Source organism: Nelumbo nucifera, chromosome 3 (genome assembly GCF_055504915.1).
Source record: "Nelumbo nucifera cultivar China Antique chromosome 3, China Antique-T2T, whole genome shotgun sequence".
Taxonomy (NCBI): domain Eukaryota; kingdom Viridiplantae; phylum Streptophyta; class Magnoliopsida; order Proteales; family Nelumbonaceae; genus Nelumbo; species Nelumbo nucifera.
Window position 1 is genome coordinate 1,677,411 of NC_142651.1, and position 288,358 is coordinate 1,965,768.

At 37.8% G+C, this 288,358-nt stretch overlaps 7 protein-coding genes, 1 long non-coding RNA gene and 1 pseudogene across 27 annotated transcripts; 6 read left to right on the top strand and 3 right to left on the bottom strand.

Annotated features, from left to right (window-relative positions):
• The first annotated feature begins 15,328 nt into the window (after positions 1-15,328).
• LOC104592757 (ADP-ribosylation factor GTPase-activating protein AGD3-like) lies at positions 15,329-141,153 on the top strand. Of its 6 annotated transcripts, XM_088901462.1 has the most exons (20): positions 15,332-16,059; positions 47,578-47,654; positions 60,815-60,915; positions 62,095-62,165; positions 72,714-72,799; positions 73,748-73,810; positions 98,987-99,031; positions 116,822-116,887; positions 117,019-117,066; positions 117,176-117,271; positions 117,360-117,401; positions 120,731-120,946; positions 121,858-121,983; positions 122,062-122,286; positions 122,462-122,548; positions 122,652-122,954; positions 124,316-124,461; positions 124,591-124,684; positions 138,455-138,951; positions 140,519-141,153. In XM_088901462.1, exons 6-20 carry the CDS (start codon positions 73,757-73,759, stop codon positions 140,619-140,621), a joined length of 2,148 nt encoding a protein of 715 aa, XP_088757588.1. In that variant the 5' UTR covers positions 15,332-16,059; positions 47,578-47,654; positions 60,815-60,915; positions 62,095-62,165; positions 72,714-72,799; positions 73,748-73,756; the 3' UTR covers positions 140,622-141,153. The 6 variants fall into 6 exon arrangements, with proteins under 6 accessions (XP_010250531.1, XP_010250533.1, XP_010250532.1 ...); XM_010252229.3 differs by lacking the exon at positions 72,714-72,799 and having other exon boundaries at positions 15,329-16,059; positions 62,095-62,171; XM_010252230.3 differs by lacking the exon at positions 72,714-72,799 and having other exon boundaries at positions 15,330-16,059.
• LOC148800896 (uncharacterized) lies at positions 141,048-144,789 on the bottom strand. Its single transcript, XR_016084166.1, has 2 exons — positions 142,479-144,789; positions 141,048-142,342 (listed from the first exon to the last, which is right to left on the bottom strand). It is a non-coding gene; the product is annotated as an uncharacterized LOC148800896 (long non-coding RNA).
• Positions 144,790-153,391: 8,602 nt separating this feature from the next.
• Positions 153,392-193,541, top strand: LOC104592759 (uncharacterized). Of its 7 annotated transcripts, none has more exons than XM_088901464.1 (14): positions 153,408-153,563; positions 155,201-155,834; positions 175,285-175,362; positions 179,259-179,416; positions 186,550-186,625; positions 186,699-186,766; positions 186,968-187,217; positions 187,445-187,570; positions 187,668-187,774; positions 187,856-187,906; positions 188,014-188,097; positions 190,879-191,042; positions 192,150-192,294; positions 193,133-193,541. In XM_088901464.1, exons 2-13 carry the CDS (start codon positions 155,477-155,479, stop codon positions 192,286-192,288), a joined length of 1,659 nt encoding a protein of 552 aa, XP_088757590.1. In that variant the 5' UTR covers positions 153,408-153,563; positions 155,201-155,476; the 3' UTR covers positions 192,289-192,294; positions 193,133-193,541. The 7 variants fall into 7 exon arrangements, 4 of the variants coding, with proteins under 4 accessions (XP_088757591.1, XP_088757592.1, XP_088757590.1 ...); XM_088901463.1 differs by having other exon boundaries at positions 155,371-155,834; XR_016084163.1 differs by lacking the exons at positions 192,150-192,294; positions 193,133-193,541 and adding an exon at positions 188,771-188,935 and having other exon boundaries at positions 153,392-153,563; positions 155,371-155,834; positions 190,879-191,017.
• A 5,300-nt stretch (positions 193,542-198,841) lies between these two features.
• On the top strand, positions 198,842-202,627 carry LOC104592760 (inactive leucine-rich repeat receptor-like protein kinase CORYNE). The gene is made up of 2 exons (XM_010252234.3): positions 198,842-200,492; positions 201,280-202,627. Exons 1-2 carry the CDS (start codon positions 199,615-199,617, stop codon positions 201,587-201,589), a joined length of 1,188 nt encoding a protein of 395 aa, XP_010250536.1. The 5' UTR covers positions 198,842-199,614; the 3' UTR covers positions 201,590-202,627.
• Positions 202,628-202,760: 133 nt separating this feature from the next.
• Positions 202,761-203,679, top strand: CCL (CCR-like protein). Its single transcript, XM_010252235.3, has 3 exons — positions 202,761-203,024; positions 203,141-203,308; positions 203,454-203,679. The coding sequence occupies exons 1-3, from the start codon at positions 202,843-202,845 to the stop codon at positions 203,527-203,529; spliced, it is 426 nt and encodes a 141-aa protein (XP_010250537.1). The 5' UTR covers positions 202,761-202,842; the 3' UTR covers positions 203,530-203,679.
• Positions 203,680-214,558: 10,879 nt separating this feature from the next.
• MRPL11 (mitochondrial ribosomal protein L11) lies at positions 214,559-224,178 on the top strand. 6 transcript variants are annotated; one of them, XM_010252240.3, is made up of 6 exons: positions 214,559-214,712; positions 215,041-215,159; positions 219,479-219,510; positions 219,630-219,667; positions 220,058-220,214; positions 223,506-224,178. In XM_010252240.3, the coding sequence occupies exon 6, from the start codon at positions 223,524-223,526 to the stop codon at positions 223,989-223,991; it is 468 nt and encodes a 155-aa protein (XP_010250542.1). In that variant the 5' UTR covers positions 214,559-214,712; positions 215,041-215,159; positions 219,479-219,510; positions 219,630-219,667; positions 220,058-220,214; positions 223,506-223,523; the 3' UTR covers positions 223,992-224,178. The 6 variants fall into 6 exon arrangements, with proteins under 6 accessions (XP_010250542.1, XP_088757813.1, XP_010250538.1 ...); XM_088901687.1 differs by lacking the exon at positions 219,479-219,510; XM_010252236.3 differs by lacking the exon at positions 215,041-215,159 and having other exon boundaries at positions 214,586-214,712.
• A 260-nt stretch (positions 224,179-224,438) lies between these two features.
• On the bottom strand, positions 224,439-228,460 carry LOC148800897 (uncharacterized protein At2g37660, chloroplastic pseudogene; annotated as a pseudogene).
• A 23,304-nt stretch (positions 228,461-251,764) lies between these two features.
• Positions 251,765-258,548, top strand: LOC104592764 (auxin response factor 2A). Of its 3 annotated transcripts, none has more exons than XM_010252242.3 (15): positions 251,765-252,745; positions 252,827-252,939; positions 253,164-253,259; positions 253,395-253,451; positions 253,552-253,707; positions 253,802-253,886; positions 254,215-254,305; positions 254,392-254,556; positions 255,462-255,581; positions 255,701-255,776; positions 255,856-256,027; positions 256,172-257,112; positions 257,222-257,412; positions 257,542-257,747; positions 257,910-258,548. In XM_010252242.3, the coding sequence occupies exons 1-14, from the start codon at positions 252,610-252,612 to the stop codon at positions 257,720-257,722; spliced, it is 2,580 nt and encodes an 859-aa protein (XP_010250544.1). In that variant the 5' UTR covers positions 251,765-252,609; the 3' UTR covers positions 257,723-257,747; positions 257,910-258,548. The 3 variants fall into 3 exon arrangements, with proteins under 3 accessions (XP_010250544.1, XP_010250545.1, XP_088756217.1); XM_010252243.2 differs by having other exon boundaries at positions 252,220-252,745; positions 253,153-253,259; XM_088900091.1 differs by lacking the exon at positions 254,392-254,556 and having other exon boundaries at positions 252,229-252,745.
• Positions 258,549-262,170: 3,622 nt separating this feature from the next.
• Positions 262,171-275,858, bottom strand: LOC104592765 (aspartokinase 2, chloroplastic-like). Of its 2 annotated transcripts, none has more exons than XM_010252246.3 (14): positions 275,493-275,858; positions 274,606-275,288; positions 274,404-274,486; positions 274,257-274,297; positions 272,237-272,391; positions 267,837-267,986; positions 267,614-267,709; positions 266,817-266,933; positions 265,881-266,000; positions 265,702-265,794; positions 265,490-265,606; positions 263,144-263,260; positions 262,595-262,657; positions 262,171-262,496 (listed from the first exon to the last, which is right to left on the bottom strand). In XM_010252246.3, the coding sequence occupies exons 2-14, from the start codon at positions 275,023-275,025 to the stop codon at positions 262,338-262,340; spliced, it is 1,731 nt and encodes a 576-aa protein (XP_010250548.1). In that variant the 5' UTR covers positions 275,026-275,288; positions 275,493-275,858; the 3' UTR covers positions 262,171-262,337. The 2 variants fall into 2 exon arrangements, with proteins under 2 accessions (XP_010250548.1, XP_010250546.1); XM_010252244.3 differs by having other exon boundaries at positions 265,484-265,606.
• Between the last annotated feature and the right edge of the window lie 12,500 nt (positions 275,859-288,358).

Consider the following 288,358-nt stretch of genomic DNA (forward strand, 5'->3'; position numbering starts at 1 on the left):
AATAAGGGTGTCCGCCTACCAACAACGAGTGGCCCACTACTACAACACCAAGGTGAAAGAAAGGCATTACCAAAAGGGAGACATCATCCCCAGGAAGGTCATGGTCCTTGAACCTGGAGTAGGAAAGTTGGGCCCCAACTAGGAAGGTCCCTATAGGATCAAGCAAGTCATTGGCCCCAACACCTTTCGTTTAGAAAATTTAGATGGAAGACCTGTCCCTCGGACATGGAACTCGGAGAACCTCTGGATGTACTACAGATGAATGTAATTTTTTGATGAAGTAATGAATGAATGAAGCAAAGTTCCTCTCCAGCTCAATGCTTAGCGTGTGTTCCCACTAAGTCTCCAAGACCCCTCGACTTCGTGACTGGTCGAAGCGCATAGTCTCTCTCGAGGACCTTACGCTCGTGCTGAACCGTCGCCAGGGCATATTGCTAATAGTGAACACCCTAACTAAATGCCTCGCCAGAGTATACTAGGAAGGTCGAGGCCTCGCACGCCTCACCACCCACCTCGACGGCAGTTGGCTTCTTGGTCTTCCACACTTAGCGCTATTGACTAAAAACGACAACCCTGACCAACTCGGCGGTTCGCCTCGGCCTGAGACCTATACCTCTTCAGAGATTCACCTTGCCCTCGTCGAAGTAACCACTTGGAGACGAGAGCCAAGCGAGCCTCAACTTTGCCTCGGCCCCTCCCCTGCAGTTTGGTAGGCCATCTCGACTTTTCCTAAGCAACCACAGGAGTAAGAGAGCTAGGTAAACTTCAGCTTCGCCTCGACCTCTTCCCCACACTTCAGTATGCCACCTCGGCCTTGCATAAGTGGACACTTAGTAGGAACTAGGCCAGGTAAGCCGCAGTTCGGTCGCGCAGCTCTACCTCGGCCTCTCCCTCCTAACAATCTAAGGTGTGCATGTAACGAGCTAGTATGAGCTACTTTTTGTGTGTGCATTGTGGTCTCGTCATTGGGAGGGGAAGGGACCCCTCGGCAAAAAAAAAAAGAAGAGAAAAGAAAAAAGAAAGGGAGAACACATTGCATAGAACAAAATGATCACAATGTACAAAAAGAATGCTTGATTTTGTCATTACACTTCATCAAATTTTGAGTCTTTACAAAAAAGTTTTGGGGCCTTTTAGGCCGAGCACATTTACATCAAGCAACAAAAAAAAAGAAAAAAGAAAAAGGAAGAAGGCCCCACTAGGCCTCACCGTCAGCTAGAGTCCGCGCCACCATCGACAACCATGGTGACCTCAGCAACCTCCTCGGGAGAGTCCGAAATCACCTTCAAGCTCTCGACGTCGAAGTCTGGCAGCATCTCCTTGAGGACTTTCTTAGTATCCTCGATCCCGTCTAGGTACATCCCAGACGCGCAGTCGGCAAGGTCCTCTACCTGCTTCTCCGCCTCCTCAGTTCGCTTCGCCGCTTTGGTTGCCTGCTTCAACGCCTCAACAGTTTTCCCTTTAGCCTCTGCCACCTTCTTATTGGCCTCGGCTGCCCGCTTCAATGCCTCAACAGTCTTCCCTTCAGCTTCAGCCGCCTGCTTCGCCGCTTCGGCTGCCTTTCTCTCGGCCTCAGCTACCTGCCGCAGCGCCTCAATAGTCTTCCCTTTAGCTTCAGCCGCCTGCTTCGCCACTTCGGTTGCCTTTCTCTCTGCCTCAGCTGCCCGCCGCAGGGCCTCGGAGATGATGCTCTTGAAGCACCTACTTGTCCTTGTGGCCCACCTTGAACCTGGCGAGCTTCTCCTCGGCAACGGCGGCGGCAGCTTTTTGGAGCTTCTCTTTCTCCTTTTCGAGGCTGTCCAAGTGGGCACGGTTGAGGCTCATCTGGTACCCTAGACCAACGAAGTGGAGACAGGTCTGCAGTGAAAACCATCAGCAAAAGCTACAACAAAGAAAAACAAAAGAACATCGCGATGGATATAAAAACTTACCTCGGCCAAGTGGTGCAGCCCCTTGTCATAGATGACTCACGGCGAGCTCTGCATCATCCAAAAGCGATCTCTTGAGAGAATCGCCCCGCTCACCAGGGCCTCACTGACCCCTTCCTCGGTGAGAGAGTCCCCCTCGCAAACTGACCATTGGGGGCGGAAGACTTTGGAAGATTGCTTGGCCCCTTCGGCGAGCTCTTGTGCAGATGTGGGGGCAAATGAGGGCCCCACGTGATGCTCCTTGGCACGAGGACCCTTCATCGTGGCATCCCCGACAGGATGCTCGCTGTGGGTTGCCTTCTTTGGTGGTTGTTCCTTCAAGGCCTCCTCGATAGGCCGCTTCTTACCCGCCTCGGCCCCCTTGGCGGGCTCCTTCACAACCTCGGTTGGCTTCTTCGTGACCTCGGCTGGCCCCTTCCCTTTGGCTGGGACCTGTGGAGTTGTCCCTTTGGCAGGGACCTTTGGAGCTGCCCCCTTGGCGGGGACCTGTTGTGAAGCTGCCCCCTTGGTGGAGGTAGGCACCCGCTCGTTCCTCGCGGGCGTGCCCTCGGCGGACCTCTGCGGCGTCTGTGATCCCGCCTTCTGGTTCACTCGCTCTTTCTGCTTGGTACGAGTACACTCTATAAACATTTTCTTGGCGTCCATTGACACCTCTGCAACAAAAGAAAACAAATCAATATCGCATAACGAGGATGAGGGGCAACATGTTAAGGAACTGTAGGACCTCTTCTACCGAGTGGGGTAGGGCTGAGCTTTGCGAACACTAATGGAGCCTCCTCCTCCACCAATGGCTTGGCTTGGATTGTCCCCATCACGAGTAGGTGGGCTATGTCAGCGGCCTCCTCGTCTCGGAGTGGAGGGGGACACCTGTCGACTACTACGCTAGCCTCTCCCCACCTCGACCTGAACCTCCAACCTTCGAGCCAAGCCCACACTAGCATGGCTATAATGGTCCTAAGGGCGTTGGGGATGAGCTAGCTGATAGTGATGCCATACCACTCCATCAATTCATAGATTAAAGGAGGAAGGGGGAAACTTAAGGCTAGACTCCAAAAAATGCTAGTATATGCAGATTTCCCCCTCATCGGGGGTCCACGGCCGCTCACTAACGCCAGGAACCCTAAGTGTGTATGACCGAGGTATGTGGAACCTCTTGGTAAAGACCTGACCTGGTCCACCTCTAAGGAGCTATCAAACTCCGAGCGTGGGAGGTCAGCTACGGCCACCCTTCGGGTAGCGCTCCCAGCCATGGGCCCCAAGACGGTCTTTGGGACCAGCTCACCCTCGGGCTCCCTCGGTGATATTGATGCGGCACTCTCCAGTTCGACACACCTCTGTCCTTGTAGGACCTATTTTGGACCCCTCGCACATCGCACTCGGTACCAACCTTCGACTCCTACAGTACCCGAAGAGACCTTCCACCTCGGACATAGTCCTCAGCCTCAGCTTCCCCTTTTTCGGACCTTCGAGGCCCTCGGCCATCTCCACCAAAGCTCGGAGGTGAAATTACCTTGTTGTCCTCGGCCAATCCAAGCATCAACATCATTGTATTGCGTTTGAACAGTGTTGATGAAGGCTTGTGGATGTTAATGGTTGAGGGAGTAGGGTTCCAGTCTTTTCATTATTTAATTTATTTCTAAAATTTTATATTTGATTAATCTTTTTAATTTTTTTTTTCGGTCATAACTAGCATTAACGCTTCAGCCTGTTGTAGGTGTTGGTCAGGTGAACAGAAAATAAGGTGTCAAAGTTTTACTCTAGAGGGCTCAAAGAGGCTCAAATTGCATCACAGGAGTCAGATTACAAAAAGGGAATATGTAAGGATTAAAATATCGATACATGCCCGGGGTGTTTGTATCGGTATCGGATATGCTAAGAAAATATACACAAATCCCATTCAAGTGTTAGCAATGTTCCCCCTAGGTGGGAAAGTTATTTACCCACTTAGGAGGGGGTAAGTGATAGCCAGAAAAATAAACTTTCCTTTGTCCTCACATAAATTTGAAAAATGAACATGAAATTCTTGGTTAATGGAAACCAAAATCCCATTGACCAACTTTTCCTCTTTCCAAAATCCAAAAAAAGAACACCCCCTTGATGTTTGTGGAGGTGAAAGTAGGTAACCATTGGTGTTGCTTGGTCAAGGTCGAGCAACTTGATACTAAATGGAAGCAACAAGGTGGAGAGGAAGAGGAGGAAAAAGACTTATATACTTTCGGCGAGAAGAGTTCCCGTTAATGATGGCGGAGACATGAATGGAGTTCAATTCAGTTCAGTCCGGATCAGGTGGTCACAGCAACGAACACTTGCAAAAATTTTAATCTTTTTTACACTTTTCCGTTGAAATACCCAGCCTACCGTTGAAAAAGATTTAAAAAAAAAACTTTTAAAGTTTTAATATTATCAGAATATTTATAATGTGCTCATGGATGTGATGGCAACGTGCTTACAATGTTCTAATGTTCTGCGTATTAGATCCGGACTTGTGAAAAATAAGGGCTCGTTTAGATTAGAAGTTTTGAAATTCTTAAGAAACAACGGTAAAATAGATTTTTTCTCTTTTTATCTCAGTTTGAGAAGAGTACAAGTACAATTATGTATAAATATGTGCAGTATAAATACATACAAAATAATACAAACTATAAGGTCTTGCATTTTATATATTTGTATTTGTATTCCTTCCAAATTGAGTCATTTTGTTCATTTTAATTAGGGGTGAGTATGGGGTTGGTTTGGTTCCAGACCTGGAACCTATTCTATACGTTTTTTAAACTGAAGCCTATCCTATGAAGGTTGATTTTAGGGTCACTACTCATGGAACCTATTATTTCTTTACACCTCTATAAAAAAAATGGAACATGTTCTTTAAAAATCTTTATTTTCAACAACAACAACAACAATAAATAATAATAATAATAATAATAATAATAATAATAATAATAATAATAATAATAATAATAATAATAATATAATAATAATAATAATATAATAATGGTTCAAGACTTGTATTGTCTATATTGATTAAGTTGAATAATTTAATATGTAGATTACCATAACATATTAATATATGGTTCAAAAACTTATCATTATAATTTAAATCTTGTAAATATTTCCTTTTACATTACTTATTATACACAAGTAGTATACAACCAAATGTTAAAATTAAAAAGAAAGTCAAATCACTAAAGTGACTCAACGGTCAAGCCGGACCATAACCTTTGCAACCATAAGTGTTTGGATTCAAATCTTCACATCCTTAAAGTATTTTGGGATTTATTTCAAAGTAAACTTGGTTTCAAAGCTGGTTCCACCAAAGCCAACTAAGGCCACTTATTCGAGTTGATTTGGATAGGATAAACCCTTTAGACCTTGGAACCGGTCCTGGTGGAGATCAATTCCAAGAATTTTGAACCTGACCCTTTACCTAGAAACAAATTGAATAGGGTCAGTTCAACCTTGATTCCATTCAATTCCATCTAAAACCTAATCCATTGCACGCTCACCCCTAATTTTAATAGCCACGTATTTGCAAAAAGTGAATTTATGTAACTTCAAGGGTACCACCCTTAAGTACATTTCCAAAAAAAAGGCACTTCAAGTAATTTTGAATATAGAGGGACATTTTTAAGTATTTATTAAAAGCCCTAAGATCATCGATTGGAATGATTTGAAAGAAACATTGCTGAATAAATCATACGCACTAGTCCAAATGGTGAAATGTTAACTTAGATGGTGCTATGAAAGTAGGAATAACGACCTGCATGGGGGCGTTGGTGCAATAATGAGAACTCTTCCGACTCCTGTAGTAAACATTTCCATTTGCTCTTCAAAAGAAGTGAAGCACATGCAGCTTTAGTTAGCCTTCAATTAGCTCTTGACATGGGTACTATAGCAGTATAGCTATTGAATTGGAGGATTGGAGGGTGGTCCCAATACTGTGATAAAAATCTGTTTAAAACAACAAAATCTGGAGGATTTATAAAATGGAGTTGTGACTTAAAACAACTTTGTGTTCTGTAGACGAGTGATTAGATTTAGCTTCTTGAATCTATTTATTTATTATTGGGTGAAAGACTTCAACCACCTTCAGGTTTCTCCTAAATGATGAAACATCCTTCTCTTTTGAGATTGGAATGTTGCCTGTTAGACGATGTTGACAAACAAAAACCTCCTATCCGTTGACATTACAATTAGGAATTTGGATTTTCTAACCACAACACATTATTGGCTACATTCATCCATCCTTACCTTGAAAACATTTTTTTGTAGGGACCTGTCACTGAGTAGTGAGAGGCTTAGGTTTGGATTGATTATTTCTGCTGCTCGTGAAAACAAATCTTCTCAAAGGCCCAAAGGGCAACAAATATGTAAAGGTAGATATTAGGGTTCCAAGCATGGATGATCTAGTAAAGAAGCCTAATCTTTTGTCATTCTTTATTGCTAGTGAAATTCCCATTTCAAATTCTACAAGGTAGGCGATGCTAGAGAATAATGATATTTCTCATAGATTACGGCATGAAAATTGAGGTAGCGTTTGAATGCGGTATAAAAGTACAATTACACCGTTAGAGTTGCACACTGATCGGTTTAAAGTTGTGGACCGTAGTATTGAAAAGTGGGATTAGCGATGTAATCGTTTACATCATTTTTATTTAAGTTGTAATACATCTATCGATATAAAACTCAATGTGAGTGGAGTTTTACATTATCGGACCAGAGTGCATGTTTAATTACACCGGTCTTGTATATACACCACAAACAAACACAATTTGTTCTTTTGTATAAATTATACATGAACCCGCCTGCTTTCGTGTATATATGAGATCACGACACCATAGAAGGCAAACGATTTGGCACTTATTGGGCCTCTAGTTGAATAATATAATTTATTTCTTGGATATATATGCATGGACATGCAACTTCAATCACATAGGTGAAATGACTTTTTTCAAAGAACCATTCAACCTAAAAGCTTAATTTATCATAAGGTTTCTAAATAGGTTTTTATTATCTAACACACCACTTGATGCAAATGCACATTAGGCTTGCAATGTGGATAAATATAGGCCTATTCATATCTTGTACTGAATTTTAATTAATTATAATGGGGCAATAGAGAAAGAACACTAACACTCAGTTTGGAAAGAGTACAAATGCAAATATATATATAGTGCAAATACATATAAAATAATACAGCATATAAGATTTTGCACTGTACACATCCAAACTGAGCCTAAATTCTTTGGTCGAACAGACTCTCAAAGAACTAAACGCTTAAGCTTTTACATAAGGTCTTAAATAGGGTTTAATCATCTAACAACTTTTTATTGCCACCAACAAGAAGTTGAAATCAATATCTTTTGGGAAATTCGAAGTTAATTACCAAGTTGTGGATGACATGCGTAGTTCCCAATTTGCTAATGATAGACGCTGAAACTTGAAAGGATTCAGTTCTCAAGTAGCAATCTTAGGATATGTTGTGCATAGTTACGGGCCCACAAGTCTCCAACTAAGCAAGTACATGCTCTAAATGCAAAGAAGTTGAATTTGCCTTCTACAATGATTTGTAAGAAGAGTACTGCAATTCATGACCATAAAAAATGGTATCTCCTGGTACAATAGTAAGTTGTATCCCAGAAGAATTCACATTTACGCCCCACATCACATCCTCAATTCTGCATTGGTAACATTTCGCATAACAAGTACGGGGGAGGTGTTCTCAATGCACATTGAGATGTGGGGTGTTGGTGGGACGTCAATCTAAACTCATCGCATGATCTATATCAATGTCTAATCAATATATGCCATCAACAGCTCATATACTTAATTTGACTCATGTATACAGGCTGGTGCCTTTTTTTTTTGAGAAATACGGATAGGTCTAATGCAGAGTTCTGAATTCTGCTGCAATTTTATAAACATTCAAAAGGTCAAAAGCCCATAACTTATGCATCCATATTCACCCGTGAATTAACATCAATTTCGAGCTAGCACCTATCTAAATTGTACTTTAGGTCTATGAATTCTGACCCTGGGCTGAACGGTCATTGTCCCTTTTTTCTGGGTAGTCAATGTCATACACAATTAATAACTTCCCTCTTGATCCCTTTTTCTCCAAAGTGCCGGTTACGGGATTTGATTCCACGTCAACGTTGGAACAAACCAACTAACACACCAACGGGTTAGCCCTCAGTTGGTTAGTTCTTCGATGAGATATGGGTGGAGATTTGTTGGTGGCAACTGGTTGTAGGGATGACGTTCTTCAATGATTAGGTGTTCTTTTTTTTATGCAATGTGATTAATTCAATGAAAGAATGAGAATTATACCCTAAATATAACACTTAATGAGAGGGAAATGAATGATGAAAAATGCTGTAATTCAAATTACACTTTGTGCCCTTCCAATAAGAAAATGACTAAATTAAAAAAAAAATAAGAGTATTCTAGTCAATAATAAGATTCAATGAATTATGAGGGTTAATACCTTAAATAAAAAGACTTAATGAGAGGGATTTGAATAAGGAGAAAAGTGATCATTCAAAATACATTTTTGTCGTAACAATTAGAGAAGGACTAAATTAAAAATTTAAGCTCAGTTTGGAAGGAGTAAAAATACAAATATATAGAGTGCAAAGCTTTGTATTTTGTATTATTATGTATACTATACATATATGTATGTATTTGTACTCTTTTCAAAAGGAAGCTTAAGGTATTTTAGTCAAACAAAAGTTCCACACTCATTCACACTTTTAATGATAGTATAGATATAGATATAGAAATAGATATGGATATAAATATTACTATTGTTTTATATATTTAATCATTTTAAATTATTTATTAATCACTTGTATAGTATTTTATTAATGCAATTTTCCAAAATAGCGGTAAGTGCTTTTTTTCTAGACATTAGATTTCAATGTTATAGTCTTATCGGAATACTTATGGATCATTTACTACCACACCTCCTATAGTTTCATAGATTTACTTAAACATACCCTATAATATGCATTTTCCTAAAAACACTCTTAGAGTTTGCAACCTATACACTTAATCAACCTTTCATTAAGAAACTATTTGTTTTGCAATTTGAAAATAGTAACATATGATCACCAAACTAGGTGGAAAATGTTGAAGGGCATGGTTGTTTATTCCAAAATTACTCGTAAACTGAGTAGAAAATGTTAAAGGGTATGAATCCATGGTTGTTTATTTCAAAAGTACCCCTAACACATTTTTGTATGAAAAACAAAATTGATCAAATAGAGTGGTTATCCCATTTTTTCTAGGGGCAAAAATGAAAATTTTGTTTTTAATTTCTTTTGATTAAATTTATTTAAATGGATGTTAGGGTTAAAACTATCATTTTCCACTTTCATCTAATGGAAGGTCAATTAAATAAATTGATTGCAAATTATAGGGGATGTTTTAGTAAAACACAAACAATAGGATATGTTTTAGTAAATTCATGAAATCATAAGGGATGTTTTAGTAAATGACCATATTCTTATCTGCTTGGATTCATACAATGTGATTCAGGTGTTGCAATTCAAATACACTCTCCCTTGGTATTGGCTTTGGTTTTTGTACAAAGACCACAAATTTATTAGGCCAATTCAGCTCGTTCTCCTTTTATTATGTAAATCGTAAATGTAATGTCCTGGCCCATATAATTGCTCAACTAGTAAAAAACTTAAACCAGTATGGGTGGATAAATTAATGGGCAAACGGAGAGGAGATCTCATTCATAAAAGGGGAAAAAACTGAGAGGAGATCTCAATATTGACAGGAACAGAAGGGGAGGTATAAATAATTTATCTGTATTTTTATTACTATGTTTGCTCATTTACTTGTTTCATTTGAAGTATGTTATAGGTAATTTCAAGATTTTGAGGCAATGAAAGTCAACAACACACATAAATCTTAGGGTAAAATACAAAAACCTCCCCTGAAGTCTCTTGCAATCATAAAACCTCCCATATAATTTAATTTTAATAAATACCTCCCCTAAACTTTTGAGAAACTCAACAAAAACCTCCCTTTTGTCACTGTCCTAGATAGAAAACGTTAGATTGATGCACCGATTTTTTCTAAATACCCATTCTACCCTTTTATAAATTATTTTACATACAAAATTACTGAAATAACTCCACTTTAACTTAACAAAAACATCCTTTAATGATTATCTCAGTAATTTTATATACAAAATTACTGAAATATGTATTTTTGTTGAGTTAAAATGGGATTATTTCAGTAATTTTGTATGTAAAATAATTTATAAAAGGGTAGAATGAATAGTTGGAAAAAATTGATGCATCAGTCTAACGTTTTTCTATCTAGGACGATGGCGGAAGGGAGGCTTTTGTCGTGTTTTTGAAAAGTTCAAGGGATGTATTTGTTAAAATAAAACTATAGGGGAGGTTTTTATGATTGTTAGAAACTTTAGGGGAGGTTTTTGTATTTTACCCTAAATCTTATAATCATGAAAAGTTGAAATTTCATGAAATCATCTTCCGAGATCATGTTTCCCATCCCAAAAGTCACTCTCATCACTGATCCTTGTCCATAATTTATGGCCTCATACCATTGGTGTTTCAAGTATTAATGATGTTTCATTGGTATGAGTTCAATGGTCAATTTTTTATTTGGTAGACATTTGGAATTAAGTCAACATAAACAATTCGCATGATCCATGCTTATAGAGTTGGTAAATTTTTCCTACTAGTAAGTGTGCAGGTGACAATTCTAGATGATGATAATGACAATAATGATGTATCCAAATTTTTTATAAACTTTATGTATTTTTTATTTTTTATTATTAATCGGATGCATATTGCAAAACCCAAATTTGATTACATAAACGCATCATCAAAATATGTGATAATTGGATCAAGTTGTGAAATTTCAAGTATCATTGACAGGCTTACCTACTTGGCAAAACTCTTATTTTTGTAATGTTTTATCTTTTTTGTGTATATTTTTTTTGTTCATTTATCAAACAAAAATTATAAGATTTTAATAGAGGTAATTGAATGAGGTGAAAATGTAGTAGTTAAATTTACAATTTAAACCTCACAATTAAATGGGGGTTAAATTAAAAAATGATTATTTTATTCAAAAAAAAGTTCCACAATCTTATAAAATTATAAATGTGTTCAATTTTTTCTATAGTTTTTTTTATTTTTGTGTTTAAAAGTAATTTTCATATATCACACTTTTTGTTTATTATGATAAATATATGATATTATGCATGTACGTGAATGTTGTTTTGCAAAATTTATACATAACACTATATGTTAACACATTTGCCCCAAAAGTTGAACTATCAATCTTTATTAAGCAGTAAAATAATTTCATTTTTTGTCAATTCTAAATTATGTATTTCATTTTCATTATCAATAAAAATAATTATTGTTTATTAAACTTATTTTTTAATTTGATTGTTATAAATATTATAAATGTATATAATATTTTCTACATTTTTGCATTTTTTATATTTATTTCTATTTAAAAAATATGATTACCTAACTATGACTTCATAAGTTGATCAATTTGATTTGGATGGTTGAATTGCTTAACCATCACACGGATAAAGAATGATTTTATTTTTGAGTTACTTTTAAAATACATGTGTTTATATTGTTAAAAATATTGATATAGATCTAATTAGTAATATTTATTAGTGAAAAATAACATACGTATATGATTTAATAAAAGAAAATGGAGTAAATACCTTAAGTATAATATTTAATAAGAGGGGATTAAATGAGGTGCAAAGTAATAATTGAAGTTGCATTTTAAACCTTTGAAATTAGGGATGGAGTAAATACACAAATATGAGCTTTTTAATAGCCATTAAATCTGTCGTTAAAACTCTAATAAAATAACTTTTAAACCTTTTATCAGATAAAGAAATAAAGGATAATTTTAATTTAAAAAAACTTTCACTCTACGTCCACACTTTTGTGTATAGTATAGATTTACTCAATCCTCCCAAGTCTACCTCAAATGGGGTAAAGAAAGGGATGACCAATATTTTCATTTCCATTGACGGGATGGGGTGGTGACAGAAAAATCACTCTCCTTGTGGTAAGAATTTCCGAATTTTAATAGGATTTTGAATTGCAATTATTTTTTAAATAAATAAAAAATAAAAAATAAAATAAATCCAACATCATAAAAAAATAGAGGACGGAAATGTCAATATGTCATAGGGATGAAAAAACCCTGTCCCATTGGCTAAGACGGGGAGGGAGATTTTTGTGGGAACAATCCCCATCTCCACCCTGGTCTCTTTGCCATACCTATCTTTGATCCCAGAAACATCTTTTCCATTTTGGGAAGCAAAGTCTTAATTCCCTTATTGACATGGACCACGTGGTACCGATGCAGTGAATATGATGCTGATATGGACAAAAACATACATTTATCATCAAACAAAATTCAAGTACCTGTTTCTGTTTTAACGCAAAACATTTCAGGTTAAACACCACAAATGCTACCAAACACAGCCTTAATCTCCAAAGTTCCAACCTTTCCTGCCATTATAGCATTATTGTACCCTCCAGGCCTCCATCCTCTTTTTTCACGACAACGTTTCTGTAAAAAAACAAACTAACCCTCGTATAAAACGACGTATCGAACAAAGCAAAACTGCAAAAGAAAAAACACATCTCAACGGCAACCAAGTTAACACGCTTACTTAAACACAGTAAATTAACTGTGGTTAAACGGAACTGTGTTCGTGGGTGGGCCATGTGTGATGTATGTGGGTCCACTGCAAAAGCTGTGGGGAAAAAGCGCACAAAATGAATCATTTCAGCGACCTAAAGCAGAAGTCTATTGTTGTGTGGGACCCGCACGGATGGTCTGTAAAGGTGCGAACAATCAGCAGCAAGCATCTCTCCTGGTAATACAACAAAATTTCAGCTCGTTCGACAACGCTTTGAGTTTAAATCTGCGCCCCACAGGCTCTCGCCCCACAAATGCCCCACACGCCGAACGTCCGCCATCTGTCCCTTCGCACGCAGTTTGTTTGTCCCGCATGGGAGGGCTAACGGAACGGCCGTTAGCTTGTTCCCTGACCCCTCGTTCTTCTCCTTTCACTCGAGTTATCTTCTCTTTTTTCGGCACCGACAACCGGCGATTATCCGGAGGTTGAAACTCCTCTGACGAGAGCTTCGGAGGAGTATGACGAGGATGATTTTGTTATCTCTAGATCGACTTGGACTCCGCAGCGGAGGGATTCGACGGAGGTTCCAACAGAATATTCCTTCCCAACCGGGTTTTGAAAGGTTTTGTCGAAAAATCGTCAAATCTAGCCCTTTACTACACTCTCACTCCTCTCTCTGAACACATTGTCACTATATTATAAAGATAAGATAATTAGCGAGAAGGTAACATGTACCGGCCTTCATGGTGCACGTTATCAGAAGCCAATTTTCTTTGTTTATAATTTGCATCAATTTCCTCGGGGGTGGAAGGAGATTTTCCCGTCGTATTGCCATGAATCCGGCTGGCCGCCCGGCGGGAATGCTTCTGGTTTCTTTTCTTTTTCAGTTTTTGCTACTTTGTTTTTTTTTTTTTTTTTTAATTTCTTTTCGTTTTTCATAATTTATGGACATTATATGTGATGAGAAAAAACACTGCGTTTATTTGCCGCTAAAATCTATGGAGAAATATAAAGATTCCAATTTCCAATTACATAGTTCTGGTACTGTTCGATCAAGACAAATGCGTGAACAGAGACCGCAATTTATAGAGAAAAAGTTCATAGAAATGTATTTGGGAAAATATTAACATTCCGATGGCATTGTTTACTGTGACTACTAATTAGGTGGAAGGGCGTTACGGTTGGCGAAGCCGAAACGAAACGATACGCTGGAGAACACGTGGAAGATGATAAGGGCCGGCCGGCCGGCCGATGCCACTGACTGGGCATCTGAAGAAGTCGGAGACGTGGGAAACACACGGTCGCCACAGCAACCCGAGCCTGGGAACGCAAGAGCCAACCCCCGCGAAAGTGAAGAAAGCAGAGATGTTCAGGGACCGTACTAATCTGGAGACGTCGCTGAGTCCGTCCCCGGGTGGTTCGGGGAAGCTTCAGAAAGAACCGTCGCTGAGTCAAGACGAACTGAATCGGCGGGTGGAAGCGTTTATAAGGAAATTCAATGAAGAGATGAGGTTGCAGAGGCAGGAGTCGTTGAATCAATACAGGGAGATGATTAACCGTAGAACCCATTAAAAGAAAGAAAAGGAAAATGTTTCTGTTTTTCCATTTCTTTCAGAAAATTTACGAGGATGAGGGAAGAAAATAGTCTTAAGTCTGCTTGACTTTGTTTTGGGTTTCTTTATTTATAGTATAGAAATGGAATTTGTTATAATGGATGTCTGTATAAAGGATTGATTTGTTTGCAGTGGCTCTTTAAATCGGATAATAAATACTAATAGTTTGATTGCATTAAAAAAAACTGTTTCTTCTTCTTCTTCTTCTTCTTCTTCTTCTCTTTACATTTGATCTGACAGAGGGAGACCGCATTTCCTTGAGTTTTTTGAGGGTTTTCATGGGTCGCCGTTCCATTGAATCATCCATCGTTTAAGCCAGTTCAAATTTTTTACAGTTCACAGTCTCGTAATACTTCTCCGAAAAAATTACGATAAACTACTGTGTTTGTAGGTGAAAAAGACTGACGTGACGTACAAGATCCCTTGGTTCCGGCGGGGGATTCAGAATAAAGAATTCAGAGTGATAAAATCCAACGCTAAGTGTTGCGCATAATACAAGGGAGCGAGAGCAGAAGATGTGTTGGACACTGGACAGAGAGCTCTCTTATCGGGCTGCACGGCCCAAAAACAAATAAACAAAGAAGGGGAGTGATCGCCGGTTGTCGTTGTAGGTCGCCGGTGCCGAAAAAGGAGAAGAGAACTCGGGTGAAGGGAAAAGAACGAGGGGTCAGGGGACCGGCTGTTCAAGCACGCGGGAATGTGAAATGTGGAAATGAGGGTTTTGAGATTTGAATTCGATTTTGGGATAGTTTTGGGGCTAACGGGACGAGTTAACGTCCCGTTAGCTCTGCATGCGGGACAAGCTAACTGCGTGCGAAGGGACAGATGGACGTTCGGCGTGTGGGGCATTTGTGGGGCGAGAGCTTGTGGGGCGCAGATTTGAATTCCAATGCTTTAATGTGGAAAGAGAAAAAAAGGATGGGACTTGGAGGGAGAGAATGAACAGCGACGCGCGGTTGATAGGAGTTGGTGAATAACGTAGGTCCTCCTAACTACGAAAACGCTTCATTCCATAAAAAAATGTATATTTACGGAAAGACCCTTGTATCGGATGGCGGGTACTTTGTTTTTTACTAACAAGCGTCGATTGATTTGACGCTCAGTAGATGAAGCCGTGAGCGTTGAGAAAGCATTACCCTTCTTAGAGTGAGAGAGGGAGAGGGTTTCAACTTTCAAGTTTTTTTAGCGGATAGTGATGAAAGCTCGCAGGGGTTTCCGGTATTAAGAAAAAAGCCTTGCTACAAATCCGGTCAAGATATAAAGAGAAAAAAAGCAAAAAACATAAAAACAAAAAGAGGGAGAGATAAAAAGCTTTCTCTCCCGGGTTTCAAATTTCAATGATCCCAATGTGAAATCGCTTAATCGATCTGATCAATTCCCGAGAATCCATTAATGCGAGCTTTGATTCGATTATCAAGGTCATGTTTTTCTGTTCCTCCAGGGTTTTGTTTCGATCATTCTGGCTGTTGTTCTAGTTTTAATAAACTAGCGGAGTAGAAACTTTCATTGATTTTTAAGATCGAAGTGTTGTTCTGGGGTTTCGTTGCATTGTCTCAAATCGAGCTGCAGATGCTGCCCCTTCTGGTTGGATACGATTTTATTCAAATAAGGGAGCTTCATTGATAAGTAGTTTATTTGAAATTGAAGAGCTTAATTGGTTATGGTCTAACTTGGTTTCGAGAGTTCGTTTGGTGATTTATGGCTGGTCACTAGATTTGATTGGGTTGAATCCAGGGGATCGAGCTTCTGAGTGTGATGTTGAGAACAATTTATTGCAGAGAGGAGGAAAATTCGCGGTTTCAGCATGCATTTCACGAAGCTCGACGATTCTCCGATGTTTCGGAAACAGGTAGGATGTTTTTTCCTTCTTGAACTTCTTTCTATTTTGCAGGAATCGTTGCTTCTGTTTCTAAGGTTTTCATGTTCTGGTTCACTTGATTCATTTATTTCTTTCGTTTTTTTTTCTCTTTCTAATTCTTCTTGTTTGTTCATCCAATAAAATATTTCTTTCTTTCTACGTAGAAATGCGCTCACATTTTATAGTTTTTAACTTTTTATGCATGAATTTGTAAGCTCCCTTGCGTCTTTGGTGGTTACTCATGTATAGAACGCAAATAAATCTTTAGGAATGCAAGGAATTCGATGATGGTCAATACCTATAGAGTGCAATGTCAGGCAGGATACGTATAGATAATTCAGTTACCCTCATCGAATACGATGATGGGCAATACCTTTAGGAATGGTAGGAAAATAAAAAGCTTCGGATCAAGGCTCTATTTAGTTGAGTTGGACTGAGTAAAGTCTTGGCTACTAAATGATCTTAACGTTTTTATGCCAGTTAATTTCATATTCATATGGCAGCAAGAATGCTTTTAGCATTATCTTGCTACTGGAATTTGAAATAGATGATAGAAAGAGACAGTACATTGGTTTGACCGGATCTGCTGTCCTTGAACTGTGCATGGCTATTGTTGTTCTGCTTTCATTTACAGTGCCTCGGTGCATATGGGCATATCAATATTATCAAATATTTCCTTCTTGGTTATTTTAATGATCGTCTCCCTCTTCTCTTACATCCTCTTCTTGTTCCTTTTTTTTTTTTCCTTCTATGCTTCCATGTTTCAGTATTTATTTATTTATTTTGATCAGTAATAAAATAGATTTGTTAATTATTATAGAGAATGCTGTACAATAGAGATAAGCCAGAACTTTCCTAAAAATTTGGGCCAGTCCTTTCTGCCCACCCAGTATTTCTTTTCTTCTATTACAGGTTCTCCTCTTGGGGAACCGCTTCCCCGAATAATTGCTCCTTACCCACTCCTTGCCTTACAAGTGCATCAGCCATGCTATTGGCCGATCTAGGAGTCCACCTGTATCAGATTCCAAGCTCTCTCTCTCTCTCTCCATGTTTTTTATATCTTGGAATTCATTTCTGTACTCCCATGAGGCCCCAATGTTCTTTACAAGTTCCTCTACATGTTTTTTACTCTCACTTCCATGAATGTAAACCTTCACAAGTAGGCTAGCTGATGCTGTCTACCTCAGACTGTCATCTCATTTGCTTACACGTTACTATTAGTTTCCTTCGAGAATCATCCCTCAATATAAATGGGTTCCTTTTACTCCTTGTCTTGCCAACAGATCAGCCAAGCAATTAGCTGAGGTTTGAGTCCATCTAAAAGTGAATCTTAATTCCCTGGCCAATAGCTTAGCTTCTCTTGTAATGCATATAATTTAAATCTGCAGTGAGTGCAAAATTTCCATTTTTTTTATGGTTTTCTCTGTCAGCAACTACATCAAAGAGAGCATTAATAAAAATGGTGTTAGGATAAATCTGAGGCAATTCTCAGGAATCAAAAGAGAAATAAAGGCCTTGCTGCACAAGATAAAAGCAGAGTAATGCAGTGGACATCCTTTGTCCAACAATCAGTTCCCTGTTACGATTCACCCATAAAAAAACCCAGGTCTGGTTCATATATCTACCAATGAGTTAGCTGTCCTTGCAATCCATCTAAACAAGATGTCGCTCTGGAAGCCAGGGCTCTTGCTCCTTGATGAGGTGGCATGGTGTGCAGATCCCAATCTCACCATCCCATGTTCATCCCGTGAGTACCCTTTGAAGGAGGCTAGTTTGGTTGCAGGATCAAGCAACACTAACAGAAAGTCTGATGAGGATTTCAAAGCTGTTCACAGGTATGCTTGACAACTCTGAAGGATCTCACTGGTGGCAGTACACAGGAGAAACTTGTTTTTGTTCAAAAAAAAAAAGAAAAAAAGAAAAAAAGAAAAAAATATAATGTATTTCAGGGGAGAGCAAAAAAGAATGGGTAAGCAGTATTTAGGGGTGGAAGGATGCAAGAATTTGAAGTGTCAGAAGGTAGGGTGAAGGATATTACAGCGGGGGTTGGGGTTCAAGAAGAAAAAGGAGGGGAAGTGACAGTAAAGGTGGCGAGAAGGAAAGGTGTGTTGAAGGGATGGGGCTTTAAGTTCATGGTTGTGGGATGTGTAAAGGAAGGATGTAGTGCGGAAGAAAAAAGGTTGGGGTGTGCTGAGGTCAGGGATGTTGAGAGAACAAATGAGAAGGTGCATGGGCAAGGCTCATTTCAAGGTTTGTGCCTCACCTAGGCCCAGGCATAGCCCCTTTGAAAAGGTGCATCTGTTGGGCCTTGCGCCTCAGAAAAGGCATGTGCCTTTGTTAATATAAGACATTCTTTTAAAAGATAATTAAAATTCTAAACCAATTTTTGTAGGGATTAAGAATTTAAAACCCTAACATGGACTTCTTTAGGCTTGCCTCAAGGGGCTTGGTACAAAGGCGGCTTGTAGAATTATGAGTAAAAGATGTTTAGCTACTTGTTGTAGGAAGAGGGGAATTTGTTCAGAAGAAGTTTAAATAACTGGAAGAGAATTATCCATTACCTTTGGGGGAGATCGATATTAGCCATGAACAAAGTCGGTTTTGCAAACGGAAAGGATTAACGAGAAGACTAAGTTTTTGTTGGAGCTTAGGAAGGATAATCTCACAGCTTGAAGATTCAGAAGTCAAAAAAAGCATCAACCTGTTGTGTCAAATGTTTTTCCTAGATTAAAAGGAAGGCTATTTGGAATTGGACCAAATAAAAAGATGATAAAATACAGGAAAGTCCAACAAAAGAAGTAGAGAAATTTTCTGCTTGTCTTGTTCACTTTCAGGATGTTGTATGGGAAGCATCTGCATGGTTTTTTGTAGGTTGGTTTTGCTTGAGTTTGTTTGGTTCGGCTGTAATTTGATGATGCTTGGGTGGGTTTTAAACTCTTTTGTTTTTGTCTCTCTTTCGGGTGACTTTTTCTCACCTTCCTTGCACTCCTTTTTCTTTTAATAAATTTTTATTTATTACCAAAAATGTGAAATAATGCAATTGTGGAAGGAAATATGTTTTATATGTTATGTTTATATATTTTAGTTTGAGCTAATAGGCTTTCTAAAATATTTAATTTAAAACTAAACTTTGCATTTATTTAATTAATACTATTTTTAATATTTTCTTGGTTTATTTTGAATTCTTTTACATTTTATGCATTTTATTTGACTTTTTTAAATCTGCATCTTGCTTCAAAAAAGCGCGTGGCTCGCCTTGCACCTTGTGCTTTTAAAACATTGATAAGAGTTAGAAAGGACCAACGCAAATCCTTTTGACTAACAGGTTTTTTTTTGAAGGTTCCTAATGTAGTGAGATGGTTTAGATTTTAAAAAAACATCATACTGTTCAGGTTTCAATAACTTTTGCCAGCTTGAAGGGGGGCTTATTTGGTGTTGGGCCTTGTAAAAAGCTGAGAAAAGTAAAGAAGGTTTGTAAGAGGAGCAAAGGATGTTCAAGCCTTTGAAGATGCTGAGCAATGAAACAAAGATGGGAGATCTTAAGCTGGAGTTATTGTGTCTTTGTGTTTTTGGTCTTTTAGGCTGTATTTGGCATTCCTTATTTTAAGGACTTATCTCCTTTTTCCTGTTAAAAACTCAGGGTTCATAAGGGCATTTTAACTGCAAAAAGGAGATAAGTCCTTAAAATAAGGAATGCCAAATGCAGCCTTAGTGGTGTGGTGAAAGTTGTAAAATCTTGTGTGGTTGGGTAGGGTTACGAGGGCAGAATTTTTTGTTATCTGGTTTGCTGGGTCAGTGTATATTGGGTGTTTTTCTCAGTTGTGGTGTTGTCCAGGTTGTGGAGTGTCAGGCTGTGGTGGCCATAGGTTTTTATTTCTCCTCTTCAGTGACATCTGGTCACCTTCCCCTGTACTTTCTCTTTTATTTTTAATAAATTTTATTTTACTACAAAAAAAGATTACTCTACCTTAATTTTCTGCACACTTCCCAGTAATTATCATATTCAGTTAAACAAAGTATAATAATGCGAGACAACTATGTGGATCACAGATTCACAGTACTGGACAAGATTTTTTTGATCAGTAAAGCTTTGATTATATTAGTAATATGTGAAAAAAATAATATTTTTTTGATGTGAGCAGTTAAGGCAACCCAGGCCCCTTTCCCCCTTTGGTATGGGAGGAGTTGTAAGGAATGATCTGGGAGAGATTATACTCTACTACTCGGGTCCTTTGGGAGTTGGAGACTCTACCAGGGCAGAATTACTAGTGGCCATTCAAGGAGTGCAGTTTGCATCTGGTTTAGGTGTGGAGAGGTTGGTGATTGAAGGGGATTCCGAGGTGGTTGTGGGCTGGTTGAGGGGTCCAAGTACTGCAGTGTGATCCTACAAGAATGAAGCAAAAAAGTTCAAGTGGATAACATGTAATATATATGTAAGAATACAATGGGTGGGGAAATCAGCAAATGCACTAGATGATTGTCTAGCCAAACAAGGGGCAAATAGGGAATACTTATTCTGGGGGCTCAGCTGTAATTAGGGGTGCAAATGGATCGGATCATGATCCGATCCAATCCGAGATCCAATCATATTTGGTTGAATTCGGATCACCCCTATTTGGATCTTCGGATCGGATAATAGGATCCGATCAGAAATAGGATTGGATTTGGATCACCCCTATTCGATTCGAGAAGATCCGATCCGATATATATTATATATTTATAAATATATATAATACATATATATGTCGTTTATTTATTTATAAATATATTTTATTTTATATTTTCATAAATTTTTATGTTATTTATTTTTTTTATAAAAACATGTATATGTATGATGAAAATAATTAAAAAATACTTGTATTTTTTGCTTTTACTTTATTTAAATTAGTATGTTTTATTTTTCTTTTAATAATTTATTAATTTTTAAAGAAAACAAGTCGGATCGGATCAGATACGAAGATCCGACTTACCGATAGGATTCGAATTCAAATTGAGCCCTATCAGATCTGATCGGATCGGATAGGATCCGACATGAACAGTGTTAGATTGGATTCGAATATACCCTGATTCAAATCCTATCCGATCCGTTTGCATCCCTAGCTGTAATTGGTTGTTATTATTATTTCTGCTTTGTACTTTGTTAGGAGAGGTTGCAGTTCTGTTCTCTCCAAGGGTTGCTTGTATTAGACTGATTCTCTGAATTAATAAATTGATCTCTACTCATGAAAAAAGTATACTTTTGATTCGATGACTATGATAACAGTCCCAAAATCAACACTACGTTACAAAGATGCCCAGAACAAGTGCTCCCTTTCTGCCCCTTGTTTAGCAAGAAAGTCAGCTAACCCATTTGCATTCCTAACCCAAATATTCAACACCCAGATCTCTTGCAGTTCTTTCTACTTCCCTATAAGCATTTTTGAGGGTCCAAGGAATATTTGTTACATCTTGCCCAAGAAGTGATTACTTTTGAGTCCCCTTCCACCTCCAATTGACCAAAGCCCAATTGCTTAGCTAACTTGAGACCTTGTAGTAAAGCCAATAGTTCAGTTTTATAGAGTTAGCCACACCAATTGGCCCAGAGTAAAGAGCCAATAATCTGCCCTCTGAATTTCTTATTGCCTCACAAATACCTCCCATGCCAGGGTTACCCAAAGAGTTTCCATCAAAATTCAGCTTTACTTTACTGCCTCGTGGAGGCTTCCATTCCATTTTTATTCTGTTTTTGTCTCTAGAGGAAAGTGCTATCTCCTTCAAAGCCCTTAGAATATCAGTCATTGTGAAGCTCTAAAAGCAATCCATAGTTTTAATCCAGAATGCTACCTTCACTTTTATTGGCTCTATTACCTCCACAGTTCTACTTTTTCCATTAAAAATTTTGTTGTTCCTCTCCTCCCGAACCACCCAAATAGTTGTAGCCTTAGTAACTTTGAACATCAATCTTCATCTTTTCGTTGGTTGCCTTAGGAAGTTAGGCCTAAATATGCCTGCCACCTCATGGGGAGGGATCCATCTACAACCGAAAAGGTTACAGAAAAACTCCGAGATATGATGAACAAAGGAGCAGGAGATTAATAAGTGGGGTAGGGTTTCTCCATTTTTCCTACACAAAAAGCATATATGAGGAGAGAGGAAACAAAAAGGCTTTCTTTTCTGTAGCATATCATAGGTGTTAACCTTTTAGGAAAGATGCCCAATAGAATGCTTGAACTTTCGGTGGTATAGGCTTAGACTACACTTCTTTCACTGGGAAGTCAACCCCTTGTGAAGCATGCAAGGTTAAGAACTTGAAAAAAGTGGAACAAGTGAAGAGTCCATTAGGTGAGGGAACCCAGATTCTAGAATCTTCCAAGAGAGGGTCCAAAAAAGAAGTCTCCAAGATATTAAGAAGGTTAATCAGAGAAGAACAAACAAATACTCTCCCTTAGGCCTCTTCTAAAACCCAAGTCCTAGTTGATGCCTAAGGGGGAGGGGGTGCCCAAAAAGGACAGGTGCACCTTTACAGTTAGAGAGGGCAAAAAGGTTAGGGAACTGGTCTTTTAATGGATATTCCCCTATCCACCCAAATGTTATTCAGTCCAATAAGAAATAATAAGAACTGAAATTAGAGAGAAGGAAGAGAAGAAATAACAGAAATTAGAAAAGGAAGAAGGAGAAGATGAGAGAAGAAGGGAGAAGGAGAAAGAGTTCATCAATTCAATCTTATCTCTCCTCTTACTCCTAATTACTTTATTAACTTAATCTTCATGACATAATTACAATGATGCCCTTGATGGGGCGGCCAGCTCATAAACATTACATAAAAAGGAATAAAAAATAGTTAACAGGCCCATTAACATAAACACATCTAATAGAAGAAGATAAGAAATAAAAGAACAATAGGGTCCTCTCTCTCTACACTCCCCTCAAGATGAGCATAGATGTCAATTATGCCTAGCTTTCTTATATAACGTAGCAGCTTTCCTTTTGGTACTCCCTTTGTCAAGACATCAGCTAACTATTCTTTAAAAGCAATAAATGGCAAGCAAACTTCCCTTGAAGTGATTATGTGTTATGTTGATGGCTATGTTGGTTGTCACAATGTATATGAGGAGATCTTCATGCTGGATGGGATTATGTGCTATGTTGATGGCTGCTTGGTTGTCACAATATAACATCATTGAGTTTTCATAATCAACGCCTAGTTCCTCCAAAAGTGATCTAAGCCACAATAACTCTGGAACTCTATGGGCCATTGCCTTGTACTCTGCCTCAGTAAAAGATCTATCCATCATATACTGCTTCTTACTCCTCCATGAAACAATGTTCCCTACCACCATAGCACAGTAACCCGAGGTAGACTCTCTTAGCGGCTGCCATATGGGTGTCTCTAGGAGAATAAATGAACTGACTAATGACATTCACTGTATAGAAAATATCGGGCTGAGTCATATAGACATACAATAACTTCCCAAGCAGTTTCTAGAACACTCCCTTATCAACCAACAATTCACCATCAGTGGCCAAGAGCTTGTGATTCAAGTCTATAGGTATAGAAGCCAGTTTAGTACCAAGTTTGCCAGTCTCGACAAGAGGATCAAGGAATACTTGTGTTGAGAAATGAAGATACCTTCTTTGGACCGAGCAACTACTATTGCCAAAATTTATCTAAGTTCTCCTAAATCTTTGATATCAAACTCAATGTTAAGAAACTTCTTGAGGCTAAGAACTTTAAGAACTTCATGTGTATCATCACAAGTAATTACAATATTATCCACATAATGAGAAAGGTCACCAAGGGGCTCTCCTCTTGACAAAGAGGGTATGGTTAAACTGAGTCAATGTGTATCCAAAGGTAACAAAAGCAACACAAGATCTCTCAAACCAAGCTGTAGGAGATTGTTTAAGGCCATAAAGGGACTTCTTCTATTTACACACATTTTGTTGCATTTCTCTCCCATAAATTCCTGGAGGCAAAGACATATAGACCTCTTTATGTAGATATCCATTTAAGAAGGCATTTTTAACATCAAATAGATAGAGTCCTAGACAAAACTAGTTGCCAAGGATAACAAAACCCGGACTAATGTCATTTTAGCTATTGGAGCAAAGGGCTCCAAGTAATCAACACTATACATTTGAGTGTAACTTTTAGCAACCAAATGTGCCTTAAACCTCTTAATAGCACCATCAACATGGTACTTAAGAGTGAATACCCATTTACAACCAACTTCCTTCCCCTCAGGCAAATCCACAATTTCCCAAGTATTGTCCTTATGCAAAGCATCTATCTCAGTCATCATAGCATCCCTTCATTTTGGTTTAGATAAGGCTTCTAGGATAGATTTAGGCATTGTTTGTGTAGAAACAAAGGCTAAGAAGGAATAGTAGGTTGGAGAAAGAAGGCTGTAGGATAGGTGTTTGGAGATGCTATGGGTTGTACACTTCCGTTTGCCTTTTCTGAGGGCAATAGGAAGGTTTAGGTCTGGGAAGGTGTCGAGGGGAGTAGAAGAGGGCTGACCTATCATCTCATTAGCAATGGGAGGTAGAAGAATCTCAGTTGAAGGTGTGGAAACAACTTTCTCATGCCTGAGTTGTTGCCTTTGATACCACCTTTGAACAATAGGGTGGGAGATGAGCGGGAGGAGTGGGAATATGTTAAGAAGACCCAATAGGAGGAGACACAATAGGAGCAGGTGGCTCAACCAAGGACTTAATAGGAATGAGAAGCAGAACAACTGGGACTTTGCAAATAACACCATCGAATTCTCCCCCTTGGTAGAGGTGTAAACTGTGTCGTGCTGGGCCCTGTGTGTGGCTTGTGCAAAGTGTGGGTTGTGCCTAGGGCTGCAAGTTGGGCTTGGTTAGGTTGGGTTGCGGCCAATCCTAGCCCAATCCTAAGTTCTAAACCCCCAACTCTAACCCTAACCCAATTCAACCTTCAACCCGATCTACCCAACCCTAACCCTAACTAAATTCCTTCAACCCTAACCCAACCCAACCCAACCCAACCCAACCTGAAGTTGACTTCGGGTTGGGCCCAACCCAACCTTCTTCCCATCCCTTAAAATCTTATAAAACTATTTATCTCAAATCTTAACTCACTTTTCACTATATATATATTAATCCTATGTTTTATTAGTATTTGTTTGTTGGTGTTTTTATTGGTTCTTTTAGTACAAAATCGGAAAAATAAGTGTTTGAAATGACTATAGTTTACTATGAGTTATGACATATGATAGATCTTTTATAGGCGCCAAACATTAGAGAGGAGATGAAGAATGAATAAAATATTCAAAAAACATAAAATATGTTATTAAGGTTTTAGTCTTTTCATTTAGGATTAAGTGAAGTGATTATCTTAAAAGAAAGACATGATAGTATGTAGTGAGGGCTATACAACTATCGTACATCTAAAAAAATCAATGTATGATATATAATATATTATATACAACATATATTTATAGGGGTGAGCAAAAAAACCGAACCGAAAAATCGATTAACCGAATTGGTCGGTTTGGTGTTTTCAAAAAATCGAAGGTATTGGTTCGGTTTTGGCTAACCAATACAGAAAACCTGTAGTTAATCGAACCGACCGGTATACATATATTTCTATATATTATATATATATTTATGTATATTATATATATTTTTTATATACTATAAATTAATAAATAAGCATTATATATAAAAATATATTTATAATATATGATATATTATTTATTATTTAAAATATAATATTTTATATATATTTATAATTTCTATTATATATTTATATATATTTTTATAATAAATATTGTAACAATTAAAAAATCAAAAAACCGACGGTTAACCGAACCAGTCAACTGATAGGTGGTTACCGGTTTTCCAAAAACCGGTACTACTGGTTCAGTTACAAAATGAGCCCCACGGTTTGGTTAACCGAACCGTGAGCACCCCTATATATTTGTATATGACATATACTATAGAGTCGAGTTTGGGTTGCCCAAGGGGTCAACCCTAACCCAACCCGAAATAAAGTTGGGTTCATGAATCTCAACCCTAACCCTAACCCAAGCATCAATCCAACCCAACCCAACTTGACTTTTTTGGGTTGGGTTCGGGCCAGCCCGACCCAAGTTGCAGCCTTAGTTGTGCTGTGCCGGCCCGTGAGCTAAGTTGGGCGATGCTTCCCTCCCTTAGGATACTTTGGGGGTTGGCTTGGCACAACCCACGGCCTGAGCCCGTGCAAGCTCGTGCCATGTTGTGGGTTGGGATGGACTGCAAGTTGAGCCTTGGGCCAGGTCGGGGCAAGCCATGTTTTTTAAAAATTTTGAAAAATAATGAAAAATTTAACATAAATTAAAAAAGATCTTAAAATTTTATTTTATATGAATTTTGATATTATATATGGGTTGTGGGCGGCATGACCTTCTCGGTTGTGTTGTGTCGTGTTGGCCCATGGACTTGAAACCACAGGCCTGACACAACCCATACGATCGTGCCATAGCTAGCACGACCCGTATCGGGCTATGCTAGGCTATGGGCGGCACAACCCAATTCACACCTCTACCCCTTGGGAGAAGTTCCAAAGAAAGGAATGGACTTTACAAATGTGACATCCCTAGAAACAAAGTGGGTGCCAAGAATTGGATTATAATAGCAATATCTCTTCTATGTAGAGGCATATCCTAGAAAAACACACTTATGAGCCTTAGGTTCAAACTTATGCCTCTGGTGGCTATGGACACAAAAATAGCAAGTACACCCAAAAGCCTAAAGTGGAAGAGAGGAAAGGTCCTCATCAGGGAAAAGGAGGCTAAAGGGGGTCTTAAAACCCAAAACCTGGGAAGGCATATAGTTTATCAAATATGTACTAGTAAGAACAACATCGCCCAAAATTTCATAGAAACATGGGATGCGGAAAGAAGGCTTTTGGCAACCTTAACCACATGATGGTTCTTTCTTTCTGCCACTTCGTTTTGTTTGGAGTGTAGGAACAAGAAGTCTGATGAATAACTCCATAGGTATCAAGGTAGGACGAAAGATTCTTCTCAAAATATTCCTTAGCATTGTTAGAATGGAATATTTTGATTTGAATATTACACTAGGTAAGGACAAGTTCATGAAAACGTTGCACAATGGTTGGTACTTCATCCTAGGACTGTATGAGGTAAATCCAAGTAAAGCGTGTAAAATCATCAACAAAAAGGATAAAGTATTTGTAGCCCTCCATAGGGGTAAATGATATGGCCCCCAAACATCATAGTACATAATATGAATGGAGAAATTGATCTTTTATTGCTAAATGAATAAGAATGTTTGCAATGCTTGGCAAGTTCATATGACTCATAATGAAGACTAGACAAAGGTATTCATTTAAATAGTTCTAGAAATGAATGACTCAAAGCAGAAAAAGAAAGATGACCAAAACGTAAATAACATAACATGGCTCGATCAATGGACTCTGATGAAATAGACTCCAAAGCCACTACATGAGGTGGTACAAGACTCTTGTCAGGTGTATGTAGCAAGTATATTCCATTTGCCTTGTGGCCACTCCCAATCGTCCTTTGAGACTTCAGGTCCTGTATAGTGGCTTGGAAGGAAGGTTATCTTGCAATTCATAGATTTAGTTAAACTACTAATAGACAAAAGATTGACGTTAAGTTTAGGAACATGAAGAACAAAGCATAAAGTAAGGGAGTCTGAGGCTTTGATGTCCCCATTTCCTGAGATAGGGGCAAGGGACTCATCAATAAGGGATATCTTTTCACAACCAAAAGGAACTTGATATGAACAAAATAGGTTAGAGATGTTAGTCATATGGTTAGAATCTATAATCCAAGGGATTTTATGATTACCTGAAATAGTAGCATGATTTGCTGAAGCACAAATACCTAAGTGAGGTATTTGTCTCATCCGGCATAGTGGAACTTCCATTGTGAATATGCTTTGGCATTTGTCTCATCCGGCATAGTGACCTTTCCATTCAAATATCCCTCCAAGCCTTTTCCCTCAATGAAGAAATCAAAGTGGAACTTCCACATGCTGTAGTTAGTTCCGTCAAACTTTACGGGAATAATATCAGCCTTCTCAGCAATTTCAGGTTACAACCACAGTCCAAAAAAAAAATCATAGTACTGAAATCAAGGCTAAAGGGAAGAAAACTGATGAAATTCACCCAACTAGAAGCAGATAAGGTCAAAATTGACTACTGAAGTAGCCCTTTCACCAAAAAAAAAGTCTTACACTACAGAAATCTCAGAGCAATTAAGAAACAATACGTAACAGTCTAAAAAAGGCAACTTTCAGGACTGTCAACAGGAAGAGAGGGATCAAAACCCTACAAAACTCGACTGAAATCAAAATCAGATCTGATGGTCTAAAAGAGAAGGCTAGGGCGACATAAAATCCAGATTTCTAGCCAAATCCAATGGTCCAAATGAGAGAATGAGAGAAAAAATAATTCAGAGCTGCAATTTTCAGAGAAAAAAGGTGAAGCTTCGTACTGATCAATACAACTCCAAAAAGCCTTGCAAAGAAGTACACAGTAGTCGATCTGAAGTCCTTAAATCTCCCTTTGAATGCCAAGGACAGGTCAGATGGACCTGCTCTGATACCATGTCACAAACCAGTTCGAAGAGAAGAGGAAGAGTTTTAGGGGTGTCTGAACACTGTAAAATAAGAGTAAACAAAGGAAGAAGAAGAATTTGTTGTATTATTCATCAATCTCGTATGTATATATACAAGTTACAAATTCTATGTTAGGAAAGAAGACTAATCAAATTCCTACAAATCTGTCCTACAATCAAGGTAAATCATATCTCCCTAGTATTTACTTCCTATTTTAGTTATACAGTCTGTAACATCATATCTCCCTAGTATTTACTTCCTATTTTAATTATACAGTCTGTAACACTCCCCCTCAAGCTGGAGCATAGATATTAATCATGCCCAGCTTGTTACAAAGATAATCAACCCTAACCCCATTAAGAGCCTTCGTGAAGATATCTCCCAGTTCTCCTGTTTTCACATAACCTGTGGAAATCAAACCTTGCTGAATCTTTTCACGAACGAAATGGCAATCAATCTCGATATGCTTAGTTCGTTCATGAAAAACAGGATTAGATGCAATGTGAAGAGCAGCTTGGTTATCACACCACAACTTGGCTGATATATCCACATTATTTCACACACAGACTTGGCCATAGCTCTATATTCCGATTCTGCACTCGAACGTGTGACAACATTCTGCTTCTTGCTTTTCCATGAAACTAGATTCCCTCCAACAAATACACAATTGCCTGAAGTAGACCTTCGATCTTCCTTGGATCCTGCCCAGTCAACATCTGAAAAACATTCAATTCTAGTATGACCATGATTGCCATACAAAATTCCTCGCCCAGGTGCTCCTTTTAAGTAGCACAAAATTTGTTCTACAGCTGTCCAGTGATTAACTGTTGGAGAGGACATGTACTGACTCACCACACTAACTGAATACGCAATATTTGGACGGGTTACAGTAAGATAATTCAACTTTCCAACCAATCTTCTATATCTCTCAGGATCTTCAAATAATTCACCATCTTTTATGAGCTGCAAGTTAGGAATCATTGGAGTGCTACATGGCTTAGCTCCCAACTTTCCCGTCTCAGACAACAAGTCAAGTACATATTTCCTTTGAGATAAGAATATTCCCTTCTTGCTTCTTGTTACCTCAACACCTAAGAAGTATTTCAACATTCCCAAATCTTTGGTATGAAACTGAGTGTGGAGAAAGGGTTTAAGGGATGAAATCCCTGTAGTATCACTCCCTGTAATGACAATATCATCCACATACACAACTAACAAAATGATGCCAGCAGCAGAGTGTTTGAAGAAAACAGAATGATCAGACTTACTTTTCTTCATACCAAAATTCTCGACTGCCTGACTAAACTTTCCAAACTAGGCGCGAGGACTCTGCTTCAACACGTACAGAGACTTATGAAGATAGCAAACTTTCCCATACTCCCCCTGAGCAACAAAGCCAGGCGGTTGCTCCATATAAACTTCTTCTTGAAGATCCCCATGAAGAAAAGCATTCTTGATGTCTAACTGATGAAGGGGCCAATTATATGTAGCTGCCATAGAAATAAACAACCTACAGGAGAAAAGGTATCAGAATAATCCACTCCATAAGTCTGAGCATATCCTTTAGCAACAAGACGGGCTTTCAATCGGGCAATGGACCCATCATGATTGACTTTAACTGTAAACACCCATTTACACCCAATAGCCTTCTTATTTGCAGGTAAATTTACCAAGGTCCAAGTACCATTGTCCTCTAAAGCATTCATCTCCTCAATCATAGCATTACGCCATTCAGGGTGAGAAATGGCTTCTTTAACAGTCTTAGGAACAGAGATAGAATTAAGAGATGCAATAAAAGAACAAGAAGATGACGACAAATGATTATAAGACACAGATGAAGATACTAGATAAGTACACTTATGCTTACCTTTACGAAGAGCAATTGGAAGATCATCATTGGAGACTGGTTCTGATGACGAAGGAACAAGATCAGTTGAGACTGGATTTGCCGACGAAGGAGCTGGTGTAGGACATGGATCCGGAGGGGTTGGTCGTCGAGAATAAACCTGTACTGTAGGTGGCTTAGGCCTGGCAGGAGCAGATTCAATAGGATGTGAACCAGATGATGTGACAGTATAGATTAACAAATCATCATCCTCCCCCTGACTTGAATGAGGAGTAGATGGAAAGAAAGGTGTATCTTCTAGGAAATTAACATCACTTGACACAAGATATCTGTGAAGAGTAGGACAATAACATCTATACCCTTTTTGAACACGAGAATACCCAAGAAAAACACACTTCAAAGATTTTGGATATAGTTTGGTAACCTGAGGACGAACATCCCGAACAAAGCATGTACACCCAAATACCCTAGGCTTAATAGGAAACAATGTTTTATTTGGAAACAAAACATGATAAGGAGTCTTACCCTGAAGGACAGATGAAGACATATGGTTAATCAAAAATCATGCTGTGGAAACTGCATCAGCCCAGAAAGGTTTAGGAACATTCATTTGAAATAACAAAGCTCTTGCAGTTTCAAGAAGGTGTCTATTTTTCCGTTCAGCAACCCCATTTTGAGATGGTGTATCTACACAAGAAGTTTGACGAAGAATGCCATGCTGAAGCATTTAAGTTTGAAAGGATTCTGACAAGTACTCCTTAGCATTATCACTTATCAATATTTGTACAGAAACATTAAATTGAGTTTTAATTTCAGCACAGAAAGCAGAAAAATGAAAAAACACCTCAGAACGATTTTTCATTAAATATAACCATGTCATACGAGAGTAATCATCAACAAAAGTAACAAAATACTTAAACCCAGTTTTGGACTCAACTGGACACGGACCCCAAACATCTGAATGGACTAATTCAAAAGGAGCATTAGCTCGTTTACTGACTCTAGGACTCGAACTAAGACGATGGTGTTTAGCAAATTGACAAGATTCACAATTTAATGACGACAAATTCTGAAATTGAGGACAAATTTGCTTTAACACATGGAGAGAGGGGTGGCCCAATCGACAATGTGCTTCAAAAGGGGTTACAACTCCAGAACAGGCTATGGATCTTGGAACTTGTGTAACAAGGATGTAGAGACCTCCAGACTCATGTCCCTTACCAATAATCTTCTTCGTCGTAAGATCTTGAAATAAACAATAATCAGGAAAAAATGAGACACAACAATTAAGGGTACGAGTGAGTTTGCTAACAGAAATTAAATTAAATGATAACTGAGGTAAACTAAGAACATATGACAAAGGAAGTGATGGTGTTGGACTAATTGTGCCAGACCCAATAACACAAGATGTTGACCCATCTGCTAAAGTAACAGGAGAGGTAGATTTATGTGACTGAAAGGTAGAAAACAGACTTGAATTACCTGTCATATGATTTGTAGCTCCAGAATCAATGACCCATTTTGAAGAGGAGGAAACAAGACATGTATTGGGTTTACCTGACTCGACGATGGCAGTAACAGGAGTAGATTGAGGTTTCAATGATTCTTGGTACCGAGCAAATTTGGCATATTCATCTGCAGATATCATAACAGACTTCTCAGAAGTATCTGTGGTGGATGCAATATGGGCTCACTGAGTCTTCTTATTCTGCAACTTCCTGCAATCCCGCTTCATATGTCCTGGCTTATGACAGTAATGACACACTATCTCTCCTAACTCCTGTCCACGAGTATTAGTACTTTTGTCATAGTTACTTAACCTTCCACTACCACTCCTGTATTGTTGTCTCCCTGATTCAGATGTATTATTACGGCTAACAAGGGCACTACTAGGCTGAACAGGTGGAGAACATTCTGTACGAAGGACCCTACTGAAAGCATCTTGTAGAGAAGAGATCTCTGAACTGGAAAGAATCTGAGATTTAACAGTCTCAAATTCAGAAGGTAGGCCAGCTAAAAAACTCATAACAGCCATCTTTTCTCGCTGAGCTTGTTGAACAGTCACATCAGTTTAAACGGAAGCAACATATTAAGTTCTTCATATGTTTTTTTGAAATCCATGAAATAGCTTGTAAGAGATCTATCGCCTTTGTCTGCCCTGTAAAAGGCTTTGCACACATCATAAATGCGGGAAATATTCCCCTTTCCGGAGTACAAGAACTCTCGATAGTTCATTGATTCCTTAACAAATCCATAGTGAGTGACTAAACCAACCACCTCACTTTCAATGGAGTTACGTATCTGCAAGAACAAACGGGCATCCTCCCTCAACCAAGACTTTCTCGAGTCATCATTAGGAGGGTCATCAGTCAAATGGTTATCCATAGCAATACTCAGCAAATATAGTTGAACAATTTTACTCCAATCCAGATAATTAGAGCCATTAAGCTTATGCTCAGTTATTTTTGACATCACTGGAATAACATCCGACATAACTACTGATTTCTTGTCTGCCATAATCTCAAAATTCAAATAAACAGAATATTTTGAACACCGAAAATCAACAGAGCACACCTGTTGAAAACACCAGAATGGATATGCACGTAACAAAGCACAAATATGTGCTCTACAGGATGAGGCGAGCCAAAAGACAACGACCGAAAAAAATTTTTCCGGCGACAGATCTGCCTCCACGTGCCAGCGCGCGTGACTGTGGCAGAATCTTCAGGCGGTGCGTGAGACACACGCACAGGGCTGCTGACTGCCGGACTTTGCAGAGACTAGATGCTCTGACTGCTCCAAGGAGGTGACCCGAAACACCCAGAATTTTTCCTCTACCTACTGTTTACTTAAAACAAAAGGGCAGGCAGAGACTAGATGCTCTGATACCATGTAAAATAAGAGTAAACAGAGGAAGAAGAAGAATTTGTTGTATTATTCATCAATCTCGTATGTATATATACAAGTTACAAATTCTATGTTAGGAAAGAATATATTAGGAAAGAATATATTAGGAAAGAAGACTAATCAAATTCCTACAAATCTGTCCTACAATCAAGGTAAATCATATCTCCCTAGTATTTACTTCCTATTTTAGTTATACAGTCTGTAACATCATATCTCCCTAGTATTTACTTCCTATTTTAATTATACAGTCTGTAACATCTTCCTATTTTTTCATCTCAAAGTGATTTCCTAACCCTTTTTGGGAGTTATGGAGGGCTATGCAGTTGAAAACAAACCGGAAAGTGAGATAAGACAAGGAAGAGGAGGTGTTGGAGACCCGTTTTCGGGGTTGGGACCATCACTACAGTTAAGTTAGATGGTACAAACTACTTAGAGTGGTCACAATCTGCAAAGATGGCCATTGGTGCTTGTGGGAAATTGGGGTATGTCACTGGTGAGGAAGAGAAACCCGAAACTAACTGCTCCCGATGGGTACAAGAGAACTATATGGTAATGACTTGGCTGTACAATTCCATGTTGCCCCATATAAGTAAAAACATTTTATGGGCTAACACAACTAAGGAGATTTGGGATGGAGTTGCAGAAACCTATTCACAGAATGAGAATGTTGCTAGAGCCTACCAGTTGAGGAACCAGGTAATTGCTACCAGACAGGGAGATAAGTCTGTTGCTATTTATTTTTCGGCCCTCAAAACCTTACGGCAGGAGATAGATCATTTGGAAACTGTGATTTGGGAAAGAAGCAAGGATGCAGTAACTTACCAGAAACTGTTAGAGAAGGATAGGGTTTTTGAGTTTCTAGTTGGGCTTAACCCCGAGTATGACATTGCACGGTAGCATATCCTCTCCAGAGACAGTGTAACTCTCTCTCAGGTATATGTCTTTGTGTCAGGAGAGGAGAGTAGGAGGAATGTGATGATGAGGAACCCATGCCTTGAGCAGTCTGTTATGGTTAGCATAGTGAAACCTAAGCAAAGTGGAGATAGGGACGGAAATGAACTCAGGAAGGAAAATAGGAAGGATTTGATCTGTGACTACTTTAAGAAGTCTAAACATACTAGAGATACCTGTTGGAAGATTCACCCTCACCTTGTGCCGAGCCCACTTAGAAACAAGAAGGGAAATGTGAATATAGTAGTAATCGGTGACTTATCAGGACCACCTACTACAACTTCCCTAGAGTCTGTTGTAGCAACTGCAGTGAGGGCTGAACTGGAGAGATATGGGCAGCTACTAAATCAGAGAGATACAGTCAGCCCTAATCCATTATCTGGAGGACAAGGTACAGGTGGATCAAGAGGTGACCATTCTACTAATTTTGAACATACAGGTAGTTCACATGCCACTGCAAACTATGTTTCTACTACAGGTAAGGAGGGGCCCCCTTGGATTATAGATTCAATAGTCTCAGAGCATATGACCGACATTTCCACCATTTTCTCCTCATACCACCTCTGCTCTAGCAGAGATAGAGTTTCCATAGCTAATGGACCACATGTTCCCATTGCTGGGAAAGGGTCTGTCAAGATAACCGATTCTATTTCCCTACCTTCTGTCCTCCATGTTCCTAGACTGAGTATTAACCTTTTATCTATTAGTAGTTTGACAAAGAATTTGAATTGTTCAGTGATTTTCTTTCCTGGTCATTGTGTTTTGTAGGATCTTGAATCAAAGAGGACGATTGGGAGTGGTCGTGGGGTGAATGGAATCTACCTTATTGATGCACTTCCTAGTTATCAGAGTCATCATGTCAGTAGGGGTATTAAGTTAGAGTCAGTGGGTCAGATTATGCTTTGGCATAATCGGTTTGGGCATTTGTCTTTTACTTTGCGTTTCTTGTTTTTGAAGTTGTTTGAGTCTGTAAATTTATCCAGTTTAGAGTGTGAAGGTTGTTAACTTGGAAAACATGTAGACATTCCTTTAAAGCTAGTAATAAAAGATGTTCTTTTGCTTTTGATATTGTTCATACTGATGTGTGGGGGCCATATCACATTCCCTCTATGGATGGCTATTGATATTTCCTTCTGTCGGTGGATGATTATTCTCGATATTCTTGGCTATATTTGATGAGATCCTGTGATGAGGTGCCATCTTTGGTTCAACAGTTTCATCAGGTGGTGCTAACGCAATTTGGGGTATGAGTGAAAGTGTTTACGTCAGACAATGCCATGGAATATTTTGAAAAAAACCTAGCATCATACCTATCAGAGCATAGAGTAATCCATCAAAGCAGCTGCTCATACTCTCTACCACAGAATGGTGTAGCAGAAAGGAAGAACAAACACATTGTGGAAGTTGCAAGAAGCATGATGATGACCTCTATTGTTCCAGTTTGGTTTTAGGGTGATGCAATTCTTACAATGATTTTCTTGATTAGTTGGGTGCCTTCTCGTATTCTTGGATATAGCAACCCGTTTAGCCTTATTTTTCCCGAGGGGGAGATGTTCCATATTCCTCTAAGGGTGTTTGGTTTTGTATGCTTTGTCCATGTTCTTGGTCCTCACCGCTCGAAACTAGACCCTAAGGCAAAGAAGTGTGTCTTCCTTGGGTATGCAGGAAACCAGAAGGGGTATTATTGCTATGACCCAGTCTCTGGGAGTCGGTATGTTACTATGGATGTCACCTTTTTCGAGTCCACACCTTTCTTCCCGGGGGGATCTTCTCAGGGAGAGTGTTTTGGGGAAGGAAGTGAGCAATCTATACCACTTCTGGTTCCAACCCCTTTGTCCACTCCAGTGTTCGACCCTCCTATTTCACCTACTTTACCATCTCGCTTGTGTCCTGTTTCTTAGTGTTTTACACGACAACGTCTATGACAACACATGGAGGTTGATTCCACAAGTGAAGAACCCACATCACTTCTTATCAACTCCTCGGAGACTCCAGGTGCGACTGACACTGATCCAGGTATGCTCCTTGCTTCCTCTGATGATTTAGTTCCTATTGATACTACTAACCCCATTGCCGATGACCTTGACCTTTCTATTGCACTTAGAAAAGGGAAGAGAAATTGTGCTGCTCATTGTATCTCACACCATCTCTCCTACAGCGGACTATCTCCTTCCTACCGGACCTTTCTTTCCTCTCTCGACTCCGTGTTTATACCCAAGGGTGTTACTGAGGCTCTCTCCAAACCTGAGTGGAAGACACTATGCAGGAGGAAATGAAAGTTTTGATTAAGAATCAAACGTGGGAGATCTACCAGAAGACTATCTCCTTCCTACCGGGCCTTCTTTTCCTCTCTCGACTCTGTGTCTATACCCAAGGGTGTTACTGAGGCTCTCTCCAAACCTAAGTGGAAGACAGCTATGTAGGAGGAAATGAAAGCTTTGATTAAGAATCAAACGTGGGAGATCTACCAGAAGGCAAGGAGACAATTGGATGCAGATGGATTTATACAGTGAAATACAAGGCGGATGGGAGTATAGAAAGTTATAAGGCAAGGCTGGTTGCAAAAGGGTATACTCAAACTTATGTCATAGATCACTTTGAAACCTTTGCATCAGTGGCAAAGATGAGCTTAGTCTGGATTCTTCTCTCACTTTTAGCTACATACTCTTGGCCACTCTTCCAACTTGATGTGAAAAATGCTTTTCTCAATGGGGATTTGCAAGAAGAGGTGTATATGGATCTTCCAGTTGGTTTCTACAATGATGTGGAAAAGGAAAAGGCATGCAAGTTGAAGAAGTCTCTATATGGTTTGAAACATTCACCTAGAGCTTAGTTTGACAGGTTTAGATGAGCCTTGGTTGTTTTTGGCTATACTCAGACTCAATCCAATCATACTCTGTTTGTGAAGAGGAGGGGGTCTCTGGTGTCAGTTTTGATGGTGTATGTGGATGACATTGTAGTTACGGGAAATGATCTGAGTGAGATTGATACCTTGAAGATGAATTTGCACAAAGAGTTTAAAATTAAGGATTTTGGGGAGCTGAGGTACTTTTATGGCATTGAGGTGGCAAGATCAAAGCATAGAATCTTCATCTCATAGAGGAAGTATGTTCTGGATTTACTACAGGAGAGGGAAACTTGGGGAAAAGGCAGCTAGTACACCTATTGATAAGAACCACAGGATAAATGCTTTAGAAGGTGAACTAGTGAAGGATGTTGGGAGATATCAGAGATTAGTGGGGTGGTTGTTATACTTATGTATGACACGACCAAACATCTCTTATGCAGTGAGTGTGGTGAGTCAATACATGCATGCCCCATGTGTTCAGCATTGGGGGGCTATTGACATGATACTTTCTTATTTGAAGGGACACCCAGGTAGAGGCATATTGTTTGCTGACCATGAACAATTGAAGCCAGAGGCTTACACCGATGCTGGTTGGGCAGGGTGTCTAGATGACAGGAGATCTACATCAGGAGTTTGCACTCTTGTTGGAGGTAATCTAATTTCGTGGAAGAGTAAGAAACAAACAGTTGTGGTAAGGTCATGTGCAGAAGCTGAATACAAAGCCATGGCACATGGTGTTTTAGAGCTCTAATGGATCCATTCCTTGTTAGGAGAGATTGGGATTGAGGCAAAAGAACCTATGATGCTATATTGTGACAATCAAACAACAATTAACATTGCCCACAACCCAGTTCAGCATGATAGGACAAAGCACATTGAAGTGGAAAGACATTTTATAAGAGAAAGGGTGACTTCAGGGGAAGTTTGCTTGCCATATGTTACGTCTGATTTGCAGTTTGTCGATGTTCTTACAAAAGGTGTTGCAAGAAACAAGCTGGAGCATGACCTATGCGGGTTAGGAATGTGTGACATTTATTCCCAACTTGAGGGGGAGTGTTGAGTTATTGGGCCGACTTTATTTATTTTTTATTTACATAATTCAGTTAGGAAGTTGTTGTTAAGTTATTGGGCCTTAGGTCCATTAGTTTATGTCATGTTAAGTGGTTCTTTTTAGCTTCTTACAAGTAGCTGACCTACTAAGGGCATACTTGTACTTGTACATTCTTTTAATGAGTATATAATTAAAAGGAAGGGGGTGGCCAGAATTGATTCTTTTTGGCTTCCTCTCATTCTTTTCTATTTCTTCTTCTTTAATTTTTTAGCAAAAACTTTTCCCTTCTTTCTTCTTTCTTCTTTTCATAAAGTTTATATCAAAACAGCTATCAAAGCTTTTCTACTAATAGGAAAAGCATAAAATTTTAAAAAGGCACACATCTGGGCTGAGGCGCATCAGGTGCACTCGTATTTGCTAATGTTCATTCATTCATTCTAATAAAATATCTTCTTAAAAGGCAATTAAGCTATAAAGTCATTATTTTTTATGTGAGAGTTTAAGAATTTAAGACCCTAACATGGAACTTGTTTGGGCTTGCCTCGAGGGGTGTGGTACAAAGGTGGCTTGTAGAATAAGGAATGCAATATGTTTTACATCACATTAGCTACTTGAAGTAATGCAATGGAGGAAAAAAAGATATTGTGGGTTTTACATGCTTGAAAATGCTTTATATGTTTGATTTTATTTTTAAATTTTCATTTGAATACGCTTTACATGTTATATTTATGCATTTTAATTTTAGATAATTGGTATTTTAAAACATTTATTTTAAAATTTAAGTTTATATTTTTATTAATATTATGTTTAATATTTTTTGAATTTTCTGACATTTTTTATTTTTAGCAAATTTTTACTTTTTGGCTTCAAAAAGCTGCGTGCCTTGAGCGCAAATTGCCCCTTGTGCTTTTAAAGCACTGTGCTAGGGTGGATCTAATTAGGGTTATTCTTCCTCCCAAGGAGATATAGTTTCTTTTCCACAAAGCTAGTTTTTTAGCAAATCTCTCTAACACTGACTTCCAAAAACCATCAGCTCTCGGCTTGCCCCCAAAGGTAGTCCTAGGTAGATTATAGGCCAGCTTCTCACCTCACAACCCAACACCTCTACAAAACTTGAATGTTCCCCCTCTTCTAGGTTAATCCCAACAATTCCACTTTTATTGTAATTTATCCTCAGCCTTGACAAGCCCACAAAGTTGTCAATCAATAACTTCAAATTTCTCACCATCTCTAAATCAATGTCCTCACGAAACAAGATTGTATCCACAACAAATTAGAGGTGTGAAACAACAACTTGATTCCTACCATTTCTCCACCCCTTAATGAGACCCTATGCATCTACAGCCACAATCTTACCACTCTAACACTTATGCCACAAGGGTGAATAGAAAAGGGGATAAAGGGTCTCCCTGTCTAATTCCTCTCTTAGCCGAGAAGAAATCTTTTGCTACCCCATTAACTGAGCGTTTAACAAAAAATTCCAGTCAACTAAACCATAGGCCTTTTCTAGATCCAATTTGCATACCAATCATTTCACTCTACTTTTTGTTTTTTCAACAACACATTCATTTGCTATTAGGATTTTGTCCACAACTTGCCTTCCTTCTACAAAGCCCCTTGAAACGGTGAAGTGACAGATGGCAGCGTGTACTTAATCTTTTAAGCTAAAACCTTTGATATGGTCTTGTAAGGACTTTCCTATCAAGCTTATAGGCCTTAAATCCTTTGGAGATAATGCCTCTTTCCTTTTGTGGATTAAAGGTATAAAGGTGGCATTTCTCCAAAAGGAATTTCCCCTTTAAAGTAAAACATTAATGACATCCAAAATCTCAAATTTGAGGAAATCCCAACACTCTTAATAGATAGCCATAGAAAAACCATTTGGGTTAGGGGCTTTAGACCTATCCATTGCAAAGATTGCTTCCATAGTTTCTTCCATTGAAAATCTTTCTATCAACTCCTGTGCTTGCTCATATGAAATTCTTTTCCAATTCAACTCTAGAAGTCTTGGAATGCTCCCTTCTGCATCTGAGAAGATTGATTTAAAATGATTCACAAAGGTCCTCACTATTTCATGGCTCTTTCTTATCTCTTGACCATCAACCACCACACTATGAATGGTATTTTTCTTTATTTTGCCATTTGCTAATTGGTGAAAGAAATTAGTATTACCATCTCCTTCCACCAGCCATTTGTTCCTTGATTTCTATCTCCAACAAATTTCCTCTTTTCGTAGAACCTTCTCCAATTCTACCTTCTTTTTCCATCTTTCCTCCCTTTCCTCCTCAGGCAATATATTCTTAGAGCCTCTTTTTCTGCCTAGTTTTTCAATCCTAGATGAAATTACCATTTTGATTTCTTCAACTCTTCCAAAATTCTCTTTATTCCAATTCTTTTTTTTTCTCAGATTTTTTAACTTTTTACAAAATCTCCCTATTTTCTTTCTCCCTTGGACTTTGATTTCTTCCCACTAAGTATTTAACCTTTCCTTAAAGAATAGATCCTCAAACCACATAATTTCAAAACGGAAAGGTGTAGGTCCCCCCCAGTGGGGCTTCTTTTTCAATGCATAGGGGACAATGATCTGATGTAACTCTAGGCAATGCTTTTGAAACTAAATTCCTCCACATTTCCTCCTAGAAAAGATCTCTATCTCTATATGAGTTGGGGCCACAGACATTAGTTGGTGCCCATTCTCTTCCACAGTACTGGACAAGATTATAATTGTTGATGACTTGATTTCAAGTGGCTGGGATTTAGAGATGGATATTTGTTATGTGGATATGCCGAAGTATCAATTTCACATATTCTATTTGCATTCTGAGTTATACTAAAGGTGCAAGTTCATTCTACCACCCTTTGTTATGAATGATGTTTTTTGGAGACCTTTCAGCTATTGCTGGAGGTTGGTTGGTGAGAGGTTTCAGCAGCAGAAGCCACATTTTATGAATCTAGCGCCTTCTATATTTTAAGAAATCAATGTTGCCTTCTGGTGTCAGTTATCTTGACTCCTCTTTGAAGTATACTGTTTGTAATGTACATGTTTTGTAAAAGGGTCTTACATTATGATGCCGATGGGATGGTAGAATGGAGTGATTGCTTGTTACAATAGTAATTGGTAAACTCTTGGCTGACAGGTGCCAGAATGCAGGTTTTAGTATGAAGGTAACCACTTCGTAGTTCGTACAAAAAATACCAGAGTTTAGGTCCTGTTTAATCCACCCCTCCCAAGACTCCAGATAGCTGGTACCAGCCCAAGATTTTGCCATCAGACCAAGCATGGAAATGCAAAGTTGCTAATAATTTTGTGATCATATTTGGTTATTGTAGCTTTATGTGTTAGGGAACCATGAGGAAACCCTGTTGTGTCTAAAGATTCAAAGCTAATTGCTGAAAGCACATGAAAGAAAGTTTGTGGACCACTAGCTGGCATTGCAGAGCATGTATGAGGCAAGGATTAAAGTTTTTTCAGAATCTTTGGAATTCCAATATTCTGTTCCAGTTTCAAGAATGACTAAAATGAATTGATTTTCACTGAATTCTTGTATGGCACCCTTTGTCAAAACAGCCTTTCTCCTAGACCCCCAGTGGAGTTTATACTTCAGTTTGATGGCAGCTGTTTAGCTTCATTGGATCATAGGGGACAAGCTGGTATCGGGGGTCGAATTATTAACTCTAATGGGAATCTGATCTGGGCTTTTAGTGGGCCAATTGATGTGGCAGATGCGGTGGAATCTGAACTCTGTGCCTTGTTGGTGGGTTTGAGATCAGTGTGGCTCTTAACCTCGCTGAGGTAGGGAGAAGGTGATTCCAAAATTGTAATCAGCTGGATGAAAAACTTTAAGGAGGGTCTTTGGAGACTCAATTGCTTTTTTAACGAAATTGTGGAAATTAAGTCTATTTTTGTCTGTCACTTTAGATGAACTCCTAGAGAGCTGGATTGTTTGGCCAAATCAGGGGCGGGGAGGGTTTTTTTTTTGCATAGTGACTCCTCAATGCCATTGTAAATCAGAGGAGGGTCTCTTTTTGACTTTTTCTCTTGCTCGGTTTTGTTGTACATCCCCTTGTCTTGCGGGAGATTTCAACGTCATAAGGTACAGTCATGAGCACTCAAGGGGCAGAGTGTCAAACAGAAGTATGAGAAACTTTTCAAATTTCATTTCCAGACACTTGTGTGATCTTCCCCTTAAGAATGGTCTGTTCACCTGGTCAAACATGCAAGGAAACAACATCAGCTGCAGACTAGATAGATTCCTTCTTTCTCAAGATTGGGTGGAGAGATTTTCCAATCTATTCCAGGAACTACGCCCTCGGTGCACATCTGATCATTGGCCCTTAGTGCTGAACACTTTATTGACCTTATAAAGAAAGCCCCCTTTTAGACTGGAAAAATTATGGGCCTTACACAAGGACTTCACCAAAAATGTAGCTGGTTGGTGGGAGGAATGTAATGTGGAGGGCTGGGCTGGTTTCAGGCTGTTACAGAAGCTAAAGTTCATAAAAAGGAAGTTAAAGGTGTGGGGAAAAGAGGAGTTCAAAGCCCTTGAGGAGGAAAAAAGGCTTATTATTTCTGAGCTGGGAGTTTTAGATACGAAGGAACAAAATGGCTCTCTAGAAGAATCAGGGAGAGAAAGAAGAACTGATTTGAGGAAGGAGATGGCTGAAGGAAGGAAGATAATAGCTCCAGATTCTTCTATGTCTATTCTTCGGGAAGACGCAGGAAAAATCTCAACTCTATGTTGAAAGTGGGCTAAAGGGAAGTGGAGAATTCTGAGGAGATTACAGATGCTTTTCTTTCTTTCTTTAGAAACTGTAAAGAGACTGGGCCGAATGGGTCCTAGTATCTTCTCTTGTAATATTTTTTCTATTTTCCTGTTAGCTAATGGGCCTCTCTTAATGGGCCTGTTATTTATTTTTGTTTGATCTCTTTATGTTACTGGCTAGCTGGCCGCCCACTTAAGGGCATACTTGTAATTATTTTAACATTAATTTTAGTAAATAGGATCATTCAAACCTTTCTTCTTCTTCCTCCTCTTTTCTCCATCTTCTTATCTTGTACTGCTGCTCTTACTTTTCTTCCTCCTTTTTCTCTCTAATTTTTCAAGTTTACACCTATTTTTGAGGATAGAGCAAGTTTCTTTCTTCCTTCTTTTCTTCTTCCTCTTTTCCCATACACCCTTAGATTAAGAGAGTGTATGGAGAGATAGGTTCTCTATAGCTCAGATGATCTTTGGCCTAGTTGGTAGAGGGTTTGGAGAGTTTAAATCTGGCTGGATATTGCCAAGAAGTGGTGCTGTTCTGTTGCTGCCCAAAACCCTAGCCGATTAGAGATTTTTGAAGGTACAGGTAAAGGTGAAGCTTTGGGTGTGGTGCTCTATGCTTGGGAGGTGTCTTTTGACTCCTAAAGGAGGGCGGTTCAGGTTTGGAAGAGATTGGGAAGCTTTGGTAGGAGCAGCTGCATCTTCTCTCTTCCTCCCTAACAGTTGGACGGAGTAAAACCCTAGTTTTCAAGCATCTGGGTTTTGGTTTGCCTTCAAGTAAGTTTATATAGACCAAATTTCTGGTTCTTTGATTTTCGTTTGATTAATGGAGCCATATGGAAGTGAGTTCAAGCAAGTACCAGTTTCCGGCCTTGGCTCGGTAGATTCCGTTTTTACTGGTGTGACCACAATCAATCTAGATGGGACAAATTATCTTGCTTGGGCACAGTCTATAAGAATTTATGTCTGTAGTAGAGGAAAACACAGGTATCTCACAGGTAGTAAAGTGAAACCTGAAGAGACAGACCCTGAATTTGAGAAATGGATGTAGGAGAACTATACAGTCATTGGATGGTTGGTCAACTCTATGCAACCTCATATAAGTCAGCATTATCTCTGGATGTCTTCGGCTAAGGAGATATGGGACAATGTTACTGAGACCTATTCACAGAAGTTGAAAAGTGACGTGAAGAACCTAAGACAAGGGGAGAAGAGTGTAGCAATCTACTATTCTATATTGAAATCCCTATGGCAAGAAATTGATGTTATGGAGACAATTGTATGGGAGAGTAAGAATGATGCTTAAATGTATAGGAAGTTGGTGGAGAGAAATTGGGTGTTTGAAGTTCTTACTGGACTTGACCCTGAGTTTGACATCATTAGGCAAAATATCCTGGCCAAAGATGAGGTCACTCTTTCTCAGGCATACGCTATGATAAGCAGTGAGGAGAGTAGGCGGCGGGTTCAGTTACAAAGTCCACCTACAGAATACTTTGCACATGCTGGAATAAAGCCAAAGGGTCCTACTGAGAAAAAGGAACAAATATGTGAATATTGCAAGAAACCGAGGCATACAAAGGACACTTGCTGGAAGCTTCATCCTGAGCTTCTTCCTGATAGGTTTAAGAATAACAACAGTTCTAAGAAGAGCAGTTGGGTAGGAAAGCCTAAGACAACTAATGTTGCTATAGTACCTGAAGGAGGAAATAAGGAGAGTGAAGAAAAATCAACCATTGAGCAGTTGGCAGCAATGAAGGCGGATTTTGAAAAGTATGGGAGGCTGCTAAATCACTTGGAAGCTACTGTTTCTTCATCTCACTCTTCTAGCAACACATCATCATCATTTGCATTTGCTCACTCAGGTATTCGTGCTTCTGCAAATCATGCTTTAGTTTCAGGTAATCATAAAATCCCTTGGATTATTGATTCCGGTGCATCAGACCATATGACTAGCCTGTCTAATCTCTTTTGCTCATACCACCTTCTCTCTGGTAAAGAGAAAATATCCCTTGTTGATGGGTCTCTTGCTCCCATTTTTGGTAAAGGGGATATAAAGACCTCTGACACCCTTTATTTATCCTCTGTCCTTCATGTCCCTAAACTTAATACAAACCTTTTATCTGTTAGCAGCTTAACTAAATCCATGAATTGTAGCATAACCTTTTTTCCCATTCATTGTGTTTTTCAGGACCTGCAATCTCAGGGGATGATTGGGAGTGGCCATGAGGCGAACGGAATATACTTGCTGGAAACACCAGATAGAGCTTTTGGACCACCTCATGGAGTTGCCTTAGAGTTAGTCTTGTCAGAGTCTATTGGCAAAATCTTGTTATGTCACTTTCGGTTTGGTCATTTGTCTTTTTCTGCTTTGAGTCATTTGTTTCCAGATATGTTTAAGGGAGTGTCTTTATCGAGTCTTCATTGTGAGTCGTGTGAACTGGCAAAGCATTGTAGATATTCTTATTCAGTAAGCAATAAAATATCTCTTTCTCCTTTTCATATTGTTCACTCTGATTTGTGGGGCCATATCATTTGCCAACTATGGGGGGTTACAGGTACTTTATCATTTTTATTGATGACTACTCTCATTACACTTGGATTTATCTCATGAAATCCAGGGATGAAGTACCAGCTATTGTGCAAAATTTTCATGAACTCATCCTCACCCAGTTTAACACTCGGATCAAAATATTCCGTTCTGATAATGCTAAGGAGTATTTTGAGAAAACCCTCTCCACCTATCTTGAAACTTTTTGGGTTATTCATCAAAGTTCTTGTTCCTACACTCCACAACAGAACGGAGTCCCTCTTGTTTGCATCCCATGTTCCTATTAAATTTTGGGGAGATGGTGTTCTTACTGCTACCTTTTTGATCAACCGTATGCCCTCCCGGTTTCTTAACTTCAAAACCCCCTTTAGCCTTCTCTTCCCGGATGAGGATATTTTCTCTTCCTCTCTGTGTTTTTGGGTGCACTTGCTATGTGCATGTTCACAGCCATCAAAGGCACAAATTTGAACCTAAGGCTCGTAAATGTGTTTTTCTGGGATATGCCTCCACACCGAAGGGATATTGCTGTTTTGATCCAGTTATTGGCACCCGCTTTGTATCTCAGGATGTCACATTTGTTGAGTTGACTCCTTTCTTAAGTATTTCTCCTGAGGGGGAGAAATCTGAAGAACCCTTTGCTATGTCTCCAGCTGTTTCTCTTCCTATTCCTCTTGAGTCCTCTCATGAGGTGTCCCTTCTCCCACTAGACCTACCTCCAATATTCCTGTTCCTCCTCCTCCTTCACCTCATTCTCCTATAATTCCTCTTCATCCTGTTCTCCAAAGGTGGTACTAAAGGCACAGATTCAGACATGGGCAAGTTGCTTCCACTCCTACAGAAGAGCCTCTTTCTCCTTCCATCATTATTGAGGTAACAGGTCAGCCTTCCTTAAGACATCCAGCTTTACTCAGTGAAGGAGGGATGATGTTACATTTTGATGGAGGTGCTGCAGGCAATCCGGGGTTAGCTGGAATTGGAGGTATCTTAAGGGATGAAAGAGGTAACATTTGCTGGGTTTACAGTGGACCATCGGTTTCACTGACTCAACTAAGGCTGAAGTGTTGTTTGCTCTCACTGGAATCAGAATAGCTAAAAGTCTGGGTATTCAGAACCTTTCCATCGCAGGGGACTCAGCAAATACCATCAAATGGTTAAGGGACAAGGAAGGGGGTCCTTGGAGGTTAAGCCATTATTTGGCAGAAGCAAGGGATTCCCTAGACAGTTGAAATGCAAACCAGTTTTGGATCCTGAGGGAACTTAATCCTATTGCAAATGGCTTAGCTAAATTGGTGCTTGCTTAGAAAATCTATATAGTGATAGGATTCCTCCTTTGTAATCTTTGGGGTCCTCCCCTGCTTTGTACATCCTCTCATGTACTCTTTTTTATTTTAATGAATTTTGGTTAAACTTTTCTAAAAAAAATCCCCTTATGTACATCCTTTTTTTCTGCAATGAAAGTTAACCATTTCTCAAAAGAAAAAAAAAGAGTTTCACCGGAATTTTGGATTCATTACAAAGTCCTTCCAAAACCTTGGATTTCCCCCCATTTTGACCCTTGTCAAAATGTGATGTGAAACTGAGATTTAAATCCTCTGCATGAGCAGACTTCGGGCCACTGCAGTCTGCATAAGTGCAGAGTGCAGACGCAGCAAGACTTGTTACCTTGCCATCTTTTGTCTTATATTGTGTTTTGTCATTTGCCCTGCTGTATCATCACATAACAATTGCATTGAGAAATATCTTCTTTTTTGGGCCATATGAAGGCTTATTTTGCTTTAAAAAAGACAAGGTGGTCAAATAAAAAATCAATGTTGGATTTGATAAGCACTTCTTTACTTTTTGGTGAGGTGTATTTGTATTGTAGGAATTGTCAAAATTGCATTTATTGTGATATATCTGCCCACTGCTGTGACTATGATAATTCCCCATCCCCCTTTTGGATTTATGAGTTTTAAGTAGTTTCAGTAGCATTAGTTTACCGATTTATCTTCCTTGATGAAACAGATTCAATGCCTGGAGGAAAATGCCGAATCATTAAGAGAGAGAAGCTTGAAGTTTTGTAAAGGATGTCGAAAGTACACGTATGTCTTCCTTATACTTCATTTATATTCTTATTATTCTGGAGTGAATGTGTTTCATCAAGAAGTTTAATAAAAAAGTGCCTGTTTCTTCTTTTTCTTCCTGAAAATCAGTGCCTAGTGTTCTCTTGTTGCTTTTGGTGGGGACTGTTGATTTCTCTTTTCCAGGGATATTTTTTATGTTCAATTGATGAGTGTGTCATGTGTTGGTTATACCTCTATTTGATGTGGATATGGTGTGGTATTCTTGGTAAGTTATCTCTTGATGGAGGCCTCTACTCCTTTCTGTGTATGTACTTGCCTATATTCAATTGGTGCTAGGTTGGCATTTTAGGTTGTATTTTGGTTTCTTTCTTTATTTCTCTGCTCTGGGCACCCCCTGCCTCCGATGTGTTGGATGCTTCTGGTTTTCTTGTTGCCCCTGATTTTGAGTTTTTTCTTTCTGTACTTCTGTTACACTTCCTTGTAATCTTCTTTTGTTCTTTGAAAATTTATATCTAGATCATGGTTATCCAGTATAACAGGGATAGCAAAAGGGTAGAGTTACAGAATCTAATGACAGGACAGATGAAGTTCCAATTAGAAAGTTGTGCGTGGATTTAGGTCATTGTATGGGGGTTATCAGGGTTATGATGCAGGTTCTGTTCTGATGTTTTGAAAGTGAGATATGGAGAATTTATAGTGGAGAGTATTGATGGATAACATATTAAATTTTATTGAGCATTTGAGTGTAAGAAAAGAAAGGCTATATACAAAACAATGCCGAGTACTCCAGCACAGGCCATGTATGCTGCCTGAACCACATAAAAACTTTCTTAATGGTTTATAGTTACATTAACACGTCCATTTGTATCTAAAAGAGCTGCTGTCTGTTCACCCCCTGCATTGCTAAAGTGTCTGCCGTGTTGTTGGCTGCTCTAGGCACCCTCTGAAATCCCTTGATAATGTTCTTCCACAAGCTTTTTACTTCCCTTGTAATTATTCTAAACTTCCATGTACACAGGCTATTGTTCCTGCCAGCCCAGTATTACTTTAGAATCACCTTGAACAATCAAATTGCCAAACCCAAGGGATCTTGCCAGTCTAACTATCCTTTGCTTCTGCCCTTGTTGAATTATCATGGCCTGTAGGGTCTTAGGATAATGCTAGGGTGGACCCTCTTTCATCTTTGGAAATGCCTGCTATGCTAGATGGACCCGGGTTGCCTACACTACACCCATCAAAATTAATCTTTATGAAATTTGGCTATGGTGGTGTCTATGGAGGGCAGACAAACAAGGATGGTGAATTTGTAGCATTGTTGGTCGGTGGAAGTGCAAGGAAAGGGAATGGAATCTTCGGACGGACACCCAAGCTAGATTTCCCGATTTACATAGGTGAGGACCCTATTCCCTGGATCTATTGAGCTGAGAAGTTTTTTGAATACCATGAAACATTGGCCAACCAAAGGGTCTCAATAGCTTCCATCCATTTGGATGGGGAGGCGATCATGTGGTATCAATGGTACTGTAAAACTCATGCCCAAATCACTTGGCTTGGCTTCATATAGGCCTTGTGTGTGAGGTTTGGCCCCTCTGGTTATGAGGACTTGAATGAGTCCCTATCACGAGTGGAGCAAATAGGGACTATTTGGGAATACCAAGTTGAGTTTGAAAAATTGTCTACCTAGGTGAATGGATGGCTAGAGAAGGTTCTCATTGGGTGCTTCATAGGAGGCTTGAGAGAAGATATCAGGATGGAGGTGAAGGCCCTGCTTCCCCACTCATTGACTATCACCATTGGCCTCACTAAGCTCTAAGAGGAGCGTCTCATTTAAGTAAATAAGATAAGCTAACCCAATGGACCACTGGGCCCAATACTCAACACACCACCCCCTAGACCGGACCCTGTGGTAACCAAATCTGTTGGGCCTAATGAGCCTCCCACTCTGCCTTATAAGAGGTTAACCTGGATGGAAATGCAAGCAAGGCATGAAAAAGGCCTTTGTTATAATTGTGACAAGTAATTCGTCCCGGGCCACCAATGCATGGCCCAACACATTTATTTACTCCAAGTAGATGACATGGACGAGGAACCAACAGAGCTGGTTGACATTTGGGCAAATGGCCCACCTACTCAAGCCCAAGGGGCAGAATACTTTTCCATATCACTCTAAGACTTAGCTGGAATTGGCTCCCCACAAACCATGCAGCATAGTTCTCAAGGCGCCATGGTGAGGCTAGGAGACAAGGGGGCGCCTTGTCACCTAGTCGGCTGGGCGATGGATTTTTCTATGTAGAAAACATAGATCTTAGGGTAGTTCCCGAGGTACCATAACCATATTTCCATAATAATTATTCATAATTTTCATAAGAAAAGTATAGAGTTCATGTTAAAGTATAGAAAATCAGCATATTAATGAGAAGGAAAAGAAAAATAAAAAAAATATAGGGGCTGAACCCTTATTTTTGTTATAGTAGTAGTAGTAAATAAGTTCTTCCTTATTGGTTCAGGTTTTAAAGTCTTTGAGGATTCAATACAGCATTTGGCAATGTTTGTATTGATTAAACCCTAGCAAACAAGAAAATAATAAAAATAAATTAGTATATAAACACAAAATGAATATTTTAGTTTAATAGTGCCTATTTTATAATTATAATGTCAAAAAATAAGGAATAAAAAAGTATGTTATAATACATAGTACAAAACTGCTTGGTGATTTGGCAAGGCGAGCCGCAAAGGGCGCCTTGTCGCCTAGGCATCGCCTTGACAACTATGCCATGCAGGTCATGGACCTATTGAAGGGTGTTGGATATCAGTCCTAATTGACAGTGTAAGTTCCCTTAATTTCGTCATAACCCTACTTTCCAAACAATTGGGCCTGGATATTCAGCTAATCAGTCCTTTCAATGTTAATGTAGCCAATGGGGGGCTGTCTGCAGTGTGAAAAGTATTTGTAAATTGGTGGGACTAAAGCTCCAGGGGCATCCCTTTGTGGTAGACTTGTTTCCACTGGAGTTTGCTAGGGCCAATGTAGTGTTGGGGGAACAATGGCTCCAACAACTCGGTCCAGTACTTTGCGATCGGAAGAAACTCACCATGGACTTCAATATAGGAGGACACGGGCAGAATTGTTGGGTTCAATATCCAAGACCTCGTAGAGCACTCTCTTAAGTCCATGGCCAAGGCTAGTAGCTATATGGGAAGCCCGACCTTCATGTACCTGTGCCTCATGACTAGTGGGCTCAACTTGACTTCACTACTGGGGACTGCCATGAATAACCATGATCAGGCCCAACTAGATGGCGTTTTACAAACCTACTCAAATATATTTAAGAGCCCACCTCCTTACCTCCATCCTGAGTCCATGACCATCAAATTGAAATGTTACCTGGGGCCCCTCCAACCAACATTATGTCCTACAGGAACCCATATTTCCAAAGGGGGGAAATTGAAAAATGGTCTAGGAATTGCTAAAGAGGGGATTCATTCAACCCAACAGCAGTGCCTACTCTTCCCCAGTTTTATTAGTAAAAAAAGGACAGTTCATGGAGGTTTTGCATTGACTATTGGGCCCTGAACTGAATCACTGTTAAGGATCGGTTCCCAATCCCACTAATTGAAGAGCTATTCGATGAATTAGGTCAGGCCTGCTTTTTCTCGAAGCTGGACCTGCAATCTGGGTACCACCAGATGTTCATTCGACAGACATTCACAAGATTGCTTTCAGGGTTGCAGACGGGTAGTATGAGTTTATACTTGTGTTTTTCGATGACATCTTAGTTTACAGCCTGGATTGGACTTCTCACATGGAGCATCAGTGCAAAACATTAGATATCCTATGTCAGCACCAATTATTTGCCAAGATGCGGGAGTGTTCTTTTGGGCAAACCCAGGTCCAATATTTGGGCCACATCATTTCAGGTAGGACGGTTCAGACTGACCCAGAGAAGGTGGAGTGTATGATGAAGTGGGCTCGGCCCAAAAGCCAGGACTTGCATCATTTCCTGGGCTTAACTGGTTATTACCGGTGTTTTATTAAAGGTTATGGGGAACTGGCAGCACCCTTGACCAGGCTACTTAAGAAGAATTCTTTTGAATGGGATGTTCAGGCCAAACAAGCTTTCCAGGCTGTTTCGTCTCCACCCACATTAGCCTTACTGGATTTCTCTAAGGAATTCATTGTCGAAACTGATGCTTCAGGCCACGACTTTGGGGCTGTTCTAATGAAACAGGGTCAACTTCTTACCTTCTTTAGCAAGGCCCTTTCTTCTCAAGCACAGTTGAAGTCCACCTATGAGAAAGAACTGATGGCCGTTGTGTTAGCAAGTACACAAATGGTGTGCATACTTGCTGGGCAGCACTTTCCCAGTCTGGACAGACCATCGAAGGATCAAACACTTACTTGAACAGCGGGTTTGGGGCCCCAAGCAGCAACAGTGGGCCTCTAAAATACTTGGGTATGATTTCAAAATTGAGCACAAGCTGAGCCTGTCTAATGCAGCAGTGGACACACTATCGCGAGAAGAAAAAATCTTCTCCTTGGGGGTCTCCAGCATGCTGTGTCCACTGCTAGAGAACCTCAATTTCGAAGCCGAAGAAGACCCAGAATTGATCCACATTAGAGATCTGTGGGCGGTGGACCCAGGACAATATTCTGGATACTGTAGTGGGTACCTCTCTGTTTTATAAGGGGCGGTTGGTCATATCCAGAAGATCGGGCTATCACTTGGAATTGCTCAAGCTTTTCCATGACTCAACTCTGGGGGACCACTCTGGGATATTACATACTTACAAGCATCTCACCCAACATTACTACTGGAAGGGTATGAAGAGGAATGATATATGAGCACATAGCACGTTGCCAAGTTTGTCAGCAAAACAAGTACAACACCTAAAACCCTGTCGGGCTCTTACAACCCCTACCAATCCTAGAGAAAGTGTGGGATGATGTTTCTATGGACTTCATATCAAGACTACCCAAATCAGCTGGGAAATCAGTGGTGTTGGTTGTAGTTGATTGATTAAATAAATATGGACACTTCATTGCTTTACCACACCCCTACAATGCATCTGTGGTTGCCAAAGATTTTGTTCAAGAAGTTGCCAAGCTCCATGGTTCCCCAAGTGACCATACTAACAGACCGGGACCCCTTGTTTATGAGCCGATTCTGGGAAGTTTATTTCCAAACTCTTGGAGTTGAGTTGTTGCACACCACTAGTTCATAGAGGCCTTTCAGCCACGTCACGAGCAACCAGTGGGCCCATTGTTTCCCCTGGGCCGAGTATTGGTACTGTAGATCGACAGAAATAAAAGAGAAAAGAAGAAGGAGAAGAGAAGGAAGAGGGAGGGAAGAGAGAAGAAGAAAATGTTCTGTATTATATGTAAGGTTGGCGGTGCCCTAAGTTAATATTTATACTTAGGGTGACAACTTATAACAAATATCATGGAAAAAACCAAAAATGCCCTTACAGGGCCGCCACATGTTACAACCCTCCCCCTCAAGTTGGAGCATATATGTCAATCATGCCCAACTTGTCACACAATTCATTATGTCGCAAATAGTGAAGACCCTTTGTCAGGACATCAGCTAATTGTTCCTTGAAGCTGATGTAAGGAGTACAAACTTCCCCCTTTTCAAGTTTTTCCCTTATGAAATGCTTATCAACTTCAATATGCTTGGTCCTGTCATGAAGAACTGGATTGGCTGCAATATTAATGGCAGCCTTGTTGTCACAATAGAGAGGCATTGGTCCATAAACAAAGAAACCCAACTCTCCAATCAAATTCTTTACCCATAGTACTTCAGCAACTCCATGTGCCATGGCCCTATACTCAGCCTCAGCACTAGATCTTGCCACTACACTTTGTTTTTTGCTTCTCCAAGTGACCAAGTTTCCACCAACAAAAGTACAATTATCTGCTAGTTGATTTTCTATCATCAACTACTCCAGCCCAATCTGCATTTGTGTAGACTTCCACTTTCATATGACCATGTTTATTGAAAAGTAATCCAGTTCCTGGATATTTCTTTAGATGTCTGAGTACTCTCTCTAAGTTGCCTCTAAAGGGGAGGATGTTGGTGCATGCATAAATTGACTAAGAACACCAACAACATAGGCTATATCTGGCCGAGTCATTGATAAGTAGAGGAGTCTTCCTACCAACCTTTGAAACTTCTTGACATCTGTCATTGGTTCTCTAGTACAATCACCAAGCCAATGGTTTTCCTCAATAGGGGAATCTACAGGCTTTGCTCCCAACTTTCCAGTGTCCTGCAAGAGATCTAGGACATACTTCCTTTGGGAAATGAAGATGCCCTTCTTTGAGCGGGCAACCTCAATACCAAGGAAATAACGTAGTTGTCGCAGATCCTTCACCTCAAACTGCATAGCAAGGGATTCTTTAACCTTTTGAATCTTAGAGTACCAATTTCCAGTAATCACAATGCCATCAACGTTGACAATCAATACCGCAACATTCTTCTAGTTTCTTTTAACAAACAGGGTATGGTCAGATTGGCATTGCTTGAACCCAATTTGTTGAAGAGCCAAGTGAAATCTGCTGAACCAGGCTCTTGGGGATTGTTTCAAACCATATAAAGATTTTTTTAGTTTGCAAACTTTCCCTTTACACCCTTGTGCTATAAACCCAGGAGATTGAATCTTGTAAACTTCTTCTTCCAGATCTCCATTTAAGAATGCATTTTTGATGTCCAGTTGGTGGAGTTCCTAGTCAAAGTTAACAGGCAAGGATAGTATAATCTGAACAATGTTCATTTTAGCAACTGGGGCAAATGTTTCTTCATAATCGACCCCATATACCTGTGTATACCTTTTTGCAACTAACCTGGCCTTATATCTCTCAACCGACCCATTTGCTCTGTGCTTTACTGTGAATACCCATTTGCACCCCATTGGCTCCTTGCCTTCAGGAAGATTCACCAACTCCCAGGTGTTGTTTTTGTGTAGAGCACCAATTTCTTCCTTCATTGCCTCTGTCTATTCAGGTATAGATAAGGCCTTTGCAACACTTTTGGGAATGGAAACACAATCAATGGCAGTCAAAAAGGCACGAAATGGGGGGGCAGTGTTTTCATAGGACAAGAACTGGGCAATAGGATGCTTAGTAGTACATGATCTAACTCCTTTCCTATGAGCAATCGGGACATCAAGATCGTTAGTAGATGGTGTTGGATGTATATTCTCAAGTTGCTCCACAGCCTTTGAATTCAGCTGTCCCTTACAGCAACTCAAGCAGGCACTGAATGGAGAGGAGTCAGGAATAAAGGGAAGAGGAATTTGAGGAGCTTGCTTCTCCTCCTTCACACTATTCTCCCCTTGAGGAGAGGCTTGGAAGAAGGATTCAGATTTAAAAAAGGACACATCCATCGATACAAGGTATTTATGAGTGATAGGATTGAAGCATTTGTATCCCTTTTGGGAAGAAGGATAACCCAAGAAAACACACAGAACAGATTTAGGATCCAATTTACGTCGGTTTGGAGATAAATCATGAACAAAATACTTGCAACCAAACACACGTAGGGGAATAGAGAATAAAGGGGATTGAGGGAAAAGAAGTTGATGTGGAGCCTTGTATTGCAAGAAGCGTGATGGCATACGATTGATAAGATAAGCCGCAACCGTCACAACATCAACCCAAAAACGTTTTGGAACATGTATGTGAAGCATCATACTGCGGGCAACTTCAAGAAGATGTCTGTTCTTCCTTTTGGCAATGCCATTCTGTTGTGGTGTTCTGGCACACAAGCTTATGTGAAGGGATCCATGAGAGGAGAAAAATTCAGCTAGGTCAGGATGGAAATATTCCTTCGCATTATCCGATTGGAAAATTTGGACTTCAACATGAAATTGAGTGAAAAGCATGCAGTGGAAGTCTTGCACAATCTTGGATACTTCTTCTCTAGAATGCTTAGGATATATCCATGTGTATCTCGAATAATCGTCAATGAAGCTGATAAAATACTTGTATCCACCCTCAGTAGGTATATTTACAGGGCCCTAAATATCAGAAAAAACATGGAAAGGCAAAGTAGATCTTTTATTATTTGATGGAAATTTGTTCTACAATGCTTACTCAACTAACATGTTTGATAATGTTAACTAGTGATAGACACAGACTTGAACAAGTCAGGGAACATAACTTTGAAAGACTCAAAGGACAAATGACCAAGGCGATTATGCCACAACCACAACTGACTTTTTGTAGACTGACTCATAAGACTCACTAGAGTTGATGCCGCAGGACCAGCTTTATTCTCCAAGATGTAGAGGCCGTCAACCATATCTCCTTTACCAATTGTCCTCCCCAAGGTTAAATCCTGGGACACACAAGAATGAGGAAAAAAGGTTACAAAATAGTTTAAGGATTGAGTAATACTGCTTATTAATAACAAATTTATAGGAAGTTTGAGAACATGAAAGGTATTGGGTAAAACAAGGCCATCAGGAAGGGATACAGATCCCTGACCAACAATAGTGGATAGAGATTGTCGGCAAGATATGATTTGCGGCAAATTAAGAAAGATATGATTTGCTGCAAATTTAGAAAGATTTGATTTGATTGATTACAGATTTGATTTGATTACAGATTTGAATAAATTTAGGAAAGATTAGATTTGAATAAAATTAGGAAAGTCATATCCGAGGATTAAGGGAAAGATTTAATCAATCCCTAATTGAGAGAGATTCTAGGAGTAATTGAGAGAGATCCTAGGAGTTTGTCTCTCCTTTCTTTTCTTATTTAAGTTGTATGCTCAACATGTTTTATCAACACATTATCAATACAGAAGTATTTCTTCTTCTCTCCCTCTTCATTTCTTCTTCTCTTCCTCTTTATTTTTCCACAGAGACCCATCAGCAAGTCTCACTTTATCCCTTCCAGAGAGAAGAGTGTAGGTTTGAAATAAATTTGACTTACTAGTCATATGGTTCAATGCCCCTGAGTCAATGGTCCAAGGTGACTCGGGAGCAGAGGTACACACATGAAATGTAGAAGCAGATGAAGTAGAGGGGGTAGGAACCGACCTATCCATCTGCCCGAGAGTCCTACCATACAGTTCCAAATGATCTCTGAAGGAGTTAATGATGTCTTCCTTGGGATCATAACCATTAGGATGCTCTTGGGAAAGTCCAATCGGCAAATTATTTGGTTGGTAATCTTGTGCAGCCAGATTTGCAGAAGTAAATTTCTTCTGAGGAGGTTTCTTTTAAGTTTCTTGATTCTTGGTTGCCCACTTGAGCTTCCCCACTAACTCCCAACATGTTTCTCGAGTGTGTCTAGGCTTTTGACAGTGCGTGCACCACAGTTTGTCCTTGTCCTCACTTTTCCTTGATTCTCCCTTTTTCATTCTGATGTTACCTCCTCTTGCAGCTAGGGCAACAGGTTGCTCCCCCTCAGAAACATTCATTAGATTTTTCCTGCTCTCTTCATATATATATATTTTTTGATGAATTCCTGCTCTGTTCATATTGGACTAGGGCATATACTTAACTGAAGGAAGTTCCTTGTTTCCTAAAATCTGCACTCGGAGAGGCTCGTAAGCAGGATTCAGCCCATGCAAGAATGCAAATACTCTTTGGTGGGAGACAAGTTTTTTGTATGCTTGTGCATCCTCATCATTTTTCCACTCAATAGTCTGATAATAGTCTAGCTCCTTCCAGACAGATGTAAGGGCTGAATAATATGTAGATAGGCTACGGTCCCCTTGCTTACAAGTTAGATGATTCTGCTTGAAGCTGATAAATTTTGGCAAAGTGCCTCTGTTCAGAATAGGTTGCCTTGGCTTGTTCCCAAATTTCACAAGCTGTGTCAGCCCATATGAAATTTTTCTTTACATGAGGTAGCATGGAACCTAACAACCATGACATAACCATGCTGTTTTCTTGATCCCATCGATCATGTTCAGCAGTCCCGGACTTTGGTTCTTTTATTTTTCCACTTATGTAACCAGCCTTCCCCCTAGCTGTGATGTACAGCTTGATGCCTTTGGACCATTCCAGATAATTTAGGCCATCAAAGGGGGTAATAGACGTAGAGAAATTCATGCTGTCCATTCCCCCGTTTAGGTTTCCTTGATGGGAAGTAATGCTAGAGGTTGCTGAATCCTCAGTAGCCATTTTTTCTCACACTTAACTGCTGATTTTTTTTTTTTTTTTTTCAAAAAGAAATCTGAGATATAAGGTTTGTACTTCTGTAGTTTGACAAAAGGCTCCAAATATAGCTTTAGCCAGACTGTAGGTCAATAAACCTCAGCCGAATCACTTCAGCTTATAAGAGAAGGAGACAACCAGCCCCTACAACCTCAAAACTGTGACATTCACAGTGGTCATACATTTAGATATGAATGTAACAGTACATACCTGGCTTCCACGACCTACAGTTCATAGAAAACCCTTAGGAGAAAACTCCTTACTGCATTCGGTTGCCACCGCAGATCTAAAAAAGCACTTTACTGCATTCGTCTGCCACCACAGACTTCTTGGTACAGCGACCAAGAGAGAAGAGAAAGAAACAAGGGCTGAAGGTTGCACCCAGAAGAAGAACACAATGAGGTCTTCATGTCCTCTTCCAATCAAAAAAAATCTCAAATGAAGAACACGATCTGAGAAGGTTGCGCCCAGATCAGATCAGCGCTCTAATACCATGTAGATCGACAGAAATAAAAGAGAAAAGAAGGAGAAGAAAAGGAAGAGAGAGGGAAGAGAGAAGAAGAAAATGTTCTGTATTATTTGTAAGGCTGGTGGCACCCTAAGTTAATATTTGTACTTAGGGTGACAGCTTATAACAAATATCATGGAAAAAACCAAGAATGCCCTTACAGGGACACCACATGTTAAAACAGGTACAATACTTCATTTCACACCTCAGTCGGCACTACTCCATTCAAGATCCTATACAGCAGGGACCCACGACAAATATTACCTTATGAAAAGGGATCAGTGACAGTGGCCGAAATTGATGCCCATTTGACAGCTCAAGATGAAATTTTGAAGTCACTTAAGTGCCACTTGCAGTGATCACAACAGAGAATGAAATCCTCATATGACAGGAAGCATAGGGATCTTGAATTCTTGGTGGGAGACCAGGTTTACCTCAAGTTGCAGCCTTATAGACAGGTATCCATAGCAAGGAGGGCTCACCAGAAGCTAGCACCAAGATTTTTTTTTGGCCCATTCAAGGTGATTGAAAAGGTGGGCTCTGTGGCTTACAGGCTGGATCTTCCTTCTTCCTCCAAGCTACACCCCGTATTTCATGTATCTCTCCTCAAGACATACATTGGACTCCCCATTAACGGTCACACCAACACTCCCTGAGCTATTGGAAGAAGCTGAACTTCTTACTGAACCTCATCTCATTACTGAGTTCCACTGGATTAGACAGGGACGGAAGGTGATACGACAGGCATTAGTACTTTGGAAGGGATTATCCCCAGAAGATGCTTCATGGGAAGACTACAAGAAGTTACAGGACCTCTTTCCACGTCTTAACCTTGACATCAAGGTTGATCTTAAGGGGGATGGAGCTGTTATGAATGCAGATTTGAGCAAGACAGGCCCAGATTGCAAGCCCAGCACAGCCAGATCAAGTTGAAGCCTACAAACCCCCAATCAAGTATGTCTATACTAGGAAAGCCATGTCACCCAGCAGTTAGTTACAGAGTATATGCGCTTGCAGGCACGAGAAACCGAATGTAAGGAAGAGTATAAATAAACTGTTGATGGAGATATGAGCATGGAAAGTTTACCCTAATTTTCTCCTCCCTTCCCTTTATCTTTTCTTCCCTTCTCTCTACTCTTCTCTTGCTTTTATTTCTGTTACTGTATAGCTTCCTGTAGTAAATTCTGAACCAGAGGATTAAGAGATCTTACCACACACCAATTGACCCACTAAAGGCCCAGATCAGATCACCATTAGCTCTCAAATTCTGATTCCCAATACCAGCTTCATCCCTACAATTTCTTTGGCTTCAACTGCTGCCATCAAACTGGAGAATAAACTGTGTGGGAGGCCTGAGAAGTAATCTTTTTGTGTGGACAGGAGTGAAACTGGGGGATTGCAGCACCTCTAAAGAGTTTGTGCCAGCATCCAGGAGGAAACTAGAGTGTAATTCTCCCTTTAAAGCCTTCTAGATTTGTACTTTTGTCTTCAAAAACTTTCTTAGTACGTTCCTCCCAAATGCACCACATTGTAGCAAGACAAACATCCTTCCCAAGCACAACACCCCTTTCATCGAGTCTCCTGGCCATTGATTTAGAAAGTCAGTAACTGAATTGGGGGGGAGGGGGGCAAAGGAAGCTTGTGAAGTTTGTTCTGAATCTCCTTCTTTTCCAAAAGTCAACATGGTTAGATTGATTTGTAAGGTAGTCTATAGATGTCAGAGGTTGTTTTTCCACCATCCTAATGACCCCATTAGGTTAGTTGCAAATTTGCAATTGTTCGAACATATATACATGAATGTCAAATTGGTAGAAACCTAAGAATTCTGTTGTTTGTTGAATTGTGTTAGATTTTCCATGCAATTGGATTGAATTGATCAAATCCAGTTAAAGCATAGATTTTTTATCCTACTATAGTTACGCATTTTCTTATTTATCTCAACAAATTGAGCAAAATTCTTGAATAAAGTGATTCTTATAAACTTATTATTTATTTCTTTATAAAGCTTATAAACCAAAGAAATAATTCTTCCCATGGTGAGCACAGGGTCATTTGCTAGTATACCATTTATTTTACTATAATCTAATTATGTATTTTTTATTTAATTAAAAAAATCGAGTAAACAGACATAATTTACACATATGGCAAAGTATTTGGGCCATTTTTTCCATGAGTAAAGGGTGGAATATAATTAATTCGTGGATTCCTTTTGGGTTCCAAATTAATCTGCCACATGGGAGGTTTCTGGGTTATGCAGGGAAGCTCACTAAATGACTTAACTTGCAAACCTGCTCCGTATTTATAAAACTTGTAAACTAAAGAAACAACTCTCCCTGCTTTGGCATGTTGTAATGGTTATCTATTGAAATTTCACTAGATTAATATAAATAATACAAAACAATACACATTCCTTGTGACTTCATTCATTGAAGTTAGTCTATTTTCTTATAGGCATTTTTATTGTGAGGATTTTCACTGGCATTTTGTTTTTAACATGCAGAGAAGGGCTTGGAGAAGCATATGATGGAGACATCGCTTTTGCTAGTGCCCTTGAAACATTTGGAGGAGGGCATAATGATCCTATTAGTGTGGCTTTTGGAGGTTAGCATCATTCTTGTAACTTGTGTCTATGGAATTGCCTTCATTAGAGGGAGTTTGTCAACTCCTTGTGTGCTTGAATGTTTGCCTACCCTTGTAACTGTTGCTTAAGTGCTTAAGTGCTTACTGTTCTTCATAGAAGAATATCTCAATAAATCAATCCCATAAATGTACACCACAACCTGCCCTTATAAAATGATGCTCCCAATATAATGCTGTTCCGTCCATTCTAGATCTGGTTAAACACTTAAACCATCAGCCGAATTGTTTTCTGATCTCATGATCCAGATGAATAAGATTAAGGCTGATAAGGGACCAGGCATTAATCTGATCTGATTCCATTAAGAACCCAATCCATTATATTGGAGATCGGCCTCAACTGAAACTAATCAAAGAAGTATGCTTCATTGATTCATTCTACTTTCCTTCATCACATCACCAATTTTGGTTACTCATATGTCATCCCTTCAACTTTCCCACTTTTTCTGAATGTGCTGTTTCTTGATTGCAGCACTCTGTTCCATATATAATTGCTGTTTTTATAGCTGTTGTAGAATATTTTCCTTTTAGTATCATTGGTATGCACTGGTTACTAGGGCTGCAACTTGAGCAGTCCCAACCTGAGCCTGGCCAGATCCAACCTGGGCCCACCTGAACAAATACATACATACGTACATACATGCATTTCATTTATATAAAAATATCGTTTTTCCAAATTATGTATACATGCATATGTATAAATATGTATACCTTTGTAAATGAAATTTGCACATATTTCCAAGCAATTCTACTACCCACAAAACCACAAAGATGGCCATATAAAAATATATTCATAAATTCTTTCAAACCTGACCAACCTGCGCAAAGGCTGACTAAGGCCAGCCTCACCCAGCCTAAGCCTGAGGTTTGAACCTTTAGAGTTGGGCCTGGGTTAAGCTTCAACACAACTGAACCCACTCGAGTTGCATCCCTATCAATTACATGGCATTCTCTCCATGCTCTTCCCCTTTTTGTTAAATCATAACATAATATATACTTGCCATTTTATCAAAGAATTTGTTGAAACTATTTTACTTCTGAAATTGGATATGTTTTTGATTTGAAAAAGATATTTTTGGCCACTTGCTTTCATGGAATTATGCTTACTTTACCTTGAGGGTTGATAAATCTTATTTCTTTTAGGTCCTGTTATGACCAAATTTACAATTGCTTTGAGAGAAATTGGAACGTACAAAGAAGTCCTTCGGTCTCAGGTAAAGGTCTTTATCAAGAACTTGAATAATCTCCATAGAAAGTTAGATGTTGTGTAAAGTAAGTGATTGCTTTTCATAGCAAGTTGTCTCTGTTAACATCACTTTGCTAAAATTCAATTTAAATAATATAAGTGTCATCTAAAATTCAATTGAAAAGCTATAGCGGGATTTCCTATGGGAAGGGGGTGGTGAAAAGAAGTGTCATCTAGTAGGCTGGAATCAGGTTTGCAGGGCAAAGGAAGTTGGTGGATTGGGACTAGGTCATATCAATGAAAGGAACTTGGCCCTTCTTGGAAAATGGCTATGGAGGTATCCCTTAGAGATGGAAGCGTTGTGGACAAAAATTATCAAGAGAAAGTATGGGAGGCATGCCAATGGTTGGGATAGCAAGGTTCACTTGAACCAGGTCAAAGCCTCTAACCCTTGGAAAGGTATTGCTTCTATCTATGACCTCTTTTTTGGTTCTGTTAGATATCAGGTGAGGAATGGAAATGGAATCAAATTTTGGACTGTTATGTGGTGGGGAGAGGACACCCTTGCTAATTCCTACCCTAGAATCTTTATCCTGTCCCAATCCAAAGAAGCCACAGTAGTCTCTAGCCTTAACCCCTCACCCTCGGGAAACAACTTGGAATCTAAACCTCAGAAGGTCTTTAGGAGAAATAGAAATTGCTGATATAGCTAGTTTGCTAAACTCTCTTAATGAGGCTTACATCTCTCTTGATACCCCTGACCAGAGAATCTGGAAACTTAATCCCACCGGCAAGTTCTCCACTAACTCCTTTTTCAAGGCTCTAGTGTCAGAAGATCAGGGGCCTCCCTTTCTGGCTAAGAAAGTTTGGAGATTACACATCCCCCCGTAGAGTCTCCTTCGTGTGGGAAGCCTGTTTAAAGAGAATAAACACCTGCGAGTTGATTCAGAAAAAGTTTGAAGGCAGATTATGCATCTGCCCTCATGTCTGTCCTCTTTGCCTTGGCGGTGGGGAGACAACCGATCACATCCTTCTCCATTTCCTAGTCACTAGGAAGATTTGGTGCTTCTTCCTAAACCTAGTTGGTTACAGCTGGGTGTTCCCGGAGAGGGTGGTGGACATCTTGTGGCAATGGCAAGGCAGAGGGCTAGGAAAAAGAGGAAGATTTTACTGGAATACAGCGACCCATGCAGTCTTGTGGGGCATTTGGGAAGAAAGGAACAATAGAACTTTTGAAAATAAAACTGGAAATGTTGAAGATTTAACTTCCTACATCACATATCTCTGCAACCTTTGGGTAATCAATTCTGAAGGGTTCAAAGGTCTCTCCCTAAATGATCTCCAGAGCAACCTTCTAGAAATCCTACACTCCTCTCCAAGATCTGAGTGGACTATGAGACGGTCTATTAGAGAAGGAGGAGAAATGACTCTAAACTTTGATGGTAGCGCCCAAGGATCGACAGGTCAAGCAGAAATTGGATGTGTAGTCCGAGGGAAAAGGGGAGGAATATTTGTTGGGGTTACAGTAGTCCGATTGGGTGGGCAGATGCCACAAAGGCAGAGGTCCTGGCTACACACAAGAATTCGCCTTGCAAATACTATAGCTTGGTTACAGGAGAAGGGAGGGCCCTGGAGACTAAGCCCACTTCTTAGCTGAAGCCAGGGATATCTTAGGCTCTATGAATGTGAAGCTGATTTGGATTCCTAGGGAGCAAAATTCTGTTGCTGATAACCTAGAAAAATCAGGGGTCTCTAGAGATTTCTTGTTTAGTGACATTTGTTTGCCTTTGTAATCCTACCAAGCCACTCTTGGCTTTAGTACATCTTCTCATGTACTTATGTTTTTTCTTCTTCAATAAAAAGTTACTTTTGCTTCAAAAAAAAATGACATAAGTGATCTAGATGCAATCAATAAAATAAAGAGTGGCCTATATGCTTTTTTCCATTAATATTTCTTCACCAAGTCTTGTTTTTTTATAAAGGATTATATTGATAAAAGGTAGTAAAAAAGAGAAACAAAAAGCTAGAGCCAAGGATACAATTACAACCCTAACTAAGGATTACATGTAATGTTCACCCAATGGTTGCAAAAGTTAGAAAAAGAAAGACCGTTTAATTCCTTCAAAATGGTGCCCATGAAAAAAAAATGTTTTTTCAATCTTTACAATCAGCCTTTGGGCCTTTTTCTGCTCCCTTGGAAGATGCTTTTGTTTTTCTCCTTGCAGATGTGCCAACAAATAGCAAAGGGAGCGAAGTTCCATAGAGTTCCTTTTTTACTTGTTTTTTTTTAATTGAAACCTCTAGTCAGCCAAGAGTGAATTAAACTCGCAAGGTTACCGGGAATGATCAATTTCCACCCAAATAACCAAGGTCCTCCGCAAGATTGTCCACCTCTTCTTCTCCCCAAAACCTTTCTTTGAGAAATTCCATCTTGAAGAAGAGATCTCTCCAGGGAGTCAGGGACTAATACCACTTTTATTTCCTTGGTGCCAAAGAAGGAACCAAAGACCCAAAGAATTATAGGCCAATAAGTTTGATTGGGAGCCTTTTTAAAATTATCTCAAAGGTTCTATCTAAAAGACTAAAATTGGTCCTCTTACCCTCAACAATCTCTCCATTTCAAGGAGCTTTTGTGGAAGGAAGACAAACTATTAATCAAATCTTGGTGGCCAATGAGAATGTTACAAAGAAAAGAAGGGGTGGTGAGAAGGGTCTAGTATGTAAGTTGGACCTAGAAAAGGCTTTGATTTAGTTGATTGGAATTTCTTACTAGAGATTCTATCTAGAATTGGATTTGGTGCAAGTTGGACCTACTAGGACTCTTACATACTTTGTTTCTGGATGAAAATCTTGAAGACTCTAGAATTTGGTCACCTCTCTTGATGGTCTATTCAGTTGCTCTTCTATTTTCAGCATCCTAACTTGCCTACTTTTTAGGGGTAAACATCCTGGTGAAAGAGATTTGGTGTAACCTATTCTACTTAAAGTTAAAACCTTTTGTTGGGAAATTTTCCTTGGATAAATTAATACTTGTGATATGAGTAGTCGTACAAGACTATAGATATTCTTTAGATTTTGAACGGAAAATAAAAGAAAGGAAGAGAAGAGGAGAAGAGAAGAAGAGAGATAGAGAGGGAGAACTCGTGGAAGGACTTTTGAGAGAAGAGAGTGGTTGTTGTGTTAAAACAGCCGCCCCACCCTTTGAATTTATATACATAGTTTCCTAATTGTAAAAGAACTTAATGCTTACATGGCAAGATAAGATAATTAAAAACTAATCCTAGATAAGATAGAATAAGATTAAAACTAATCCTACTAGGAAAGCTGATCCTAATCAATGACTTAATTAAATCTAAGTACAACTCAGGTTGTCACACGAGTACACTAATGTGGGGTCCACATTTTCCTACACTCCCCTCAAGTTGGAAATAGATGTTTGTCATTCCCAACTTGCATAGGTCTTCTTCTAACTTCTTACTTGAAGCAGCCTTGGTGAGAAGGTCTGCAAGCTGCATGTCGGAGGTGATGTAGGGGAGGCATACTTCTTGAGATGTAACCCTTTCTCTAATAAAATGTCGGTCCACTTCAATATGCTTAGTTCTATCATGCTGTACTGGATTATGGGCTATATTAATGGTAGCCTGATTATCACAGTACAACATTAGGGGTTTCTCATTAACAATACCCAATTCCTCAAGTAATGATCCTAACCATAGAATCTCAGCCACACCATTTGCCATGGACCTATATTCAGATTCAACACTGGAACGAGAGACAACATTTTGTTTCTTATTCTTCCAGGAGCGGATTACCTCCTACAAAGGCATAATATCCAGAGGTAGATCTTCCATCATTAACACACCCAGCCCAATCAGCATCTGTGTAGACTTCTATCTTCATGTGGTCATTTTTCTTGAACAAAATGCCTCTGCCTGGGGACCTCTTCAAATATGCTAATATCCTCTCAACCGCAAGGAGGTGAGTAGTTCTAGGAGAGTGCATATACCGACTTATTGCACTGACTTCATAACTGATGTCAGGTCGTGTGAGGCAAAGATAGAGAAGTTTTCCAACTAACCGTTGGAACATAGCTTTATCTTCAAGAGGCTCTCCACCCTTTGCACTAATCTTGTGGTTCTGTTCAATAGGTGTGTCCACAAGCTTAACTCCCAACTTTCCTGTTTCTTCTAGCAAATCAAGGACATACTTTCGTTGAGAGACAAAAATCCCATGCTTGGATCTAGCTACCTTAATGCCCAAGAAGTATCATAGGTCCCCTAGATCTTTCACCTCAAACTCTTGATGAAGAAGTTGCTTAAGAGACTCAATTTCACTAGTATCACTCCCTGTTACTACAATATCGTCCACATACACAGCTAGTGAAGTTATAGAAGAATCCACTTTCTTAATAAACAAGGTGTGGTCTGACTGGGCCTGTACATATCCGAACCTATCAAGGGCTCGTCTGAATCTGTCAAACCAAGATCTGGGGGACTGTTTTAGTCTATATAAAGCTTTGTTCAACCAACAAACCTTTTTTCCTATCTCTGTACCATAAAATCCAGGAGGCTACTACATGTAAACTTTTTCCTGCAAGTCTCCATTGAGAAAGGTGTTTTTAACATCCATCTGATACAACGACCAAGAGTAACTAGCTGCAAGAGATAATAGGACTCTAATAGTGGTCATCTTTGGTACTGGTGCAAAAGTTTCTAAATAGTCAATACCATTTGTCTGAGTAAATCCTTTTGCAACTAACCGGGCCTTGTACCTTTCAACAGAACCATCAACATTATGTTTCACAGTGAATACCTATCTACATCCAACCAGTTTCTTTCCTTTAGGCTGATCAACTATCTCCCAAGTATTGTTTTTGATGAGCACATCCATTTCTACTTTTATTGCATCTTTCCATTCTGGTACTTCCAATGCTTCCTGTATTGTTTTGGGAGTGGGAATATCAGCAATGGATGCGAGAAAAGACTTATAGGAGGGAGACAAATGATCATAGGACAAGAACTGAGAAATTTTGTGAGCTGTGGATGTGGTGCAACGGCGCTTGCCCTTACAAACTGCATTGGGAAGGTCATGGTCATCTAATGAAGGTGAAGGCTCCATGGTGGGATGTCTCTCATCTGTAGTATCTGTGGTACCTGGATCTGGATCTGTAGAAGTAACTGGGGCTACTGTGGTACCGGGATTTGGATCTGCAGAGGGGATTGGGATTGGCCTGCACTGCTGATGTTCGAAATCAACCTGTCTCCATCGTCTGTGATAGATCTCACATCCCTGCACCTTTGACAACCTTCCCTATTACACCCTTCTTCACTTAATGAGATTGGTAAAGGAACTTCTGATGAGCTGCTCCCAGCCTCACTATTCCCCCCTTGAGGAGAAACCCTTGGATAATAGGGTTTATCCTCAAAGAAGGTGACATCCATTGAGACTAATCTTTTTTCAAAAGTGGGTTCATAACGACAATATCCCTTTTGAGTTTGGGATAACCAAGGAAAATACATTTGGAGGCTTTAGGATCAAATTTGGAACGATGAGGACCAAGGATTTGAACGAAGCAAGTGCACCCAAAGGTTTTGAGTGGAATGGTAAACAATTCTATATTAGGGTATAAAAGGGTAAATGGAGGTTTCATGTCAAGAACCCGTGAGGGAATCCGATTGATGAGATAAACTGCTGTAAGAACAGCATCCCCCCAGAAATGTATAGGCACATTTGAGGTAAACATAATGCCTCTGGCTACCTTCAATATGTGTCTATTCTTTCTTTCAGCAACCCCATTCTGATGTGGTGTATGTGGGTTAGGTACTTTGATTGATAATCCCATGATCAAGCATGTAGGAGGCTAATGGGTTTGCAAAATATTCTTTTGCATTATCGGATCTAAAAATTTTAATTTTAACCCCAAATTGGGTTAAAATCATTTGATGAAAGATTCGGGTTTGTGCAAGAACCTCATCTCGAGAACGCATAAGGTAAACCCAAGAAAACCGAGTATAATCATCAAGATATAACAAGAAATATCTGTACCCCCATGGTTGTGGTATGATAGGGTCCCCAAACATCGGTATGCACAATTTCAAAAGGAATATTGCTTTTGTTGTTACTTAATGAATATGTTGTCCTGCAATGTTTTGCAAGCTCCCAACTTTCCCACTTCAAACTAGACATCTAAATAGATTCAAACAAACTAGGAAACAAACTCTTTAAAGCCTGAAATGATAAATGGCCCATCCTATTATGTGAAAGCATCACCTGATTAACAGACTGAGAAACAAAGGATTTCTTAGTTTCACTATCTTCCTGATGAGCACTTCCTCCAAGTAGGTAGATTCCATTTGTCTTACGGCCAGTCCCAATCACCTTCCTTGTCTCCAGATCCTGAAAAACACATCGATCCGGAAAAAAGGTTACTGAACAATTATGTATTTTTGTAATGCTACTAACTGAGAGCAAGTTAGTATTAAGCTTAGGAACATGCAGGACAAAGGATAGGGAAATGGCATCAGACAACTTGATGTCTCCTTTGCCCGAAATAGGAACAAGGGATCCATCAACTATGGACACTGTATTTACTAGAAGATAAATGATAGGTAGAGAAAAGTGATGGCAAGCCATTCATATGGTCAGATGCTCCTGAATCTATTATCCAAGAGAGTTTTGTATTACTTGGAGCTGAAGCATGATAAGGTGAGGCCCGACTACCTGATTGAGCAAAGGATGAGGTTGAAGGAGCTGATGGTGGCTGAGGAGATAAGACTGAGTTACTAACTTCACTTTCCAATTGTTAGAGCAGCTCGGGCAGCAGCTAGGGTGTCTAGAGGAGTGCCTCTTGAGGCCGTTGAGGCTGCACTATCAGTGTTGATAGCCATATTGGCATTCCCCTTTTTGTTTTTGAGTTTTGCTGGAACTAGATGTGGATGCAACTTCCTACAAGTGTCTTTAATGTGTTTAGGTTTCTTGCAATGTTCACAAACTAGGTCATTTTTAGCCTTTTTCTTCATATCCCTTTCTTTATCACCAGACTTGGGTTTAACTGCTGCCAGGGCAGATTCGAAAGGCTGCTGCTGTAGCATAACCTTTCTCCTTGTCTCTTCACTATGCACTAGGGAATAAGCTTGAGATAGAGTCACACTTTCTCTTGTCAATAGCTGCTGTCTTACAATATCATACTCAGAATTTAGACCAGCTAGGAACTCAAAATACTCTGTTAGTTTCAACTTGCCTTCTGTAAGTCTGTGCATCTTTCTGAATCTCCCATTCAATTGTTTCAAGGTGGTCAATCTCATGCCATAAAGATTTTAGGGTTGAAAAATAAACAGAGACATGTTTCTCTCCTTGTCTGAGATTTTTAACCTCACATTTCAGCTCATAAGCCCTAGCAACATTAAGGGGCTGAGAGTATGTTTCTTTCACAACTTCCCATATTTCTTTAGCTGTTTTTGCACATAAATAATTTCGGCTGATGTGTGGCTGCATAGAGTTGCACAGTCATGTCATCACCAAATAATTTTCCTGAATCCACTTAGCATAAGTGGGATCCTCCTTGGTTGGTTCCTTCACATCTCCCAATAAATAGTTCAGCTTTCCTCTTCCCCCAATGGCCATCATGGCTGATTGGGCCCACTCTTAAGTAGTTTGAACCATCAAACTTTATGGTTGTAATCTGAAAGGTGTTTTCAGCCATGCTACCTGAACCAGCCCCAAAAACACCCTGCCCTTGGTTTCTAAACTCCATTATTAATCAGAATACTTCCTAATTGCTGTACTAATCGGCCTACTGGGTCTGTAACAGGTAATAGTGGGTCTAGATGGAGGCTTCTGATTCAGAAATCCTAGTCGGTCTATGGAGACTGATAGCAGTAAACAACTGTAACAGTCCTAGCTCTACTGGATCTTCCAAAGAGCAAAGAAATTGAGGGAGACAAATCTGATTACCTCCCTGAAGCAATACCAGCCCTGAAACTTGAGGGTTTTCTCTTAAACTCTAAAAGGAATACATAAAAGGATGGATTTTTTCCTAACCATACCTCTTATATCAAGGTATCCTTGCTGCCGATTTCAAGAAAAGCTTGAAAACCTACCAGAAAATTCTGAGAAACTCTGATCTTGATAATCAACTTCAGTCTTGAAGAGAAAAACTGATCTTGAACCAGAAATCTTCTGAAATTTTGATTGCCGCCTCTTGTCTTGATCAAGGACTGATCTTGATCCTCTAGTCTTGAAAGAAAAAACTGATCTTGAACAGAAATCCTCTGAAATTCTGATCGCCACCTCTAGTACTGATCAAGGATTGATCTTGATCCTTTTCTCTTCCTCTGATTCTTCCTGGTTATCAAAGATACGATCCAATCTTTGGACTGCTGCTGTAGATAACCTCCAAGAATCAGCCGAAGAGAGCTTTTTCTCTATTCTTCCAGCCTTAGGCATTTCTCATGTGGTCGGCTAGATCACACTCACATGTGAAGCCCTAATCTTGGCACTGATACCAAGTAATCGTACAAGACTACAGTTATTCTGTAGATTTTGAACAGAAAATAAAAGAAAGGAAGAGAAGAGGAGAAGAGAAGACGAGAGATAGAGAGGGAGAACTTGTGGAAGGACTTTTGAGAGAAGAGAGTGGTTGGTGTGTTAAAATAGCCACCCCACCCTTTGAATTTATATACATAGTTTCCTAATTGTAAAAGAACTTAATGCTTGCATGGCAAGATAAGATAATTAAAAACTAATCCTAGATAAGATAGAATAAGATTAAAACTAATCCTACTAGGAAATCTAAGTACAACTCAGGCTGTCACACGAGTACACTAATGTGGGGTCCACAGTTTCCTACAATTATGCTGCAGAGAAGAAGGCCTGAGAGTTGCCTTTCTTCTCACATGTGCTTTTTATTCCGGGCTAGTGATGAAACTCTTTCCCATTTACTAATTTCCTATCATTTTGTGAATTGCATTTAGGAGTGTTTTTTTTCTCTCTGGTTGCAGCCCCCCCTCCTCCCCCAAAGATGTGACTGGTATTTTCAATCCTAGGCAACCAAAGAAAGAGGGAGGATCTTGTGGAAAGTTACAAAGGCAGCAGTAATTTGGGTGATATGGGAAGAAAGAAATGGAAGAGTCTTCAATGGAAAGAATATATCCTTGGAGGAGTTATTGGACAGCATCAAAATAAAGGTGGCACATTGGGTAAAAACCTTGGAAAGCTTTCAAGTGTTCTCAGTTATTGATATCTTTAGAGCTTGGTCAGAAGTGGCACAATCCTCTAGAGGAAAAGAAAAGATAAGGCTGGAGTGGAAACCTCCAGAAGGCATCAAAGTAAAGCTGAATTTTGATGGGAGCTCTTTTGGAAATCCGGGCATGCCTGGAATAGGTGGTGTGATCAGGAATTCTGAAAGCAGAATGTTGGCTCTTTATTCAAGTCCCATTGGAGTGGTGAACTCATTGAAAGCTGTATTGTTAGCTTCGCTACAAGGTCAGTAAAACAACTGGGGTACAGACAGGTGGAGGTGGAAGGAGGTTCAAAATTAATTATTTCATGGGCTAATGGTAGCAGTCAGACTCTGTTGGCTCTTAGATATGCTTTTAGGGAGGTGGAAAGTATTGCTAAGGACATCATTACTGAATTTAATTGGGTGAAACTGCATACAGGTTAGGTGATTCCCTTGCTAAGCAGGGAGTTATGAGACATGGTTTGTTTTGGGCTGCAATGTAATTTTGAGTGTAGCTTTTTGGGGTGGCAGTCTTTCATCTTTGTATTAACTTTTACCTTCAATCTTATAATAAAATTTCTCTTTTCTGATCCAAGAAAAAAAAGAAAGAAGGTTAAAATCATCAAATCCAGAAACTACTTGAAAGCTGACCAGTGGACATTTCACAGAGAAAGATGGTAACATTTGCAAATTGCAAATAGGAAATCACTCCCCCTCCCTGGTGACTGGAGTTAAAACCTTCTGCTAATCCTAACACTTCCGTCTTTCATATCAATCTTCTAAGGGCTTCAACGACCAAAACAAAGAGAAAAAAGTGATAATAGATTATCTTGTCTATGGTCCTTATCTTCAATGAAGTGTCCTTCAGCTGTGACATTGATCATGATGGAAAGCCACAGGGAAAAGATACAATCATTCGTCCACTTTCTCCATTTCAACACAAATCCCAACCTTCTCAGTAAGTAATCAATAAATGAGTGGCTTATGTTTTATGTGCCTTTTGCATATCTATCACTTTTTTTTCCTGATTTCAGCCTCAATTCAATACATTCATTCACAATTATCATCTTATCTAATATCTACCTACCTTCAATAAAAGCCCCTTGTTCCTCTACATGATTTGCAATTTTGTCAAGAGTGGATGCATTGGCACAATCAATTATGTAAATAATTTATTCTTTATCCACAATTAATAAATTTTTCTAGTTACCCATCAAAAAAATTTGGTGAAATGCTGAAATCCCATCATTTTTCTAGGGATGACTAAAAACATTATTTGAATTGTTTTTCCTCTCATATTGCTTAGATATTTTGAATATCAGCAATAAATGAAACATTTATGGTTTATATTTTCAGAATATTGCTGATATTTTGTTAAAATCATCTGCAAGTACGTGGAACTCATCATCATCATCATCTAAGCCTTATCCTAACTACATGGGGTCAGCTACATGAATCCTGTTTTGCTATTCCATTCTGTTTAATGCCATGTCCATTGTTAAATTATGAGTGCTTAAATCATTTCTCATTATTTCAACCCATGTCCTTTTTGGTCTGCCCCTAGCCCTTCTAGCCCCTTCAACTTGTAAATGAACATTTTTTGGAATCTTTTTTTTAGTTAATGATGATTTACTATTCTAATGTGATTGACTAGTCACTATAATTCAAGAAAAAGGACATGCAGTTAGAAAAGGAGATTCTCAATCTAATGTTTTTGATAACAAATACACTGAAGCTTTGAGAATCCCCTATTTGCTAATCTTGCTCATTCACATCCTAATAAAAGATATTTTTGAAAGGCAATTAAAATTATAAAATCATTTTTTTTCATAGGGATTAATAATTTAAGACCCTAATATAGAATTGTTTGGACTTGCCTCAAGGGGCTTGGTACAAAAGTGGCTTCTAGAATCAGCAATGCAAAATATTTAACATTAGCTATTTGAAGTAATACATTTGGGAAAAAAATAAAGAGATTGACAGTTTACATGTTTGAATATATTTTATATGTTATGCTTGATTTTCTTTTTAAATATTCATTTTGAATATGCTTTACATGTTATATTTATGTATTTTAATTTGAGATAATAGTTTTTTATTATGTTTATTTTTTTTTGTTTTTTAAATTTTTGGCATTTTTTGGCATATTTTGCATTTTTGTGCCTTGCTTCAAAAAGGCGCCTGCCTCACCTTGCACTTTTAAAACACTGCTCTTCAGCTGATTTTGAGAGTTCTTATTTGTCTGCATGGAATTTATTAAGCATGATTCATTGTGATATCTTTAGATTTTTCTCCACTATATGTTTGTTTTTCTCCCTGTAAGTTATTATGTTCATGAGATTTATGTAACTGTTTCTCTCTGCTGACAGTTCCTAAATGTTTGATCTCAGGTTGAGCACATGTTAAATGACAGGTTGATGCATTTTGTCAATGTTGAATTACATGACATCAAGGTATTATTTATTGCCGAAAAAATTATCGTTTTACATCTCATGGTAAAGGATGTTCATTCTTCATGTAATTGGGTGTAATGTGAGGAGGAAGGACCCAGACATGAGACATCCAGTGTCAAGAAATAATTGCTTGGGTTCAGGTAGACAGGTGCTTGAGCAGGATTGAAGTCATTGAGTTGAGGAACATCACAACCTGGGGAGACTTCTTCTATCAGTATTTTGTTGGACATCTTGTTTATGCAGACCCAAATACTAAGATGGTAGAATTGTGGGTATCAGTGGGTTGGAGATCTAGTTACAGCCTAACAGTGGAGGCATCCAGTGTCGAGAAATAATTGCTTGGGTTCAGGTAGACAGGTGCTTGAGCAGGATTGAAGTTGTTGAGTTGAGGAACATCACAACCTGGGGAGACTTCTATCAGTATTTTGTTGGGCATCTTGTTTATGCAGACCCAAATACTAAGATGGTAGAATTGTGGGTATCAGTGGGTTGGAGATCTAGTTACACTTACATTGGCTGGTGTAATTACCCAATAGTGTTAATGTTTGATGTGAGTCCTTTTGTGTTTCATATTTCTGCCCAAAGATGTGGCCATACAAGTCAACAACAGCAGGGTCGTGTTTGACAGTCTCAGGCTTGATTTGTCTCCCTGGGACTGGCTGTAGGTGCCATTAAAACCCCTGCTTTATAGACCAAATGGTGGCTTAATATTTTTGTAGTTCCACTGCACATATTATGTAAGTTGACCTTTGTGGAGGTTGGAAATTACCTTGGAGCTTTTGTGAAGATAGGCAACTGAAATGTGGAAGTGGAGTGTTGTTGATTAATGATATTGGTTTGGATTGATATTAGTTCTTATGGTGGCAGTGTTTCTGGGAGAGGTCATTGAACCCTTGAATATATGGATTTGGTTGGTTATTAGGTGGTAAATTTGGTGAATAATGTCTTTGGTAGCACTTTCCATATGTTTTGCTAGTTGTGAGGAGTGACAGTAAAATTATGCAGCAATTCCACAGCTATGGGAGTGGAAATGATGATGTGGTATACAGTGAAGGGGTTAAAATCCTCTTATCTGTTGATCAGGTGGGTCCTAAATTGGGGACCTGGAGGTTGGAGGTTGAGGCAAGGGGGTTTCAATTTTTAATCCCCATTCATTGCAGGATTATAATGGTGTGGAGTCTGGAAACTTCCAGATCCCCTTGGCAAGGTAGCAGGTTGGGCTCTGACAATGGGTTTGGTGGGCCAAGGTGATCAATTCAGATGTTTCCGTGTGCATTATTGGTCCTCTGACATGGCCTTGTTAAATACAGCGAGGGCTTGCTTTAAGGCCCTTGGGAGGCCATGGATACAGCCATATAGGGGGATCACCAAAACCTAAATGATTATTTCAAGAATCTGGGAGGAAAATTTTACTCTAAGGATTGAAATATGCCGTAAAAGAGAAAAAAAGTTAAAAGTGTTTCTTTTGTTGTGTGTGAGTGGAATATAAGGGATAGTGATTCAGTGGTGGAGAAAAAGAAAAATTAAAGGTTTTTCTAGGAACCCCTTGCAGTTTGGTCACACTTTTTGCATTCAAAAGCTGCTAGAGTAGGTGGTGGAGAACAAGGTTTGTGTGGTGAAACCTTCAGCACAAGGCAAGTATTTTGCTAAATTTACCAGTGGGAGGAATAGGTTAAAATAGAAGAGATGTAGGGATGATCATGGACCGCACTAGGCTGGGATTTTACCGGGTAATAAACAGTTTGTGGGGGTAATTGGGCCCGGCCTGGCCTGCATCCTGGGCCACATAGCATGGCCCTAGGCTGGGCATTTGAGCTTGCCCATATAAATTAATAAAAAAATATATTTTTTTAAAAATAAAATGTTAGTTTAATTTTATAATAAAAAATACAAAACATATATATAAAAAATTATTGTACATATTATCTTAGAAATATCAATAGGAAGCTAAAAGAGAAGAGAGGAGAGAAGAGAAGAATGAGAGGCAAAAAAGTCTTGCTGGTTGCACCAACAATAGTATTTATACTAGGGCGATCAGAAAATAAAAGGAAAATTACAAAAGTACCCTTATGGTACTAAAGGTGAAGTGATTCCTGCCTTTTAACACTCCCCCTCAAGAGAAGAGAGAAAGAGAAGAGAGGTGAGAGGACTGAGAGCCCAAAGAATTCTGCAGGCGAGTGCAGTATGTTATTATTTATACTAGGCTGCTCGTACAACATAAAATATGAGGAAATTACAAAAGTACCCTTGCTGTACTAAACATGTATACAACAACATCTGTCAACAAAACAACATCTATCAACACTGCCCCTCAAGTTGGAGCATAGATATCAATCATGCCCAACTTGTCACAGAGATCATGATGTCTGGAATGGTGAAGCCCTTTTGTAAAGATGTCTGCAAGTTGGTTCTCAGAGCTGACATAGGGAGTTCATACTTCGCCTGTGATGACCTTCTCTCTGATAAAATGCTTGTCAACTTCGATGTGTTTTGTTCTATCATGTAGCACTGGGTTAGCAATAATGTTTATAGTTGCTTTGTTATCACAGAATAGAGTCATAGGCTTGTCCACTAGGAAACCCAACTCACTCAACAGATTCTTTATCCACATACCTTCAGCTACTTCGTGAGCCATTGCACGATATTCAGCTTCAGCATTGGATCTAGCCACTACATTTTGCTTTTTACTCCTCCATGTAACAAGGTTCCCTCCTATAAAGGTGCAGTAGCCACTAGTAGACTTTTTGTCACTTTGAGATCCAACCCAATCTGCATCTGTATAAACTTCAACTTTCAAATGCCCGTGCCTTTGAAATAACAAGCCAGCACCAGGAAACTTTTTTAGATATCGGAGGATTCTTTCTGCTGCTTCAAGATGATGGACCTAGGTGCATGAATGAACTGACTGAGGACACCAACAACATAAGCAATGTCTGGACGATCATAGAAAGATATAACAATCTCCCTACAAGCCTCTGAAACTGTTTCACATCTTTGAGAGGTTCACCTTGGCTGTCACCTAATTTATGGTTGGGGTCAATGGGAGAGTCAATTGGCTTCACTCCCATCTTTCCAGTGTCCTGAAGTAAACCTAGGACATTTCCTTTGGGAAATGAAGATACCCCTTTTTGATCGGGCAACTTCAATTCCAAGGAAGTATCTGGGAGGTCCTAGATCCTTCACTTCAAACTGAGTGGCAAGGAAACCCTTCAACCTCTGGATTTCATCCTTCCAGTCACCAGTAACAATTATGTCATCCACGTATACTATTAAAGCAGCCATTTTACCTTCTCCTCTTTTCACAAACAGTGTGTGATCTGATTGACATTGCTTGTATCCTTTCTGCTGAACCGCAACATGGAATCTGCTGAATCAAGCTCTTGGTGATTGTTTCAACCCGTATAAAGACTTCTTCAACTTGCACACTTTCTGTTCATTGCCTTGAGCCAGAAAACCAGGGGGTTGAATCATGTAAACTTCCTCTTCAAGGTCACCATTCAAGAATGCATTCTTGATGTCAAGTTGATGTAGATCCCAATTTAGATTAGCAGCAAGAGAGAAAAGAACTCTAATGGAGTTCATCTTGGCAACAGGGGCAAAAGTTTCTACATAATCAACTCCGTACACTTGAATAAACCCCTTTGCCACTAAGCGAGCTTTATACCTCTCCACCGTTCCATCAGCCCTATGCTTGACAGTGAACACCCATTCACATCCAACTGGATCCTTTCCCTTAGGAAATCTACAAGTTCCCATGTGCCATTTTTATGAAGGGCATTGATTTCTTCCTTCATGGCATTTGTCCATTCAGGTACTGAAAGAGCTTTTGCCACATTCTTGGGGATAGGGACACTGTCAGTAGAGGTAAGGAAAGCACAAAATGAGGGTGAAATGTTCTCATAGGAAACAAAGTTGGAAATGGGATGTTTAGTGGTGCACAATCTAATACCTTTCCTTTGAGCAATAGGAAGGTCAAGGTCATTAGCAGCAGAGGTATCAAGTTCAATAGAATCAAGAACATCATTGGGAGCCAAGTTACCTGAGTGGGTATGATCCACCCCCGAGGAGTTTGATGGCACTGGAGGTACAGCTTCTAGATTCTCCATAGCTCTTGAATTTGGTTGGCCTTTGCGACGACGAAAGAAGACACGAAAAGGCGGGGGATCAGGAAGAGAAGGGAGCTGAACCAGTTTCTCCTCAAGCCTACACTCCCCCCGAGGAGAAACAAGAAAGAAAGGCTCATCCTCAAAGAAAGAAACATCCATGGAGACATAGAATTTCCGAGAAACAGGATTAAAACAACGGTATCTCTTTTGAGTGAAGGAGTAACCAAGGAATATACAAGGAATAGCACGAGAATCCAATTTCCCACGGGTGGGAGACAGATTTTGGACAAAGCACCGACAACCAAATACAAGAGGAGGAATGGGAAGAAGGGGGGCCTTAGGAAAGAGAAGATGATGTGGGGTTTTGTACTCTAACCAACGAGAGGGCATATGGTTAATCAGGTAGGTAGAACAAAGAACAACCTCAAGCCAAAAACGTTTGGGGACATTCATATGGAGTAGTAAACCCCAAGCCACTTCAAGGAGATGCCGGTTCTTCCGTTCAGCCACACCATTTTGTTGTGGTGTTCGGGCACAAGAGCTACGGTGAAGTGAACCACACGAAGCAAAGAACTCCGTAAGATCACTATGAAAAAACTCTTTCGCATTGTCTGACTGAACAATGTGAAAAGGAAATTCAGATTTACTATGTTTTTGAAGAAAATGAGTTCTACAATGTTTACTTAATTGACGCGTTTGACAAGAGAAATCTGAAATGGACATTGACTTAAACAGTTCTGGAAAGACAACTTTTAAAGACTCAAAAGACAAATGACCAAGGCGACAAAGCCATAAATAAATTTGACTCTTACAGGACTGACTCATAGACTCTGTAACATGAAGACCAGCCTTATTCTCCAGCATATAAAGTCCATCAACCATACGTCCCCTAGCAATCGTCCTCCCCGAGGTCAGATCTTGTATCACACAATGAGAAGGGAAAAAGGTCACTGAGTAGTTCAAGGAATTAGTAACACTACTAACAAAGAACAAATTAATGGGAAATTTTGGAACATGTAGGACATCAGAGAGAGTAAGGCCAAGGGGAAGAGAGATGGTTCATTGACCAGCTATAGAAGTGTATGATCCATCAGTTAGTTTCACATTGTCTCTTCCAGAAAGAAGGTGATAGGTTTGAAAGTAAGAGGACGTACCAGTCATGTGTTTTGACGCTCCAGAGTCAATGATCCATGGAGAGTCAAGGGTGTGAGAAGCAACATGGAAAGCTGTGGTAGAGTTACCTGACGTAGATGCAAATGAGGTTGAGGGAGGAGCATCCATCTGACGAATTTCTCTACCATAGAGCTCTAAATGGTCACGAAAGGAATTCATAATATCCTCCCTCGGGTCAGATCCAGAGAGATGTGTCTGAGTCACAGTAGGGATGGAGGGCTGATTCTCCCGAGTAGCCATGTTGGCCATGTTGTATTTCTTTGTACCTTGCTGTCCGGACCTTTTATTCACATCTGAACCTTGCTTCTTATTCAGATCTCGAGCCCATTTTGGTTTCCCATGAAGATCCCAACAGGTATCTTTGGTGTGTCTGGGTTTCTGGCAATGAGTGCACCACAATTTGTCCTTATCTTCTATTTTTTTTTGGAGATCTCCTTTCCTGGAAGAAGATCCCACACCCCTTTTGTTGCCAACACAATTGCATCCCCACCAGGGTTGTTCATCAAATTCCTTCTGCTCTCTTCAGATTGTACAAGAGCATAAACTTCCTGAACTGATGGAAGATCCTTAGAACCGAGAATCTGTACTCTGATAGATTCATACATAGGATTCAAACCATGTAAGAAGGCAAACACTCTTTGCTGGGAGACAAGTTTCTTGTACAGTTTTGCATCATTGTCACACTTCCAATCCACATTCTGGTAATGGTCCAACTCCTTCCAAACAGAAGTCAAGTCAGAGCAATATACTGATAAACACCTCTCCCCTTGTCTACAAGTAGACGATTCTGCCTACAGTTGATAGATCTTGGCATAGTGTCGCGGTTCTGAATATGTAGATTTTGCTTGTTCCCAGATTTCATTTGCAGTTTCATTTGCTTGTTCCCAGGTATCATATTCGACACTCCCAGAGTGTGGTTCTTTAATTTTCCCATTAATATAGCCTATCTTCCCCCTTGCAGTGATGTATAACTTGATCCCTCTTAACCACTCTAGGTAATTTAAACCATCAAGAGGGACAACAGCCATAGGAAATGATAGGTCACCACCACCCCCACTCATTCCATTCAGCATTGAAGAAACTCCAGATGTGGCAGAATCTTCACCACTCATGATTTCAGGTTAAAAAAAAAAAAACAGCACCCAAAGAAAGGAGCATTGCCTCATAGAGCTGTTACAGAAGGCACCAGGCACTTCCTGACCTTCAGTCCACTAAAAAGACTGCTATTGCAGCACACAAACAGGTCCTTATGACCTATGGTTTCACAGGGATTCAAGAACAAATACTGCTGTTGCAGCACGTAAACAAGTCTGTATGACCTACGGTTTTAAAGGAATCCAAAAGACAAACACTACTGTTGCAGTACATAAACAGGTCTGTATGACCTACGGTTTTACAGAGATCATACGACCCCACAATAGAATGGAAGGTGCAAGGTAAAGTTCACCACACACCTAATCGGCAGACCTGGTACAGTGCCAACTTCAGGGCAGCCGAACAGTCAATGAGATCAAAGTAAAAGGAAAGAGCTACTTCAGTCCATCAACAGGGTAGCTGAACAGCAGTAACACAAAAAGGAACACCACAGTCGAATATTAGGGCATCAACAGTCCATCAATAGGTGCAAAGAAACACAAAAAAAAAAAAACTTCAGTTGAATACCAGGGCACCCAAACAGTAGATGAACAATAGATAATACCTTCTTGAACATCAGATGATAGCCTCTGTATAAACCAGAACTTTCTCTACGAACATCAGATGATAGCCTCTCTACAGCCGAACAGTCAATGTTGGCAGACTTCTTGGAACATCAGATAGAAAACTCTATAACCAGAACTTTTTTCTGCGCTGGAAGATGAAAAGTCAGGCAGGCATCTTCTTGCTTAAGGTCGAACAGCAGATGGATACGGCTGGGAGATGAAGAGACTAACTGCTCGACATTGGAGGATGAACAAACCAGATTTGCTTGACAGCACCCTTCAGGCCTGGACAACTAGCTCTGATACCATGTTGAGCAAGAGAAGAGAAGAGAGGTGAGAGGACTGAGAGCCCAAAGAATTCTGCAGGCGAGTGCCGTATGTTATTATTTATACTAGGCTGGTCGTACAACATAAAATGAGGAAATTACAAAAGTACCCTTGCTGTACTAAACATGTATACAACATCTGTCAACACAACATCTGTCAACAGATGTCAATCATGCCCAACTTGTCACATAAATCATTATGCTGCAAGTGATGTAAACCCTTAAGTGAAGATGTTTGCAAGCTGCTCTTCGGAACTGAACATTGGGAGTACACACTTCTCCACCAATAAGTTTCTCCTAGATAAAATGATTATCCACCTCAATATGCTTAGTTCTATCAAGTTGGTTAGCAGCCTTGTTATCACAATATAAGGACATGGGATTATCAACTTTAAATTGCACCCATAGTTTTCAAGGCGCCAAGGCGAGGCCAGGCGACAGGGGGGCGCCTTGTCGCCTAGTTGCCTAGGCAATGGATTTTTTTAAGTAAAAACATGTATCCGAGGGTAGCTCCCTAGGTTCCATAATCATATTTCCTTAATAAATATCCATAATTTTCATAAGAAAAAGTATAATCTTCATGTTCAAGTATAGAAAAAAAAAAAAAGAAAAGGTGGAAGAAGAAGAAGAAGAAGAAGAAGAAGAAGAAATTAGTATATACACGCACACAATTAGTAAAGAAAAAGAAGAAAATGTGTTGATTGGACAACATTTTATGTTCTTCCTTACTTGTTGGTTCAGGTTTTGAAGTCTTTTGAGGGTTCAATACAGCATTTAGCAATGTTTGTGTTGATTGAACCCTAAAAAATAAGAAAATAATAAAAAGAAATTAGTATATAAACACACAAAATGAATATTTTAGTTTAAAAATGTCTATTTGATAATTATAACCTCAAAAAATTAAGAATATAAAAGTTTTTTATAACATGCTATAGAAAACTGCTTTGCAATTAGGCGAGGCGAGCCTCCAAGGGCGCCTTGTTGCCTAGGCATCACCTTGACAACTATGATCGCACCTCACTCCATAAATTCTTTATCCACATAATCTTAGCCACTCCATGAGACATCGCCTGGTACTTAGCTTCAGCATTGGACCTAGCCACAACATTTTTTGTGTTTTTTGTTTTTTTGCTTATCCATGTAACTAGGTTCCCTCCCACAAAGGTACAATAACCATTGGTAAATTTTCTATCATCAACAGATCTAACCCAATCAACATCTATATACACTTCTGCCTTCAAATGCCCATGTTTCTGGAACAAAAAACCAACCTTTTGGAACTTCTTTTAGGTAACTGAGGATTCTCTCGACTACTTATAAGTGAGTAGTTTAAGGGCAAGCATGAATTGACTAAGAACACCCACAACATAAGCAATATTTGGTCGGGTCATGGACACAATTTATAAGACTTCCCGCAAGTATCTGAAATTGCTTCACATCTTTGCTAGTTTCACCATGACAATCACCCAATTTATGGTTTGGATCAATGGGGGAATCAACTAGCTTCATTGCTAGTTTTCTAGAATCTTGTAGCAGACCTAGGATGTATTTCCTTTGCGAAATGAAGATCCCCTTTTATGAACGGTCAACTTCAATTCCAAGAAAATATCGTAAGGGACCTAGATCTTTCATCTCAAATTGAGTGACAAGAAACTCCTTCAACTTCTGAATTTTAGTTTTCCAATTGCTATTGATTACTATGCCATTAACATATACTATTAGGGCTGAAATTTTACCTTCCCCTCTTTTCACAAATGGTGCTTGATTAGATTGACATTGCTTGTAGCCAATATGCTGCATAGTCAAATGAAACTTGTTGAACCAAGCCCTTGGTGATTGTTTTAGGCGATATAAGAACTTCTTCAACTTGCACACTTTTTGCTTACCGCCTTGAGCATGGAAACTTGGGGGATGCACCATGTACACATCTTTCTTCAAGATCACCGTTGAGGAAGGCATTTTTCATACCCAACTGATGAAGCTCTTAGGAGCTAGTCATTCTACTTTTGCACATATGAATAGTTCATATGCCACTGCAAATTATGCCTTCATTACAGGTAAGGAGGGACCTCCTTGGGTTATAAGACTTAGGAGCCTCAGAACATATGACCAATATTTCCACCATTTTCTCCTCGTACAACCTTTGCTCTAGTAGAGATAAAGTGTCCATAGCTGATGGCTCCCATGTTCTCATTGTTGGAAAGGGGTTTGTCAAAATAACCGATACCATTACCTTGCCTTTTGTACTACATGCTCCTAGATTGAGTACAAACCTTTTATCTATGAGTAGTTTGACAAAAAAATTGAATTATTCAGTAATTTTTTCTTAGTCATTATGTTTTGTAGGATCTTGAGTTAGAGCCAGTGGGTCAGATTACGCTTTAGCATAATTGATTAGGACTTTTGTCATTTGGTTCTTCGCGTTTTTTGTTTCCAAAGATGTTTGAGTTTGTTAAGTTGTCTGGTTTGGGGTGTAAAGGTTGTCAAGTTGGAAAACATTGTAGACATTCTTAAGTTTTTGATATTGTTCATACTAATGTTTGGAGACCATATCATGTTCCTTTTATGGGTGGCTATCGTTACTTTCTACTGTTTTTGGATGACTGTTCATGGTACTCTTGAGTATACTTGATGAGATCTTGTGATGAGGTACCTTCCTTGGTACAACAGTTCCACCATATGGTGTTGATGCAATTTGGAGTACAAGTGAAGGTATTCATATTAGATAATGCTAGGGAATATTTTGAGAAAAACCTGGCATTATATTTATCAGAGCATGGAGTAGTCCATCAGAGCAATTGTAAATATACTCCACTACAAAATGGTGTAGCAGAAAGGACTAACAGTCATATTGTGGAAGTGGCAAAAAGTATGATGGTGAGTTTTACAGTTCTAATTCAGTTTTGGGGTGATGCAGTTCTCACAACAGTCTTCTTGATTAATAGGGTACCCTCTTGTGTTTTTGGATACATTGCTCCGTTCAATCTTCCTTTTCCTGAGGGGGAGATGTTTCATGTTCCATTAGGGTGTTTGGATGTGTATGTTTAGTCCATATCCTTGGTTCTCACGGCTCGAAGCTAGACCCTAAGGCAAATGTTTGAATACTTCAGCCCTTGTGTTTAGTGGTAGGTTGAAAGAAATAGAGAGAAAGAGAGAAGAGGAAGAGAAAAGGGAGAAGGAGAAGAGAATAGGAGGACCACGATCTGGTCTAGAGAAAAAAATGAATCATCTCTCTAGTCGACCCAATCTTATATAGATATGATGATATTACAATGACTAATACTGATAAAAAAAAATATTACAATGACTAATATACCCCTACTTAAGTGTGGGGACAATAACTTAAAGTAAAAGAAAAATGACATAACACAACTTAATGAGAAGGTAAAAGACCATATTGCCCTTGTTTAGTTAACTCTAACACTCCCCTTCAAGCTAGAGAGTATGCCATATAGTCTCTTGTTACATATGTAATCCACTCTTCTATGACTCAATCGTTCTGTAAATAAATCTGTCCATTGGTTTCTTGAACTCACATGCTCTGTGCTTACCACTCCACTAAGGATCTTTTCTCTTACAAAATGGTAGTCATCCTCTATGTGTTAAGTCCTCTCATGAAAAACTGGGTTAGTTGAAATGTGGGCAGTAGTTTGATTATCACAATACAATTTCATAGACTATTTGTTGAGAGTCCAATCTCTTATAGGAGGTTTTTCAACCATGTTGAGAGATATATTGTATTTGGTTGTATTTGTAATATTGATAAGTTATGGGGACCTATATGTATTTATGTTAGAAAAAGGGGCTTATGTGTAGTTCTGATGTATTTCGGTCTTTTGCTTATTTAAGACATATGTGTAATTTAGTCTCCTCCAATAGATCAAGAACATACTTTGGCACAAATTTCTACCATGCTTTTGACCTTGCAACTTCTATACCCAAGAAATACTTCAGCTTGCCGAGGTCCTTTGTTTGAAAGTGATCCTGTAGAAAGGTCTTTAACCTATCAATTCCCAACTTATTACCATCGGTATAACAATATCATCTACATATACAACCAACAAAAACTTTCCAACACCAAAATTATAGCTAAATATTAATTGATCAACCTGACATGATTTCATACCAAATTCTTTTACAACTTCATTGAATATGTCGAATCAAGTTCGAGGAGATTGTTTCAGCCCATAAATTGCCTTCTTGAGCCTACATACCTTTCCATCCTTCCCCTGAGCAACAAACCCAGGAGGTTGCTCCATATAAACCTTTTCAATCAAATCACCATACAAGAAGGAATTTTAACTGTCAAGCTAAATCAATGACTAATCATACATAACTACTAAAGATATGAGAACAACGTACTGAACCAATTTTAGCAACTAGAGAAAAGGTCTCCATGTAGTCCACCCCATACAACTGTGAGTAGGCCTTTAGCAACTAATTGGGCTTTCAATCTTTCAACCTTACCATCTGGTAGGTATTTGACTGTATACACCCACTTAGATCCTACAACATGTTTACTAGGAGAAAGAGTGGTGAGTTCCCATGTATGATTGTGTGAAAGAACAGAGCGTTTTTCCATTGCCTAATGCCACCCTGGTGAGGTAAGAGCTTCCAAGACATTCTTAGGAATAAATATGGAAGACAAAAGAGAAAGAAACTTGCGATGGAAATTAGAAATGTTAGAAACAAAAACATAATTGAATATTGGATGAAGAGTACAGCTATATTTACCTTTACGCAAAGCAATGGGAAGGTCAAGGTCAAAAGTAGGAGGCAAGGGTAAGAACAACTGAGTAGGATCTATCGACGGAGAAGGAACTAGAAGAGGAGCTGGTGTTTGTCTATGAGTAGAGACTTGCATGATTGGTGGCCGCTCAGTATGAGTATGCACCAATGTTTTAAAATGCGGAGGCGTGATGCGACGCGTTCCACTACATGGAGGCGTGAGGCGTAGTTCGGAACGCAAGAGACGTAAGCCTCCTTAAGAGGAGGAAGGGGAGGAGGATGAAGAGGAAGGGGGATCTCATTTTTTCTTTATTTTTAATAAAAATCTTTTATATTAAGAAGAACAAGGATGCATAGCATTAGTTGAAAGGGGAGATCTTGTCGAAGCGGAGGCAAGCAAGCGAAGCGAGCTCGCCGGAGTGGAGCAAGACCCCCCTAACTCAAAAAAACAAATTGGGCTGCAGCGAAAAGGGGGCCGGGGGCATACCACTTTCTTTCTCCTTATCTTTTCTTCCCTTCCCTTTCCTTTTCTAATTTTTTCTTCTCTTTCTTTTTGTTTCCCTTCCCTTTCTTTTCCTTTCCTTTTTTCTTTTTTTTTTCTATCTTTTTATATAAGATGTGCGTGAGGTGCATGAAGCGTACGCCTCAGAGGTGTCAGCGCCTCTGGCATACGCCTCAGGGTGTTTTGGGAGCACCTTGCCTGGAGGCGTGCCTCTAGGTGTACGCCTCCCACGCCTTTTAAAACACTGGTCTACACTAGAGGAGGTGAAGGCTCATCCGCAACTGGAACAGTAAGGATGGTATCATCAACTGGGACTAGAAGGACCACTAGAGAAGAGGGAGAAACAACACCACTACTAAAAAAGAAATTGACTCAAAGAAGGTGGCAACGGGACAAACAAATGATCACTAAGTAAGAGGATTATAGCACTTATAAGCCTTTTGTGTCCTAGAATAGCTAAGAAAGATACAGTTTGTAGTTCAAGCATCCAACTTGTCCAATTCAGGACCTAGGTTCTGAATGAAAAATACACAATCAAAGATTTGAGGAGTTAAAGGGAATGGAGACAAAGTAGGGAACAAAATAGAGAATGGAGAACAACCATCAATAATGAATGAAGGCATTCGATTAATGAGAAAACAAGCAGTAAGCACAACATCACTCTAAAAACGTTTGGGTACATTCATATGATTTAGAAGGGACCGAGCAGTCTCAAGTAATTGTCAGGTCATTCTTTCAGTCACCCCATTTTGTTGTGGAGTGTATGTACAAGAACTTTGGTGAATAATACCATGATGCCCCAAATATTGCTGAAATGAAGTAAGAAAGTACTTGTTGCCATTATCGGAATGAAGAATTTTTATTAGAATACCAAATTGAATGTGAATTTCAACATGGAACTTTTGAAAACTAAAGAATGATTCACTTGTAACCATTATAGGACACAATTCTATTCGGGCCCCAAACATCTAAATGGATTAAAGCAAAAGGACTCATTACATGATTATCAACTCAACTAAAGGAAACCTGATGGTATTTCCCATACTAACACGATTCACACTGGATTTGATGATATTACAATGACTAATATACCCCTACTTAAGTGTGGGGACAATAACTTAAAGTAACACAAAACTGACAAAGCACAACTTAATGAGAAGGTAAAAGACCATTTTGTCCATGTTTAGTTGATTCTAACAACAAAGCAGTGTGTATTCCTTGGGTATGTAGGAAATCAAAGAGGGGTATTGTTGTTATGATCCTGTGTTAGGGAGTTAGTATGGTACCATGGATGTCACCTTTTTTGAGTCTTCATCTTTCTTTTTAGAGAGTCTTTCTCAAGGGGATTGTTTTGGGGAAGGAAATGAGCAACCTACACCACTTCCTCTTCCTATTCCATCTCCTTTACCTATTTTAGTGTTTAACCCAGTTATTCCACCTACTTTTCTTGCTCCATTACTTCCAGTTTCTCATTTTTTTACATGCAAGGTTGAAAATGTTGATGTAGATGGAAATGTCGCTTACCAAAATATAGGACATGTCGGAAATGTCGAGGGGAATGTTTGTAAAAATTAGAGTCATTGTGGAAATATTATGAAATATGTGGAAATATGCAAAGATATTTGTAAAATGATAAAAGAAGCATTAATACATATTTCTAGACTATTATCTTATTCCCAACCATTATATAAAGCTAAGAAACTAAGACCAATAAAAAATTAGTAAATGATTATTCACTGATTTATTATGCATTTTGATGTTTTTACAAGGTTATCTAATATTTTCTTTTCTTATTTTTAATTTTGATTTATTATAAATTCTAATATATTTTTTTCACACTAGTAAATAAAAACACATTTATTCTGATTTTTTAAATATTAAAGTTATAATACTGATTCTCCTTTTAGTAGTATTAAGATTATGATAAGTTCTGATTTCTTATAAAACTTAATGAATTTATTATGATTTTTAATACTAAATTTATAATAAATTATGATTTAGTATAAAATTTATTCTGATTTTTATATTAAATGTAGAATATGGTTCACTATAAAATTTAATAAACATATTCTGATTTTAATAAATATTTTAAAAATACTAACTAGTTAATATTTTATTACTTGAAAAATATTTTATGTTTTATATTATAAAGTAATTAATTTATTCTTTTGTTAATTCTTTTTTTAAATATTTTATTTGAAATATTAAATAGAAATTATTAATGGAATAATCTATATTAATATATTATATTATATTAATACAATATACTAATATATTATATTTTTAATGTACATTAGTCAACATCCTGTCGACATAATAGGAAAAACTGTATTTTTTTTCGTTATTTGGACCGGTTTGGTTGACATTTTCGAAATACCGACGTAATGTAATTTTTATATTACCATCCACTTTCATGTCGGTGCGCCTCGACATCGACATATGTTGGGCGACATTAGCGACATTTGGCGACATTTGAAACCATGTTTACATGACAACTCCTATGGCAGCATAGAGAGGTTTATTCCACTATAGAGTTACCCGTGCCACTTCTTATCAGATCATCAGAGATTCCAGGTTTAGCCGACATAGACCCAGGTATGCCTTTTGCTCCCTTTGATGTTTCAGTTCCTGTTGATACTAGACCTATACCAACACTAATGTAGATTACCTAGACCTTCCTATTGTACTTTGGAGGGGGAAGAGAAAGTGCACAACCCATTGCCTCTCACATGAATTTTCCTACAGTGAGTTATCTCCCTCTTACCAAGCATTCCTTGCTTCTTTTGATTCTATCTATACGTAGGACTGTTAGTGAGGCTCTCTCCAACCTGAGTGGAAGCAACTATGCAATAGGAAATTGAAAGCCTTAATTAAAAACCAGACATGGGAAGTTGTGGATCTACCTAATGGGAAGGAGTCAATTGGTTGCAAATGGGTTTATACTGTAAAGTACAGGGTTGATGGAAGCATAGAAAGGTACAAGCCAACGCTGGTTGCAAAAGGGTACACTCAAGACTTATATGATAGACTACTTGGAGACTTTTGCACAGGTGGCCAAGGTGAGTTCAGTTCGGATCCTTTTATCTCTAGTAGCTACTTACTCTTGACCCCTCTTCCAACTTGATGTGAAGAATGCTTTTTTTAATTGAGATTTGCAGGAGGAGGTGTACATGGACCTTCTAGCTAGTTTTTACAATGATATGACCAAAGGAAAGGTATGCAAAGAAGAAGTCCTTATATGGTCTAAAACAATCACCTAAAGCTTAGTTTAACAGGTTTAGGAGTGCATTGATTGTGTTTGGTTATACTCAAACATAATCTGATCATACTTTGTGAAGAGAAGGGGATTATTGATTTCCGTGTTAATAGTGTATGTGGATGACATTGTAGTCATAGGAAATGACCTAAGTGAGATTGATGCGTTGAAGAAAAACTTACACTGGGAGTTTGAGATTAAGGATCTTGGGAAGTTGAAGTATTTTCTAGTCATTGAGGTTTTAAGGTCCAACCATGGGATCTTCATTTCCCAAAGGAAGTATGTGTTGGACCTAGTACGGGAGATGGGAAAACTTGGGGTTAAACCAATTGATATACCAATTGACCAAAATCACAGTATTAATGCTTCAGATGGTGAGTTAGTAAAGGATGTTGGGGAGGTATCATAGATTGGTGGGTCTGATTGTTATACTTGTGCATGACAAGACCAAATATTCTTCTATGCAGTTAATGTGGTGAGACAATACATGCATACCCCACGAGTTAAATACTAGGAAGCAAACAAGATTCTTGCCTATCTAAAAGGATACTTGGGCAGAGGGATATTGTTTGCTAACCATGGACATTTGAAATTAGAAACTTGCATAGATGTCTATGTGGATGATATAGACATAACCCAAAGAAGTAACCAGCTGTAGCCAGGTTAAGTGTAGAAGCTGGATATAGAGCTATGGCACATGGTGTTTCAGAGCTTCTTTGGGTTCGGTCCTTATTAGCAAAGATTGGAGTTGATGTAGAAGAACTTGTGATGTTGTAGTGTGATAATTAAGCAGCAATTAACATTGTTCATTACACGGTTCAGCATGATAGAACAAAGCATATAGAGGTAGACAAACAATCCATAAGAGAAAGGATGACATCTAGAGAAGTGTGCCTACCATTATATTGCATTTGATTTACACTAGTTGATGTTCTCACAAAAGGTGTTGCAAGAAATAAGCTTGAAAATGATCTACACAAGTTGGGAACATAGTTGTCAAGGCGACACCCGGTGGGCGCCTAGTAGGGGTGCTCACGGTTCAGGTAACCGAACCGTGGGCCTTTTTGTGAACCGAACTGGTAGTACCGGTTTTCCAAAAATTGGTAACCGGAACCGAACCGAAACCAGTTGGTTAACTGGTTGACCGGTTTGATTAACCACCGTTTCGGTTAACCACTGGTTTTTTATATTGGTTAACCGAAACCAAATTGGTACCTTCGGTTTTTTAAAAACACCGAACCAAAACCGAACCGACCGGTTCGGTTAACCGTTTTTTGGTTCGGTTTCGGTCGGTTTGGTTTTTTTTTCTCACCCCTAGCGCCTAGGTGACAAGGCACCCTTGGAGGCTCGCCTCGCTCAGTTCCCAAGCAGTTTTTCATACTATGTAATAAAATACTTTTATATTGTTATTTTGTTTTAGATCATAATTATAAAATAGACATTATTAAAGAAAAATATTCATTTTTGTGTTTATAAACTAATTTCTTTTTATTATTTTCTTATTTTTTAGGGTATAATCAACACAAACATTGCTAACTGCTGTATTGAACCCTCAATGACTTCAAAATCTGAACCAACAAGTAAGGGAAGAACTTAAAATTTTGTCTAATCAACATATTTCTTCTTCCACCTTTTCTTTTCTTCTTTTCCTATAATAAAAATAGGGGTTCAGCCCCTATATTTTTTGAATTTTATTTCCTTCTTTTTCTTTTCATAAATATGTTGATTTTCTAGACTTAAACATGAAGTTTATAATTTTCTTATGAAAATTATGGATAGTTATTAAAGAAAGTTGGTTATGGAACCTAGGGAACTACCCTAGGATATGTGATTTTTACTTGAAAAAATCCATCACCTAGGTGGACAGCAACAAGGCACCCCCCTATCGCCTAGCCTCGCCTTGGCGCCTTGAAAACTATGGTTGGGATTGTGTGACATCTACTCCTAACTTGAGGTGGAGTGTTGAGATTCAACAATTTCTATGATTTTCTTTTTATAATCATTTATTAGTGTTATTGAGCCCAAGGCCCATTAGTTTATGTTGTTTCTTTGGAACTACTTTTATGTTATGAACAGTTGACACCCCATTAAGGGCATCTTAGTCTTTGTAATCGATCTTTTTTGAGTATATAAGATAATGAGTGGGGAAGCCAGATCATCATTGGCTCCTCCCCAGCTCTTCTTATCTTTCTTTTATTCTCTTCTCACTAAGAACTCTTTCTTTCTTTTTTCACTGTTATCAAATCAGTTTATTGTTTTCTCTTTTTCTACCGTTTAGAAATGGAAACCCATTGTACATGCATCCAAATGTATATGCCAAGGTTTACAGTGAATGAATACAATATAATACTTTAACTTTCTCTCTCTAGAAAAAAAAAGAGCTATAAGATCAAATAATTATGAGCAAACTACACAACTTTATAATACTAAGGGAGAAGAAAAAAATAAGTGTTTTGATGGTTCAGACAAGTTCTGTTCAAAGAGGAGAAAGGAGAAATATGTCAAACTAGAGAGTCTAAACCCTCCTAGTCAACCATAACCTTTTATTATATTCATTAAGGGTACAAAGTCAAATATGCCCCTACTTAAGTATGAGACAAGAAATTTAAAATAAAACAGTATTGCCAAGTCACCACTTAAAGTAAAATGAAAAAGACCAAGCTACCCCTATTTGGCCAACTCTAACACTCCCCCTCAAGCTGGAGAATATATGTCATATAATCCCAGTTTGTTACATATATAATTCACTCTCCCTGAACTCAAACCTTTTGTGAACAAGTCTGCCCATTGATCACCCGAACTAACATGCTCTGTGCTTATCTCTCCAGTAAGGACTTTCTCCCTTACAAAATGGCAATCAACCTCTATATGTTTAGTTCTCTCATGAAAAACTGGATTAGATGAGATGTGGATTGCAACTTGGTTATCACAGTACTTGTTCACATGTGGTATGTTCCAAGGCCATATATTTAACTTCAGCACTACTTGCCACAACAGTTTGCTTCTTACTTCTCCATGTCACCAGATTTCCTCGAAGAAACGTGTGATACCCTATAGTGGATCTCCTATCTGACACCGAGCCTACCCAATCTGCATTTGTATATCCGACTATCTCAAGATTTCCTCCTTGCTTGTACAACAACCCGCAACCTGGAGCTCCCTTCAAGTATCATACAATTCTAAGAACTACATCCAAGTGAGGTATTCGAGGATTTTGCATATATTGGCTCACCACACTGACGATAAAGGAGATGTTTGGTCTAGTAATGGTTAGGTAGTTCAGCTTCCCCACTAATCATCTATATCTTCTAGGATCATCAAACATTTCACTTGCATCATTGCTCAACTTAGCATTTGGTTCCATGGATGTTTTAGCTAGTTTAATACCCAATAACCTTGTTTCTTCCAACAGATCAAGAACATATTTTCTTCGGCACAAATTTATACCTTGTTTCGACTTGGCAACTTCTATACCCAAGAAATACTTAAACATCCCAAGATCTTTTGTTTGGAAATGGTCTTGTAGGAAGGCCTTTAGCCTATCAATCCCTAGTTTGTCACAACCGGTTATGCCTATATCATCCACAAAAACCACTAATAAAATCTTTCTAACTTCAAAATCATAGCTGAACACTGAGTGATCAACATGACATTGTTTCATTCCGAAAATTTTCACCACTTCACTAAACTTCCCAAACCAAGCATGAGGGGACTATTTCAGCTCATAAATTGCCTTTTTGAGTCTACACACTTTACCATCCTCCCCTTGAGCAACAAACCCTGGTGTTTGCTCCATGTAGACCTCTGCCAAAAGATCACCGTGGAGGAAGGCATTTTTAATGTCAAGTTGAAACAAAGGTTGATCATACATAACTGCCAAGGAAACCAACAAACGAACTGAACCAATCTTAACAACAGGAGAGAAGGTCTCTATATAATCCACCCCATATAATTGTGAGTAACCCTTAGCAACTAGTCGGGCTTTCAACCATTCCACACCATAGTTTTCAAGGCGCCAAGGCAAGGCTAGGCAATAGGGGGGAGCCTGCCTAGGCGATGGATTTTTTTATGTTAAAAACATAGATCCTATGGTAGTTCCCTAGGTACCATAACCATATTTCTTTAATAATTATTCATAATTTGGAAAAGAAAAGTATAAAGTTCATATTAAAGTATAGAAAATCAACATGTTCATGAGAAGAAAAAGAAGGAAAATAAAACTGAAAAAAATATAGGGGCTGAACCCTTATTTTTGTTATTGGAAAAGAAGAAAAGAAAAAAGTATTGGTAGTAATAGTAGAAGAAGAAGAAGAAGAAGAAGAAGAAGAAGAAGTAGAATAATATATGCAAGAAGAAAATGTGTTGATTAAATAAAATTTTAAGTTCTTCCTTACTTATTGGTTCAGATTTTGAAGTCCTTGAGGGTTCAATACAGCATTTAACAATGTTTGTGTTGATTAAACCTTAATAAATAAGAAAATAATAAAAAAAAATTAGTATATAAACACACAAATGATTATTTTAGTTTAATATTGCCTATTTTATAATTATAATTTCAAAAAAGAATGAACAAAAAAGTATTTTATAATAGATAGTAAAAAAGTGCTTGGCAATTAGGCGAGGCGAGCCTCAAAGGGCAACTTGTTGCCTAGGCGTCGCCTTGACATCTATGTTCCACACTCCCATCTGGTATATATTTAACAATATACACCCATTTACAACCTACAACATGCTTACTTGAAAGAAGAGTAGTGAGCTTCCACGTGTGATTGTGTTGAAGAGCAAAGAGTTCCTCCTCCATTGCTTGACGCCACCCCGTCAAAGTAAGAGCCTCCTAGACATCCTTGGGTATAGATATAGAGGACAACAAAGAAACAAACTGACAATGTGAAGTGGAAAGATGAGAAACAAAAATATAATTGGATATGGGATGTAAGGTACAACCACGTTTACCTTTCCGCAACACAATGGGAAGATCTAGATCAAAAGAGGTAGGCAGCTCTGTGATAGGAGCAATCCGTAGATGAGGTAGAAGTTGGAGGAGGTGCTGATGTCTGTCAATGAGTATACACATGCCGGATCGGTGGTTGTTCAGTAGGAATTTGCATTGGAGGAGGTGAAGGCTCAGGCATAACAAGAACAACTGGAATGTGATCTCCAATGGGAAGAGGAAGAGGTATCAATGGTGAAGAGGCCAAGACATCAGGACCCGAGAAGAACGACATGGACTAAAAAAAGTGACTTCAAGATAGACAAATGACTTTCGAGTGGTAGGATTGTAACATTTATACCCTTTCTGGGTCCGAGAATAGCCAAGAAAGATACACTTAATAGAATGTACATCCAACTTGTCTAAACCAGTGCTCAGATTATTAACAAAGCACACACACCCAAAGACCCGGGGAGTTAATGGAAATGGAGATAAAGTGGGGAACAAAATAGAAAAGGGATACCGACCATGAAGGATGGATGAGGGCATCCGATTAATGAGTTAACAAGTTGTGAGCACTACATCACTCAAAAAACGCTTAGGAACATTCATATGATGAAGGATAGACCGAGTAGTCTCAAAAAGATGATGGTTCTTTCGTTCAACCACCCCATTTTGTTGAGGGGTGGATGCACACGAAGTCTAATGAATGATGCCATGTTGTTCCAAATATTGTTGAAGGAAAGTAAGAAAGTATTCTCTATCGTTATCCGAACAAAGAATTTTTATTGGAACACCAAATTGCATACGTATTTCAGCATGAAATTTTTGAAAAGTAGAAAACAATTCACTTCTTTCTTTCATTAAATAAATCCATGTCATCCTTGAACAACCATCAATGGAAATGACAAAATACTTGTAACCATTATAGGACTCAATTCTGATTGGACCCCAAACATCTGAATGAACTAAAGCAAAAGGACACAACATACGACTATCGACCCTAGGACTAAAGGAAACCTGATGGTGTTTCCCATATTGACATGACTCACACTACAAAGAAGACAAATGACTCAAAGAAGGAACTAGTAGCTTGAGAGTTTTAAGAGATGGACGTCCTAGTCGGTAGTGCCATTGGAGAGGAGTTAGGGAAGTCTGAAATGCAATTGAAGATCCACCACCGGCAAGATAATAAAACCCACCAGCTTTAGATCCTGAAAAACACAATATGAAGGGTAAAAAGTGATAGAACAATGAAGGGCCTTAGTTAATTTACTAACAAACATAAGGTTGAATGTAAATTTGGGCACATATAGAACAAAGGATAAAGAAAGAGTCGCAATATCAACATTACCAACACCACAAATGGGAGAAGAAGAATCATTGGCTAGGATAACAGTTTGGGATGTGGAAGTTTCAAAGAGGGAAGAGAACGCACCTAGAGTCCCGGTCATGTGATCAGAGGCTCTAGAATCAATGATCCAATGAGAAGGTTTGGATGCCAGACAAGTCATACTTGAATGAGCAAGGGTAGTAGTTTTCTGTTGTGAAGTGGCTTGAAGGAACCTCTTATACTCATCTTGTGGTACACTCATCATCTCTTTCCCAGAAGTAGATGTAGATGTAGAATGTGTTTGATCATAACAGAAATTAATTGAATGTCCTTCCCTGCCACAATGTGTACAGTTCCTAGTAGTGTGCCCTCTTCCTCTACCACGGCCTCCCCTTGAGTTACAACCTCCATCACTTCCACTACCACGACCAAACATGGGATTACCATGGCCTCCTCGAAATGCATATCCTCCCCCTCTATTTCCACGTCCACCTCCTCGCTACAACAAACACTGATCTGTCAAAATTTGTGGTACTCTCTTTGGGTCCCAGGGAAATCCTATGGAGCCAAGCAAATACTTCCTCAAGTGTAAGAAGAGCAGAGCCTCCCAATATTTGTACTCTAACTGGTTCATATTCTGATTTCAGCCCTACTAAAAACCTGGTTGCATCAAGTTGCTCCCATTGTTGTTGCTGAATTTTGATATCTGAAGTGAGGGGGTGATAGACATTAAGTTCATTCCTGAGGTTCCTCATACTGGCCTAATACTCTTCGAGGGTCTGATTTCCTTGCTGTAAATTAAAGTACTCCTGATAGAGTTGATATACTCTCGTAGTATTGTCCTGTCCAGAATAAAGTTTCTTTGCATGTTCCCATATTTCCTTAGTTGTATCTAAGAACCTAAAGTTTGCACTTATCTTGGGTTCCATACTGTTCCATAACCATGTCTTGATTTGGGCATCCTCTTGTTCCCAATCATCAAACCCTAGAGATTTAGCTGATGGTTTATCCTCCTTCACATGTTTCACCTTCCTCTCGGCCTTGAGAAAAACCTCCACTGACTTGGCCCATGGCCCATAATTTTCATCATTAAGTTTAATTGGTGTCATTTGCACACCTAAGTGGTCTAAGGGGATCATCACACTAGATTTCTGATCACTACCACCATCTCCGGTTGCTGCCATGGTGTTCTCAATACAGGTAACTATCAATTGCTCTTCCTACTTCTGAATTATCAACCAACCAAAGAAAAAATGTTTCTTCTGTTAGTCAACACTGCTGCAGTCTACACATCACCTCACAGCACTCTTTCAACCAGCTACCATAAAAAAACTACCACCATTGAGACATTCAGACCCATTGGGCCATCTCCTTCAAAAAAAAAAAAAATCCTCACACCACTATTGATAGCCAACCACCATAACTGTAACAAACAAGGAAGAAAACCCTCTTGAAACTGCTCAGTAGAGGGTCTGAACCACCATACACATGACCACACAAACACTAGGGCTGTCACTCATGGTGACAGCAATCTTAGAATCACCAATCTAGGGCTGCCGCACCTTCCTAACGCCTGTAATGGAGATTGCGGCAATCCTGGAATCACCAAAAAGGTTGCCACAACCTTCTACTTGGTGTAACCCAGATCGTAGCCCAGAAAAAAGGAGAAATTAAGAAGAGGAGAGATCGCATGTCCTGAAACTTTGAGATCACAGCCTTCCTTTTTCGTATTTATTGCTCTGATACCATGTTTTGATGGTTCAGACAAGTTCTGTTCAGAGATAGAGAGGAGAAGAAGAAGAAGAAGAAGAAGAAGAAGAAGAAGAAGAGAGGAGAAAGGAGAAATCTGTCGAACTAGAGAGTCTAAACCCTCCTAGTCGACCATAACCTTTTATTATACTCATTAAGGGTACAAAGTCAAATATGCCCCTACTTAAGTATGGGACAAGAAATTTAAAATAAAACAGTATTGCCAAATCACCACTTAAAGTAAAATGAAAAAGACTAAGTTACCCCTACTTGGCCAACTCTAACAATAAGTTTTGGCATATTGAAAGTTGAAATCAATAGGTGTATGTACTCTCTTGCATAGAAAAAATGATTTTGCTTGATTCAAACCCATTGGAGCAATATGAGATTGATAATTGGCATTTCTCTATATATTCCTTGAATTCCCTACCTTTTTTTGCTTCATCTTTTTAATGTTCTTTACCATTTTCTTTCATATTCTCATTACTTTTGAAGTGAGAAGATATAAGGCATTTAGGATTGAACAGTGTTGATGTTAATGACTACTGTAATAACTGAAGCAGGTTAAGTTCTAGGTGAAGGATTTGGAGTCTTAAAAATGAATGATTGGAATAGAAATCCACAAGAGAAATTGTGATGACTTACATTCAGTTTCTGATAAAAAGGAATGACATGATAAACCCCATCAACGTTTATGTAGGATTATTACCTAATATAGAAGGCAAAACCACCATAATTTCTGTCTATTTTGAGAACAATGCTAAAATATATTTTGACAAAGTTACACTGCCTAAGACTACTGTATTGGTGTTTTATTGCTGGGGCTACCACTCATACCATTTCTCCTATGTTCCTCTTTTTGGTTGAACTTAAAAGTTTTATAATGTGCTATTTTGGAAATCCCTAAGAAAATAGTTTTCTTTGTGTTTTCAGTGACAATGTGGGTATGTTGAAATCAGAGTCAAGAAATTAGCACTTCAGCAGGAGTGAAAATCTTGTTCATCTGGTGGCAAAGTTCAGCCAATTCATTAACTTATAGCTTAGATTGAGTGAAAATTCATTGGAGGTGTTACTTTGGGGGAACTGCCATGCCTTGCTTTGTTTTCCATGGTTATTTATGAGTTATGGCATTGTAGCTTGTGCGCATTTCATTTTGTTTTGGGGGTGGCCTTGATTTTAAGGCATGGGTTTGGGCCTCATGTACTCTCTCCTCTTCTTGGTAGTTTGCCAATTTAAAGCACTGTTCTGGAATTAAATAGTTAGATGCATCATATATTTAGGTCTTCTTCATATACTCCCTACAGCTTTTATATTTCTTTAATCTCTTTATAAAAACTGTATTTTTTTATGCGACGAATCTTATATTGGTGCAGGAAGCACGAAAGCGTTTTGAGAAAGCTAGCCTTATTTATGACCAGGTATGTCCTAGTGTCTTTTAGTTAATTTATGATAAAGTGTGGCTTACTGTCTTTAACTTCTTAATGGAATGGCAATGACATGCATATAATACTGAAACCTCAATGAACCTAGGAACCCCTTTACTTAGATGCTCACCAGTGAATGCAAAGACTTCAAACTCTTTTTCTCCTCAAATGTCAACCAGCAAAGCATAAACCAAAAACCCCCTTAAGAAAAAGCTTCCCTGCAACTCCACTTCCAAGAGAAGAGTTAAGTTCTTTACCTCTCCTGCATCTTTCCTTCCCTATGTTTTAATCTCTCTCTCTCTCTCTCTCTCTCTCACACACACACACACACACACGCAAAACTAAGTTTGTTCTACAATTCCACTTCGTTCATTACATGTCCTTTTCGCTTGCCCCTCGAACCAGCAACAAGAAAGGTAGAATTTCAAAAGTTCACAAAACCCTAGTGCTGAAATCACACATGAGAAAACTGATTTTGCTCATAGGACTGATTGGGTTCTTGGATCATGAAAGATCAGATCATTTTGGATAAAGATTGAGTGCATTATCTGATTTCAAAGTCCACAAATGCAGAATTTGAAGTGGTGTTCACACCCAAGTTTGAATCTTCCCGATAACACTGCAACAAGTTGAAAATGTTGCCACTCTATCCTTGCAGTCTTAGATATCTTCTCCAAAATATACTGAAGCAATGGTCCGACCTTTGTCACGTTTTTGGGTGATTTTCTTGACCCAAAACAAGGCTGGAATAGAGCTTGAACCAATGGATATAAGCTCTAGTCGAGTGGGGTTTAAAACCCTAGTTTAAATGTCTCACATGGGGGATCGAATTCAGCTAAAAGGGAGAACAAAGCATGGTTCAATACCCTCCCATTCCTCTCTATTTATAGACTTGGGAGGGCTGCAAGAGCCCTCTTCTAACCTATTTACAACTCCTAATTCATTTAGGGTAAGATTAGAGAGAGTCCAACTCTCTTAAATCAGCCATTAGATTGGAATAGTTGACAAATAAAAGTTGAAACTAGGGTTTAGAAGAGAGAAAGCAAGAGGAGAGAAGAAGAAGAAGAAGAAGAGATGTGTCGAGAGGTGTGTTCTTATCATTGTTCACACCCTTTAAAAAATAACTTTATACTTTGAAAATAGTAATTACAAGGAAGCCCCTACTTGGGTGCCCAAATACAAAAATAGTACAAGGAAGAGAAAAAGTTCCAAAAATACCTCTGTCTAAGCAATTTCAACATTCCCCCTCAAGCTGAGCATATATGTCAATCATGCCCAGCTTGTCAAGGTTCTTAGCAAACTTTGGATGGTTGACACCTTTAGTAAGTCTATCAACTAGTTGGTCTTCCGACCTTACAAAAGGAAGGCAAATCTCTTCGCTAGCAACCTTTTCTCTAATGAAGTGTCTATCCACCTCAATATACTTTGTATGATCATGTTGGACAAGATTGTGGGCAATATTTATGGTTGCTTGATTGTCACAATATAGTCTCATTGGGATATCTGCTTGGATCCCCATCTCAATCAATAAGGTCTTCAACCAGAGTAGTTCAGACACTTCATGAACCATTGCCCTGTACTCTGCCTCAGCACTAGAACGAGCAACCACAGATTGTTTATTACTTCTCCATGAAACCACATTGCCTCCCACTAAGGCACAATAACCAGATGTAGATCTTCTATCATCAATGGACCCTGCCCAATCAACATCTGTGTAAGCCTCGATCTTTAGATGGTCGTGATTGGAATACAACATCCCTTTAACAGGGCATCCTTTCAGGTAGGCTAAAATTCCGTTAACTGCCTGCATATGAGATGTCTTGGGTTCATGCATATATTGGCTAACCACTCTAATAGCATAGGATATGTCAGGTCTAGTCAAGCAAAGATACAGAAGACAGCCTACCAATCTTTGATATATCCCCCTGTCTGGAAGAACTTCTTTAGTGGAACTCAACTTGTAGTTAGGATCAATTGGAGTTTCTGCAGGCTTACACCCTAATTTCCCAACTTCATGAAGCAAATCAAGTACATACTTCCTTTGTGACAGAAAAATTCCCTTCTTGGATCTTGCAACTTCAATGCCAAGAAAATATAGGAGATCACCAAGGTCCTTAATCTCAAATTCGAAAGAGAGGAAGGACTTTAATTGAGAGATACCTGTCACAACAATATCATCAACATATACTATCAACATTGTTACTTTACCATCAACTCTTCTAATGAATAAGGTGTGGTCAGCCTGAGATTGAGCAAACCCAATCTTTAAGATAGCATTTCTGAACTTGTCAAACCAGGCTCTCGGGGATTGTTTGAGTCCATACAAGGACTTCTTCAGGCGGCAGACTTTTCCATCACTGTTAGGAAAGCTTACCCCAGGTGGTAAGTCCATATACAATTTCTCTTTTAAGTCCCCATTAAGGAAGGCATTCTTTACATCCATTTGATATAAAGGCCAAGAGTAATGGGCAGCAAGAAACAGGATCACACAAATAAAGTTTATTTTAGCAATCGGAGCAAAGGTTTCTGGATAATTAATGCCATAAGTTTGAGTGTATCCTTTGGCTACAAGTCGAGCTTTGTGCCTCTCAATTGAGCTATCCGCCTTGTGCTTAACAGTATAAACCCACTTACACCCAACGAGAATCTTATCTTTTGGGCAAGGAACAACCTCCAAAGTCTGGTTCTTTATTAAGGCCTCCATCTCTTGGTTCATAGCTTCCTTCCAATGAGGGGACTGCATTGCCTCTGTAACACTGCGAAGGATGGAAACAGAAGAGATGGCAGAAATATAGGCACAATAGGAAGGTGAGAGAGCATCATAAGACAAATAGTTAGTAATAGGATACTTGCTACATGTCCTCTTCCCTTTTCAAATGGCAATAGGAAGATCAAGATCAGAATCAATAATAGGATAGTTAGGAGCTTCAAGATTACCTGAGTCTGGGAAATCAAATTGTGATGGGCATTTAGCTTCAGGAGCCACCCTCTTACTGCGCCTGATGAAAAACTGTTGCTAGGACCGAGGTTGATACACAGGAGGAGGAGGAGGAGGAGGAGGAGGAGGAGGAGGAATACCATTGTTACAAGGAAGAGAGGGAGGAATAGAGGTAGGTACAGGAAGACAAAAGGGAGTCCAATCTTCACTCACATTCTCCCCCTGAAGAGAAGGATGGGATGACTAGAAAAAGGAAGAGAACTCCAAAAAGGTAACATCTTTAGAGACATATCTCTTGCCAGATAAAGTATCAAAGCATCTATAGCCTTTCTGGACTGGAGAGTAACCAAGGAATACATATTTAGGTGATTTAGGATCAAACTTATTTCGGGAATAACTCATATCAGGAACAAAACAAACACAACCAAAGATCTTGAGGGGTAGATTAAAAGGAGGTTCATCGGGGAAGAGAAGTTGATGAGGAGAATGAAGGTTTAGGACCCTTGACGGGAGTTTGTTAATAAGATACACAGCTGTCTCAACAGCATCACCCCAAAAGCGAGTGGGAACATGAGTTTGAAACAGTAGACCACGAGCAACTTCAACGACATGCTAGTTCTTCCTTTCAGCCACCCCATTTTGTTGTGGAGTATGACTACATGAACTTTGGTGAGTGATACCCCGATCTTCAAGAAATCTATGCAATTGATGTTCAAAGTATTCGCTGGCATTGTCAGATCTTATTATTTTCACTCTTTTCTCAAACTGTCTCTACCATATTCATGAAGTTTTGAACAATCATAGGAACTTCATCCCGACTTTTCATCAAGTAGAGCCATGTACACTAACTGTAGTCATTAATGAAGAGGATGAAATATTTATACCCACCCATGCAAGGGATAGCATATGGGCCCCAAACATCAGTATGGATCAACTGAAAAGCAACGTTACTTCTTTTACTGCTTGCAAAATATGTGGTTCTACATTGTTTTGACAAATGACAAACTTCACATTCAAAATTCAACTTTGGCACAGAGTCAAACAAGTATGGGAACAAGAGTTCTACAGAATTGAAAGACATATGACCAAGACGACAATGCCATAATTTCAAAAGACATTTTTTCATTTGAACAAAACTTAGTTTGGCTTGATAGTCCATGCTCCAAAGGTCCATCAAAGAGGTAGACTCCATCAACTTCATGCCCGCTTCCAATCATCTTCCCCGTGCTCAGGTCCTGAAAAACACAATGGATAGGAAAAAAAGTCACTGAGCAATTAGGGGATTTCATGAGAGACCTAACAGACAACAAATTTTTATGTAGCTGGGGCACATGAAGAACAAATCCAAGAGAAAGGTTATGAGTGAGTTTGACTTCACCCTGACCCGAAATAGGGGTTTGAGATCCATCAGCAACAGTAATCTTGCCCTTCCTTGGGGTTAACTTATATGAGGTAAAATGTGAGGGTATACCAGTCATATGGGCATTGGTCCCAAAGTCTGCAATCCATGGGCTAAAAGATGTGGAACAAGCAAGTGCAATACCTGTTTTGGCATATGAACTAGATGGATTACTAGGTCCAGAACCAGATGAGGAGGATGTACCACCCTTTTCCAGCTGCAACAATATATTCCTAAGTTTGTCCATTACGTCAAAGGAGTCAAGCACATCAAAAGGTTGAGCACCATTACCAATTGTAGCTAAGTGAGCATTGCCCTTCTTACCAGTTTTATACTTTTCCGGCTCTAAATGAGGATTGAGCTTCCAACACCTTTCCTTAGTGTGTCTTGGCTTCTTGCAATAATCACAAATAACATCCTCAGCCTTCTCAATAATAGGGTGTTTGCTAGTATTTTGCTTGGGTCGAGATGGCATAAAAGCAGAGTGATCAATCATAGGAGGTTGCATCATGGCAGTCCTTTGACTTTCTTCCCCTTGTACAAGGGAGTAAGCGAAAGCAAGAGAGACAATGCCAGCACTAAGAATGTGTTGCCTGGTAAAATCAAACTCTAGATTTAAGCCAACCAAGAAATCAAAGACTCTATTATCTTCTATGTACTTTCGATATTGCTCACCATCTTCAGGGTTTTTCCATACAAGTGCTTTCAAGTGATCCATTTCTTCCCAAATAGATTGTAGAGAAGAGAAATACATAGCCACAGATCTCTCCCCTTGGCGCATACTACAAGCTTCCCTCCGGAGATGGTACACTCTAGCTGTATTGTTAACTTGGGAATAAGTGGCAACAACTCTATCCCAAATATCCTTGGCCATTGGAAGAAACATGTAGTTTCAGGCAATATGAGGTTGCATTGAGCAAATCAGCCATGTAGTTTCCTGTGATGAATCCTAGTTTACCTCTCCCAGTAATGGTAAGTTTAGCAAATTGATACCACTCTAAAAAATTGGTTCCATCAAGTTTAATTGTAGTTATCATCCCACTAGCAATATCTGCACTTCCCGGAAACACGTTGGAAACCATTTGAACATCCTTAGATGATTCCATATTCTATGAAGATACTTTCTAACCAACCAAAAAGACCCCAATACTTAACCAAAGCCACAAACCCAAGAACCAAGGTCACCACATGGTTAAGATACAAAAGGAGGCCAATAAACCAAATTGGCGGCAAAATAAAGGGAGAAAAAAAACTCCCAAAAATTATACAAGTCTCAGAAAATTACGGGACCACTTTCTGTCATTCCCAAAGACTAAAACGGCCTAAATGGCCTAGGTTTTACAGCAGAAGAAGCCATTAAACATGATGCACAAGGCTCGACATCAGATCTGAAATTTCTGTGATTTTCCCCTTGAAAAAATCACTAAAAATCATAGAAGCTTCGAATGAGGGCAAGAGTCATACCAAAATTCCTCTAAAATCAGGTCGAATCAAACCATGTAAGTTTCATTGACTGCCGCCAACACCTGTACGGACTGCTGAGATCATCCGGCAGCGGTCTGATGTCAGCAGTTCACCTCATGAGAGAGGATCAGTAGGAGAGGTACTCCAAGTTCCCTTACCCGCTCTAATACCAAGTTGACAAACAAAGTTGAAACTAGGGTTTAGAAGAGAGCAAGCATGAGGAGAGAAGAAGAGGTGTCGAGAGGTGTGTTCTTGTCATTGTTCACACCCTCAAAAGAATAACTTTATACTTTGAAAATAGTAATTACAAAGAAGCCCCTACTTGGGCGCCCAAATACAAAAATAGTACAAGGAAGAGAAAAAGTTCCAAAAATACCCGTCTAAGCAATCTCAATAGAATCCATCTAACTAGTCAAATTAGTCAAATCTTAGTCTTACTAGACTTATCTAGAACATAATTTGACTAGGACTCCTATAAAAGACTTAATTATCCATTAGCACTTTATTTATCCAATTAGGAGATTATTGCTTGTATGGTGTGAGACCCATAACTTAATGGGAGAGCCAACATGACACATGCTTTATACAATAGGGCCACCACTTTAAATTTTAATTAACCATTATAGGCTAATTTGACCATAGCTGTTATGGGCTTAAGTGGCTAGTCCCATTAAGTGTCTAAACACTTAAAAACACTTGGAACTTTACCATCCTAAAGGCCCAAGCCTATTGGTTCAGCCCATTATGTGATAAAGTCAAAATAACCCATTTAATCACTTGCAATCAATCTCTCTGCTATAAACGCTTGACACCACATTAAGGGAATGCCTTTTTCCCTCTTTGTCTTTATGACATGGTGTCCAACTCCCAACACTATTGGATCCTTCATTGAGGATTCAAATAATCCTATTGCAGCTGATTTAGGACTCCAAGGAGAAATTTGTACAAAATGTTCTTTATGCCTTAACATAGTAGTTGATCATATCACATTGATCATCACATGGCATACCATCCTTGAATGTCCCAACATACCTAGATATTTGACCCCAAAAGGGCCTCACTGGTTGGTATACCAAATACAAACAAGTTTGATATTCAATCTAATATCAATATCAAGTCTAGGGATTAAAAGCAACACCGAGATGTTCCACCTGCTAAAGCCTAGAAACATGCTAGATTCGGTCCAATTCAGTGTTTTCAACAAACACTCTCACACCTTAGGTCACAACTTGAGCAATTGAAACCCACTACTCTACTACCTTGGGTAGTGTGAGAATTACGACCTTGTCAGGATAGACTTCCCCAAGTGTATCCACTTTGTGAAGTTTTAAGTCCATATTATAACAATCATGTGGTCTCATACATAATACTTATATGAACTAAGTGTTTGTAGCAGAACAATCCGATGACATATGAAATGGTATTCTTTTATTCATAACAAGAGTATGTACCATACATCAATTGGAGTTGAGGGCATACACATTGTCTAACACCCCTATCTCTTCTAGACCCCTAAATTTGTGAATTGCAATGGATCACTTCTTCTCACTAATGCCATAGATAGTCTTCTTTGCATGTCACCCAGTGATATAAAAAGCGCGCCTCAAGTGCGCCCAGGCGCACAGGCGAGGCGCATTTCAAGGTAGGTGCCTCGCCCAGGTCCTAGGCGCAGCCCTTTCAAAAGGCACACTGGGCGTTGTGCCTCAGCCTAGGTGTGCACCTTTTGAAACTTTGACGCTTTTTTCCTTTTTTATGTCTAGCGGTTGGGCCAGGGGCTCCACCACTGGACCCCCGTGCCACGCCCCTATTTGGTAATGTTGTTCATTCACTCATCCCAATAAAATGTCTTCTTAAAAAGCAATAAAAACTATAAAATTATTATTTTTTGTGTGAGAACTAAGAATTTAAGACCTAACGTGGACTTGTTTGGGCTTGCCTCGAGGGGTGTGGTACAAAGGCGGCTCGTAGAATCAGGAATGTAATATGTTTTACATCATGTTAGCTACGTGAAGTAATGTAATTGAGAAAAAAAGAGATTGTGGGTTTTATATGCTTGAAAATGGTTTATATATTTGATTTTATCTTTTTATTCTCATTTGAATATGCTTTACATGTTATATTTATGTATTTTAATATTAGATAATAGGTTTTTTAAAACATTTATTTTAAAATTAAAGTTTATACTTTTATTAATATTATGTTTAACAATTTTTTTTTTATTTTTTGCATTTTTTTGACATTTTTATAGCCCTTTTTTTGTGCCTTGCTTAAAAAGGCGCGCACCTCGCCTTGCGCCTCAGGCGCAAATTACCCCTATGCCTTACGCTTTTAAAACACTGATGTCACTGAATCATCTTGGTCTACTTTCCCTCATTTTATCACCTTTTGGGTTTACTCCTAAGGCTCTGTTTGGAAAATGTACAAATATACACGATACACATAGGCTTCATTTGTATTTGCACTATTCCCAGATGGAGCCTAAGTTTCTTTTTTTTAATTTCTTTAGCATAAGTTCCTTTTGTTAAACAATGTATGCCCTTAGCTCCAATCAGAATGATGTACTTTTGACATTTATTGTAAATGAATAATAGTACATAATTGATTCATGTTATATCTAGTGTGTTTTTGTGTAATACCCTTAAACTGGACACTTATGAGACTCGTGTTAGTTTAGAATCTTCACAGCCGTTGGACAGACCCGGGGAGGTCTATCTTGCCAAGGTTGACACTAATGTGCTGCCAAGTCGGTTGGGGTGGTTTGTCTCAGCTGCCAGGGTGAGACCCGAAGCACATGTAGTGTGGGTTTGCTTGAAACTCTGAACCGGACCATTTTCCTGTTATACCCTAGACCTTGGAGACAGATGGGCAAAACTGGAAAGTCACACCTAACCCCTAGACTCGATTATGGTACTGCACTAGGTGTTGGATTGGGCGGTCTTTGATATGCCAATCAGTGAGATCCTTAGCGGGGGTCAAAACTGAAGAAAACTGAAGAGAGGAGAGCTTGAGAGTTCAGCAATGAGGGTCTGAGAATGAGAGTTTCGAACAATCTCTCTCTCAGCACCCTAACATTCTTTTATTAAGATATATTTGAATAATTACAAGGAGGCCCTTAGGTGGGCAAGAATTTACAAAGAACTTAATATAGACAGGATGGGCCCAGAATAAGGCCCATTACAGAAAAGAAACATAAATAACAAGAAAGAATAAACAACCTATGGGCCATTCGGCCCATCTTCTCTACACTCCCCCTCAAGCTGAGCATAGATGTCAATCATGCCAAGCTTGATGGTATCATGCTGAAGTTTTGCCTTGGGAATGCCTGGTGAGGAAATCTGTCAACTGTCCTTCAGATGTGATGAAAGGAAGACACACTTCACCCGAAGAGATCATTTCCCTAATGAAGTGTCGATCAACTTCAATATGCTTGGTTCTATCATGTTGCACTGGGTTGTGAGCAATGTTGATGGCAGGCTGATTATCACAGTACAACATCATTGGCTTGTCATATTCAACTCCAAGTTCTTCCATCAATATTTTAGCCATAATAATTCAGAAACTCCATGTGCCATGGCCTTGTATTCTGCTTCAGCAGAGGACCGAGTAACAACCGATTGTTTTTTGCTTCTCCAAGAAACAACATTACCAGCCACCAAGTTGCAATACCCAGAAGTAGATCTTCTGTCATCAATGTTTCCGGCCCAGTCAGCATCGGTGTAGGCTTCAAGTTTCATATGACCATGCTTGGCAAACAGAATACCTTTTCCTGGGGAGCCCTTCAAATAACATAGGATTCTCTCTGCTGCTGCCAGATGAGTGTCTCGGGGAGCATGCATGAATTGGCTAATGCAATTGATTGCATATGCAATATTTGGCCGAGTCATGCATAGATACAAAAATTTCCCAAGAAGTCTCTGAAAGATTCCTTTGTCTTCTAACAATGTCCCTTCTGAGGCTGAGAGTTTATGACTCATATCAATAGGAGTAGCAACTGGTCTAGCACCCATCTTTCCAGTCTCGGAGAGCAAGTATCTCAAGTCCCCCAAATCTTTAATCTCAAACTCTGTACGGAGAAAAGATTTTAGATCATGAATTCCTGAAACATCATTACCAGTCACTACAATATCATCTACATACACAATGAGGTATACTGCCCGAGGTCCACTCCTCTTCACAAAAAGAGTATGATCGGACTGTGTCTGCACATAGCCAAAGTTAACAAGTGTTGTTCTAAATCTCTCAAACCATGCTCTAGGGGACTGTTTTAGTCCATAAAGAGATTTCTTCAACTTGCATACCTTCCCTTTCATATCAGTTCCATACATCCTTGGAGGAAGAGACATATAAACCTCTTCATGTAATTCACCATTCAGAAATGCATTATTCACATCCAATTGATAAAGGGGCCAGTCAAAGTGAACAGCTAAAGATAGAAGAACCCTCACAGATGTCATCTTGGCAATAGGTGCAAAGGTCTCTAAATAATCAATCCCATGTCTGTGTATAGCCTTTTGCAACCAGCCTGGCCTTGTACCTTTCAATAGTGCCATCAGCTTGGTATTTGATAGTAAAGACCCACTTGCAACCGACTGGATCCTTCCCTTCAGGCAAATCCACCACTTCCCATGTGTCATTCTTGTATAGGGCATCGATTTCAGATCTCATAGCATCCCTCCACTTTGGAATCTTAAGAGCTTCTGACACAGACCTGGGAATAGGATGAGAAGCAACAGAAGAGAGATAGGCAAAGTATGGAGGTGAAAGCAAACTGTAAGAAAGGTGCTTGGGAATGCAGTGTGCAGTGCACTTCCGTTTTCCTTTCCTAACAGCAATGGGAATATCAAGGTCAGGGAAGGATGAATCCAAAGATGCTGAAACAGTACCTGTTGTCTCTTCTGTGACTGGAAGTGTATGAGGCCCATGTGTTGTAGGAGAAACAACCTGCACATTTCTGGATCTTTGCCTTTGATACACCTTGGGATTGAGGATAGGACGAGGAGGTAGAGTACTGGGACAAGGGGAAAGGAACGACTGATCCACCCTTGATGCATTTGAAGGAGAAGTAGACACATCAAGAGACTCAACAGGGACAGGAAGAGGAACAGCAAACACCTGTGACAAATCCTCTCCCTGTGGATAATGTCCTTCTGGAGAGGAACCATAAAAGGGGGAAAGCTCATCAAAGGTGACATCCATTGAGACATACCTATTGCCAGACTTTGGATCAAAACAATAATAACCCTTTTGTGTGGGGGAATAACCAAGGAAGTTACACTTTTGAGCTTTGGGTTCAAATTTATGCCTTTGGACACTTGGAACATGTACATAACAGGTGCAGCCAAAGACACGAATAGGAACAGGAAAAAGGTCATTGTCTGGATGAAGAAGATTGAAGGGAGACTTAAACCCCAAAACCCTGGATGGCATACGGTTTATTAGGTAGCAGTAAGAACAGCATCACCCCAAAACCTGGTAGGAACATGTGAGGCAAATAAGATACTTCTTGCAACTTCAACAATATGCCTATTTTTCCTCTCAGCAACCTCATTCTGTTCTGGGGTCCTAGCACATGAGCTTTGATGAATAACCCCCATGTCAGAGAGATAGCAGGATAGGTTTTTCTCAAAGTATTCTTTTGCATTGTCAGATCTGAAGATTTTAATCCTGGTATCAAATTGGGTTAAAACAAATTCATGGAATTGTCTTACAAGTCTTGGAACTTCATCACGGGATTTCATCAGGAATATCCAAGTGAACTGAGAAAAATCATCAATAAACAGGATAAAATATTTATAGCCACCCATGGAAGGTAAGTGGTAAGGCCCCCACACATCAGAGTGCACAATATTAAAAGGAAAATATCTTTTATTACTCAAAGGATAATTGTTTCTACATTGCTTTGACAATTCACAAGACTCACAATGAAGACTAGACAAACTAATTCCCTTAAACAGTTCAGGGAAAAGATGACACAAGGCAGAAAAAGATAGATGACCAAAACGACGATGACACAACATAATCCGACTAACAGACTCTGAAGAAACAGATCCAAGAGCAGCATTCCCAAGATGATCAGTGCATTGTTCCGGGGTATCAAGCAGGTATATTCCGTTCGCCTCATGGCCACTCCCAATCACCTTTTGAGACTCCAGATCCTGAAAAACACAGTAGGAAGGAAAGAAGGTTACACAACAGTTTAGTGATTTGGTTAAACTGCTTACAGACAACAAATTTGTATTTAGTTTAGGTACATGAAGGGTAGAAGGTAGGAACAAGGAATCCGTAGCATTGATGGTTCCCTTACCAGAGATAAGGGCAAGTGAACCATTAGCTAAAGTGATTTTATCACGTCCAGGGAGCAAGTCATATGAAACAAATAGGGTAGAAAGATTAGTCATATGGTCAGAAGCACCTGAGTTAATAATCCAAGGGATCTTGAGATTACTTGAAGTGGTAGCATGATTGGCAGAAGCCCTTATACCTGAATGAGCAAATGCTAAAGCAGCAGAAGAATTGCCTAAAGGGTTGGAAGAAGAGGTCACATCACTCAGCTGACTGATCATCTTCCCAAACTTTTCATATTCTGCTCTCATGGCTGTCAACTGTGCAGAAGCAGACATTTCTTCACTATCTGGCCCGGCAGCTACATTTGCACTTCCTGATCTTTTACTATCATACCTTTTCTGAAACCGACTGGGAAGAAGATTAGGATGTAATTTCTAGCACTTATCTTTGGTGTGCTTTGACTTTTTGCAGTACTCACATATAACTTCTTTCTTTCCTATGCCACCAGAAGTTCTAGCATTCCCTTTGGGTTTAATCCCCATATTGGAAAAGTGATCATTCATATCAGCCCCTTGAACCTGAACAGCCCTTTTGCTCTCTTCACTACTCACCAATGCATAAGCTTGTGACAAAGAGACACACTCCTTGGAAAGAATATTCTGTTTTGTGATATTATATTCTGGGTTTAGTCCAGTTAAGAATTCAAATACCCTGTTCCTTTCAACCAATTTTCTGTAGGTCTCTGCATCATTGGTGGTGTCCCAAGGTACAACTTTTATTAGGTCAATCTCTTGCCATAAGGACTTCAAGGTTGAGAAATATACAACAAGAGGTTTCTCCCCTTGTCTTAAATTCTTTACATCACTTCTCAATTTATATGCCCGGGCCACATTGAGTTTTTGTGAATAGGTTTTCGCAACACTGTCTCAAATTTCTTTTGCTGAATTCATCAATAGGTAGTGTTGGCTGATTTGCGGCTGCATTGAGTTCACAAGCCACCCAATGACAGTGTAATTTTCTTGCATCCACTTCTCGTAGGATGGATCATCTTCTGGGGGAGCCTTCTTACTCCCGGAAATGAATCCCCACTTTCCTCTACTACAAACATGAATCTTTATTGATTGTGACCATGCCAGATAATTAGTTCCATCTAGTTTAACTGTGGTCACAGTCAATAAGGAATCATTTGGAGTTCCCTGAACCAGTTCATATTCGGCACCACTTTTGTTTTCAAACTCTGAGGAGTACATCATGTAAACACTCTAAACAGAGTTCAGCCGACCACAAGAAGACAATATACCGAGTTCAGCCTTCAAGAAGTAATCAGAAACTCCTAGGCATTGTGCAATCAGCCGAAGTACCTTTTCAAAGTTGTGCACTCAGCCAAGAAGAGTAAATACCAATTGGTATTGCTGAACATGCCTTTTCACAAACACAGTGTGGGCAATAGAGAGAGCCCCACTATCAAGGAAGAGAAAAGACCCCAAAAAACAGTTCGTACAGCCCCTTAAAACAGCCAAAATATGAGTAACAATACACAGCCTTGTTACAAGGATGTTTCGGCAGGTTTTAACAGTCCAAGAAGAAGAGAAAAACCAGCCCAGAAATTTCTGGGTTAAACCAGATTTAATGCAGTCGAAGGTAGTACAGAACAGCTAGTGTTTTCAGACACTTCAACAGTCCAAACACAGTCGAAGATAATACAGAACAACCAGAAACTGAGCACAACTTACAGTTCGAGCTTCAACAGTCCAAACACAGTCGAGCTTCAACAGTCCAAACACAGTCGAGCTTCAATAGTCCAAACACAGTCGAACTTCAGAGCAAAAAACTGAGCACAACTTACAGTTCAAGCTTCAACAGTCCAAACACAGTCGAGCTTCAAAAACAGAACCGAGTTGTTCCCCTTCTCCTTCCCCCCCCCCCCTTTTTTTTTTCTCTGATTCTTCCTGGCCACCGAACCCCTTCCCCAAGAGATTCTAGTCTTGGGCTCGTCCACTGACCTCCAAGAATCAGGCAGTATGTGACTAAGCTTCCAGCCCTATGATATTCAGGTTCAGATATGCTCTGATACCATGAAGAAAACTGAAGAGAGGAGAGCTTGAGAGTTCAGCAATGAGGGTCTGAGAATTAGAGTTTCGAACCATCTCTCTCTCAGCACCCTAACTTTCTTTTATTAAGATATATTTGAATAATTACAAGGAGGCCCTTAGGTGGGCAAGAATTTACAAAGAACTTAATATAGACAGGATGGGCCCAGAATAAGGCCCATTACAGAAAAGAAACATAAATAACAAGAAAGAATAAACAACCTATGGGCCATTCGGCCCATCTTTTCTACAAAAACCTTGGTATGTTGGGGCAGTCTGAGAATTCACCTGAGTGGATGATCATAGTGACAGAATCAGTCCCTTTGTTAGACAAAGTGAATGATCAAGGACAGCACTCTCTCTGATGGAAACCTAAACTGCTGGCAGTGGATTTCAAACTTGTTTGAGATTTGTTTTGCAAAATATATTTATATAGATATAAATATATATATTATGTTTTATGAAAAAGGTTTCCAAAGGTTTTAATTCCCGGGATCCATCTTGAGTAGAGAGTGCGACATTGTACCTTGCAGTTGAGGGAGAGGTCATTTCTTGTCGGGTAGTATTTGATCATTATGGGTTGAGAGGTTAAGTGTAAGACCATTTAGGGTTTATATACCTGATGGGCTAATCTCACTTAAGTCCATACTGATGGCTGGACGCAAGGACCATTTAATGTAAATGTTGGGCCTGCTAAGAGCCCATACTGATGGGCTCAGGGGTTCACTGTGTTCAGCAGTGAATTTAGCCAGGCCTTGTAATAGAGGTTGGGTTGAGCCCATATGGCTTTTGTGGAGATCAATGTTAGGGTCCCACGCCATACAAAGAGAGCCAAGCTAGCCAGCAAATTAAAAGGGAAGTGAGCCTGATAATTTAATGGGCCTAAAGCCCAATTCGAACTGGATTAATTAGATTAATTAATAGTGGGCGAATTTGAGTTTAGATCTGCTTCTAGATCAGCAAGAGGATAAGATGTCTTATCCACCTAAGAGTTCAGATCCAAATAAAGATTTGGATCAAAGAACCCTTTCCTGATAGGATTAGGAAGCTAATCCAGAGAGGTTATAAATAGAGGGTGAAATCCTTCTATTAAACACTTTTGCATAATCCAGTTCTTCTCTTTGTTCTTGCTGCCCTACCCAGTTCAATCTCCATAGTCTTGGACTGATCAAGAATTGTTCTTGATTCTGATTTTTGCTAGAAAAATCAGATCTGATGTTGTGCACACATCCCACGCGGGATCCTTGCTGAAGGATTGCAATTCTTGCTGAATAATTGCTTTGTTGATCTTGCCTCGTCTTAAGCTATGTCATCTTCAGTGGAGGTGGGATTTGGTGACCTCTTTGGGTGTGAACACCTACGTTGGGAGCTACTTTCGTGGATTCCGTATCAGGTATATCCCTCCCTTAATCTTGGTTACAGATCTGGTCCGGTTTTTTTGAAGAACGAACCTTGAAAAATGCAGTTTTTCTAAATCAAGGAATACGATTCCCAGAAGAGAGAAATTTTTGAAATTTCGCCTAGCCACCCTGCATGGTTCGGCCATCCATATGATGGATCTCCCTTCCCTTCACCTTTTGGTCCTATCCTTTATAGTTTCCACATTCATCCATCTAGAGATTCCAATTTCTGCGACACTTATTATTGGACATGTTTCTTTACTGACTCACTCTCTCTCTCTCTTATTGGTATAACTATTTTTTTGTAATAAATAAAAAATAAAATTTTATTAAGGAAAGAAAAAAAGAGTACACCAAGTTCAGTGATGAGAGATCACCAAAGCACATAGAAGTTTCACAACAAAGGATGAAACAAATACATTAAAAAAACAAAGACAACAGCATTAGATTCTTGATCCTAACTCAAGTAAAGAACAAAAACCACTCTCAAGGTCTTCCTTGGAATCTACATCAAATTCTGGTAGAACCATAATCCACTCCATAACTCTCTTTTGCTGTGTTGCACCACTATTTCATCCCTTCTCTCTTTGTCTTCAAAGATCCTCCTATTTCTTTCTTTCCAAACTTCCCAATAAATAGCAAAAGGTACACAATTCCAAGCAATCTTCACCTTGATGTTTCCTCATATTGTTGTCCATCAAGCAAAAACCTCTCCCGAAGTTCTAGGCTCCAAAACATCAATTTTGGATGGATCAAATAAAAACCCCATGTATATTTCATGCAGCAGCAATCAAAGCACAGGTGCATCACATTCTCTTAATCAGCTTTAAATAATATCTTCCTGCCATTTGGACCTTCAACCCTAGGTGGAATAGGCTTCTCCTCTCATATCCGATTTCTCCACTTGGTTCCTTGCAGAGCATTGCAGAAAGATTTATTAGAGAAGATGCCATTCTTCACTTCCTTCCACCGCCTTATGTCTCTTCCTCTCAACAGCATTTCTACTAGCTGAAACTTTGATAGCAAGCTCACACATTTTTCCATCTCCCAATCAAATACTTCTAAATAACAGTACTTGTACATAAGCCACAAGGGCTTTTTTGTCTTTCTACTCTTTTTTTAGTTGTTGAGATGCCCTACTATAAATATTAGTGCTGGCGCCGCCAGCCTATCTTTTTGACCCCAAACTTTTGTTTTCTCTCTTCCTCTCTTCTATTATCTCTTCTCTCCTCTCCTCTTTGACCTCTCCAGGAAAACAATTTCAAAACTTTTTGCAATAGACGCATCACATAGTTTTCCATTCCCCACCCAATTGTCTTCCCAAAACATTATAGATATCACCCACCTTGTAAGAAACAAAATTCAAAAAGGCTGACTGAAAACTCATTAGCTTCTTTCCATACCCTATAAGAAGATTTTACGTCCTTTGCATCCCTCCCAAAACCCACTACACCATACTTGCAAGCCATCATCCTTCTCCATAAAGCATTATTTTCAATCCCAAATCTCCATAACCATGTTTATTGAATAGCTTCACTCTCCTAATCCCCAACCCTCCATCCTTCTTATCCTTACAAACCCACTCCAACTAGACTAAGTGATATTTCTTTTCCAACCCTTTAATGCCCCAAAGAAAATTCCTTTGCATCTCTTCTCATTGAGCTTGCCGCAGATGATGGAATTTTAAGCAGAGATAGATAATACACTGACAAATTAGTCAAAACACCTTTAATTAGTGTTATTCTCCTTCACCCTCCCCCCCCCCTCTTTGAGTCCCTTTTCATCCTACCAATTTTTGGTCAATTTATCCAACTGGTTGCCACATTGGTGAAGTGATGCCTTTGCACCTATTGACAAACCCAAATATGTGAATGGAAATTCCCCCACCAAACAACCCAAAGATGTAGCACACTCTTCAAAACATGGTTGAGAAATATTCCCTACACCAATCATAACACTCTTGTTTAAGTTAATCTTCTGTCCAGACAAACTCTCAAAGCACTTCAATATAGATCTAAAATTCACCACCTGATTCATTGAAGCATCATGGAAAATAAGAGTATCATTGCAAACTGAAGATGAGTAATGGCAATTCCTTCCCTTCCCACTTTAAAACCTTCAATCATGCTCAATTCTGCTATATCACTAATGATATAAGAAAGTGGCATCTGGTTAATGCAGTACTCTATTCTTTGTGCACTGAAACAGGCTCGTGAGAAGTTTCTTTCATTGAGGAAAAGCACAAAAACAGATGTTGCTACTGTCTTGGAGGAGGTATCCCATCATTAACTAGCTAATGTCAGTTTTCTGAGAGTGGAAAATATCATTATGATGAGTAAAGTGATCTTTGCTTCATTGTGTGATCCTCATCCTCTGACTTCTAATTTAGCTAAGAGGTATTGCAGGAGCTTCATAATGCAAGGTCTGCATTTGAGCAAGCTCGCTTTAATCTGGTAGGTGAATATCTTGAACCATTTTCTTTCCCTGTCAAGAGCTCCTCTTTCTTGACAAGCTAGCAGGTTCAGATACATGGCTGCATCAACTTTATCTTTCTTTGTCTAGGTTACTGTTCTCTCTGATGTTGAAGCAAAAAAGAGGTTTGAATTTTTAGAGGCTGTTAGTGGGACAATGGATGCTCATCTTCGTTACTTCAAACAGGTATATAATTTTGTGCCATTTTTTTGTGCTTCACATTGCTATATTGATTGTGTTGCTGCTGAGCCTTTTGGCTTGGATATTCATGTAGGGTTATGAGCTACTGCATCAGATGGAACCATATATAAACCAGGTTGGTTACTTTAGCTGGCAATTTTTTTTTTTTTTTGAAGCAAACCCACCAAAAAATACAACGAAACCCAACCAAATCTCCCAACATTAAACAAACTAAGCCAGAACCAGCAACAGCCTCCAACATACCAGACCCAAATGCAACCAAAGACCCTTCAGACTAAAGACAAAAGCTGAAAGACGGAACCCATTCAAAAGCAAGCCCAGTGACCGACACTCATGAGACAAAGATTGCTCCCAACCCTAATCTCTACGAAACAATAAAAACACCCAACTTCAATCCAAGCCCTTCAAAAAACCCGTCATCCCACCTTAATCGTAACAATGCATTTTCTGCTTCCTGGCTTTCTTAATTTTCTTGATAGGACCACCCCCATTAACCCATCTTCATTCTACTGAAAACTCTTGAAACTTGAACGGTTCTGAGTTGCTTCCTGTTTCTAAATCTGCATACTGCATTAGGCATTTGTTCACTCAATTCTATCCCCTTAGAACAGTCAATAAATCTTTCTAATTCAATCACCACATTTTTCTCAAAAGCTTGAACTGCCTCCCACACCCCAACATCTTCACAAGATACTTGTGAACCTCCCTTGATCCAACATTCTGTTGACTTCTTCCCAACTCTGACTTCCTACAACCATCTTCTTCCATCTCCCTGAACATCTTCCTTGCAATTTCCTCCCCTCCAAGAAAAATAAGCCCAAAGTTTTACTTCCACATCTTTATTATCCACTGTCTCGAAGTTTGTTTCCTTACCAACTTCAAGAGATTCATCCAAAAAAAATTCCATCTTCCTCCTCTAACAGATCGGCCTCAAGTTCCACTTCCTTCTCCTTATCTTTGTCCAATGGAAAAGTGCTGTACTTCCTTTTTCTCTCATAAAAACTTTTGAACCCGTCGTCTCTGATACCCCACAATCTCTCACCCTCCCTTTTCCTTTCATTCATTCTGCCTTTAAAGATGTCTTCCCTCTCTTCCTTTTGGCCAATATCTCCACTTTATCTGGCAGTTGTTTAATAGAAGTTTATTTTCTTTTCTTTGTTTGGGAACTGAACAAATTTCTTGAGTTTTTCATTTATCCTGAATTAAATGACTTCGTGCTAATCTGGCAGATTAACTTCATACAAGTGGTCAAACATAAAGAGTGAATTTCATTATAGTTTCCCAAGTTCTGCCATTGTTAGATTTCTGCATGTATAATAAATGTTATTGTTGAGCAGAAGAAGAAAGGAAGGAAGAAGAAGAAGAAGAAGAAAGAAGAGGCTGCAGACTTAAGGCCTCAAAAGAACTGCTTCATGCGAGTGAAGCATTTGTATTTATACTATATTGGTTGTACAACACAAGAGGACTACAAAATTACAAAAATACCCCTACAGGCACTAAACCTGCGTACAGTACATATAATACACCTGTCAACACTCCCCCTCAAGTTGGAGCATAGATATCAATCATGCCCAACTTGTCACAGAGACCTTGGTGTCTGGAATGGTTTAGCCCTTTTGTAAAGATGTCTGCTAGTTGGTCTTCAGAGCTGATGTATGGAGTGCATACTTCGCCTGTGATGATTTTCTTTCTGATAAAGTGCTTGTCAACTTCAATGTGCTTTGTTCTATCATGTAGTACCGGGTTGGCAGCGATACTTATAGCTGCCTTGTTGTCACAGAGTAGAGTCATGGGTTTGTCTACTAGAAAACCCAACTCTCCCAATAGATTCTTTATCCATATACCTTCGGCTATTCCGTGTGCCATTGCACGGATGTAGTATCCATTTTTCTGTTATTTTCTTTTTTCTTTCGGGGGGTGATGTAGGACCAGCTCAGTTCTAGTCCTTTGAGAATGTCGAATGGTCTTCTTGATCAGAGTTTTATGGCTGTCGATGGCTGTAATGGCGTCTTGAGGAATAAGAGAGAAAATAGGGAGAGAGAGAAAGAAGAGAGAAAATACCTGGAATCACTCACAGGGTACCTAGAATCACTCTAGGGCATGGGAATCACTCACCATAGTTAGCATAAGTTGAAGAAAACTCAATATATTTCATTGCCTTTGTGTAAAACGTCCATACATATTTGTAGACTCTAAACTCATAATAATCCTAGGAGTCAAACTGTTAGACTTAATAATCCTAGTAGGACTCAAACTAAGCTGTCATATCCTATTTCAATTCAAAGAAGACTCAATAACTCTAATCCTACTTATGCAATGACTCTGAAATTTTAAACGTAAACAAACTATAACTAGACAAATTAAACCCTATCAATGGACCCCACAGAAAAATTGCAAAATGACAAAAATACCCCTACTGTCCAAAAATACAGAAATACATAAAATTTCATAAAATTCCAATTTTGCCTCTTCAGCTCCTGCATTGGGGCGGGGGGGAGGCGTGGGGCTGGATGATTGCTTCTTTGGGCAACATTATTCCTGTAAAGATTGCTTGTACTCCATGGCTCAGCAATTTTCTTAGTCTTATACCATGAGGTTTTGACCATCTAACACCTGTTTTTTGTTCCAAGTGGGAGATACTAAATTATCCAGGGATCTTTTTTTCCTAATATTTCTGATATATTGTTGGTATGCTGGTGATATTTCAGGTTTTACTGCTAGAATATACATTTAAGATTTCAAAGTTTAGAATATTATTAGAAAATTTCCAATATTTTATTAAAATCATCATAGTTTTTTAAAGACCTGTTCCTAAAAGAACAAATGACAATTGAGTGATTGAATTATTAGTTTACTATTTTGCTATGATTCACTTACTAAATTTGAATAATTCAAAAGAAAAATAAATCAAACAACTATAAAAGAAGATTCTCAATCTAATCAAAACATATAGTAACCGAAAAAACAGAAGTCAAAATGGAAAGAAAATGGCATACGTGATAAAGATAAGATAGATAAAAGATTAAAAGGGAGATAGAGAGGAAGATACCTATTTAAGTCTTTTAATCTTATATATTTGATTTGTATAGTTGGTTGCTATGGTTTTTAGCCTTCTATGTGCAATTGTACTTATTCTTTTGATTCCTTGAAGGCTTATTAACTAATTCCATGATTTTAGAAAGTTTCCTTGACTTTTTAGATTTTTCAATCCAAATATCTTAGTGAAATATCCCTGAAATTTGTTTCTCTCTCCTAATCATGTAATTATCTTTTCATGATTTTAATGAAATTAAAACCCTAAAGTTTCACCATCTCTGCATGGTGAAATATCCATCGATATCGAAATTGTGAACCATGTTCAGACAACTAAGTGAACTATAGATATACCTTTATTTCTCTTCTATTCCAGGAATAATGACTTCCAGGCTTCTTCTTGTTGTGAAGGTCTTGACATATGTGCAACAGTCAAGGGAAAGGTCAAACTATGAACAGGCAGCTCTTACAGAAAGAATGCAGGAATACAAGAGGCAGATTGATAGGGAAAGTCGAATGTCTTCAAATGGCACACATAGTTCACAAAACGGAGATGGTATACAAACTATAGGTCGAAGTTCACACAAAATGATAGAGGCAGTCATGCAATCTTCTGCTAATGGAAAGGTAGAAAGTCTTGAACCTTTTAAAGCACTATCAATACAAGTTATCTGCAACTGGAATTTGAAGGAGAGGATCACAGTTTCTTTTTAATGAATTCTCTTGCTGTTTGCCTGAATTTATTTTGGCATCACTTCTTTCTTTCTGATTGGACCCTGAGGGGTTTTCATGGGTAATTAGGTATGATAGATTGACTTTTGCTTGTAGCTTGGTTACAGGGTTAGTATTTTGGGTGAGGGTGGCATTTTTGTAAATGTTTTCAGTTGGAAATTTCTTCCCCCATTTCTTTTGTACATTTTTATAATATATAATTTGTAAGTTTTTCTTGGTTGAGTATATAAAAATATGATATGTAAATTTACTGCAATAAGAAATCTTTGGACGAAACCAGGAACATCATATCTTCCTGTCCAATCCAGTTGGATCCCAAGATAGCTCAACTAAGTCACCTAAGGTCTTCTACCATTTCTTTTATACTTAATTTTATAATATATAATGTGGAAGTTATTATTGGTTGAGTATAGAAAAATTTGATATGCAAATTTACTGCATAAAGAATCTTTGGACCAAATTACGGGCATCATATCTTCCTGTCCAATCCAGTTGGATCTCAAGATAGCTCAACTAAGTTACCTAAGGTCTCCCCTCCCCCCTTCCCCCTCTTTTTGGTCATTGATTGATGGGTCATTGAAGTACTTCTACATATCCCTGTGTCCTGATTCTTAGGAAATGGAGAGTTGACACACATTTTACTGTATCCATGTCCATGTCAGTATCTATATCTGGGCATCATAGGTAGGTATCTTCTTTTTCTAATGAAATTTGAGTTACTTTGTTAACAGAAAAAATTGGTTTCTCTGCATCTTCTCCATCTCAAAACTTCTCTTCTATATCTGAAAGAATACATGATGTTATAGGTTCAAACAATTCGACAAGGTTATCTCTCAAAGCGTTCCTCAAACCTAAGGGGTGACTGGAAAAGAAGGTTTTTCGTTCTTGATAGCCGTGGAATGTTGTACTACTATCGCAAGACCAAACCATCTGTAAGCCATTAGCTGGAACCCCCCCCCCCCCATTTAGATTTATTCCTGCCTTTTAAGGTTGACTGATATATTGTTTAGGGAGCTGGCAATCAACTCTCCAGTCAGCGGAATTCCTCTGAACTTGGTTCTGGATTGCTTAGTCGTTGGCTTTCTTCCCATTACCATGGAGGTGTAAATGAAGAGAAGCCCGTGGCCCATCATACTGTGAACCTGTTGACATCAACAATAAAAGTTGATGCAGACCAATCAGATTTGAGATTCTGCTTCAGAATTATTTCTCCGACAAAGACCTATACCTTGCAGGTACAAATTTAGAGGTCAGCAAAGGTGTAAAGTACTTCTGGTTTCTTTTGATTAAGTGCTTCAAGTCACTGTCAAATAAAGCTTCCACCAAATCCTTGTTGCATTGCAAATTGGGGAATTATATTATCTTTTAATGGAAGGTTCCAGTTAAATTTATGTTTTCTTGTGAATATAGGCAGAGAGTACACTGGATCAAATGGACTGGGTTGAAAAGATAACAGGAGTTATTGCTTCGTTGCTGAGTTCCCAGTTAACTGAGCAGGTAAATAATAAGAATTTGTGCATTATTGTCGTTTATTTTTTTTTTATAATTTTTAGTTTCCCTATGTTTGTCATCATAGTTCTGATTTCCATTCATATTTCAGTATCTACCTTCTAGTCCTATGGGTACCAGTGAGAGTAGTTCGTTAGAAAGCTCTGATTTTGATTACTTAGCAATTGATGAATGCACATCTGAGAGGAGCTTAGTTACTGCTAGAAGTTCTCAGCAGCAACGACTTGGTGTGAAAACTGAGAAGCCAATTGATGTGCTAAGAAGAGTATGTGGGAATGATAAATGTGCTGATTGTGGTGCCCCAGATCCAGATTGGGCTTCTTTAAATCTTGGTATTCTTGTCTGCATTGAGTGTTCCGGTGTTCATCGTAACCTTGGTGTACATATATCTAAGGTAAGTTCTAAAAAATTACCATTTGTTACTTTTTTGGTGCCACATGCCTTACTGTCAAGTACAATAAACTGTTGGTGAAGAGGAATAAACTGGTTTTGTTTCAATTTGCATATTTGGTTTTACATACTTGGTTGTTTTTTCTGAATTATGTTCACCATTAACTCAAGGTTTTGGTAATTGTCCAATAAGAACTTATTATAGTTTGTTTATGTTTCCTACTTTAGTTTTGTTGATACTATTATATGCTTTGACAGATTGGTAATTAAGGATGACTCAAAGGTGGTACTAGGGTGGCTGAAGGAACCAGAAACAGTGATTTGGAAGTATAGGGATTTTATGAAAATATTTAAATAGCTAATTAGAGATATAACAATTATTGTTCATTGGAAATGGAGGTCAGCAAATCGGTTGGGTGATTTTTTGCAAAACAGGGGGTGCATAAGTCTGAATTGTTTGTGGCTCAAATGTAATTCTGTTTTTGTAATGGGGGCCGCACCTCACGCTTCAGTTTGAAAGATGTCACTGTAACTCCCTTTTGATATTAATAAAACTTTCATTACTTACCAAAAAAATACTATTATATGCTTTTTTGTCTGTCTGAAGAAGAAATTTTCCATGATGCAATTTTAGGCTTCAGGCACAAGTATCATCATCATCGTAGCCATATTCCAACTCTATAGGGTTGGAATCACGAATCCTGTTTCACCACTCTGTTCCGTTTAATGCATATCCATTGCTAAACTATGGGAACCTAAATCAGTTCTTACTACTTCAATCCATGTCCTTTTTGGTCTACCCTAATCCTTCTAGCCCCTTCAACTTGCAACAAATCATTTTTTCTTACAGATGCTGTTGGTTAGGACACTAACAATTCTTGAAACATTCAGGCTTAGTTTTTCATTAGATTTTGAACAATTCACTTTATCTAGAAGAATGGGACCAACACCAATGCAATCTCCTCAAAGCCTTTTACGCTGAGTTTTTTATGTGGGTTAGGAAACTAAAATTAGATTTGATTTTTTATTAAAGAATATGATCCAACTTTCTAACTTGTATGAGGTACACAATTAGAGAGCTAGAGTAGGACCCAACCTGCTCTGCGTAAAATTTAAATTTTTCTAAATAAAATTTATTTATTCTTTTTTATGAATTGAAGGCTAGCTACGCATTTGATGGAGAAGCTCCCTTGTCTAATGGCTTTGCCTTGATTTATGTATATTAGATATGGGAACTTATGTACTTCACTCTTTTTTCTATTCTCATTTACATTGCTTTAGTGGTTTACCTTTTATGTATGTTTGCAATTCATATTCTTTCCCATGCTCATTTGTGTTTCTTTCATGGTTAACTCTTTGCTGCAGGTAAGATCATTGACACTTGATGTGAAAATCTGGGAGCCTTCTGTTATAGCTTTGTTTCAGTCACTGGGAAATACATTTGCAAACTCAATATGGGAGGAGTTATTGCAATCACAAAGTTCCTTTCAAGCTGATGAGTGCTCTACAGGGTATAGAATACATATCTGGATAATAGCTAAGCAAATATGGTTTCTTCGTTGTAGAATTTGAATAACCTCCTTTAGTTTGTGTATTGTAAGTAATTAACTATATACTGCTGAAATTTGCTATTGGTGCAGTTGCTCCAAATCCGTTGGACACCAACAGCTTCTTATGAACAAGCCTAGCCCTGTTGACCCTATTTCAATAAAAGAGAAATTCATTCATGCAAAGGTATTTGTCTAATAAGTGCTACAGGTCTCATAGCCATTTCAATTTAAAGCTTTTCTCTATCAATCGTTTATAAATGATGCACCATGGTTCACTTGACAAAATGTACTCCTAACATGTTAATTTTGTTTTCAACTGAAGCTAAGGAATTGTCTTGTACTCATTTCTTGTTGCTGATGTTTTAAATCATTATAGTAGTTTATACTTGTGGTATCAGTGAAAGCAACAAAAAAAAAATATTTTCTATATTGGTGAACACATGTTTAAGTTAACTGATTAAAATATAATAATCGAGTACTGCTAATAACTATTTAAAAAAGAAATACAACTTCATTGGTTATGTTTGATGAGCTGCTGAAAGGTTATGAAGATAGAAATATGTTGCTTTAGTATGTAAAAGAGTCTTATGTCCCTTATGATACTTGGATACCCATGCATGTTCAGCATGCCAGTGTTAGACATGGTAGTAGACAATATGACATAGGAAGCTGCATGGATACTCATTCTAAAATATTAAAATTGTATATTTTAACAAATGATTCTATAAAAAATCTATACATGATGAAAATGTCTATAAAATATAAATTTGGTTATATATGTATGCATTGAGAAATGATAGTAGATTAAATAATTAGGCATAAGAGCCTGGATAAGTATATTAAATGTGAAACTAGTACTGTTTTTTTAATTTTTTGATATATAAACTTGTAATGTTATATCCCTGTCTTGGACCTCAAGAAATAAATAGATGTATTTCCGTTTCTGCCTCCATGCTTGAGACAATATCCAATATCTGGGGATCGTAGCAGATCCTTTCTTGTTTAAGCAGGTTGGATTTGTTGAAGGGCAGCTAGAAGTAAGCAATGAAATTCTCCTTTCCCCTTGTATACATAGTATTCAAGGGGTCATTACCTTTTAGCGGAGATAAGAATAAACTATGACTGGTAGGAGCGGTTGCACTCTGGGTGGAGCACATGTTGAAACATATTAACATGGAAATGCACACACATGGAGACTTGCAAACATGTGTATGCTATTCTACTATCCAAGTTTTTATGTGAAAATAGAAACAGTGGCAGGTATGGCAGAGCAAGAAATGCCATTGAATATGCAAGGTGGAATTCAGATTTGGTTTAACCTACATGTTTTCTACAACTTGTAGTCTGTAGAAGACAAGTTATATTAAAGAAGTTCCTTGTGAATCAAAAGGTAAAACAATAATTGTCTTAAGAATTTTACATGAATTTTTCAAAATGCAATTAGCATAGATAGGTGAAGCTTAAGGCCTATGATGAATTTTACAAGAAGGTGGGTACAAAAAAGGGTGAAAAAGATTTATACAACCTTGCAAGGATGAGGAAGAAGGGTAAAAATATGAGTGAAGATCAAAGAATTTAATAAAGAATGAAATGATTAAGTTGCAAGTTGGAAATAGTGAAAATGTAAGGTTTGGGGAAGATCATTGGTGTGGAACTGGAAAGCTTGGGGATGTTCTATAACATGGCTGCTTTTGTTTTCATTTGTTTTTGAAATTGTCACATCAGCAAAATAGAAAAACATGTTCTTGAACTCTGTTTTTGTTTCCAAAGGGAAACACAAGTTGGTTTTGTTTCAAAAAACAATACATGTTTTTGGAACCAACAAAATAATGGTTAATTGGTAGCTTCCATTTTCTATTCTTCCTATGCAGCATTGACTTAGAGATGGGTTTAGTGCCAAGTGTTGCAATCTTTTGGAGAATTACATCCTTTGCTATAATTTCGGGTATTGGGAAGGATACATGAAATATGTAGAGACATTTCTTTGTGCATTTCAGATTGGGTTTTGGTCCTTGAACAAATTATGGACTTGAATCAGATGGACATCAAAATTCCACAGGATGACATTGTGAGAATTGATATCCTGTTTTTTACATTTTTTATCAGATGTTATTGGGCTAGGTATATGTTATTTGTTTATTTATGTTGCTATTGGTGCATCATCATGTCTTTCTAATCCTTTATGTAGTAGTTGATTCCTTTTTCTGCAAAGGTCATGTAAATTACTAGTTATTTATCAAAAATTGAAGAAATTAAGAAAATCACTATTTATTGTGGGATTAATATTATAAGCTTTACAATGATACCATGGGGGGAACCATCATTTGAATCTTGGTCCTATTTAAACAGACTAATTTTGAGGCATATCAACAAATGTTCTTTTACAATTAGCCCATTTTATTAATCAAGCTTATGCTCCTACTGAATATGTAGTTACTATATCCCTGCAGTAACATGAAAGAATACCAAACTGTCCTTGATTGTTACAGTGCCATAGTTTAGAGAATATGACTAAAAGCCTTACCTAAATTCATATTGTACATAAATAGATAACAATGCAAGAAGATGAAGGCAGACGAAGAGAGGAAAACCCTTAGAAAGATGAAGACAGGGATAGCTCTTAGATGGCATTTTGCTAGAAGTGTGGAAATGTTTGGGTGAACAGGCTTATTATGGATGATTTAGTTTATTTTATTCAATCATTGAAACAAAGAACAAAGGAGATATACAAAGTTGTACTTATTGTCAGGGGATTAAGGTTAGGAACTATACAATGAAACTGTAGGGGGAAACCATAATTTGAATCTTGTCCCTGTTGAGAAAGCCTAATTTTGAGGGTCCTTTTTGTAAGTTCTTTTCTACTCCGGATTCATGTAGCTGACCCTATAGAGTTTGGACAAGGATTAGATGATGATGATGATGATGATGATGACCTATGCCCTATTCAATCTTTAACTACTTGTAGAAGAAATGAAGGAGCCCCAAATTATCCTTTATTATGTTACATGGCCATATTTTAGAGAATATGACTGAAAGTAAAAACAACATGGCTATTAACATCCTTCTGATAACCTTTCTTGTCCATCCTTCGGTCCACAAAGGAAAGTGACAAGATCCTTTGGAGATGCATGGGAGCATCTATTTTATGGACTATTTAAGAATCTTCTCCAACAAAAATGCAGACTCCAGCAACATTAACTGAGCATATTTGTAGAGTGGTTTACTGGTTTCAAATATTTGATAAATTCTCATTGTTTACCATGAATGACTAGAAGAAATAAGGGAGCTATTGATTGGTTCCCTCCACCAACTGATTAAGTATAGATGTACTTTGATGGGCTTAGTCTTGGCGTTCTAGGGAATTCAGGAATTGGTAGAGCCTTAACAAACCATAGAGTTTATTCCGGCCATATTGGGCTAGGAAACTCCACACAGGCTGAACTCTTCTCAGTCACTGACATCTTAAGAGCTTGGACCAAGGTAGCAAGGTTCAAAACCTGTATCGAAGACCGCCTTTTTTTTTAGTTCTTTTCCCTTTCAAACTGGTTCAGAGGGGTTGGTTTAAGGCCCGTCTAACCCCTAAACACCGAGTATAGGGGTGTGTAGCAATATTTTGATCCTTGCAATGTAGCACAGTCCTCAAGAGAGAAAGAAAGAATAAGAGTGGAGTGGAAACCCCCAGAAGTCAACAAAGTAAAATTGAATTTTGATGGGAGCTCCTTTGGTAACCTGGGTATGATAGGATAGAAGGGATAATCAGAACTTCTGAGAGTAGGATTTTGTCTTTATTTTCAGGGCTAACTAGAGAATGACCCCATACTAAGTACGGGGCTAGTATTTTTTGATAATTTTTATTTTGTTTAAGCAAAAAATGTCTTAACTTTTTATTATTTCTGTATTTTTTAAAGATTATTTGTATTGTAATATTATTTTTAATTAGTAATGATGATGATTATTTTCTTATATTCTTATTAATAATCAGTATTTAATTACTGAGTATTGTTGTTATAATAGATTTTCTATTTACACTAAATTCTGGTAATTTACATAACTTTAATGCACAATCAGTTTTTGAACCGTAGGGCTCTTAATTAAAATTTGTTTGTGACTGAAAGTAACCACTTTGACAGTTTCTTAGGAGTGGATGAGCCCACTTCTAGGATGTTGTTTAATTAAATTTTATGGATAAACATGTGTTAAGCTAATAAATAATTGTCTATTGAGAATGTTTAGGAGTGAAACTACCCACTTTTTGAATCCTATTTCTTGAATTAATAGGATGCCACTTGTCTGAAAGGAGAGGACTCTAGCCTGACAACCTTCCTTCAATATATATATATATATATATATATATATATATATATATATTGGTTTGGGAAGCTCATTCAGATGGCTTTGTTGCAAGGCCTTTGATTAGCAAAGCAACTGGGCAGGTGTAGGTGGCAGGGGATCCAAAAGTAATTATTTCATGGGAAAATTATAATAGACATACCCCCATGGACTCTCAAACATGTTTAAAGGGAAGTGGAAAGGATTGCAAAAGACATAAATGCTGAATTCATAGTTTTCAAGGCGCCAAGGCGAACCTAAGCGACAGGGGAGCGCTTAGTTGCCTAGTCGCCTAGGCGGGTGCCTAGGCGTCGCTTAATGTCTAAAAAAAATAAAATAAAAAGGGGATGAACCCCTATTTTTGCCATTGAAATAGAATTATCAGAAGGGCAGAGCCCCTATCTTTCTTCCAGAAAAGATAGAAGACGAAGGGCAGAACCCCATGTTTTTTGTTCCAGAAGTAGAAGACGAAGAGAAAAAGAGGAGGAAAGAAGGGGCGGAGCCCCTGTTTTTGTTCCAAAAAAAGAAGGGGTGAAGCCCCTGTTTTTGCTCAGAAAAAAAAGAAAAATAAGGGGCGGAGCCCCTGTTTTTTGTTCCAGAAGAAGAAGAAGAAGAAAAGCATACCTCGTATCAGTGTATGTGATTGATTTCCCTTTCTTGTTCAGAGACACCTTGAAGAGGATCTCTCTCGAACTCTCTTCAAATATCATATCTCTCAATTAAGAAGATAAGGAATTAATAAAAAACTTACTATAACATGAAAAATAAAAAAAAATGATTCGGTGCATCATGTCTATGCTTATATTATGGACTTATAATATAAAAGAATATTAAATATGCAAAACTTAACACAGGTTATATATAATCATATATAACCATATGGTGTTTGGGCGAGGCGAGACCCAAAAAGCGCCTACACACCTAGGCGTCGCCTTGACAACTATGGCTGAATTCAAGTGGGTAAGGAGTGCAAATGGGTTAGCTGATTCTCTTGCCAAACAAGGGGTTATGAGGTAACAACTGTTTTGGGCTTCTATGTAAACTTGATTTTTTTTTGGTATTCCTATGTAAACTTGATTTTGATTGTTGGGGATGACATTCCTATCATCAAGTTGTACTATCCTTATCTATAACCAAATATAATAAATTCATTTTTTCTGCTAATATAAAAAAGGTTTAAAATATCAGTGACTGTGGAAATGTTGGTTGTCCAAATATGGGAAACATGTCGAAAATATCATATGGAAACATTGTAAAAATTATAGACATGGTGGAAACATTGTAAAATATGCAAAAATATAGAATGATATTTTATGAGATGATAAAGAAGCATAGGCACACCTTTTTACATTATTTTGTTCTAAATTCTTAAAGAAAACTAATAAACTAAGGTTGTTGACAAGAGAATATGTTTTAAAGTTGTCCAACAAACGTTAGGATTAAAAAGTACATGATAGAATGAGTTAAAGCAAAATTTAAACTTACAGAAAATGCAAATGGTTCTAAAAGATCAATCAAATAATCTATTAGACAAACAAAAATTAAGTTTTAATTTGATGTTTGAAATGAATATCGAGCTGGCTCAAAGTGGTAATCTTGTTAGGCATGCAATAACATTGCTACTCTACATATCTAGAATATTGTGACCAACTTATGTTATAATACCATCTCTTGTACTCCACATAGTGCTGGTAGTGTTCATTGGGGAATATGTCAATTCCAATAAAATTTCATATTGTTACCCATGGAAATGGAAATATGTCATGGAAACTATCTTTTGTACTCCACATAATGCTGGTAGTGTTCACTGAGTATATCGATTCCAGTAAGATTTCATGTCACACTACCCATGGAAATGGAAATACATCATGAAAATCGTAGGAAATTTAGGGACATTTAAACCATGCTTGTCACACTCATGCATGGCTTAAGGTTGGGGTGCTCTATGGGGAAGATTTGGGGTGGAAGAAGGTCAAAGAAGTTAAGGCAGGTTTGACAAAGGAGAACGGAGGTATCAGTGGAACTTCTCTAACGCTGAAAAATGTAAGGATTTCCAACACTGGCCAGTTGGTACATGTGACCAAAGTTTTCTCCCGGCTGAAAGAGGGGCTCTTTGGGGCTGGTCCTTGCAGTAAATATAAGAGAAAGTGTAAAAGGAAGACTTTAGTCAAAGCAAGACAAAACAAGGAAATACAGGAAGATCTACCACTAGTCAAAGATCAAGATTTGAAGAAGGGTGTTATGAATGATAAGAGGCAATCAGATTTGGCAGATGTTGACCTTGGTAATGTGAGCTTAGATCGCTTCTTCAAACTGGTGCTGTTGATGGTCTTCTATGCACATGACTAAACTGTCTTAATCCACCTTCTCTTATTTTATAACCTATTGAGGCTACTCCTAGGTTCCTACGGATGACTTCATTCCTGATCCCATTCCTTCTAGTTTTTCTAGTCATCCATCTTAGCATTCGCATTTCTATCACTCATTTTCTGGACATGTTCCTTCACTGCCCAACACTCTGCTCCATACAACATAGCTGACATCACAACCATTTTATAGAATTTTCCTCCTAGTCTAAGTGGTATTTGCCTATCACATGATAATAAAAAATGCTGTGGGTTCTTTATTTTTGAAGACTTTTGGACTAGAGATAGAGTAGCTTTGAAGATTATATAGATGGGTAATTGATGGGCAAATTGACTTGGTTGTTCTATGAAAAGTTTTACAGTCTTATTGAAACCCAGAGTGAAAGCAGTTGACATAGTAAGGAGAGAGGAGATATTTAGTAATCCAAAGGTCTAATAGAAAAGGAAGATTTCTAGAGTTAACTGAGTTATTTGGGAAAGGATTTAAATAATTTGTATCCCAAAAGGAAAAGGTGCCAGAGGGTAGGTTCTAGTTGCAGAAGTGATTCAGGAATATCTTTATTTTGCTGATAAGGAGCAACATAAAGGAAAGAGATGGGAGAGGGAAGAGAAGGGTTTGAAGGAGTTGCAGGTGGGGCAACTGTGATAGGTGAAGGAAATTGTTTCTAGCCTACAAATTCCATGGAGGTTAGGAAGATTATACAGTGAACCCTTTAGTTGGTGCACTTCAATAGGTCAGATTGTGCTGAAAATCTACAGTATTTTAATACTGCAAGTGTACTTTAATGTCACCATGATGTGGACAGAAGGACAAGTTACATGCAGTACCTCAAGTATACAGCAATAAGCACAAGAAATACCAAGCTGAAAACAACAAAATAAGTTGGATTTTTAGGGATTTCAGACCTGAACCTGAAGTAAAACTCCTCCTGGAACATTTCCGCTACACTAATAATGGCAGCAAGCTGGCTTCCCGCACGGACACGCAGCGATGGAGGGATTGGAAGGTGCCAAAATGGGTCGACTCCTCAAAACCCAAGCTCCCAATGCTTGAAAACCCTAGCTGGGGCTGAGTTACAGCTCAAACAAGAGAGAAAGAACCAAAAAGAGCACTACAGAAACAACCCCCTTCTCTTTTATAAGACTCACTGGCTTGCTGGACAAGCTAGTTAAAATATTTACACATAAGCCCCCAGAATGTTTCCCTCTCACCGACAACTCCTTAAGAATAAAACTAACTTCAAATGAACCCCTAAAAGATAAGTTTTGTTACAAAAAGACCCAAGAGACAAAAACCCAACTGCCCCTGACCAAAAATCTGTCTTATAAAATGACGAAAATACCCCTGGTTCCAAACTATCAACAAAACTACCCAAAAACAACAATTGGGATCCTACTACAAAAATGCAAAACAGAATACATACACACATTTCTTCTTTTTTTCTTTTTTTTTCTCTTTTTTTTTTTCTTTTTTTCTTTTTTATCTTTTTTTTCTTTTTTTCTTTTTTTCTTTTTTTTTCTTACCTCATCATTCCTACCGGGTTAAAAAGAGCCCGACCCCATGCAAGCAACAATTTTAGCAGCCTTGCGCATGTTTCCATCTAGCTTCATAAACTCCTCTTCACTAATCCAAGAGTTCTCAATTGATGGTTTCCCTTTCCACTTGACCAAGAACCTAAAATAGGCCCCATTTCGAGTGTTGGTGACTCGAACATCTTCTACACCCTCTACTTGTTCAAACTCATTAGAACTATTGGTCCTTTGTGCTTGTCCTCACCCATCCTTTGTTACTGGTTCTAGGTTCCCATGGTAATCAAAGAGGTCCGCTACATTAAAAATGGGTGAAATGGACAAATCAATTGGTAGCTCAATTTCATATGCATTGTCACCAAACCGTCTCAGCACTTGACATGGACCAATCTTTTTCTGCTTCAACTTATGGTAAGTCCCAACAGGAAACCTCTCAAGCCGCAAATAAACCATGACTAAATCGCCTTCATGAAACTCTTTCATCCAACGATGCTTATCCTTAGCTTCTTTATACCTTTGATTGCTTTCTTTCAGCTTCTATCGTACATTCTCTTGAATCTCTCGAATGGATTCAGCTAAAGCTTCGGCATCATCACTCACTCGCCGCAATCCTGTTACAGGAGCTAGATCAACAACACTTTTAGGTGACCGACCGTACACAACCTCAAAAGGAGTCTTCCCTATAGACCTATTAATTGAATCGTTGAAGGCAAATTCAGCTTGTGGTAGGATAAGATCCCATTGCTTTAAGTAGTCTCCAACTAGGCTCCTCAACAAGTTGCCTAGGCTTCGGTTAACCATTTCAGTTTGTCCATTTGTTTGTGGGTGAAATGTACTGCTATATTGTAGGGTAGTACCCATACGCTTCCATAAAGCTCTCCATAAGTGGCTAAGGAATCTTGTGTCACGATCTGATGTGATAGAACTTGGCAATCCATGCAACCGAACAACTTCTTTGAAAAACAAGTTAGCTACATGAGAAGCATCATAAGTCTTTTGGCAACCAATAAAGTGGGTCATTTTAGAGAAACGATCAACTACAACAAAAATAGAGTCATTACCCCTAGCTGTTCTTGGCAACCCCAACACAAAATCCATAGTAATATCAGTCCATGGTGCTTTTGGTATGGGTAAGGGAAGATACAAACCTGTATTTTGATGCTGCCCCTTAGATGTTTGGCACTTGTGACATCTATCAACATAATATAACACATCCTTTTGTAGCCTTGGCCAAAAGTATCGTTTGGAGATCATTTCAAGTGTCCTCATGCGACCAAAATGTCCCTTGCAATGCAAATCAGCAATGAGTAATGCCCTCAAGGATCCTGATGGAATACACAACCTATTGCCCGTGAATAAGTAACCATCGTTCCACACAAACTTGGCGTGAATATCCTTGTTGCCTGCTGTATAGCTTCTACAAATAGGGCCAAAATAAGGGTCATCTTGGTATTGGTCTTTGATGGAGCTGAATCCCACAACATTATAGACATTGTTGACACCAAGTGAACTCTCCTACTAAGAGCATCAGCTACCTAGTTTTGCTGTCCAGCCTTATGCTTCAAAACAAAATTATATTCTTGTAGAAAGTCAACCCATTTAGCATGTCTTCCCCTTATCTTCTGTTGGGAGTTAAGGTGTTTCAATGCTTCATGGTCTGAATACAACACAAACTCCCGTTGGATAAGATAATGCCTCCAAAACTTCAACGCTTGCACAATGGCATAAAACTCAACATCATAAGTGGAATACCTCCTTCTAGCATCATTGAGTTTCTCACTAAAGTAAGCAATTGGACGGCCTTATTGGCTAAGGAAAGCTCCAATCCCAATATGGGATGCATCACATTCAATTTCAAAGAGCTTGTTAAAATCAGGTAAAGCCAATACCGGAGCCTTCGTCATCCTCACCTTTAGCTCTTGGAAGCTTTTCTCAGCTGCAAGAGTCCAAGTAAACTCACCTCCTTTCAAGCATTCGATAATGAGTGCCACAATAGTGCTGAAATTCTTTATAAACTGACGATAAAATGTTGCTAGCCCATGGAAACTATGAATTTCATTTGAGGTCTTTGGTGTTGGCCACTCTTGAATAGCTTGAACTTTTTTTTTATCCACCTCAATCCCCTTGACTGAAACAACATACCCCCAAAACACCAACCGATCTGTCATAAAATTACACTTCTTCAAATTTATATATAGCTGATTTTGTCTCAAGACTTCTAGGATTGCTCTCAAGTGTTCTAAGTGGCTGTCATGATCTTTGTTGTGGATGAGTATGTCATCAAAATAAACTACCACAAACTTCCCCCTGAATGGCCTTAAAACTTGGCTCATGAACCTCATAAAGGTGCTAGGAGCATTAGACAATCCAAATGGCATAACCAGCCATTCATAAAGACCTTCCTTAGTCTTGAATGCAGTCTTCCACTCATCCCCCTCTCGGATACGAATTTGATGGTATCCACTCTTCAGATCTATCTTTGAAAAGACTTGTGAACCAGCCAATGTGTCTAACATGTCATCAAGGCGGGGTATGGGAAACCTGTATTTAACTGTAATCTTGTTAATGGCACGACTGTCAACACACATACGCCAACTACCATCTTTCTTTGGTGTGAGCAAAGCTGGTACAGCACATGGGCTTAAGCTCTCACGGATCAGCCCCTTCTTCAACAACTCTGTTACTTGTCTTTGGAGCTCCTCATGCTCCTTAGGGCTCATTCTATAGTGGAGTAGGTTAGGCAATGCTGCTCCCGGCATTAAATCTATATGATGTTGTACATCTCTTAGGGGAGGAAGGCCATTGGGTAGTTCTTCAGGCATCACATCAGCATACTCATGAAGTAGCTTCTTCACCAACTCTGGAACAGATGTTTCTTTGCTAACTTCTTTTGTAACCAGCACGTAAACAACATCCAAATTCCCATCTTCTTGAGCCAATTTATTTGAGGTGAAGAGAGTAGTGGTTGGCTTTGTTTCCTTCTTTGGAAATGAATCAAGTTGCATTGGTTTAAGAGTTATCTTCTTATTGTCTTTCACAAAGTTGTATGTGTTCTTGTCCCCATAATGAATGGTCTTGCGATCATATTGCCATGGGCGACCCAAGAGAATATGGCATGCATCCATTGGGACAACATCACACCATACCGATTCTTCAAATGTATTACCAATAGAAAAATTAACTAGGCATTTAGAAGAAACTCTTACCTCATTTCCTTTGTTGAACCACAGAATACGATATGGTCGGGGGTGTTGAACAATCTTGAGCTGTAATTTATCCACCATCTCTTGAGAAACAAGATTCTCACTACTCCCACTGTCAATAATCAGGTTACACAACTTCCCACCCGCTGTACAACGTGTTCTAAAGATATTCTTTCTCAACCAGTCCCCCGGTAGTGGTTCTTGAGGTGCAACCATAGAGTGTCGTATCACTAGAGCTTCACCCTCAATATCCCCATCCAAGTTTTCTTCCTCTAAAGCATTAGCTTCAGTAGTTTCAGCCACTTGCTCATCCTTAACATGGCCCATATCACCTTGTTGTTCATCAGTGACTTCATCAACCAAATGTGTTTGCCCTTCAATCCTTCTCTTAGGGCATTCATTTGAACGATGTCCCAACTCCATACACCTGAAACATCTAATAGTAGGCTGCCCTTGACTGCTCTTTGTCGCATTTGAAGTCCCTTGGACTGTAGGTCGTGTTTGGTTGATCACACGACCCCTACCAGCCCCAACACTTCGACCTATTGATGAAGCTTGGAGAGCACTTAGCCTCTGCCCTAAGCTCCGACTCGGTTGAGCTTCAACCTTTAGAGCTAGCTGATATGCATCCTTTACCTTATACGGGCAATGTAGGCTGACTTGATCTTGTTTTGGCAACCTCAAACCATTGATATATCTACTAACTTTTTGTTGTTCAGTTTCTGACATATTACTCTGAAGAGTTAATCTATTAAACTCTTTTGTGTACTCCTTCACACTCTTTTCCCATTGCCTTAAATTCTGCACCCTTTGGTAAAGAGTTTGCTCATAGTCTAGTGGTAAAAATTGGGCTTTGAGCTTCCCTTTCATTCTTCCCCAAGAACTAACCTTTCTTTTCCCCATCCTTTCTCTGTCCCTTTGGTAATTTTTCCACCAATCTAAGGCTGTCCCACGCATCTTGGCAGTCACAAGCTTCACTTTTCTTTCTTCATTCATTTCTTTCCAATCAAAATAATTTTCAATATTGTCCAACCAGTCTAGAAGCTCTTTAGGTTCCAATTCACCATCAAACTTGGAAATATGAAGTTGAACACCATGACCTTGATTGGATTGTAAAACTTGCACTATTTGGTCTTCCCACCGCTGGTTGTTATTCCTTCCATGCTGATCACCTTCAGGTTGCTCAATGTCTTCACTTGATTCTTCACTAATAATGTCAGTGAGTTGATCATCAACTCTAGGAGCTTGTCTTCTTCTTCTTAGCCCCAAATCATTCGCTACGTCACCATACCTAGCAGCATTTTGAGCTACAAGTTGAGCAAGATGTTTAATCTGTTCTTGCACTCCTCTTATAGCCTCTTGGAAAACCTCTACAGTGACATGTTGTAGTCTTCTACCACCCCTTGCAGCCATGATAATATAGAAAACACAAGAAGGAGATGAACTTTGAAACAAAGCCAAGGAAAGAACTTCCTCTGATACCACTTAATGTGGACAGAAGGACAAGTTACATGTAGTACCTCAAGTATACAGCAATAAGCACAAGAAATACCAAGCTGAAAACAACAAAATAAGTTGGAATTTTAGGGATTTCAGACCTGAACCTAAAGTAAAACTCCTCATGGAACAGTTCCGCTACAGTAACAATGGCAGCATGCTGGCCTCCCGTGCGAACACGCAGCGATGGAGGGATTGGAAGGTGCCAAAATGGGTCGACTCCTCAAAACCCAAGCTCCCAATGCTTGAAAACCCTAGCTGGGGCTGAGCTACAGCTCAAACAAGAGAGAAAGAACCAAAAAGACCCCTACAGAAACAGCCCCCTTCTCTTTTATAAGACTCACTGGCTTGTTGGACAAGCTAGTTAAAATATTTACACATAAGCCCCCAGAATGTTTCCCTCTCACCAACAACTCCTAAAGAATAAAACTAACTTCAAATGAACCCCTAAAAGATAACTTTTGTTACAAAAAGATCCAAGAGACCAAAACCCAACAGAAATGCACCCAACTGCCCCTGACCAAAAATCTGGCTTATAAAATGACGAAAATACCCCTGGTCCCAAACTATCAACAAAGCTACCCAAAAACAACAATTTGGGATCCTACTACAAGAATGCAAAACAGAATACATACACACATTTCTTTTTTTTTTCTTGCCTCATCACACCAAATTTCAGCCAAATCAAACAAGGTTTGACTGGCCAACCAGTCCTTTCTTGGTCTGCAGTGCATTCTGAAAGTTGCCATCTGATGTCTTGCCTTCCATTTCTTTCTTTGCTTCCATGTTTGCATCACCTTCATTTCACCTAGAATCACTTAGTTACTTTGACAACTATGGGGTGAGGAATGTAGCAATGGTAGCTACACCCCAAAGATCCAGGCCCCAGGATAAACAAACAAACAGATCCGCTTTGCTAGCTGCTCTTATGTGTGTTGCTTGTTTGGAAATGTTTGCTTAGTCAGGTTTCTCTATCTTTGATTGGCTACTCAGGAGCATTGAATTGAAGTTTTCCTTTCACATCTGCAGTATGCAGAAAAGCTTTTTGTTCGCAAGGCCACAAATGATCTAGATCTCCTTTCAGTGGCCCAGCAAATGTGGGACAGTGTCCGTACCAATGACAAAAAAGCAGTATATCATTACATTGTTAACTCTGAGACAGATGTCAATGCTGTGCATGGGCAAACATCTTTTAGCACATCTTTGACTCAGGAAAAAACAATGTTGTTGCAAGAGCAGTCAAATCTTGAGTGCAACTCTAGCTGCTTAGAGGAGGATTCTTTGGACAAGGACTTTACAGAGAGCTCTATGAAATCAGTAGATGCAAGCCAGGACAGGAATGTAGAAGAGTGTTTTGATGGTTGTTCCTTGCTTCACCTTGCTTGTCAAACTGCAGACATAGGCATGATAGAGCTCCTCTTCCAGTATGGGGCAAACATAAATGCTCCAGATTCAAGAGGCCAGACACCACTTCATCATTGTATTCTTGGAGGCAGAAATGCAATTGCAAAGTTGCTTCTTTCAAGGTGATTCTTATTATCTTTACCCCTATTGCTCTGTTTTTTTTTTTTTTCTTCATGGTGATTTACTTCATCTCTGTGGGTTATATTCTCCTAATATTTAAAAGCAATCTTTCTTTTTCATTTGTTTGTTTCACATCATAAATATCTTAGAATTCTCAACAAGTATTATAGGCTTTTGTGATATTACTAGCAATTTCGTCTGATCTTTATTTAGAGCTTACTAGAGTCATCATGTCCCAATCTTGTTCTTCTGTCACCGCACTATGTAAGACTAGGCTAATTTTTTGTCACTCTGGGTTTGTGTTGATTATTGCCTATTGCTCTACTTTTATTGCTTAAAATTACAGTATGGATGATGTGAACATTCTTGTTATTGCTGTCACCATTACCATAGAGGTATTTTCTATCATTAATATGGAGGTAAAACATGGCTCTTGATAGAACATAATGGCAGGACAGGACTCGTTTAGCTAAAACCAAATAGTTGAATTTGGCATTAATGCTGATTTGAGTTGAGATGGGCATTATTAATATTGGAGGTACTTTCATAGCTCTTGATAGAACATAGCATTCTTCCTTTGTAATCTGTCTCTTTATTTTGACATGTTCAAATCATGAAGCCTAGTCAACAATCAAAAAAAATTATGAATCCTCAAATCATTGCTCACTTGCCTTTTAATATTGATCAAAAAAAATCCACTTGTCTTTCAAATCCAAAGACCTGATTGGATGTTGATATAATGCCTTTTCAACTAGAGCTGAGTAATCCTTGCATCAAAGAGTGAATTTTGATAATGTACAGCGGAGTCCTTGGGAAGCTAAATATGGTAGGTGCATTTAGATAAAATAGTAGCATTAAGCATATAACAGCAGGCAAAAGATTAAGATGTATGATCACGTTGATGGATGTATTTCAGTTAACATTCCTTTTACTGATGTGGTCATGTGAATAGGATTAGCCTTCTAATAAAAACTTACATTATGCTGTTGATTTGCATTAACAACCTGTTCATTTAGCTCAGAATAGATATGTTGAGAATTTGTTTTTCCCTGAGATTCAAGAGTAATAACATGGCATTCTGTAGTAGACCAATAGATTTATTTATTGGTATGTCGAGCTAGATCTTTATGTTTTTTTATTTAATGATTTTTGGGGAGGAGGGAGGAGCCTTTGGTAATAACCTTTGGTTTTTGGGGAGTGGTGCTTGAAAGAATAAACATTTTAGAGGAAGTTTTTGAGCTTATGGGTGCAAGATCCCTATATGCACATGACATGGTATGACTACACAATTTTGAAACGGTTCAATTCATGAAGATCGTAATTGTTTGAACTAACAATCGGCATAAGCACTCCATGACTTGAAAAAATCCATTTATAAACATCTAGCAGAAAGTGGAATTTTTTTGCACTCTTGGTCATTCATAGTTTGTTGAATTTTGTAACTTACAGCTATTAATGACATTATAGGGCTTCAGCCTATCAGGATGTGTTTTTCGGTCCCCTTATTTCTTAAGCATTCATTCTCTATTGTATGAAAAATCTGCTCAATGGTTCCTGGACTGGTTGCAGGGGAGCTGACCCTAAGGCTGTAGACGGAGAAGGCAATACCCCTCTTGATGCAGCAGAATCAACCTTCAATGATGAAGTACTGTCTCTATTCACTGATGCTTGACAGATGACATTGTTAGGGAGATGATTATTAGACAGTAGTGCAAAAAAGACGGATATCCAAGGGTTTGGGTTCTCTTTGATAATTATATTTCAAAAAATTGGTATCTGATACCCATTGGAGGAAGCTGTCAGAAGTGATCTTGGGAATTGAAGGACCAGGCAGGTTGGCATGCCTGCTTGTTGGGGCCCCTGAATAGTAGACCCATGACTGTAACTTGTAGCGGCCTTGTTCTCCCAGAATCTGAGAGCTTCTGCAGGCTTTCTAGCTTCAACTTTTGTAATGTAATATGTATCTTTTCTTATTTATCAAGTCCACACCCCTCGTTTATATCTTTTATTTTCTTTTGGTTTCTTTTCTGGTGGTTGTTAAGTGGGGGGTGGTGTTGGGGGGTTGTAGCTTCAGGTATTATGGTTGTACATTTGTTTGTCTGGTTGCTCAGTGTGAAAAGATTTCTTTGGCGGAAATTCTTCCTAGTGATCTAAAAATGTGAAGAAAACGGAAAAAGAGATATGGAAATTGCTATTTTCCAAAATGGGAACATTCATGTTGCTCAATAATGTCAAGGGTTATTATCTAAAGCCTCTCTTTAGTCTTTACTTCTCTCCAATTGAAACATATCCCTACCGGAAGAGCTTGATACTTACAGGCGAAATTTTATGCTGCCAAAAAGACACATGATACCGGAGAACTTTGACACAATATTTTAAAAACTGATCCTGTGATCCGGAAACAGAACTGCTTTTTCTTCTGGGTCCTGCCGTCCTGTGTCAGTGGTTCAACCGTCTGGGTTGAGCAGGTCAAGTCCAGATATTATCTAAAACTCAATGACTTTTTTTTTATTTCTCTTAAACTGACCATAACTTTTTCAAGCCTTCAAAGTAACCCATGTCAGAGATCTGCTATTACGACATGAATGATTTTTATAAATTTATTAAATTAACCCTCCATCCGAAGTCTGAACCACAATCTAAACTTAAAATATCGTTGATCTAAAAGAACAAAAGTGGCATGCAAAATAGTTTTAAAAATGAAATGTGCAATTAAAATAATTGAAACTTCTTATCATAAAACCTCTACTAATCTCTAAAACTTGAAATGAAAATTGAAGAATCTGAAGGAATTAAGAAAGAGAAGATTTTGAGCTTCAAATTATGTTGCTTCAAAATGCAAATATGATTTCTTTCGTTTTCATAACTTTTAAAAGCAAATCATAATGAAGACGACTAGGAGCACTCAGATAAAAACTCCCAATTTTAGCAAATTTTCAACAACTGAACAAAGAGACTCGGTAGTCCAATATTCAAAATCTATCGAGAAAACTGAAAAATGCCTGGTTTCAAATTTTGAATAGAACACAGGTTGAAATAACCATATTTCAAGCTTTTAGAACTTGTACGGAAAGATACTCTCTAGTTTGAAACTTGAGGTGCTGGAAGAAGCGATAAATGAAATAGCAGAAGCTGCAGAACATAAACGCTTATCAGTAGCTTTCGGACCACTTCCAGATTTCTTTTATGAACTGCGAGAAACAAAGGCATCACATACGTCTTAAACTCCTCATACTCGATCCAAACTTCATTTGTGGATTCATCATGTATTCATGTAGCAGGACCTTTGTCTTCATCGACTTGAGGCAAACAACACTGCTGAAGTTCCCGTCGACACAGGGATTGACGATGCTATCCTTAAATCAAATATCCGATGGGCGAGGCCTTATTTTCCTGCAAGGAAATTGCCCGTGAGTGACTGAAGACCATAATTTATGGGACGGACTGACAGGTTTTCCGACTGTTTTGTTTGAATTTTGAGGCACTGAAAGTCGAGAAAGAACTCCCATGGGTTCCAAGCCTCTACTACCTTGGGTTATTCTCTCTATTTTTTATGTCTCGGCGTTCTTCAGGCTATTAAGAGAGTGAGAAGCCTTGAAGACTGCGAGTCAGGTGGTAGGGGAGGTTGAACGGATCGCTGGACTGGTTGCTCTCCTCTCTCGTTCCATGGAGAAGACTCAAATGCATTCATTCGGCGACAGTTTTGTTAAATAACTAAATACCTTTACTGTTTCATCTTTACTGTTTCTGACAATTGAGCATCTGTTAATATTCCGTTGAAACTCGTCCATAAGTGAAGTATAATTTTTTTAAAATCCAATTTTACCCTTACAATTTTCTTCCGTGACAAATCGAGTTGGCTTGGTCTTTAACCAACGGCGGCGATAGCACTCACCGAGGGAGCGTGTTTAGTTGGGTCTTGGGTTAAAGGAGAAATTGGCTTGAGAATTTACTATTACGATGAACTAGTTGAGGAGCAGAAAGAGGGAGCGTCGCCACTAACGAGGAGGCTCCGCCCCCCAACGGAAGCACAGAAGTTGCCTGAGGAGGAGAAGGTTCTGCCGGAGTTGCTTTCTCTTGGGTAATTAGCTCTACCGCTTCCAATACAACCTCATGCGAATTTATTTGCTCTCCAGGATCCGAGCAGGAACTTGCAGCCATGCTAAATCCAGCCCTCTTGATGTGATTGTGCACCGCGCCAAGTACCTCCTAGAGCGTAATGGGTTCGGAAACTATCATAACAATTGCGAGAACCTTGCGATCTACTGCTCCACCGGCTTGATCGCGCAGAAGCCTTGTGAGATCGGACAAGTTGGGTTCTTGAAATGCTTTCTTGGGAAGCTTCATAAAAGTGGGAATCTGAAGGCCTTACGCGACTTTCTCCGAAACAACTGTTTCTAGAACCGACGAGTGGAGTCCACTGTTATTTTGTTCCGGAGATTTTCGGCAAGGGCAAACTTTCGGATGCCATTAGAGCGAAAATTGGGAGTATCGTTGCATATCTTCTGAAGCTCTTTAGTGGGAGTGACAGCAACATGAGCGTTTCTCTTCCTAATGCTCCTGCTCTGCCTATCAAGATTTTTCTTAATCTTCTTGATGTGTGTTTTGTCTTATTTGTCGCTCTCTCCCAATCAGATATTGAAATTCACGAGGATGTTGACAACACTTGCCGACTCCTTCACAGCTGGACTTGTGACATGTTGTGCATGGGTTTTGATGAACATTGGAGTCACCCCAGGAGGAGCTGGAGAAATACGAGGGATTTCCTCATGATAGAAGTGAATGACTTGTTCGTCCCCGATGTATATCCCTAGAGGAAAGCTTGGAGAATAAACCCATCGTCATTTTCTTTCGGTAGAAACATTAAAACGAGAGAGAGAGAGAGAGAGAGAGGAGCCGGTTAAAGATCGAGGTAGTTTAGTTTGTCGCTGCTGAAAAGAAGAAAACGGTAAGAGTAAAATTGGGTTTTTTTTTAATTGTTAGAAACAGATAGAATGTGAGTTTTGTTTGATAGAAGATAACTGAAATACACACTAAAAATTTGCAAAAAAAATTGCAAAGAAAGTGAGAAGAATTGGTAGATGAGACAAAAATAAAAGAACCTTGGATTAAATTTTCTTGAATCATGAAAATTGAGAAGTAAAAACCCCCTGTCTTTCATGTTTTGATTTTCGAGCATAGTTAAATGAGACCAAAGAAAGTGAAACCGTTTGTCATTCTCTCTCTCTCTCCAAGTTCTTGACAGAAAAAAATGAAAGAAAGGAGGAAGGAGGAGAAGAAGAATGAAATCTTCACTATCTTTTTTTCCATCTACTACTCTAGGTGAAATTTTAAATGCTTGGATATCGAAATCCCTTTGTTTGTTCAATCATACCTGAGTTATTGTGAAGAGAAAAATGACGAAATAAATGTAAGAGAAAAAGAAAAAAGAAGAAATGGAGGAGAGAAATCAGGGAGTTTGGTGGCTACTATCTTGGTATAAATTAAAAAGAAACAAAGAACAATGTTAAGGTTCCTTATTAACATCAACTTGCGAACTATTACCCAAGTAACACTCAACAGTTCATCCAAATCAGCGGTTCTATGACCAAATCAACATTTTCTTATAAAATAGCAGCTTATCCTTTTAGGTAGTGTTTGGAATGAGTGTCGTTTCTTGAGAGGTGTTTTTGAGAAAACAATGCTGCATTGGCATGTCTTTTTCTCAAAAAAACATTTTTTTCTTTTTTTTTCTATTTGGTACCATTAGTGTTGCTGCCATATAGGCTTTTTTTTTTCATTTCCATTGTCAATATATTGTTGCTAGCAATAGTAAAAAAACAAGAAAACACGAAAAAGGGCACTTTCTCATACCACACCTTTTCCGATTTCCAAGGCATGGTTTGAGAAAATGTTTTTTGGAAAAAAAAAAAAAAACACAAACAAGAAAACACCAAAATGGATTTCAGACATGACACTGATGTGATGCCATTTTTTGAAAACATCGGTTTCAAGCACCCTCTTAATGGAACCAAGAACATGGTTGGTTTTTCATCTACTCTGAGTGAAACCTTCAATGCTTGGAAACTAAAATCCTTGTGTTGTTCAACCATACCTGAGTTCTTGTTAAGAGAAAAAGGATGAAATAAATGTAGGAGAAAAAGAAAAAGAAGAAATGGTGGAGAGTTTGAGCTACAAAAAATATTGAGAATAATGGAAAGGAGAATGTGAGAAGAATCGACTTCAATGTATTTTAGATCACTGAAGTTCTAGGTATTTATAGATTTTTTTGTAGAGTTTGATTTACATAGGGTCTCATACAAGATAAACAACAGGAGTCCTAGATAGAGTACAATTAAGAGGGATCATGTTGATCCTAATTTACAATTGATAACATCATTCTTATCCTTATCTATCTTAGAATCCAGGCTAGATCTGAACCAGATATGGTTATCTCCAATATGTCCCCTCAAGCTGAACGATAGGATGTGAAGCTTGGACCGTAGAAGACTAAATTGTGGTGTGGCTAGAGGCTTTGTGAAGATATCGGCAACTTGATCTTCAGAACAGATGTACCGAATTGATAACTTGCTAGCCACATAGAGTTCTCAGAGGAAATGGAAATCTACTTCAACATGCTTGGTGCGGGCATGAAATACCGGATGTGCAGCAAGATATGTAGCACCAAGGTTGTCACACCATACTGCTGGCTTCAAGATAGGGAAGCCTAAATCGGTCAAAAGAGACTGGATCCATAAGACCCAGTGACTGTGTTAGCAAGAGACCGGAACTCGGACTCCATACTGAAGCGAGCCACAATGTGTTGCTTTTTGGAGCTCCAACTGATGAGATGGTGACCTAAATAAACTGCAAAACTTCTCGCAGACCAGCGGTCATCTGGATAACTGACCCAATAAGCATCTGTGAAGGCATTCAGATGTAGAGAAGTGGATGATGAAGAAAAATGAAGATTGTGATCAAGAGTGCCCTTAAGGTAACGCAAAATGCGCTTGATAGCATAAATTGCACATGCCATAGCAAGTAGTTATCACTGTCGAGCTTAATGGGTAGATAATGTGTCACACTCTGAAGAGGAGGAATCGAGGGCATCGATCCTAGATTGTTCGAACTAGTATCAACATTGGTTCGGCTGCCATTGCTTCCATAAGAACCTTCCTACTCCATCAGCTCTGATACCAAGTTTGAGCTACAAAAAATATTGAGAATAATGGAAAATGAGAATGTGAGAAGAATGGACTTTAGTGTATTTTAGATCACTAAAGTTCTAGGTATTTATAGATTTCTCTATAGAATTTGATTTACATAGGGTTTCATACAAGATAAATAATAGGAGTCCTAGATAGAGTACAATTAGAAGGGATCATGCTGATCCTAATTTACAATTGATAAGATCATTCTTATCATTATCTATCTTAGAGTCCAGGCTAGATCTGGATCGGATATGGTTATCTCCAATAGAGAGAAATGGAGAAGGGTAGCTGGTTGGACTTCAAAGAAAACAGTTGACGCAAACATCATGAAAATGAGGTCAAAGATAGATTAGGAAGAAAACGCAAAAGAATAAATTAATAAAACTCTATGTTGTGTTGAATTCAAAATCGTTCAAGCTCAGAATTTAAACTAAAATTATCTACCTCTTTATTTTATTTTTACTTATTCAGACTTTTAGACGTTTGGCATAGAATAGAGAATTAGCAAGTAAGACCGACCAGGAAAAACTTGTGTGGAGATTTTTGATAGAATCAGAATCTCTGTGGGTTCGAGTTTTACAAAGTAAATATCGTCAGAATAAAACAATGATACCAAGGAAAGTCTCAAGATCTTCTTCCCCTTGTGAAAAACTTTGGTGAATAAAATGTCATCTATTTTTCCTAGTTTAGGGGTTCAGGTTTATGGCCAATTGGCCATTCAAATGTGAGTGCTTGGGATTTCCCATGGATTCAGGAAAAAGATCGCTTTCATGTTCCAATTGGGCCACCTGTAAAAGAGTTTAAAGATTTGGCCATTAAGGGCTTAAGGCTGCTTTTTTTTAGTGTAAATGCAAAACTACATCGATGAAATATAACAATTGAACCGGCATTATACTCATTTTACACTCTTATGTGTTTGGATGATCGATGTAAACAAAGTGTCATGTTTTTGTATGCGTTTGGAGAATATTCATCAAATGCAAATCTCCACCCTCCCCAACCCAACTCTCCTCTAAAGACGAAATGATTCTCAGAACTCAGAGTTTGAACTCTGAAGTCGAAAGCATTTCCTCCTCTCTTGGGTTAGAAAAAAGAGGGGAAAGTTGAGTTCCAACACATTTTGATTGTCAGCGTTGAAGCTTTGACCGGCAAACCTGAGCTCTACAGCAGTTTCAAAAAATGCTCTCCATGTGTAAATTTTTAAAAGCTGTTGACATTTGTTGGGTCCCATTTCTCTACACTCGGCTCGGCTTTTGATACTTGTCTTGTTTCTCTGGAGATGATTATTGGGAAAAACAAAACTAAGAAACAGACATCTCCACAAAGTTAAGCTCTCACAAAGCCTCTAGTTCTTTTGCAAATACTACATCTGATGTTGGTTCTCTCATCTCTGTGATAAAGAAATCAAAGCCACAGACCTGAAAATCAAGAACAAAGAAATCATTAGAAGAAAGCAAAGAACAAAGCCTATAGTTTTTTTATTAGATATTCTTTGTTGGTGGGATCATGGGTTTCCTAGAAGAAATCACAGACGCTTCGTGCGCCCCTCACAGACCTCAAAAGATTTTCAGTCTTCCTTTTCCCTGATAATCACCTCTCAACCAGGTGCAGGATAAAGAAAATGGAACCAGATGCACGATGGATAAGATGGAGAAGAGAGTCATTCACGAAGAGAGATAGAGAGAAAGCGAGACACTGACGGAGAGCCATTCCACAACTACTGAAATTATCTATAATTTTGACTAATAATAACCTCAATAATTTTGAAATTATCAATAATTTCAAAATTATCAAATTATTAAATAACAAAATCATTGTAATTACTCAAATTTCCATAATTATCAAATTTCTAACATAACAAATCATCAAATAAAAAATAATTTTAACAAAAGTTATTTTAAAAATCACTGTTATTATTTTTGAATTATCAATAATTTCCAATAAAGTTGAAATTATCAATAATTTCTATGGGATAATTATAATTGTTATTATTATGTAACTATCATTTTCGAAATTATTGTAATTACTATTATTATTTAATAACAATTATTATTATTCAATAATTATCATTATTATTATGAAATTATTGAATAAAAAATAGTTATCAATAATTGTTTTGAATAACAAAATTTAAATAATTTTTCATAATTTCTAATAAGAAAATTAATGAAAATTATTTTAAATAATGGTAATTATTGGAATTGGCATAATTATAAATTATCAAATTATTGGATAACAAAATAATGGTTTTCTTATGGCATTTTTTAGGGTGTTAGTAAGGATTTTGAATTTCTTAACAAATTCTGTGAATTTTTGTACTATTTTAAGAGGATAGGAGGGTGGTGTTTTGTTTAGAACATGAGTATCACGACTGAGGGTTATGATATGTTGATTCATAGATAGATTTCAAGTTGTCAATGTAGGCATGGCAGAACAAAAAAGATGCTCTAGCAATTCTTTAATTTCAAACCAATTTAGTTTAAAGGTCCTAAGAATAAGTGCTTAGTTGATGATTTGGGTCGCAATGGAACTACTGAAACCAGTCAAGTTGATCGTTCGAGAATGAAAAAATGAGAAAAAAAAGAGGGGAAACCTTACCTAGTTAATTGGTTGAGTTGCAATTCTACCATTGGTTGGAGAAGAAAGTGTCGAAGAGCCTAACCCTATGTTTTTGGACGATTGAAAGGCATAAGTGGCATTTTGAAATCTAACTGGAGACAATTTTGTAATCAAAATTTTGAATAAGTGCTTATTGTATAAGCACTTTAAAAAAATTGAAATTTTAGGCTACTTCAATAAACATTTATTTTTAGCTTATTTCCCAAACACTAATAAGTGCTTAATGGTATGGTCCCGGCCCAAAATAAGTTCTTATTCAAATAAACACTTATTATTAAGCACTCCCAAACTTGGCCTTGGTAGTTGATGAGCTTTAAAGTTGACTGCATTGGGTAATTTTTTGCTATGAACATTCATTGGGTTATTTATATCTTCAATCATAATTTATATCATCATCATCATTATTATTATCATCATCATCATCATCATTATTATTATTATTTTGAATAATGCAAGATAAATTTATTAGAAAAGAAAACAAAGTATACAAAACATATATGAAAAGCAGAAAATAGAGACAAAGCAAATCCCACAAGTCACTCCAACAAAACAAACTTTGAGTAGGCCTAAGCTTGCAAGAACAAGATCTAACAAAGGCAGCACCCAAACACAAAGACCTCGGTTATCCTACCTACAGAGGCCCAAAGCACCCCCTAAACCATGAAAAGGCAAAAGCAAAAAAAAAAAAAAAACTAGCGGACCTAATTACTTCTGCCTCTACCTCTTCTACCTCTCCCTCTAGTGCTACAAGTTCCACGGGAAGGAGGACAATAACTGACAGGTCATAATAGTTCATCAACAGCTTGGACAAAGTAGATCCCACGGTCCATTATTATTTTTCATACTTTAAATTTGAAGGTTACTTTATAATAATTCAAATATATTTTCGTAGCAATAATATGATAAACGCACGTGCACCCCACTAGTAAAAATAAAAATAAAAAACCATTTTTCGAATTGTGACATTGATCTTAAATAAATATGAGATAATGGATGGTTTGATAATTTTGTCACCCATGGTAACAATGGATAACAGTCCTGGACTTGAACGCATATTTCTGAAAGCTCAGGTACCTAGTTGTTGCACTTGAAAGCTCATGCCCTCAAGTGCTACCATCACAGGGTAGGTGTCATTCTCTAGTTTCTAAAACTATTCATAAGTTTTAGGAAATAGATAGGTGTTTGGAATCGATGACGTTCTCTCAGAAAATGGTGATACATCAGAAATCCGTTTTCTAAGAAAATGCTTGCTGTTTGGTTAACCGTTTTTCTGAAAAAAAAAATTTCTCAAATGATGTCTTAAAAATCGGGAAAGGTTTGGTCTGAGAAAACACCCGTTTTAATATTTTTTCTACTATTGCTAGCAATAATATACTACTGATGTGACATTGAAAAATACCTAATAGCTACAAACACCAATAGAAAACATTTTATGAGAAATCAGCAATGCTTATGTTATAAGCATCATTTTCTGAGAATGGCATCCATCCCAAACACCGAAGTCACATTCTATCTGCATGTGATTGCAGGTAACAGATATAATCTTTGTAAAACTCAATTTTACCCTTTTAACTATTAAAAACAACAAAATCCCTTCTAGGCTTCCACCAACAACTCGGCCCTTCTGATCTCCCCTCGATTTTTTTTTTTTTTTTTTTTTCAGTTTTTGCTCACATTAGTTTTACCTACCTTAGATGCTCAGTTATAATCACGTTTTCTTTTCCCTGGCAACCAGAACTAGCCGATGCTCAAATCCAGTGTCCCACGATCTGAAGATGGGCTCTTGGGAAGAATTAGAACTTAGAACAGAATGTTGTCTCACGAATTACATTCTCCACTCTTTCTCCCGTCAACGATGAACTCCATCTCTTTGGAATCCTCGAATATCCAAATCTTCAAGCTATCTCATTGCTCTCAGACCCAGCACTATTGAGTCTGTTGTTACATGTGTAGGAGAAATCCAGACTTCCTTGTCTTCGAAAACTTCCATTTGGATGAGTACGGATCTCCTATACATTCATTCTTACACATCTTTTTGTACATCAAATCGAGGGTGTCATGTCATGCGTGAATCTAGCATGTGCGAGTGATATTAATACACAGATGTTTCAAATCTCCTCCCATCATATTTTTTATATATTAAAAATGACAATGAATTTTAAATCAAATAAAAAACAGGGGTTGAGGATTTATTCTTCTATCTTTCCTCAAATATTTTCCAACTAACTGAATAACCCTACCAAAAAGAAAAACATGGGATAAGAGTTCAAAAAAAAAAAAAAATGAAACGATCAGCTATAGCTTATTTGAGATGCAAATCCTTTTTATTGTGAAAATCATTAGTTGTTGAGTCTGATTAACAAAAAACTATGAGTGGTGATAGATACCCTGTATTTTCAAATTTTTATTGAAATCGATAGAGAAGATCAGTTCAATACCTTGAACGTTGATCCAGGTGGAGTTTCGTCGATATTTAACAAAATTGAGCAAACGATGTGATAATCGTCTCAGGCATTCAATTCTCTGAAGTCTGAAGCGTTATCCCCTGTTTTTCTTTCTGGTAGAATTATTCAGTTAGTTGGAGAAATATTTGGCGAAAGAGGAGAAGAATAAATCCTTAACCCCTGTAATTTAAAATTTACTGTCATTTTTAATATATAAAACATGTGATGGAAGGAGGTTTGAAACGTCTGTGTATTAATATGGCTCGCACATGCTAGATTTATGCATGAGAGGGTGCTGACATGGCCCCCTCTGAATTTATGTACAGGAAGATGTGTAGGAGATTCGGACTCCATTTGGATTTGCCTAAAATTAAAATACGGTTCAAAAAGCAATGAATCAGACCTCTTCGCACTACAAAAAAATGAATGAGGCTTGCTTTGTAATGTATTATGAGATTTTATTGGATAAATATTCGACAATGACAGGCATTGCTTTGGTTCTTGAACTCTAAAACGCGATAATTCAATACCTGAATTTTTAAAGCGTACCTATTTAGTACCTATTGTTAATCAATTTGCTAATCAGCCATTAAATGATATTTAAAAAGACACAAATGTCCTTCAAGTGTCATTTAATTTTCTTTATCAACCATCCAAATGTTGATAGAAAATGAATAGTCTCAAATCCTTACCTCTTCTATTCAATAAATTTCATGTAACCCCAACTTTCTTGATAAAGAGAATTAAATGACACTTGAAGGACATTTGTGTTTTTTTGAATGATATTTAGCAGTTACTTAATGACATGTATTGGAATTGGCACATTTTGAAAGTTTGAAAACTGAATTATCACATTTTAAAATTTAAGGACCAAAGCGTCACTAGGCCCAAAGCAATGCCTTTGAAGGCACCCCTTCTTTTAAAACCCAGTTCTTTATGGAATAAAAAAATAAACATTGCTTTGAACCTTTGACAAGATATTACCCATTCCTTTATGAATTAACAAAACAAATGAAAACCTAAAAATACCAAAGAAAAATAAAGGGGATGGATAGTAACCAAGGCAAGCTGCGACTTTCAAACTCCTTAACGCACTCCTGGTTTGCTATGAACTTGTCCAACAAGTTTGGATGGCTCAAACCTGATTCCTTCACGGAAGTTTAAAAACTAGGAGATGTATGCGACTAATTGCTATCCATGAGAACTGACCGGGCATCTAATAAATAATAACCGATGGAATCCCTGAAATGGATTTCTCGAGGTTTTATTTTCCACGACATGATTTCAAATTGGAGAGTTATGATCAACAATTATAAGGCTTTTGGACAATAATTAAACTGAATTGAACTGGTTTGGACTATGAATTCGGATTCCTAATTTTTTTTTTTCGCTTTGGGATCCTTTGGTAATGGTGACGATATGTTCCGCCATGAGATCCAAAAATGGGCTTTCTCAGGATTTCATTAATCTCCCGTCATTTTCAAAGCACTCTACCCTATATTGAAGGCACCCCTTCTTTTCTCCACACTGCAACAAACGAAACACCCCAACTGTAATTGACATTCTATGAAACAGATTACTGATAATTACAAGACTTTCAAAAGTCAAAAGACACCATCGGATTCTCATGCTTGGGGAGAATGTACAGAGACATTGGTAACTCAACCTGTGTGTATATAATTACTCAAAGTATGGTATATTCTTACTATAATCACTCTTATATTTTTATATCATAGAAGATTAGAAGATGTATTTTTCTTTGATTTTTAGAGATATATAAATCTATTGCTTGTCATTTTCAAGGAGAAAAGAAAAGTAACATTCAATGTATACGTAGAGGCGTTGTTGAAAATTTAGATGTATCGAGTTAGATTTTATTTTGAAAATTTGAAGAATAATAAAGGTCAAAATTGATATTTCATTAATTAATCAATATAAATTGTCAGAAAATTTACGAATACTTTAAGGAATTTTACAAATATTTAGGGATAATAGTTCTAATACATTTCCTAACTTTTTAGGGTAGTTTAAGAGCTCCTTATAATCGGTTTGGAAAGAGTATAATTACAAACAAGTACACTACAAATATATACAAAATAATACATAACACAAGGCTTTGCACTCTATACTATATTCCTTCCAAACATGTACAATACAAATTAACCCTTTAATTTTTAATTTGTAAGTGAAAAGGGTATTTTCGTAATAAAATTGCCGGCATCAACGCAGATTTTACTTGCGAGCTTCCGCTCTCGCCTTGATGTCCTCTCTCCCAGATTGATTTTCATCTGTGAGAAATGAAGCGAGATGGGAAGAATCTGAAGAATCAGAAAATATAGAACCATGCTTTCTGCTCCCAAGGTGCTTTCTTCATCTGTTCTTTTTTTTTCTTTTTTTTAATTATATGGCAAGAATGAATTATTAATTTTCTTTTAATTAATGATTGATTCGACTTTTTATTCGATTTCTTTTACCAAGTATCAACAGTCCAATTCCACTCCACGTTTTCTCGATCAATTTCGAGTTTATTTGACAATGATTTGAATCAAATCGACAAACTAGACCGACTGACTTGAGCATTGCGTTATTGATCCCCTACCTAGTTGAGTTTCAGAAACAATTTACTTGTTCCCAGATTCTGTCGTTGTTTATGTAACTATCGCAATTGGATATTACACTGAACCAAGCATTAATTTTTATTTTAAATTTTGCGTGATGGAGGCATGCCCATGCATTTTGATCGATTGATTCAATGGAATAATAAATCGTTTTTATTGATTAACCTCCATTTCCCGTTCAACTGATGAACTCTGAATTCGGCATTGCATTCTTATATGTGGATTTTCCAAACAATTTGCTTGTCTTTTCTGTGGTTTGCTAATTCCACAACTAGGCAGTATATTGGACCAAGTTTTTATTTTTTTTTTCTTTTTCATTCTTTTGTCTTTTAATTTTATCTGATGGATAAATGCCCATTTATAGAGATTGAGCTCCATATCCAATCTATATCGGTGAAGCAACTGATTCCTGCAATCGTTTAGGAGCTCTAACTTCGGAATTGTGTTTCTATTCCTCTAGGTACTCGAGTTTTAAGTCAATTGATTTTGTTCGGAAATTCTTTGGTTGATTGCCCACATTTTTCAATTCATATTATATCTAACCAAGTTTTGATTTCTACAAAAAAAAAAAAAAAAAAACAAGTTTCAATTTCATTCTAATTTAAATTTTGTGCAACTGGGACGTGCCCACTTATTCAAATAAACTGACTAAATATGGCTATTGATTGATTTTCCTTTGTTTATCTATAAGACAAAAACCATTAATTGGAGTATTGGGCTCGTATTTCAGCTTAACATTTATCAATCTATTAATGTAGAACAAATCTGCTGTAGTTGTTAAATAGGTATACGTTTGACTTCACTCAGCAATAAGGGAAGAACATCCATTCTTGCTGGTGTTATAATTAGTGCTAAAAATGTTACTCACATTTCTTTGATTTAGGGGCCATTGCATAAAATCCCAGGCTGACAAGAGTGAGAATGTGGGCTTGTGTCTAAGAGCAGCACCTTCATGCAAAAAGTGCTCAAGTTTAGGTCCATATCCACTCCACCCCTCCCAAAACCCTGGTCAGCCAGGATTAGCATTGGATAGTGGCCTTTTTATTTATATGTTTTTATGCTCTCCCCTATAATTTATATCAATGTTACATTTCCATGTAATTTGGATCTTTTACAAACTTATCAGTTTGATAAGCGAAGTGTTATAGGTTTTTAGTATTTGCTAATAGTTTAGGGGGATGGGCCCATGATACATGTAATTTTGTTGTCCACTTATTTTATTATATTGTAGTTTATATACCGTTTCCAATCAAAAAAAAATTGTAGTTTGTACAAAATGATATAATTTCTGATAAGATGTAAGCCTATAACATTTTTTTTTTATGACAAGCGTGAAGAGTAGGGCATTTCAAAGTTTCCTGCTTTTTTTTCTTCATGCAGGGTTGAGGATACTTAAACAATACATTCTTCACTGTTTGGGGCCAGTTACTGGGGACTGTTAAATGTATTTCATGCTTTTATAATTATTAGCAACTAAGGGACAGAGTGGATATTATCTTACATAAAGATGAGAGATCTAACTCTTATAAACTTTCTTGAGTGTAATGCAGCCAACATATCCTGACATAGGTATTTCAGCCAACTGTTACATTGGAAGATCTGAAATCTGAGATACTTTATGATGCATCATTTACCAATTTGGTTTGTAACTCTGTAATGACAAAAATGCTTCCAAAGCTTTCTCGGGGTTTCTCCTTATTTGGTAGCAGAGATTCTTTTGTTTTTGATGAGAAGAGAGTTGATGAATCTTCCGGTAGTGTCAAGAATGAATGTCCTCCATTTCTCAAAATGAGAACAGATAAAGATGTCTATAGGCCCGGTGATTCAGTTATTGTTACCATAGAGATTTGTAACTTGAATGGCACTAAGGAGATACATAAACCGGATGAGCGGGCTGATGATGTATGCTCATTTGTCATTGAAAGGCTAAGTTTTGAAGTTAAAGGAATTGAGAAGTTGGATACTCAGTGGTTTGCCACACAGAAACCATCACCAGGATCAAAGCAGAGGCAAGGTGTGGTTATGCTATTCCTGTGTAAACTCATTAAGGTGCAAATATCAAGATAGATCACAATATCTGGAATTTATTATTTATTGCATTTACGTGTTTTTCATTTGCATTTTTCTAATATTTTTATTTGAAACAGAAAAATGTTTTTAATTGCAGACAACATAGAAAGAACAAAACAGATCTCTACAAACTGAGGCCAGACTCCCCTAGGCTAAACCGTCACTATAAATATCTGGAACTGAAGTTCCCAATACAACACTTTCCTGACTACATCTCCTCTAGCTAAGCTGTCAGCTATGGAGTTTGTTGATGTATGGACCCAAAGAAATGAGATGCTTATTCTAGAGGTAGCCTAGCCTCTCTAATACAATTGTGTAGACAACAAGATCCTTCTCCATTCCTCATCCAACCAATCACCACCAGTGAATTTGATTTGATCTCATTGTCTCATAAGTCATAACCCAAGGAAAACATAAGCCTCAAACCCTGGAGAAAAGACAAAAATTCAGCCCAGATAACAGTATCATGGTCTGTGGGACTTGAGTAAACAAGTACCACCTCCTCCTTTCTGCCTCTGAAGACTTCTTCAGTGCTCAATTTCCTTTGGTTGCCTTGGCATCTTTTCTGATATATATGGATAGCTGTCCCATACTGACATAGGATAGGGTAGGGGTCCCACTAATTTAAGATCTGGTGGTGAGGTTTGTGGAAAAGAATGGGTAAGAAATTAGAAGAAAAAAGAACTCTTGCTGTTGGGGTAAACAACAAAGAGATAGATCACTTAGAAGAAGAGATAAGAGAGAGAGAAGGAGAAAAAAGAGAAAAACTTCTGTTAACAACCAGAATTCACTAAACCAATCTTGATTTCATCAAATCAACTCTTCTTGAACTCTAATTACAATGACTCTTTTTATAGATGAACTCGGATGTCCCTTTATAGACTCCAATATGGACTAGGAAACTGACTGAAAATAACTTCTAAGTTTCTAATTGTTTTAGAACTAGGACAAATCCATAAAACGCATAAGGACACTTAAATATGGACTCCAACTCCTAAACTACTCTAATAACAGTAACACTTTCCTAATCTCACTAAAACCAACTTAATTTAAAGTCACCAGAAATTACTAAAAACAGTAAACCCTGAGTTTACCAAAAATAGTAATTACAGGAATAATTATAAATAGTAAGTCCGAAAGTTACCATAAATAGTAATAAAAATCTGAAAAGCAGAACCATGTTCATAAGATACCAACAACTAGAAAATAAATTAAAAAAAACTGAAATAGTACCAATATCCTATAACCCAAAAATTCTGAAATTGGCATAGAAATTGGAAATTGGTTTGTTCCCCCATGAATTCTTTTCTTGGTTCTTCATCTGCATTACCTATTTATGTATTATATCTTCTTACATGGATCATTATTATTTTTTTCTATGCCTCAGTATTTGATTTGATTGAACTGATCATTAGTGAGATGGATTGGTAGATAGATTATTCAATTATATATTATTGTTGTATCAATACCATGGGGATATGCCATATTTACTGCTTTATCTTATTAATTTTCTTCTAAGTCAGAACCTGAAAAAGAATTATTTTCTATTTAGCTGCCCTTTCTTGATAATGCAACTTTAAAGAGTTAGGGGTTACCATTACATTTGTGAAGAAAAATAATAGAGAAACAAAAGTACTGACATGGAAAATGACAAAATCTTACTTCAGAATCGATTCAATAGATGAAACTCAATAAACATCTTCCCCTTATATGTGCATGTTTGGTCTTGTCTCAAGGGGCTTGGTATAGAGGTGGATGGTCATTCTTGTAGAAATAGGAATTCAAGATGTTTAACATCACATTAACTACATGAAATAATGCAATTGGGAGAGAAATAAACAAATTGAAAGTTTCACATGCTTGAATATGTTTTATATGTTATGTTTGATTTTATTTCTACATTTTCATTTTGAATATGTTTCAAGTGCTATGTATTTCAATTTGAACCAATAGGCTTTTTAAACCATTTAGTTTCTTTTAAAATTTAATTTTTTATTTTTTGAATTAATATTATTTTAATTTTATTTTGAATTTTTAAATTCCATGCCTTGTTTCAAAAAGGTGTGTGCCTCTCCCTGTGGCTTGCACTTTAAAACACTATATTCAATTTGTAATCGGTGTGCAAGAATAGGAAGGAAGGTGGATTAAGGTTGGGAGATTGGGTATAAAGAACATTACATTGCTGGGAAAATGGCTTTGAAGATTTCCCTTGGAAATCAACAACTTGTTGCAACAAGAAGAATCCTATTTCCTCTAGAAGTGCTGTAGCGGTCTCTCTTGTAACTTTGGTTTGAGGAGAGGTTTGAGAGATTTTGAATGGTCTCAAATTTCTGATCTTATCTCTTTCTTGGAGGGTATCCATCTTGATACTACTACTACTGCTATTGATTCCCAAGTTTGGATATGGGTGGGACTCTTGACTGGTGGCAAGGGCTACTAGAGCCTCTCCTTGGAGATCCATACATGCCATCCTTTTTCTCCCTCTCTCAGTTTAAAGGGGAACTTGTGTCTTCCTTTTTTGGTCTCTTCTGAGTTTACCTTTGGTTTTGATTGGGATTTGGGTTTTAGAAGAGGCCTTAGGGACTCAGAACTTGAGGATGCTCTGGAGTTAGTTCAGATTTTGAATGGAGTGGTTTTAGACCCATCAAAAAAGGGATAATAGGATTTGGACCTTAACCCCTTCTAGCTTCTTTTCCTGTGCCTCCTTCAAGTATTTGGTGTACTGTGCTAACAATAGCTTCTAAAATTTCCCAGTGAAGGAAGTTTGGGGTAAACCGGTCCCTCCAAGGATTGGAGCTTTTTATTGGGAAGCCTTCTTGGAAAGATGTAATGCCTATGATTTACTTCAAAGGAAAAGGCCTAATAGGTGCTTGTCTCCACATTGATGCATCTTATGCAAGGCTAATGGTGAAAGCCCTTGCCACTTATTAGTTTCTTTTTTTTGATCAATAACAGAAATCTTTATTAATGAATAATACTTGTGAAAATTAATTACAGAAAATGGGGAGTTTAACTATCTTAACCCCCCAACATCAAAATGGCAACAAAATACTAAAAATGTGCCCAAAACAAAGAATCCTTAGCCACCCCTTGCTTAGCTAACTCATCAGCCATTGAGTTAGCACTTCTCTTCACCCAGCTGTATTGCACCTCTAAGTCCTTACACAGCCAATTAAACTTTTTCTTCTCATTGCTGTAGCTTCACAAGCCACTGATATCTCCTTTCAGCCACCTAATCACCACCTTCGAGTCCCCCTCAATCATAAGCATCTAATGCTTAATTCTTTTGCTCTTTGGATTCCTTCAAGAACTGCTAGAATTTCGGCCCTAAGAGAGTCACCCTCTCCAATTGGTCCGGAGAACATTGCAGTAATATACCCCTCCTCATTCCTGAAAACACCCCCTATCCCAAAGGGCCCTGGATTCCTTAAGCTACATCCATCAAAATTCAGTTTTATGAAAACGGCGGGAGGGGGGGTCCAAGTGGGACTACAGTTCCTTTTATACATAACAGCAGTAGCAACCTCTTTCCACTTTCTCAGCATGTCTTCCATAGAGAATTCAGAGAATATCTCCATTGATTTCAGCCAATGAGCAACCTCTTTCCACTTTCTCAGCAGTAGCAACCTCTTTCCTCTTTCCACTTTCCACTCACGGGGGGATTCCAAGTATACCCAAAAAGGGAAAACACCCACTCCCAAACAGTCTTGGTAATTGGACAAGTAACCATAATATGATAACCCGTTTCCCCATCAGCTTTGCAAAGAATACACCTATTGGGAAGTAAACAGCAGTTGGGCCTCTTTCTTTGAAGCAAGTCATTTGTGTTAACTCTTTCCAGGAAAATTTCCCAACAAAAACTACCAACCCGTGGAGGAATGGGTTTGCTCCAAATCTCTTTAACCGGGAATGACAGCCCAAGTGGAGTAGTAGGTTGGACTAATGCCTCAAAAAACAAAGCACAAGAGAAGGAGCTGGATGAAGAAGGGGTCCAGATTCTGGTGTCTCCCTTACTAGGGTTCAAGAAAACATTTTCAAGGATGGTTAGCAAAGATGACATACACCCCAAATCTGTATCCCTTATTGCCCTTCTCAACCCCAGATTCCACCCAAACCCAGAAGAAGAATCAGAAGGAACCAAGAAGGAGGAAATGGGTTCATTTTTCAAATCTGACAAAGCAAACAATGATGGAAATTGGTCTTTCAGGGGTAGGTCCTCAACCCAAATTTGCTCCCAGAATTTTATTCGATTATTGGAGTTCAAATTGTACCTGGTCCAAGGGGAGAAAACTAGAAGCAGATCATGAATGGCTTTCCACGGAGATACAGCAGTAGTCCTTGCCAAAATTCCAGGATCCCAGTCATTCTCATCCAGCCCATGTATGCTAGCCACAATCTTCATCCACAATTTGTCCCTTTCCAACAGGAATCTCCACAACCATTTCCCCAATAATGCCATGTTCATTTTCCTGATATTCCCAATCCCAAGCCCCCCTAGCTTCTTGCTCCTATTTACCACTTCCCACCTCACCCTATGGTCTTTCTTCTCCACTCCTGGTTCCCATAAAAAATCCCTCATTAATTTTTCTATCCTGTTGGAGACCTTTGTAGGAATCTTAAACACTGACATGAAGTAAATAGGAAGGTTGGAAAGGGTAGACCTAAACAAGGTGATTCTCCCCCCAAGAGAAAGATAATTTTTCCTCCAAGAAGCAAGTTTTTTCTCAAATCTCTCTACTACCGGGTTCCAAAAGCTTTCATTCTTGGGGTTATCTCCTAGGGGGAGGCCCAAATAAGTGATAGGCCACTCCGAGATAGCGCGCCCTAACACACCTACACAATCACTTACTTCCCTTTCCTCCAAATTCATTCCCACCACACAACTCTTATCGAAGTTCACTTTAAGATTAGACATCTGCTCAAAGAGTTGTATTGTTAGTTTTAGGTTTCTGATCCATCTTATATCCCCACCTTCACAAAATAGGATTGTGTCATCAGCAAACTGCAAGTGTGTAAGTGGTACTTCCCCCCTTCCGACTCTCCAACCTCTTATTAAGTCTCTAGAATCGGCTCTATGTAACAGTCTCCCCAGGCCATCTGCAATCAGAGTAAAGAGAAAGGGAGAGAGCGGATCACCTTGTCTTATTCCTCTCACGGCCGGAAAGAAATCCACCGCAGTTCCATTCACCAATATCGAGTAATGGCAACTCTTGATATAACCCCAGATCCATCTACACCATCTGTCTCCAAAACCAAAACTTTTCATTACCTCCACCAAGAAGGACCAGTCAACTAGGTCTAAGCCTTCTCTAAGTCTAGTTTGCAAACCACTCTCTTTTTCTTGGATTTCCTAAAATTCTCTAAGCTTTCATTTGCAATCAAAATTTGATCAGTGATCTTCCTTCCCTTCACAAAAGCTCATTGATTGGGTGTGATAATGGCTGGAAGAACTTTCTTAATTCTTAGAGACAAGACATTTTCAATTATCTTGTACAAACTATTCACCAAACTAATCGACCTGAAATCCCTTGGATGTGATGCCTCTTTCTTCTTAGGGACCAATGCAATGAATATGGAGTTAAAACCCGGATTAATGATTTCCCTCTTGTGGAACTCCTCAAAAACCAACACTAGGTCCTTCACAATATCCCAACAATCCTGATAAAATGCCATTGTAAATCCATCTGGGCTTGGAGCTTTCGTTCTATCCATTGAAAATACTACTTCCTTTATCTCCTCTAAGTCAAAGTTTTTCTCTAATCCCACTTTGGTTTCTAAACTAAGAGTTGGCCATTCCAGCCCCTCCACCCAAATCCTCTCATTTAGAGGCCTTCCAAAAATTGATTTAAATTGGGTTGCAAAAGCCTCTGCTATTTTTGCTGGTTGGGAAAGAACAACTCCATCAACTTCTAGCTTAGAAATGATATTCTTCCTTCTTCTAGTGTTTGCCACAGAGTGAAAAATTCTAGTGTTTTTGTCTCCCTCCTTTAACCATTTACATCTAAACTTTTGTCTCCAACTTATCTCTTCCTGCAATAAGAGATGCTCCAACTGCTTTCTAACCTCCATCTCAATTCTCTGTCTTTTTCTCCAAAAGAACCCCTTTTCTCCTTCAAGTCCAGTTCCTCAATTTGCTCCATTAAAGTCTTCTTTCTTTCCTCCACTCTTCCAAATTCCCGACGGTTCCACTCCTTTATTTGAGATTTTAGGAATTGAATCTTTTTGTGGAATCTCATCCCCTCCCATTCAACTGATAGATTGTGTTGTTCCCGCCATTCTTTGATCTTCTCTATGAATCCCGGATGGATCAACCACATATTCTCAAACCTAAAGGGAGCAGGTCCACCTCCTCTTATGTCCTCCTTACATGACACTATAGGCCAATGGTCTGAAGTGAGTCTAGGGAGTGCTCTAGAATTTAGGTTCCCCCAATGCTCTTCTCAATCTGTTGAGAACAAGAATCTATCTAACTTAGAGCAGATTGGGCTAGATTGAAGGTTGGACCAAGTGTAGATATTGCTTTGGATCAGGAATTCCTTAAGCTCAAAAGTATCCATAAATTGATTGAAATTTCTCATGCTGATTGTCACTCTCTGTCTGGGATTGTTGGTTTCCTCTGTGAATCTTACTACATTAAAGTCCCCCCCCACACACCAAGGTCCTTCCCATAGGCCCCTAATATCACTCAATTCTTCCCATAACCTCTTCCTCTTCTTATAGTCATTGGGGCCATATACATTTGTTAGTACCCATTCAAAACCATCTTCCACCTGCCTGAATTTCATAGAAATTGAATGATCCCCTATCGGTTCTTCCAAACTTACCACCGCATCTTCCTTCCACAATGTTATGATCCCACTCGAGGCTCCCCAAGATGGAGTAGCCACCCACTTTATCCCTTTAGAACTCCAGACACTTCTTGCCCATCTACTATCAAAGTCCATTCTCTTGGACTCCTGGATTAACACCACATCCGGATTGAACTTCCTAATTACTTCTTTGATAGTTGCTCTCTTCCTTTTATTACCCAATCCCCTCACATTCCAGCTTAGAATTATCATCTCAACTTTAGAATTTAACCCTAAAAAACCACCGGATATCTATTTGAATCCTTTCCTTCTATCCCCTCTCACCCCAAACTTATTATCCCCCTCGATATCTCTCTTTAATCTCTCCACTTCACTCAATTTTCTTTTCTTAATCTTGCTCTCCTCCTTTCTTTTTATTAAGGAAACTTTTAGATCATTTAGATTCTTCAGCTTACACCCCAGCTTTCCAACAAATTCAGCTATCGAATTATCCTTCCTAGTCTCCTTCCCTTTTTCATTTCTGTTCTCTCCATAGCTAGTCCTCTCCTCCATTCTAACCTCCTCCTCATTGCACACCAGCTCAAACCCATTTGTAACTCTCCTTTGTAGCTCATTTTCCTCGATTTCACCCATTGTGCTCTCAATGATTCCCCATATTCTTTCTTCCCTTAAAGTTTCCTCCATCCTCACCTCTCCCCCCTTCTTTCCTTGAGGACTCAATGTGCCTCCTTCTCATGGGCTTCTGAGACTGGACTGGGAATGGAATCTGGAACAAGAGAAGCAGAAGCCGCATCAGTAGCAAAAGCTAAATGAATAGGGTTAGCAGGGTTACCTGGGTTCGGCTGGGCAAAGGGAATTGGGATTGTAGGCGGACAGATGGTTGTCAAGCCCTGTGTGTCAAAATTGGAGTTTTCTGTCTCCTCGTTTTGGAGTGAAATATTCCCCGTCATTCTGTTTTCACAACGACTGCTCCCCTTACCCAATTGTTTACCATTCTGTGATGTATTCTTGCTCAGTTCTAGGTTAACGTAAGCTAACACCTCGGTTTTCCGTACAGCACTAGTGCTTGAGAGAGGCTTTTCCAGTTCTGAGCACCAGAATTGTCCCCCACCTCTTTGATTGTGAGTCTATCTGTTTTCAGCCTCTGTGTTGTGCATATCTGCCTCCTCATTCCCTTCTTGTTCTCCCACCAAATCTCCATGGAATAGGAGGTCCAAGTTTAGGGACTCCCTGTTATGGTCCTCTTGAGATCCTTCATCTTCAAAGCTTCCAAAACTTGAAATGTCGTCTGAACTCTCCTCCTCAAAGTCACTGTCTGAACCACAGCTTATCCACCCTTGGTCTTCTACATCCCTCTCTTCTTTCTTATCCCTCAATTAGCGCGGATTAGGGCGATCTGCTGCCCTACTTTCCTGTTCCTCAACACCCAGTCGAGGGACCCAACACAGAGATCGAGTTTCTCTCTCTGTTTGGCATTTTTCCTTTTGTTTCAGTTCGGCCAGCGCAGTTTTGGAAGATGATAAATGGGATTTTTCATCTATTATCTCCCTCTTTCTTTCCCGACCCGCGTAACAACTTAAGTGTCACGTGGGCCTCTAAGAGTGTTTATGCTATCCAGCTCACCCAATCTTCGAACCGGCTCAGAGTGTGCGCCCTGGTTATTACCATCTGAACCCAAACCCCCTCTTGTCACATCCCCTTCTGTTTTCATTGTACCAGTCTTCTTCTTCAGCCCCTGAAAGCCACGTGTACTCCAAACGGCCACCTCAGCATCTCCCTTTTCAGCTGTTTGTCTTCCCCAAAGCGACGCCTCAGCTTCTGAGGCAATCCAAACTTTGTACCAGGCACCATCCGAGCATATCTCAATCGAATGGGGCACTTGTTCTGGTTTCAGTCCTGCAACTCTAAGTTCCGCTGCTCACAAGCTCCTCTGGTTTATCTCCAACACTACTCCACCCAAGGTTTTTGCTATTTTTTCGAAAGTTGTTTCGTTCCAGAGGTGAAAAGGAAGTCCTAGCAACTTAATCCAAAAGCTACCTTCTTCTGGTTCGATTTCATTACAGATTGGGACCCATTTTTGTATCTGTACCAATCCGCCATCGATCTGTATCATGTTGAAGCTCCACTTCTGAACATCAACTTCCAGGATAGCTTTCTTCTCAGAGAAAGGCAATAGTATAGCATCACCTTCCAGCTTTAACTTTTGTGCTACTGCATCTAGGATTTTTGTCCAGTCCTTTACTTCCCTTTCAACCATTAGAACCATTCTGTGCTCCCAATTTTTCCTCCCTTCTTCAACTGTTAATCTCCGACGTATGGTTGAGCTTGCTACTGTTACTTCTTGACAGACAGGGGTCTGGTCCAGGTTGGTATTAGGTAACCACTGGGAGGAGGAGTTACTTCCCTTTGGTGATTCTTCTGCTGCCTCACTCTCAACTTTCAAGAGGAAAGATTGAAGACTGCCAGCAAAGGAGGCCCACCCTTGTTTCCTCAGACCTTCAGGCATGCAAATCATCTGCTTTTTATTAATGCCAAAGTGTTCTGAAACTGTGAAAAACCAGCCTCTCTCGTTCCTCTTCAGAACCGCTTTGTATCTTTTTCCAGAGTAGCCGAAAGAATTTTTCCACCCTTCTGCCTTGATTGAGTTAACTGTTCCATCTACGAAGCCTTTCAGCCAGAAACAGGCTTCCTTTGGTAAAAGGATCATAGCCCTGCTACCTTCCCTGACTTTTAGGTACTCTTTACCTCTTGCTTGTCCCTGCTCGAAGATGAATCTCTTCGTTTCAATGCTCAGATCTTTTCTCCACCTCCCCGCCAGCCTAAAACTTTCCTCCACTGCCATTCGTCTCTTCTTCCTTCTAACTCTGTGTGTAGTTTGTCACCCTATTTGTGTTCTTTTTTTATCAGCTTCTTGATTCTTTCATCTTGATAAAGGGTTGTTTACCGAGTGTGAATGAAGAGTTCCCTTAGTGTTCAAAATCAGTTTTCCGAGCGAATTATTTGGTTGTTTTGGTGTTTCTTTTTCTGAGATTTTTTGTTCTAGGTATTGGGAGATGAAGTTTATGAAGTTGGGATCAAAGCTATGCGTTCAGGCGAATGGCAATTGTATCAGAGTTTGAACTTTCCAGAAACGTTGCCAAACCTCCATGAAAACCTCACCCACAACTTGTAAACCACAACACCTTAACCAGTAACCCTGCTTCAATCATTACCCACTCTGTGAAAGCCACAATACCTTAAACCAGTAGCTCTGTTTTAAACCTTACCCATATCTTGTCCCTTCAAGTTGAATCCAAATGTTTTTCCTTTCACCATGTAACCTTATCCAGTGACGAACTGCTCAAGATAACTGAGCTGGGCAGGGGTTGCACTTACCTCACAAGATACAGCTTAGATTGGTTTGTTCATTTTCTACCACTTATTAGTTTCTTGCCCTTTCAGTTCTGATATTTGGGTTTGGATTATGGATCTATTTGGTTGCAGGTGGTTCCCTCCCCCAAGCATACAAGGTTTGTTTGCTGCTTCTTTCTTTAGGTGGCCGAAGAAAAGAGGTAAAATCATGTGGAGATGTTTGAGAACTGCCATCTGTTGGACTTTGTGGGAAGAAAGGAATCAAATAACCTTTTCTGAGAAAAAAAGAAAGAAAGAAGAGCTGATTGAAGTCATAACAATTAGGGTGATGCAATGGCTAAAAACTTTGGAGCTGTTTATTGATGTCTCTATGGGTATGCTGCTAAACAATTGGAAGGAAGTGGCCTCCTCTGTGCCGATTCAATCAATGGTGTGCCCTCTGTGGTCGCCTCTACCCTCGGGGTTTTTGAAGTTAAACTTCAATGGGAGTAGTCAAGGCAACCTGGGACCATCAGGTGTTGGAGGTGTAATCAGAAATGAAAGTGGGAAGGTGGTTGTATTATACGCAAGTCCCATTGGGTTGAGTGACTCTCTTAGAGCTGAACTGTTTGCATTGTTAGTAGGGCTAAGGAAAGCAAAGGAGCTGAGCATCCAAATTTTTTTTTTTGAGAAAAGTTAACAATTTTATTGATGAAAGGAGAGGTAAACAAGAGTGTGTACAAATACAAAAGAGGGGCTAGACCCCTGAGAATTACACAGGAGGACAGGAATCACAGTACAGAGTCTCTAGAATAACTCTTAATTTTGCTAGACCATCTGCCATTGCATTTAGTTCCCTTGGGATCCAGGTTAGAGAAACATTCAAAGGAGCCAGGAGGTCCCTTGCCTCTGATAGGAAGTGACGAAGTCTCCGAGGTCCAGTTTCCTGTTGTTCCAACCATCTTATAGTATTCGCTGAGTCAGCTTCAATTGAGAAGCTTTGGATATCCAGTTTGCTGACTAGGCAAATCCCTGTTAGAGCTGCTAACACTTCTGCCTTTGTTGAGTCAGCTATCCCAATCGGACCACTATAAACCCAGCATGTGTGGCCGTTCTCATCTCTTAGAATTCCTCCAATGCCGGCAGCTCCGGGGTTACCATAAGCACTTCCATCAAAGCTGAGAGTCCAGATTCCTTCCCTTCTAACTAAAGGAGCTCTGGTAGAGAGTGGGGTAGGAGGGGAAGAAACCAGGAAGTTATATATGTTTCTGCTGAGATCATTGATACTAACTCCCGTGAACTCCTCAGAACTAGAGGCCCACAAGTTGCAGTAGTGGTTGATGTGGTTGATCAGTTCACCTTTAGATTTGGACCTATTTTCAAACAGCCGATTGTTTCTTTCCTCCCAAATTCCCCAAAGAACAGTGTGCAGTATTATCAGACAATAGGTCTTACCTCTCTTGCTCAGACCTATTCCTTGCCACTGAGAAATCAGATCCTGCAGATGCTTAGGAGCCACCCAACTGAAGCCGACTAACTGAAGAAAGAAGTTCCAGATGCTGCTAGCTACTGGGCAGTGTATGAAGAGGTGGTCTGTTGTCTCTCCTTCACATAAGCATAGTGTCTCTCCTTCACAAGTGTTCACTCGCTGCAGACAAGCTTCTCAAACAAAGAAACTCACTCTTGAGGGTATAACCTTGCACCAGATCTTCTTGTGAGGGAAATCACTGTCTCGAGTATCTGCAACCAGAGCTTTGAAGAAAGACTTGGACGAGAACTCACCTCCAGGGTGGGGTTTCCAGACTCGGGAATCTTGGGAATTTGGGGAGATGTAGGCTTCACTAAGAGAAAGGAGTTCAGTTAGCTCACTGATCTCCGGATCCCTTAAGGGTCTTCTGAAGTTCAGGTTTAGGTTTCTTTCATTGCTGGATATGGGAAGGCACTGGGAGATGGTTGCACCCTTATTTATAGTAAGGTTGTAGAGCCTGGGATACAGATCTGCTAACGTGGAGTTGCTCCACCACAAATCCGTCCAGATTTTTATTCTATTACCGTTACCCACCTTGTATCTAATGAAAGAAAAAAAGAGGTTGTGAATAGAAGAAATACCTTTCCAGGGATTAGAGAGAGCTGATCGGTTTGATTGGAGATTGCAGTCCCAACCATTTGCATTTAACCCATACTTGCTGGTGATGATAGTTGTCCAGAGAGAATTTGATTCCGTGGGGAATCTCCACAGCCATTTTCCAAGAAGGGCAATGTTTTTCTCTTTTAAATGCCCGATTCCTAATGCCCTTTCTTGACACCTCCACCTTCCCAAAGGAAATCTCTTTGGATTTTCTCGATCTGTGATCTGATTCTTGCAGGAATCTGAAATACTGATAGGAAATAGACAGGCATGTTCACAAGGGAGGCTTTAATAAGAGTGATTCTACCCCCTTTTGATAGGTAGCAGCTTTTCCAAGTAGCTAACTTCTTTTCACACTTTTCCACCACAGGTTCCCAAAAGCTTGAATTTTTTGGGTTACCTCCTAGTGGCATGCCCAAATAAGAAAGGGGGAGATTTTCCACTCGACAATTCAGAGTTTCCTTGAAACTTTCCATCAGGGACTCTTCAATTTGGTTTATTGCTGCTAGGCTGCTCTTAGAGTAATTTACCTTAAGCAGTTCAGCCCTAATACTAGTTCAAAACACTGGAGCACTCTTTTCACATTTGAGATGTTCTCCAAATTGGCTTCTAAGAATAAGATGACATCATCAGCAAAGAGGAGGTGGGAAACATTTATGGCATCTCTTCCGACCTCAAAACCTTTGATTAAATTGAGGTTTTTAGCTTTCTCCATAAGCTGGCTGAAAACATCCATTACCATTGTAAAGAGGAACAAGGAGAGGGGACACCCCTGCCGTAGACCCCTGCTGGCCTTAAAATAACCTTTAGGCTCTCCATTGATCATGATCGAGAACCAGGTAGAACTAATACAGCCTTTCATCCTCTGCAGCCATTTTGAACCAAAACCCTTCAAGTTTAGAATCTGGAGCAGGCAATCCCAATCAACCATATCATAAGCTTTTTCAAGGTCTAGTTTCACTAGAAGGCCCTTTCTTCCACTCTTCCTTCTCTCTTCTATGGCTTCATTTGCAATTAGGATGCCATCTACAATCTGTCTTCCTTTCACAAAAGCAAACTGGGTTTGCGAAACGAACTCTTTTAGGACTTCTCTGAGTCGTTTTGCAGAACACCTTTGCCATTATTTTGTACACACTCCCTACTAGACTTATTGGCCTGTAGTCTTTTACTTCCAAGATACCATTTTTCTTTGGAATGAGGCATATGAAAGTGGAGTTAATTCCTTTATTGACCACCCCCGTGGAGTGGAATTCTTTAAAGACCTCCAGAAGGTCCTCTCTTACTACCTCCCAACAGATCAGGAAGAAGAAGATCGGGAACCCATCAGGCCCAGGTGCTCTATCTCCATCCATATCAAAGGCTGCTTCTCTAATTTCTTGCTCTTCAAATTCCCTTTCAAGCCAAATTCTCTTGTCTTCTGCTAGAGTCGGCCCTTCCCAGTTTCTTAAGTTAAAGCACCTAGCCCTTTCCTTGGAGTAAAGAGATTTGAAGTGGTTTAGAAAAGTCTCAGTGATCTCTACATCTCTACTTCCCTATGGTCCACCTTAATTTTTGAGATAAGATTCTTTCTGCGCCTACCTGATGCATAGCTGTGGAAGAATTTTGTGTTGTTGTCTCCTTCCTTTAACCATCTGACCCTTGACCTTTGCCTCCAAAAAATTTCTTCTTTTCAGATTGCCTTTTCCCACGAACTCCTTAGAGCATCTCTCCTGCTTCTTCCTTCTCCATCCAGGTCTCCTGATTGCTCTTTTTTGTCCAACTCTTCCAGCTCCATGAGGATGGCATTCTTTTCTTCTGTGAATGATTTGAACTCTTCTCTCACCCAGTACTTCAGTTTTCTTTTCAAGAATTTCAGCTTTTGCAGCAATCTGTACCCTGCCCAACCTTCAGCTTTACATTCCTTCCACCATAAAGCTACATTTTTCAGGAAATCTTTGTGATGAGTCCACATCTTCTCCAATCTGAATGGGTGTTTTCCTTTCAAAGGCAGATCTGTTCTCAAGACTAGAGGCCAGTGGTCTGAAGTACAGGGAAGTCTGATTTCTTGGAGGAGATTTGGAAATTTCTCTGCCCAGTCCGAGGAAACCAGAAACCTATCTAGTCTGCAGCTTATTGGATTCTCTTGAAGGTTTGACCAAGTGAACTGTCCGTTGTGGAGAGGAAGGTCATAGAGGTTGTACCTCGATATAAAACTGGAGAATCCTCTCATGCTTCTAGTTGTAGTTCTTCTGTTGGAGTTTTCTTGAGGGAACCTTGTTACGTTAAATTCACCTCCTAGAACCCAAGGGATTCCGTCAAACTCGTGGAGAGCATCCAATTCCTCCCAAAAACTTTGCCTGTCTGAAGGTGCATTAGACCCATATACTCCTGTCAGAATCCAACTAAATCCATCAGACTTATTGGTGAAAAGGACAGAGATTGAGTACTCTCCTCTGTCTATTTCAGTACCAGAAACCTCCTCTTCACTCCATGCTAGGATAATTCCCCCTGAGGCACCTAAAGCTGGAAGAAAGACCCATTTCTTGCCACGGATTCCCCAAATTGCTCTCAGAAGCTTCCTATCCACTTCTTTTTTTTTTTTGTTTCTTGAAGGATGACAATATCTGGTTTTTCTCTTCTCAGGGTTTCCTTTACCAGACATCTTTTTAGTTGGCCTTCCAACCCTCTGACATTCCGGCTTAATAATTTCATTGAGCTGCTATTGCTGATTTTCCCTTAACCGCCCTAGGCCTTGTTGTTTTTTGATCTGACATTCCCCATTGAAGTCTTCTTAACTCCCTTTTTGAGGTCCTTTTGCCAATGGTCACAAATTCAGCCTTCTGATCTGCTTCTTCCCCCTTTTTTGAGTCCTGTCCCTTTTCTTTGCTTATCCCCAATTTCCTGGCCATTTTGGTAACTTCTCTTCCCGGGTTGTTGTCCCGTCTGTGTCTATCAGAACTGAGCTGCCTTTCCTCTGACTTTTTGTGGGTTCTTGGGTTAATGCATGGTTGGGAGAGGTCTCCGTTCAAACCTGAAACACAAAGGGAAGAAGTAAAATGAGCCCAGATTTGGAGACGGCAAAGAATGAAAGACAAGCGGGGTATGGGAGGGAGAAAAAGAAACTCTGGTTCGAAGGCTAGATTCTCGTCTTCCATCTCTCTCTAGGCTTGCTGGTTCACAATCTGTTCCATATTCAGGGTGAACGAGGAGTGTCTGTTCGAGGATATCCATGATGCCCCATGCTTCCTTTCCAGAAAACAGAGCTTTAGCCCTTGAGAACGCCACCTCCCTGGGGTCTGGTTCAGTCTCTGTTTTGTAGGGACTTGCCTCTTCTTCAGATTCGGATTTGTCTGCCTCGAGTGGAGAGGATGAGCTTGGCTCTTCTTCTGGAGATGAAGGAGGCCTGAAAACCTCCCTGTTATGTTTTCCTGAACTTGGGGGAGTTTCAGGCATTGGCTCGGTGAGAGAGGAAGAGGTCTCAGGTGGGCTTGGGCCTGGCAGAACTTCTCTCGATCTTGACAGATGGGCTTTGGGGGAGGTTCGGTCCAGCACTTATTTCTGATATGGGTCCGTTAAATGAGGCCTGTTTGGGGGCCAGCCCAGATTCTGGTTCAAAATTGAATTTTGAAAATTCAAGTCGAGAGGGGGTTGGCCCGCCTTGCTTTTTTGGCTCCTTTTTTTATAGAGCCCAGAAGAAGCTTTTTTAGGTAACTCTTTAGGTTTCTCCAAAAGGGCTTTTTCTGCTGGTTTCCTTCCTTCTAGCTTACGAAAGAACCCCGGAAAGCTTTTTGTTCCTGCAGAGTCTTCAGCTCCTATTTTGGGAAGGGGGAGGTGAGTTGACTCGGCGGGTTAGGGAGGAGACTCGGTCGTCTTCTCCACTTCGACTGAGAGGTAGAACCAGACTCCGCGCTCTAACAGAGGAACGGAGCGGGGAATCGCATGAACTCCGCGGCTTCTCCACCGCTCTATCAGCATCGATGGGGTGGAGATTTACTAGCTCATGAGAGTGAAGATTGGCCGAGAGACCTAGCATCACTTCCCTCCAAGAAAGAGCTTCATGCTTGGTGCAAACGAAGGCTTGCTTCCACAAACCGAAGGGCTTATCTTGGTGAATCACTGAAATGAAAGCAGACCCTCCTGTCTATATAACTTTGCTTTTCTTCTGAAGCTGAGGGAAAAAATTTATAGAGAGGTCAGGATGGGCGGGATATTCCTTTGGAGGGGAGAGGAGGTTCAGCACACTTTCAAATCTCGTCCAACCTCCGCTAGAAGGCTTTTCAGGTAAACAAATGTTTTTCCATTTAAGGTTTTTTTCCAAACTGCTCAAGCGGATGAACCTTCTCCACTTGTTCTCTTGGGTCTGAATGAGGAGGGTTCTGCCCTGTTCAGTTCGATATTATTCCCTGAGGTTTTGATTCGTATCTCTGATTGCCTTTTGAATGAAATTTCTCTACCACTTCACCTCTTCGAGAGTTAAAGTCAATCTTGTCCAAGCTCCTCTGCTTCTTTCCGTCACCTCTATCAAGCTATGTCCCTCTGAAAGAGTTTCCAGATCGAAAGTCTTCACACCGGTCGCTACTGTTGTCGTCGGAAGTTTTTTATCCATGAGTTGAGTGCTTGTGTTCAGTTCACTGAGATTGACTTCAGATAAAGTTGGGCTGTAATCTTCAGTGCTGAGAGCGCAAGTGAAGGATCCATGGAAGCAAGATGCAGCTGTGTGAAACTGTGAATAAATATAATATTATCCAAAAATTGGTTATTGAAGGAGACTCATGGCTAGTGTTAAATTGGTTAAGGAAGGGTAATGGCTTTTGGATCTATGCTAATGAGAGAAGAGAGGTTAAGTGGCTGCTGAGGGGAGTGGAAATCCAGGTTCATTGGGTGAAAAGAATTGCAAATGCCTTTGCTGATAACTTGTCCAAACAGGGGGTGGGTAGGAGTCAATTGTTTTGGGCAATTCTGTAATTTTCTTGTTATTTGGGGGAGAGTTAAGTCATTTTATCTCTCCCTGAAATTTTGTATGTATTCTTGATTTTTTTTAATAATATTGAATTCTGTTATTGATCAAATAAAAAAAAAACTCTCCTGGGGTATTCTTTGTGTGCTTCTTTCTTTAAATCTCTAACATACAATGGATCTGGTTTGGTTGGCTTTCTTATCAAATTCCCTTCGAATGGACCTATTCCACCCAAAATCAGAGTTTTCTGTTGGAAAGTTTTATATTTGAAGATCAATTCTTATGAGACTTTGTACATGAGGAGACCTGATTGGGATTTTATCACCTCATAAATGTTTCCTTTGTGATGCTAGTGGGGAGTCTGCATTTCCTTTGAAGTGCTATTTAGTAGTTCCTTTTTTCAGCCACAAACGAAAAGGAGGAAAATACTATGGGGATGTGCAAGAACTGATACCCTATAGTCTATTTGGGAAGAAAGAAATGGATGGATCTTCAAGGGCAGGGGAACTACCAAAGAAACTATATTTTTATAATATCTTCTGCAAAGTTACAAATTGGGTGAGTACCTAAGAAATTTCTCTTCTTATCAATACAAGTATTGTTTGGGTCTCACCAAGCCAAAAATTAGGAATCCAGGACCTTCGGGTATTGGAATCTTGAAAAACAATTGTGGTTACTTCCTTGCTATTTGCTCTGGACTCATAGTGGAAGGAGATTCCACAAGAGCAGAATTACTGTCTCTACTCCAAGGATTAACATTATGCAAAATATAGAACTTGCGAATTGTTGAGCTTGAAGGTGAATCCAAAATGTGGTGGGTGGGTTTGTTAAGGAATGATTCCTTGGGGACTTGGCAGCACTGGCATACTTTATGACAGACAAAAGAACTTGCTAGAGTGATCACATGGTCTTGGACAAATAGAGCAGAAAATGTGGTGGCAGATCCAATGGCAAGAGCCACAAGACAAGGGGTTAATAGGGTTCAGTTCTTTGTGGGGATGATGATGTATTTCTTTTCTTGTAAAAGGGGAAAGGAAAATTTCTAAGTTGAAAAAAAGGAGGGGTTAGGTAGAGTATACTAGCTTAACTACTTTTAGGAGCTAAGAGCCTCAGACACTTGTAGATATCATTCTTTACCACATTTAATAGAAATTCACCATTACTCATAAAGAATGAAAAACAAAAAGTAAAGAGAGTCACAATATTACATGTACAATTACGGAGGGATCCATCATTAATATTACAAAGTATGAGAACTCATAGAAAAAATAACTAAATTCATCATGATTGTTAGATCAATGGGAAAATTGATGAAAAGATCTTTCATTTTTCATTCTTTATTGAATTACTTCCAATTTCCATGACAAAACCAAAAAGAAACTATGCATTGAGGTTATGAGAAGGTAGAGAATAGAGATTGCAACTGCTTCTCTATCTGGTATTCTGGTAGAAGATTCATGGTCAAGCATTCATGAAAGTGGTTGTGTTTGCTTTTCAAGTTGTCTTGCCCTTTTTGATAATCATCTAATTTCTGCATTAGGTGCATTCAAGATGAAGAATATTTGCAGCTAAGAGAGATAGCTGCCTCTTACACCTTATTTGAAAGTCGGAAGAAAGGCCAAATGCTGTAAGGATTAGATTGTTTAATCCTTTTCCCTCAAATCCCTAATAGACCTTATTTTACTATCTCAGGCCATTGTTCTAGTGAAATCCCTAATGCCCATTTTGTCCCATAAAAGTTTAATCAAACTCAGATGCATACACATAATTGAATGGGATTGGTTCCTAATGGATTGAATTAGGTAAATCCAAATTCAATCTGGTTAATAAATGGTCTGGCATAAACTCTGATTTGAATTAGATCAGATCTAAATCATATTCCTTTATAAGCATGTCATTTCAACAGACACTAGTAATGAAATTATTGCATGATTAAACAACCTTTCCCATTTGACTCTTGCTAAGACTTCAGGATTACAACAAATCAGAAGCTTGGGTCCAATTCTATTGAATAAATATGGAACTTCTACTTTATTTCTGAAACCTTTTCTGCATAAAGCTACAATAGCAATCAAATAAATAGAAATTTTAATTAATTGATGCATCAATGTTTATTTGGGGAAAAAACGGGCTAATATAGATTCTTTTCATATACTTACAAGGATTCATTCCATTACTTAACATTCTGCAGGTGAACAGGTTTTCCTGGACTGCTCAACGCCATCCCTCATTTCAAACCAGATTGTGTCCTTTGGTAGCACTAAAACATGTAAGTTAAATGTGCCACTATGCACCTCAGCTATTTATCAATATATTTATACCTATCCTGGCATCCTGTAGCTTTTATTTTATGTTTTTGAATATCCTTGAGTTCCAGGTCCAATCCTACAAATTCTTTGGAAATTCCTTGGTTATGTAGTTGAACCTGGAATACTTTTTTCTATGAAGCTTGTATGTCAGGTTGATTTTTATTATTCTTTCTTATTTGACTTCCCTATAAAAATCTCTTACTTCATGTATAATATATATTGCTACTACTACTACTCAAACTCCTCAAAAGCCTTTCTAGCAAACTCCTCGCCACCCTAATAAAACAGACCTAGGCTCTTCCCAATTGCAACATCTTTGTCCACTATTTTTTGGAGGGCTCCTTGACCTAATTCCTTATCATTACTATTATCCTTTTGCATTGTCTGCCTCACCTCAGAATCGAGATCACCTCCACGCGAAGTGTTTTCCTGATGCTCCTTCGGCTCCAGGGAGGCTAATGACTGAGACCGTCTCAATGTCCCCCAATGATCCATACCATGCATCCCATTATCTCTTGATGTAGGCGCACCTGGCCCGAACCAATGGGACGACACCACGTATGCAACAGCAGCATTCAGAGTGGACCCAATCAAGGCACGCACAGAGCAGAGCTCAGCATGCATTCCAGAACCAATAGTGCGGGGTCACTTGGCGATCTCGGGTGACCGCGCTCCTCGCGTACGGACTGCATATGGACTGTCCGAGCACACCTACCTCCAAGAAGCTCAAGTATAAATTGGGGGCAACCCCCTCAAGGTAAACATCTTGGATACTAGAACACAGATCTAAGGACTCTTAGACTACTTGTGACCTCATCTAAGTGCTTCAGTCTCAGGCCTCATCCACCTCATACTACCTTGGACTAACTTGACCGTCGTAGTCTCTGCCTTGGGTACTCACCCGAGGCCTCTGATGCTTTTCCTTTGTCACTCCTCGTAGGACGGGCCTACCAGCCTTCAGCCCATCCAAGCCTCAAATGACTCATCCTCGCCTCGGCTCGGAAGAAAATTGACAGTGTTGCCCCTGGCCAATTCTAGGTAGAAACATCTCTTAATCTTTTTCTCCTATATACCCATTTGAAATGTTTTGTAGGGCCTGCTCCTGTCAGGCCCAATTTTAGCCTAGCGAAAATCTTGGTCACATGCACAACATTATGATTTCTCAAACTAGGCACTTTCTTTCTTGTTATTTCATTGGTTTGATCCCCCTCCACTTCAGGATTGCTCTTTCTACCCAAATTGACACCCAACTTTCCAATCGTCACCTCCTCATATTGCCGAACATCCTCGTAGCAATCGATTTGGTTTCTGGTCTCCTCATGTCTGCTTTTTTAGGCCCTACTCCATCTCCTCCTCAACCCCTACTCCATCTTTGGCCCTGGCATTTTGAGTCTCCAACTTCATGCTCAATTCCCTGTTATCAGTAACAATGGGACAAAAGCATCTATATGTACCATTGAAGTTAGAACTTTTCATTTTATTGCCTTCCTCATTTTCTCCCACCTCTGCTCTCTCCAAAATGTCTTCCACGCTCCCCTTACTACTAAGCTTGTGAAGTTGGTTCACCCCCTCTCTAACTAACAGAAGTTGCTCGCCACTATGAGAACCTTTCTCAAGAGAAACTGTTCTAGTCCTGTCCATTGCCCTTCCTTGTGAAATGTTGGTTTGAGTAGCCACTAAGGTTTCTTGGGAGTCAAACTTCTCTGGCATTACCTCAGTCTCCAAGGTCCTAGATTCGCACAAATCGCCTGAATGAACAAACTTAGTGATCACCCACTCCCAAGTCTCTTCTTTTTTATTTTAACAGGGTGAGGAAATCAGTTTTTAAAACTTATTGCCTTTTTCGCTCTTAGCTGCTTGTTCCTGCCCACCCACCCTTAGGATGAAACTACATCGCCTCTGACCGAATTTGATGGAAAACTTGCTTTTTTTTGCCCACTTTCTTCAAAATAAGATTCTCAGAGCTAACGACTAGGGAAGACAGTAAACGAATGTTACCATCCTCTAAGGGCCTACTAAATGAGTTAGGTCCTCGATGCACCTGACCACTTAAACCCTCACGTGGTCCCCTCTTATTCAAAACGTCAACCCGGCCTGGTTCAAAGAATTGTTCTTTCTTCTCACATTAGAACTCCTAGACCCAAAATGCCACTTTATGTTTTTGTTATTAATTGGGCCCATACTCGAGTCTGATGTGGACCCTCCATGGGATTCATCAATATTCGAATTACTACCCCTCTCCCTTTCTCGAATATCAAGACCATTTGAAACATCTTCACTTTCGAGTATAGACCCCAAACAATCCTTAAAGTGCAACCTTTCAGATACCAAAAATGCTTGCCCCTGCAACCTTTCCACTTCCCCCAACCTTCCTTTTCCATGTGTCACCCATCCTACTTCAACCTTTGAACTCTTCCTCCACAAAGACGTTTCAAATTTTGTCAAACACCAGACTTTTAACCATAAGTCGTCGGAAAAGAGATCAATGACTCGAGGAACATCACTCGGCTTCAACCCCGAAACTTGAACCTTCACCGCCTTTAGATCTGAAATATTGTATTTAATAATATTTCCTCCCAAAGTCTTGATTATTCTGTCAAGGGAAACTTTGACCCAGAGATTAAATGGGAGTCCTAAAAATCTTATAATGAATCTCTTCGCTCCTCAAACGGAAAAACAGAAACCGGACACTCAAGCACAAACTTTTCTGTGATGCTCTCCAATATTCTTCCCCAACCTGTAACCTTTGTAGCTGCAAAAAGAACCAGGTCGGTGGTTCAACTATTTGGGTCAAATGGGGTAACCCATAATGTCATAGTTAAATAATAAAATTTAAAAATACAAAAATACAAAAGATAGAAATTTTTGGGTACATCTGTAATATTACATAATCATATTAAGTAAAAATAAATATGATAAACAAAAAATTTTTCTATTAATGATTTATCAAAAAAAATTCTTTCTATTATTGATGTGTATGAAACATGAAGTTTGAAAACTTCCAAAAAATGAAACCATTTTTCCTGTCTAGATGACGGGTCAACAGTCCACCCTTTTGGGTCAAAAGAGTCAACCCATGTTGTTATAATTAAATAATAAATATTTCAAAAAATAAATAATGTATACTTAAAAAAGACAAAAACACAAAAAATACAAAATATAGAAATTTTATAGTAAACATTTATGCACATATTTGATATTATTATATTCATCATATTAAGAAAAAAGTGTGAACAAAAGAGTGTGAGAGTGAAGCCATGTATCTCTTTTGTTTATTTAAGCTAGTTGTTGTGTGAGATTAGGGTTTGAAGAAGAGTGTGAGAGTGAAGCCATGTATCTCTTGTTCTCATAGTGGATATTTTATCTCTCCTCCCGTTGATGTAGGCTACCAAGCTGAACTATGTTAAATCTTGGTGTTCTCTCTATTTCCTCTTCTTTTGTTTTCTCCTTGATTTGTTATTCTATTCTATGTTATTTGACAAGGACAATATGTTTTGGGTAGTGCTGTAATTTGATTTTGTCTTTTGGATCAACACCCTACACAAGGAGTGGACAGTTGTACTCTAAACTAAAAAGGATCTTTAATGAAGTTACCATTTCCAATCAAAAAAATTATGGATGCATTCAGAAAGACTTGGTTACATTGGATAATGCTGTTCATGGTATAGATAGATTCTGATTGATATATTCTTGATTAATTGTGCTGCATCGTAATTGGCACTTACAGATTGGAAAACGCTTCAGATTTACTCAAGTTTTCTCTATCTACAGCAAGCATTTTTGCCCCTTAACATCATTTTGAGCCAGTACTTTTTTTTGTTTATTTTGTTCTCTATAACATTTGCACCTTCTGCAGATTTGGTGCGAACAGAGCTACCAAAGGTCATACCTCCATCATACAGGGGTACCGCCATTCGCTATCTCTATCATGTCAGAAGCATGTTATCTGGACGATGGTTGACTTTGGAGAATGGTCATCCTCATCAAGAGTCCCTAGAGAATCTGATTCAGCTGGTTAGTTTTGATGATTTTTCTAGTAGCTCTATAGGGTTTCGGTCTTTCAGAGATGGATTATATTTTCATTTGTTAGTTTACTAGAGAATGACCCCGTACTAAGTACGGGGCTAGTATTTTTTGATAATTTTTATTTTGTTTAAACAAAAAAGGTCTAACTTATTATTATTATTTCTTTATTTTTTAAATAATATTTGTATTTTAATATTTAGTTAGTTAATTATTACTGTTATTAGTAAGTATTTAATTAATGATTTTATTATCATAATAATTATTATAATTAAAATTTTTATTGTAAAAATTTAAAGATTAATCAAAATGTAATATTTACTTAATTATTTTATTAAAGATTAATATTATTTTTAATTAGTAATGGTAATTATTATTTTCTTATATTTTTATTAATATTTAGTATTTAATTACTGAGTGTTGTTGTTATAATAGATTTTCTAATTACACTAAATTCTGGTAATTTACATAACTTTAATGCACAATCAGTTTTTGAAGTTTACTATTTAGTTATCAAAAATTAAATTAAAAAAAACTAATATGGGTCTTACATCTTTGTAATTGGCAATCTATTCTGACCTATTTTATTTGAAACCGACTATTAATTTATGTGTTTTTAATTTGATTTAAGATATTAAATGAGATCTTATTGGTAAACAATAACGCACTTTATCTGGTATGTACTATTTATCTAATAAATCTATTTTGAGTTATTTATTTTTAAAGTTAAATTAGGTTGCTTCCTAAAAGTTAAATCAAGTTTGTAATTAATAAAGTATTTTCTTTTTGAAAAAATCATTTAAAAACAAACGTGGGTTTATGGTAATCTTTTAATGGCTCCCACCATTTGTATTTAATAGATTCTGGGTAAACATGTGTTAAGCTAATAAATAACTATCTATTGAGAATGTTTAGGAGTGAAACTACCCACTTTTTGAATCTTATTTCTTGAATTAATAAGATGCCATGTGTCTGAATGGTGGTAGTGGGTTGTAAGCTTTAGCAACAGCTTCTAAGAAAATGACACGTGTCTAGCTTTCTAGAAAAATGAGAATGCCACATGTCTGAATGGTGGGGGGCTGTAGCTTGCTAGTGGGCTATGGGCATTAGCAAGAATATCTCATAAATTGCCACGTGTCTAGCTTTCCAAAAAATGATAAAGCCACTTGTTTGAATGGTGGTAGTGGGTTGTGGGCTTTAACAACAACTTCTCAAAAAATGCCATGTGTTTAGATTTCCAAAAAAATGAGAAGGCCACGTGTTTGAATGGTGGGGGGCTGTAGTCTGAAGACCTTTAATATATATATATATATATATATTAGATTTGCATCACTACAACAGTTCATTCTCTTTATACTTTCAGATGGTTGGGTCACTTGTTCTGTGCTTTGGTGTTTCCATTGACCTGCATTTCCTTGATTTAGTATTTTACTTTCATGGATCCAACTTTTGGTTCTAGCCCATATTCTTTCTTGATTTAGTTTTTCTTTCTTTCCTAATATATGTGCTAATATTTTACCTTTTTCCATTGTTTAAATGGTGTATATGATTATGGAGAATGAATTTGTCAGAGTTGGTTTTTTTTTGGATGATGTGTTTTGGAGATGCTGATCAAGCATGAGAATCACTTTCTTCAGTTATGTAATAACCAAAGGTTCTCAATTTTGTTCTAGGTTTTATTTCTGGCTGTTTGATACTTGATGACACTTGACATTTATTTGTATTATGCAATTGGGTCAGGAATTGAATAGTGTAGCCTACTCATCAATTAATAGATCTGTTGATTGAGGAATTGAACCCTTCCTTAGTTGGCACCATCAAACTGAACTTGGGTGGTTTTCTTTTGGTAATATGAGCCCAATCAGATATAAGTGGTGAATTTAGAGGTTATCTAACGTTGTCCCAGCTGGCTGGGGTCTTGGGAAGGGTGGGATGGATATAAAACTAAGTTTAGTATTTTTTTCGCACAAAGTAGCCTCTCTCAAACTCGGACCTTCATTCCTGTACTTGTCAACCTGAGATTTTTCCATTACACCAAGCAATAGGCCTGGTCACAATTTCTGTCTACTCAGGTCTAATTGAGCAAGGGGACTTAATGAGGGTGGAAACGATATCACCTATATGGGTGCTTCATTTGACAAATTCTTTGGCCTGCATGTTAATTTGGGTAAGGAAACTCTCAAGTGGCAATCAGATGGATGCAAGGAGGAGAAGCCCTCGGTCTAATTCTGTTTTCAGGTGCACTAGTTGGGGAAGAAGTATATAGGGACACTTTAAAAGCTCTAAAGGGTGATCTTTAAGGTAATAGAGATGTATTGGGTGAATCCAGAATGTGGCTCCCATGTTTATGGAACACTAGCGTGTTCACTCGTGATTGGTCATGTAGCCTGGTTTTCACACTTGTATTTGCAACAGATCATGTGTGTATTTGTGTATAAAGAGGTCTAGCTTCAAAACCAGCCATGAGCTAGTCTGTGTGGTTTTTTATTCCTGATCATTAATGGATAATGCTGAGATTGTTTGGGTGTAAGGGTATTCTTGTCTTTTTTGTCTTTTGTATTTAGGCGCCCTTATGAGGGCTTACTTGTAATTTCTCTCAATAATATAAAATCTTAAGTTTGAGAGAGTGAAAAATAACTCTCTTCTCTTCTCCTCTTCTTGTTTTCTCTCGCAATAAAACCCTAGATATTTCAACTTGGTATCAGAGCAACTAGAAGGTCTTGAGAGTCTTTCTCTATTGGTTTTTGCTCGGAGGGAGAGTTGCTGACGTCAGACCTCCATCGGATTTGACTCACTCTGATTTTAGATGAATTTGGTATATGTCTCATTGTGGTTTGATGCCTATATGATTTATTGGGATTTTTCAAGTGGAAAATCGTAGAAATTCCAAATCTGGTTTAGAGGCTTGCATCTCTTGTTTGAGGGTTTTTATTTTGCAAAACCCGGTTCTTCTAGGTTGTTTTATATTTTGGGAATGATAAGAAGTGGTCTTGTATTTTTCTAGACATTAAAAATTTTTGGGAGTTTTTCTTCTCCCTCTATTTTACCGCCAGCCAGCTTTTTGGCCCCTTTTCTAGCCTTTAGTCGTGTTTGACCCTTTCTTTGGGTTTGTATGTATTTTGGTTGGGTGTTGGGGGTGCTCCTTGGTTGCTGAGATAGTTGTTTGTGAGGTATGGAATCACCAAAGGATGTACGGATGGGTTTCAGTGTGTTTCCTAGAAATGTTGATGTTTCCAGTGGCATGATAACGACCACAAAATTTGCTGGGACCAACTTTTGGGAATGGTCCCAATCAACTAAACTTACTATTACAGGAAGGGGTAAGTTATGATTCATTACAGGTAAGGAGGTGAAGACAAAAATTGAAGACCCTAAGTTTGCAAAGTGGGAACAAGATACTAATAATGATGAGGCAAAAAAAGAAGAAAATTGAAAAAAAAAATGTGAATGTATTCTGTTTTGCATGTTTTGTAGCAGGATCCCAAATTGCTGTTTTTGGTAGTTTTGTTGATAGTTTGGGACCAGGGGTATTTTCGTCATTTTATAAGTGAGATTCTGGTCAGGGGCAGTTGGGTGCATATCTGTTAGGTTTTGGTCTCTTGGATCTTTTTGTAACAAAAGTTATCTTTTGGGGGTTCATTTGAAGTTAGTTTTGTTCTTAAGGAGTTGCTTGTGAGAGGGAAACATTTAGGGGTTTATGTGTAAATATTTTAATTGGCTTCTCCAACAAGCCATTGGGTCTTATAAAAGAGAAGGGGGTTGTTTCTAGAGGAGTCTTTTGGTTCTTTCTCTCGTTTGAGGAGTCGACCCATTTTGGCACCTTCCAATCCCTCCATCACTACATGTCCGCACAGGAGGCCAACTTGCTACCATTGTTACTGTAGCGGAACTGTTCCAAGAGGAGTTTTACTTCAGGTTCAGGTTTTAAAACAAGCTCATGAAATTGCCTCACAAGTCTTGGGACTTCATCACGGGATTTCATTAGGTATATCCAAGTGAATCTAGAAAAGTCATCAATAAACAGGATGAAATATCTGTAGCCCCCCATAGAAAATAAGTGGTAAGGCCCCCACACATCAGAGTGCACAATATGAAAAGGAAAAGATCTTTTATTGCTCATAGGGTAATTGTTTCTACAATGCTTTGACAACTGACATGACTCACAATTGAGATTCGACACACTGACTCCCTTAAACAATTCGGGAAGTAAATGACCCAACCGACAATGACTCAACATAATTCGACTGACAGACTCTGAAGAAGTAGAACCAAAGGCAGCATTCTTGGGATGATCAAAGCATTGGCCAGGAGTGTCGAGCAAGTATATTCCATTCGCTTCATGGCCACCCCCAATCACCTTCCGAGACTCCAGGTCATGAAACACACAGTGAGAAGGGAAAAAGGTTACACAACAATTCAATAACTTGGTCAAGCTACTTACAGATAATAAATTGGTATTTAATTTAGGTACATGAAGAGTGGAAGATAAGAGTAACGAGTTTGTAGTCTTGACAGTTCCCTTGCCAGAAATAGAAGCAAGAGAACCATCAGCTAAGGTGATTTTGTCTCGACCAGGAAGCAAATCATACAAAACAAACAGAGTGGAAAGGTTGGTCATGTGATCAGAAGCACCTGAGTCTATGATCCAAGGGGTCTTAGGATTACCTGAGGTGGATGCATGGTTAGTAGAAGCTCTTATACCTAAATGAGCAAATGCGGTGGTGGCTGAATTTCCAGAAGGGTTGGATGATGAAGTTACACCTTCAAGATGGCTTATCATCTTTCCAAACTTCTCATATTCAACTTTCATAGCTGCCAACTGTGCACAGGCAGATTCAACTTCTGTATCTGTACCCATGGCTGCATTTGCACTCCCTGTCTTTCTATTATCATTTTTCTTCTGGAACCGAACAGGGACAAGACTGGGATGCAATTTTCAGCACTTGTCCTTGGTGTATTTTAGCTTCTTGCAATATTCATAGACCACCTCCTTTCCTGTGCCACTGGGAGCCCCTATAACCCATTTGGTTTTAACCCCCATATTTGCAAAATGATCATTGATGCCAACTCCTTGAACCTGTACTTGTCTTCTACTCTCTTCACTGCTGACCAAAGCATATGCTTGCGACAATGAAACACTTTCCTTGGACAAAATGTTCCGCTTTGTGATATCATATTCAGGATTCAGCCCAGTTAGGAACTCAAAGACCCTATTCCTTTCAATTAATTTCATGTATGTTTCAGCATCATTGGGGGTATCCCATGTTATAGCCTCTATCAGATCAATCTCTTGCCATAAAGATTTCAGGGTTGAGAAGTATGCCGCAAGGGATTTCTCCCCCTGTCTTAGATTCTTCACATCACTCCTCAGTTTATAGGCTCTAGCAACATTCAATTTCTGGGAGTAGGTTTCTGCAACATTATCCCAGATTTCCTTAACCGAATTCATCCAAAGATAGTGTTGACTAATCTGTGGCTACATTGAATTCACAAGCCACCCAAGCACTATGTAGTTCTCTTGCATCCATCTCTCATAAGATGGATCGTCCTATGGGGGAGCTTTCTTGCTCCTAGAAACAAACCCCCATTTTCCTCTGCTACAAATATGGATTTTCACTGATTGTGACCATGCCAAGTAGTTGGTCCCATCAAGTTTAACTGTAGTTATAGCTAACATAGAATTGGCTGGGGTTCCCAAAGTCCATCATGAAAAGGTTCCAATTAGGGTTTTAATAAGTTTCTCAAAGTGCAGGGATTCTTGATGAACTTGGTTTGAGCTGAATCGGCAACACCACACAGCTCACAAAATCAGTTCAGTCTTGACAATTGTGACAGCCAAGCTCGGTGGCAGCTCTTTCTAGAAGAAGAAATACTATTTCAGCCTTCAAGGGGCAACCAGCAGACCTCCAAACACAAAGTATTCCAAGTCCCCAACAACCGTTGTCCCAAAGAAAAGAAATAACAGTCCATAGTCCTTAAGAGGCCTTTTTAACAAACACTCTGTGTGCAGTAGTTAACACCCTACTGATAACTAGTAGAAACCACTTCAATAGTATTTCGTATAGGTCCAAGAAAAGGCTGGGCTGAATTAGAGACTAATACCACTGAGTCCAAACCAGTTTCAGCAACTTGACAGTCCAACAATAGCCGAACTGCTCCCCAAAATAACCCAGAAATCTCTGAGTTGAATTAGTCCAGCAATAGCCGAACAGTAGGGCAGAATGGAGAGGGGTTTCGAGTACTTTAACAGCCCTCCCAAGCAAAGAAAATAACCTAGCAATAACTGCGGTAACTTACAGTATGTGAATCTCTGATTTGAGCTTCAAATCAGGCCGAACACCTTTCTCTCTGATTCTTCCTGGTCACCGAACTATTCTCCAAGTGGGTAGAGGCTTGGGCACCCTCCAATGACCTCCAAGAACCAGGCGAATGACTTTAAACTTCTAGCCCTAAAACATCCTCATGCAGTCGGCTGGACTAGAACCACATGAGGGTCATGCCAAGCTCTGGCCTGCTCTGATACCAAGTTGAAAACAGCCCTCTTGAAGTATAGAACTGCTTGAAATTAGATGCAAAACTAGAAAACAAACAAGAGAAGATTAAGAAGATGAGAGAGAGAGAGAGAGAGCTGGCGGCAATGAGAGTTAGAGAGTGAGAGGTTCGAACTAAACCTCCCTCTAACACTCTAAAACATTTTATTAAGTTAATCTTTGAATTATTACAGAGAGGCCCTTGGGTGGGCAAGAAATTACAAAAATAGAGTATATAAGAGTATGGGCCTAGAATAAGGCCCATTACAGAGGAAAACATAAACACAACATAGAATGACAGCCTAAGGGCCATTCGGCCCATCTCCTCTACAGTATCCATTGTTAAATTATGGACCCTCAAATCATTTCTTGCTACTTCAACCCATGCCCTTTTTGACCTTCAAATAAGTTCATTTCTGATCCTATCCTTTCTATTTTCCCACTTATCCACCTCAACATTTGCATTTCTTCCATACTCATCATCATGGTGTAACAATGAGAATGTGAAAAAGGAGAAAAGCACAGAGTCTTTATATTTTATTGCCTCTTCTTCTTAGGTCATTTTGTTATATTTGTAAACTCTGATCCTTGCAGGAAGATCGTATTCCACTGCAAATATGGGTCACACAAAAGGCTAGTAGCTTTCTAAATGAAGATGATCAAAGTGATGGTGAGTTTTTCTCTTGGCATATAGACTGTAAAAGAAGCATGAGAAACTTAACTATTCCTGTCAACATTGGCAGGGACCTCTCCTGCCATGGCCTTCCAAATGGATATATATTGGAAAGAGAACAATGGAGATTCTGAATGGGTAAGCAGTAATGACAATATTCAACCTTTCTGTTCCCTGTGTTATTTTGCAAATAGTATCAGGTTTTTGACTATCTTGTTTCATGCTTCTAGAGTTATGTTCAACCAGTCACAGAATATATTCTTTCATCTAGTAATTTAGGCAAACTATTAAGATAATGATTACATCTATCTGAGTTTGGGAGGGTTGTATTCATTCCAGGCTAGAGCCAATGATACATCTGATGGAGTTGAGGAAGGATATGAAAGTTCAAGGGATGAGATATCGTCTGTTTCTTCTTACAATCCCACAAAGGGAAATTTGGACCTACAATTTGAAAAATCTCTGTCCATTAAATCATCTCTGTCAAGGCATTCAAACAAGGAAACTCCCTGCATGCAAGGAGACCGTGTAAGTTTCTCTTCTATGGGACCTCCACGTCTCTCTACAGCCGAGGACTCGTATGATCATGGTGCGTGTTTGCTATTTCTGGGAACATGAATTAGTTTCATTAAATTTGTCATATATTTCAGCCCTTCAATTTTACCTTACCATTTACAAACCGTTGGCCTTTGTCCCATTCTTTGTCTATTATCTATGGAAATGGTCAATGTTTGCCTTTAACATGGTATTGCTAGTTATGGTATATGGGTTTGCTCTGAAATTCAACTTATGGAATCATGAAATTGTTGCCAACAGATGTAGTGTCACCCAATAAGATGCCTCCAGTTTTCTCTCCAAGACAGCAGGCAAAGCATGCATATCTTATTCCTGCCAATGATACAGAAGTTCCTTCCACATGTGGAACTGATGAATCTGTAGCATGTAATTTGTCGCACTTCCATTATCTTGATTATCCTAGGATATCATGATTGTCTATGTAAATCTTGGTAACCTTATTTTCCACAAATATTTTCTACAGCAGAAGGCTTTATTCGAGGAAAGTCTTACAATATCAGGTTGGATGACCAAGTTTTGCTTCGATTTTGCCCAAAGAACTCTGATTCAACTTATTACTTCAGTGACATGGTTAGTATGCTTATATATTTACTCCATATTCTTAATTTTTCCAATGTCCAATATGGTTTTCTTATATCATTTTGGCCACAGATTGGTGGCACTCTCACCTTCTTTCATGAAGGAGCTAGGAGATGCCTTGAGGTAATTGTTCATCTGAGCACTCCATTAAGTAAATATGATACTTCTATTACTTAAGTTGAACTACACTAGTCACAGAGAATAATGACTAAATTGTTAAAACTTTCCAGCTCTCAATAACATTGGAGGCATCAGAAACTATAAGTCAACAATTTGTCCATCCTTCACGAAGAAATTCCCCAACAATTACAAAGGTACCCCTGTTTTGTTCTATATGATCATTGTTTAAAATCACAAAATAATATAATCTTGTTATGGTTAAGGTTATTTTGGATGTCGACACCTGATGTTTATTATCAAATTCATATTACACATCTCTTGAAAATATATGATTATAATGTTAACATCAAAAGATCAACATGGGTGAATCCCCTTTGAAAGATGTATTTCCTTCCCCTGATTTTTTACAACCTCACCCTTCTTCTTCTGGTTTGAATTGGAATTTGGGGTTCACTAGAAATCTTGGAGAGTCAAATACTTTTGGTGTCTAACTTGTTAAGTGTTTTAGAGTCCGTTTTCCTTGTTGATGATGGGGGAAATGCTTGGTGGTGGTGTCGTAACCCTGCTGTGCAGTTTTCTTGTAAATCCTTTTTTAACTCCCTTGTTTCCACTTCCTCTCCCCGCACCTTCCCTTTGAAAGAAATCCGGTGTTTCCCTATTCCTCCGAAGGTCAGTGCATTTTGTGGGGAACTGTTCCATGGGTGCATTAATACTTGTGATTTGTTTCAAAGGAAAAGACCAAATTGGGCCTTGTCCCCCAACTAGTGTTTCTTGTGTAAATTGAATGGTGAGATTACCTTCCACCTCTTAAGCTTGTCCCTTTGTTTGTTGTATTTGGGAATGGTTTTCTTCTCTTTTTGACTGTAGGTGAAACCCTCCTGCCAGTTTGGATGGACTCTTCAGCCCTTCTGTTTTGAGAAGCACAAATAAAGAGGTAGGATTTTGTGGAGATGTACAAGGGCAGCAGTATGCTGGACAGCGTGTGAAGAAAGAAACACAAGAATCTTTGAGGAGGAGAGGAGCTTGGTGAAGGTAATTAATTGCATTACCCTTAAGGTTGCTCGTTAGGTAAAAACCTTGAAACTTTTTTAAGACTTTTGAGTGGAGGATTTTTTTTTCCGGAATTGGGGGGACAATTGTTCGCTCTTCCTCTAGGAAACATAAACATCTAGAGGTATGGTCACCCCCGATGGCTTGGTGGAAGAAGTTGAATTTTGATGGTAGTATTACGGGTAACCTGGGTCCCTCAGGTATTGGAGGGGTTATTAGGGATGAGGGAGACATTATTTGTGCAATATTTTCAGGCCCAATTGAGCAAGGTGACTCGGTGAAAGAAGAATTTATGGGAATTGACAGCTTATTATTGAAGGGGATTTGAAGGTAGTGTGGGATGGTTGGAAAAAGGAGAGGGGGTCACTTGGCAGCTAAAGAATGAATTCAGGCAATTTCAGTGGCTGTCAAAAGACATGAACATTCAAGTGCGTTGGGTTAGACGATCTGCTAACAGTTTGGCTGACAATTTAGCTAAGTAAAGGGTTCAAAGATATTGGGCACATTTGTAATAAGGGTTGGGAGGCTTGCCTCGTATTGGGCATGCTTGTTGTTCACATCTCCTTGTTGTACCTAATTCCTTTAATCTTTAATGAAAATATTTCTTGTGGTTGCTGATAAAAAAACAAATATGGAGTGCAAAATGTTGTCAACATGAAAGTGGAGAAACTAATCATTGAATGGGACTCAAAGATGGTGATAAGTTAGTTGCTGAATAAGGAGAAAATTTAATGGATCTTTAAGAATGAAATTAAACAGTTCAAGTGGTTGTAAAGAAACATACAATTGAAAATTAGATGAATACAGAGGTCTGCAAACTCGTTTGTCAATTTGGTTGCAGAGCTAGGGATTAATAGGAATCATGTTTTTGGGGCACGATTGTGATGCAATGATTTTATAACGTAATTGGGAAGAGATAGCAAGGGCTATGCTCTCATGGGCTCTTTTGTACTTGTAAATGTAAAGGGATTGCCACTCTTGTATATTGCTATTTGTCTCATTTAATAAAATTCCTTGTTGCTTATCAGCTAAAAAAACATCAAAAGATGAAGGTGGTATCATGATGGTAACGTTAAGGGTCCGTTTGCTTCACAGTTGGAATCAGAATCAGAATCGGAATGGTCTATTCCCATAGTCTGTGGTTCAAACAGGAACTGGAATGGGAATTGGAATCAGCTGAAATGGGATTTTATTCCCAAGGGAGGGGGAGGGAATGGCCATTCCCTCAAATGGGGGAATGCCATTCCATCAGGAATGGGAATGGGATTCTGATTCCATCCAATCAAACAGTTGGAATCGGAATGGCCCATTCTGATTCCAATTCCAGACTCCTATTCCCGTGAACCAAATGGGCCCTAAGTGATGGCTGATTGATTTCTAGAAAGGATTGCTGAAACAACAGCTTCCTTATTACAGGAGTGGTGATAGATTCTAGGATAGAAGTTGCATAAGTGACTGCCACCCCACCATATTATCAAACCAGAATTTGAGAGAATTACAATTCCCAAGCCAGAACTAATAAGAGGGATAAAAAGATAATAGATCTTGGGTATACCATTACAAAGATTGTCAGATGAGAAGTGGAGTTTTTCGTTGAGTCAATATCCTGCCCACTAGCATGTCCATATTTGTTGCAGATGACAAAGGCCCAAAGGTTGTTCTTCTCCCATGGGAACTTCCATGCCCATTCATTGTCATTCATTTATTTTGTGTTCCATGGTTTTTCCATCTTCAGTTTTTTTGTACTTCACAACTGGCCACTTGGTATTAATCTTCTTCTCCCATGGGAACTTCCATGCCCATTCATTGTCATTCATTTATTTTGTGTTCCATGGTTTTTCCATCTTCAGTTTTTTTGTACTTCACAACTGGCCACTTGGTATTAATCTAAGTTTTTTTCCTGACAATGTTTTGTTCGCTTGTAGGTTCAGAGTGATCACCATGAAGTTGTTGCAGACTTGGTGCAGACAAGCTTTCTTTTTTCCATTCCTGTAGATGGACCCATGTCATTTTCCTCGCCCCATGTTTCAGTGCAATGGGCTCTTCGTTTTGAATTCTTTACCACTCCCAAGAATGTTGACTGGACTAGGTATAACTGCAGCGTGTATAATCATTAATGCTTTATTTTGTCTGTTGTTAGGTTTATGTTGATGATAATAAATTGTCCATGTCATTTAGTGGTATTATATGTCACTACCACTGCTCAGGAAACTTGAGTGGAGTGTACATTTAACATTCAGGCAACTGTCCAGTTGCCAAAATAGATCATATCAATTCCCAAACCTTTTTTCAGAACTTTGTCAAAAATCTGTTGGAGAAGGCCTATAACTTTATGCAATAGGGATTGGAATTTGGAGGTAACTCATGTAACAACCTTTGGGGGTTAGGTGCTTACAGTTATATTACAAATTCAATCACCCTTCATTTAGGTGGTGATGTTGCAATATGAATATTTTCTGAGTTTAGTCTCATGCATGATTTTGGGAAAAAAAAAATGATTCTTATAAAAAAACAAAGAAACAGTTCCTGGTTAGCAGTGTATTTCCTGTTTCCAAAAGCTGAAACCAGAAAAGACATTATTCAATATCTAGTTTCAAAAACATGTTTTTCTCTGGAGATTTAACAGTATCTTTCATGAAGTATACAATTTTCTCGTCTTTAGTTTTTTTATTTTTTATTTTTGTTTATAATTTAGACCCATATCCATTTAAGTGCATTTAAACCAGCACTTATATACCACCATAGTAGACCATATCAGCCTGATGGAGATGAACACATGTTCTTGTTTTTCAAAGTAAAATTTTGACGGTAGTAGATAGGGGTGCAAATGGATCGGATCATGTTGGGAAACACCCTCTTAGTGTCTCACATCCATGGTGGACTACATTTCTGAATGATAGGGAGCAACATTGCCAAAGCATATACTTCTCTATGACACGAGACTTTACATAAACAACTTTCTTTTTTTAATTTAAAAGGCTTGAATAGGAGAATCTCCCATTGCATATTTGCATTAAGAAAAGTACGCATTAGCAAGATCATGATATTTCATTCTAAAGCTATTTGTGTATTTAAACACTTAGATTTTCTTTTGTGAAGAGGGGAAAAGTGAGAAGTGGGGATTGATCCAAAAAAAAAAAAGTGAGAAGTGGGTGTTTAGCTAGAGAATTGTTTCTGATTCTTTCTTTCATTTCAGTTACGAGCATCCCCTTCTTATAGAGGGAAGAGATAAAGGGGAGTGGGTTCTTCCAATCACTGTCCATGTCCCTACACTTCGGGCTCAGGCTGCTCACACAAGAAATGACAGGTCCTTGTCTCCAGGACCCTTGTCGTAGCTGAAGGTCACTACTTCTGCCTCAAAATCTTCTCATTTTTATTATGTTATTTTCTCTATACCTAAACTTAGAACGCCATCTTTAATGGGATAAATATTTCTTTTTTAATGGTCTAGTTTAGGGATGTCAGTGGGTTGGGTTAGGTGGTAAATCCACATTGGCCCGACCCTATCAGGTTAGGGTCGGGTTGGTCTCAATTGGGTTTCAGGTCGGGTCAAGTTGGGGAGAATCTGCAGTGCCCCAACCTGTTGATGCTGCAGCCTTGAAGCTATTAGTATAGAAAATATCAATTTGAATATAGGTATACTATACATGAGGCGGGGTGGGGCGGATTCGGTAGCCCCTCTTCATTTTGTCGGATTGGGTCAGGTTTGGGTTTAGGCAAACCCGTTCCGAACCCAACCCATTGACATCCCTAGTCTAGTTCTGACAGATATAAACATCAGAGATTAGTCTTCTATCTAGACATAGAGTAGATTTTGTTTTGGGGCTGAATGTGCTACAAACAAATATACAATAGATTACATAACCCAATCAAGAGTGAACACATTAGTGATCCATACAGGTATATTACTGTTGGTTTGTTCACTCTTGATTGGGTTATGTAGCTTGTTGTACACGCCTTGTTTTTGCAGATCCAGAATCTTTTATTTACCACCTCAAAATTAACCTCACCTGCCACAGAATCAAAATTAAAATGCCCACAATTCCTTCCACTAGATGGCACAAACCGTCCTTGCTGATTATTACTTTATTAGTTTCTTCTTTTTTGTTTTGCATTTTCTTTCCTTTGGTACATGCAAGTGGGACCATTTCCTTTTGACTATTTCTCGGGCTGTATCAGGTATGATGTGCTAATGAAAGGCTCTGGGGTTCTGGTTTCCGTTGCTACATCCAATATGAAGTGCAAACATCAGTACTTGGGTAGAGTGAATAAAATGTTACTTTTTATGTTCTTTTTGGTGCTGCCATTGAAAAAACGCAATGCAATAGCCATTTTTGAATGTCGTGTAAGGAGAGGAAATCATCAGTATTGTGACACTACAGGATTCATATGGAAGACATGGCTACGGTGCAGGGAAATGAGTTTGAACTGATTAATCTTTTCTTCATTTTTCCTTCATTTCAAGAAACTATTAACATTTAAGAAGTGTAGAGGGAGAGAGAGAGAGGGAGAACGCATTCCCAGTTTCATTCTTTGGACATCTATCAGTTGCAGAATTAATGGAAGCCTGCTCACTGATTTAATGCCATGCTCATGTGTACGCTATCATAGACTGGCTGCTTGATTCAGCGGGCCTTGTTCAAAAGTGACGCTAGGGGTGTGCTGATAGGTCATAGATGATGGTCCATGCCCGCCCAGACGCAAGGGAAATTAGTTGGACCTGAAAGTGCTTTATCCTTGTTTGAATAAGACTAGTCTCTGAAATCTATTTTTCCCATTTTGAAATGGCGGTTGGATCTTGGAAACCAAGCAGAAAACACTCAAGGGCGCCTTGAATTTCATGGTGTAATTATTGGTTCGGTTTGTTTTTGGTAAAATTGGTTTTTGGCTAAGAATACACTGCTTCACCCCCAATCCAATCCGATTATTAAAATATAATATTTTGATTATTTTTAGGCCATCGTATTCATTATATACAAAATCAAAGTCATTTTTAGTACATTCTATAAATATTTTGATTTGACAATATTTAGTTTAATTTCGAATCTAATGGATCAAACTCAAATCTGAATATTAACATATCATGTTTGCATTTAGGTATATGCGAATTGAATCTGATTCGTTTGTAGCCTTTATACGGTTGGATCAACTATAATCTGGTGTTGATGGCCTAGTGGAAGATCAGAATCTTTGATATGGAAGCGCATTCTCTAAAATGTGGGCCTATGTGAAGGATTGTGCATTACATTTAGGGTCCATTTGGTTTGTAGTCGGAATTGGAATGGTCTATCTGTTTGGTTTTGATAGGAATGGCTACTGATTTTAATTCCCAATGGAGGGTTAGGAATGGGATTCCAATCTCACCCAATTAAACAGTTGGAATTGAAATAACCCATTTCAATTCCGATTCTAGACTCCTATTCCTGCGAATCAAGTGGGGCCTTAATAATTTGGTGTCTGCTTTTGCAAAAATTTGAAGGATAAAAATACGCAATTTCTAGTTGAATTTTGATGAATACCAGGTTATCAGTTTTTTTAGATATCATGCCTTTTCAGTATCGTAATCGGACTTGGATTTCATGTTGCTAGTTGGGTTTTGGGTCGGGGCTGAACTAATTTTTCTGCAAACACCTATTGTGGTAACATTAGATAAATGTAATAATACGTGATGGGTTGCGTTGGGTCCGGTCGGGTTGTCTGAACTCTGAAGCATCACCTAACCCATGTTTTCAACCCAATCTTATTTTTTCAGATTGAATCGGGTTGATTAAATCCCCCAAGTTAAGCACATACTAAAACCAAACAGATATTGACAAGATCTCTTTTTTTCTCTCTCTCTCTTTTGTTAGGCAAATGCCGACAGATGGAGGAAGCCTCTCTGGCTCCCCAACCTGGTGAAAGCAGATCTTAGGTTTCCACTACAACTAGCTATGCACATGAGGCCCACTGGTTATACCGCAGAAAAAGAATCTGCACTGCAATTCCATAGACGCCTCCTTGAAGGGGTGCCATGTGACAAATTGACAATAAAGGATTAGATGAACTTGATAACTTTGTTTTGGGCTGTAGGGCCAATCATAATGCCCGCTCCAACCATAAAGTGCAAACGGCCCATAACTTATGGCTGGAATGGAGATATCACTTGCAGATTAGGGGGTGATCACGGTTTGGTTAACCGAATTATGGATCTTTTTTTCAAACCAAACCAGTGATACTGATTTTTGGAAAACTGGTAACTGAAATCAAACTGAAGCCGATCAATTAACCGATCAATCGATTCAGTTCATTGGTTTTTTATTTTCAGAGTATTATATATAACAAATATAAAATATTATATTGTAAATAATAAATGATATATTATATATTACAAAATTATATAATATATAATACATATATATATATATATATATTCATTTATAATATATATAGATAATATAAAATATATATGAAAAGTATATGTAATATTCATAAATATATATATATATATATATGTACACCAGTCGGTTCAGTTAACCATCAGTTTTTTATATTGGTCACCAAATCCAAAATGATACCTTCAGTTTATCCAAAATACTGAAGCAAACGATTCGGTTAATTGAAATTTTCTGCTTGGTTTCATCAGTTTGGTTCAATTTTTTGATTTCTCAGTTTTTCTTGCTCACCCCTATTGCTAGTATGTGTAAAAAGGGTTTTTGCATGAGCCCACATCTGTGCTGTAAATGTTGTTTATGAGATGTGCGGTATCAGATCTAAAGCTGCACTCTCCACAGTCCACACTACGTGCAAGAAAACTTTTATGACCTACCAAAGTCAAAGCAAATATCTACTTTATATAATATATTATTCTTGGGTGGTGTTTGCTACCATTGCCTAGGCAACATTTTTTTTCTTATATTTCAGGGAAGTAACTCCTACACAAAATCCTAAAAGCAATTTTTTATTTGTATTGATTTCTGTTTTAAGAGACCCAGCCTAAGAAATGGTAATGATACCACCTTATTGATTATGATTTATGTGATTGCATTTCTTAATAGTTATATAAGCTGTATTTATTTTTTCATAGTTTATATTATATTTGATAATATTATGGGAGGATTGTTTGTTTTAGACCAAGGGCTGGTTCTTAGTGTTAGCTGGTTTGTTCCAACGTTGACACAGATCAACAGAACCGAATCCCATAATCAACACTTTGGGAAAAAAGGGGTCAAGAGGAAGTTATTAATGGTGTATGGCACCAAATACCAAAAAAAAAAAACAATCTATATTGATGTAAATAATTAGAAAAATAAAATTTTTATTTGAAAAGTAAAAAAAATCTCAAAGTCATCTACATGAAAATTTTTTCGTCCATTCAACTTCCCGTATTCAACAAAAATACAAAATGGTGACTCAGTTAATAAGATCTCTGATTGGTCGGAATAGAAACCTTCGATCAAACCCAGCTGCCACCAGGTTCGGGGGCTTAAGGGAGGGGATGGACTACCCCCGTTGTGTAGTCTCATGAAGCTGAAAAAAAAAAAAAAACGAATAGAACCAAAATGAGATAGACATTCAGGGGTGTTGTTGTAGTAAATTATTAATCAACTAATCATCATTCACCAAATTGTCATTCAGCCAGTTGAGCCGCTAATACTATCAGACGACGCCCTTTTCAGGCTCAACGGTGGAACCCGACCTGAGACGGCGAGACCCAAAGGCAACCAAATCAAGGCCCACTGTTGGCAATGATGAATGAGTTTTACTCCGGATTCAGTGCATTTGGACTCGAAAGGATTTTCTCTTCGATCCCATTAAAATTTTGACACATCATTCAGTGCTCTACTAATTATTACTTATAATCTGCTGAAATTTTATAAGGGACAAAAATAATTTTAAATAAAAATTGATAACTTTTTAAAACTAATATGACAGAAATTTCCAAAGCCCTCACATTCTAAGACTCTAACCTTTTTCACCCAACCGCACCATTAACAGCAACAAGCCTTTTTCAACGGTGTACAACCTACAACAGAACAGCAATGGGCAACACGGTGATTGTGGATTTTAACGGTAGTAGCAACGGTGTTAGAGAAAAGTTTAATATTCAGAGGAAAGCCGATATCTATGTCTAGGGTTTTTCATCTTTCCTTCTTGAATGCCGATGATAGAATCATTTTTTTTTTATTTTCTTTTTAATTCCAGCAAATAGTAATGTTGTATGAATGTTTGGAAATTCTTTTCCTCTGTATCTATTGAGTATTCTTTTTGGTTTTTTTGTGCTATTTTACATTTGTTGTTTGAATTAATTTGTATTCGTTGTTCAAAAAACTCTCCAACCATTAATGGGAAGATAACGTCTTCTTGCGGTTGTGACTCTAGATCTGCAAGACAAACCCAAGACATGAGGCTGTTTTCTTCTTCTTCCATGCAAATGTTCTTCTTTATACGGACAAAAATCCAAAGCCCTCACGTTCTATTATCTGTTCTCAGAATTAGACCTTGCTCCCTCAATCAATAACAATTGCAGTTTACCCCTATTTTTGGCAAGCCAAATGGCAAAATGAAATAAAGAGAACTAAAAAACAGATAAGATCTCAATATCAAAAGAACCGTTCAGGGGTGCTTTGTTCTATTATTGTTTCATTTTCCTCATCGATTTTGCTAACTTGAATCACCGGCAATGATGGAATTAAATCAAGGGAAATGATAAGCGAGAACCAGATTTTAGCATCCATAGGAGGTGCCTTGGCCTTAGGTTTCTTCAGTCTGGGCAATTCTACCAAGTACTAAGCGGTATCTCGGTATATGGTACAATAACATTTTTGTGTCAGTTCTGCAAATACTCGGCTCGGGAGCAGATCCTGAGCGAAGTCAAGCGGCTAATGCATCAATACCCAGATAAGGAACTGAACATAAACATGATTGGCCACAGCCTAGATAGCATGCTAGCGATGCTAAGTGCTTATGACATAGCAGAGATGGGTGTAAACGTGATGGAGGATGATCTGATGATGGTTTTCTCGTTCTTAGGACTGAGAGTTGGGATTGTGAGCTTCAAGGTGCGATTATAGAGGTTGGGGGTGAACGTTCATGATATGGTGTCAAAGGTTTCAGGTATACTGTTCAACGAACACGTGCCAAAATTGATTCACCGGTTGGTGTAGTGATTGTCATGGTATTACTCATATATCGGAGTAGAGCTTATATTAAACCACAAGTAATCCTTTTTCCTTTAATTTTTTATTTAAAAATATTTTATTAGTCATATAAGCTTCAACCGGTGGTTGCATGACCAATTGAACATCGATCGACGTGTCAAAATTTTAGTGGACTCGAACTGAAAATCCCTTCGAGTCCAAACGGACTGGATCCTGAGTGGGCTATGATAGTTGTATCAAAGACTGAATTAAACGTTGCTGGTTTAATTCAGTCTTTGATACAATTATCATAGGCAAAAAGCTATTATTTTATTCTTCGAATAACTTTACTTTTTTTGAAACGTTGAGAGATGAGACATAAATCATAATCGAAAAGGGCCGTATAAATTCCCTTTATTCTTTACTAACAGTCTTGATTTGATCAAATGGACAAATGGCCAAGATCTCGTCCCCTCTGGTTTCTCGCACAAAGTTCAATATTTCGCTTTCGGCCCGTGATGGCGACAGAGCCGTGTGTGCTTCAAATGGGCCCCGCCGTGCCCGGGATTAGGGAGAGAGAACACAACTGACAAAAACGCCATTTCTCTCTCCACTCCAGACTACCCGACGAGTCAACCCCACACTCGTACGAGTTTCTCGTCTGAACTTATCTCAACTCTCCGAATCAAACCAGTTGAATCGGAGAGCCCTGTTACTTCGGATCGGATGGGCTAACACGGTCTACCAGAGTTGATTCATTTCTAGGTGTTCCATACTTCCATTACACTGTTGTTGCTATTGGTGTAGGAACTAGGAAGTAAGAAAAAAAAAAGTGTTGCAAATCCGGACTTTTGGGGTTTTAAAAACATGGGTTATTGGGTTTGTCGCTTCCTTTATTTTGGGCTCTTGGAGAGTTGGAGGATAGTGAGCGGCGAGCCCTTCCTATGAGAACGAAAAAGCATTTATTTTGGATCAGTTTTCTGGCTTGAATTGTATACACACTTTCGGAAAGACGGTTTCTCGGCCTTCAACTCCGGGTTTCTGAATTGTTGAAGCTTCAGCAACGGCTTTATCTCTCTCTTCTTTTTGAGCATTTTCTAGAAATACTGGTTTTTCTTCCTTCTTCCTTTTCGTCAGAATCTGTTGAATGAAACGGGAAAAATGCAGATTTCGATTTATACATTTCTGGGTAGAGCTGAAATGATTGATTTTCTGCTCGCTACTAACGGGAATCTTTTTTCCTTTGTTTTTTTTTTGGTGCCGAAGGCCTTCTTTAAGTTAGGTTCATTACTTTGTAGGTTAAGAAACCATGAAGTTCAGGACTTTCTTCAGGTTGGGTTCGTTAATTTGCATCTCGAAACTGTGAGATATTTCTAGAATTTGATGTTTTCTGAACTGTTGCAATCCTTTTAAGGGCAAGTTCGTTGATTTGAAGCTTGTAATTTTTAGAAATCCATATGAATTTTTTGATGTTCTGTGAACTGTTGAAGAACTTCTTGTGGTACTAAACTTGGGTTCTCGTTGTTATGTGTTGCTTTTCCCTCCATGGACAAGAGAAACTCTAACGCATGCTTTAACAGCAGAAGCTCGGCAAAACTGACTCTGTTTCTCCCCTGCTTTTTCTGTGTCATCCAATGCCGAGAAGTCATGACAGAGCACATCTTGACAGAGTCTCCAACTCCTCCACAGTTTCCCACATACAGGAATGGCGTTCGGAGGATTATGTTGGGCATTGTGTTAGGAACTCTCACCGGATTAATTTGTGCCATCATTTCTGCTTGCATAGTCCGACTCGTTATCAAGTACTTAAACAGAACTCCAATCCTTAAAGGCCCCGTTGTCTTCTCCTCCAAAATCGATCCTAAAACACTTCAATCGGCCCTCTCGAAGGAAAATCAGTTACTCGGGTCGAGCCCAAATGGGAAGTATTACAGAACTGTTCTTTATAATGGGTTAGCGGTTGCTCTTAAAAGGCTTGAGCCCCTTGAAACCGGTTCTCCGGAGACTCAGAACAAGTCGGTCAAGAGAGGGATACAGCAGGAGTTGGAAACGTTAGCTACCATAAGGCATCGGAATCTGATGACCTTACGGGCTTATGTTCGGGAACACAGTCGGTTTTCTCTGGTTTATGATTACATGACTAATGGCAGCCTTGAAGATGCAATGAACAGAGTCCGGGAGAACCAGCTCCAGCTTGGTTGGGAAATCCGACATCACATTGCAGTCGGGGTGATTAAGGGTCTAAGTTATCTCCACTTCAGTTGCAACCCGAGAATTCTGCACTACAATCTCAAGCCTACAAATATAATGTTAGATGCAGACTTTGAGCCAAGACTGGCAGATTGTGGGTTGGCTAAGCTTTTACCTAATTTGGACCGAGCAGCATCTAGCTATACTGCTCCAGAATGTTTCCAGAGCTGCAGGTAATTTTTTATCAGTTATGACAATTTGCAGTTGCAATTTTATGGAGTAGTTTGACTCTAGATATTCTTTTCTTGTATTTTCGGCCTCCCAATATCCTTATTTTCAGAAGCATTAGTGGGAACTTGATAACTGATATTGTGCTTATGTGGATCTTGGAAGTAGATGAATTGCTTGTTCATGGTTTCTCTGTTTTTATTGCCTTGTTTAAAATTAGGTTATTGAAGTCTTTGGGTAGCATGAATTGTTATTCAATACTGGAACTTGGTGTTATTGATTAGAGATCTGCCTGGTGCACAGTTGAAGAAATTTTAATTGGTTATCTTTTGTCAGGTTCTGAGTTGCATCTGATTGCTCAGCCGATTTTTGTTTTCTAGAACCAATATCGGACTTTTCTGTTTATTTACATCTTTATTTCAGGTATTATCCCTGATTCCTAGAAACGCATACTAAGCATTTTACACAGGATTTGCTGTAAGGGCTGGACTCTTTGTTGTCCATGTTATCCTATAATACTGGAAATTCATCTCCGGTTGATTAATGCAATATGAGAAGTTGGTATTCTACAAAAGAAAACATGGGCTTTAGTTTCTCTGTTTATTATGTAGAATATGGAATCGGTATTAACTAAAGATGCCCAACTGTTATATGGTGGTGTTTTCTAGGCAGGGCTCAGCACTTCAATTAGTTATTAAAGCTTGTTCTGTTTACTTTCTCAGTTCACTTGCAATACATTATTGTAGACTTTAGTAGTGTTATTATTTAAGAGGATACCGATCCAATTTGCAGGTACACTGATAAGAGTGATGTCTTCAGTTTTGGGATGATTTTGACTATTCTGCTGACTGGGAGAGACCCTATGGATCCATTCTTTGGGGAAGCAGCAAGTGGGGGGAGTTTGGTGCGCTGGCTTCGGCATTTGCAACAAGCAGGGGAGACACGAGAAGCACTAGACAAGAGCATTCTAGGGGAAGAAGGAGAGGAGGATGAAATGCTGATGGCAGTGAGAATCGCTGTTGCATGCCTGTCAGATTTGCCTGCTGATCGGCCTTCTAGTGATGAGCTTGTACCCATGCTCACGCAGCTGCATAGTTTTTGAAGGGGAAATACATGTAAAATGTATAAAAACTATTGAACCCCGGAGCCCTTTACAACTCCAGAATTTGGAAGTTCGGTATTGCTGGGTTGTGGTTTACAGGGTCTTGATCTGCATCTCCTATAAAATGTGAAGAATTTTTCTCTTAGTGGGAATTATGCCTTTTGTTATTCTCTTCTCAGGAAAGCCAGAACCTAGCTTCTTTACGCAAACTATGTCTGCACCTCAAAACAAGGTACTTGAGTGTAGTCTTAAAAAGATATAGACATTTTCTGGAAGCTCGAAGTTCAAGATTAGATGGGGCCTGTTTTGAGCGCTAGTTTAGATGGTTTTCTGTTATGTTTTTTTTTCCAATCTGGTCTGGTCTGCTTGTAGCCTGTGTTTCTGTTAGGATGAAATGGGGCCTCATTACTCATTAGGTTATAGATAAAATACATTTTTTTAAGTCTGTTGTACTTGTACTTTTGGGAAGAATTGTCTGTGGTAAATCCCTTGAAAATGAGGACTATAAGGGTCTGAAAGACTGAAACCAATGCAGCAGGGTTTACGCTAGCACCTAGCGGCAGCGGCAGCGGCAGCCTAAATGTGGTCTCAGGCCCGTCAGAATTCACAAGACCGTCAGCTTGCTCAGTAGCATAAAAAATTATATAAATGAGCTGCAACTTCAAATTTTGCTTTGGTTATGGCCGTTGGTCAATGAAAGAGAAATTTGCAGATGAAGGAAGTTAAGATTTTCCACGAGAAGGGTAACAGTTACACGACGACAGGGATGGTGCATCGAGTTTTCGTTCTGCATTTCACCCTTTTCATTATTTGGGTCATCAATTCAGTGCAAGCATGCAAGTGATTGGATGGTGAATGCAGATTTTTTGTCTGATCTGTATAAGGATAAGGAGGCTAGGGCAATCTTGATTGATAACCATGGTTTTAACTTTTAAGTTCAAGTTCGGATTTTTTTTTTAAATATTTTTTCTTTCTTTTGAAATTTTGACATTTTGATCAAAATAGAAGGATAAAAAGGCTTTCTTTATTATTCAGAAATCAGAAAGCGTCCAATGTTCTGTCTCTGTCCTATTTTATCTCTTTTTTCTTTCTTTAAATTTCTCCACCACTCATTCAGGGTCAAACAGCGCTGAACCTTATCCGGTCGCAGATATCTTTGCCATCTTATCGAAACTCCACCAACCCAGTTGATAAATTTGGATCTGCACTCCACGGCTCACAAGCTCAACACCAACTAACACTAACCCATCAAAATGCAGGCAGCTCTGTGCTTTGCACCATCTATCTCACTTCCAAAAACCACCAGGAGCTTTCATTCGCCCTTGAGATCTCCTCCAAAGCTAGAGACCACTCTACATTCCCGATGTCCCTCGATCAAAGCCAGTGCCGTGGCCTATGACACTTCTTTCACAGTTGATTACAGCTCCATGACATCGTGAGTCGATGGCTTAATTTCCTGTTCCCTTCACTTTCTCTTACTTGATCATCAAGAGCTTGTCTCAATGATATATATATTAGATGAATAACCCTGGTTGTATATACGTCTTTTAGTGTGTTTCCTGCAGAAGCTTGTGAGACAATTGGTGGAGAGGCTTGTGATGTAGAAATTTATCCAGAAGTGAAGCTCAAAACGGAGGCCTCCAGCAGCAATAATGTAGCAAGAATGGTTTCAGAATCAGTTGATAGAGAGTATATCGAGTATAATGATAACCCGAAGACGTAAGCTGCTCTTAAGACCAACACGTAGATTGGTAGTTCTGAAAAAGAAAAAAAAAAACAATTTGGCATAAAATAATGTGCAAAGCAAAGCAATTACAACAAGAGAACTAAATATAGATTATATTTCTTGACGCCATTATTACAGGGTATTTCCAGGAGAAGCGTGTGATGATCTCGGAGGAGAATTCTGTGAAGCAGAGTATCAGAAGGGGGTCTACTAGGAGAAACGAGCAAGTGTCATGGAAAAAATAAACGAGGATGATATCTCTTTCACCATACACTTGTTTTCTTTTTATGTAAATGGTGATTAATACCTAATGTAAAAACAGAGTTCACTTCGTATTATTATATAATCACGTGAAATTAAGCTAGATGAGAATCCTGTTGGCAAAAGCCAAGTGCTTGATGTTCTCTTTGGATTTCTTATCTAACAGGTTAGTAAGCTTGAATAATTATCTGGACTTTCGTGTAAATCCCACGATCTGCATCAACTCGAGCCGAAGCATAAAAGTGCCATGTTAACGTGGGCTGTATTTTTGTATTGTACCCCGAACTGAGAATAAATATAAATATATAAAGTGCAAAACCTTATATTTTGTATTACTTTGTATGTATTTATATTATACATATTAATCATTGAGATCACTGGTCACCACAATCAAATTGGTGGAATTATTATGGACTGTGAAGGAAGCCCACAGTTTGGCAGTTCAGTGAGAGGTCCGATCAAAGGGGTTTTGAGCTTAAGTTGTGAATTTGTGATTGATACTTGTTATTTTCTACCAAAAATGCTTTGGGTTGATCAATATAAATTAACATATAATAGTTATTTGAGGCTATTTATAATTGAAATAGGTATACCTTAAAAAACTGCATGTGATGTTTAATCCAAAACTTTTCAAATAAAAATACTGAGATTTTATCCAAAACTTTTCAAATAAAAATACTGAGATTTGATCATGATACCAAAAAGACATAATATCAAAAAAATAACCAATCAACCATTTCATAACAGCAGTAACCAATTAGTTGATGTTTATCAAAATTGAAGAATTTTCTTTTGTCATGTCAGGAAGTCATCATCTACTTGATGGGGTCTTGGGGATAATGACTTGGTTGGGTAATATTAACAAATTGTATTAATTATCCTACTTAGCCTCTGTTTGGTATCTTTTATTTTAAGTACTTATTCAAATAAGTATTTAAAATAAGTGGTGGGACCACAATAGGTGGAAATAAAGTATTTATTCATGTTTGGCAAAAAGCCTAAAATCAAAATAAATACTTATTTTGAAAACAAATGGTTTAAAACTTATTTTAAGCACTTATTAAATAAGTGCTTATTTCTTTTCTGCAGGACAAAACTATCCCCTTTCTAAAATTCCATTTAGTGCCCCTCTTTTTATGCTATGTTTGGTTTAAAGGAAAAGATAAGGAAACCCATACAAGATTTGTAAAGACTTTCCTACCTTTCGTTTCTTTTCCCTACTTTTTCCTTCAAAACGAACACAACATTAGAGAAGACAATGGAACCAGCAATGGCAACAATGAAGTTGCAACCAGATGGGCGGTGATTGCTTTTTTGGTTTCAGTTTTAATTTCTTCCCTTTCTCATTCAGTTTGTCAAATTCAAGTCTTAAAATCAACAACAATGGCAGTTTGTTTGGGGATCCAGATGGTCTGAGCTAGTTAGTTTCATTTTGGTTTTGAATTTGCTTGATTATGTTTTTGGTAAACTGTCACTTTCATTCTCTTGTGCATTATTTCCAGTCCGCACGCAGTGGATCTCCCAACAGCAAAATATAGAAGCTCTTCAAAATTTTCCATTGATGTTTCCTTCTTCATAAAACATTACACAAATATTCTAAATAACTTTTGAACTGAAATTAATCTTCTATTTTCTTTTTTTGTGGGTTATGACTATTATTTTACAATTGTTAAATTAACTATTATTGTTATTATCATCATCGTTACAAGAAATTATTTTTCAGCTCGTGTGTTATATTTTCTTAAACAAAATAAGTTTTAATTAATAGTGCCATGTGTGTGACATGTGGGTGTCAACTATCCACAAGAGTACGGAGTCATGCAAGTAATATAGTAAGGAGTACAGAATCGTTCCCATAAGGAATGATTTATTTAGCCACCTATTAATTTCTTCTCAACTTGTTTAAAGCAATAATCAATTGGGTTGCGAATTAAGGAATTTAGACTAACAAAGTTGTTAGGGCTTAATTCTATCACGATCATCAAGTTTCAATACTAATAAAATCTCACGAGGGCTGTTATATTCCAAGGTGTTTCCTAAAAGCACTAGTCGATCTTTCTCAAGAGTCGATTAGCTAAACCTATGTTTAATTAAATAGAATTACAATTAAGGAATTCTCATTCTCTCAATTGAAATCCTCTTTGCATAAAATACACCTATGAGGAAATCCTACCAACAAATGATATCTCTACCTAATTAGTTCCACCTCGATTATCATCTCTCGATGCATAATCTTGATTAAAGAACAAATCATTGGTGATCAATCAATGATAAGTAATCAGCACAAATAACACAATATAGCAAGAACCTCATCGATTTTACTAATGACTGAAAATCAATGCATGATCAAGTATTAATCCCTAACAATAGAAACCTAACCACTCATGATGTAATTAAGAACAAGCAAACTACCCTAATTAATTTCGGATCAAACCACTCTTCGTGATAAGAGAAGTCACTGCATACAAGAATTGACAGAACCGATTCAGCAATCAAATCTTTAAGCTATTCGACTGAGGTGAAGTTAGTCTTGGGTTGGCGAAACCCTAATTTATGAGCAGTCTCTCTCGAGAGCAGCCCACCCTATCTACGATGACAATTCCTATATCTCTATCAAAAATTGAATCACCATAGATGCATTAAGAACACAAAATCTGTAGGTCATCAATTCAGGTATGAATGATTGCCAACCGAACCATGCAACTTATCTCTAAGGTGCATTCAGTCCATTTCTTGATTAGATGATCTAATTACCTAAGTCTTTCTCAAGCAGTTCAAGTAATCATAGATGCAAGAACAATTCGACCAAGATTGTTCTAAAAATTAAAACCCTAATCAAGAATCCCAAGAACAAATCATACTCAATCGGATCTGCCTAAGTTTAATCACAAAACAGGATTAAAGCTGATCATGACATAAAAAGGAAGAAAGAAGAAAGATTCAATAGAGAAACCTCAATAACCCTAATTGAATCTAGGTTACCAAACTGTAGAACCAAAGAGGACTGTGATTATCCTTCAATTCGCATTCAGCAGCCTCCTCCTCTCCCTAGCAGCTTTCTTCTTCAATTTTCTTTCAGGGGTTTGAACCCCTATCTCCTCTTTTTCTCCTCTTTTTATATCATTCTCTTCAGATAAAACCCTGTTCTCGTGTAAGTGGGGGAGTGGTGAATTCCCGGATGAAAACTTGCAGGCTAAGGAATTGCTCCAACACGTCAGCAGTGCGGTTGCAGATAATTCGGGCCTAATTTTGACCTCGATTCAGTCTGTATCTATCAAAACTCAAAACATTAAAGTTGTATAATTTTTTTTATCTTTCCAACGCATCTTGAATCATCTCAATTGGAGTCCGGATGGGAGAGTTATGTCCAAATTACCATGCGGCGCAGAAATTGTCCAGAATTACCCGATTAGCCTTGTTTTCCACTTAACGCCTCCTTTCGTGTCCTAAATCGAAATATAAGAATAATAAGTCCATTTAGGCACTAAATAAGTATAAAATACTACATATTAAGGGATAAAAATATGATAATTTTCATTCTCATCAGTGGGTCCATGTGTTTTATGAGGGCTATAATTGTCTTTTTCATTAAAATGGTTATATTTGTTAAGTTAGGGTTATAATTGTCATTTTTTTTTCAAAAACAAGTATGTATTGGTTAAGTGGCTCACCAAACATTGTAACCTAAATAAATACTTAAAATAAGTATAAATGGCTTAGGAAAATACCCTCATTAAGTACTTATTTAAATAAGTACTTAAAAATAATTACTTATAAAATAAATATTTATTTATCAAACCACTTATTCGTAAGGCATACCCCTAATAGGACACTTGTTATTTATTTAGCTAAAATAAATACTTATTTCTCTAGCTATTTTTTTCTAATAAAGGTGTGGTCGGTAATCTATATTGTGATGTTAAAAAGTGTGGTGCATTCTAAGCTATGAGACCCATCATGGTATGTTTGAACTTGTTAGGAACATACGACAATGTTATATACTTCGGTGGCATAGGCAAGGTCCCAACCATTTAGTTGGTAAGGTCTCGTATTGGTCGAAGCAAAGACTTGGAATCGATTCCCACCTAGTTAGGGGATTGGCTACCCCCATTGTGTAGCCCTTCAAAACATATAAAAAAAATACTTTGGTGGCGTAGTATGTTCTATGACATGAAGATTTCAAAATTTTAATTTTGTGTTAAAACAATGTTTTACAAGGTACGATGCATCTTGGAGCACAAGAAATTGACATTTTGTGAAACTGGCAAGATTGTCCTACTTGCCACTTTTGCTCAAACATCATTCTTTTTTTCTGATTTCTCCAAAATTAGAAATCATGATAAGAACTGATATCAATTTATCAGAATCTCTTTGAATAATTATTATTTATGCTATCACAGGTCAAAGCATTTAACCTAGACAATAGAATCACTAATCGAAAATGAGGCAAAAGCGGTTCTATTTTCGTATTGATTTTTAAAACATTGAAGTCACTTTGAGGATAATCTAAAAGGATACAAATGTATTTTATTTTCTTTTGGTAGAAACAAAGATTTTCATTAAAGGCGAAACAACTCAAAAACATAATAAAGAACTACAACCATAGAAACAAAAGAAAACAACACTCAACAAAAACTTAAGCAGCATCAAGAGAGTCCACTTGTAAGAGGGCCAAAACCTAGCTTGGAAAATCAGCTACCAAAAAACCTTTGGAGGTTACGACTTTTTTGGCCAAAACATGAGCTACACTGTTTGACTTTCTTCCAGAGTGAGCAAAAGGATAGATATTTATGAGGCAAAGTCAAAGACATTCTAGAACATGAAAAGAAATACACCTGAGGCACAAACTCCTTCAAAAAACAATTAACCAAAACCTTGTTATCGCTTTCCAAAATTACATGATCAAAATCTAGAGATTTAGCTAATAGAAGGCCTTCAAAACATGCCAACGCCTCGGCTTAGACTACTGAATCGGCCTTAATCCGACCATATTTAATTGCAAAACATCCCCCATAACTGTCACGAACAATAACACCAAACCTAGCATGAGATGGACCTAAGAGGCCAACATCAACATTAATCTTGATTCGGGCGTGTTCACCTAGATGCCCCACTACTAGCTCCTCTAGAGGGGAGTTGTGTTGGTGATGAAGTAACTTCCTGAACCTGAAGATTCCGCCACAGCCTCTGCACCCTGTTAATAATTAAGGAGGGGATTGGATTAATATCATTAAAAACATAATCATTATGCTTGATCCATACATTCCATAGCAATAGGGCCGAATAAGACAACAATTCTCTCTTCCTTTTCTTCTCGAGAAGAGTAGAATTTGAACCACTGCAACAACTAGTCTTCAAAATTCAACTCTCCACTATGGGAAGGGAACCTCATACTCAAAGCACTTCCAAACCAGCACATGCTCGCAAAAGAACAGAAGCACTGAGCATGGAATGTTGTTTCAAAATTTTCTTGGCACAGCGGGCATATTTCAAAATCAATAATATGCCGTCTAAATAAATTTTTCCTAATTGGTAGAGCATTCAGAGCAGCCTTCCAAACAAAAGATTTAGTTTTGGGGGGAATAGGTAGACTTCAAAGCATGGCCCACATGTTCTTTTCTTCTACTGAGTTCCTCCGGGGGGGAAATAGGAAGACTGTTGTCTTGTTAAGAAATAAGTAGATTTGGTTGTGAAGACTAGTAACCAAAGCAACTTATCCTCCCGTTCAAAATGAGAAAGATTGATAGCTAGGATTTTTTCTGCCACTAAGGTAAGAAATTAACTCCTTATCAGCCCCTCCTTCCAAGACCTTGTGTCTTGGTCGATCAAATCCCTAACTATCCTAATATTCTCATCACCATCTCTCGGTTCTTGAATCCTACAACCTGGAAAACCCATAACACAAGGGTCCCTCCAAATCTTTATATTGTTCCCATTGCCAACAGCCCAACAAACCCTATCCAAGAGCAGCTCCCTCCCTTTAAGGATACTCTACCATCCCCACGAACCTGAGGAAGGAAGAAAATAATTTAAGAATGATTTATTTTTAACATATTTTCCTTTAATGATACTGACCCACAGCCTATCCTCTCTTTTTGCCACTCTCCAAGCCAATTTTTCTAGGAGAGCCTTGTTAAAATCCAAGGGATCTCTGAATTCCAACCCCCCATTCAGCTTGTTTCTACTGATATGATCCCACCCAATCCAATTCACTTTTCTTCTTTCCTCAAAAAGAACCCCACTAAAACTATGACTAATCCTTAATATGGTGCTTAATGATGTCAACGGGTTTGAGACATTTTAGTTGGAAAACTGTTCCAACTTCCAAAGTTAGGGCCCCTAACTTAGGGGTCCAGGAGGACCTCAATCTTTTTGGATGCCACCAGATTGGGGTGTTTTAAAATGGAATGTTGATGGTGCTTTTGTCTCGCCCAATAAAACTTTTTGTGGGTTGTAGGTGTCAAGGATGTTGTCTTTTCTCCAGTTTTGGGTGAAACTCATGCTCTTTTTAAAACACCTAAGGTGGTAGATAATTTAAGATGGCATCTAAAAAAGCTTTGGGTCCATATGGGTTCCCAAACTTATTTTTCCAAAAATATTGGGAAGTGGTTAAGGATGATGTAATCCAAAAAATCCAAAAGTTTTTTAAGGAAGGAGTTCTAAACAATGACTTAAACAATACTTACATAACTCTTATTCCTAAAGTAAATAACCCTGAAAAGGTCTCTCATTTTAGGCCAATAAGCTTATGCAATACAGATTATAAAATAATAGCAAAGATTCAGACCAATGGACTGAAACCTCTCTTAAACGGTTTAATTTCCAAAAACCAAAGTGCTTTCATTCCAAACAGAGCTATCTCTAATAACATTCTTATAGCTCATGAGGTAATGCACCACATGAAAACATCTAAAGCTAAGGGAGGCATCATGGCTATCAAGCTTGACATGAGTAAAGCCTATGATAGGGTTGAATGGGTTTTCTTGGAAAATACTATGAAAAAGTTAGGTTTTAGTGAAAAATGGATCCAATGGGTAACGACATGTGTCACTTTAGTGACCTACTAGATCCTTGTGAATGGCTCCCCATCAAAGAAAATCTATCCCCATCAGGGTCTAAGGCAAGGAGAACCCTTTTTCTCCCTATCTATTTTTAATTTGCTCAGATATCTTCTCTTCCATCTTAAATAAAAAATTAGGCACAAATGAGTTGATTGAGATTAAAATATGTAGACAAGCTCCAATTATATCCCATTTATTTTTTGCAGATGATAGTTACATGTTCTTAAAAGCGGATTTTAGAAAAGCAGGTACTCTTCTGTATGTCATTTCCATCTATGAAAGGGCCTCAAGACAACAGGTGAACTACAATAAATTTGAAGTCTTCTTTAGTCCAAATTTGCATCCTATATTAAAAAAGATGATTTCTTGTTGTCTCCATATTAAAAAAGTGGAAAAACCTTCAATTTATCTAGGAGCATACCCACTAATTGGCAAGAAGAAAAGCCAGGTGTTTGCTTATCTTACTGAGAGAGTGGAAAATAAGGCAAAAAGCTGGAAAGAATATTTCCTTAATTCAATTGGGAAGGAGGTCCTTCTAAAGTCGGTCCTTACAACCCTTCCAACCTATTTTATGTCAAACTTTCTAATTCCAAAAGAGGCTTGCAATTCTATCTCAAAAGCCCAAAGGAAATTTTGGTGGGGAGATAAGGAAGGACAAAAGAAAGTAAAATGGACTCAATGGAGCCAAATTTGTAAAAACAAATCAAATGGGGGTCTTGACTTCAGAGACCCTCACTCTTTCAATCTAGCTCTACTAGCAAAATTAGCCTAGAGACTCTGTTAAGATGTAAGTAGTCTTCGGTCAAAGATTCCAAAGTCAAAATACTTCCCAAATACCCATTTCCTGCAAGATACAAACAAAAGTGAGAAGTAAACCCTCATGGGGTTGGAGAAGTGTTTTGGAAGGAAGGAATATCCTTAAAAGGGGTATTATGTGAAAAGTTAGCAAAGGAGACAAGGTGAGAGTTTGGGAGGACCCTTGGATTCTCAAACTAGAAAGTTTTAGGCCAATGGGACCCAAGAATGAAGGGGATCAAAATCTTATGGTTGAGGATCTCATTGACCATGAAAATAGATGTAGGAATAGAAGGAAAATTTTGAATATGTTCCTCCCACCTGTAGCTCAAAAAATTATGGAAATTGACCTCTCTCACTTACCGTGGGAGAATAAACTAATTTGGGTGAGGAGCAAGAATGGCAAGTTTTTTGCCAAATCATCCTATTTCCTAGCCCTTCAAATTCAGAAAGGGGATCAACATATCCCCTCCTCATTTGCTATGGACATAAATGTTTGGAAACAAATATGGGATTTTCCTATAAAGCCAAAAATAAAAAATTTTCTTTGGAAATGTATGCTCAATGTTGTGCCAACTAGAGAAAACCTTTTTCAAGAGACATTGTTTCCTCTAACTTCTGTGATAGATATAAAAATAACCATAATTGATTCTACACACCTTGTTGTTGTGTGATAAGGCCAGATGTGTGTGGCTTGGTTCAGGCATGGGAGTAAATCCAGAATTTACAAGAAACCTTAGTGGCTCTGAGAAGTGGTTCAAAAACAACATTACATCTCTTGAGAAAAATAACTTGGCCCAAATCGCGAACATTTCTATTGCTTTATGGGAAATTTGGAAAGATAATAATACCTTTGTTTTTGAAAATAATGAAGTAAATCTCTGTACTATTTTATTTGCTATTCGTAGGTCAATAGTGAAGAAATCTCAATTCTGGCTTCAGAAATTGGGAAATTGTTCAAAAGCTAAAAAGGTGACCCAGTCTTTTTGGGCCCCTCCATATCAAGGATGGATAAAGATAAACACTAATGGAGGTTTTTGCAACATGCAGAGGACTTCTTTTGGTTTTGTGGTTTGAGATGCAGATGGATATGTTTGGGGATCTGGTTTTGGTTAGTTTATTGCATATTCTCCCCTTGTGGTTGAAGCAAAAGCCCTTTTGGAAGTAGGTTTTTTTTTTTGTGTGTGTGTGTGCATCTGGGTGATTGAGAATGATATGAATTCAGTGATTTTTGAATTTGCTCTATTTTAGTCGATAGTCTTCTGGGAAGACATTAAAGCTTTGTCGGTTGGCAAAACTTTTAAATTCCGCAAGTGCCTTAGAGAAGCAAATGTTGTAGCTCATGCTGCAACAAAATTTGGACTAACTAATCGGTTTAGATGCTAGTTAGCAATTGCTAGATGTTTGTCCTCTATTTTTTACTATGAGCCTAGAATGATGCTTAGTTTTTTTTTTGTCTTTGTTTGTTTGTTCGGGGTTGTTTTCATGTTGTTTCCCTCTGTGTTGTTTTCTTTCATTTCCTGTTGTTGTTTTCTTGGTCGTTTCTGGCCCTTTAATGAATTGTTATTAACCCCCCCCCCCAAAAAAAAAGTGGTAGGTAATTCAAATTCTGACAATGTCATTTTTGAATAGGCCATGTTTGGGAGTGCTTAAGTTAAAAATAAGTGCTTATTCAAATAAGCACTTATTTGAATTTGGCACCCAACATTTTCAAGCACTTATTTTAGGGTAAAATACAAAAACCTCCTCTAAAGTTTTTAACAATCATAAGAACCTCCCCTATAGTTTCACTTTATTAAATCCTCCCCTAAACTTTTAAAGAACTCTACAAAAACCTCCCTTCCGTCACTAACTCAGACGAAAAAACCATTAAAATTACAAGAGTGCCCCTGATTAATTGTTAGGAGAGGGAAGGGAAGAGTAGAGAGAAAGAGAGAGATTTGAGGAGGTCGCAGTTGCTAGTTGCCGAAACTGTTCAATGCCGATGTGAAGAAGATGAACAGTGCCTTTCAGTTACTCTGGCTTGAAGGAAGAGAGGAGGGACAATGGGGACGAAGAAGATAGATGGAGAAAGAAGAAATCAAGGACAAAAACCAATGAGGGGAGATTGGGGGAAGGATTTCTTGTTGTTCCCTCGTTCAGTGACAAGAGGAAGGGGAAGCAAGGGCAATTCCGTCTGAGTTAGTGATGGAAGGGAGGTTTTTGTCGAATTCTTTAAAAATTCAAGGGAGGTATTAAAGTGAAATTATAGGAGAGGTTTTTATAATTGTAAGAAACTTCAAGGGAGGTTTTTATATTTTACCCCTTTTTTATATTGGGCGTTTGGTAGTCTTTTTCTCTAATAAGCACTTAAATAAGCAATTGTGACTATTTTGTCCTTCATTTTCTTTCAAATTTTCAAAATATACCCTTTGAAAGCACTTATTAAATTATTTTCTTTTATGAAAGTACTTTTATAAAAATACTTTTACAAAATCACTTTTATAAAAGCACTTTATTTATAAAATTACTTTCACAAAAGTGCTTTTATGAAAGTACTTTCATGCTTTTGTAAAAGTACTTTTATAAAATTTAAATATGGATAATTTTATGTGGTACTTTAAAATTCAACTAGGGATAATTTTGGAAGAAAAAAATTGAATAAGTGCTTATTGTATAAGCACTAAAAAAAACTAAAAATTTGGGCTTAAAAAATGAACCCTTACTTTTAAAATAAATACTTATTTTAAACTTATTTCCCAAGTATTTAATAACTCAAATAAGAATTTATTTTGAATAAACACTAATTTTTAAGCACTGTCAAACATGCGTTAGATGGCTAGAGCTCGAAGTCAATTTGACCATTGCAAATACAGATGCAGAATCAGGGTTGGGTATTTATGCATCTATTTTTCAGGGAAATAACTTCTGTAAGAGGGTTTAAAATGTCCAAATAGATGAAAACGATTAGGGTTTAAGGCTTGTAAGAATTTCGTATTGAACGCACAGACCGAACATCCCTTACTCCAAGTTTGGAAGTATTTAAAAATAAATGCTTAAAATAATTATTTTGGGTTTGTGTGTGGGAAATAAACCCAAAATAAGTGTTTGGATAATCCCAAATGTCCAGCCTTCTTTTAATGTTATTAGAATATTTTTCTTCCAAAACTATCTCATTTATGTTTTAAAATTCCATTTATGCCCTTCGAATGTAAAAACGCAGGGTTTTGCCAATCGAGGGTTTCTTCTCTACTAACTTCTGCAACCAGCGGCCGAACTTTCTCCTTTGCCAATTAATCTGGTAATGTATCTTCTGGTTTCTTATTTTCTTCTTTCGTATTTTTCATTAGGCTGCGTTTGGAAGGAGTATAAATTCCGGTTAAGTGCATTATTGTACTCCGGTTCAGAATTGAATGTGTTTGAAAACAGTGTAAAAAAACCTCTATTATCGTCTTATCGATGAAAATTTGCAAACACCCGATGATTTACATCGATTTAGCGGTGGAAAACTACATGCTTTTTTCGAACTAAAAAATCACGCCCTATTTCATCGAGGGAAATAGAAGAGGAGTTTACGCTCTTCCACCGGCACGGCACTCTGAGATCTGAGCAACGACTATTATTCTCAGATTTGAGATCTGAGGAGTTCGAAACATCCACCAACAGCCTTGAGAAGTCCGAGCGTCAGCGTTTAGCGTTGAGATCTGAACAACGAACCTCTTCTCTGTTGAAGTCTGCGTTTAAGCTGGTGAGAGAACAACGAACCTTTTCATTTCTCCATCCGATTTACTGAACAGATATTGATGTAGTGTTATTTTGTTCTTTTATTTAGTTTTTCTCTTGTTCAAAGCTCCTGACCATCATCGTTTTTAGAACGTAAAAGTGAAAGTAAAATTTCTCCTGTACCTGATTTTCATTTTCAAATACTGCTGCAAGATTTCTCCTGTACCTGATTTCTTTCAAACACTAATTGCATACCCTATTGACATATTACTGGCTCATGTCTCCTAGACCCATCATCTGTTCACACTGGTTGAAATCTTCTTCATATCATCAATTCGTCCTCAATTACATTTTTGGGTTAGGATCTGTTCACACTGGTTGAAATCTTCTTCGTATCATCAATTCGTCCTCAAGTTGATGAGTGATATGGAGAGGAATTGTAGTCTAACCTTGTCGTGCATCGAATTGATCTTGTATATCACCTGAGATGGAGCAGGGAATGGGCCGCCCCCCCCCCCCCCCCCCCCCCCCACCCAACCCAGAAATACCCCCCACCCCCCCGCAAAAAAAAAAAAAAAATAAATAAATAAAAATTCCCCTTTCACTATGGATGTGACTAAGTTGCCTTGAGGGACACAATGAGTAACAAGATATCCAACTCCCACATTTTTCTTGTACAAAATGATAGTCTAACTCAGTGTATTTTGTCCTGCAGTTTTTTTTTGCAAACTTTATGCCAATACCATGCAAAATTCTTGGAAGTAGAGTTACTTATAGTTAATACAATGCCATTTACACAGAGTTATAGAAGAATGGTACATTTAGGGGATAGTATAAAATGAACAACATCATGTAAATTACAAAAGAAGTCTAACTAGCTTACATATAACAAATGAGTAGAAAATCTGTGAAACCAAGATTTGGAGTTTTTATATATGTTTGGCATTTGCAAACATAATGCAATATTTTGCATCTTGAAAGCCTGATGTTTTTTTTCCCACATGTACACTAGCTCCTTGAGAAATCTATGAAGATGTGCATCTTTTTTATGTCTAAATTGTTAGATTTCCCATTTGAGAATGAAAGCAATTGTCAGAACTAGCTATATCATTTGTGCATAAAGCAGGGTTGAAAGTTTTTTAGAAGTCGACATCTTGCACTTGGTTAAACCAATTAGCAAAAATACATGCTTTAAGGTCCTCTAATGACTCATATACTTTCAATTTCATTTTGGCATACATACACTACCAACAGTATTCATGCCAGAAAGTACAAGGAACCATGTCTAAGTAGATTAATCATTTAAAATCTGTAACTTTTCTTTCATTGCTGCTAGAAAATTTGGATGTTTAAAAGCTGATCTAACTGTTTTAGATTCAACAAAAAAAGTTGGCTATTGGAACTAGGAATTCTGTTTTCAAATGGTGGTATCCACTGCCACCATTTTTGGTGGATTGAAAAAGTCTGCAACAGAAAAGATACCTCCTGCCATTCTATTACAATGTTGTAGTTATTCTGTTTTCTTATTCACTCTGATAACATCACATAGGAGAACCTTGAAAATATCATTTTATTCTCTTGGATCAACTTCTCAAATTTAGAAAGCCTTTGTAAATTTTAAAATTGTCATTCATGTAGAGCTTCCATAATACCCTTTCCCAACCTGATGAAATTTTGTTAATAGAAAGTAAGGTGAAAAGTTATTTTTGTAAATTCAGAAAACACATTGAAAACAAGATCTACTAATAGTCTAGTACCTTAGCTGATTCTTTAGAAAGAAGTAGATTGGGGAGATGCCTTACCTCATTGTTGTACTTTGAATTCTTTTATATACTTTCTCCTTCTAAGTTTGTTCAGTTCATTTAGCTATTTTATTCCCATGCTTTTAGTCTTGACTACATAACAGGGGTTCCCCTTGATAATAAATAAAATGTAATCATTACTGATAGAAAAGCAATGAAGTTAAAGAAAGAGTAACCATTTGGATAGATATTCCACTGCAAATTCCTAGATTTCACAAACTTCAAGGCATATGGATGGCTAAAGTGGAGGTTGTTCAGCTACTTGTTCTCATCTCAATTTTCTTTTTTAGCTTTGGACCAACTCTATGTTTTTACTTTAAAACATTCCATATAAGACAAAAGTGTCCTTTTCCTTCTTTTATCAAATGTCATTCCTTCTATTGTAGAATAATTGAACCCATTTTTGTTGCATAATATTGGCTATATGTTTCTGAGATGAAGTACTAAAAGTCTGTTTAGTTTGCAATCGGAATTAGAATCAAAATCCTCCCAAATTTGTATCAGAATGATCCATTCTCATAGTCTGTTTGGTTCAGACAGGAATGCGAATGGGAATTGAAATCAGCAGGAATGGGATTTCATTCCCAAGGGAGGGGCAGAGAATAGCAATTCATTCAAATGGGGGAATGCCATTCCAGTTGGAATAGGTTGGTTCAGACAGGAATTGGAATGGGAATTGAAATCAGCAGGAATGGGATTTCATTCCCAAGGGAGGGGCAGAGAATAGCAATTCATTCAAATGGGGGAATGCCATTCCAGATGGAATCGGAATAGCCCATTCTAACAAAAGTCATTAAAAAAAAGACCTTGGTCTCCATGATTGCAAAGGTGGAAAGACATCTGCAGTAAGCAGGTCCTATCAATCATAAATTCCCACAGTTTTTGTGCTAATGTCTTAATTAATAACTCATTTCAGTTGACATATGGAAACAAGATTTTTGTGGCTAAACAAGGCTATATTACCCAGCCCTGGTCCTAGCTATCCATGGTCTTGGGAGAGGATGATGTTATTAACCTCTGACAACTTTTGTATGAAGTGGCTACTCTCAGACATGAACCTACACTTTCAAGCTTATCATCTGAGATTTTACCATCTCACTAAACTTACCTGCCTTTCAATCATCTGAATTCTTCATGTTTACTATGAATCTGATCTGTGTTTGTTTTGCACATAAAACAAAAGAAAATGAATGATAAACTTGGAAAACAATATTCAAAGGGAAATTGAATCATTTTCCTAATTTTTCTGGTGTTTGGATTAACTTGGAAAATATGCTAGATAAATATATAGATGTTGCAACATTTGAATTGAGATGACGAACCCTTTGTTTAGAAAAATGACTTTAGAGAAAAATTAGAAGGAATGTAGTGGGGTGGCTGAAGAAATACAGTACTGGTTCGTGGAAGTACAATAAGTACAAAGGGAGGTAAACATCTGGTTGGGATGAAAGCCTCCCCTCTAGTTACTGAAGCTAAAGCCTTTTTGGAAGCACTGAGATTTGCAATTTCACAAGACTTGAAGAATGTTTGTTTTGAGTCTAATAATAGCCTTCACTAATTCAGAGCGTAACAGGGGAGGAGTCTAATATTGATCATGAAATCCTTTTTGTCTGTAAGGATATTAGGAAGTTGCCTAATAAGAATGTTTGTTTTCTTATTTTGTATTATTTTATAGGGTTATTGTTGTGTATATACCATTTACAAAATATAAGATTCAGAAATGTGAACTTAACTAGCTCTGATGTGAACTTAACTAGCTGTTGGAATAAAATTCAGTTGGCTGTGTGGCAAGGAAAATACAATATGTTTCAGTTGGCTGTGGAAATTTCAGTGAATATTTTTGTGGAATTTCTGTAGTTTTTTTTGTGGAATTTCAGTACATTTTCTATGTGAAATTCCAATGAATTTTTATGTGAAATTTCAATGAATTTTTATGTGAAAATTCAGTGAATTTTCTGTGCAATTTCAATAAATTTCAGTGATATTCATACAAATTGGGATATAAACTGGTCATTGGGCCAATGACCAGCTTAATATTTATTATTATATAGCTGGCCTCTGCATATGTGGCAAAAGATGCAGATGTCTCATCTGCATGTAGGACAGATGAGAGATTGTGGCTGATCAATCAATGAACACCGGTTGGTGGGCTTCATGTGAGAAAAGCAGGTGAGAGATTGTGGGCTTCATGTGAGTAAATAGTCAAGTACACCGGTTGACACCAAATGGTCAATTAATTTTCAAAACCGGGTGACACAAGTCTACAAAGTATTTTTTACATCGGTTAAGTATCCAAATGGTAGCAAAAGCACACACCTTTGTTTTGTATCTCGTGCCAAACATGAAGAGCGTAAGTCAAGCATGCAAAAACAAACTGTTTTACATTTTTCTGAACCGGTGAAATGCAATTTTATACACTGCAAATTTGCATTTACACTCCTTCCAAACGCAGCCTTACTGAGCAATCGATCCAACAGTTTTTTATTTTCGTTTTTTTCACTGTTTCATTCTGTTATTCTCCTTCATCTGCTCACTGTACTAGCGGCGGAAATCTACTGCTCTCTAGTCAACCAGGTAATATATGATCCCCCTTTTTTGTTCATTTACCCATCCTCGATTGATCAACATTTTCGTTTTTTCTTTATCGTTTTGTTCTGCGGATCAACCTTAATATATGTTTTCCTCTGTTTCAGGTTGGGGTTTCTCGACTTTGAGTCGGAACTGCGTCCAGGTTGGTTAAATATTGGTTTTTTGAATTTCATTTTGCCCTAAATCATTTATTTGGTGTGACTCTCTCGAATCTCTGTGATTTTGCCATAAATCCAACCTTTCAATCTTTAGCATTGTAATGATTTGAATGAAGCTGAACCCAAACACAGCTTGGAATGAGGCTGAACCCAAAATCACTTGTTAATCTCTGTGATTTTGCCCTAAATTATTTCAAGTTGTGTTTGATGGTTATCCCAAACATTCAGATCCGAGTTCAAATGAGGCTGAACCCCAACTCCCTCATCTTCCTTTAGAGCACAACTACCGACTAACCCAATCAGGTCTGATATGTAACAAGTTTGTAGCCAATACAACATGAAAGCTTTTTGATTCTTTTTTTATTTTTTCATAGCCCAAAGCTCAAAAGCAAGAGTTATCCAAATGGAGTTAATCTCTTCTCAACTCTGAAAGCTAGAAGTGGTCTGGAACTTCTGCTGCCCGCGGAATATAAATCCTAACCAAAGGAGATAACTGCCACCTGCTGGTGACTGGTTACAGCCGAAGAACAAGTGAGTGCTTTACGTCTTCTTCTTCTTCTTTAATTTGAAACAGGATTTTTTTCCTCAAAATTGCTCTTTGTTATGGTTGATTACCCAAAAAGAAAGTCACTTTACAACTGTTGAATCGAGTTACGGTAGGTGCATCTGCCCATACCATGGGCAGATTGTTCACCGCTGCTCTCCTGCTATTAGATCTCTTTCATTGTTCCCTTTCTCTCTCTCCCCCTCCTTGGGTGGAATTATTTATTCATTTATTTGGTTATTTTCTTATTTTTATCCTTGTTTTGTGATTAGTACAATGGTGGTGGATAACGGGTGATGGTGGACATTGCAGATTTGATTTACCATTGCCATTATTAGTGTTATTATTTATTAGATTCTTTTTTTTTATTTGATTTGATGAATGACTCTACTTAAAATTAATTCCTTTCTCGTTTGCATGCACTGATGATAATTGAGAAACTGGTCTATATTTCTTAGCTTAGAAACTGTTAAATATGATTATCAAAGATCATATGGTGAAGAAGAGAGGGAGGGAGGGAGAAGGTCCCTATGACGAGAAAGCAAAGACCTATAAGATTGCTCTTGTACTTTGTAAAAGAAGGTTGGGAATAGGGGCTAGATGGATTCATGTGTCTCAATGTTGCTACTGTTTTGGACTTTCTCCCCTCATTCAGATTTGGAAGAGAAAGGCTGGCTTTTCATGTTTCACACAATTTAGTTATTATAACTTAGAAGTTGGGATTTTGAAGGACTTATGTGCTTCCTTTTAGGAGAAGAGAGAGAAAGAGATTAGGGGTCTGCTTAAAACGATATATTTGAAAGTACATATAAAAAATTGATATGAAACAAATTGATTGTATTCTTAATGCATAAAATATCACAGAAGTTTTAGTATGTATAGATTATCTAATTTAGATAGAAAAACTTATAAATATGAAACAAAATATAAAATAAAGATTCAAAAGCATAATATTCATATTAAAAAGAATATATACAGTAAAAAAATATGTAGATTGGCTATAAAAAGAAATAAATTATATATATATAAACATACACACATTTACATATTTTGTAAATACCTTGTGTATTGTATATTTGTATTTATATATGTATAAAAACTAAAAAATTAAACATAGAGCTTGAGGTCTACACCTTGCCCCATTGACACTCAACCACCTCACCTCTGCCTTTTAAAGCCTTGATTTGAATGATCAACAGTCCTGATTTTCTTGCTTTAGGATTTTTTTTTTCAAAGCTAAATGCATTTCTTTTCTATTTTTTGGGTAATAATTCATTTCAATATTTAAGCCTAGGGGTAATGTGGAAAATTAATCTGCAACAAAACCAAAAATTCTTTGTGAAACCTAATGCTTGTGGATATTGACACATTAAAGTATAGAAGAATACTGTTAAACACAAGTACACATTTAGAAGACTTCAATCACACCAGCCGTGCCAGGGGTGTGGTTCCAGTTCATTCAGAAAATGACCTAGATCTGTTGGGTCAGTGACTCAGTGCTAGCTTAGTGAAAGGAGTTGTTTGTGCTTCCTTTTGTGGCTCTGTTTAGCTAAATTTGTGGTCCCACTGCCCTTTCATTGATAAAATATAGGAAGTCATTGGGAACATGAGATTAAGGATAAAAAATAAACAACATAGAAGACAGGCAATAACTATGCATCACTTGTCTCTTAAAAACCACACTGAGATCAACCTAGTATAGTTTGCTGGAATTTGAACTAAATGATTTTCTTTTTTTTTTAAGAAAGGTTAACTAAGTTTTATTAAAAGTTAACAATTTTGTTGTTAAATACTATGACCAATCTTGATACTCTTATGGTGATGTTCATTCCAAATTCCAAAGCCAAAGTGTTGTTAGTGGTTTTAACATATTATACATGTAATTTTCTTATGTAAGTATAATTTCTGTAAATTGCTAAGTGGAAACCCATCTTAATTGCTAAGGCAAGGACATGGTGGAAATTGTAGTACAGATAAGCCCTTTTCTGCTTTCTAATGGCCAAACAATATTGCATAAGGGATTTTTTGCACAAAAAGCAGGTGGAAAAAGCACCTTCCTAAACACTTAAAAAGCACTTTTTAAACGATCGCTTTTTCAAAAAGCTGGTTTTGTAGAAGTCCATTTAGGAGAAAAGCACTCCCAAATGTGACCTAAGCATATCTGCATTTGTAAAATCGAGCTTAATTTGAACTACTCCAAAATAGGGCTTGGAGTTCAGATTTTTTATTCAAGAGTTTGATTTATGAAAACTTTTTTTATTGGTATGATTAATAGTAAAACATTTCCATTTTGCAAGAAGTTTCGAGTTTGCATTTTATGGGTTATGGTGTCAGCTACATGAATCCTATTCCACCATTCTGTCCTGTTCAGTACCATATCCATTTTACAATTGTTGGTCCTTAAATCATTTCTCACTATTTCAACCCATGTCCCTTTTGGCCTGACCTTAGTTCTTCTAGCCCCTTAAAACATATAATAGATCACCTTTTTCTTACTAGTTCTGTAGAAGGTCTTCTCTACATGTGCCAAACCATCTTAGTCTACTTTCCCTCATTTTTTTGCCTATTGGAGCTGTTCCTGGGTTCCTTTAAATAGGTTTGTTTCTAAGTTCCAACCCTATCCTTTCTAGTTTCCCACACATACATTTCCACGACACTTATGACTTATTGTTTTAGACATGTTGTTTCTTGATTTTCCAAGACTTTGTTCTATACAGCATGCTGGCCTTTTAACCATTTTATAAAAATTTCCTTTTATCGTAATTGGTATTATCCTATCACATAAAATTTTGGATGCACCCCTCCATTTAGCCCATTCTGCCCTAATTTCATAGGCAACACCCTCAATCTCACCCTCGTTATGGATTATCAAACCAAGGTAATGAAACAGGTCCTAAGTATATCCTGATTTCTACTCCTATCATTATTAAATTTATATTGCATGTATTTTGAATTAGTCCTACTTATTTCAAAACCTCTTGTTTCTAAGGAATTTGTCCATGAATCTAATTTTCCATTTAATCCTTCTTTGATTTCATCAATTAATACTAGCATCATCAATGAATAGCATGCACCATGGGGCCTTCTCCTGAATACGTTTAGTCAATTCATCTGTAGTTCAAATAAATAGATTGGTTGTATTGGCAGTTTTGGACATTTCGGTTAATGTTTGAAACGTGTGGCGGTATTGGCAGTCAATTCATATAAGACTAGTAAAAGAAATTGTCAGTATTTCGTATTTATGAGCTTACTTTCTGAACCAATACCCTCTGTTGCAGACGGCAATCCCCTCATCTATGTCTTCTCTAAAAGAAATATTGACCCGCCGTCCAGTGGCAGCGACTATTCGGCTCACTGTTCCAGCTGGTGCAGCCCGACCAGCACCTCCTGTTGGCCCAGCTCTGGGTCAGTACCGGCTCAACTTAATGGCTTTCTGCAAGGACTTCAATGCTCGAACCCAGAAGTACAAGCCTGATATTCCTATGGCCGTCACTATCACAGCTTTCAAAGACAACACTTTTGAGTTTACTGTTAAGTCTCCTTCAGTGACCTGGTACCTTAAAAAGGCAGCAGGAATTGAGTCTGGTAGTAGCCGTCCTGGCCATGTCATTGCTTCAACAATAACTCTGAAACACATTTATGAGATTGCTAAGGTGAAACAGTCAGACCCTTATTGTCAGTATATGTCATTGGAAGCAATTTGCAAATCAATTATTGGAACTGCTAACACAATGGGGATCAAGGTTCAGAAGGAGCTAGATTGATTTTATGATTCTTGGGATTTATTCAGTGTTAAGATGACTGAAATTTCTTCTAATTTAGTTTCATTTTTGGAGTAACTGAGAAGTTTATATTTTTTCATGTCATCCTTTGTTGATATGTTTTACTCTTTCTTCATGTTGATCCTTAATGGTTAAAATTTAGATAGGAGTATTTGTTTATATGATGCAAGGTTTCATATGATAGATTTAACAGGACATGTGACTAAAAATTAATAAAAAGGTGGTATCCAGAAAAAGAGAAAAAAATCCAAGTAGAGCAAATGAGCCCCAAAAAAAGGCACATCCACCCATAATCCAAGTTTCACCATTAGTCTAATTGCATAAAACCTAGGGACTTGAGAGATTCTCCGGTTTCAATATTTATTAGGTTTGCCATGTGATTCCTTTGTCAGAACTTTCCATGAAGAATTTACTGTGCTGTTCATCAGGTTTAAAAATTCAGCATGAAGTTCCATTTCACATGAATCAAAGGATGATTGAGCATACATTTCCAAAGAAAGGTCAATTGCTTCTCATGCCCAGTCATAGTCATTGATCCACACAATGTCAGTCCTTGATTCTCATGGTATCAGATTATGGTGGATTTTTATTGATTGTTAAAAAGTAAGCTCTGCTCCTTGTCACAATGCACCCACTCTATTTGATGTGTTAATGAGTGCATTTTGATTTGTTGTGCTCAGTTGCTCAAGCTTCAGGTATGGATCATCCACTTGAGTCATTAAGTGTGATGCAATTACAGTGAAACTATAGGTAATATGAGTTGATAGTCATGGATGAGTCAGATGTCAGACATGGGCACATGGTACGGTTGAAAGCTGGTGAAATTAACCCGGTATATGCATTTGGATGCAGGTTGTTTCCATCTTTTTTTAGTAATTAGATGGTGCAGACCATGAACTTATAGATGTTTAGGCCACTGGTGTTATTCAAATTTACCATATGGATTACCATGGTCTGAATCTCATTTTGTTTCAGTCTATCAGTAATGGTGCACTATGTTTTTGTAAACTGTGTCAAATTTCTCATTTTGACTCCATAGGTAGATGGGGTCAATCTGTACTTGTAACTTTATGGCTAGATATTCTTATTTACAAATTTGTTTACCTCCCAATTATTTTTGATGATTTAGTCTTTTGAGATGATTGGCTTGCCTTCTAGATACCCTCCCACCCACCTACCACAAAAATTAAAAAATGAGAGGAAATGATAGACACGTAATCCTATTGTGTCAGAACAAAATTAGGGTTAATGGCTGCAATTGTTAAGAGCAGGGTGGTTGAAGTTGAGTGGTGCATACAGAGTGATGTGTGACCAGAATACAACAACGATACTGAAAGGAAAGTTCCATGAATTAATTACAAGACTAGCATTACCATATTGGACAGAGAGCTGGGCAATCAAGAATCAACATGGAAAGAACATAGCTGAGAAGTTGGGATGGATGAGTGGCAAGACCAGAAAGGACAGAATTAGAAGTGCATTAAAGAGGAGTTAGGAGTGGCTCCAATTAATGACAAGATGAGGGAGAGTCAACTTGCTTTGATCATGTGTATGGGTAACCAATGACTGCATCAGTGAGGAGTGAATTGGTATAAGTAGAAGGCTCTAAAAGAACAAAGCAAAGAGAAAAGAAAACATGGCTCTTGATAGAGAAGAATGGCAGGACTAGATTCTTGTGGCCATCTCCAAATGGTTGGCATTAAACCTGAGTTAAGTGGAGCTTCAACTGTAGATGGTTTTCAGGCAATTGTTTTATATGATCAAAGGAAAGTTCCATGAATTAATTACAAGACTAGCATTACCATATTGGACAGAGAGCTGGGCAATCAAGAATCAACATGGAAAGAACATAGCTGAGAAGTTGGGATGGATGAGTGGCAAGACCAGAAAGGACAGAATTAGAAGTGCATTAAAGAGGAGTTAGGAGTGGCTCCAATTAATGACAAGATGAGGGAGAGTCAACTTGCTTTGATCATGTGTATGGGTAACCAATGACTGCATCAGTGAGGAGTGAATTGGTATAAGTAGAAGGCTCTAAAAGAACAAAGCAAAGAGAAAAGAAAACATGGCTCTTGATAGAGAAGAATGGCAGGACTAGATTCTTGTGGCCATCTCCAAATGGTTGGCATTAAACCTGAGTTAAGTGGAGCTTCAACTGTAGATGGTTTTCAGGCAATTGTTTTATATGACATTTTGATTTGATCACATGAGAGGAAGGTCCTGTCTTTCTTATGCCCTTCTAGTACAACATCACCATCATAAGGGGATTGTCCTAAGAACTTTGGATACAAAATAAGGTATTGATATGCAACATTACTTTTGTAGGTATTGGCAGAGAACCTATACCAGCTTTACCCACAAGGCATGTCTAGTTTGTCACTGTATCATAGCTGATGGTGTGATACGAGATATGAAGGCATAGGCTGAGAGAGACGGGACTGGGAAGTGAGTATTGAACTCCACCAAGGCATTATAACGTCCAGATTCCTCTCTATACTGGCGCACCATTAGGAGCCCACTATCAGGGCTGCCCTCCCCAGCGTTACCTATATTCCTAGGCTCTGTTCTAGGAAAATGTGTTTGATTTCTTTGTCGCCAGGTAAATCCGTGCCAATTTAGTTGTCAAATCATCAGGTTCGGCATGGTGTTGGTTCAATGGATGATATAGCCATCGACATTAATAAGAAACGGTGCTGGATGATACACAAAATGGGGCCTTGGGTAATGAGTGATCTCAAAACGCATTAAACCTTCTTGAAACTCAGGGATTTGCTAGAAACCTGCAAATACAGTAATTTTCCACTGTTGCTACCAATGACTGGTGTAAGCTCCAGACTGATTATCAGGACACCATATCTCAGAAACGAGTAGAAAATTGAGAGAAGCGAGCCTTGAAATCTTTTGTTGGAGTATCAGTTCCCTCGGGCTTTGAGGCCACATCAAATGCCTTGAACTTGGATTCTTCAAACTCCAACGTCTGAGAGCAGACTTCAGCTACGTCTGCCCTGGCAATGGTTATAGTTTCAGTCTGATGAAGCTCATCATCCTTCCCAACAAGTAACTCCCAAAAACACCCATCTGTATCTTGTAAATCTCCAGCCCTGATTATTGTGTACGGTATTCCAGAATCAGCCAGATATTGCTCGAGTCTTTCTCTTCCATATCGGTATATTCCCATTCTTAATACTGTTAAAGGGATGATTGGGATTTGTTCCACCCATAGACCCAACCAAAACAATCTGCTTCACTCCTGTCCTACAGATTTGGCTGCATCTATTTGATTCTTCTGCCCAACCGAGTCGACCTGCTCAGGATAGGCTTCATTTTCAAAATAGAACTCGGGCCTCCCACCTTTTCTTGGGTCAAACGAGGCTTCATCTTTTTTTTTTGATAAATAACGAGGCTTCATCTTTGGCACAGCACTGGTTAGAATAATAAGTGCACCGATTCCTTAGATTGCAGGAATTATGCTTTCAGCACCCCGTATATCCCCTAGGGAAACATCATCTGCTCCCCCAATTTTCTCCTTATCTTCGGGAATGGGGATGATAATAATTGATAACTTGGGCCTTGGATGATCAGTCATATAAGATTTGGTTCAATACATTGCTTTCCACATTCGTCCTTGCTTCATTCTAGTATGCCGCATGGAGGTTGTATATTTCCATCCTCTTTTCTCCACAGAATCTGGAGTCTGGACTATCCCGTCATCTGAAGATGGGGAAAACATAACATTTAAAAATGATTAATTAACAACCCCAAGATTGCGTGGTTGGCCTGGTTGCCATTATTTAGTGGTCCAATTCGAGGCCAATCCGCTAAAGAAAATGAGTCCAATCCGATAAAATTCGATTTCAATGTCCATCATTTAGTAGTGGCCATTCAGCATTAAATTAGGGGGCCCAGGTGTATCTCATCTGATGTCTGCGGATGACTGTCTGCTTCTTCTGGAGGCTAACCTGGATGCTTGCCATGAAGTTAAAAGCATGCTGGGTAGTTTTTGTATAGCTTCAAGATTGAAAATAAAGCTGGTCCCATATAATTGGGAGTTCTCTAGAAACAACATAAGCTATGGCATTAACATAATAGAATGGCGAAACAAGATTTATATAACTGGCCCCATATGGTTGGGAGAAGGCTTAGATGATGATGATGATGATAGTGGTGGTGGTGATTCAAAGGCATTCAATAGAGGCAACTTGATTATAGGTTTATCAGAATTGTTTTAATCCTTTAGAAAAAAATATCAAATATGTGGATTTAGTAACTAATCACTGCATGTTAGCATTTACTTACAAGATAAATCATAGAAGTGAGAGTTGAAAATGGATAATTGTACTCCTATTTATTGAAAGTTTTAGGGTCCGTTTGGTTTGCAGTCAGAACCGGAATCAAAACCTTTCGGAATCAGAATTGTAATGGCTATTCCCTCAAATGGGGGAATGCCATTCCAGCAGGAATGGGAATGGGATTCTGATTCCACTCAACCAAATGGGGTCTTAGTATATTTATTTATTTTTTTATGTTGTGATAAATTTATATAATAAACTTACAATTTATGATTCAGTTCAATTCAACACTCTCTTGATGTGGGATATGCAAATAATTTTCATATTTAATTCATGACCCACTAGTTCAGATGGTCGCTCAGCCTCACTCAAATAAAGAGGCTCGAGATCAAATGTAGAGATCAACAATTGGCTAGAAAACTGCTTATGGAATGGTCTAGAAACAAAATCTTACGTCTGTTTTGTCCGAACAACATAATTCCTCCAACATTAACAGAACACGCTTTTACAGTAATGTTTACCCTTTCCAAGCCTACTTATTTTTCTTAATTATTGTTATTTTTTAATATTTACTCGATTTCATCCTAATTAATTGACCATTTGACTTGCAAAACTGTTCTTTTGGCTTGCAATACTTCACTAAATGGAAATAATAATAATCTGACATTCAAGTGTTGAAACACCAAATAAGAAGAACCCACAAATCTTGGCACAACGATTGGGTTGCTCCATTGTGACCAGAGTTCAAATCTTATAAACAATCTTTGTGTGCAGGGGGTAAAGGTGCATGCATCTATCTCTCCACAGACCCCACATTGGTGGGAGCCTCATGTACTGGGCTGCCCTATTTAGAACTTGCAAATAATATTTTACGTTGCTCAAGACTTGGGTTTTGGGTTGGGCCAATTCAAAATTTGGCAAAATCTCAGCCTGAGCCCGGCCTGTGAACAGGTCTATCACAATTAAAAGACTAAAAGTGAAGATTTGATCATTTAATACTAAATTTGAAGATTTAAGTCTAGGTGGGCATTCAATACAAACTTTTCCAATAAGGTGTCCAACATCATGGATGGATTTGTATTACATGGTTTTCCAAAACAGCAGTTACAACCGTTAATATCGGCATTACGACACTGCTAGACCTGGGTTCGTTTTATTTTTTCCCTTTTTCCGCCCTTTGTAATAAACATGGGTCTATGTCCATACCATCATATTTGTGAAAAGCAATTATTATTGATGTTATTCCAGTAACAAACTTGCAATCAAAGTTTTATTTTAATGTCCAAAGTAGATGGTGGATACTCCTAAACCACCCATAAGAGAATTGTTGCACTTCCGATCTCAAATCTTCTGCGCTTCATGTATTGGAACAAATAGAGCCTCAAAATCAACAATTTTGACATGAACTGAATTTCGAAAAAAAAATGAAACTGACAAATATATAAGAGACCATTGAACGATATAAGTACACACATAGACAACTGTGATTATGTATATTTGACACATGTCGAAAGAAGTGTCATCTTCCACTAAACAAGCTTGGAAGGGGACCAGAAGGGCATTGCGCATTGGCTTGACAAGGACGTATAGAAATGTGAAAGATGCCATTCATTGATTCGAAGCCTAAGGATTTTTCCCTCCCAACGATCAGATTAGATCAGACCATGCCGTAGGGGATCTGAACTCCATAAATGTGGCCTGCTTTTCTTTTCTTTTCTTTTTTTTTTTCTTTGGGATGAGATCCAAAGAACTAAGCACATGTCCTATTAAGTGTAGTAGGAAGATAGGGTCGGGCTTTAATCTGGATAGGATATTGGGATTGGGGGGACCTTTAAATTACATATTTGGTTTGGGGGATCTCATCTTCCGGTCCATGTCACAACTTTGTCCTCGTATGAACCGACCGCATTAGTCACACTCACCCAATATCACGTGACATATCATGCAAATTCACGGCTTGTATTTAAATCCTCATTTATACTTTTTATAGACTGCTAGTGGAGTGAACTGTGAACCCCACATCTCACATCCCATTCTCCTTTTTTTTTTTTTTTTTAAATCTCAACCGCGTTTGAATCAATCTGATTTTGATTTCTATTCTCGTTACTTACTTTACTTTTATACAAACTGTAGGTAGTTCCTGTATCGATACAAGTATTGTGGAACTCGTTTAATAGATCTCATCTACTAAACTAAGAGCAGCTCCTCTAACCATTTGTTCTTTTAACCCAAATTTTATTACCTTCAAATTTTACTAATCAGTACCAAAAAGAAGACAAAACAAGTTAAAGGGAAGCTTTTGATTTAACAAATAAATTATTATATAAAGATCTCTTAGTTATTTATTCTTCAAACATGGACAATCTTGTATTTATGATCTATCTGATGGACCCAAACCAACTGAACTAATTATAACGGTTTTAGTTTCATAATTAATAATTATATTGGTTTTAGTTCTTCCCTGTTCTAAACTGATTCAGACCTAGAACAAATTATTTTATTAAATATATACAAGATTTTTTTTGCAATTCTCTTATATTTCCATCATATTTTATGTTTGAAATAGTAAATTTCATAATACAATATTAGTTAAAATTGTTTAATGTATTAACATATAAATAATTTTAATTTTTCTACCATTTTTATTAAGATTATATTATCAAATTTTAAAATTTAAATAAACAAATATAATTTTCAATATAATCAGGTCTATGGGGTCTAGACCTGACTATTAACCAAAATGATTATGGGTCTTTAATTAATTTTGTCCCAATAAATAATCAGTTCAGGGTTAGGATAGATATCATTTTCTTTGCCTTCTGACATTTTTTTTTTGTATTTTTACTATATTTACTATGATTACAAAGATTATTACCGATGCTGATACAGGTTATTCTTGGGAAGGGTGAACTAAGTTAGAAAGAAACGGTAGCATTTGAGTGCACGAATTACTGACCAATCAAATTCAAACCCACGTTTTCATGCTGATTAGCCCGAGATGGTTTAATCAGTCGTTTTCTTATATATTTATGCATTTCATTTTCAATTGATTCTCTATTAATTCATGCAAAGTGAGGGGAACTTGGCTTATCATTCATCTCAGCAATTAGAATGGAGACAATGTCTCTAACTCCTAAGAAATCAGGGCGAGCCGACCAAGTTTGAATCCTGTTACAATGAATAGCCATCAGGCCGGGCTGTTATATGAACAGCCATGTTAGCTTGTCTTCTAATATAAGAGACTGAGAATAAATGTAGGCGATTTAGGAGACCTCAGCAATCGGTTATCAAGGTGTAAATGAATCGGGATCTCCTACCTACAAATACTATTTTCGTCTGTCATGCATAATAATATGTAAGAGCATGAAATGTTCTTCATGTGTGACTGCGATCTCACGTGGACAGGAGATCTAGACTCGGTGTGAATATACCACAGCTATAAAAAATTTATAATTTATTTTACATCGCCTTCAAAAACCATATTGGCTAGTTTGAGGTTTAAAAAATTGTTTAATGGAAATCAAAGGCAATATTCCATGCCTTGAAACAAAATCATATTTATAAATATGACTTTTGATATTTATTTTGAAAGTCATGCCTAACATCATGGATGGATTTTCAAAAATATATTATTGGACCTACGTGTATTTCTGCCCTTTCTTTTCAATATTTTATCTATACGCATAGGCCTACAATGATATATTATATTATTACGAAATAATATAGGTGTTAAAGCATTGTCGTTTATATTGATTATTGAGTATTGTTATCCCACTTTTCTTATTTTTAGTAATATTTTGAAAGGGTCAATTATTCTTATATTATGCTTCATATTCATATCAATTATTCTAATATATTCTTAAAATTTTTGGAAAAGAAAAAAGAGGTAACTGTACCTGTTGTATGACATCTTTTTTGAAAGATGACCAAAGGCAATTTTTTTTGGCAAAAGTGTCCCGAAGGCAAATCCATTCAATCGATAGTTCAGAATTGAAAGAAGAAATTCAGTAGAGTAGGTCTATAAACAAGAACAAGACAGAAACAAACTTAGCAAGAGTAGGTGCAGCACGGCTACAGGGTAAGGATTGAAATTTCGTAAATTGGTGTATAGTCGATACATATCATATTGGTGACCCTTCAATATTCCACTACAATATTTATTTCATTTTCTGGGGGTAAACAGGTCTTATACTGAACTCTCTGAAAAAAATAATTAAAAGATGTAAATCAAAAGCTGTCAAGGGTACAAGCCAATATGCCCTATCTAGCGTAGGAGGATTACCTGCTACATGATATGTAAGGGGTAGGATTACCAAAAGATCGTTCCTGTCATTGGAAATGCACTGGCAATTACTTAAACATCCTTTTCATGTGAATATATTCAACGTGTGGTCCTCCTAAAAGAAAATCTCAAAAGGAATCAATCTCAAAACACTTCTCAGACTTTTCAGCCTATTTACTACGTGTATGATGCTGTATTAATGGTTCTAATGGTTATTTTTTTTATAATTCAAAGGGCCGATATGGAAAAATTGCATGATCAAAGCAAAGATCGAATTTTGGTAATGTATTGGCTATTATTGTGTCCATACGTCACTGATATGCTATTTTTAAGGTTTTTAAAAAATATTTGCTCAAGGCGTGTTTGGTTTGAAGGAAAAAGTAAAAAAATGAAAGAAAAAATAAAAAAATCTTTACAAACCTTGTATAGATTTTTCCACCTCTCCCTAAGTTCAAACTACCCATACATATCACCTTTTAATATAACAGGGTGTATTAATATTTTAAACCTTGGATCAAAATATCAACACTTGAGATATGCAAAAATAAAACAGCTCGCTCCTGCATATTTTTCTTCTAGCGTTTCTGAAATAACAGAGCTAGGAAGAGATTGTAGAAAGATAGAGTAGAGGGAAATTATTGTTATTATTAATTCTTTTTTTTTTTGAATTGCATTTCTCTTTCAATAAATTGTTCATGTTGGTTGGTGGCACATGGGAGGGCATTTAGGAGGGCTTATTGAACGTGGTAAGCAATCGGCATAAGATTTCGGGGGACATGATTGATTACTACTATTTCCAGTTCATCACACATCTAAAATCCCACAGTCAAGACCCAAGTGGTGAGGAAGTCACATACATATGCCCCCCGCATGATGCGCCCCAAAAATGTTTTACAGCATATTTTTATCGTGTATTGAAAATATCTTTCAATGATAAGTACGAAAGATATTCTCAAAGCTCCACACCATTCCTATATTAGTAGCAAATCCACCCGCTAGGGAAGGCGTTAGCTTGATGACGAGTAATCATTATTAGCAAGGGCGCTCATTCCCCGTCCGTCTGTGTGAGCATGATAATGTCACGTGCTATAGTGCTATTATTATTTATTAGGGCTATTTATGGGTCGGGTTGAGTTAGTTTATTGGTATTTTTCCAATCGATCCGATTTGGTCGGTTTACTTAGAAATAAAATTGAAATCGACCCAGTACTAAGTAAAATCAATCTGATTGGTTCGATTTCGATTTTCACACATGAAAACCGAAACTGAACTGAACCATCGATTTATGTTTTTTTGTAACCCGAAATCAATCGGTGTTGAAGAAAAATCGACCAACTCGAGTTGAATCGGACCGGATTGATCGGGTTGGTCGGTTTGGGTCTTATTATGAACAGTCCTAATATTTAGGTTGGAGGTCTACTCCAACTGTCCAATCCCTTAGGCTCAATTTGAAAGGAGTTGTAGGGTGCAAAATTTTGTATTTTTTTTATGCATTTACATTATATATATTTGTATTTATGTTTTTTTCAAATTGAACCTTAATTAAAAATAGAAATAAGAGACGGATGCTCAATACTTAACGTTGAATCCATCCATCACAATTCACAAAACAGGAAAAAGGGAGAGTTTGAATCTACACCACACCATGATCCATACAATTTACAAGTTAGAAATCCCTAGAGAGCGTGGCCAAGTAAGGCATTGCCTAGGTTATTCTATGATTTGATAGATATTTGCCTAGGTTATTTGTGAGTTGACAAGAAGAATACAAGTAGTACTGGTCGTTGTATGATTGGGTGGCATTACTCTAAGGTTGCCCTGCCCATCCCCGGTTATTATTTCTCCTAGGCAAAAAGGGGTTACTGGACTAGTTCCAATGTGTTGTCACACATTTACCTCCACAGAATGCGTCCCAAAAAATGCCCCACATGCATATCTCCCAAATTTGTCATTGGGAGATATTCCCAATAAACGCTGGGAATGTGCTGTGGGAAAGCTGGTGGTTTTGTCATCGTCGTGGATTTATGATTTATCACATCACAAAAGCGAAATTCCTTCCATAATTTTCAACGCGATGGCGAATTAACTAGCCTCAAGGTCCAAAAGACATGTTCCACTCTTTCAAATGTCAACTTCAACGCTTACAACCGTAGTTTTTAAAACTGGACCGGACCCGGACGGTTGGACCGGAAAAACCAGTAACTGGTCCTTTCCTAATTTTCAACACAAAGGTGAATTAACTAGCCTCAAGGTCCAAAAGACGTGTTCCACTCTTTCACATGTCAACTTCAACGCTTACAACCATGGTTTTCAAAACTGGACTGGATCGAACGGTCGAACCAGAAAAATCAGAAATTTCATTTTTCTCTAAAACGGATTTTTGCCAAAAATTGTTGATTTGGTCAACAAACCGCTGACCCGGAAGGTAGAACCATTCAACGGTTTTGACCTTTTTTTGTCATAATGGACTGATCGTTCGGTTCAAACGGTCGGACTGTTCAACCCGGGAACCAGACCCCTGACCAGTTCGTTGTCCGGGTCAGTTTTAAAAACCTTGTTTACAACTTCTCTACCAATCAAAATAAAAAGAAAAATAACCTTGAAAATTTGCTTGGAGATGGAGATAACAAATTTTGACACTCGCTCCCCCCACCCCATCCCACCTCCCTGAAAACCCGCCCTATTTTCATCCCCGATTCTAGTCCATATGTTCTTAATTTCTTATGTGTGAATGGATGGATATTCATGATTTGGTTTATGCTGCATTTGGAAATTATGCAAATGGAGTGTAAATCCCAGTTCAGGGTAAATTTGCACTTTGGTTCATTTTTGCTTGTGTTTGGCAACATTACATTTATGCATTGGCAAATGACAGACCAATGCATATTTACATTGATAATAAGATGTAAAAATACATGAATAAAAAAGAAATAAATTTGCATTCAAGTGAGTTTTTGATAGAAAAAAAAAAAACATATGCTTTATTGGAATCCGTATTTGCATCCATTATAGCTAAAAGTCTATTTGGTAATAAGGTAAATTTGTCAATGCAAAACTAACCCAACTTTACAATTTATATAAACCATTTTACACTCTACATATTTGCATTTACACATATTTGCATCATTTCCAAATGGATATTGAGGGATGTTATGATGTGACCATTCCACACAAATTTATTTGGGGGTGAGAGGGAGTAGGGGTAGAAGGTAGAAGGGGATTCTTTGATTTAGCCACGTGTTCAACCCTAGAATCCACACACAATCACGCATCAACCCTAAATTATCACTTGTACATGTCGTCGTTGTGAGGGAAGCAAGAAACCCTCCATACAAAAGTTTTGTGCGTTGCATGAATGATATTGTCTATTCTCATCCCATGTTGCCATGATTGAACCAGTGTGGGGTTGAGGGTTTGAATTGAAGCATTTCAACCACCTAGCGTGGGGTATAATATATGTCAATTGACCAATAAAGAACATGAAAAAATGTGAGAGATGGCGGGGTGTGGGGCTCATGATTTCGATCGACATAGTGGATGACACAGACACTGTCCATCATTTCATCTCTTATCAGCATCCGGCAACCAATTTTCGAATCTAATTATGGATGCAATTAGAGAGCTTAGACTCTCGCCGAAGGCTCACCACTGTCTCTCTTGTTGCATGAGGGTTCAAGGTGGTTAGTGTAGTTTGACCATCAATCCCCCCATCCATGTCCGAAAGTGCCAACAAGGGTTCCTACGTATCGTGTAGGAACAGGCGTTGAAGTTGTTGCATATTTTTGGAGTAGTAATACTTTAGTTTCTTCTTATCTCTTACCAACTTTACTTATATATTTATTAATTTGTATACAGTTTATTATTATTATTATTATTATTATAGTGTAAGGATAGCGACTCACGTATGTCCATGTCACAGGCCAGGCACGAATTCACAATTGCACATCCATCCATGACCCATCGTCAAAAGGCAAAAGATACCAGGTTACCCTTTCTTTCTTATCATGAAAGTTAAAATCTCCGATCTCTTATAATATAAGCAATTACGACTTCAATATATATAAATGTAATATTATTGGGAAAATCTATGATGCAGGAAAGACATGGTATTGGAAGAGTTTTGTCCAATCAAAACCCATTTATGAATTTTGATAAATAACACCTGATTGGATACCAATCTTTTGTTTAGCATCAATGCCTTTGCTCTAGAAAACGGTGACACATTAGCGCCACATTAGAAAAAACAGTACTCCAAGAAACATCAATATATTTAAAACCATTTTTTTTATAAAAAACGATGCTCCAAACCATGCCTTGGAAATCGATAAGGCATGGTTTGAAGTAACATCAAATTTGACATTTTCTCATATTAGAGATCATTGCTACCAACGAAGACATGATATGACAATGACATGGACTTCGTATGATGGGTATCGATGCTGAAAATAGATTGTACAAAACAAAAAATATTGTTATTACTTCATAAAACATTCTATCCGACAATAATTTATTTCCAAAAAAAAGACACCATTTAAAAATACTTCCACCCACACATCAACAGCACCGTATCTGCAATGCCAAACATATACCAATTTTATGATTCTAGTTAAGAAGTTTTGCGGATATCATATCTTTTCAATATCATAGTCAAATCCAATATTATTACTTATAACAACAACCCATTATTTTATATATACACGTGGAGCAACATTTGAGCAACACATATACACTGATGGGACCCACCCCACCCTAGACCCAACCAACTTAATCATGCTTAATTAACCTTTTCAGTCATCTCCAATTTATTAATTACTAACTAAACAAATATACTTAATATGATGTTCTCTTAATTATTTTAATCACCAAACCAAATTTTTATATACCCTTCCATCCACACTCCCAGAATTCTTGCTAATAAAATTTGAATCGCCATCATTATTCTTGACTTTTAAATGTTGCGTTTTAATTTATGCACATGATGTTGGATGGATGGATGGGTGGACGAACCGTGGACGCTTTGTCCCCCGCAACTCTTTCATGTGGTGTCTGTCCTCCACCGTGCACATCGCGCATCATCATACAAACCTACGCGCTCCACAAACGAGAAGACGTGTTCCCTCCTAATCGCTGATCTGATCATTAATCCATGATTAGTTGAGGCGGGGAAGGAGACATATTATACATACTACCCCTCCCCCCGTCCTGTCTTCTGTCTAGTCTAAGCTACTCTCTTCCAACTTCCAACCTCGCTCCCACCCGCCAACCTGCTTACTTTTCCTCAAAGAACCTACTTGCTCAATACAAGTGCGACAAGTTTATTATTTACCTTAGTTAAATATATACTGATCATGATTAATTAGTATAATTATGGAATTAAAATACCGATGACGTCATGTCCACCGAATGCCACGATTATATTTAATTATTTTTATGACCCCGGTGAACCTCGCCAAACCAGACACAATGTGCGTGACGACTGACGAGGTGACTCAACTATTAACCTATTCGAGGAACCGTCCAAACATACTGGCTTAGTGGGTTTATCTACGGCTCCCACGTATCCTTTTAAGGTAGGGTTACTATGACACGTGGACTATCTTTTCGAGGGTTTAACGCGATGAAATACAAAATGTGTGGCGTAAGATAGAGTTGGAGTCCACTGTTTTATCTTTAACATAATTTAAACCCGTTTTTAAGTCCGTAACTGAAAAAGATAGAACGATTGACAGACGAATGACGATGTTCTATCATATCTATGTATGTAAAGGTGAATGGGAATAAGTAAACCGGGGTTAGATTGAACCATGGGTTACTTTGACCAGGGTTTAGGGATATTGAGAGAGAGAGAGAGAGAGACATGCTTTTGGTCTGTAAGTCAGATGTCAGGAAGTTGAGAACTGGATTTGTCCGTACTTTGGGGGCAAATCTGGGACCCGCATGAGTCAAGCCGTCGGTGAATGTTCGCTGAGTAGGAAGCATTTACATAAGTGGGTCTACGAGGTTCTGCGGGCGGTTTTCAGCCACATGGTCGATCAAGTGGCAAATGAACCTCTCCATTTTTTTCGCTATTTTCACAATTAACCCTTTTTTTTTTTCTGATCTCCTCTTCTCTTTCTTTGTTTCTTTGCTTTTGCCTATTAAACCTCTCCTGAACTTTGACTTTTACAAAATTTTCCCTTTACTTTTGTAAATAAACATGCAACGTTTTATCAGAGATTATATTTAATATTTAAATTATCACTATGCCCTTGCGATCAATATGTACAGCGAACATATGGGATTTTTTTTTTCACTTAAGCGAACCAATGAAACCTACTGACAAAGCGAATCACCTTTTTGGAGTAATTCAATAAATATGTATCTCAATCAAGTTTTTTTGGGTAAAAGTATAATTTTAAAAAATTTAAACCATTACTTAGCATTTTTCATCAAAAAGATAAAAAGAGGGAGTATGTTTACATATTTATTTGAATGGAAAACGTACAATGCCAAATGCCAAAAAAACATGGTTCCTTAAGAAAGTCTGTCAAGAAACATAGGGGAGATTTAAATGATTCCAACATATATTAAAGGGTTAAATAATCAATCTAAGTTCAAAATCTCCTTTAATAACTTAAAGGTCCTGCTAGCCTATGAAATATACAATAGCTCAGGCTGTGGGATAAACCTAGTCTCTCACTTGTTGGGAATTGAAAGTGGGATGCATACCAATTCAAAGGAGGAGGGGTTCACATAATATATAGCCATTCAAGCAATAGATCCATGCCCCTCCCTCACATGCAATTTTAAGTATGTCTGCTTTAACCAAAACACAACTTGGCAAGTGATAGTTGTATGTCAATTTGTATTAATCGACCCAAAATGACAAAAGTAACAAGTAATTCAATGTGCCCACTTTTCACTATTAACCAATAAGTATTTTAGTCAAGTGTAGACATGTTTATCAGCCGGGTTCGGGCTTGGCTTTTGCTAAATTTTGAAAGGGTCTAAGTCCAATACAGTGTAAAGTCAGGCTCAAAGCTCATCCCGTGAACAGGTCTAATCATATATATATATATATTATTTTTTATGAAATAAATAATCAAAATTCAAAAATCTTATGTAAAATAAGTGTGCCAATAAATTATTTATCTAATCACATATGAATTGCCTCTAAACTATATATGTCATTAGTGGTGGTGCTAGAAATCCATCCGTGAAATTTCACTAATATCTACAACCACAGGGATTAAGGGATTTTTGACAATATGGTTGATTTTGTTTTTGAAAGCAAAAACAACTATCACGTCAGTAAAAACAAATTGAAAATAAAACCAATCATATTGTCAAACACCCCTAATGTACCAACTAGTTTGTCCTTATATTCTCTCGTCTTGATTGTAGCAACACTAGGACATGGTTTTAAGAAACTGAAGCAACAAGGGTGGTGAGACACAAGCCAAGCCTCAGGTGAGGGAGGGTCCGCCCAAGAGGCCAAGACCCTGCTTCGATCAAGGTTTAAAGTGTCGGCCCGTATTGGTCGATATGTATCATTTTGGGAGATTCCCAATACGCCCATTAGAGGGTGTATTGGGGTTTTGACAGGTTCAGTGGGTGGAGGAGCCTTAAACCGGCCCCCCTAAACCATTTTTAAAAAAATAATAATAAAAAATAAAAAAAACATTATCGATATCGCTTGATACACCCCTACCAACGTTTCGGGCGTATCGATATTTAGAATCTTGGCCTAAATTGCATTATCTATGACATATGAGATATGCACTTCAAAGCCTCATAGCTTCATCTTTCAAGGTTTAGCTTGATAGTATTCATTTTGTCTGTATTTGGTTTGATAGAGAGGTAGAAATATAAAGTTGAGGACAAGTCCTTAAGGCTTAATTTGGAAAGAATACAAATACAAATATGTACGGTACAAATACATACAAAATAAGAATTTGCGCTTTACATATTTATATTTGTACTCTTTCCAAATTGAGCCTAAAGGAATTTCATGAAAATTTTTAAGAAGTTTCCGTCAACTTTATATTTCTCCCTTATTTTCTATTATATAAATCAAGCATTAAGGCTATGTTTGGTTTGAAGGAAAAGGTACGAAAAGGAAGGAAAAGGTCAGAAAACTTATACAAAGTTTGTAAAGATTTCACTACCTTTTCTTACTTTTTCCTTCAAACCAAACACAGTGTAAGGAAATTTTTGTTGTATAGTTTTATACTTTTATTGTCTGCCCATATGCATTAGTTTGCAAGAGAAAAGTTTAGTTGTTGGGAAGTTTCTTCCACATGACTCGTCAACCCATTCAGGCCCCTGCCTTGATTCTCATTTTAGTCCAAAGAATTTTGAGTTCTATCAAAATCTCTCACTTGGGTCCCTTTCCAAAAATATCTTTCTTTTAATCTCTCGCTTAAGATTACATATCAAAATCTCTAAGTCCATTCTTTTTGTGATAGGGATAAGAAAAGGGGCTACACAAAGAGGAGGTAGAATATACTAACTAGCGGTGTCCACGGTTCAGTTAACCGAACCATGGGCATATTTTGCAAACTGAACTGGTGGTATTGGTTTTTTATTTTTCTTAACCAAAACTGAATCGGTACCACCGATTAACTGGTCCACCAGTTTTGGCTTTTGACTGGTTTGGTTCTTTGGTTTTCGGTTTTTTATATCTATAATATATATTATGTAAATATATATATAATATTATATTATAAATAATAAATGACATATAATATATTTATAAATAGATTATTATAAATATAATATAAGTATATATTTATATATAATGAATATATATTTATATATAATATATAGAAAATATGTGGCATATATTAAATATATATACCAGTCGGTTTGGTTAATCGTCAATTTTTTTAGGTTAACCGAAAACTGAACCGATCCTTCGATTTTTCAAAAAATCCAAATTGAACCGAACCGATCGGTTCAATTTTTCGGCATTTCGATTTTTCATGGACACCCCTAATACTAACAAATCTATCAAACTAAGTTAGCTTTTTAGGCTGTATTTGGTTCTAATGCAAATAAATTTATACTGATACAAAACCATGATAATACAAATGATTTGAGTGTAAATTCTGACTCATTTTGTTTCAAATTTTAACTTATTTTGTTTGATTGCATTACAAATGACATAACTTAAGAGATATAACAAAATAAAATAAAATCCAAAAACAAAATTAAATCAGAATTTGCACTCTTATACATTTGTACTAGTACAATTAAAATTTGCACTGCAACCAAACACAATCTTAAGATATTAAAAAACACTCATGAATGACCTAAATCGACTAATACAAGAACACCCCCACCTATCTCCTAGACAGATGAAGACAATCAGCGAGGAGACATGTAGGGTCATTCAGCTCGGAGTAGTGACCAAAGTTTGCCAATCAATCTGCTACGGAGTTAGCTTCTCGAAATGCATGCACGTTATTTAACATATCATACAAGACCTATAGTAGTTGGACCAATCAACTACAAACTAAAGAACTCCAAACTTTATTCAAGATAGCCCCCCCACCCCACCCCACCCCACACAGATAAAAAACCCTAAACATAAATCCATTTTTGGTTGCCAACAGAAAAACTACAAGAAAATACAGAAAAAAGAAAGAAAGAAAGCTATAATAAGAAGAAATTAAGACAGAAGAAGGAATACTTCCTCTGCCTACCAGGAGGATAAAATATATAAATAAATTGTGGGTGGCTTTATTACTGAAAATAAAACCATTCATATTAGCCAATACTCCAATTGCACCATAGAGAAAATCTTATTTCAAGCTAAAAACATACTATATGGATGGATGGAGTCTAAATGATAAAGCTAATTTATTTTTTATTTTTTATTTCTGGATATTAGTTCCCATATAGTTGAAATAAGGCTTAGAAAATGATGATGATGATTTCTTTGTCAACATTTTAATTTTGGGCGTTTAGACCCCATAATTTTTGTACATCATCTTTCTCAAACACAAACTTTTTTCTAATAGTCTTTTTGTCCCTGTGGGATCTAAAGGCTGCATTTGGATGCAATGTAAATCAAGAATCGATGTAAATTTTACATTGCTTCGGTTTTGTATGCGTTTGGATGGAATGTAGTTTTACGTCAATAATAGATGTAAAACCTCATCAGGTCTAAAGTTTTACATCGATAATCGATGTAAAAACTACATCGATTTTATCGATGTAAAACTTTAAATTCTTCCACCCATCACTATTTTCAAAAAAAAAGCAACGGTCACTTTCTAGTTCAGTGTAAAACATCATTAGTGTATTTTTACACTGACGACGTTTTACACTGATTCCAAATGCAGCCTAATGGACAATGCAGCTACTATTTTCCCTATGCTCTTGCTTGGTTTGGAATTTTCACCTTTTATTAATTTTATTTTATTTGTCATCATTTTGCCCCATACAACTTTTCACTCAAATAAATGGTTTAAATACAAGAGAGAAGTGCTACTCAAGTGGTGCTAATTGATGATCAAGGCATAACTTAGGTTGTGTTTGGTACCACTACCATTTCTACTTACAACATTTTAGGTTGGTCAATACTATATGAGAATATATTTTTACCACACTGCTATGAGTTATTAATACAATATTTGGTACTATTGTTGTTTATCATAAAATATCCAATTTAGAGGGTGTTTGGTTTCATGAGCATTTATTGAAAAAACATTGCTACATTAGCGCCACATAGGCGTTGGCATTTATTGTGTATGAAACCACTGTTTAGTTTCACTGTTTATTAAATAAACACTAAAAATCATGGATTTTTATGCACAAGGCAGTTGGGGAAACGCCAAATTCTTCTTCCCCAATGCCCCAACATTTCTTGAAACGAAATGCTTATGTGGCACAATTTTATGGGGTGTTAAATTGAAGTGGAAAGTAAACAATATTTAAAGTAATGCTCAACCAAACAATAAAAGCAACAAACGTTTAAAGTAAAGTTTTACAAATAAACACTCAAAACAATAAACTGTCCATCTATAAACACTCACATAACCAAATGTATAATTAGTGTTTCTACTATAAATGCCAACACCCAATCTAATGCCCATACTTTTTTAGTTAAGTGATTATCTGGTACGATGTGACAAGACAATTTCTCAAAATTTTGTATTGACCAATCTAAAATATTGCAAATAGAAGTGACAATGGTATTTAATACATTTGGTAGCATAACTTACATGGTGCTCTCCGTGAAGGGGTTCTAATTTGTTCCTTGTGGATGGAGCTAGGGGAATTTCAAATTCTGGGCTTATAATTTTTACACATCATATTGATGCTTTTGTCTTTGTTAAAGCCATCAAAAATGAATTGGCTAACCCTGAATTATTGAAGGTTTAAGCTCTAAAAGGATATATAGGCCATAAGAGGGCTAGAGACCTCAGTATTTCCCATATTCATTTTAGAAGGAGAGATGCGCATAAACTAATCTTAATCTTAATCCTGTTTTCTCATATTCATTTTTTTTTATAACACTTCATTTAGGCTACATTTGGAAGTGATATAAACCAAGATTGATGTAAATATTTACATCGGTTCGGTCTTACAGGCATTTGAAAGGAATGTAAATCAAGATCAACATAAAACTCCACTCCAATTTAGATTTATCGACATTTGGATGAAGTGTAAAATTTCATCACATATAAAGTTTTACATTGATTATTGATGTAAACATTACATTGATAAAATTGATATGAAACTCCACACTTACTTTTACATCGATGAGGTTTTACATTGATTCCAAACAAAGTCTTAAATCTTTTGTTTCTTATATTTTCCGTACAGTCAACAGAGTTGTTCATACTATCTTAAAATTTGGTTACAATGCCTCCATGACTATTTTTTGGTCTATTTCTCCCGATTTTGTCAGGCCCTGAAGGTGATTTGGTGCAATAAATTTATCTACAGGTTAAAAAAAACAATATTAATTGAACTAGAGATTGACACTGAACTCTTAGCAATGCATCCATCGTTGAACTGTTACATGGAATTTGTGTGAACTAACATGTCATGCTAGGATTTAGACAGTAAAAAATTTTCCATATAGTTTGAGACCCACGCTCTAAGGGATAAGAACTGAAGCTTTTTGCTAAGTTTATTTAATTGATTTAGAACACTTAAGTTTGATTTGTAACTGTGTTTGGTTGCAGTGCAAATTTATTTGCACTAATACAAATGCACGGGAGTGTAAATGTAAAAAATGCAAATTTTTGTTCAAATTTACTTTGGATTTTACTTTATTCTGCTACATGTCTTAATTTACTTTATTTGTACTGTAATCAAACAAAATAAGCTAAAATTTGAAACAAAACCTTGTATTTTGTATGTATTCGCACAGTACATATTTGTATTCCTACTTTTTTCAAGCTGATACAAATATGTACAGTGTAAATACAGGTTTAGAAATGCAAAAAACAAGATTTTGTACAATTTTTAAACTGAGCCTAAGACTCTATTTGGTTGCAGTGCTATTTTATTTTCACCAGTATAAATGTTTGGGAGTACAAATGAAAATAATGCAAATTCTTGTTTAATTTTGTTTTAAATTTTACTTTATTCTGTTTGAGGTCTTATTTTACTCCATCTGTACTACAATCAAACAAAATAAGGTAAATTTTGAATTAAAAATAAATCATAATTTACACTGGAATCATTTGCGCTATCATGATTTTGCATCAATACAATTGCAACCAAACACAGCCTAAATTACCAAAAAAGCAGGACCACAAATGATGTAACATCTTGAAATATGCTGGGTTTCTTTTTTCTTTAAGAACATAAAACTCCATTTTATTTGTTTGAAGGAAAAGACCTTTTTCCGAAGACTTTGATATACTTATATTATATAAGAGTAAAGTGAACTGAAGTTCTTGCCAACATTGGTTGGGGAGTTATGTCTTATTTGCAGATAAATTTGAATCCATTGATCGTTTTATTCTTATTTTACTCTTTTTTTCCAAAACAATCTTTTGTAGATAAATGGGTCTTGTTTGGAGTGTTATTTTTTTTTCTTTATTTACCATTACTTTTTATTACTTTTGCAAAATAAGGAATTATGATGTTATCTTCGGTGGTATCCACTTCAGATTGTATGTTTCTCCAAAGATTGAATCATTCACGCATTGTATTTCGGGTAGGTTTTCTCTGACTGTGAGTATTTGGGCCCTTTGCTGGAAGGCGGAAGCAATATGGTGTAACTTTTGGTGACTTTGGTAGTATAAACTGTAATCTTACCGAGTAACAATTACACCTTTTGAATGGACTTGGAGGAATTTTGTGGACTAGAGACTTAAAGCCATTATTAGAAATAGGTAAGGGACTGTTTTATAACAGTTGAAGTTGCTGTTCTAAAAAGTTTACTGTTTTGTATTTTAGTTGTTAAAATTATTAAAAAATAATTTTTTTAAAGATATAGTAGTTTATTCAATTTCAGATTTAGCCATTAAGGAGCCCACAGCCTCCTTAAAAGTCCTAATAAGCTTTTGCATCCAGATATTGATAATATAAAAACCTTTTGGTTATGAGGCGTATTTTTCTATGCAAAGACGAATTGAAAAAAACCAAAAAATTCTACTTAGAGCTTCTCGAAAATAACTTAAAATCGCCAACAAACCGTGTGGAAAGATGTGCCAGACCTAAACTTTTATTTTCTTTTTTGCTAAAGCCACTAAAAGACAATGTGAATTGGGATTCACATGGAAATTCAAATGCATATCAATTAAAATATCCACGTATTTAAACTCTTGTGAATTGAAATGTTATTATTTGGGTAAAAAAATGAGAATTCATTCACTTGGTCAAAATTAGTTTAAATGATTGTTAGATCACTCTCACTGACTGATTAATTGGTTTATTATATTTTTAATAAATATAGAATTTAATAATACTCTTGAAAAGCAGTTTTGAATTCCACCACTACTACTACTTCTAAACATAGAAAAATTACGTTTTTGTATTAAACATTGTTTTTATGTATTTTATATAATTACTTTTCTTATATTAAATATTATCATTATTATCATTACAAAATCCATATAATTTCTTATGATTTACTTTAACAATTATATCTACATTCTCTCATTATGTATTTGTTAAGTTATGTATTTCTATTTTTATATATGACTTCTCATGGTTTTTAAAATCGACCACGAGACTGAATCGGTCATGGTCTGGTTATTGGGTTAAACGGTCTGACCATTCAAATCGAACGACCGGTCTATTCTAACAAAAAAATTAAAAAACGGTCAAAACCGTTCGAACGGTTAATCGCCCGAATCAACGGTTTGCTGATCAAAATCAACATTTTTTTAAGAAATCCTAATTTTAGGGAGAAACGAAACCTGTCACCTGAAAACCATGTGACTTCTTTGTAATTAAATACTCAGATATCTTAAAATGAAAATAAAACAATTAAACAAACAACCAGAAAAATAGTGATAATAAATTCAGGGCGAGGGTGCTTGGAGACTTGGAGTGGCTAGTGATATTTGATTGCAATGTACATTTCATCCCCCCACCCACCCACCCACCATTCAACACGAGCATATGATAATTTAGGACCATCTTAATTTTTTAATTTTATTTAGAAAAGTCAAATGATTGATACGGGGCGGGCTTGGGAAGAGTTTTTAAAATTCTAGATCCTACTTGCCCCAAAACCCGTAGCGGGTTTTTTAAATGCAAAACCTTCCTCGCATTCAAGGGTAGAGGTAGGTTGGATTTAGAATCTACATCTAATTTCTTATTATTTCTTGTCATATATAAGTAATAAATAAGTAAAATAACAAAAAATAAACAATCAAATTTCCAATTATTTGATTAAAACATGTACGGAACATATAAACTATTAATTATCTTTCACGCAAAATTTAAAATATTATTAAATTCAACATATATATTTTCCAATAATATGTGGATCGGGGAGGGTCAGGTTTAGCCTAATACTATACCCTACCCGTACCCATACAGGTTATAGAATACCAAAACCTGTCCCCACCCCTGATATGGACGGGTACCCACCGGGTAGGGTAGAATTTATCATCCCTAAAGATAATCAACCCTTTAACCCGCGACTCAGTCACTTGGGGTGAGCATTTGATTTATTTGATTAAAAACCTATCCAAATAAACCAAAATTTTATAAACCGACATCATAAAAGGGAAAATCAAAGTGAAGCAGATTTTTTTTAAATACCAAAATAACCAAAACTGGAATTTTCGATTATATGATGAAATTTGATTAATTTGATTTTCTCAGTTAACTGAATTTCCAATTCTGAAAACTGTTCAAATAATCGAATTAACCATACCGAATAATGTTCATCTTTACAATCATTAAAATGGTACCTTGTCCGGTTCAAGTCCAACAACATTGATGCATACAAGACCCAAGTTGGTCATATTTCAGGTTATTAATTTCCTCCTCCGTTAATGGTATTTGAGAACCTGTTGCAGAATGTGGGCAGCAGAGTTTTTCTTAGGCGGGAAAAGAAAGGGCTCTCCTATAATTGACAACAAAGGTCTTGCTTTTAAGTCATTTCTGTGATGGGTCCACCCTACGACTGATCAGTGGTGTTGGTAAATGTATGTCCTTGATTCTTTGGGTGCGTACTCAACAAGGTTCATTCAGGCAAATAATGTATCTTCATGTTGGATAGAAAAGCTCAAGGACTTTGTGGGTTTCATCGTAGATTCCATGTAATTTAAAAACTTCTGTTCTGTCCCATATTCTTCCCAAAGGCCAAAACTTCATCACCCGATACTACTGTTCAATTATCCATGAATTAATGCCTGCAGTTTTCAATCCTTCTCTAAACAGGAGAAAAATAAATAAAAGCTATGAATTAAAGGCTGAATATCTCAATTTTGGAGATTCAGAGATTGCACGCATTGATCCCTTAAATAAATTTAAGCTTCAAGCAGAGTGTAGACCCCTCCTCCGTTTTCAGAGTATTAATATAATAGTATGGATGAAAATGACAAACAACACAAAAATGGACTCCCTCACCCATCTTCTTTTGTATTTACATTTCATGCTAGAGTTAATCTGAGGATCATTTTTGTGCATAGAGACTAACTTGAAGCACCACAATATATAAGCACCCTACATAAAATGGATTGAAGATTTTCACTTATTTTTCTTCCATAATTGAGCTATGATACTTCTCCATGGGGAAACTTTGTTTTCATTATCATTTACATCAAAAACAAATTTAAAGGATTGATAAAAAACAACAAAAGTATTTGTTGCCAAATAGATGAAAATACTACTGAAATATCCCATGTGACCAAATTGTTGCATAGTTTATTATGAAAAAATAGGACCTACAACTTGCTTTAGCCAAAATGGAGTCCCAGTTGGCGACCTGCCTCTACCGCCGACCTAGCGACCTACTTTTGCTGGCGACCTGTCTTTACCGCCAATCTGGCGACTTACTTCTGCTGCCAACCTGGCGACTTGCCTCTATCGCCAACCTAGCGACCTGCCTCTGTTGCCAACTTAGCAACCTACCTCTCTAGAAGCTTGCCAGTTGTCTTCAAACCTTCCGAGATCACGCTGCGTAACCGTAGCCCTTATCCTCATCCTACCCGAATAAGAGGGAAACGGTAAGCCTTATTAACTGGCACATTATCCTCCTTCCAAAGCAAAATGGACCCTTACGTCATGGGCTGAGAAATCCATGAGCGTTTCGCGAGACTCACGTCAACCCAACTATATAAGGGCATCAACCCCTGAGACCCAGGTGGATGCGCAATTTAGTTCTTGCAGGTCTCCAACTCTTTCACATTTACCTATTTTAAAAATCTTTGATTCGCTAACTTAAGCATCGGAGTGCCCACCCCAAGTAAAGCAACCCGAGAACTCTGACACTATTTCCTTGTAGGTCACATCAGAGCCACATCTCCAGCTCGTCACCACTTAGCTAGACATCAGAACCACCTCTCCATCTCGTCACCACTCAGTTAGGCGTCAAAACTACATCTCCAGATCGTCACCATTTAACTAGACATCAAAACCACCTCTCTAGCTCCTCACCATTCAGCTCAGTTAGACTTCCAAGCCACCTCTCCGGTTCATCACCTTTCAGCCAAGCATCTGAATCACCTGTCAACTGGGAATTACCAAAATGTACATCATCTCAATGTGCCGACCTCAAAAAGGACTACCGCTGAACAACTTATCCTACAATACAGTTCTAAGTTGGTTCCAAATTTAAGAAGGCGAAAACAGGAAAAGGAATATGAGCACATTTCTTCTTTCCATTTTCATTTTTAAGCTTGATATTCCCATGTAGTTGTATGTACTATGGTGTGGTCATAAGCTCACAAAACGGATGTAATACAAAACTAACATGAACGTTGAAAAGAAGCACTCGCATGTGTGTATGCTCGAGATATGGAACACTAGTTCAGTTATATGATTGAAATTACCAGTCTACCACGTTTTCAGCATTTCGCACGCGCTTGCAAATCATGCAGGCAGCACGCACATGCTATGCCTAATTGCCTATACGCCATTGCGATTTGCCATGGGCTGAGATGAGATGTGATATAATATCTATATGTCTGATACCATTCCTGGTTTCTTATTGTTTCATTATTAATTTCTCCTACCTACCTTTACCTCATTCATCCACTTCCACGATCCAACACACACTCTCTCCCCCTCTCTCTCACCACCTTACCTTTCTTCCAATTTCTTCTATGTTGAGTTGAGAACTTATAGATTTGACATATCCACACCACACGTAGACGGTAGACGGATCTTTCAATAGAGTCATATCTCATCCTCATCCATCTTCTACGTAGTCAAACTACATTATCATTATCATATGATATCATCTAATGTTTCTGATTCCTTTTTTTCTTGTGATAATAATATATAAGGGTAATTTTTGGGTTTAATATCAATAAAAGTAATATTTTTAAAAAAATTTCAAAAATAGGTTAATTTTTTAAAATTAATATCAATAAAGGGCAAAAACACTATTCATTATATTCTTCTTGCCATTTATTCACCAGCACCGTTGCCCGCCATCGTCGTTCACTACCGCCTTCGCCTCCAGCAACGTTGTCGGAGGTGGCAACAACGGCGCTAGTAGTCATTTCTCTGACCAATGCCGCCGCCTCCGCCCACCTCTGCCTCTGACAACGTTGCCGGAGGTGGGTGAAAATAGAGGTGGTGGCAGTGGCACTGGGTAGAAGAATAATCACCAGCGTTGCCGCCGTTACCTTTGCCTCCGGCCACCTCCAACAACGTTGCCGAAGGCAGGCAACAGCGGACGGCAATGGCGGGCAGTGGCGGACGGCGGTGCTGGTGAACAAATGGCAAGAAGAAGATGATGAACAATGTTTTTGACCTTTATTAATATTATTTTTAAAAAATTAACCTATTTTTTATTTATTTTTAATATTACTTTTATTATATTAAACCCCAAAAGTTGCCATATATACTATTACCCCCTTTTTTTTCTACTTTTTCTTAACTTTGACCAACTTGTTAATTAAACGGCTATGAGTCTATGACTCTTTTGTTTCCTCTTATAATTAAAAAAATAATTTTCGCCTGATTAGAGTGTTTGCCGAATCCGGATCTCCTGCCCACATTTATGGGGTCACACGTGAAGAACATCTCATCCTCTACCGGACTCGTATTCGCCTATACATACATGATTCACGCATACCGGTCGATACTGTTATTTACATTGCCTCTATAATTTTATTTTATTTTTTTAATCTCTCTCCCTCTCATCTTTTCTTCTTTTTTTTCTGTGACAGAGATTCCCCCGTCTGGTTGATTTGGACGATACACAACTACTAAAAGACAACAACATGGGTCCCACTTCACTTACACTCTCAGGAATGCTTTTCCCAACAAGGCTACGCTAACACGTGGCTCCCCTGTAGCTGTCGTTGCCCTTCCCGTCACCTCCCTCCATTTTCTCGCAATCAATCGCCCCCACTCTCTTGGCAGTTTCCCTAAATTAATTTACTCAGACGGTTACGATGCTAACAAGATTACAATCCAACGGTAGACAATTCAGCGTTGTCTTTTTCTCTTACCTTCTTTATTTAAATTAAAAAAAAAGCACGAGAACTCGAGAGGAGAAGCTTTAAATTTTAAATACATTGGGTTCGGTTCGGGGGGTATAGTTCACGCACTCGGTGCATAAGGGGCTCCGTCATATGCTTTTGCGACACGTATTCTGCGCAAGTTAACGCAACGGACGCAGAAGAGCCGTAGGCAGAAAAAGTAACTATGGTTAACTTGCACCGATGTGTACACTAAAGCCCTCCGGTTCCCGCCAACTCTGCCTGTCTAACGCACGACAATTCCAAGTCACGACCATTTCCCCCAAAAGAACAACATCTTGCGATTCCGTCGTAACCTAACGGTGTTAATATATCTTCCAGTAGTAGGAGCCCACGTGTAACGGCCTTTCGGTGAGCATTTTTTTGGATACCTTTTGGTGAGCTCTTGCTAATAATCCTGTAGTCACCAGGTGAGAAGGTTTGGTGACCGGAGCTACCGGTTGCTGACTGCAGTTAAAAATTGACCGCGGTTGAAATGATTGCATGGGAGAATTTGACCCGCGGTTAAGGGTCTCGAAGGGGGGCAGTCGAGACTACTGTGTCTGTACGAAGGTGATGGCAGCTGGCTGGACCTCTCTCGCTGAGAGAGTTGCAGAGGAGGGAGAAAGCAAAAGATAGAAAGAAAGAGAGAGAGAAAGAGAAATAGTGACAGCAGATGAGGAGGAGAGAGAGATCGAATAGATGGCTATTAAATCGGCAGAAAACACTAGTAGAGAAAGAGAGAGCTTTCCAATCTAGGGTTTCGGAGCGAATTCTTCTTCTGTTTGAGGACCTTTGCTTCATTAGGATTCCTGTAGCTCGAATCGGGTCTTTGAGTAGGGTTTAGATTGATTGGGATTTCAGAACACAGTGAGAGAGCTATAACTGTTGTTCTGCGGATGTGAGATTTGCACTGAAATTTCGCGGGAATGGCTGCATCGGAGGTTTCGATCAAGGGAAATGGCGGGAATGTCCACGGAGAGAGCTTCTCCTCAGGGTGCAGCGAGCCTACTAGCGGTTCGGAGACGCCGAGAGGGTATTCGAGCTTTCCGGGGACTGGTAAAGGTGAGGCGCAACTGGTTTTGCTTTAAGGTTTCGATGTGTTTGAGGGGCTTTAATTCTGATTTCTATGCTTTCGTGGTGTAGAATCTGGGGATGTGCTTTACACCGAACTCTGGCATGCCTGTGCTGGTCCTCTTGTGACTGTGCCGCGCGAGGGAGAGAGGGTTTTCTACTTTCCTCAAGGACATATCGAGCAGGTTTTGATTTTCTCTATGTCTTTTCATTTTTCATTTTTTTTTGGTAAATTCATCTGATTATTTTTGTTGATTTGTCTTGTGAACCGTGCTGCTGCATTTTTGCGCAGTCTGTTCAAGAATGGACGTCTTACGTCTTTCTCTTTGTGCGTGTTTTGGTGTTTTTTGTTAGTCTGGTTTTTGTTCGCGAGTGTTTGTTGTTGATGTGGTTTTCAGTTGGGATCCAGGTTGTGGCCTCGACGAATCAGGTTGCTGACAAGGAGATGCCGCTTTATCATCTATCGTCTAAGATCCTCTGCCGCGTGATCAACGTCCAATTGAAGGTTCTGTTTCAGTAATTATTATTATTTTTTTTTCGATGTCCCTGCTTCTGGGTTTCAATTTTAATACACCGTAATCGAGTAACTAGGGTTCCATGGGCTTCTTTGATATTGATCGAGCGGTTTTGTTTACTGTAGGCCGAACCAGACACCGATGAGGTGTTCGCTCAAGTGACTTTGCTTCCCGAGCAGAACGTAAGTTTCCTTCATTGTATCTTATTTTGTTTTAATTAGGGTTTTTATTGTGGATTTCTTGATGTTTAAGCCTTTAATTATTGGTGGGTTTTGGTGCCAGCAAGACGAGAACGCAGTGGAGAAAGAGCCAGTTCCCCCTCCCCCGCCACGCCCCCATGTACATTCGTTTTGTAAGACGTTGACTGCCTCGGATACGAGCACTCATGGTGGATTTTCTGTTTTGAGACGACATGCGGATGAATGCCTGCCCCCGCTGGTTAGTTTTCTTCTTTTAAAACTTTTTGTTGGTTGAAAATTTTCCTTAGTGTGGATGTTTTTCAAAATTCATTTCATTTTTGGTTCCCCAACAGGACATGTGCCGCCAACCACCAACTCAGGAGCTGGTTGCCAAAGATTTGCATGGAATTGAGTGGCGCTTTCGCCACATATTTCGCGGTAACTACTTGCATCCATTCTTCCGCAACATTAGTTCCTTGTTTTTCATGATTCGGTATGCTTAATTAATCATAGATTTTCCCTAAATCAAATGGAGAATTTTTGTAGCTTAGTGTAACTTGCTCAAAGATATTCTAGATTCAGCAAACTTGGGCATCTGTGCATGGATATATTCTTTAGAATGTTGAAGTCGTATACATTTATGTCTTCATTCATTGGGCCTTAAATTTTTGTCAGTATCTCCGTATGTATTAAGAGTGATGAACTGATCCTTTGGACATGGGATTCTTCCCTCTAACTAAGTTTGTGTCTGCTTTTGAAATACCAGGTCAGCCTAGGAGGCACCTGCTTCAAAGTGGTTGGAGTGTTTTTGTTAGCTCCAAAAGGCTTGTTGCAGGGGATGCTTTTATTTTTCTCAGGTTTGATATTTTTCTTTATGCTAATTATTTCGATGTTTCTTGGTTTCTTCTCATGTCTGATGTTTTGTGCGGTTTTATGGCTCTAGAGGTGAAAATGGGGAACTTCGTGTTGGGGTGAGACGTGCTATGAGACAGCAAAGTAATGTTCCATCTTCAGTCATATCTAGTCACAGCATGCACCTGGGTGTCCTTGCCACAGCATGGCATGCTGTCTCAACAGGAACCATGTTCACTGTATATTACAAGCCAAGGTGTGTAAAGTGCAGTAAAAATTCTGCATCTATTAGTTCGAAGTAGTTCTATTAATAAAACCATGGTAAAGCACATCCCAAATAGCAAATTATGAGAACCAAACCGAAATCAAAATTTTTTAAAACCGAATTAACCAAACCGAAAACTGAAAAAACCAAACCAAACAAACTGAAACCGAAAATTTTGGTTCAGTTTTTCAGTTTTAACCGAACAATACTCACCCCTATTAGTAGGCAAGCCCATGGTTTACATGGTTCTTGTGCTTGTTGCCAAAGAAATGATGATTATGTCTCGTCTATGTTGGGTGCTCCTGGGGTTCCAGAGTGTAGTGGAAGATTGAGCATGGTTCCATATGTGGTTTGGATGCCCGTGTCATTTGCACCCAAATAAGCCACGGAAATGCTCTCAATGTTGTTAATAAATAAACTTTGCTTTAGTAGTGCTTTTGGCAAAAAAATCGATGGCATGTCTCAGCTACATTGGGTGCTCCTGTGGTTCCAGTATGGTGGGAATTGAAATTGGTTGCACATGTGCAGCAGATGCCTTTGTCGCTTGCACCGAAGTAAGCCACAAATGCCCACAATGTGGCTAATATTCTGGTTTGTATAATCTAGTTTGCCAGATTTGTCTGTACTAAATCATATTGTTCTAGTACTGACACCTCATCAGACTTTGCATTTGGTTGAATATTTTATTCACATTGCCTTAAAGAATCTTGTTTACATGATTATATCAAGAAAATGAATGTGGCTTCTGTGTTTGCAACATTGCAACTGTTATCTTGCCTTGTAATGTACTAATGTTATGTCTTGGTTTTGTTGTTGAGATTTGTCCCATAATTTTGTTGGGACAAGGCTTGGATGACGATGACGATGTTGATGTGTCCTGTAATTTGTTGTCTCAGGACAAGCCCTGCTGAGTTTATTGTGCCGTTTGATCAATATATGGAGTCTGTTAAGAACAACTATTCTATAGGGATGAGATTTAAAATGAGGTTTGAAGGTGAAGAAGCTCCAGAGCAGAGGTATAAATTTTTTAGCTTCCCCAATGGAAAAACTTCCTTGTAGAGTTGCATTGTTGTTTTTAGGAATCTTATATTCTTTTTCCTTTTTTTTCTAATGTAATTTTCATGTTCCTTTGCAGGTTTACGGGTACCATAGTTGGCATTGGAGATGCTGACCCCAATAGGTGGCCTGGATCGAAATGGAGATGCCTCAAGGTAGGTATATCATGTGGTGTTTGAATCTATTTTCATTCAGTAATACAAGTTGAAATTGTTGTTCCTCCGTGTAATTTAGGTACGGTGGGATGAAACTTCTTCTATTCCTCGCCCAGAGAGAGTATCTCCTTGGAAAATAGAACCCACCTTGACCCCTCCTGCACTGAATCCCCTGCCAATGCACCGGCCTAAGAGGCCCCGTGCAAATATGGTGCCTTCATCTCCTGATTCCTCTGTGCTTACAAGAGAAGGTATTTTGCAATTTCCGTTTGTTTGTCCATCATTATTGTGCTGTGGTCTCCACCACCACTTATGCCCAAGAATGCTTGGGGTGGGGGACTTGGCCCCGCTTAATCTTTTGGAGATAAATACAAAGTTTTTGTTGCTCCTTCCAGGTTCATCTAAAATCACAGCAGACCCTTCACCAGTAAATGGGTTTTCAAGGGTCTTGCAAGGTCAAGAAGTCTTGACCTTGAGATGCAACCTTTCTGAGAACAACGAGTCTGACACTGCCCAGAAGCCTATTCTATGGTCTTCTTCACAAGATGATGAAAAGATTAACATGATTTCTACCCAAAGAAGATATGGGTCAGAGAATTGGATGCCTTTTGTGAGGCACGAACCAACATGCACAGATCTACTGTCAAGTTTTCGCACCATTGATTCTTCTCATGGGTTTTGCCCACCCTATATTGACCAAAGTCCAGATGAAACTAATCCAGTGAAACGACAATTCCAAGACAAGGAAGGAAAATTTAATTTGCTTGCCGGCCCGTGGGCAATGATGCCTTCAAACCCTTTGCCAAACATGTTGGAGTTCAGTATGAAGGCCCCTGCACATGCTGGTGATGTGCCTTCTCAGATGCCAGGAAATGTAAAATATGGTGGGTTGAGTGGCTATCCCATGGTACAGAATCTTGGAGTAGATCAACAGTCAGGAAACTGGTTGAGGCCTCTGTTGCCACATTCTCATTCAGAAAATCCATCTCATGTAAAAGGTCCATTTCCTCGATCAGAAGTTCTGCAACCTGAGGCTGTAAAATCCAAAGGAGAAGGCAGTTACAAGCTCTTTGGTATTCCCCTCATTTCCAAACCTGTCACATCTGAGCCTGCACTGCCACATAATACAAGGAATGAGCCTGTGGATGTCACCTACCACACCATCCACCAACAAGCGTTGGACTCAGATCAAAGGTCAGAACAGTCCAAAGGTTCAAAATCAGCTGTTGTTGCTATTGGGGGCAATGAAAGGGAGAAACCTTCTCATACTTCTCAGCAGTTTGCTAGGGATGTTCAAAGCAAACTGCAGGGTTCCTCAACCAGGAGTTGCACCAAGGTTCAACCCTTCCCTATTATTATCGTTGTTTTAATAATTCTATCAAGTTTGAAGGTCTTGACTTGGGATTCCATCTTACACTTTAATCAAATGGATGAATTGATTTCAGGTTCTCAAGCAGGGGATTGCACTTGGGAGGTCTGTTGATCTTACCAAGTTTAATGACTATGATGAACTGATTGCTGAATTGGATAGAATTTTCGAGTTTAATGGTGAATTAATTGCTCCCAACAAAAGCTGGCTGGTCGTTTATACTGATAACGAGGGGGATATGATGCTCGTTGGAGATGATCCTTGGCAGTAAGTGCTAACCCCATTTTACCATGTTCATATTTGATGATTATATGTTAACCTGGCCTCGGTTTCTTTAGTGGATGGGTTATCATTGGGTACCATAGTTCTACCATTTAAATATCTCATGTGTGGCAGGGAATTTTGTAATATTGTCCGCAAAATTTTTATCTACACTAGAGAGGAGGTACAGAGAATGAACCATGTTAGTCTTGGCCCAAAGATGGTCGAGGAAAACCCAGTGTTGACGGGAGAAAGATTGGTGGCAAAAGTGGAGATTTGTCCACTGGATGCTCCGGCAGCTACTGTGGACGACTGATTAGTTTTCTTCCGTATTTCTGTAGGTAAGTATTCGGGTGTTCCACTTAATTGTTTCTTGAAAATGACATTGCTGTTTTGCTTCTTCAATATAGATCACATAATCCTCGTTTTTCTACAGTTTGATTCTTTTATTGTTTTTCATGCTTCCTTCCCTGTCCACCTCTGATGTTATTCCACTTGTTCAGGTTGCCTGGCACTAGTGCGTTCGAAATTGCATGTTCTCATGTCATGAGAACTTATTGCTTTTGCTACCACTTGTGGGATTATAAACTATTTAATTCAACTTGGCCATAATCCAAGTATTTGGGCTAAAAGGTTTGTGTTCCGGCTGCCAACCCAACACTACCCTCCTTGGTCAGAGGTGGGACTGGCAGTGTAAGATAAGCATTACACTTGGGAGTAAATTGCTTTAACTATCGAAAAGTGGAATATGGAGAATTTATCATTCTTTGGTTCTCCCCCAGTGATTGAGCAGGATATTGAAGCTTCAACCAGACTAAACTGCAGCAAAGTCGGTTGTAGCTCTACCAACTTTATGGGCCTTTACATTTTACCCTTCGCAGATATGGCAGCACTTTAATTCTCCCCAGTTTTGGATTTTGTGATTTTTATCGACAATATAGCTTCTAGGTCTCTATCAAATTGTATACATGATATAAAATTATATATACATAAATTCTGCAAGCCTTGGCAGTTTAAGGCCTTGCATTCCCATTTATGTACAGTTTTCTTTTTTTTCATTTCCTCCACTTTTCTTCAATGTACGCTGACGAGAGTGTCATATCTCTTAATGATGCCTTCACTTTTACTGGTTTGCCTTCTTACTTTTTGATAGCAAGAGGCTTGGTGTATATTTATTAAACCTAAAGAACTGAATACCCAAACTTAGATCGATATGATGTGTTTTTTGAACTTCTGACGGTTAGTTTTTTTTCTTCTTTTTTATATTTCTAATTCAATGCCGTGCGAAAAGGGAGGAGAGAGATGAGTCCGGGGAGGAAAGAAAAAGATGATATGGACGTTAGTTAACAATTATCGATTTATCAAAGATGGGAGGTGGATCTAGAATTTGAATTATATTCCTAAATAAATGGACTTGGTAAAAAATGGCAATATTACCTGATATCCCAATTCGTCAAAATCCTCGTTCGGATGGGGCCGAGGGTTGGGTGTTTAAATGGATTTGGATCACCCCTGTTTGGATCTTTGGATCGAAATCAGATGATAGGAGCAGATCAGAAATTGGATAAGATTCAGATCACTCTTAGTCGATTTGAGAAGATTCAGTCTAATATATTATATATTTATAAATATAAGGTATTTATTTATTTATAAATACATTTTTTATATTATATACGATGAAACTTTTTTATAAAAAATATGTATATGTACTATGAAACTTTTTTATATTATATTATTTTATTTACTAATTTATTATTTTTAAAGAAAACAAGATGGATCAGATCCGAAGATCCGATTTATTGATAGGAATAGAATTCGAATTCAAATAGTCTTATCACTTTGGATCGGATCTTATATGAACAGTGTTAGATCGAATTCGAATCTGATTTGATTCCATTTGCATCCCTAGCGAGGGTGGGTTTGATTTTCCCCATGGGACGGGGATCGGGAAATTTTCATCCCCATAGATGGAGATAGGCAGGGGTAGAGAGAGCATTCCCCTCCCTATGGGGTGGAGATCTTTGTTAATATCTTCATATGGTTACACATGTATCATATATTTATCTCTTTAAAATATTTATATATTAAGTATATAAAAATATATGAAAAACATTTATATTTTTATAAGTATGGTAGAATATTTTTAAATATATTTGAATCTTTTTTTACTATGATTATAAATTGTAACTATTTTATTTTTAATTTTTAAATAAAATAAAAAACAAAAGCATAATGGGAGTGGCTCCCCATCCACAAATCGCTGCCATTCTATTCTGTGATGGGATCTGTTCCTCACAAATGGGCGCCTCACAGGCACATCCGTTGTGCATTGTGGATATCTCCCATGAATTATAGCTAATAAGTACGAGAGATGCTCCCAATGCATGATAGGATGTCTATGTGAAGCGCCAGGTGTGTGGAGCATATCCTATCTCTTCCATTCTTATTCAATGAAGGACTTTGACCGTCATTGCTAGCTCCTTATTGATTGACATGTATCCATCTTTGGCCATATAATTTAAATTGGATAGACCGATAGAGGACTTATCTAATTATTGAAAGTGTCAATAACATGGAATTTTTGTTTGATTAAAACACCTTAATTTTTAAATTCGGTTCATTTTAAATTATAAGGATATAAATGTAATTTTAATAATTTAATCAAATTCCTCTCGTTAAGTCTTATATTTAAAATCTTAATCACTATTTTTATTCATTGAATCCTTTTCTTGAATAAAATACCCTTATTTTTTATTTAAATCCTCTTTAATTATGAGGGTACAAAGTTAGGGGTGATCATGAGTCAGATTGGGTCGGACTTTACACTTATGATAAGGGATATAGCCTCAAGTCCAACCCAACACATTTTTTGAGCCTGACACATAAACTTAGGCTTGGGTCTACATGGGCCTAGGCCGGGTCCAGCCTAATTTCGGAGCTGTCTTTCATATATAATATTTTATATTAAATGCAATAAAGTGCATATAAGTAATAAAGTATCATTATAATATTTAAATAGAAAATATATTATATAATATCAAATGTGTATGTTTAAATATAGGTCAAGCATGAACTATTACATTTCTCATTCAATTCCCTCTCATTAAGTCCTATATTTAGGGTATTAACTCCTATTTCTTGTTGAAATCTATATTTAAGTTAGTTTTCCCAATAAATTTAATCAATTAGATCTATATCCAATACTTTTAATAATATAAAATATATGTTTTTAAAATTAACCCAAAAACAGAACCATTTTTCCATCCTAGTGGTGAGTAATCAATTCAACCATTTGGGTAAAAACTTTTAAAGAAAAATGTGTTTTATATCAATCACATTAAATAAAAATATGTGACAAATAATACTTATTCTTATTTATGTTGAAATGAAATGTATTAACCCTTAATGCCAAAAAAATGTGACAAATAATAATAATTATTCTTATTTATTAATTTAAAAAAAAAGTGGTGGAAAATCAACAATTCAGCCTTTCGAGTCAAATGTATTAACCCTTAATGCCATAAAGAATATGATAAAAAGCACAAAAAGCATTATGTAATAATAAAATTTTGTAAAAAAATTATTTATGTTGAAAATAAAATAAAAAAACTTAAAACCAACCAAAAAATGAAATTGTTCTCATGGTAGCAAGTTAACAATTCAACCTTTCCAATTATGTGTCAAACCTTAATCTCATAATTAAATAACAAAATATAAAAAATAAAAAAGAAATAAAAATACAAAAAATGCAAAAACTTTGTAAAACACATTAATCATATTAAAATTTAAAAATTAAAATTAATCTACTTGACTGTATAGATCAATTATTCAACCATTTACGTCAAATGTGTAAAGCCATGATGTCATAATTTAATAATAAAAATTAAAAGATAAAAACACAAAAATATAAATAAAAAACACTGTACATGGGCACGCTTACTAACCTTTCATTGTATAGATTCAGTTGATTTCTTTTAAGCATAGCAAAATAGCTAAGGGCTGCAACAGGTTAGCTTAGGGTTGAGGCCTTATCCAACCAAACCTAACCCAAGCCCTGCCCAACATAACATCATATTTGCCTTATAAATATGTATTTATGCATACAAGTTATGTATATCAGTATGTGTATTTACCATTCTTGCATGCATGTATATGCAATCATGCATCTACAAATGTAAATATCTATATATGCATGTATTTTTCAGTGTATCATGTATTATGTGTATTTATTTATCTATATTTGCATGCGTATACTGCACGTCAAAATATTTGAGTATAAAGGGAATTTTTTTAAACATGATAACTACGTTATCTTACATGGAACTAGTGTAAGTACACGTGTATCCGGTTTATCTAATATATAGAATGCTATTATTGAATTAACATAAACCCTTAAAAGTGTAGGAAACAAGAACATACGAGATATGCCAAAAGAAAGTGAAGTTAGGCCAACCCAAGACTAACCCGAACCGAACTTTAATGCAACCCAAGCCTAACCCAATCCAGAGTTTAGGATTGGGTTGGGATTAGAGTTGAGGTTTCAACAACTTGGGACTTCAACCCAACCTAGCCCAGCCCCACTTGAACTCCCAATTGTGGAAGAGGCGCACATGTATGTGTGTGTGTACGCGCGCACGTGCGAGAGAGAGAGAGAGAGAGAGAGAGGGTGGGGGTGGGGGATTATGTGGTATGTTTATTTCTTGATAGTTTGTTAACCTTGGATAATGTTTATTTCGTCACCAATGGGAAAAAGAAATTCTGGACTTACGAGAACGAGGCCCAAACAAAAACTTAATAGTAAAAATTTTACACCATCCAAAAACTGGTCCATAACTTAACAGTTGGGAGAAAATGAAGATAAAACAATTCAATTGGTACACAAGATATACCTAAAACTAAATGAGTAAACATAATAACGGAGGCATCAATAATCAATTTGCATCTGGTAGTGGTGTGGGGGAACCATTTTCGGACAAGCTATTCGAAGTCGAACTTACATCAGACAGAACACCTCTCTCAAAGAAGGTGTAATGTAGGGCCCTGACGCACTGTTCTGCTTCACTGTCATTTACTATCAATGAGATGTTTACCTGTTACATGGTTGAAAGCTGTCAAAGTGGGGAAGGCAGGGATAATGGCAGAAAAAAGAAATACGCTGTTGAATGCAAAGACTGGAGTTAGAAGAGACCTTTGATGCTCCTTGAGAGATCATCTGGACATTTACTCCATTGGTTCGGAGAACATTAAATGCCTGCATTTGGCACGTACTCAATAAATGAAAACATAATAGAATGAGAAAAGGATTCTGCCAGACAAGACAATCTTTTCTTTTGGTAGAAACAGACAAGATAATCAAGAGAACAACTTAGTGGAGTCTAACCATCAGTGATCATCACCATATATTAATAGAGCATCCACAACTCAAGTGCAAGGATGGTAATCATTCTCTTGCTCAAAGCACCATGAATACTTGGCACAGACAGGCCTTTAAAGAAGAAAATAAACAGCTAGAGCATCTATAATAGTTCAATGAAACTAAGAGTGCCATCATAGTTATGGCCACAAAGTGATCTATGTTTCTCTCTTTTACCTTACCTTGTCAGATTACTACTTAGGGAAGTTCAGCCAATTGTTAAAATAATTTGATTTACAATTAGTTCGGTAAGTATCAGAAGTCACATTTGCAAGCATGAAGCATCCACCTTCTTATAGTAGTGTGCAGTCAAAGTAAACTAACCTTTTCTAGTATCAACGAAGACCGTTGAACATTCCCAATGAGAGAGATAATCGATCTGTGTTGGAGCAGATTCACGACTGCAATTTTCTCTAGTTCTTCCACCACATGGTCGAGTTCCTGCTCATATCAGATGCAATTAAGATGAGTTTGAATGTCAAAACAGAATGAACTTGGAAAAAAAAAAGGTTGAATAGACCTAAACAGACTATTGAATTCATATGAAGAAAGGTATAATACTGTGGAAGAAAATGTGTAATTTAAAGATGATTACTGCATAGCAGTTCCCACCATTAAGTTGCTGGAAGAGTTTAAATCAGCCAAAAATGTGGGTTACCAAAAATATATCTATGTAGAAATAAGCAAATAATTAGATCTAAAAACCATTACAGTTGTAGCATAAGCCAGAGAAGAATTAATTCCTCACGAGGAGAGAAGCTTCAACTCATGGCTGTTAATGGAATTAATTATGTTCTTATAATGTTCTGGGGCCCAACGTCATTAACATTTTGTTGTCTGATAGCTATTATTGGTATTAATGATGTCATCATAATGTTTTTGGGTTGCAGGTCATTAACATTTTATGTTGAGTAAAACACAATACAAATAGCTGTTCTTAGGGATGGTATCAGCTCCATTGCCTTTGTTATTCCTGTTACAAGGATGCATCCGGTATTGGCTAGAATGTTTTAATGTCAATCTAATAAAATTTATAATATTTTGCAAAATAAATTATGTAATATACTGCAATTTAATAAACAACATAAAAGAATATAACTCATTGTTGGAAGCTAATATAGCATTATTATAATGAATAAGCTGTCAGCTCACTAGTTGTTAAGGCCTATGGGGTTCCACACCGCATACCTGGAACACTCTTATGTTGCATTATATGAATCATAAATAGCAGGGCAATACATGAATCAACATCTAATTGTAAAACTCCAGATATATCATATACTACATTCCAACACAATCTTCACAACCGAAACTACAAATGTAAATCAATCATATTCTGCACTAAGATAAAGGAGTGGATTGAGAGCCTCTGTAACTGTGTTCAACCAATGACAAGGGCAAGGAATGTAATAAATGTCAATTGTTTGATGACGTTGATTTGGATAAATTACAGATTACTCCCTGTACTTTGGGGGTAGTGGCAATTACCCCCTGAACTTTCAGATTCCAACAAAGACCCCCTCCGTTAGCATTCCATCAGTTAACTTTGAAAAAGATTCTCATTTGACTGTTTAAACTTTTCTAAATCACCAAACTACCCTTTTCCCATTGATTTTTTTTAGCTTTTTTGTTTTCATTTGTTACTTGTTCAGTTGAAAATTATTGCATGTTGTGTTTGTTGCAATTACAGGTTTTTATAGAAGTTTCTTGGTTTTTTTGTTGCAATTTCCATTTTATAGAAGTTTCTGAGTGGGTATTTTGGTAAATTAACTTCTTATGCCACTCAACTTAATGGAGAGGGGATCTTTGTCAGAATTTGGAAGTTAAAGGGGGTCTTTGTTGCAATTGAAAGTTCAGGGGGCAATTGCCATTACCCCCAAAGTACAGGGTAGTAATCTGTAATTTACCCTTTTAATTTTTAACACGTCTTATTGCATAATTATGCTCCTAAAATAAGGGATAGTGTTGTGTCATTTTTGTTACCAATGCAAGAGATGTAAAACAGGGACATAGAGAGGATGTGATGTACCAAAGAATGCACAATATTCCTACCTACATGAGTAGGAAGTTGAAATTTCTTCCCTCCCAAAACCACTTGGCACTTGCAACTTCCTTTGGCTCAGTTCGGAAAGAGTATATGTAGAGTGCAGGCAAAAGGTTGTTACTAAAATTTTGTTAGGAACACATCCAAGGGATGATTCCTGGTTTGACTTGCATGTGCCCTTGTGGGTAGCTACTAGCCAGGGGTGTCAATGGACCAGTTTTGGATTGGATTGGACCTGGTCCATCCATAATGTATTTATATTGGATTGGGTTGGATTGATCCAAATATCTGATCCACTGATAGAAGATAAGAATATAGGTGTCAATGGACCAGGTTTGGGTTAGAATTAATCTACATTAAAACAAATTTGAACAGAGTGGACGGTCCAAACATTGAATTGGAATAGTCAAAATATTTATTGGATTGGATTGGACCTGGTCCATTTGTAATGGACTCACATTGGACTGGACCGGATTGGACCAAATCCAGTCCAATTGACAGTGCATGCACACAGACACACACACATGGACACAGAGAACAAGGGACAAAATACATATGCATGTATGTATTGGCAAACAATTTGCAGATGATTAAAAAAAACAAGAAGCTTGATATCATACGCTTGCCTGTTGTATTAATTCCCTGCTCCAAAGTTTTGATGGATCCAGTGTCAAGGAAATACTGACTTCACTTGTAGCAACAACATCAACAGATATGCCCAAATCTTCAAAGATTGAGAAGACCTTAAATGGAAGAGAATAAAATGTAAATTACTTTTTGAGTTACAAACTCAACTGGGACAGGAGGGGAGAAGCAACTTCATTAACAGGCTGGTTACCTTTGCAAGAAAACCAAATTGGCCCAGCATACGGGTGCTAACTATATCCAACATAGTGACATTACGCTTCAAAACTATACTGGTAAGGACTGCCTGGAATTGGAAAATAAAACATCAAATGCTGTTTTTTATGAATATTAGAATTAATAATTCTTACTTGCAAAAGGTCTGCTACAAACCTCACTCATATCTCTTGATTTAGTGATGAGGGTACCTGGAGCTTTGGGATTGTAAGAATTTTTTACCCTAACAGGGATATCCCCCTCTCTAGCAGGCCTCATGGATTGTGGATGCAAGACCTGCAGACAAATAAAGGAATTTTTCAGTTCTCTCTAATTGCAATGTCCTCTAATAATTATCTACTGCATCTACTTCGCATAATCAAGGAAGAAGCTAGCATTGCATGGTGCTGCATATGGCTAATATGATTTTTGATGACTGATCCAACTATAACTACATGATGGGATAAAATAGAAGGGCTTCAAATATTGTCCACCAAAAATTCTGTATGAGCCAGGTCAAGGTTTGTCCTAATCAAATAAAAAAGCCTTGCTTTGACCAATTCATAGCATTGTTCAGACACCCACTTTTTATGTTATAGAGACTTCAAAGTCCAAAAGAAATGCATGTCATCTGATGAAACATGTGAAATTTCTATGGTTACTGTTTTCTATGATAAAAGATAAAATTTTATTTTAAATTAAAAAAAAAAAAACATTACAAAGAACAGGTGATAAGATATCACCCCAACATGTAACCATACAAGACCTCCCTCCACACAAGAACATACCACTCAATTTTCACTTGACCTCCCCAAAATAAGAAAACTATCAACTACTACTTTTCTATGAGAAGCTTTTTTTTCTAAAATGGAAAGGTAAGCATGCCCAAAAATCACATTTTGTTAAACAAGAAAAAGAAAAAAACTTGGTGGTGTATGGAATATGACATATTAAAGTTAAACCTACAAGCAGTAGCATCTTTTTACACTGCATTTAGCCAGAAAACCTACGGGATCGTTGCCACATAAACTTTACACATTGCATGATGGTTACTGAGGTGCATCCAATAGGCAGATCACTTGACAGGGGAGGTTCAAGATTGTAGGTTAATACCTGGGCACCAAAATAAGCAAGTTCAGCTGCCTCTTCAAAAGTCAAATATGGTACGGGCTCTGCACGGGGATAGATATTGGGATCACATGTCAAAACACCATCCACATCCTTCCATACCTGTTGCGAATTGAGAAAAAAATATCATATTATGTCAAATTACACAAGAACAGATATAAGGTCTTGATGGATCTTTCACTGAATTATCCTAAAAATTAAAGGAATTTGAACTATAAAATGTTAAAGAACAGCTTCACATACTAAATGAGCAGCAATAGCCTCTACACACAGGGGTACAGATCTTTCTAAGATGCCCAGATATGGATGCGGATATGCTCATACATTAGAGCACACCTTTAGATTAAAAGATGAGCAAAGTATACATAATAGGATGTACAATGGTGCAAAAGGCCTAGACAGGCAACCTCCCAGAAAATATCGGCCGATACATATCGTTCCAGGACTCCTCTGATACGCCCCTATAGTGGGTGTATCAGGGGTCTGACTGGTTCAGGGGGTGGAGGAGACCTAAACCGCCCCCCTGAACCGGTTTCAAAAAAAATAAAAAAAGTAAAAAAAAAGAACGGTATCGATTCGCCCAATACGCCCCTACCGGCATATTGGGCGCATCAATATTTTGAACCTTGACTGTATCCACAACAAGTACAAAAAATGCCTCCTAATGTAAATCATGCCAAGTCCATAATGGATATATACAAGTAGGTAACATAGATACACATGCATATTCATTAACTGTTTATGCATGTACACAGGCCAAACTCTCAGGATCTGAACTTAACCTGAATCTCACGCAAACCCAATGCTTTACCAATTGTTGTGGCTGTCAGATCGCTACCTCCCCTACCTAATGTTGTGACAGCACAAGATTTCCATCCCTGACATCAAAAGATTAGAGTAACTGTTTCATAAATGCAAAATACTGCTAATAAAATTTGAATTTCTGTTGAAATGATTAAAATAATCATCTTGATGTTTAAAGAAACATTTTGCTAGCAGAATCACCTTTCCAAGGAAGCCAGTAACAACAGGAATTGCAGGATCATTAATCCAATCACCATGCAACCTCTTTGCAACAGCAGGATATGTTGCTTCTAAGATGTCCGCATTTGTAAAGTCGTCTGTGGTTATAAAACCAATATCAAATGCATCATACTGCAAAACATGGTGCAGTAGCAAAATCAGCTATGATGATTAATGGTGTTGACAAGCTATCAGACAGATTGTAAGACAACTTTTTTAATCAACAACAGATTCACACAATTTTAGCAAAACAGAGAAAGAAGGTAATGAACATCAGATGATAGTAAACAACACATTAAAGACAAGAAGGAAATTTTTCCCATTTGAGCAAGGCAGAAACCTGGAAAAATGGAACATAGATGTTCAAGCACAAAAATCAAGATAACTGTGATCAACTCTACTAAGTCAATGCTTGAATAGAAGGAAATAATGGAAAATAACAGAATATTCTGAATCTCTAGTTTTAGCAGTCAGAATTCCAGTCAAAATTTAATAGCCAACTTCTTGTTAACACTTTTATGACTGGGATTCAATAAAATGAAAATAGAAAGCCTCACTGTCAACTCTAGATCTCTGGGAATTTAAGAAACTTCGTAATACTAAAAAGACACTTTTAGGAACTACTTAAACATAAGGAGAACAATATTAAAAGTAGTCTAACCAATTTAAGAGAGCAGAGGTACCCTGTTCGCATGGTTGTCAATTCACAAGATCTACAAGCAGTACCATATAATAATGTTTTTTTAATCTTTTAAAAAAGAGGAAAATACTTTACCTTTTTTAAAAAGGAAAAAACATTTGGATAAGCTAACAGAAAATCTATTTTGTAAAAAAACAAAAGAAAAAAAAAGAGGAAAATAATTCCCATGTTCAGTAGAGCATCACAAAGGAATATTTCTCGACCTTTCATTAAGCACTATTTCGGGTCACAGAAAAAGTAATTCAAACAATCCCTTGGAAGGAAAAGGCAACCAAAATAACTCTCTTAAAGCACACCCAAACGACATGATCTGGGTTGTTAAATGGGCAACCCAATAGTACAAAAAAATAAAAATAAAAAATCAAGGTGAGATAATATTACACTTGCTAAATAGGTAACTGAGTTACTTTCCTAGTAGTACCAAGGTGGGGTTGATTTGCATGGAACTTCCAATAGACATACTTTAGATCTAATACTTCCAATGGATTTTGGATCTTTATGTTCCAACCATCAAAATAACTCTACTCAAAGAAAACATTCTCCCATATGAAAGGTGCAACAACCAAAATTCTTCCAATATTAAGGATTCAGCACTTAGCCCTTATTTATTTGCACTGATCATAGATGAATTAACTAAACATATTAGAAAGGAGGTCCCATGGTGCTGTTATTTGCTGATGACATTGTTAATTGATGAAACTAATTAAGAATCAAATACAAAATTAAGTTTATAGATGAATACCTTAGTAACAAGAGGTTTTAAAATAAAGAGTAAAACAGAATACATGCAATGTAAATTTAGGCTCAGTTTGGGAAAAGTACAAATACAAATATGTACAGTACAAAAAGTTTAGAAATACGACATACAAGGTTTTGTACTACACATAATTGTATTTGTACTCTTCCCAAACTGAGCAACAACAATAGGAGTGCAAATCAGGATACACTTGGGCTTGGAGACCAAGAGATAACTCAATGTGACTCTTTCTGGTACCTTGGTATGATAATTCATAACAAGGGAGATATTGAGGATGTCACCCATGATTAAGAGGAAAACTTGGTAAAACAGTTGTAAGGCCAGCAGTGCTCTATGGAACAAAGTTTTGGGCAGTCAAGAAACATTATGACTAAAAAAAGAGTGGAAGAAATGTTTAAGCTCAGATAGATGAGTTGAAAATTTTATCAAAAAAAAAAAAGATGAGTGGAAAAACTAAAAAGGGCAGGGTCAGAAATAAAGTCATTCAAAGGAAACTAGGAGTAGTTCCAAAAATGTGATAAAATTAGACAAAGTAAGCTTAGATGGTTCTGTCATGTGCACAGAAGGCCACCTACAGCACTCACATGAAAAGGCAATCAGTTACAAGTTGAAGGAGCCAGAAGCACTAGGGGCAGACAAAAAAGGACAGGGATCGAAGTGTTGAGAAATGATTTAAGCACTCATAATTTAACAATGGATATGGCATTAAACGGAAAAGAATGGCAAAACAGGATAGATGTAGCCAATCATGTATAGTTGGGATAAGGCTTAGATGAAGATGATGATGATGCTGGGTAAGAAAAATGCAATGAGATATTGTTTGGATTAAGAAAGATATTCTGAGATATCTTTTGAGTTTAAATTTTTCTTGTTTTATTTCTAACCAACTAAATAAAGTTTCGTTAAAATTTAAAAAGTATTATATATTAATACATCTTTGGTTGTTATTTATTTTGTTTTTTACCAATATGGTGCTACTCAGGCGATGCGTATACCTCACAAAATTTAAGGCATAAGCCTCTAGCCACTAGGGGTGTTCATCAAAAACCGAACCGAACCAACTAGTATATGTGTGTGTGTAACATATGTTGTATATTATTTATATTAAATATATGCATTACATATATAATATTTATATTGTACTTATACATCTCTTTATAACACATATTATAAATACAAAAAACCAAACCGATCAACTGGTTAACAGATTGATTTGGTTTAACAGAACCGTGAGCATCCCTACTAGCCACACACACACAAGGCATTAAGGCTCTGCCTCACCTCAGTGCCTTTTAAAAACATGATTGAGAAAGAACCAACATGAACCAAAAAGGCTGAGATGCAGGACAAAAGTATGCAGCAAATGCATTCTAATTTTGAATATGCATCCAACCAAAGATTTTATCATAACCAATGTTTTAAAATTTGGAGGCATGATGCAAGGCATTCCACTAGGCATTGTTCAAAAAGCAAGAAGCATAAACCTCCAGAGCACTTAATAATTTTTAATGAAAGGCCTCTTGTATTAGAAGAATGAAGATGCATAACACTAACTGAAAGGGGGGACCTGTCGAAGTGGAGGCGAGTGAGCTGGAGATGAGGATGACCCCCCTCCCCCCCACCCAAAAAAAAAAAAAAAAATTGGGCTGCATAAAAAAGATATTGAGGAGGGGGAGTGAAGACCCCCAGCCAAGGAGGTTTAGGGGGCAGTGCCCCCAGCCCAAAATTCCTTCCCTTCCCTTTCTTTTTGTATGAAGCACATGAGACATATGCCTCTAGTACACACCATGCAAAAGGCGTTTGAGGTGTGCCCCTCATGTGCCTAAGGCGTATACCTTAGAGGCATCAACACCACTGGCATGCGCCTCGTAGTGTGGCACATGTGATTTAAAATGCGGAGGTGTGACACAAAGCATTCCACTACCTAGAGGCATGAAACGTAGTTCAGAATGTAAGAGGCATAAGTCTTCCGAACACAAGGAGGCATAAGCCTCCATAAGAGGAGGGAGATGAGAAGGAAGGAGGATCTCATTTTTCTTTATTTTTAATAAAAATCTTTTATATAAGAAGAATGAAGAAGAGGAAGGAGGATCTCATTTTTCTAGCACGTTTCATGAAAAAAGCGTATGAGGATGCCTCTTGCACCTGAGGCGTACGCCTCAAAGGTGTTAGCACCTCTAGCATAAGCTTCAGGGCGTTTTGGAGGCACCTTGCCTGTCCAGGTGTACGCCCCCTATGCCTTTTAAAATACTGAGCGCACCTCCAGGCGTATGCATTCCACGCCTTTTAAAACATTGATCATAACTATATTACCTAAGCCGTAGAAGATGTACGCAAAATACCTGCAACTATGAGTAATGCCCACAGTAGAAAAGAAAACCCTGAACCATATATATAAATATAAACTATATAAAAGGTTGTAACTGTGTGTGTGTGTGTTTGACTTATCTATATGGGTGCATGTTTGATTTATTTTCTATGGTGGGGGTTGGGGAGTGAATGCTCCTGGGACAAAATCCTTTTCATCAAAAACGTTAATCTGATCAGCTGATGGTTACCATCCAATCAATTTATTCTTTAGGACTGCATGAAAATTTGGGCTACAAAGAAAGCACAAATAAGGCATCATATTTCTTATTTAGTTGATTTGAGCCATGGATACAGTGGATCAATAATATACAGTTTTCATCCCTGTAATTGTACCACAAATTCATGTGTATGTATCCCAATTCTAAATATGATAAAATCAAGACAAACGGTAAGATCTGAATTAATGAACCAAGATAGACCACGTACAGTAGAAATTAATGGCATGCCAGGACCTTTAGCTCATACTTCTTCGTCTGTTCTCAGATGCAAAGTGCTTAAAGATATATAACTTCCTAGGCATATCAAGCATGAATACGTGAAAGGAAAATAACATACTTGGCGAGCATTAGCACCAATTTTATTCAAATATGCAGCAAATATCCTTGTCGACATGCACTCTCCAAATGAAACTAGATAGTCTTTTGTACGAGGAGTAAGTTCCTTCATCATAGCAATTCCTTTCAGAAGTTGCTCCATTTCTTCCAAGTGTTCTACAGAATTACACACAAAATAAAAGCCAAAAACAGGCTTGAGAAAGAACTCATTATAAATGGATAAACATGCATGGTGAAAGGGGGAAAAGTATGGACGTTCAGTCCACAGTCCGGCTGGGATGGATGATGTTATAGTCTTACCGATAACAGTCCCTTTAGAAATATTTCAAAGAATCATGAATATATAAAGTAAATTAACTGATATGAAGAAACACCAACAAAAGAAGAAAAGAGTTGAAAGTAAATTAATTGATATGATGAGAAACACCAACAAAGGATGAAAAGAGTTGGAAAAAGGTCACTCACAGACTTGAACCCTCATTTTCACACTTGTCAGCTCAAGATTTTACCATTGCACCAAGAAATGGCCCCTAGAAGTCCCAAAAAACAGTTGACTATATAGAACCTAACCTCTGGTAATTTAGCATGAAGTGGTTGTTCAAAGGCTTCAACATTCATTGATTCATTCTCACACTTACCAAGATTGTACAGTTGCACCGAGCAATGCCCCCTAAATTGTTGACCAAAAAAAAAGAGAAGACAGTTAAGACAGAAATGAATGACAAATCCCCATTGTTGCACCAAGCAATGCCCCCATTCATTGATTCATTCTCACACTTACCAAGATTGTACAGTTGCACCAAGCAATGCCCCCTAAATTGTTGACCAAAAAAAAGAGAAGAAAAGTTAAGACAGAAATGAATGACAAATCCCCATTCCCCTGCCCAATAAAGCATCTCATAAGTCAATATGCACTCCCCAAACCTATTTACACTTGATTCCTAACAAGTTATGTAAAGTGAATCTACACTACATCACTTGGTACAAAGCACCTATTTGGTAAAATTTTCTATCCATCCTACATGACTTGGGTAATCAGAGTAGTTGGTATTGCATCACTTTACTAAAGGCCTCCAGCAGAAAGTGCAAACTCTAATTATCATAGGAAAATCTCAATCTCAATTGAAAAAGTAATTTGTTATATGCATTGAAATAAGATTTAAATCAGAATGCATTTATCAAAAAAAAATATTTAAATTAGAATGCTATTATTGCAACATCCATCACCATTCGATTGGGATTTGTCCTGCCATTGGAGTAAGCCCATGATATTAATAGGAAATTATAATGACTGAAGCACAACGGACATGAGGTGCTAGGATAATAAGTTTCACAGGATGAAAGTTCATAGGGCCATTGACATAGTAGAAAGTTAATGGTTTGAGCTAAAAAAGGCAAGAAGCGTGGTTTTGGAAATATGAATCAAGTTCTTGAGAATAAGATTATGACCCTTTCATGCAACATAAACGAACATTTTTTAGCATGAACATAAATTGACATTTTTATCTCTCCTCTAATAGCTTGGTAGCATTTACTTCCTCCCGAACTAAAAATTTGAGCAGGGGAACTTTCAACAAATGAATAAATGGAAGCTGATAAAAAAACAAATGGATAAATGGAATAGCTTAAAACAAAGTCAAATCATTTCTATTATTCAGTTGTAGTTTTTCCAGGATTTAATTTACATAACAATTTGATGTAAGGATCATCATAATGGAAACAGGTTATGCAAGCACAAAAAACAAATATATGGCATCATCAAAAGCATAAACTCTATTATTGAACAAGATATATTAACATCTATTGCTAGACACGAATCAGTTGCATTTTGGCACTTGATTGCAATGCAACTTGAAAGCATTCATAAATTAAGAATGGATATGGCATTAAACAGAAAGGAATGGCCAAACAGGATTCATGTAGCAGACCCCATATAGTTGTGATAAGGTTTAGATGATGATGATGCAACTTGAAATTAATTACACTCACAAAAGACAACTGTGCACCAAATAGATCCTTACCAGAAATTATAGACCTATCCACTCCAAGCTCATCAACCGTCCTGAATAAAGAAAAAAACAATCAAAACAGAAATGATAAAAGTCGATTATCATCGTGATAGAGTGCATTCATAGGTGTGTATTTGAGAGAGAGAGAGAGAGTTTGACCTGAGATGAAGTTCCTTTATAAACCCTAACTCATCAATTTCAGAAACGTGAGAAACACCACAACCAACAGCCTTTTCTCCAGCCTGAAAAAAGAACGAAAAAGGAAATTGACAGCTATCTAACTTCGCCAAGAACTACAAAAAGGAATAGTAAAATTGAGAGCGACCCAGAAGAAGAATCACAAGAAGAGACTTAAGCATACCAGTAGAAGCTTGTTAGTCGTCTTTCCCATTGCAGAGAGAACAAGTACAGGCCTTTCTTCAGGAAAGCTCAGAATCAGTTCAGCGACCTCCTTCATCCTCTCCGCTGAGGCCACCGAAGACCCACCAAACTTCATCACACACGTCAACTGCCCCACATTTCTATCAAAACTTTGGCTCTCATTCTCGACCTTTTCTCGAAAAGCTAATGCTCCTGTCTCGCAACTGATTTTGAAAGCTCTCCTTGTGCGGGGGCCTTCAGGTCTTCTATTCAAAAGTCCAGCACTCGAAGCCACTAATGCCGCAAGATCAGACAGGGTCGAAGATAGTTTCACTGATGATAGAGGTAAGAAGTGCGAGGAATATCTTCTGAACCCAGTATGGGGAGTTCTGACACCAGTGAATTGCAATGATCTCGCCATTCTAAAGCAGTTTAAAGCAACAAACACACTCTTCTGAGAATTATTTTCTTTTATTTATTTATTTTGCAGCAGCAGCTGAGCAAGATGGACGGAAGCTAAGAACTAATCTATTGTGTATAATTCTTCAGAGATCTGGACAGATAAAATTGATCTTTTCGAAGAATGAGCTAAAATGCGATACGAGCATCTTCCTTCTTCTGGATCGATTTAGTACTCCATTTGCGATAAATTCATGCTTCTGAGAACCGAAAGGAAATGGAAAGCTAAAAAAGAAGAAGAGACACAACAAGTCTAATGTCAAGCATAAAACAAAACGGAAAGACCAAAGAAATCATCCCAATGTAATAAAAAGTTACGAGAGACTGCTAAATCGATTATTTAAACTCCATTAAGAGAGAATTAGGACAGCATTTATTACCAATGAAACATGCACTTGAGAAGAAATTGAGAAATAGTAGTAAAAATACCTAAAAACAGAGAGATTTCATGAAATCTAGGTTTAGTTGGTGTTTCTCTCTTAGCTCGCGTTTTATCTATAGAAGCAGTGGCGCTTCTTGACCGCGGGCGTCGGACGTCGGAGCTCCCTGATAAAGCGGGGCGGGGGGAACGTGAGAACAAGAGTTCCCTCTGCTCTGACGGCGCCTTTCCTTATAGCTCAAAGAACTTGAGAAGATGGTGTTGTCGTAAATAATCTGTAAGAGTGGTCACTCTAGTATTTGTCTTCGTTGAATTGCGAAACCCTCCCGCGTCTTCTGCTGCGAATGGACGGTCGAGATTGAATCTGGTGTAACGACTATGGCGCAAGCGCAGTAAAACGCCAACTTGTGTAGTGTAAATGTAAACTAGGGAGGAGGGATGAGGATTTCTCTTCTTTTTTTTAATCTTTACTTTATGAGGTTTGACGAGAGTTTCGTGGTCAGCGGAGTCGCCACCGGAGACTGGTGTCGCGTGCACTGATGCACATTAAACTTGCGCGGTGGGCGTAGGCAGGACGCACCGCATGCGGAGATAAACGTTTAGGATAGATCAGATGGGATATCTCATTTTTAGTAATAGGAGATTAGGAAGATTATGACCTTTGGATCAATGGATCTGGGTCCCATCCGATGGCCATTTGATTAAGGTGAAGATTCGTCCAGATATCTTCATTTGGGTTGGCGGCCCCACCAAACAACAAAAAGGTCACAAAAACACGTTGATTAAATTAAAGTATATTGTAAACGGACAAGTTTCAGCGGCGCCTCTGGGTGACTACTGACTGGGTCGGAGACTCGGAGCCCGGATCCCAATCAATGAATCAAATCTATGTGCTCCAAGCCGCAGTTGTTTACATCCGACCGTTGGTTGGTTATGTTAAACGTGAGTTCGTGGTATAAATAATGTATGTATGCCAAATTAACTGGTAAGGTAAAATTCAGAGAATTGACAGCAAGGCCAGGAAATCCACATACATTTTCTTAAAAGAATAAAATATAAAAGTAGATGAACTTGTAACAAAAAAAAGGGTGGAGTTATAATCATCAACAGAATTAGTAAACGAGTAAATCTCCAACAGAAAGAAAATAATAAAAGAGGTTAACAAAAGAAACTGCGAAGTGTTGGTGAAAGTATGATTCAAATATATCCGCAAAAGACATCAAACCCTCAAACATTACAACCATTACCCGACAGAGAATAACTACATTCACCCGATAATTGTGAACAGACTTAACCATGGATGGCAAACCATGGTATCGATCGCCCTCAAACCACTGGTATCGATCGCCCGACACAGGATATCAAAGACAAAGCAACCCTCTTGTCAAAACCCCTGCAGAAACAAAATAAAAAGCACAAAAAAGAGGTAAAGAAAAGAAAAAAAAAAACGCTGGGAAATGGTTGAACAAAAGAACGCTTGGGAAAAAATAAAATGTACTTAAATATTTATCTTTCAAAAAAAATATGAAATGAAATTTTATGATACATCCTTCACCAAAATTCAAGAGGAGCAATCCATGCGTTGTTAGGAAAACATGATTTGTGAAGAAACAAGAATATTTTTATTGGGAAAAGAAGCATAGTAGCATTAAATTTGTTGATGTCAAATATGAAGACGAGGGCAACAACATAATTTCTAGTGTATGAGATTGACGGGTCCAATTTGCTAAGAGAAAGAAGATGTCAAAGGCCCCGGGAGTTATCCCGTGGACGGAGACTCTGACAATCAAGTTAGTCAAGAGCTACAAGGGGTTGGACCAAGCAACAGATGAGACTTAGAACTTAAGTTCCAATGTGTGTTTACCTCAATGTGGGAACCCATTTTTATAATCGGAGTTGCTTAAGAGGAGGAATAGTTGGGAGTAGGTGATGGCAATTGGCAATGGTTGGTGATGTGTGGCTAGGATATGGTCGAATGATGCCACATGTTAAGGTCTACGAGATGGTCGAGATGCGTTCGGCAGACGCCACGTGTCAATATCTGTAGGTTGGTTGAATACCACTATATCACTTGCTCCCCCCACTCTCGAGGCCATAGCAATTGAGGTTGTTAGGTGGGTTGTGTTGAGACATTGGCTTTGGCCGAAGAGAGTATAGTGTACTTGCGTGGAGGTGTTGGCCTTAGCTACAAAGCTCTTCTCAGGGGTTGTGTCGCAACTGCTCCTCCGTTCTCCCTTTGTATCAGCAAATGACTATCTCGGGCCGAAGGGTCGTGACCGTGGCCCATGTGGGCATAGGTTCGCGCCTGTTGTTCGTGCCTTACACGAGCGTTGATGTCCCCCGTCATATGTCCATACGCACGACGGGTGTCGGGGTCAACTGAATGAGGTCATCCAGGAGACGGTGCAGGGGGGTCCAGATTGGCGTATCCTTGAGCAAGAGTCGATGGGTAAACCGACCCCGTCTCTTGGCATTGTTTTGTCTCTCGAGGTTAGTACCACGTGGAGCCCATCGGTTCGGGCTGTCATATCAGCAAGTCCATGGTTGTTGCATCAATTGGATCTGAGTCATGCATTTTTCTTTAAATAGGGAGGCTAGTTGAGCGACTCCCCACCATTTGCTCAAAACCTTATGCTTGGGAGTTACTAATGACACCTCGGCTATCAAAAACCAATTCCCTTAAACTTTCTTTAACAAACATCTTTTGGTAAAAGGATTATTGTCCTCAACATGTTGGCCTAGGAATCGGGTTATGAGGAATACAACCTTCCTAACTGGATTATTCCTAGAAGCACTCCTAATAGTGATGGGAGTGACACTAGTGACTCCAAGAGCTCCTATTGGACGTCTAGCACCCAAGTGCTAATGGAGAGAGTCGCATATCACGGGGCTGAGCGTAATCAATAGAGTGTGGGCTCTGTCAATGAGAACACCAGTTCCATGCGACCGAGGGCCAATGCCTTAGGGAATGTTCTTGGGCACCCTAATGTGGTTGATGTGGAGGAGGCTAAGGAGCCCACGGCCGAGGCTGAGCGCAAAGGCATGACACTGGGGCATTACCCCCACTCTGACTTAGACAACATTCTCAACAAGATGCAAGTTAGCGCGTTGGTCGAGAGATACCACATTCTGGGGACTATAGGGTTAGAGTCCCCTGCATGGGTGACAGGTCGTGGCTTGCTCCTAGAGGGGAGGTGTGCGCCCATGAGCATTACCTTCACTTTAGGTTACGTTTTCCCCTGCACCCCCTCATTCCCGAGATCTTGAACCATTACAACCTGACCGTTAGCCAACTCTCCTCCAATGTTGTTATGACGATAGTGACCGTATTGGTGATGGCACATTTCCAAGAGGTGACAGTAACACTGAATATATTTTGGTGTTTGTTTCGCACTGAGGAAGCACCCTGACGGGGAGGGCTTGTTTTACTTCCAAGTCGACGGGGAAGGGTGGTGGACAAATCGTCGTTTGTCCACAACTAGAAGAAAATTTCTTCTTCATGAGTTGCCCCGAGGGCTGGTCCTTTCGGTCTGGTTGGGGGAGACTAGACACTATGACCAAGAGGATTAAGCTACGCAGCTGCAATGAGGACAAGGTTGTGATGACTCGACTTTGGCTGGGCAGGATGATTCACATTGGACCCTTGGTGAATGAGGATGAGGCCTTGGTGATGGCCAACCTTAGTCCTGCCCCCCTTGGTATGGACACTTTCACTGTTTGCCAGTTGTGAAGTTGCTTGAGTTTTGTTAGCATTTTTCTAACTCATTTGCTTCTCTTGTTCGTTGAAATGGAGAATGACAGAAAGGCGAAGTTGCTTGCCGTGGCATCAAAGATAGCTGCTGGGAGCACACCTCGGCGTAAACCAGCGGATGGGGTCGCAAGACAACGGACCGAGGCCAAGGTGGCCCGTAGAAAGACATAAACACAGGAGCGCCTTACCGAGACGGCCCAAGACCCTTAGGCCAAAAGGCTTCAGCTGCGCGAGCAGCGTCGGCCCAAGGGGACCTTTGGTGTGTCACACTAGGCAGAGCCCTAGACGTTCGATTATCGGGACAATGAGCCGCTCACCGCTCATTGGATCTTCTAGCCTAGGTGGAGTGTTCAAGAGGGGGACTCCTTGTCAGTCCTAGGCGTAGGCTAGCAACAAGTGGTTGGCATGGTCCTCCCCGGGAACCGCCAGTCTTGGACCCAATATTCGGTGGACAGTTTAGTACACACTGTTGGACAAGGCAACTGAGGTAGATGTATACTACTTTGCGTCTATCGTGTCATTGAGGTCTTCTTGGTTTGTGATTGACGTTTTTCCTTTCTTACGTGCAAATGGTATCTTGCTCAATCGGCCTCTGTGACAAGGTCGAGGGGTTGAACCACCTGGTAAAGTCCTTGGCTGGTTAGTTGGAATGTTAATCGAACTATATTTTTTTTAATTAAAAAAAATGAATGAATTATAGCTAACCAGCGGACTGATTGGCCAACCTTGGGCAAACAACATAAATTGATTGTGGAGATTTTCTTTTTCAAAGTTTGTATCTCTGTGTTAAACACTTGGAGATCTAGTACCTCACGCTTTTTTTTTCCATTCTTTTGTAAGTAAGATACTTCATTTAACTAGAAAAAAGAAAATACAAAAGGAACCATACAAGGTACAAAGTATCAGAAATATAAGGTATATTAAAAAACAATTTTAAGAGATGTATCAAGATATACACTTTGGATATGTATGGATATGGATAAAAAATCAATATATACATGAAAAATCAAATAAATCAAACACGTGTATATAACATAACGTTTATGACTTGCATAGAAACCAAATTCTTACCAAAGAAAAAAAAAGAACACAGGGCACGTGTCATCTTTATACAATATAGGTTCTCCATCATCACATAATGTAAAACATATCATTTCTCTTTTTTTTTATGTAATTTTATTTATTTTTCAAATTTTCATTAAAAAATCTTGTACCTATTTATAACTTCTAAGGGAGAAGAGTCCAATTATCCCATCCAACCATTTAAAATGCATTGATGCAACTTTTAAGTGAATATGTAACCAATACCTTTTCACTATTAAAATAATTATTTTTGCATTTTTATTCCATAATTACAAAAAAATCAAAAAAGGAAATAGATCATCCATATATCCACAATAAATCACATTTTATTATTAGATCATATAAAAAATACAACTTTTCCATTTTTTAACACAAAGAATAAAGCAAGATATATTCAAGCAAAAAATAATAAGTACATGATATTAAAGAAATTGAGAAAATAAACCTATTTTGCAAATTTTGCCCAATGCATATTTAGGTTCTTTTTTTTGAGTTTTAACAGAATTTCCATTTCTCTTGTCAAATTTGGTGATTTGGGAGAGTCTAGAGTGATTTTGGAAACTTTAGGTGTAAAAGAAGGAGGCTTCATATTGTATTAATTAACTAGTAGGGACCTATGCAATGCATGGGATCTGTTAAATGGAAGCTAGACAATAGAAAACACGTAAGAGTATACAATTGTTTTATATTTTTAACTTTTTAAATAATTAATAATTACTTATATTTTATATACTACTTTTAATATTTTTTACAATACAAAAATAATAATTATTTTTAGCTAGGGTTGTTTATCAAACTGATGAACCTGACCAATTTGACCTGAGTTGGTCGGTTTTCTAGTATTCCAAATTGGTTTTGGTTCAACAACTTCCCAACCCAACTAGGTTGGATCACTTTCGCTTTAGCCATTTGTAAATCAACCAAAATAGAACGACTCAACCATATATATATATATATATAATTTGTTTAATATGAAATATATATATTTTATATTTTTAATATAATTTGTTTAATATGCGAAAGTGGGAAATTACCGTATTTCTTAGTCTATAATATTTTATATCATAAATTTATTTATTTTTAGTTTAAATCTTTTGAATCGATTCACCAAACTGAAAATTGGCCCAAACTGATACAAGCTGAGTTGGCTGGTTTTCACTACTGGTTAGTTGGCTTCGGGTGGCCAACTCCCCAACCTGAATAGGTCTATTTGATTGGCCAAAATGCCTACAACAGAACCGAACCAACTTGTGAACATTCCTAATTTCAGCTAAATTCATAGTCTAATCTCCAATAAATAACAATAGTTTAATCTCTACTAACTATAAAATTTATAGCGAAAAAACAGAATTATTGAAAATAAATTGATAATGAAAACACAATAAATAACTGATAAAAATACAATAACTACAAAATTACAATAAATACTAAAAAATATATTAAATTAGTCAATAAACAGTGTAATCTCAAATAATAGTTTAATCTCTAATAATTATTAACCAATAAATTATAACAAACATACAATAAGTACAATAAATTAAATTTGCAAAGTTAAATAACAGTAATTTAATCTCTAATAATTATAAAATTTTTTTCGTTAAATAACAAAAAAAAAGATTTATACATAATTGTTGGAAATGAATTTATCACAAAAATGTATTGTTTGTATATATAAATATATAATAAATATAGGGGGTGATGATAAAATTTAAGTGGCTAACATCCAATTTAAAAGTTAGAGTTTAGTGGGAAAAGGAGATCAGCAAATGGGATGGAAGATCTTCTTGCCAAGCAAGGGGTGCATAAGGATTAATTATTTTGTGCTCAGTTGTAATTTTGCTTTGTTTTTTGAGGTAGCATCTCGCACCTCTCTGTGGGAACTCTGTTATGTAATTTTTGTTGGCTCATATTAATCATTTTTATAAATCACTTTAGTATTTATCAAAAAATAAATATATAATAAATATGTATTCAAATTTTAAAATAATTATTAAAAAATATTATTTTTTTGAAAGTTATTTTTTATAATTATTAATTGATATAAGTGAAATTTGTTACATAATTATGTTATTAATTTTGTAAAATGTTCAATTATTATTAATTTGAATATTATGTTGTAATTATTGTCCACTTTTAAGATATTTTTAAATTTATTACATAATTTCGTTATTTTAACTATTTAAAACCTAGTTATGTTAAATATTTCATTATTTAAAATATTAAATTATTTAAAAATATAAATAATATATAAAATATTTCAAAATTTTCATTATTTGAATTTTATTTATTTTAAAGTTATTATATAATATTAAATAATTTGTTATTCTATTTTAAATATTTGTCATTTAAGATATTTTGTTATTGAAATATTTAAATAGTGTTATTTTTAATGCTAATTTTTTATTATTTGAATTACATTTAAATTGAATAATCTGAAAATTCATAATTTATATTGTTAGTACATAATTCGTGATAAATTTTGTAAAAAAATATAAAATTATTAATAATCTGAATATTATTAAATATATTATAATTATTTTTTGTGTTTTTAATAAATATTTTAAAGTTATTATATAATTTCTTTATATTATTTAAATAATTTTTTTAATTCAAACTTTTCTTTAGATAGATATAGATAAAAAGTGGGGAGAGGATAAATAGGAATAAGAGATAATTTAGGAGAGAAACTCTGTACTAAATTAGAGATAATTTAGGATATAAATAGGGATTAGAGATAATTTAGAAGAAAAATAGGAATTAAAGGTAATTTAGGAGAAAGTGGGGAATAGTGGGGGAGGTAGTTTTTGGGAACTTGTAGGAAATTATATTATTTAGGGTATTGGGAACATGTGTGTGTGTGGAGGGGAGAGAAAGAGAGAGAGAATTTAGGCATTTTTTATGGGGAAGGGATCTCATTGGTTGTATTAAAAATGACATTGAATAAAAAATAAATAATTCAAAAAATGAGAAAATTTCTAGACTATTGTGTTTTAGTATATACATATAGACTAGCGGGGGACCCGTGCAGGAAAATTAGAAAAATTGAATACCTTTATTTACTATTAATTAATTGATAAATTAATAATCAACATTTGTTGTTAATTATATAAAAGTATTCAAAGTTATTGTTAATATGTAAAATTTTAATAATTGTATTTTTCATTTAATGTTGATTTACAAAAAATAATTATTGTTAATTTGTTATATGAACAAATAGTTTTTAATAAATCTAATTTTATTAATCATTTGTAGTAATTTTAATAACTGTTATTATTTTCATTATTTTTAAATGAAATCTTGATTGACTTTAAATAAATAAAATTATAAAAGCTAACATTTTTATTAATTTCATTAATTATTAACAATTATATAGGAATGGCAACAGGGCAGGGCACCCCATCCCTGTCCTTGCCCCGTAGTTAAGACACTCTATCCCATCCCCGTCTCATCCTGAATATTAGGCAAATCCAAGGCAAGGCACCCACTCCCTGTTACAGGATGGGGAATCCTCGAATTTCCCCACCTCGTGCTCAGTGTTGGGCGAGTTTAGGGCAAGGTACCCATTCCTCATCAAGGATGGGGATCCTCGAATTTTCACTGCTCTGTCCCCAGTGTTGAGAGGTACAAGGCAATGCACACTCTCCCTGTTAACCCAATATTCAATTTGATGACAAAAATGATCAAAAGGATATATTCAGTATCAACCACATGGTAAATTTCTAAAAGTACACTAAATTGTCTTTAATTTTCAAAAATGTATTTTTATAAAATAATTGGAAAATTTATTACATTTGTGTAATTTTGAAATTTTATTCAAATTTATTTTTAGATTGTTATTAAATAATTTATTTTCTTTTTAAATGGTTTACTCACAGAATTACACTAGTTTATCTTATACTTTCTATATAAACTAATCAATCATTTCCTTTTTCCAATATTATACTAATTAATCTTAATAATTTGTGTAATTATTGGTTCAAATTATAGTTTTCCCTTTCCATACTCATTTATCTTTAATAATTTTTAATAATTTACAATGAAAATTATATAATTTTTCAATATTTTTCCAAAATCTATCAAATATAATAAATTTTCATAAAATTTCCAAAATAGTCCAATAATTTTCAATAATTATTTAATACATTTTAAATAAACTTTCAAAAACTATATATCTTTTAATTTCCAAAATGTTATTTAACATAATTATAGTTTTATGAAATTTTTTGAAAATTTTATTACATTTGTGTAATTATGAAGATTTATTGAATATTATTTTAAATTATTATTAAATATTTATTTTTATTAGGTAGTTTACTAACAAAACTACTCTAATTTATCTTTTATTTTCTAATATAAATTAATTAATAATTTCATTTCCCAACACTATAATATTTTGTTCCCCCATCTTCATTCGATTATTAACTATAATAATAACAATAACTAAAATTTTATACTTTTTGATAATTGTTAAATATAATTTTTAATTTTATAGAAATTAGTTAAAACTTTTCAATTTCTATAAAGTGTTAATTAACATGAATATAATAATACTTACCAAAATACTTTAAAAAGTCATGATAAGTTAATTAATAACAATATTTATTAATTTTTGGAAATAACACTATTTAATACTCATTGAATATGGGTTGGATTAAATATTAACTGTATTTAACTATTTTTTAATTAATATGGATATTTTAAATGAGAAAGAGTGGTAGAGAAAGGTAGGAAAACCTTTACAAACTTTTTATAGGTTCCCCTATCTTTCCCTTCCTTCCCTTCATTTTCCTTCAAACCAAATATAGCCTTAGGAATTGATTGGGAAGTGGGGTAACATGATACTTTCCTAATAGCTTAGAGGAGATACCTTAGGAGAGAGATTCTAAGAATAATTTTAGGTAGTTGGGTTGGGAATGGTGACATGGCTTAATGGGAGTGTGGGAAGGGGAGAGGAGATAGAGTGAAGTAGAACTCAGGGTGGGGTAATGGAAAGGAGAGGCATGCTGATGTTAGGGCTACAAGTCGGGTCGGGTTAGGTCGGGTTGTGCCCAACCCTAACCCTAACCAAACCCGACCAACCCAACCCTATCCCTAACTAAATTCTTTCAACCCTAACCCAACCCAAAATCTTCCCATCCCTTAAAACCTCATATAATTTCTCGATTTTAGATCTTAACTCAACTCTCACTACATATATTAGTCCTATGTTTCATTGATATTTGTTTGTTGACATTTTTTTTTTGTTCTTTTGGTACAAAATTCAGAAAAACAAGTGGCAAAAATGACTGTAGTTTATTATGAGATATGACTTATGGTAGATCTTTCTTAGGCTACAAACAACATAGAGGAGATCAAGAATAAAATTTTCAAAAAACATAAAATAATGTTAGTAAGGTTTTAGTATTTCTTATTAGAATTAAGTAAAGTGATTATCTTAAAAGAAATACATGATACTATATGGTGGGGGCTATACAAATATCATGCATCTAAACAAATCAATGTATATTATATATTACATATAACATATATTTATATATGACATGTACTATAGAGTCGGGTTAGCTATGGGGTTAATGAATTTAAACCCTAACCCTAACCCAAACATCAACCCGACCCAACCCAACCCAACTTTTTCGGGTTGGGTTCGGGCCAACCTGGCCCAAGTTGCAGCCTTATATATATATATATAGATAGATAGATAGAGAGATAGACAGATAGAGAGATATGGCACCAATTCGCTTGATAAACATCCGATACATTTCTGAAACAAAAAAAAAAAATGAAACTCGCATTTTCGATACATTCCACATATTGGGCCCTTGCTCGAACGAGTTACATATGAGATCATATTATTTATAAACCCAGCTTCATTTACAACAAAAAACAAATTTAAAGCACATTTTTCGTCAAGAAAGATTTACTCATCGACTTTGTTTTATAAGGGTTCTTGGCTTTTGAATCTTTTTAACTCCTTGTTTCGCATCAGCACAAAGGAAGGCCTCCATGACCACAAATCTCTTCAACTTCTGCAAGCTTCTGATGATTGCTCAATACTCAGCATTTGTTGGAGAGGCTGCCAAGAACAATTCTCCTTCTACTCAAACAAATCAATTGTTTTGTGAGAAATAGCATAACCAGTCGTAACATTCCTTGTAGTTGGCTCCCATGATCCATCTACAAAGACTTTAAAGCAGGAACCCTTAGTTGGACTCTTATTTTGGTGGCACCCCCCATTATTAGAAGACTTAGACCGACGCGGCGACAGCACTAGTCTGAAGCTTAATCCAAACATTTACGGAGAGATGATTTTCTCTGTAGATGACCATGAAAGGGTTCGGGTTGAGACTCTTAAAACTTGTGTCATTTCTAATGTCCCAAATAGATTTAGGTCCCGTTTCATTCACGCCAATAGGAATAGGCTATTACGATTTTAATGTTTGGTTGGTCAGAAACAGAATCCTATTTTCATTCCACCAGGTGGTGGAATGACATTAAATGCAGCTTAAATCAAAGGAATAGGCCATTATTCCGAACCAAATAAATCCTTAGTGATGATTGCAATTTTTGTTAGATAGAATTTACTTAGGTTCCATAATCCATTTGGCTGTGAGATATTCACCATTTAGGGGGTGTTCTTTTTCTAGATTTTGAGAGGGGAAAAGTTAGTCAATGGGATTTTGATTCACATTGACCAAAAATTTAATGTTCTTTTTTCAAATTTATATGGGGATCATGGAAATAGATTAAATCCAATGGGTTGATTGGTCAATTACATGAGAAATTGCACTTGCACACTTGGTTGGAAAATCAGTTTTTTTTCTTACAAAAACCCAGTTTTGAACTTATCCCACATTGGAAAATTATAAAGTTTGTTTTCAGTATTTCAATAGGAACTGATTTACACTCCTTAGAATTAGTAGAGGAGAGTATGGGGATTCGAAGTAAACAGATTGTGACTGTTCAAGGTGCCTTCTTTAAACCAACACCTACCTTTTCATCATACATCTTCATAAATTATTTAAGGAGCATGAACGAATTTGCCTATAACCCAACAGCAAAGTGTTTTCAGACGCACCTCAGAACTTCTCCAAAGTTACAGTGACTCCATCTTCCCCAACAATACTCATCTCCTAGGTGGGTAAATAACCTTTCCGCCTTGGGGTAAATTATTTTTCTTTGCGGGAAACTTGTTTTGAGTGTTGAAGATCACTTTTCAAAGTCATGCCTATAAAATCTTTTCAAATTAAATCAAACTTGATTTAATTCATATCAAGAGGCTAAGAATAGCAATGGCATATTCTAAATATGCTGAAATATTTAGAATAAGTAAAAATTATCTTTATTCTCTTATTTACATCTTACATGCTATGTATATATGCATCTAGGCCAGGTTCAAAATATCGATACAGCCCGATATGCTGGCAGGGCCGTATTGGACTGTATCAAGACTCGCTCTTATATATATTTTTAATTATTTTTCAACCTAATTTAGAAAGATTTGTTTAAGGCCTGTATATCTCTAATCCTCTGAACTGGGTTAAACCCTAAAACACTCCCTGTAGATACATATCGAGAAGCCCCTGATAGGTATAAATTTCAAGGACCTTAGACTAGGATAAGGTTGGAATTTCAAGGATGAAATAATCTTCCTTAATTTTTCCATAGCTTCTAAAGGTTGAGAAGAAATATGAAAACCATTTAAGTGATATGATTGAGTGTTTCTATTATTTCTTTTATTTTCTAAAAATATTTTTAATAAAACCCAATATTAGCTGATGTTAGGATTTCAATTCTGGGCAAGTGTGATGCCAAACCCCTTCCACACTTGTACCGTAATCCTTACATAGCCTAGTTCAAAATTAGTTTTAGAGTCAATTAGATGATTTCTGGACTAAAATATCATTCTTAAACTAAAAATGCTTTCCGATATCGCCCCTTCCCCTATTTCTTTTTCATTTCCTTCTTTTCCCTAATTTTTATATAAAAAATAGGTGACAACTCCTCTTAACCCCAGCCAGCCCAGTTGGTACACTATTATATTTTCTAGGTTGATTTTAATTTAAGCATGCAACCAAACAGCTA

What these genes read in the sequence shown, in the direction of transcription:
- LOC104592765 (XM_010252244.3), bottom strand. Translation starts at nt 275,025, where the DNA reads ATGGCGAGATCATTGCAATTCACTGGTGTCAGAACTCCCCATACTGGG. An exon ending in CGACTAACAAGCTTCTACTG is followed by an intron (nt 274,487 to 274,605) that starts GTATGCTTAAGT and finishes TTCTTTTTTCAG; the next exon opens with GCTGGAGAAAAGGCTGTTGG. An exon ending in TTGGTGCTAATGCTCGCCAA is followed by an intron (nt 267,987 to 272,236) that starts GTATGTTATTTT and finishes CATGTTTTGCAG; the next exon opens with TATGATGCATTTGATATTGG.
- LOC104592757 (XM_010252229.3), top strand. Translation starts at nt 16,015, where the DNA reads ATGCATTTCACGAAGCTCGACGATTCTCCGATGTTTCGGAAACAG. An exon ending in CTCCGATGTTTCGGAAACAG is followed by an intron (nt 16,060 to 47,577) that starts GTAGGATGTTTT and finishes TTGATGAAACAG; the next exon opens with ATTCAATGCCTGGAGGAAAA. An exon ending in TGGAACCATATATAAACCAG is followed by an intron (nt 117,402 to 120,730) that starts GTTGGTTACTTT and finishes CTTGTTGTGAAG; the next exon opens with GTCTTGACATATGTGCAACA.
- LOC104592760 (XM_010252234.3), top strand. Translation starts at nt 199,615, where the DNA reads ATGGACAAGAGAAACTCTAACGCATGCTTTAACAGCAGAAGCTCGGCA. An exon ending in GAATGTTTCCAGAGCTGCAG is followed by an intron (nt 200,493 to 201,279) that starts GTAATTTTTTAT and finishes TCCAATTTGCAG; the next exon opens with GTACACTGATAAGAGTGATG.
- LOC104592764 (XM_010252242.3), top strand. Translation starts at nt 252,610, where the DNA reads ATGGCTGCATCGGAGGTTTCGATCAAGGGAAATGGCGGGAATGTCCAC. An exon ending in ATGAATGCCTGCCCCCGCTG is followed by an intron (nt 253,708 to 253,801) that starts GTTAGTTTTCTT and finishes GTTCCCCAACAG; the next exon opens with GACATGTGCCGCCAACCACC. An exon ending in ACTGTATATTACAAGCCAAG is followed by an intron (nt 254,557 to 255,461) that starts GTGTGTAAAGTG and finishes TTGTTGTCTCAG; the next exon opens with GACAAGCCCTGCTGAGTTTA.
- CCL (XM_010252235.3), top strand. Translation starts at nt 202,843, where the DNA reads ATGCAGGCAGCTCTGTGCTTTGCACCATCTATCTCACTTCCAAAAACC. An exon ending in GATTACAGCTCCATGACATC is followed by an intron (nt 203,025 to 203,140) that starts GTGAGTCGATGG and finishes TACGTCTTTTAG; the next exon opens with TGTGTTTCCTGCAGAAGCTT. An exon ending in TATAATGATAACCCGAAGAC is followed by an intron (nt 203,309 to 203,453) that starts GTAAGCTGCTCT and finishes CCATTATTACAG; the next exon opens with GGTATTTCCAGGAGAAGCGT.
- LOC104592759 (XM_088901464.1), top strand. Translation starts at nt 155,477, where the DNA reads ATGACAAAAATGCTTCCAAAGCTTTCTCGGGGTTTCTCCTTATTTGGT. An exon ending in AGGATCAAAGCAGAGGCAAG is followed by an intron (nt 155,835 to 175,284) that starts GTGTGGTTATGC and finishes AACATTCTGCAG; the next exon opens with GTGAACAGGTTTTCCTGGAC. An exon ending in AACTGATGAATCTGTAGCAT is followed by an intron (nt 187,571 to 187,667) that starts GTAATTTGTCGC and finishes TATTTTCTACAG; the next exon opens with CAGAAGGCTTTATTCGAGGA.
- MRPL11 (XM_010252240.3), top strand. Translation starts at nt 223,524, where the DNA reads ATGTCTTCTCTAAAAGAAATATTGACCCGCCGTCCAGTGGCAGCGACT.